The sequence below is a fragment of the Acanthopagrus latus genome, chromosome 13 (assembly GCF_904848185.1).
Source record: "Acanthopagrus latus isolate v.2019 chromosome 13, fAcaLat1.1, whole genome shotgun sequence".
Taxonomy (NCBI): Eukaryota; Metazoa; Chordata; class Actinopteri; order Spariformes; family Sparidae; genus Acanthopagrus; species Acanthopagrus latus.
Window position 1 is genome coordinate 14,613,245 of NC_051051.1, and position 286,677 is coordinate 14,899,921.

Sequence of the window (286,677 nt, forward strand, 5' to 3'; positions counted from 1 at the left end):
CACCTCTGCCTTCTGGAAGCCGGCGAGACGAGTTTGATTTGAGAGCATGAATCACGATGATATTTATTCCTCTGCTGATTAAAGCGTGCTATCCTGTAATGACCGTCGGGATGTCGAAACCTCTTAAGTCAGCTGTGAAAGAAACGTCGTAAAAAAACATCCCCATCAATATCGTCTCCGCGGACGCTTGTTTTAGAAAGACGTCTCTCCGTGCCCTATTATGACAGAGCAGAGCTGACGCGAAGGGAAAATAACCTTACGCCCTGCCATATCCCATTTGTTAATGATTCTTCAGATGAACCTGTTTACATCTATTGGATACCTCAGCATGTGAGAGAGGAGAGGCCACCGCGAGAACAATGGAGAGAGTAAATATTTGATCCGTCTTTCTTCTGCGCTGTCTAGCTGTCGTTACAAATAGAGGGCGAGATGCAAACGACTGCAGGGTTCGAGAGTGTAACGACTCGAAAACAGCTTGTGCGAGACATAAAATATGGTTTTAATGGAAGCATAAATGTTTGGGGTGGTATAGGAAACATCAAAGCCGCGGCTGAGACTCTGTGTACCGCCGAGGCCGCTATCAGAGGCGGCTAATAATGTTTATCCGAGCTGACGAGCAAATTTTCATCGTGGCATTTTCCAAGCAAACAAACACATCTTTTCCAACGGCTGTCTGTCAGTGAGGCAGAGTCTCAACATCCACTTCTCATTACTCACGCCGGTTTCCATTCAAGGGGAACACATTAACCGAAAGCTCCAATCAGCAGCAACAGTTCGAGGGCCCTGACTCACCAAAGGTCAGCACCAAAACCGAGAGAACCCGAGGGAAAAGGCATGGCCGCAACTCACAGATCAAAACACAAAAGCCCTCTCTGTACTACTTAGTGCATCTAGGTAAATCCAGATCTTCGGATCTTGTGATTTTATTGTTCAATAATCACTTCAATTAAGCCCGTTGCTCATGTGCCTCTGAGTTGGAACCATTTTCTGGATTTGATTATAAAACCCTTTCAGAATCATCTGAAGTCCCCCTTGTTCCAAGTTGTGTTAAGTAATAGTCACTATACTGTGATGTTTGAGCTCCATGGTGCAGAATGAGTCCGACATTAGGAGACACATTCATTACCTGAAGGGGGGAAAGTTTTTCATCTAAAAACATGGGTGTAAAATACCAGCAAGATTCTGTGACATCACAACTAGCGTGGGAGCTAATCGTGGTCCAATGTTCAACATACAGAGGTGTGATGTAGAAATGATTAGCTAAAGCCTGACCGATACTGGGATTTTGGGGTCACGGCATATACCAGTGTTGGGGAGTAATACGATTCTGTATACGCAGTTTATAGTATAGACAAATACGCATTTTTGCCTCTGCCAAAAAGGTAATTTGTTGGTTGGTTTGTCAGCAGGGTTACACAAACGCTACTAATTCGATGTGCCCAACACTTGGGCGGAGGGCGGGTCCTGGCCTGGAACAGGATCCAGGAGTTGTTTCTCTCTTTCTTTAGTATTGTAAGAGAAGGTATTTTTAAAAGACTGGTACATTTCTCAGGGAATAATGCACGAATCATGATGTAAGAAACTGGGTGTACTAAGGTGGCTGTCTTATATGAGCGAGTATAATTTGACGCAGGTCCAAACTTTTAATGTTTTTATCTGATATTGGATTAGGCTTGATTGAATTAAAGTTGGCTGTTGGGTCTTGGTGGAAGTATGTTCTCCACTTGGTGCTATTTTAGTTTAGTTTAGTACACGAGGTTGTGCATAATGAAGGCAGGATATTTCACTGTTCTCTCAGAAATAAATCATTTTAGGTTACTTCAAGCATCTTTCTCTGCAATATGTTTTATGCTAATACCAATATATCTGTGACAGGTCAATATCAGCCAGCATGACCTGACCAACATATAGGTCCAGCTCTACTTTTAACCTGCGGTTAGTATTCACAGTATTATGAGGTGTAGATTTATTTACTTTGCGAACACACATGGTTGTTCCAAAAGCTACGCAGCAATCTGAGTAACTACATGAAAAACCCGACATGAGCTTCATCAGAATCTCATTCAGTGCAGATGACAATGATCATTATCGGTGTGGCAAACACTCGGCTGAACTTAGAGTAATAATCAATAGCTGGGCAGGTTTTTTAACCCAAAATGTCCTAAACTGAGCTGAAATTAGTTTAAAGCTGGAATTGAGCAGTTGGACTCAGCTGACTAGCATCAGCCACAGCAGGTCCTCTCACATTAATGACTCTGATCAGAGAGTTAATCTGGAGGGAGGACTGCGCCAAAGCTCTTAACAACATACGAATGACTGTGAATCATCTATCACACAGCCTGAATACAGCGGCTGGCTGTTAAACTCCAGCTGTAATGAAACCTTTCAGTGTTTCATATCACATTGAATAGAATACTTTGTTGGTCAGATTTGAAGTGTAATTGCTCTGATACTGTAACGTTTATTTCCTTTATTCTATTTTGTTCTTATTTTTATTTTACACGTCTTTTTTGCCATTTTTTTTTTGTTTTTACAATTATTTATTGTCTTTATGTTTCTTTAGTCGTGTATCTATTCTGTCCTACATTCTCTGCTAGAGGATTATCAATGAAGGATTATCTTATCTATCATTTTACACAAAATAAGCTATTTGAGGATCCCTTTGCATTCTTTGAACTTAATGACAATGGAGACCTAAAAAAATAATCAATGAATCAATCATAAAAATAAATACCAGCAGATGCCCCACAAAAGAAACCAAATAGCACCTTGTGCTCATTTATTTTTACATGGCACTGGTGTAAGGATAGCAAAATGAATATAAAACAGGATCATTTTTAAATAAAGTCCCTGAAAATACAAATAATGTCCCTGAAAATCTAAATTATATACAGACATCTATCTGGAGCCAATCCCTCGATGTATCTATATATTCTCTTCGAGCAACAAATATAATATTGTCTGATATTGGTGATCATCAAACCACTATATGTTCCCAGTTTGTACAAAGATAACTCTGTCAGGGCAGATATTTTGCACAAATAGCTGATGCAGAATGGCTGCTATCAAGGCTTTACAACAGCAACCAAGGAAGACCAGATAGGCATTTTTTCCTACAATCTCAAACCAGATTAGAGAATGCTCCAGTTATATAAAAAAAAAGCGGCTTTAGAGTTATGTGGAGTATTTCCATGTCTGAAGCAGGCCTGTAATTGGTGATGAAAGGGGGCTGTTTTTCTTCCACAGCACTTTCTTTCGGAGCGATTTTGTGCGCCACAACTGCATGGCGAATTTAGTTATAAAGTACGATCAAACTGCGCTGAAGCGGGGCAACACACTTTGTTTATGATATGCAAATGCACTGTCAGATGGTCAAACGGGATGCACAGACAGATGTGTGATGTCTAGATTATTTAAAAAATATGCAGCTGATAGAAGTGGCTTACCGTTCTACGCTCTGTCCTGGGCTGACACCCTCTCCCCCGACACTACAGCCAGATGTGGTTCGAGCATGCTCTTTGCATATGCATTTGTTGCTCTGTAGCTTCTGGCATCTACTGAGGTTTTATGTTCCCAGAAGCGTGGATTATTTCCATGAATATGTAGGGAGCCATGTGACCACAAAGGGTGCTCAGACTGCTGTCAGCAATAACAACTCAATTTGTTTCTTGTTTTAATATTACAGGGTAAAAGTGACACGAATTACATAACTTGTAGCATGAATTACCACAGTATATATATGAATACATGCGCTTGCCGACGGATCATTTCTGCCACACCTGAGTTTTTAATGATCAGATTCCAGCTCGTAATCAAGAGCTCAACATACGTAAGAGGAATTATGCTACACTTCAAAGCTCTAATTTCTGTATGAGATTATCTTTTACTGTAATTTTGTCATATTTCTACTGCCCCAGGCATATAAAAATGTAATTTATTGTAAGCTGCCCTTGTTTCAAACAACAATCTTACCTCCAGTGTCGCATCAGCTTCACACTGATGACTCCTGGCCTCACATTTTTTTGGCAGACCAGCAGCAGGTAAGCTGATACCTGTTGAGATGTTTGAGGGAAACATGACACATTTTATGAAGCCTAGAGGTTATTCAAGGCCAACTCTGTTTCTCAAACACAGCTTTCGCTAGCTGTTAGCCATTAGCTACATGGTAGTAAATGTAACAACCCGAACAAACTAAGTAACATACTCAGATACACTAACCATTCCTAAAGGTCTTGCTGCAGCCACAGAGACTGAATTTCCTCAGGAGCCTCTCCTTCTGGGTCAAACTGGTATAGTTGAGCCATAGCGATACATCCACCGCAAACATTAGCGCATGCTACCGCTAGTGTAATAGGCATCATCTCCCTGAGAGGGGCATGTAGCAGGTAAGGCAGGCACTGATAGGTGGAGCTCATTAGCATTTAAAGGTGCAGGCATAGAAACAGCCTGCTCTCAGTAGAGCTCACTTAAGTAACTTTTAGACAGCTGAAATTCAGGAATACGTATGGGTTTGGGGTAATACAGTGTTACAGTGATACAGTGTTGTTGGATCTCTGACAGCTGTGTGAAATTGATGAATAACAGTATAATATGGGACCTTTAAGAAGAAAACACGGCAGATTAAGCTGATGTAGGTAAGCTACAGCTAACTGCTACATGGCTAGTATTAGCTTGGTTGCTTGCTAACATTATTGGTAGAGAAATACTTCCTGAGTGAATATGTTTGTGGACTTACTTGCTAATGTGATCCTTGATACTATCAAACTGTATGTATTAATCACAAACTGTGCTGATGTTAGCCAACAATAAATGATGTAACGGTACAAAACGAAGCCATATAACTAATGACTGCTTTTTACTAGATAAGAGTGAAACCAAGCAGGAGCGCCACCTAGCTATCTGTAGCCTAGGCTAAGCTACAGTTAGCAAGATAGCTGTAACTTCGCCATGCAGCATGGATCTGTTGTTGGCTGCTCCGTAAATGTAGTTGCTAAGGTCATTTTCAAACAACAGGCTGGATAGTATAGTGGAGCCTATGGTCCAACTACATTATTGACGCTATTCTTATGATTATTTTAGTACTTAAAATAAAACGTAACTGCATAAAATGTTATAGACTAAAGTGAAAGAACATATTATATTAGGAGTCTCTGCATGGCATGGCCACCAACAGAGCAGATGATTGTCATCACTAGTTACACCTGTGCTTTTCAATCTATGACAATTAGAAATATATGCAGTGAGAAGAAGTCTTTTAAAAGAGTACCACAATTAAAAAACTTCATAACAAGTCTAAAAAAGGCTCCCATTTCAAATACATCAATTCATTATTAAGTTAAATGGCTCCGATCACGCTTGTATTTGTTTGTATTATTGTTGAATTAGTATGACTGACTTAATAGCATGTAAGCAGGTTTAATTAGTAAATTACTTCTGTTAAGTGGTGGGGTTGCATAATGTTGGATAATCTACAGCAAAGCATTCTATTTATCATCATGGTTTGTATGTTAAATTCCACATAGACCACATAGTCAGTACTCCATTATATTTGATCCCGTGTCGTAATATGTTCAAGTCACTCTCTTTTAGGCATTTAGCAACCACCTGTTTTATGTCAGCTTACTAATGTTTCACAGTCAAGGCACTGGAACTCATGGTGTTATCATTTAGACATCTGGATGGAACTCATTAATTCTATTGCCCCGCTAATTTCGCTGCGTTCCATTTGATTTTAAGACACTTTAAAACACTGATCAAAAGCACCTGTCACTCTGCAACCTTTTTATCTCAATCAAAGGCAGAGGACAGAAAAGACATTTCAATTTTTATTTTTTATTTTTTTTAAAGAGATGTGTCCCAACGTTGGCAGGCAGCAGACGGGCAGGCAGAGTGCAGCCGAGGGGATTAGAGCCTCTGTCAGCTAGAGAAAGGGCGGAGGGGTGCACAGGAAATGATCATGGCCCCCATGGAGGCAAGTCAGAGGCCAGTGCTGCCAGTCCAGCTGCTGGAACCCAGTGCAGAGGCAGACAAGGAAAATGCAAGGTCAGTAGAGCATTTAGAAAGAGAGAGAGAGGGAGAGAGAGAGAGAGAGAGAGAGAGAGAGAAAGAGAGGGGCTGAGCACGAACAGGCCACAAGAGAAACACTCCTGAGAGGCCACGTTGAGAGGAAAGAAGTTCAGAAAACCCTGAAACACACACACACGACCTCGAGACTAACGTCGCGGTTTTAAACTTAAAGCTATCAGAATTTGGATTTGTGGAGTAACCTTTTCCCTCTCGGCTGCACGGGGGTTAGCCCGACGATGGGTGCCCATAAATCAAATGTGCTGCTCAGACAGATTGCTCAGGCATGTGGAGAAGGAGGAAGTACGCTAGTTTGATTCCCTGGCACGTCCCTCCGTGTAGAACCAAGGTGTTTTCTGACTCATTGAGCTTTTATTAGCAGCGGCCGCAGCTCTGAAGGAGGTAATTGATTCTGGCAGGAGAGCTATGGCTCGCCGTTAGACCAGCGTCTGAATGTAAACAAGCGGTGCCCGGCTAATGTGGAATTTCTTTATGACCTGATACATAGCATGCCACGAGAAGGATCGGCACCACCGCAGTGACAGAAAAAAAAAAAAAAAAATCAAGGGATGGTCTCCGGGGCCGTAGTCTTTTTTTGCCCATTTATCCTTCCACGTCAGACGTGAAGAGAGGCAGAACTGAAAAAACAGCCGCAAGCAAACCGACTATCATCTATCAAAACAAAAGCAGGAAGAAAACAAACAAAGATGCTGTTTGAGACTCCAAAGGAGCAGACGTGAAATGGATCCTGCCAGCCAGGGCGAGCCTTGATTGAAGAAGAGAGCTAGACGGAGCCTTTCATGTGGGGACCATCTCCTGTGCCCCCTCCCGGCTTCAAGGCCAAAACATCTCATTCCTCTGACTGGTGGCGACAAAGATAGATAATTCCTTCCCCCCTTCCTCTAACCAACAAGGCTTGAGACCGAAAGTGTCATCGAAAATAATTAGTTTCTCTTGTCCCGGCACTCCCACAAAATACCTCAGCAACTCTGGTCTTGTTTGGCAGAGGAAAGAGCGAATCTGAGAGCAATTGAAGCCCTGACATTTTCAAGAATTACAGCCCAGAGAAGATTTCTGACCTCCTTCTCGGAATCTATTTACCTTCAGCAGAAATCACTGACTTGAGGATAATGAAGGATGATTCCCTCAGAAGTGCAGATGTTTGATTCTAATTTTAAAAAATTTTAACAAATGCAACGTGACAGGGCTGAAGGGAGGAGGCGGCTCGCAAAGATTTTACGGAGACTTTTACTGACTCCGCGTTGGGATCGCGAGGGACGACGCAGCGGAGATCTGACAGAATGCATGAGTGGAGAGCAGGATTTTCTAGCCCCTCTCACTCGCTCCAAATGATCTCCAGTCCCTCCACTCGTCCTCTGTTAATCAGCCTCTATTAAAGCCGTTTAAGTGGCATCTGCGCCCTGACCTTCGCCCCAATAGGAACCAGCCAATTCGAAGTGTGTTCGCGTGTGTGGACATGACAGAGGGAACGCTGAGTGCTCATGCAAAAACACAAACTTTTAACACTTTCCATTCTTTAAAAACACCTCGTATGCTAACATGCACCCAAGATGCCGGGTCTGGCTAAGTCGTTCCGATAGACCAAAGGCAGATCGGTGAAATATTGCGAGGCCGACTGATTCAGATATTCAGTCCACGGTCCTCATCAAAGCCCGCTCAAGCGCCCCAGCCAAAATAGAGCCGGACACACAGCTGGACCTTGTTGAGGGGGCTCGGTTGATTTTATCTGCGCTAAACATGATCTAATTTAAAGCTAATATGGCCCTTGTGTGGTCGACGTGCAGCACGACTTCAGACAATCAAACTGATAAGGAGAAGTGACCTCAGTTGAAAAAGAAAAACATTCTCGGGGCCCCTTTAAAGGCCCCCGAGGGCAAGAATTCCCCATTCGATTTTTGATGATAGCCTGGCATTACCCGGCTCCTGCTGTCCAGATCTGTACGTATCTGTTTGATTCTTTTAGTCTCTGTTTGTGCTCTGTAACAAGGACAACCAAATTAGGTAAAAAAAAAAAAAAAAAGAAAAGAAAAAAAAGTCGCATGCAAATATAGACGGCCTCCCAGTGAGCACTCGGCTCAAAGTGGCAACTCCAAGCCAGAGAGAGATGATTGGTGGGACGCCCCTGGCCTTGTGTCCACCTGTCACAGCCAGTGATTGTTGAGCAGGAGTTATTGTTCCATGTTGGCATGAAAGCCCACAGGAAATCCCTCCAACAAAACGCCCGTCAGGCTGGAATGTTGGCACCGTGCGGGTACTCGGATCTTTCGGCCCGGGGCAGCATCGGGTCGGGCCTGGCTCGAGGGGCACGTGACGCGGGGAGGAATGCTGGAGGCTGGAGTCGGCGGGGGCAGATGGAGGGGGGAACCGCCAAGGTTAGTGAAGGATTTGGGTACGAGGGAGGTGTGGTGGAGGGGGCTGAGGGCCAGCAGCCGAGGCTGTAGTGCTAATCCCCAGTTGGCAGGCTGAGGAGAAGTGTGAGGGCCTCTGGGCTGAAGAGGCCGTCCGTCACTGTGAAGTGCTCTGTCAGAGGTACTAAGAGTGAGGGGTGTTCTGCCTTCACTCCATGTGGAAGTGCGCAGCGATTGAGAGGTTAGAATAAATCTCATTTCATTTCAGATTAGTGCAAAAGAAAGGAAAATTACGAAGGATCTACTCGACATCAAAACGAATTATCGGGATGGTTATATGTGATGTGAAAATCTCATATTGTTTCGAAAAGCTTTGAAGGAACAGTTCGCCAAAAAAATGAAAATTCAGTCACCGTCTACTCAGCCTCATGCTGATGGACAGTCAGCTGAAGCTCCACAGGAAAACAGCGTTGCTTCACTCTCCCAAACAGCTGAAGTAGATGAAGACTTGTTTCAAAATGTTGAAAAAACAAAAACAAAAAAAAAACACAATGACTCCATGCAGCTTGTCTGGGATGATCCAAGCTTCCAGAAGCCCTGAAATCCCACATTGATTTGAAAATATGTCATTTACACCTTCGTGCCCCCACTGCAGATGGGGTACATGCTAACGCTGTTAGCTTAGCAGCTACAGAGAGGGTTTAACTTCATAATAATTCAATAAATAAGTTTTCCCACGTCTACTTCAGATGCTGTCGTGCTCTGTTGCTGAAATGTTTTGTGGACCAGAAGAAAAACTTCAACCAGCTTTCCATAAGCATGAGTGAGAGTGAAGAAGGACTGCATTCATATTTTAAGGTGAACTCACCCTTTAAGTGCATGGTGTTGGAACAGTCTGTTTTTAATAGTTTGAATGTGTGCACTCCAGTTTTTCGGAAGCTGCCAGATCTCATACTTGTATGACAGGCGACTGGTGAACTTTCACTTTAAAGGGGAGAGTTATCAGTGTGTTTTTTTATCTGATATGACACGCTCCCAGCTCATGTCGTTTAAAAAAGCTTTAAACTTTTTATACTAACTTGTGAACTAATTGCACTTCTGGATAAGGTGCTCTCTTCCTTCTCTGTGGCACCCTCCATGAGAAGTAAGCGTCAACTGGGTGCGCCTTGTCAATCGCGAAATGTAATTCAACCATATTCTTATGACATTTCAGTGTACTTAGCAGATAGTGTTAAATAAAAAAAGACAGTTATATTGCTCCATAGTTGCAGGGATAATTTATATTTTCTTTTCCAATGTTTTTTCTCACGACATTAAGCTGTCGTCAAACATGTTTTGTGTCTGCCATTGGCATCTCTGATCGCTGCTCCTGCGCATATGCAGCTGTGTATTGCGGTGCGCTGTGTGAAACGATGGCGGTGATGCAATTTCTTTAGGGAACAGATCCGTGTAGGAATGCACTACATCCTCCCGGGCAATAGTCTGGTTCCACTGCGGAGGAGTGACTCAGAGGGAGAGAGAGAGAGAGAGAGAGAATGGAGGGAAGGGGAATGGAAAACCAGAGGAAACGATCTGTCATACATCTTGATCCCAATTTGCCAAACTGTAATAATAAACACAGCGCACACAAAACAAAATCTGCACTGTCGTTTGTGACACACACACACGCCCCTACTGAGAGACTGAGGCGGCGATGATCCGACATCTCCGGACCAGCAGATGGTTATTGTGCCGTCTTTGTTTGTTCCTGAGACTTTGGCGCCGACGGAGAGAAAAGGCTTCCTTAATCATTTACCCGCCGAGGGATAAACATTAAATTTGACTCCAGTGCTGCGCGCTGCTGATTGGCCGGCCATGGAAACTCAATTCTACTCGATGTTATTGTCATTCTACTGTGAACAGTGCGGGGGTCACGCCGGTCTCCGGGCAACAGCGGCGAGGCACACGAAAAGAAAGAACAATTAGAGGCACTGCAATGGAGTGTTTTACACCGACAGATCACATCTTACGCGCGCGCATGTTTAACAGCGACACGATCAACCCACATGTTGACATGTTTTGAGCACAGTGCGGCGTGTTTTGCACCAAGACAATGCCGGCGTCTAGTCTGAAAATAAGCCTCTTCTGTTGCTCAACAGGAAAGTTCGGCCCACTCACACACACCCATGAATGCACACACACACACACACACACACACACACAATAAGCTTCATAATACGAATATGAACCCGACAGACAAGGCCGCCCCAGTCAGTCTGCAGCTGCGCCCCTCCGCAAAGTCACACAAGGCCCCCGAAAGGACAAATGTTTGTTTCCCCGTTGCAGAATTAATGAGGGCATCAGTTCCTGCCACCTCCGCTCTCCTGCGCCGACAGTCTTGCGCCCGGCTCCCGCTCTGCCTGGGCTTGAAAGCGAAAAGTAAATATTAGGACTTGACTATTTAGAAAGACTTGGAAATGAGCAGCCCGCAGCAGGGCCACGAGAGGGGCAGCCGGAGAAATGAGGAGCGAGCGGCTCCACTGGCAGAACATCTGAAATGTGCTCCCCAGCAGGATGTGACAGAGATGTGTGCTAATTGCTTTAACCCTTCGCACCTACTTGCTCCTTGTAATGGCCCTCCAGCTATTCCTCCCCAAATAAAGATCCATCTCCCCCCCCACCCCCACCCCCACCCCGCCATTGCTGCATTTCGATTTGTTTTAATGAGGGTGGCAACTCCGAGAGCAGAACAATGATGAGGTTTGGTCAGCAGCCAGCTCACATGTTTAGTCTTAAAATAACCTGCATTGCGTGTTTTTTTTGTTTTTTTGTTTTTTTTTCTATTACCACCGCCAAGGAGGTTATGTTTTCCGTGTCCATTTGTTGGTTGGATTATCCAGATTTCCATGAAATCTGGATGGGGAATGAATCTTGGCCCACAATGGACCCCATCAACTTTTGGTGCTGATCCAGGATTTTTTTTTTTTTACATTCTTTCTTTAACATTGCGAAACAGGACATTTTCCGTAATTTCTCAGAGGATAATGATGAAAAAAAAAAGCAGACATATTTAGGGGCTGGTATCTATGAGTGACTATGAAAAGGTATTTTTTTGGAAGCGTTTTGCTGTAGTGTGTGAAGGATGGCGTGCATGGAAACTTACTGCCTGAAACTAAACAGGCACGGAACAATACCATCTCATCGTGTTACAGAGGCCGTGTTTGCTAGCTGCTTGTCTGCGGCTAAACAGCATTCACGTGTCCGTGCCAACTCCAACGTGTGACTCAAAATCCTGCGTGCACCTCTGATCCACTTCACCTCCCCGGCTCATAAACCAAGACAACGTGTACGATAAACAATGAACTGAAATTCGTGTAGTTTTCCACCGTTTCCTCCGCCTTGTTGCAATTTAGCAGCATCTTGGACTTTCCTTTCATGTAAAGGCTCGTTGCCCCGTTTCGTGCATCTACTGTCGTGCGTTGATCTGGACTTTGGTTCCGCTTTTCATTATGGCATTTGGCAGCGCGTTCCGACTCACACAGACGACATGTGTGTGTCTAATGTGGCCAGGAAGCAGTCGTCCGGGACCAACGACTAATGTGGTTTGTGTGACTGGATTCCCAGCGCATCTCGAAAGTGTTCACACCTGTATGTTAAGCGGTGCGGTCGTCATTGGCGCGCCATAGACAGATTTTCTTGACAGATCTGAACGGGGCCCACCCAAACAGTTGTATATGCGCACGTTTTTAAGAAGAGGGTTTCAGGGGGTATTTACCAAAACGAGATTAAATTACCTTTCTTTCTTTCTTTTTTTAGCAAAAAGAGACAACAACTATAATTGCATTGTGCAACCCAGTGCTGTCAGGAATTTGGATGAAGCAGGTTAGAAGGGAGAAGCAGGGAGAGGAGGAGTCAAGACCAAGTGCAATAACACCGACTGTTCCCCTCTTGGCTACATCAGCGTGTGGATTTCACAGCCAAGCCGAGGCCTGAGTCATTCCAGCTCTAATGGAGGCTAGTAAATCAGGCTGGCGTCAGGCTGCAGGTATAACACAGTCAACCTGTGGCCTGTGGCTGAGGTGTGCGGTTCAGACAGCTCAGTGGACGGGTGTCCGCGCCGTCATCACACCTCAGAGCTTCACCTGAAGCTCCAATAGCCAAAGGAGAAGTCGAACGTCACTCAGTTTCTGTGAAGTTGCTATTCCTAGAGTTATGAGAAAAAAAAAAGAAAGAAAATAGAAATAGATTTGATTTTCTTCACATGATTTTTCAACTAAGTTTATGTTTGCAAAGTTTGCAATTGATGACTCTGGTTTGGCATCATTTCTGACGTCATTATCAACATTTCATAATATTCTTGGTGGTGTTTTTGGCCCACAAGACTAAACCTCACAAGACTAATTTACTGTGTATTACAGCTTTAGAAAATCACATAATTGCAAGTACAAATACATTTTATGTGATGTTGTAAAAAGGACCAAATAATCATATCTAAGTAAAAGTAATAAATAATAATAATTGAATAACTGTAGTGAGTAAAAAGTACAATCCTTCGCTAAATAACGTAGTGGAGTAAAGTGAAAATACCTCAAAATCGGACTCCAGTATAGTACTTAAGTAAAGGTTAGTTGTATTCCATCACTTATTTGAAGTAAACTATGCAAGTAGAAAATAAAAATGCACAACAAATATTAGTTACATTTATCAGCTTCCTAGATTTTTTTATATCAAGATGAACGTGTCAGATATAAAAATAAATTGTTTACAAAAACTACGAGAGGAAGAGCCAAGTTTGAATAAACTGTACTTATAATTTAAAGGCATTATGCTCCCCATAACACTAGTGCAGTTGTAACGTTAGACATTTCTGCAGCAATCTATCGTTAGCACAGTCACCAAAGTGGTTAGCTAGCACCTTCTAATATGCTAATATTCACGGGAGAAAAATGACAGACCGCCATCGTCTCTTTGGTCTTGGAACTCACTGACTATTTATTCTGCACATCTAATTTGACATCACTGAGTAGCCTATTTCACATGGCTTTTCTACTCATAATAGCAAATATACTTAACAGCCATTTTTGTTGTTTTGGGGATGAGGGGAAAAACCACTACTTAATAAGAATTTTGGAGACTAAACTAACCGACTAAACCAACTGTTCTGGAAGGACACAACACAATTTCATACTGTTTTACTTTGATTATATATGCAAAACCCTTTCAATTAGTCATCTTTCTAACTTCAGACAGAAGTTTTCAACATTGTAAATGTTACTTTTCTTAATTTGAGTTTGTTTTCCAAAACTACATATTGCACTTTGAATTTAACCCACAGTAATATCACGTTCTCTTTTTTTAACCATCTCTGATTTTAAACAGTTTATCCCTGTTTTTCTTCCTTTCGAGGAATTTCATTCTAGGGTGGGAAACAACGGATTCTTCTTCTACAACATCATTTTTTTACAACCAAAAAAAAAAAAAAAAAATACAGAGAGAGGCTGCACAACTTCAGCACAAAAGATCAGCCAACATCTGTCTGTGTTGATATTGCCTTTCAAAACTGGTGGAGACTGAAATATTTCAGCACCTGTTTCACTTTCAGTAGCAGGTTATTGATGATTGATGGTGGCACATAGTTTCCAGTTGGGTATTCTTAAGTTGAAGAAAAAAAAAAGAATATTACTCTTTTCCCACAGGGTGTGTCACCAATCAGACAATTCACAAATCAAATCCGTGCTGCAATAAGCTCTAATCACACATAATGGCTTTGCTGGCTGCCCGTTCCACTGCCAAATAAATGGTATTACCTCACTCAGGCTTACAAATGTGGAAGCAATTAAAGAGAAGGGGAAGGGGGGGGGGGGTGACCCTGATGTTTCAAATGGAGGAGAGATTGAAACAAAGATGTGCGTGTATGAAGCTGGTTCCCGCCACACATCTATCGCTTTCCCGCCCTGTAAAAAATGATTCCTTTAAAAGAAAGCACGAGTTGAAAGATTTGCGAGGGCGGAGGCTGATTTACTGGGGGATGCGCTCGAGTTGCAGCGAAGGGAAGAAATGTCTGAATTTTATGCCTCGTTCATTCATTTGGACAACTTGAGAGAACGGCGGCATTTATCCAGATCAGCGGGGAGTTGAGCCGTGCACTGAGCCCATGTGGTCTATCTGCTTCAAGCCAAGGGCTGTGTGTGTGTGTGTGTGTGTGGAGTGGAGGAGCAACTCCAGCCCTGAACCCGTCCTCGTGTTTGTGGTTCGAACCTGGGTTGTCTGTAGCCTCCTGTATTAAGTGACGCGAAACTGAAGCCTCAAGGGAGAACGAGAGAGTGGAATATTTGTTAGGCATAAACAGCACCCGCATCTGTTCTCAATACATCAATAGATTATGATAAACAAAGTCCTTTTCCAACAGTATCCGCTTGTGCATTTATTTTATCGAAACTGGACCCCGAAAAACAAAGGGCACGCTGTGCTTAAAAATAAAGAGCGGCGAATCAATACGAGGCGGTCTGAAACGGTTCCAGATTTTAAACTTGAAAAAAAAAAAAGTCTGTTTCTCAGTTCATAAAAATAATGAAACTACTATAAATGAATTAATAGTAAACATGTGTGACACACACACACAAAAGATTCTATAAATCTCGCAGACACATAAAGCAAACATAAAATGTCACTGACCTCATTGTTTCCTTTGCATCAATTGACAGATGGAAAAGTAACACTACTCATACTAATAATACCAAGTCTTGCATAACCTCTTTGTTCTCATATTTTCTTTAATATCCCGCCCTTTTCATATCTGCCATTAACCGCCTTGCTTTGATATGTTTGCATGACATCAGTCATCTTGGCGGCACATGACAGCTGACTGTAAGATTAAAATATTACAGAGGAAGAAAACACTTCACGCAGGGTGATGAAATGCAAAAGCCAATTGGCCCGACGCCTCGACTGATCTGTGGCCGGCGTGGGGGGGCCGGGCCGCTCCGTTTATCAGATCATCATTGCTGATAGTAGCGTCGCTGGCGGGGCGAATGTTTTTCCTCTCACTCTGGCCTTAAACAGCGGCAGGTTTCATGTCAGAAAACAATCAGCGCGCCATGTTCCCCCCACACACACGGCTGACTTCCCAGGACGCACACTCGCTGTAGGGGAAAAAAAAAAAAAAAAACCCTCTCAAACTGAAGTCGTCTTTACATTTGTGACCCTGAGCTCTCTCCTTGAATTATGCGTTGAGGTTTACATAGTTTAACTCAGCCAGACACTGGGTAAACACGGCGGCTTTTCACTGATCTTCATGTGAATAAAGCCGCGCTGCTACCCTCTTTAACCCCTCTCACTAATGTTAGTTAGCGAGCTGTTTTTCTCTCTGGGTTTGTTGACTCCTCGACTGAGGGCGCAGCCTGCTATGTCAGCCCCCCCCCCCCCGGCCAGATTTACTGTGATTACACGGACCAGTGTTTACTTTTCCCAGCGTACTTAGCTCGCTGTTTCTTTTATTCTTATTAATTCAGTCTCGCTCTTTCTCCCTCCACGGCTCTTTTCATCTCTCCTCTTTCTCCGATAGCCCACACTGAGGGTCTGCCATCCAGACGGTCGGTGATTCACTGCGTGTTGAGATTACGGAAGTATAAATGCAGATGTTTGAAGTCAAGTTTAGTCCGAAGATGAGCATATTTTACCCCTATGTGTGTCAATGGAGGGCGTGCAACTCAAAACTGAAACTAAGTTATTTTGATTTAGATTTGCAGAGTTTTCAAACACCTCAGAAATAATACGTTAGAGATGTTTTTAAATGTAGATAGGTACATGGATTTCAGCAACGTGACTATATATGGCAAAGCTTTTCAGCCGTTCACCGACCTTCGTTATGCACAAACCATCCTGAGACTCACAACAGAAAGAAATTAACTATGACCTGCATCTCTAAAAATGATGCTGTTTAAACTGTAATATTGCAGTCCTGTTGACATAGGATTCATGTTTGTTATTCTTTTGTATCTCTGCTTTCAGATGGCCTAGTCTTGCTCAAATAAAATAAACAAGCTTACAGTAGATAGAGGCGATTCGCCAGTTGTTTGCACTTATACAGGATTTGTTTTTAATATCGTGTTCCTCCTTATGCTGAAGAGTGGTAGAGTGATTTAAAACGGAGGTATGGCTCGGTTCGCCTTTTTTGCTTGTTTTGCTCCACTCTTTGTAAAGAACTTACACGTCACATATGCGTCCAAATGTTAAAAAAAAAAAAAAAGCAATAAGAGAAACAAAACAAAAGACACATGTACCACACGCAGAGACCAAAACGTAAAAAGAAAAATGTTTTTTTTAAAAAAAACAAAGCTGTAAATAACACGAGACACATACAAGATGTTATGCATAAAATTGAAGAATGGCACAGAGTAAAAGCACTGCAAGTTCATAAAAAGTGTCTCCACAGTGAAATATTAAAGGCACAATGTGTAGCTTCTGCCACTATGGGGTGTCTCGATCTAAAAAGAGCAGGAAACATAATCTGATGACATCATGGAGTCGCACGGGATCATGGGAGTTGTTGTCTTCAATTTTAAGCAACCGCCACTGATGATGAAGCTGCCTCTCCAGAGTGAAGGGCTCTGCAGGCACGTTAGCAATACTACCTAACTACTTGGTCAGGTTCAGGTACCAAAACGACTTGTCTAGGTTCATGAAAAGGGTGGGGTTAAAATAACTACGTTTAGGTAAGTGATGTTACTCACATTACGACGAAAGTGATGCACATCGATTATAACATGACATATGTTACCTAATTTGTACCCTGTATGTTGATTTGCTCACGTAACGTAAATTTACCTGGTCAAAAGCATGATACAGACCCTGGACTATAATATGACACATCTCACCAGCCCCCAAAAGACCCTTCTGGCTCTTTGTATTACTGCACTAGAGGCACTTCAAGAAGTGACACTAGAGGGGTAACCACAGAATCAAACTTAGAAGCGTCGACCACTGACCAGGCCGCTGTATTTGACCCGGTTGTCATTGACACGGTTATGCATTAAACTCAGGTTGCGTTTGTAATTTATGCTGACTTTCCTTGTCATTCTCTGTCTGACGTTTTCACGATGAAATGCACGGTTACCTGGAGGGAACTTAACGGTTTTCTCGTTCTCGTGGGTTCGAGCATTGTTTGAAACGCTCGGGATCGGGCAAGCACACAGCTCAACAAATAACGCGACAAATGTCAAGTCATTTTTGTACATTTGACTGCGTAAATGTTAGATAATTTATCTTCAAATCTTCGTTGTATTGACTGAGGGCCGACCTCAGTCAGATGAGTTTCCGACTTGACACCATAAACTCCTGCTTCTGCTCCTCAGCTGTCCATTGGTTTGTCTTTACCTCGAAAGGTGCATGCCTTGAATGGTCTGCTGTCTCCTGGCAACATGCCTGAGGACACACACACACACACACACATACACTCACACCAAAACAAAACCAAATGGCCTTTAACAGCACATAATGCGGGGTTCCTATTTAAAGGCTGGAGGGTCGGGGTGGGGGTGGGGTCCACAAAAGTCCATTTACAGTACGGGTCAGTACATCTGAAAGCCTTTACCACTCCAGCCAGATTCTTTGTCTCTCTCATTCACAGCTAGTTATCTGGACCGCAGGCAGCACAAAGGCAATTGGTATTATATTGTCCGGGCTGACATTAACCCCTGATATTTTCACTGCTCTCCATTAAAAGTCCTCTTCTCCTTCTCTATTACCAGGCAATTCCCACAGAGCGAGGGGGTCACACCAACCGTGAAGAGAGACTCAGATACTTCAGGACAAAGACGGCGAGGAAGAAAAGAAACAGAAACCGCGGCGGCGATTAGTTCCGTTTTTTTTTTTTTTTGTCGTCTTTGCTTTTGTTTTGTTTTCCTTTCCAACACAAAGGTCTTTAACGGCCCGGATGAGGGCCGCTCTTAAGCCGTTTGTACCTGATCCCCGCCGAAACGGCAGCCCATTCAAGTCCCGTTTTCCACACAGTCACTCTTGCCGTGCCGCCACAGCATCGCGTCGACAGATAGAGGAATGGAAGAATGTGGAGCAAATTAACGTTAACAACAGGTTCGTATTATTAGCGCGCTCAGACCTTGCCGTGAAATGTTGTTTTATTGTGTGGACGACGGCCAAGACAGAGATTTCAGGAGGGTGAGACAGAGGTCAACTGAATAGTTGCACGTCTTAATGATAACAGCGGTCGCTCAGAGGGTCAGCATTTCCAGACTGACTTCAGGCTCTATCTAATCTTCGGAGGCCTGATGAAATTACTCCGCGCTTTTTGGAGTTAGACAATGAATTTATCAACCGGATTTCAACATTTACTTAAGCACAATTTCGTGAATTTAGCGAATTCCTGGACAGACTTACATTGACAGAAGATGAAAAAGGTAGATAAGTCGTTTTCGCGAGACGGATCACGGGTTCCAGCGTGTTCTTCACAGGGTCAAGAGTTCAGCTGGTGTCCTTTCGAAAGCACTGACTTTTAAGACACACTTTTCCAAAAACAAACATCAGGCTTTTTTTTTTTTTTCGTGGTATATTCATCAAACGTGTTGAGAGTAACATCTGAGCGTCCTGCATACAACCTATTCATGCGCTAACATTTGACTGTGGCTGAGCTACCTGTCCATAGGGACGGTGTGGAAGCCCTCAGTCTGCAAGATGAGGCTTCACATTTCAGTTAGCAGTGAACCCAGTGACAGACAGCAGTGGATGGACTCACACGCACGCGCGCACACACACACACACACACATGCACACACACCATTCACAGCTCATTCTCTCCAACTACCAGGCTGAGGAATGCCAGTGGCTGAGGAGTCCTTGAGGCTGTCGACGGACGGGCCTGTGTGCAGACAGAGCCGACCCCCGCTCACCTGCACTCGACAGATCCTCCCTGCCCCCAAAACCAAAAGCCACAGCGCACCGTGTCAGTCCTGCGTCTGCTTTAAGACCTCTTACAGCTCCACTGTGCAGTCACCCCCTTCAGTCTTGCTGTTGAACTTAATCAGCTCTCCTCAACTTATATCTGTATCCAAAGATGAATTGCAGTGGACCGTGAAACAGGCGTCATTAAATTGGCCTCTAAAACATAAACGGCCGGTGGTAACACTCCGCTCAGCCTTGTTTTTCCACAGTGCGTGGGGCTGTTTTGGCACTCGGTGTGTGCGTCCACAGGCAAAGGTCAGGAAGTGTTACAGCTCCGGCGAGCGTGCAGCCTGCGCAGGCTGGTGCCGCGATGGATCATGTGAGCTCGCAGCATGGGTCCTACATCCTCCACAGCTATTTCTGTCGGTGTAAAATCATGAGAACCACTTTAACCGACACTAGGCTGGCCAGAGGGTAACATCTCGGCTCGACACCGAGCCAAGTATGTTCCCTCCGACAGGCCAACGGTCTGGCTACATGTTCGAAATAAATTAAATTTCTTCTTTTTGTTGTGTGGTGTTTGTACAGCGTGGGGCCTGGCTCGCACACAAATGAGTGTTTGAGTGTTAAAGCCGTGATAGGAGTGACAAAAATCCCTTTGTGATGGCCTTTGTGAGGGGGTGGAATGCCTAAACAAACACTTTCCCAGGGTTTGGGTGATTCAGAGAGTGATCCCAACAGACTGTCAGGTTGAACCCTGCAACTCATTACTGAGTGTGCTGAGCTGATTTACAATCACACATTGCTATAAGTTGTGGTTAAGTGTTTGTTTTTGTTTGTTTTTTTATAACACTTTGGATTTGCAGTGAATTACAGTAAATGTTGCTTTGCTTAAAAATAATTAGGACGGGAGGTTACGGGCTTGTCCATGCCAACACGCTGTAAGAGCTATACGGCGCGTTATTAAAGGTGCAGGTCACAGAAAAAGAGAAAAATGTCCATGTGAAGATCATTTAATTATTTTATAAATACTTCTTTCTTTATTTCAGTATACAAAATAACAGTATGTACATCCACACAAAAGTGGTTTACAAAATCCATGAGTTCAGCTCATACGCTCATGAAAAATAGAATATATTTTGAACTGCATGTCAGACATAAAGGAGATAATGCACTGTTTTACAAAGTCCTCAATGCTCCTCTTCTCTCAATCCACAGGGATGCGGGCCATGCGAAGATCCATGCAGGACACATGAGCGAGAGTCCAAAAACGTCAACCACAAAAACAAAAAAAAAAAGTTCCATGATTGAAAAGTACTTGAAATTCCCTTTGTGTTCCCTTTTTTCCTCCATTGTCCATCGCTGCAGAGGAAAAAAGCTGAATGGTACCGAAAAAAAAAAGTACAGCATGGATCCATCAGAACCCTTTGGATTTCCGTGGAATGAAGCCAAAACATGAGTCTCAGTCTAGTGAGGGGGAAAAAAAAAAAACAATCCCTCTCCTCCAGCATTAAATCCAATATTATTTCTTTTTTTTTTTTTACTAGAGATATAATAAAATAGACTTTCAACATCCCTGTGAGAGGAATTTATAATCGATAACAAGAAAAAAAGGAAATACCCAGGAGGACGGCGGTCTTCACGTAAACCGGCGCTGTCGCCACACTCTCCGCGTTCCAGGTTTGTGAAGCGGGAAAAAAAAAAAAAAAGCTCAGAAGCCCAACTGTCAGCTCGGAGACTCGATACAAAAAAGTGATACTGACACAAGAATAGACCGTTTCTCCTTGAGATACACATGCTAAAGCTTAAGACAAAAGTAAGCCTTCTTGGTATGGTAGTGCTTTGGTTAATCTGTAGCCTCGGGGGGGACCGGCTGGTTGCGGCCGGCGTCGACTCATTTGCAGACGTATTTCTCCACGATCCGCTCGCACTTCTTGCAGGTTACGTAGCAGCACCAGTGGTACTTGCAGTGGCAGCGCTCCACCAGCTTCTCCATGTAAGGGTTGTAGCCACGGCCGCAGCACATCAGGTCACAGTTGTCGCTGCCCAGGGAGGTTTTATTGCACTGCCTGAAAAGTAGACCAAAAAAAAAAAAAAAGAAGAAATTAAGCGAGCTATTTTGTTTGGTGTTGCTTTGTGTCAGCTTCAGCAACGCAGACCGCCGGAAAAATTTTTTGGACCGAGCGACGCAGTTTGGTTTCCGGTCCAAGAGGCGTTTTAAATTTACGGCTTCATTCTAAAACATTTTCAGCCTGGGAAGAGCCCGTAATAGTCCTTTAAAAGCGCCTGACCGGCCGCTGCGCCTTGGCCTTTTGTGCGATCGTCCTCCTTCCAAACATTTTTTTTTCTCTCTTTCATTTTCTTTTTGTTTCCTCGTCTTTGGCCCGGCGGACGCTCGGCCTCTCATTTCAGGAGCTCGAGGCGTCCTGAATGAGCGGAGAATAGCCCTGCCATAAATCACAAGCTTGCCCTCCCTCTCTTTAGCTTGCCCTTTCCACATAATTGCATTGTTTTATGATGGCAGAGTGTTAATGACCAGCATGGCGTGGGGAGACGCTGAGCTGATGGCTGCCGCGGGAGTGAAGGAGGAGAGGGAGGAGGAGGAGGAGGAGGGACGAGAGTCATTGAGAGTATAAGACAGGTTTATTAGATCGGTGGGAGCTGGGAAACAGACAGAAACAACCCCCCACACAATTACGTTTTGTCAGGACCAAGATCTCATTATATCATTGCTGTGCTAGAGGTGGAGCGGGAGGACAGCTCAGTACATTCTCTAGTTCCCATCTAGTAATGTGATTAAAGACTAAAGCACGAGCTTCATTAGTGTGCCTTGACACTTTATTTTTGCGTCCGTGATTACGCTTAATTCGTTGGGGACAGCTGCCAAAAATTCACTTTTCCCTGTCCCAGATTATCTCGTTGGCCACAAAGCCTGCCCTCAGCTCTTGCGATTCGGGCTAACAACGTAGGCAGGAACGAGGTCAGTCTGAGTGTGAAACTTTAGAAAGCACAACACCGGCGAGAGAGAGAACTCAGAGGCTAAAGACGGCTAAACTGAAAACCACGTGATCGGGGTTTGAGAATTCCTCCGCACGTTCGGAAATAATCGATACCCACGCACGCGCTCTCATATGCAAGCGTCGGCGTCGATGATCCATGTCATGATGGCAGCAAAGCGGCCGCCTCATGATTTGGTCAAATGCACTGATGTCGCAGACGTGTTCGCGGCGGCTGCTTGCAGCGCTATCAGCCTGCAGACGTGGGGACACGCCGGGCACAGTGAGTGTCTTTGACATGGAGCATGTCTCCTGGCTATCTTGCAGAGTGGCCTTACGGCTAAGGAACACATGATATGACAGTCATATGATGGATGATATTTATAACACGTAACGAGATCATGCGCCGTTTAGTAGAACTTTTCTCTGCTTGCTATCCTGCTTCAACGAACTGAAACGCGGTCAGTCAGTGGGGTTGTGTTGGGGATATTACATGAGATCAAGTTTTTATATGTGTGAACAGAGACACTTCAACTGGCCATTGACAAACTTTTTTCTTTCAACTTATCACTCTGAAGTAAATACTGATTACACGGTGTAAAGCTGCAGAAAAATGACCCCATCTGTGTATAGACTGGTTCCCTAAAAGCCTCACTTTCACTGTGCTATCCATTTTTGCTCTGGACAGCTCACTGTAGCCATGTTGTGAACGCAGCACCGACAGTAATACCACAGGGTAACACTAAGTCAATGAAGAGCTTTCTCTTCTGATATAAATGTCTTCCCCAAGACATCAAAGTACTCCTTTAACTAACCACACTAGTCAAATCTGCCTCCAGTGCCACACCATTCCAAACTGAAGCCTGAGATATGATCTGTTTTTCTCTGCAAACATGTTGGAAATACGGAAAATTGGGAAATTCGATAAGCTTGCGGGATATTCTCTGATATTAGCTGATTGATGTTCACAGTGGAATTCTTTTGTTTGTCTTGTTTTTAACATTCAAAAGGATGTTAAACCTTTTTTCTAAAAACTTTTTTTTTTTTTGCATTTTTAAAAAGAAAATCAACTAAATCAACTGTCCTGACACTGTCCACAGCAAATTAAGTGTTTCCACTTATAACAGGAAAAACTCTTCAGGGGAAGATTCCTTGAGGACAACAATGAAGACTGTTGCATCGACTCAAGTCTCCTGTGTCCCGCCCAAATATATATATATATATATATATATATATATATATTGTTTGAGAAAGGGAAACAGGTCAACTTTGTCCTGATAAAGCAGTATTTTTTTAGACACTAACCGTGCTAATAGAAAAGAAAGACAGTCCCAAATGACACCGGCAAAGTGGCGGCAGCGACAAATAAAGAAATCATGGATGCTACAGCGACGGGTTTGATGGGCCCTCCCTGTTCCTTTTACCTTCTATCTCCTCTGCACTGATTTGCATCACTGAACAGCCAATCAGAGTAATTTCCCCCATAAGCCAGAAAGCTGCTGACCAGGGCCGACTAGTGCCGACAGACACAATGCAATGACTGGACCAACAGACACTCGCCGATGGGCCTAACAATGGCTGACAGCCGACTGTCGGCCTGGTGTTTGAGGGCCCTCACGTACGCAATATAATCATTAATGGGTTCATAAGCCGGATCTAAGCCTGAGTTAGACCCCCTTGGACTAATGGGCTCCTAGCTTCCCTGTGAACCAGCAGCACTTCACACTGTCCCAACTCAAACACTGGAGCTGAACAGTGTAAATAAAACTTTATCTCTGGGGGGGGGATGTACCCGTAACTATTTCCCCATTTGTGTGGCCCTTTCCCAATCGATATCAGCTCGAGTGCACTCAGTCCTAAGAATAACTGCATTAGTCATTGTATCAGATAGCAGGACAACGACTCCAGTCACCGCAGCCCTTCCAGTGACACATGCTCAGACAGGCCACAGACGGAGCGCTCTCAGGGGGCCTGCTGGTTATCAGCCGGCCAGCAAACTCAGCGGTGCCACCGAGGCAGGAAGGCACTTCACTAGAGTCAACATCCTGAATGAGCAGCCATTCAGAATTGGTTGTTTCCTACGTGTCAGCTGCTTAGCTGTCACTGACATGAGTCATGCTTATAAGCCAAACCACCGAGAGCTTTCATTACCACCAAGCATCCTCCCCTCCTCCACTGTCATGCACACTCACAGTCGAAAGTCTCACCTGTCCTGCGTGCCAACGGAGCCCTGTTTGTCGATCCTGGAGCAGAAGTCCGGGGAGCTCTGCAGGTAGACCAGCTCGTTCTCCCTCACCGGCCTGATGTCGATGTCCTTGGGCACCAGCTGCTTGCGCGTCCCCACGAGCCGGTGGACCACTTTGGTGGCAGACAGGTACTTGGTCTTCAGGTCCATGGCGATCTCTCGCAGGTCTTGCAGGCCTTTCCAGCAGGTCCTTATGGAGCAGGAGCCGGACACGCCGTGACACTTACACTTCATCACCAGCGCGTCTCTCAATGCCTGGACACGGGGGACAGAGGACACGCAGGTCAGATGGCGCTCACTCTGTGTGGGACCCTGGTACATTTACAACAGCAACCGCAGTGTGAAGTTTAAAAAAAAGTAACGAGTAAAAACACTCCGTTTTGCTTACTTGTCTGCCGACTTCAGCGTTGTGTAGGTGCATCAGCTTGTTAGCGTGAGAGCCCGCGCGCTTCATCTTCATGGGAGCGTCAGAGAACTTGGAGCCCATGATCAAGCCGTAGTGCAGGTTGTCAGCGCAGCCGCCCCAGCGATAGCCGGGCTCCAGGATCTGCGCGGGAATCGGACCGCACGAGCACAGCCGCAAATCTCCGGAGGTGCACGCCCGAGCTATGGTGTGGCTGATGGTCGCTGCCGACAGGGCGTAGACGAACGCGGCCTCTCTTGTTCCTGGTTTTTTAAAAAAAAAAAAAAAAGATAACAAACCCCGATGGTGTGGGTAAAAAAGGAAGACGTCAGAGTCGTTCAATGATCATTTCCTCTCGAGTGAAGTGCTGACACTGACAAGCACACGTTTCTGCCGTTTCTGGCACCAGGGGTCTCTCGCTTAAAACACTACAAAAAATGTAAATAGTGTGGGATCGTGGGAGCTGTTGTCCTTATTGTTGAACAACCACCACTGCTGATGATGAAATCATCATGAAATGTAAATCAGGAAGAAAAGTGTTTTAAAGTTTTATTCACTTCCTGTGAAGTCCCGTTCACCAACTTCCTTCCTCACTCTCTGACGTACCATCAGAAGTTACAGCGACAGACGGTCAATTGAAATGCAGTTACCTTGAATTAAATTACTGATTTTGCTGGGTTTGAACACTGTCTTGAACATTAAGGATAACGTAAGTACACAAAATAGGTCTATTCATTGTTAGATATTTGATGCAGAAATGTTACACATTATATCTTTAGGTATATATTCTATACAGTCATTATGTGTCGTCAACTGAGAGATCTTTGGTCTTTAAAATGTCAGAATTTAGTGAAGGTTCCTCTCAAAGTTTCCCAAAGCCTGAGCTGACATCATCAGAACAATTTCTCACTCTGTCTGACCAGCAGTCTGAAACACACATTCTAGACTAGACAAAGACGGAACAATTATCTGATTATGAAACTTGAAATAAACAATATTTACTGGATATAGGGCGCTGCCAGTGCAGTGTGTGAATATTTTCTCTGATTGTGTTTAAAGGAACAATTCCTCCTCAAAAAAAAGAAAATTCAGTCAATCTCTACACACCCCCGTGACGAGGGAAAGTCAGGTGAAGTTTCATAGTCCACAAACATTTCTCGAGCTTGACTGCGAAGCAGCGTTGGAAAACCGCACTCCTCCTGACGTGGGTGCACAAGCTCGACCGCGCGTCAAGGGTGTAAATAATGTCGTGTTGAATCAGTTTGGGATCTCGGGGCTTTTTGGAGACTCGGATGACGCTGGGCGAGCCGTATGGAGCCATTTCACGCAATTTTTAAGTTGTTTTTTTTTTTTTTTTTAAGATTTAAAACAACTTTCAACCTACTTCAGTTGTTTAGCAGAATGCTGTAACACTGTTCTTGCTGGGAAGCCCCGGTAAATGTTATGTGGCGTACGAAACTTCACCTGACTTTCCATCACCACGGGGTTGAGTAGATAATGACGGAAATTACATTTTTGGACGAACTGCTCTTTTAAGGTTTACATGAGTTTGTTTTTGATGGACGCTGGTAGATTTCATACTTTTGAGACAGGCAACTGAGCCGTCACCATCTCTTAAGTGTAAGTGTGGAGGTTGTAGTGGTCAGCATGAATCCGCGGTGATTAGAATGGATTCCAAGCCTGAACGTCAAATCAGATACCAGCCATCAAAACGTGTACGGACAGTTCGACACTCCTCTGTGATCCCTTCCTCTGCTTCCCTCTCAGCCTTCTTCTGTTTAGTGGGAAACAATGAACCAGTCAAACGCAGCCCTGTCATGCTGCAAGGCAGAGTGAGCTCTGATGTGATCGGCGCTGATGTGCGTCCCCCCCCGGAAAGCACACATGCCGGAGGGGCCGAGGAGCAATTTGAAGTAAGGGAAGAAATCATGTATGACCGTGCGCTGCCTAGATCAAAGCCATCCCTTGACAGAGATGAGCCATTTCCTGTTCGGTGCGGACTGCTCGTTCGGTAAATGGCAGCCATGTCCTTTTCTGCGCCCACTCCCCCCCCCAACACCCACCCACAACCCTCCAACTGTCTCTGGCTCGCTTCAAGGTCCCTCTGGCAATGCAAACAGCAGAGTCAGACTGCAGCGCAACACAGTCAGATGAAGCTGTGGACTCTGGAAATAGCAAGTCAATTATTTCATCCTAAAGAAAGTACAGATGTGTGTGTGTGTGTGTGTGTGTTCTCCAGTAACAGCATGAGCCGTGTGTAACCTCCACAAGAATGACTGATGGAATCATTTTGCTGGCAGCACGAGAAGGGGAAAGATGAGGCAGCGCGTCATCTTAAAACTAGGCCTCACTTATGAAACGGATGTGACCGCGTGTTAAAGTTTTTCGGGGCGGCTGTCGCGTTAATACACGCGGCGCGGATAAACCCGTTGTGGCGTCGGAGCACAGCCACTCTCAGAGGCCTGGGGGGATCGTTTCGCCAGTTATTGTAAACTAAGCTGCACTAAACATGCAGCTCTCAGTGACCTCGGTTTTAGATATTCAGTGAATGTCAGGCATGACTATGAATATGTCAGAAAAAAAAAAAAAAACCTTGTCCACACTGTCATTCCACACTGTGTATAATCATACCTCGGTCGAGGTCTGGTCGATACTTCGGGGACTCAGCGGGGATTTCGATTGAGGAGCAGTTCCAACGCATGTCAGCGAAGGTCTTCTGGCACGTTTTCTTGACTTCGCGGGCCGCTTGGATGATGGTCTGCATGAGCTCCAGGTTGCTGCGACACAACTGAGCTTGCGAGGACACCATCCCGGGCAGCAGCTTACAGTGTTGGGTCTGGTTGATGTGTAAAGACGCAGGGGTGTGTGACAGCGTTCTGCAGGGACGAGAGGTTGCGATAAACACAGACAAGAGGTATTTGTCAGGATGCATTCAACCATACATTTTCTTCATCTTCAATTGCGGCGGCGATGACAACAATGGGGCGATTGCCCAATCACGGGTCTCTGTTTTATGTGTTGTGAAATTATCACGTTTATGGGAATAACAAGGCATGCTGGGAGTTTACGCTGCAGTGGTGTGTTAGCAATTTGAGGTCCACATTGGCTTTGAACAAACAATTGAAAATCCAAACAGATAATGCTTCAATCAGGGAAGTATTTTGGCACGGCGCGCCGAAAAAGAACAACTTATCACACGAAATTCCCAAAGAAGACTCAGCTGCGGATCCATAAAATATAAGTGACACGATCTTGGCACATGGATTTCCTTTTGTTAAGCAGAGAGGAGGCATCGACATCAGCCAAAAAATATAAAAACTCCAATAAATTCTGATCCACAGTCAAATATAAAAAAAAAAAAAAGCCATATAGATCTCTTGCCATTTTCCACCACAGGAAGCGTCGTCCTCTGTGGCCTCCGTTTGACATCAATCGCCTGTTTACAGACTATAAAAGGATGCATACATTTGAATCAAGCAATTTAAATTTGTTGAGGATTAACTTAATAGAGGCACCACAGGCGAAGCAGGTCAGCTCTGATCTCGACTCTTCGCGCCTCGCACTCCGCCGCGAGTTCGTGAGAACCAGGCAGCCCCCGTGGCCTGTTTTACATTAGGAGGCCGAGGGGCCGCCGCTCTGTGCCCAATGATAAGCTGTGTGACTCCACTGGGCTCGTGGTAACCCGGCACTCACAGGTGTTTACAGCCGCATCTGTTCTGCATTGCACCGCTGTGCATTATCAAGACCGGAGGACTTCTCGCTTTAGATTTAGCACATGCCATCCCAGCTCTCATGGGCACATCTGCTTAAGTCTTCCCCGCTGTGAGCATTTACAACCACTTGTGCTGATAAGAGGCGTGGACGGTCTTGCTTAAGTCAACGCAGAAAGCCGCGTGTTCAGCGATAAGCACGTTCAGACACAATGATCAGGGACACAGACTCCGGAAAGAAGGGTTCACTTGCATAAACGGATATATCTGTGTTTTTTACTGAACAACATCAATCAAACTGGTGTTGGATCATTCACTTTGGGAACAGCTTGTATCTGTTTTTTTTTTGTTTTTTTTGTTTTTTTTTTTAACAAATGAACTCTTCAAATATACAACAGCACATGCAAGTTGTGGTAAAAAAATTTTTTAAAAAAACCCTCAAAGGGTTTAAACAAAAAACAGCCCAACAGTTTCGGTTGAAACATAAATAAATTCAAAAAATAGCAAGTCGGGAATTTTTTTACGGACTTTCCAACATTATTGAGAAAATTATTGTTTACTTTTACTTAAAAACAGTCTGGTGCTCAGCCTGAGCAATCAGCGTCGGTGTCAACATTTATGGCATCGGTTTCCTTCCACGGCACACTATTTTTTTTTACCCCGATTGAGGCCTGACTACGCACGCAGTAAGCAGTGACATCAGCGGCACTGTCGGCGCTGCCACGGCGCCTCGTCGTATCTGCCTTATTTTCTATGCCTATCTCCTAATTGCACGTCAGGGGCGCGCTTGATCTGAGGGCTCCGAACACAAACACACACATGGACCCCCCCCCCCCACCACCACCTTTTTTTGACTGAAGCTAATCGAAGTTAATCAAACAAAGAAGTTTCCGTTCACAGCCTGAAGACCTGCCAGCTAATCTACTGTCCCCTTCATCAGACACACATGTACACAACGCTCAGCCACTCGAGGAATGCTGGGGCCCTTCTCGAGGCTGTCACGGGCCCTCCGCTCCCATAAAACACTGCAACGGGCGGCGAAAAGAGCCGCGCGACGCCGTGACGTCGCCTGGTTTTCGACAGCGTTTGAATGTGAGGTGAGGCAGTGCAGTGACGGTGGGCTCCCCCCCCCCCCCGAGAATACTTACAGCCATTTGATGCCGGAGCAGACCTGAGACAGCAGCAGAGCCGTGAGCACACCAAGAGGCAGGGCGTGAGAGCTGCTCCTCATGGTTGGACAGTTCTCACAGGACACGAATACAGAGAGCAGTCGGGGTATCTGGGGCTCTGGCTCAACAGTCAACTCTCATAGCACGAGGCCTCCTCCTCCAAACCCTGCAATAAATCACACAAATACGATCAGTGACATTTACAGAGTCTTGTGTTAGCAGACGAGCACTGTGGAAGCCTTGTGTGCGAGCTCTAGACATCAGCTCAATCTCTAAAACAGAGCAAATCCAGCGACAGAAACGTTGGATTTCTTCTCAGAGATTCTGCATGCGGTGAATAAAGGCTGGCTTCGACGGTAGAAAAATTTGGGAATGATCAGAACTGTGCTCTGTGTACAGACTTTACACACTGTTAAGAAACATCCATGGCATTACAGTCACAAAATAAACACAGGAAACAAGACACAGAACTGCAGCGAGACATTTAAGACACAAGCGCCCAGAGTTTTTTTTCTCCTGAACATGAACATAAAGGTGGGCCACGGGTCATAAAAGCAGACACCTATTACATTTTACTGTTCCGATGCAAAAGCGTGCCGGGATCCGTAAACTCCCTGCTCAGATTGTGAAAACTTTAGTTTAAAGAGCATTTTTAAAAAGGCACAAAACGGCGAAGGAATTTTAATGAATATATTTTTTCTTTTTTCCCCCCCAACCAGATACATCAAGCAGACCGGGATTTAACCGTGGACCCCCCCCCCCCGGCTTTAAAGACAAAGAATTACCCTACATTTCCATACAGGGACCAGTGCTGTGTTTGTGGTGCAGACTGTGTCTCGACAGGCAAAACATGCTGACTTTATTGTAGTGAATTTTACCTTCAAGACATTCACTCACACAGTCACGTCGCTCACTGATATGCTGCTGTAATTACTATCTCAGATTTTTAACTGGATGGACTTCTTGGGATTTATTTAACGTGAACTTTTACTAAACTCTGACACGGGAGCACTCAGAGGAAGACGACCTCTCCCCCCCCCCCACCCACCCTTGCATGTTTGAGCCGACTACAGCTACTCAGCTGGGTGTCAGCTCTGTTCCACTTTGTAAAAATGCGAGGAATTTTTAATTTTAAAAGAACAAAAAAAAGTGTCAGCAGCGCAGATCAGCCCGCTGATCTTTAATCAGCGCATCAGAAGCGTTGTCTGATGGCCCTGAGCTGCTGATAACAGCTGTCTTTGAAGGGGGCTCACAGCAACACAGCAGGTAACTGATAATGGGCCTCAATACAGAGGCAGTTCCTGCTCGGCGCTGATTGGCGGAGACGGAACGGTGTATTAATTATTTAAATGCGCTGGAATGAAACTATTTCGCGGCGATCAACTGCTTTTTAAAGCACACGGATGGGCTGACATTTTGTATATATAGGCCTTTTTTTTAAAATTTTTTTTAAAGAACTATTCTTTAAACACCATCGATAAAAAAATAAGTTAATCCTTCAGCGTTCTCACTCTTTGTCTTTTTTTTTTTTTTTTTTAGAAGCCTAAAGCGGATTTGCTGTTTAAATTTACATTCGGCCAAAGTGAGCTAAGTGGCAGCTCCTGTTTCCAACCAGAAGATAAAGGCTGATAGCCACACACACACACACACACACACACACACACACACACACACACCGATGTGTGCCTTTCCTCAAGCCAAGATAAGCCGGGCAGGCGCACCGAGCCAACTATTAATCATATTTCCTAACTATCAGGGCGGATCTAATTAGAGGAGATTAACTAACAAGGTCGGACAAGGTTATTTATATAGCACAATAATGCTGTTTTCCATCCAGCGCGCAGACTGAAGTCTTTGAGGGGATTCTAAATCACTCCGTAGATACAAACCTTGAGAAAACCGTTCCTGTACTCGTATATTAAATGAAAAAATAAATAAATACGCAACAGCGATCAATCTAACAGAGAGTCTCTTCCTTATTTCTAACCAGTCTTTGTTCCCAACTTTCTTCCGAGACTTTTTTTTTCTCTCTCTCTCTCTCAGCTGATGGCTCCTCTAACAGCCGACGAGCTCACACAGCAAGACAACACAAAGCAGTTCAAGATCAGTGATCCCCAAACTTTAACCCCCGTCTCCCTGCGCGCACAGGCTCCCTCTAACAGCAGCGGCACACACGGGGTGGAGGGGGGGGGGGGACAGAAGCCGGACTCACCTTTACGCACAGCTCCCAGCCTTCAGCAGCAACACCAAAAAAAAAAAACAACTAAAAAACAAAACAAAAAAAAAAAAACACGACGCGACGGAGGAGGAAAAATAATAATAATAATAAAAAAATCAAATCTCAGCAGGGTCGGGAGTATCCTTTTCGAGAATCTTGTCTCTGCGTCGGAGTCAGCCAGACGCGTGAGTAAAATCCAGCATGGGGTGGTGGAGTAGCTCCGGACAGGTACGCATGGTGTGCACGAGAGAGAGGGAGAGAGAGAGAGACAGAGAGCGGTGTGAGAGTGTGTGTGAGCGCGCGCGTGTGTGTGTGAGTGTGTGTGTGTGTGTGTGTGTGTGAGGACAGAGACAGACAGGGAGAGAGTGAGGGAGTGAGGCTGAGTGGGGGCAGACTCGGCTCTAAAGTACCCCTGCCTGCTTTTGATCTCACTGCTGATGTCAGACCAGCATTAGCATAAGAAAAAAGCGCGCCGGACCAGTGCACAGCTGTGCTCGGACACTCTTCCTGCGAGGCACTGCCGATAGAGAGACACAGACAGAGACTGGGAGGGAGGGAGGGAGAGAGAGAGAGAGAGAGAGAGGGAGGGAGGGAGGGAGGGTACCGAGCTATAGTCCTGTAATATTCCCACAGGGAGGTGAAGTGAGTTACAGTGTGTCTGTGATCATGAATGCGGCACAGTTTTTTATTTATTTATTTATTTATTTTTTAAATACATTTTTTATTTTTTATATAGCTGCCCTGGTATCAAACCCCCATGAAATGCTATTAAAATTCCTCCAGCTCTCAATGGACGCTGTGTAGTGTGACCTTATCATTACGCTTAACAGGAGCCCGTGGTTCCATGTGACCGGCCGCTCACTCTACGGGATGTGACACGGACATAAAATATTAGATTAAGTGTTGGATAAAGAGGCTCCGGAAAAAGAAATAAATAAGACATAAGAAGTGCTCACGTGGACTGTGTCTTTTGGATTGGAATTTGTTTTATTACGATTATTGGATTTTATTCGAAGGTATGAGAGTTTTTGGGGGCGAGGCGCCGTAAGTGGATTTGTTGCGTAAGCACACGAGATAGGCAGATTCTTTATTTTCATGACAGAATAAACAAACTGACCTTAAGGGACAATTTCATACTGTTTTACCCTTGTTCATACTTGGCGGACCCTGCCACCTTTCTTGCATCAAACAGTGTCCTGGGACCTTTTTTTCCTCAGAGAACAGCTTGTTTATTCAGTTATGGAAAACACAAAACATGAGTTTGTATTATAACCTCATTGATATAGTAATTATTAAAATTCTGAGTTTGAATTTCTTCCCCAAAACTACATAGTGCCCCTTTAATGGTGGTAACGCAGGGTAAATACATGTAGTGTGAAACTCATGTGCTGCACAGACAGTTTATATTATTTCTTGTTTGAACTGCTGTGCCGTGCTGAGCTCTTACATGTACAACAGAGTAAATGAAACACACAGCTTTCTGTTGCAACATGTCATTACCACATATAACCTACATGAGAAGTACAATGAGCTTACCATGGGTACAGCTCTGGGTGATTAACCATTGGTGTGAGTGATTATATATCTGGAATTAGTCTGATTTCCATTGAGTTGACAGCCCTTTACGGAGAACAGTTTTTTTGCAATGTGGTATTTCACAATCGCTATTCGCTGTGCCCCGAGTTACCCTGTTACTGACCTGTCTATATATATATATATATATATATATATATATATATATATATATATATATATATATATATATATATATAATGTATTCAAAAAGACAAAGGAGTACAGCTCTCAAAGCTTAGTAGATTGTTCAGTAGCTGACTCTGATGCCACCGCACAGGCTTTTCTGTCCATTCATGTCCAATGACTGATCATGTAAAGATGTCATATGTCTGACAGTGTGACGGTGATGCTCCAGCCCATGCTGTCATACAATATGAAATACATGTTTATCAAAATTTAAGTTGTGGATCCAAGATTATTCAGAAAAACTTGAAATCATTGACCTCCTCTAGTTCTTCATTCTGTAAGGGCTGTAAGGGGATTTTAAAATTTAAGCTCACAAAAACTATATATATATATATATATATATATATATAGATAGATAGATATAGATATAGATATATATATATTCCAATACAAGGTGCTGATGTTGCAGCCACTGATGGACATCCACGTCTGATAGTTCTACAGAAAAGAAAATCATGTAAGGAGTTGCATTTTTATTTTAGAAATAGTCCTTTGACACATCGCACTGGAGAAACACCGCCAAAATAATGGTGTAGTAAATTTGGTTTTACCGTCGCGCTGCAATTAAGTAACACTAAACATGCTGTTGCTCGACAATAATAGGTTATGTGAGTGTATTTCATTCTTAAAATGGAAAAAGATACACGCATAGAAGAAGTGTCAAAAGTGTTCCAAACCCTGACATTTAGCGAAATATGCTCTGCATCTGTTGATTTGAAATGTGCGGCCCCGTGGAGAAGCACTGAATAATTGAATCATTCTGCTGCAATTACTGAATGCCGCCCTGTCTCATGTTTTTCATCTGAATCCATTGAGAAACAATGTTTTACACCCGGGCGTCTCTTTTGCGCTCAAACTAACAAAAACGACAACTAAAATTCAACAAGCACTCGGCTGTGGAACGCCTGCCCGGCTCTCTCCTGTGTAACCCATTGACCTCCATGATAAATGTCTCCAAGAGCAAAAAGTGAATTTGACATTGGCGTGATTTTAATTTGAAACGTACACGATGCCCTGAGTGCAACGTGACACTTTGAAACCTATTTTATAATGGTTACAATACATAGTAATGTGATGTGACATGACATTGTGGTATTCACATGCTACCCAGCACACGGGTGTGCCCTTTAACGTTTCTTAAATAAAACCTTCCTTAAGTTACACGGCGTTTCTCCTGCACGGGCTGATTTCCTCAAATATTAAGCACTGTAAGCGATACGCCGCAGCGGAGCCAGCTGTGGGAAAAGCAACGTATAGTTTCCCTGAGAATCCAGTGCTCACACAAAGGCAAGAGTGAAGCTGTTGTCCAGACCTTGACCTTGCAACTGGTATAGCTAACACGGCTGGGCCTGTAGTGCTCCGCGGGGACCGGCAGATCAGGTGTTGTCATGCTGTCTCTGGAGCAGACACGTTTACAGACCACAACAGGCCCTCGTCCTCCTGGGAACACCCGGATCCGGTGTCTAAATCTGTTTGCCAAACAGGGTCCACGGCAACCTTTATTTTTTTATTTTTTTATTTTTTTTCTTTTAACCACAGTATTGGTCTCATTTACAGTGGGTGCTGCGATCGCGGTTCCAGAGAGGCTCCACGTGTTTCACATGGCAGTTAACTGTGAATGGGCACAGGTCGGGAGCGTTGTGTGGGAGTGGTGTGGAGCCTCCAGCAGGACCGGGCCCGTCTACAGAGACACTTTCTTTTTTTTTTTTTCTTTTTTTTTTTACACTCTGGCTCGCCATTCCTGAGCTAGGATCAACACGCAGCCCCCTTGATCTTCGTGTCTCACCTGCCAAGCAACACAGAGAGTGGGGGGAAGACACCTTTGCGAGGAAGGCGGGGGGGGGGGCAGATCTGTGAGCCGCTGGAGTTGATGATAATGAAATAAGTCATGTGTCACGTATAGGGGGCGGACGCAGACACAGGGTTTGATAAATGTCCCACGTGTGCGATCGGAGCCGGCTTTACAGAGATAGCGTTACAGTTACATTGTCCTTTTAACCGGGAAAACAATCAGCTTTTGACAGGGTGGGATTACCGGCAAACGCACCATCATGTAATCCAGATGCGGCTCGAGTCGGAGCTGGAAGTTTGTTTTCAAAGGGGTTACAAATCAGTAATCTAGATGGATCCCCGAGATGGTGTGATATCAGAGTCCCGCTGAAATATGTCAAAAAAAAAAAAAAAAGTTAAAGGACAGACCTGTAATTTATTTACTTTTTTGTGGGAAAACCTGCGTGTGCAAACTGTGTATCACAAACCATGTGTTGCAAAAATATCGTCACAGTTAAAAAAAGACAAATTTGCAATTTCCAAACTGACCGAATGGAGGGAACCAACCCCGGGGGGGGGAGGGGGGTACAGTGTTAACGTTTGTGAGGAATGAGTCCTCGGGCTCACAGCACTGAGCCATTGTCCTTCAAATCTCAAAGGGGATGGAGCCAATATCACAAATCTGGTGAATCACCCGGGGGGGGAATTAAGGACACTCAACTTTCACCCAGGAGGATCAGAGCCTGAATGGGTGCAGAGTTACTATTATGCCCCTGGAAAATACTCCCATGCTCCCCTCAAGATACAATTAAAACCAAACTGGGCTCCAGTGAGCACTGCAAATGTACCAGTAAATTAAACTGTCTTTCCTCGTCTTGTAAGAAATGTTCCAAGATGAGGAAAAACAAAGAAAATCATAACAATAATAAAAATAACAAAAAAACAACATCAACCCTGAACCCTTTTTTTTGCAGATTTATGTTCTTATCAAATATATACTTATCAAAATGATATCTTACTGCAAATACACACTTGAAGTATAAAATGATGTCAATGCAAACTTGCTGTGTGCTCTTACAAAAACAGAACTAGGAAGGAGTGACGAGGAGTGAACTGCATAACCAGTACCTGTAATGTCATTATAGTATAGTAGTGCAGTGCAGAATAAATATAACTTAGACGTTAACTAGTTGTGTGCTCAAAGTTCACCACTCCTACACCTGAAGAATACTTTTTTTTTCATAAACTAGAGACGCAGCAAGAAATATAGTGAACTAAAATGATCTCTAAGTCAATTTTGTATACTTTCATAAACTGAACAGAGGGCCAGAAGTAATGTGTGTAACCAGTGCCTGTAAGGTCACGTAGTTTATAGGTCATGGCATTGTTGCAACACACACACACACACACACACACACACACACACACACAAAAACATAAATGTAAACTAACTGTGTCCTCAAAGTTCACCATTCTCACACTTAAAGTCTACGTAGAGGGAGACTAGTCCAAAGCCATATTGAAGTTACACACTTAATACACTGATAACGGTGTGCTTGTTGCATAAAGTGTACTTCAACTTAAAATGAACTTGAAGTAAACTTCTTTTCTGTAGTGGATAAAAAGGGAGCGGAAAGAAGCATGAAGAAAATGTTCACAGCATAATTCAGTTTGATTGCCAAACCCTCATTACACAATTCGGAAAAAAAGAGTCACATAAGTACACTATTATGTTTTTTTGAAAAAAAAAAAAAAAAAAAGTCTTGTCTCTTTTATTTTGTTAAAAGGGCTGAATTATGCAGACCTCAAAGATAAACGATAAAAGGTTCAGCTCTCTGATGAGGTGCGCTCCTTTCCTCTAAACCAAATCTGCCGGACCGTAAATAAATCTCCAATCGAAATGAGAAGCAGGAGTTTGATTAACAGCCATCTTAAAAAGCAATAAAGCAGGGAGCTTGAAAGGGAATTTTCAAATGGAAAGAAAAAACAGTGAACCGTGTCCGTAACGGTTGGTATTCCTTTTTTTAAATTCTTTTTTTTTTACTTCTTATCGCCGACCAAACACTGAAGGGTGCAGGGCTCTGCTGCCAGCTGATTACTGATAAATAACGAGAACATCGTGTGTCACCAGCAGTAGTTCCAACAGAGGGACCGTGTCGGCTCCGGATCAGCCATGTGAAAATCACATCAGTCTCTGGTGTCCCTCCTGTGAAGGCTGCCGCAGCTCACAGCGGGGCATCGCCGCCGAGACAACAAGCTCCGTCCAGTCTGTCTGACTGGACCCACATCTCTCGTGATGGACCATTTGTTTATGACCTCTGTCTCTATTGTGATATGAGGACCGAGCTCTTTCAAGTGACAGATGGGTGGCACCTTTGAACACGTCATGTGGTCCTCCGGGACGCCGCGGTACACTTACACCGTGAGCTGTGCGTTTGTGAAGTTAACCGGCACTGGAGGATGATTCCCGATAAACCAAAGATACCGCGGTTGTCCCGGTTTTGAGCAAGGTTGGGGGGTTAAAGGAAGCACAGTCCATTCCTGTCATATCACCCGAGCATCATAAATTGGTCCACTCAGTGCAACCAAACACACTTTAAAAGGGAAATGCGGTAAAGTTGTTTCAACACAATCCATGTCACCTAAATATCAAGTGATGATTTCATCAGCTGACGTGATTTTGATTTGTTTCCTCAGCGCAGAATTAATGACTGAATCAAGGGAGAACTGGACGTCTACCCATCCAGGTGAGTTATATTTTGATGTCAAGAAACACTCACTGCTGTAAATTAAAAGATATGTCTATAATCCACTATAATGTCGCGGGATTTACTTAAGTTATTTACTGTCTACGGAGCAGCTGCGGGATTTGTCTCATGACATCGCATCACCGCGGTGCATCTGGATCGAGTCATGAATTAAAACCGGGCTATACATCACTTGGAAATTAATGCATGTAGCTAAGTTTTGTTTTTTGGCTTGGCCTGTAAAAAAAAGAGACATTTACTCCAGAGTCAAGCCGGGCAGAGGCTTCTCGCACAGGCCCTTCATCATCACAGTGGATGAGGCCGTATCAGCTGCGTCTGAAGAGGTGTCGCTGAAAAGGCGCACAAGGTGTCGAGGGCAGAGGTGGGTGAGGGGAACCACGTGGGTGGGGTGATGGCTTCAGCAGAGCCTTGGGGGCGCCCCTTCCGTTCACAGACGTCTCTCCTGCTCGCACCTCCTGGTAAACACGAAGCCGAGGAGCGATTGAGGAATCGGGAGGACAGGCACCAGGCCCTGCCGAGGGGCCTCCAAACAGCACGATAGATAAACTGTTAGGATCCATCTGGTTCTCGTGAATTTAGCCCTTTTTTTTAAAATTTAGATTGTGGCTGGCGAACGCGTGAGAGCACCGGAACATTTTTTTTTCATACATAAACGATCAAAGCTCAATTCCTTTAGGATTACAAAAGCGATTGACAGACCGTTGTGCTGTGAAAACGTGTCAGGATCAGACAAATTGCGAACTTGCACAAGTCAACGGAAGGGTGCTGAGAGCTATTTTGACAGGAGTAATTTAAGACAATCAACTAAAACTCATGCGCAGTCATTGAATAAACTGCATTAAGTGCCTCATGATTGGACTATCTCCTACACAAAGGGAATCACACAGTAACCCATGATACGATACGATGCGGGATACAGCCAGCAGTGGCGGTCCTAGCTCGCATGGCGCCCTGGGGGAGCCTCACCTTAGCGGCCACTTGCCAGATCGGGCCACCTGGCAAAATGACATAATTGACTTGATGTGTAAAATGACCAATACAAAAAATGGATGAAATGAATGCAGACAAATGAAAAGTGTTTTTTTTTTTTTTTTTGCAGGTTCTCATGCTGCCCCTCCACAAATGCTGCCCTGGGTGGCTGCCCATATTGTCCATATGAAGAATTGCCCCTGACAGCCAGTCTGCAATAATACATTAATTGCAAGATAATCATAATATCAGTATAACTGAAAAATACAAAATACCTCTATCAAAAAAGGTAAAGAGCAGGAATTATGAATGCATTTGCTGCATTGTGGTCTCGTCCACATCCTTAAGAGTCATCGTGCTACTGTGATATAGACATAATAAGGCCGAGCTGCCAAAGAGCCGAACAGTTCTGGAGTTGAAATGTTTAAAGGAAGGATACAACCATGGCTCGCTAAGTTCTTTTCAACTCTGTGTAAAGTTTACAACACAAGGAGTCAAAGTAGAGAGTCACGTGTTTGAATGAATTGCCATATTTAGTCTCACCAGTCCTTCACAGCAACTTGCAGTTTTAAATCCCGTAGCTTTACACTGGCGGGTAAGAATGAAGTGTTCTTTAAGAGTACAATCAACAAGCTGCCATCTGAATAATTAAAACCAAAAGTTTTGCCGGTAGTATGAGGAGGATCTGAATTCGGGCCTCTGCTGCCAATTTTCCCTGAAAACGGAACCTTGAAATAAAATCCACTTAAGCCCTCTGTCTTCCCCTCCAGAGTGTAGTTAAATCCTGGCTGTGTATGGACATGATTAGAGAGTGCCATGGGTCTTACATCAGTGCAGAACCTTGACTTCCAGCAGGAAACCTGGTGCACGGGTCAATTATGGCAATACCTTGTTTTGCTTAAAGATGGAGGATGTGTTCTTCATGCTCAAACACACAGGCTACACCTGAGATTCGAACTGGAACAACGTCCACTTCTGCTTCCCAAAGTGTAAATAAATAAAAGGGGACTTGTAGCGGAGGTATACATCGCTCGTGGCAGAAAGTGAGGATGTGGGGTTATGGGGCCATGGATGCCGGCATGCTCCTGTGCCGCACATGGCGGCAGTGAGGCCCTTGAACGCCGCTGCCGGCGGCCCACAGCGGAGACAGATCCGTTTGCTCAGCAGCTGAGCGGGGGACACGGAGATGCTCCTTTCACACTGAGCTGAGCACCAACAATCGGGGCTTTGTCAGGGAGGCATCTGCTGTTACAGCTCACAGGAAGAATACATGTCTCTTTTAAAAAAAAAAAAGAAAAGAAAAAAAAAGCACACTCAGTGGGGTTAGCAGTGTTAAAGATAAGCTGGCGTCATGTCAACAAACACAAAATGTGTGTGTGTGGTAGGGTTTTAAAAGTGGCATCCAGTCTTTGTTTTATGAAACCTGTAGGATTCTTAATATATTTCATATTACAGAAGCACGTCAGCCTTGTCCAAGAAAGAAATTTAACAGTCCTTTTGGGATCATGTCTTTAATTTAAACTTGTCACTTAAATAGGCCCTGGGGTGTTCTGTCAGCGTAGCTTTGCTCAGTTAATGCCGCTTTCAGCAGTGAAGAAAACGGGAATGAACCAGCAAAGAGATTCAACAGAAATCTAAGGTACAGCTACAGTACCTTGCTTTTCTAATTGTCAGTTCAGTAGCTGCGTGTTATTGAAATTCCTCCCACAAAGGCTTTAGAAACCAGACTGGAATTCATAGCAAATAATTGACAAGAAGGGACACGCCGGCGCTCTCTTACGGCAGACCCGCTGAATACATTTGTTCATTGAAATTACATATTAACCAAACCACAGTGGTCACAATGGAGCCCGAAAGCGATGATTTGCATTACTACCAAATACCAGCCAACCCTGTCCGTCTCACAAACCCAGCACTGCAGGCACCTTCAGATGAGGACAAACCATAATTGTAAAACAAATATTTGCCAGGTACCGGCCGATAATACAGCGATTACATGACCAAACAAACAAGCCTCCCTATAAAACCACATCCTTGTTGATCAGTTGGTGAATCATACAAGATTTTTTTTTTTTTTTTTTTTACACAATACATCATGACCTAAACTACAGGGTGAACTGCCTATTTTCAGTCACCAATCATTAACACTGATAGCCTGTATTCTGAATTCACTTAAACATAGAGGACTGAACCATTAAAAGGCCAAATTTGACAGCGTGTTTGCAAACCTTTCCACCTTCACTGCGTGAAAAAAAATATCAACAGGTTCTTCTTGCTGTTTTTTTTTCACATCTTTCCAACTATAATCAACCCACGTTAAATTTGAAAAAATGTGTATTTAGGTTATGGTTACATTACCATGGATAACTTGATTTTATATTCCAATGTCTTTAAAATATGTGGAAATTTTGGCCTTTAACTCATGAAACATAGGTGGTTACTTACAGTGCTCCGCTTTGCTTTTACTGGAGCAAAATCTTAATGTTGCCTCTGATTAAAAACAACAGCAGAAAATACATGTATACAAAAGAAACAGTATCTCATATGTTGTGCAATACACACAGTACGACTACTTTCCCCTTAGTGCTGTTTTTGTCTTGGCAGTTGGATTTTATCAACCACATATGCTGATAATGTAAAATGCATTGAAAATCTTTTGATTTATTCATGATAAAATATTTGAATAAATATTTGTATTTTCCCTATCTTCCTTGCAAAGTAAATTTTTCTACTACATCCAGTTTTTTAATCTAAATTGCAGTATTTTCAGTGTTTGCTCATGAAGTTATCCATACCTATTCAAATTTGATTTGATTTGTACTCTTTATGTTACCAATTTCAGCAACTGCCATGTTTTCTGTATTCAGTAACAGACTGTATTTCAAAGTGGAGTGACCTCTTATAAATACCATCCATCCAGGTGACATGATTGAAGTTTCAGAAAAAAACAGTGTTACAACTTAAGGTCTATTAACATATAGAGTGACACTTCATAAACTACAGCCTAACTGCACCATCTTGTGTCCACTTAGAGACATGACTACAGGCTGAACGACACATAAACTGACTGCAAATCTACCTTGGGGGCGAAAAAAAGAAACATAAAAGCCAAACCTGATTTTTGGAACATTTTATTACTTTTTTTGACAAATATATATGAAGGATTTCCTATTAAGGAAACATTCTTTCAAAGATACGTTTACAGCAAATTCATTCCTGCAGAGAGACAGGAAACATGGGGGAAAATCATCAGAAGACGTGATGGAACTAACCATTTCTATTTGTGCCCAGGAAAGGTAAGGGTGCAATTTCATAATTATGATTCATGACAGCTGTACAGAAGTCAGTCAACGCCAATGGGACATTTTTCAACATCTGTATTATCATGATACATGGGGTGAAATATTAGTTCTGCATCAAGGCACACACGCATTGATAACCTTCAGTGGAGCTTGTTGTTTTTTTTGCCAAGACATTGGTCCCATTGGGTAGTACAACTGTACAAACTACAGAATAAAAAAAAAACAAAAACATAACATAACATAGGGCTTGGTTTGCAGGATAACAACAAAAGGAAATTTCAAAGAATTTAGATCAATAATGTACACAGAAATTGTCCAGAACATGAGACCTCTATTAGGATTGAGACACATTAGTTCTTAAGTATGGTGGTGGCGGTGACATCTCCAATGCATTGCTCACATTTGCTAGCCGTGACGGAAGACCTGCAACTCTTACAGAGAATGTAGCTCAGTGAGGGATCGCTTTTCCTGCAGCATGAACTCCTGTAAGCTTCTTTTTCCCTGCCTGAAGTTGCTCTCCCTCCTTGAAAACGGCAAGATCACTTGGAGTCTGAGGAGAGTTTCAATGTTGCTAAAACTTCTTATCTGTGACGTCTTGAGCGTATCGAGCACAGTAGTTGGGAGATAGCCTGCCAGGGGATCCAACCATTTCTCCTTCCACGATTTCATCTCACTGTGAAGGGAGGCCTGATCTGGCAAGTCCTCCTTGTACAGTCTGAACACAAGACCACTAAGAATGCTGGTTTCTACTTTGGACATTGCGTAAGGCACAATCTCCAGACACCTCAAGGTATCCAATACCTTCTCTGTGAAGAGGTCATCAATTTCTGCTTTCGAGTGCTCTACAACTTTCATGCTTACTGATTCTTTGTAGAAATCACTCAACGGCTCCAGAAGCACTGAATGCAACATTGTTACATGGAGTTTAGAGGCAAGTGCAACAGCTTCCTCAAACCAGGACTTGTGATGGGTGTCAACATCGCTCTCAAGTTTACTGAGGGATGCTTTGAGATCAGGCAAATTATTCACAGCGAGTAACATATCTAAGGGTTTACCCTGAAGAGCCTGACTAAGCTTCTGAGTTACACTCAAGATGTTCTTCTGCACCACAGTTGACAGGATGAACTCAAAGTTCCTGATGGCATCGAAGAACTGCGATGCCTGCTGCTGGTCTGAGGTACTTCCCTCCCCCTTCAGCTCATTCAAACACAGCATGACAGCTTCTAAAATCTCTACCATCACCTCGTGCATGTCATGACTCTTCTCCCAGTTCTTGATGAGTTTGTCCCTCAGCTCATTGCCCCTTACTTCATCGTGCTGAAACACATGAATGATCATGTCTTCCAGTTTGTTCTGGCGTTCTGCATCCTCTGTGAGCCAATGTAGTATTTTGCTTATGAGAACTGCTCCACCCCCTGCTTCTTCAGCAGTAGAGGATCTAGCCAGCCACACATTAAGAGACAAGGCAGAGCTGACGGTTCTTACAGCCTGGGGGTATTTCTTAGCTATAGCTGAACTGACAGCCCTCATCTGAGCTCTTACTTTACCAACACTCAACAAGGCCTGTCCTCTACAGTACTCCATGTTGAGCCCCCACTTCTCAGACAGGGCAGTCTCGATAGCATCTACAAGGACAGTCGAGTCTTCAACAAAAGGGATGAAAGCCAGTGTTTCCTCACACTGGATGTCCTCTTTGTTTAGGTACCTGATGCACAATGGCACATAGAGCTCACCGTCAATTTCAACAGCTTGTTCAGTAATAATTGTGAAGAACTGAGAGTCCCAGAGTTCCTTGAGGATTTCTTCACGAAGCTGTGGCTCATAGAACGAAACTGCTTTTCTTGGTCCTGGAGCAACGTCCTGCGTCGCATTACCATCAGCGGGCTTGTCTGCTACACTGGAGGCATGCGATTCTGGTGCTGCTGGTTTTACTTCAGTGCCTCCTGATTTGAATAATAATTAAAAAAAAAATGTGAATGTCACACATACAACACTACCTAAATATCTGGTTATTTTTTTCTTATCATAATTAGAATAAAAGACAGTGGTATTTTTAAATCACGTTGCCTTATGTGCTTACCACTGTCCAACTTTTGTCTTTGTAAGGTTCCCATCACCTAAAATTAAAAAAAACCCAAAACAAAACGTAGCAGTGATTAGAATGGCTGTAAAAACATGGTATTTTTTATTTTTTTATCCAACAATAATCTATTTACTTAAAATGATTTTAAGTTACCTGGGAAAGGCATTGACTGCTCTCTGGATCAATCTCCATACACTTCTCAATGACATCCGGCAGTCTCTGCAGTGTTGTGCAGTGCGAGAGGAGCATCACACGGTCCATTCTGCTGCCTTTGCATACAGTGTTTTTCAACAGATCCCTCATGGAATTGAGAGTGGTCTTCATCAGGTCGCACTCCATACTGACGCTCGGCAGGACGGCTACTAGCCTCAGCAGTAAGGTAACAGTTGGGTGGCTCTTTGACTCAGGATGGACTAATGTTTCAGCGATCGATGTTGGAGGAGAAACATCCTGGTCCTTCTCTCTCCAGACAGAGGCCCAGGCGTTGATTTCCTGCTCGGCGGCTTCGGGCTCAGGAAGATCTGCAAGGTAGAGGCTGAATGGTTTGTCAGTGGACTCAGACAGAATGGGATTGCAGGAGGGCAGCAACGACAGAACTGAAAGGGCCTTCAAGTGGCTGTCTGAGAAGCTGTACTTCATTTCATCAACGAGACTTTTGAGGAGAGGAACGCTCAGATTTTCTCTGTAATAGACTTCTGGAGATTCATAGTTGTTGGCTTCCTCCGAGAAGCAAATTTGCTCGGGAGCTACCCTGGTTGCTAGCTGGAAGGCCTGCTCAAACCAAGAGGAGTGAACAGTGCTCACATTTTCTAACATCTTGTTAAGAGTCTCTATGATCGAGGGGATTTTTTCCACTTCGCAGAGAATGTCAGCAGGGTTTCCACAGCGGAAGACAGTGCTACAGTTACGAAGAGGAGCGCAGGCATTCTTCAGAATCACAAGGGTGACAATGAAATCCATATTTCTCAAAGCTGTTGAGAGAACTTGTGCATGCATTGACTTGGAACCAACGGTACTGGAGCTGACAGCATCTAGACAGCTGAGGATGCCCTCCAACGTGTCAACGAGTATGTCGAAGAAGTCCTCTCTCTTTCTCCACTTCGAGCAACACGTTTCTGGCATTTCTTCCAGGGCCTCTCTTGGCATATTCAAAAGCCCATCCACAGCCTGTGCAAGCTGTCCCTCCAGACAGGGAGATTCATCAAAGAACAGCAACAGATCTTCCGTGATATCCAGCATCTTGGCTACTGAAGGGCAAGGCACACTTCCTGCCAGCCAATGGGCAAGGCCGCAAGACTCACTGGGTGTTACAACAGCGAGTGGATAGCTCTTGAGGAAATCCAAAGACATTTTCTTCAGGCTTTGGTAACCTGAGCCCAAGTGCATGAATGCTTGTCCACGACACTGGGACAGTGGTAAGCCCCAGTCTTCAGTGAGAATCTTTGCGAGGTTATTCGCTTGTGTATCAACGTGACAGTTCTCTCCAAAAGACAGGAAACCCATGAGCTCGACTTTTGGGGCAGATTCTCCAACGTACCTGACAAAAACAGGCAGGTGGGTCTTGTCCGCGATTTTCACAGGTTTGTCTGTGATGAGTGAGAAGAATGGCGATTCCTGTATTTCCTTGAGTATGACATCTCTGATTCCATTTATGAGGAGGTTCACCGTTTCATCGTCACCTATACAAGGTGTGCATTTGCTCTGACTTCCAAACCAGTGGCACATGCTGAGCTCCTGGTGGAAATGCTCTCTCTCCTCTTCAGGGAGGTCAGACAAACTACTATTCTTTTTCCCCAGTAGTGCAGCCAGTCTGAATACTGTCGCCAAGCTTTGACGATTATCTCCTGTGTGACCATTCTCATCTGCTGGTTTAAGATCTTGGTCATCAATCTTGCCGGGAGACTGCTGAATGTTAGGCTCTTCAGTTTCTTCTTTGATGGAATCAACTATATATGACAGGGAGAAAAAAGCAGAAAACATCAAAGAGGTTATCACATTTATAATATTATGGAGAAAAAAACAACAAACTTTTAATAACTGGGTATTGACTTAACAACCATACCTTCCATATTATTTTCAGAATTCCTGTTAAAGCTTTTGGCTTCCTTGTCCTGTAAACATACCACGTAAAGAAAATTAGTTAGACACTCAATAAGAATACACTAGAAATGCAACGGTCATTGCACAACTTCACCCAAAAAAGATGGAAGGTTGGGTGATGCTTAATAGCCAACAAAACATTTCTGGAGCTTCACAACAACACAGTAATGCTTTCAGTTTAGCAGCTAAATAATATATCTATGCAAAGTTATTTGGGATCTCAGGGCTATATAGCCCCATTGTATTCTTTTTTAAAAAAAATTTTACATTTTAGATCAAGTCCCCAGCATCTTCAGTTATGGAGGAGAATGCTCCAATAATGTTTTGCTGTGAAATGTTTTTTTTTGCAGATTACGAAACTTCCTCAGACTTTCCATGGGCATGAGGGTGAGTAGACAGCAACTGAATTCTAATTTTTGGGTTGCTTGTTCCTTTAAAGAATGCAAACACATACCAGACAGATACCCTCCAGGGCTTGTGGAGTGACCTTCAAACACTGGGTCACCATGTGGTCCAGGTCTCGGCTGAAGTCCGTGCCCACTTGCAGCATAGCCAAGCATGGGGACCTGTCTTTGGGATTTGTATTTCTCAAGTACTCCTGGAACTTCTTGTGGCGCATCACGACACCACAGTCCTCCAGCGCTGTGCTGGGTAGCACAGACATAATTCTCAGCAGCACATTGATGTTCCCAAAGTACTGCATGAGCGGCAGACGCAGTGTGTGAAATATTGATCCTGGTATGGTCACGGATGCAACTTTGGTCTTCCATGTTACTCTCCAACAGCACAGCTCTGTGAAGAAGTTGTCAGAATCAGGAAGATCACTGCTGTAGAGAGGTGGTTTGGACTTCAAGCTCTCAAACATGTAACTCACTGTGACTGAGCACGGAACTAGCGAGAGGAAGTTGAGAGCCTCTTTGTGGTCTTCTGAAAAATGATCCTTCACCGCATTGATAAGGTTATCGATTAGGGGCACACTTAAGCCATCTTTGTAAAAACCGACAGGCTTTATCATGCCATCTCTTGGCAATGAGTTTTCAGGCACTTCAATCTGCACTCTTAGACTCTGTGCAATTGCACAGGCCTCGTCAAACCAGTTCTGGTGAAACACCTTCATGTTTGTTTTTACTCGGTTCAGAGTGGCTACAATACCAGTGATCTGGCATAGCTGGGATGCAGCACTGAAGTGGTCCTTCTGAAGACCTGCGCTCAGCTCTCTGGTGAAGGACGCTGCATTCTTCAAGACGACCATAGCGATGATGAAATCAAATTCCATCACCTTGCAGAGGAGTGCCCCAGCTTGTTCAGACACAAAGGCCTTCCATCTCTGTGGGTTGTTCTTTACTTTCTCCAGACATTCAACGAGGGTCTCGAGCATCTGCACAAACACCTCGTAAGAGTCGTGCTTCTCTTGCCAAATGGCACAGTACTTCCCCTGATACTCTTGGACCTTTTCATAGCTCTCTCTCAGACCAAAGGCTATTACATGGTCTAGCTGTTTTTGTAGAGCAGTGCTGCTGCCAAAAAACATCAAAACCTCTTCAAATGTATCCAGGGCTCTCTTAACAGCAGGCACTGGGATGGATTTTGACCACCATGTGTTGAAGGAGTAGGAGGAGCAGTGTGTGCTTATAGCAAGAGGATACTTCTCCTGGACCTTGCAGGCAAAGGCTTTCAGCTTGTACGAAACATCGCCAGAGCCTAGGTATGCTTGACCCCTGCAGTTATTAAAATCAAGACGCCACTCAACTGTTACTATTTCCTGGAGACGTTGTACCATGGCATCGCAATCAAGATCTGCCTCAAGGAATCCCATCAACTCCAATCGCATCACATCAAAGCTGTCCACAAACCGAAGGAAAAGTGGGAGACAGTCTTTCTCCCCCAGCTTCACGACACGATCAATGAACAAGGAAAAGAACGAAGTCCCCACTTCCATGAGGATGCCCTCCCTGACTGCATTCTCGCACACAGTGAGTACTTCTTTCATTTCAGACTTGGTCACGTACTCGACCTCTCCATCCTGAGCAGAGCCATCACTATGTTGCCTGCTTTTACTGCTGTATGCAGCCGTCACTGCGGCCTGCAATGCAGATTTAAGAGCTTCTCTATCAGTCTCTGCACACTTCATCTCCACAAGCCTTTCAGCATCCATCTCTAGGTTAAGAAGTTGTATTTCTTCTTCGGTGTCCTTTTCAGCATGGTTCCCATGGGTTGTCACTAAAATGAGAGGTGAAAGTAATCTTGTCAATTGCGTTTTAAGTTTTTAGAAAATCAGCAAATAAACAACTGCATATTTAAAATTGCAGTTTAAAGAAAATATTCAACTTGCAGGACATTGAGACTCAAGTCTAATAGTCACTTAATTTCAATGTTTATTATTTTTAAATGTGGCCATCATTGTGTGTGCTGTGCATCATAATTTCTACAGCACTTTTATGAGAATAACATTCTCAATGTATTTTTTTTACATTTATGAGACAGACTAGCCATGTAGTTCAAAGATGCAGCATGCTCAAAAAGTAAATTATTTCTAAGTCAAGTCACCTTTGGGAGGCTTCTCCTTTGTGTCATCATCCTGTAACACACAGAAAGTCATTTTTCTAGTTAGAATAGTTGTTTTGCCAGTAGAGAGGACATGGCAATTTTAACAGACAGACAATAGTACTTTGCTTATGAAAATCTACTCACAACTTGCAGTAACTTCAGGATGTCTGGATGCTTCTGGACATACGAGTCCACCATTTGTTCAACATTGAAGTGCACATCTTGGTTCACGTAGACATATGCCATCCTGCATTGTCTTTGGTCCTCTGGTGTGCCACTCAGGTAGGCATGGCAACGCTCTAGTACCATATGGTATTGGCCATACACATCTGCCTCTGCATTTACACATGGGACAGTGCCCAACACCCTCAGCAAGCTCTGGACATTCGGGTAGAAGCCAATATCAGGGATCTTCAGTGTGGCGAACACTGTGGTTGGTAGGATCCTGCGCTTGCTTGCATGCCTCCATTTCACTTCCCAAGAACCAAGCTCTTCATAGAATGTGTCAGGCCTTGCAAGGTTGTTCAAGTTGGCATCGGCTACTTTATCCCTGCGAATGCTGAAATTGTGGTCGGCCATGTAAGATGGCACTAGCGAGAGCCATCGGAGAATCCTCACCATCTCGGTGCTGAATACTCTCTTCACCTCTGCAACAAGATACTGCAAGATTGGCCGGCTTAGAGTTTCTCTGTAAAAGTCATCCAGTGGCGTTTCGGTTGGGTCTTCTTGGTCTATCTCTGGTTTAGTCACCTCCACTCCCAGCTTCTTTGCTCTGCCGACTGCATCTGAGATCCACTTCCTGTGGAATATTGCGAGCTCCTGTTGGTATTTGCTCACCAGTTTTAAGGCATTGGAGATTGTGTACTGCAAAGTACTGCTGATGCTAATTATTCCCCTGAGACTCGAGTTGAGTATGCTCACACAACAGAGGGTGTTCTTCAGAACAACAAGTGTGATGATGAAATTGAAATTCTTCAAAACTGGCTTGAGCTTGGCCATCTGCTCGGCAGTATCTTCATCTACCTTTGATATCATCTCATTGATGCAGTTCAGGAATGGCTCCAGAATATCCAACATGGTCTGGAAGGCATCAGTGCCATATTCCCAATTCTCACTGACAGCTGCCTTGATCCTTTCTGCCTCCCCTTTTACATGCCCGTATGTCAGCTGGATCTTTCCCTCCAATCTTCTGAACAGCTCTGGCGCTCTCCTGAGTAATGAGGCCACCTCCTCTACAGTGTCTGCAACACTTTGAATAGAGGGCACAGGCATGCAGCGAATAATCCATATGTTGAAGGCATATGGGTCACTTGGTGACAGGACTACTTGAGGAAACTCCTGCAGAATCCTGCAGGTAAGGTCTCGCATTTTCTGACACATACTGCCTGTAACGAGATATGTCAGTCCTCTGCAGTGCTCCATCCTCAGCCCCCACCTATTTCGCAGCTCTGAGACAAGCATGTAAAACAGATTTTCTGCATCCATGTCGCACGGTAAGAACCCAATGAGGTGCTTTTGTGGGAACCCATCTACCGTGACGGACCTGATGAAAACTGGGATCTGCTGCTTTCCCTCGATATTTGTCACATCTTGAAGCAAAACGGAGAAGAATCTAGCCAGTCTGAGGCTGTTCTGGATCTCCTCCCGCATGAGGTCTTCACTGAACTGGAGGATCTCTTTCTTGTCAATTTTCTCCACACAGATACGATTGAGGGCCTGCTGGCCTCTTGAACCTCCAATCGGCTCATCAGTGTTGATGTTTGCACCATTGATGCTGAATCCAGTCAGTGCAAGGATTTCCTTGAAGTAAACTTTCAAAGTCTCTTTTGCTTTGTAGTTGGCTATATCCTCTTGGGTTTGGTTCTCGTGTCGCAATTCAGACATTGCACTGTTCTCTCCAGACAGTTCTCTGATCTCTTCAGGGAATTCTGCTGTTGTTATGTTTTCTGATGGGAGAGGGAAAAAAAAACGATTTATAGGTTGAGATGATTTGAGATCATTTCCAACTGTGGCTAACACATTTTAATTAAAACTCAAGGGGTTTAAATAAGGGGATGTTTAAAGAATGAATTGAAGCAGTTACTGTACCTTTTGTTTTCTTCACAGAAGTCGGCTCCTCTTCCGACTAGGTAGATGAAAAAGATGGTTACAGATTTGCATTCAATCTTTTAATGTGTGATGGAAAAGCTGAATATCTTTTTAACATTGAATGAAACACTTACAGGATCCCTTGCACGTTTCCTGGTGCAGCCTGATTGATTATTCACAGGCATTGTACAGTCAAATATTGTTGGAACAGCATCTTCCCTTAAGACACAAGTGGAGGCGCTCTGAAAAACAGAAAGCAGTAGATCACAACTGTATGCTTATCCTCAGTATCCTACTTGAAACAGGGGATTTCCCAACAACAACTTTAGATCATATGATATTGAAAAATACAAAAAAAAACATTGGCAACCCATTTTTTTCATGAACAAAAAATGGTCTAATTAACCAGTGTGATTTAGATGTGTTTTCAAAAGGTGGTTGGTGCCATTCTTCAACCCAATCTACATAATCATATGGGGCAGCAAAGACGACCAAAATTGTCCTGATATCGTGAGTTACATGCCTATTTCATGCTGTAACTTTGAATGTACAGTCTTTGTTGACACTGTACCAGAGTGGAGTTCAACATTTGCTGGATTGCATTATATTGATTCATGGATCGCTCAGATGCATTTCTAATAATAATGGGCAACAGAATTGCTTCTTACCTGATGAGAGATCATAGAAGGCTCAAAGTGCTTTGCACAAAGTCTGTACTGCATATGCAAGTGTTCTGGAGGTTCTGATGCCAAATCTGGACGACAACAGTTGGTCAGCCATTGTTTGCAGCTGAAAAATACAGAAGCAGACAGACATGGTTGGGGTTACAACCATAGACTTACTGAATACATTACCATTAGCCCAAATGCTCCTGCACATCAATCTTTTATTTTCAGAATTCAAGCCCCCCCACCCCCACCCCCCAAACAAGTCAAAAATGTGTTTTTCCTCTTGCTCCTACAGCTGAATGTTTGAGCTACACAGTGCAGAATGATGTATGTGCAGAGACACTAGAAGGCTGTTTTCACATTCACTGCGGGTGTAAATTTTCACCCAGATCACAGATAATCGGACTTTGAGAGGCGGGCCTACAAGCATGATTCATGACATGACAAATGTTTTGGAAGCCAATCCTTGTTCAATCCTTAGCAAATAAAAGTGTGAGGCGGACACTTGAAACATCCACTTCATATACACTGCACTGTGATGCACTGTGATGCACCAGTTTAACATGGGTAATCCCTGTGACTCTTTGTATTACTGCCACCATAGTCAATTAGGTCCACATGCCACAACAGACCTAATCTACTGGAGGCCTGTGGGCCAACTGCAGCCCTTTAACAGACTCATTCTGAACCTTTCATCATTTCATTAATAGGCTGATTAGCCTATTTATTAGTCATGTCTGTCTCTAAGCACAAAATCCTCTTGTTTCATTTAAACGTTTTAACCCAGGCTGTTTAACGGGGCTCCACGTAACAATCTGTAGCAAGTTACAGGTCTTAATCACATTCGTATTGTCCATATGTGAGCAGATGTATAGTGACTTGAAATATCAGACCTTGCCCGTCTCTCTTTGTTACCTATACAAGGGTGTGGATGATGAAAGTTGGACTTTGTGAAGGACTCATGGCGACTCGTGCAACTACAGGTGGTTATGTCTGCAACAATTACATGGGTTTGGCACACCCACTGACACACTTGGCTAGTTAAAAAAAAAAAAAAGAAAGAACAAAGTCGCCCCTGATTGCTGACTAAAGCCGTATTTATCGGTTTCACTTTCATTCCATCTTTCGCTATACTTTTACATTAATTCTCTCTCAATACTGCTTTTGGTCAGCTGAATTTATCGATGCATACAAGCACACAGAGCAAAACAGCAAAAAACAAAAAACAAAAAAAACACAAAGTCATTGCAGGGCTGGACACATCTGCCAGCTAAATTTCACTGTCTTTTAACAACTTTTAAGGCATTACATTACAGCACCATCGGCCACCTAAGCTCATCCAGCCCACCCTTGGCTAGAGGCACCCAGGCCAAATGCTGGAGATCAAGGGTGACCAGGCTTCTGCCATCAGAGCTTAAAGGCTCTAGACTTCCCTGCCCAACAAGAGCAGGCTGGCTAGTCAATAAAAATAGATTTCTGTAGGAAAGCCTTTCTGATGACTGATCTATAAATTCTACAACAGTGTGTTTTACTTTTTATCTGTTCTCATCTTGGTGGCCTATATACTTAATTTTGTTTTACTCTGCTGTATTCTGTGAAGCTTATTTTAACCTGTTATATACCTAAACAACCTTGTTTAGATAAGTGAGATATAAATAAAGTTATTGTTATTATTTTATCATTAAATATGTCCAGATTTTCCTGACTTGAGGGCTATATTTACTGTCCAAAACGCATCGTGATTCGGCCATTCTAACTACGCTTGTCATCTTATCATGAGTTAATTCTGCTGAACTGTTTATAAGCAAGATGACACTAATGTTTGTGCACAACACCACAGGAGTCTCACAGCGATCAAGCAGTGTCAGAGGAGAGGTAACAGCAGGAGGAAGGGAGGCGCTAGACTGCTGTTTGTTCGCAGGGACATCACCTGTTCTAACTACGCACACGCTACAAGTTTCCCATTTATATTGTTCCCAAGGACCTGCGCTGCAGAACGCCTGTAATTTAAGCAGTTTGGTGAACAATGGTTACAATGACGCCGAACAGCATCGCCAATGGGTGGCATGTTCGTTTTGCTAAGCTAACGTCAGTCCCTCCACTAACGCTGCCGCACCATCGAAACGGTAGGTGTCGTGTACCGATGGCGATTTAAATTACAGCACAAAAAGTTTTTAACTATCGTTTCCCTCCGTTTGCGGGATGGCTGAACACACAAGATAGACGGATAGAGCCAATGTTACATGTAACCGCCCGTCTCCGAGCATGAATGAGTGGACGGAGTGTATTTCACACGGACTTTTCTTCCAAGAGTAACGTTAGTCTGCGCCATTTTCGACAGAGTTGTGTCACTGTTAGCCAACATGATGCGCTAACGCCAGTGCTAACAGTGGATAGCTAACACATTCATTTTGCATGCTATGTGGCTCATTCTTGACTCACGCCTCAATGAAATAAGCAAAACTCTTACCGCTCCGGATCCAGAGGAAAGCTGAAAAGTGGAGTGGAGTTTTCGGATTCCTCTTGCTTGTAATCACAGTTCGCTGCGGCGCAGCAGTCAGTCATTTTGGACTGCAATGTAGCTAGCTAGCACGCTAGCTAGCTTAGCTGGCGGTTGCAAGCTGGCAAGCCTACTGTGAGAAAACCTGCAGGAGAGTCTACAGAATCATGCCTGAGGCAAAAACTGCAACCGACACAGTTGACTTTCAATGTTATTTTCGCTTAATGTCTCTTCGGCCAACTAAAAAACCTACTCATTACATGCTTTCAAAAGTTGATGTTGCGTGATGAGCCAAGAGTCACCGAAAGCGTGTTATCCCATCAACCAGGAACTGGACTGTGCAGTACAAAATGTTCTCCAGCAGAGGGCAGGATGGCACCGCCGGGCCTGAACAAAGAGTGTCATTGTCAAGATAATTCGCGTTATATCCAGCGAGCAAAGAATTCCGAGTGCCTCGTGAAGTCCAACGCTTTTATGGCGACTGTTTTCTGTTCCGGTATGACAAGACAAAGCTTACTTTATTGTTATGCGTGTTAATGTACACATCAGCTTATATGCAATCACTGATAAACGAACTGGCTTTAGCCATGCTCTATTTTGGCTGTTTAAAACACTCCATATAATATTATCTGGACATAAATCTTCTTTTCCTTAAACTGCTATGCATGGCATATGTATTTTAATTAAGAGTCTGGAACAGAATTAATTTCTAATACCATATCTAACCTGACACAGAAGCCTTACAGGACAAGGCTTTCACACTTCCTTTAATAGCCTCAGCTGCCGTTTTGCTCTTGTTTTGACTTGATACTCTCTGGTTTGGATTGGCTGCTTCCTCTTCACACTTTGTAAAATCAGATTTGGTTCATGTTGTTCTTAGTGTTGCCCTCCTATGTTTATATACACCCTGAATGCACACAGATATTGGATTCTCTCTCATCTGGCACTACTCTATCTTTGCATTGTATATGTATTTTTTTGTATTTTTGTGCAATCTGTTAAATTATATATATGCTACCATGTGCCTTTGCAGAAAAGAACAATGAGTACACTGTTCAAAACATCCTGTGAGGAATAAGTGTATAGTCAAAGATGTCTTTTTGTAATTACAATTTTCAGATATAAAGGTTTTTAGAGGAGAAATGTCTTTGTATAAACACGTGCTACATAAATAATTTTACCCTCTTCCAATGACAAATGGAGAACATAGAGGAGATGGCCTAAAGCGTTTTTTGTTCCCGAGCCGTGGAACTGGACCACATGATGACTGATGAATAGCAATCATCTGTGTTATTGATCACAGCGGTGGTTTTCTTGTTATGATCGTTAAAAATGTCTACAGCGGAAATTCAAGCAACAATCAATCAGTTTAATAATTTGAAAGCTAAGGAACCCACATTCTAGAAAACAATTTGTAAAACCTATAAGGTGCATATTTTGAGTTATTCATTAGATGGATGATAAACAGCAGCTGATCGCGGCTCCCCTCTCACTCATAGAAAGTTAATGCAATTGACAAAACCTTTCAAGTGAAGACAAACATCCTAAAGAAAAGGGATGGCAACCGGAAACCAACTACAAAAATGCAACTTTGATCTTGGAGGCATGGCCGTAAAAGTAATCTTTATATTGTCCACTGCAGATTATTTCTAGACTTAATATAATAATATCACATTTCACCGATACTAAACACTGTACAGGAAGTTTGTGTTTCTGAGCGGATAGTGACTCAGCTTTTTGGTCATAAACATTAACTCCGTAGAAAGACATAATATCTCACATGCAAGATGGATAATCATCCACATGCTGCCCAATAACTGTGAGCCTTACTCACACTGCTTCGTCCTGATCTCCCACTCACCATGTAACAGAAAACAACTCAAATAGAACTCAGTATTTAATTGTCAGTTCACATTTCTAACACAGATATTTTAGGCACAGCCCAGATAGTGCTCATTGATCGTCATGTTTACTTTGAACCAGTCATTGTTCTAAATCTCACTTGGAAGAAAAAATAATCTGTTTCAATCCAGATAGAAATATAAATATACATCTCTAAATGTAAAGTTGTCAATAATCAAATTATAGCTAATAAACAGGGCAGGTAAAAATATATTTCATTGTCTGAACAAAGAAATAGTCTTATCTTGTTAAAGCTATGGTATATTGAAAATCAGCCCTCTTTTGCGCATAACATCTTAGCCTTGATAATTATATTAAAACCTGAAATTATCCATTATTTTATTGGCACTGTGCTAGTTATTGGTATCAGCTGAAAAAAAAAAATCCATATTTTGCATCACAGCATCAGCATTGAGTTTTGTAGTAGACCGTGTTTCAAAACAGACAGGATAGAATGATGACAAAGAAGCACTGAAACCAAGACACCACCTTTTTTATTAACTTATTCAGGAAGGAATTATAGCTTAGTCTCACTTCTACTATGTTTAAATGTCAGCACAGCATTGGGTGTGAGTAAAAAGGTAGCTTACATAATTAACTCACTCTCGTAAAACAAAACAATTTGCAACTTATTTTCAACAATGTAAATAACGAATGGCCTTAGATACGAGGCATCAGGACTCATTTCCAACCTGGGAAGTTTAAAGCAGTCAGTTCTTTACCCAAAACACAACAAGAACACCCAAGAACAAACAGCAAAAACAAAATTAATTTCTGGTATTTATTACTCAATATTACTTTGCACTACAGTTCATGCTTCATTTACATTCTACATTTAATTAAAAAAAAAATAGGAGAAGCTACTTCCATATGAACGCTATATAGTAAAAAAACAAAACAAAAAGGAGGATGTTGATCCCTTCAAGATAACTCAGTCCGCATGACTCATTGACAAAGCTGTGGATCATCTGTCTGTCAGCTTAGCTACCGTCTCACAACCGACTATGACGCCTCCGCCCTGTCAGGGTATGTCTTCATGTAGACCTCCACTACTGCATCCAGATCGTATCCAACATCATAGTTCACGTTCAAAAGGGCGAGACTTTTCGATTTGAATCTGTCAGGCGTGTTCTCCATGTACATCTGGAAGCGCTTGTACGCCACATCACAGCTGTCCTCCAGAGCCAAGGTGGGCAGGATGCCGATCAGTCTCAGAACCGCGAGCATGTTTGGGAAGAACTTCACGTCGGCCAGCTGCAGGGTTTCCTGGAGGTTGGAGGGAAAGGTTTCGCCTTTGCCCTTTTTGCTATATTTAACCCACCAACAGTGCAGCTCGGCAGACAGGGTTCCCGCATTAGGGATGTCGTTTTTATACACTTGGATGCTCTCTTCCTCGGGTTCGGTAGACTTGTGCTGCTCTATGACAGCGGGGATCAGTGACAGACATCTCAGAGCCTTCAGGTGGTCCTCGCAGAAGAGTTCGCTCAGTTCTTTGATGACATGGTTCACCACGGGAACAGACAGGTGCTCCTTGTAGTAACTCTCCGGCTGAACGGCTCCTGGCTCTGACTGATGCTTTCTCAAGAACGATCGGGGAACCGTCACAGGGATCTCCATCGCTGCGGCTAGGTTAACGGCCTCGTCGTTCCAGAACTCGTTGTACACGTCGATGTTGTCCGACACTTCCTGCAGGGAGTGCAACACAGCTTTCAGACTGGTCGCGGCAAAGTAGGCGTCGGCTGAGTTCCCTTGCACGTTCTCTCCGAATGCTCGTGTCAGGGTCGTAACGTTTTTCAGGACAACCAGCGCCATGACAAACTCAAAATCAGCCAGTGCTTTGGAAATCTCTAAAGCGTTGTGTGTGACTTGATCGTTCCACCTCATGTCCTCGTTGTCATGTATGCTGTCCACACAGAGTAGCAATGCCTCTAGGATTTCCACTGCCACCTCGAATGCATCATGCCGTCTGATCCAGTTGGTCTGACAGGTCGTTTTCAGTTCCTTGGCCTTCTCCTCTTTGTCTGCGTAGAAAATGGAAATGGCATGCTCCAGCTCCAGCTGCAGTACAGACGACTGGCTGAAGAACGACTGAATCTTTTTCAAGGTTGACATGACGAGCTGAACCCCTGACAAAGCCATGCCGTTTGCAAGTGACACGTTCAATGTGTGAGTAGATCTTAACGCGAGCACTGCCATGGGGTGCTTCTCAATCAGTTTGGCAGCAAATGTTTTTATTTTACTAAGATGTATCCCAGAGCAGGAATGGGCTTGACCTCTACACTGTTCCATAGCCAAGCCCCATTTGTCAGTCAGTTCAGACAGCAGTTTCTCTGCTAAGGTCTCTCCGTCTCCTTCGAAGGACAACAATCCAAAGAACCTCTCCTGCTGGCAGTTAGCCTGGTCCACGTAACGGAGAAAGACGGGGAGGTACCACTCTCCTGAGATCTGCACCAAATCGTCAGTCAGTAATGAGAAAAAGCCATTTTGTTTGACTTCCTCCACCAGCTTACTGTGGATGCATTTCTCAAACACCTCGATCATTTGATTGAGCTGAGCTGAGGAGCAGCACTCCTTATTCTCATCGAACTTCACCTTAAGGACTTCATCTCCACTATTCATGCGGTATTCTAACAGCGCCTGAAAGGTGCTGGACCCAAGACCATCCTGTTTATTTTCAGCGGGCCCTGTCGGGGGAATGTTTTGCTCTCCCAACAGCGCGAGGACCTCAAATAATGACCTGAGATACTCTTTGACCCCGTCTTCCTCTGGGGGTGCCTGGACGTCTTCCGTAGCTGTCTCCGCTTGAGACTTTTTGATTTCTAAAAAGGGAAATAGTCACAAGATAAAAATCACATTTTTGGTGGGAGATTCATTGACACGTAATGAATTTGTGTGTGTTAATATACTTACTCTTTCTGCCCTTACTCTCCGTTTTATCATCTTTGGTCTACAAATATAAACAGTTGGTACAAAAAGGTGATTACATAAAGACAACAAATTATTCCAATGATTGTCCCATTATTATTTTTTTCATTCATAATAATTATGATCATTTTATACCCACCGCCTCTTTACCACGCTTCACCTGCCCATTCTGAGGTTGGCTGTGCACATCAAAGATAGTCGGTACAGCATCATCCTTCAACACTGTGCTCTGAGCGTCCTGAAACAGAGTCAGAGCATATTCAGACTGAATCAAAAACTACTAATGTTGAATCTGTATTAAAACCTACACATTCCCTCTGCATTACACTACAAACTGGCTTGAATTCAGTGTGTTGCACATTTTACTTGATGATTGTCAGTTGCTGTAAACTCTGGGTCACGCCTTCTTCTGCAATTTAAAAAAACAAAACAAAAAAAAACATGCGCGCAACTTGAAAAACACACACTCACACGAAGAATTGAAGACGTTTCGAAATGTTTCCCACACAGTCTGTAGTATCTGTACAACTGGTCTGGCAATTTGTCTGCGAGATCCTGCCTCTGGCACTTCTCCACCCACTTCTTAGACCTGAGAGGAGACGTTAAAATCGAAATGATAAACAAGTTTAAAAGTCAATAGAAAATATGGCCTTGAGGTTCAGTCACGGTCTGGTGCTATGTGACTTGAACAACCTGTCATAACACGCTGCACACATTTCCTAACTGGAATTATTCTAACATGGTTGAGAATCTAATTGTGAACAAAAAAATAAATAAAAATAAAACATTAAATAAAAAGATAAAGATATCATGATTCAGGTACAAACCACACGTCTAGCAGACAGCTGCACGAGTTTTAATCTTTAATGCAGCACAGCAGTTCCGACATGTTAGAAATAAAGTCACTCTCTTTTGTTTGAAATACAAATGCATGTCTCCCAAAACACAATGAACAGTCTTGCATATGAACACAGATGCTTGTAGCAGTATGGCTGGTATATCAACTAGTTAATTCCCTTAATCAGCAGTATAGCCAATGAACAAAATCCGTTTTGATAAAGAGTCTGTGCAAGTTATCTAATATTTTACACAAAAAGCATTTCGAATACTTGGGGGGGGGGACAAAAACGCACAGATGAAATTCATTTCATTATGGTTGAGTTCCATCAAGTGCCCAGTGAACATCTAATGCAGTCGTTCTTATGTTTTGAATTACACCGGTGCGTGTTCCCTTGTGCCATGCAGGAATGTCTATGGTGCAAAAAGGTCAAGATGATCCATTTATCTTTTCACCCCGCTCTGCCAAAATCACATCAATAATGTCTCAAAAGGTCCGAGGACGGGCCGGGGGTGTACAGATCACGTTTAGCAGGAAAGCAAGGGCAGGTCAATTTGTCAAACTTTTGAGTTAAGTTCGTGTGTTATGGCAAACACTCATTTAAATGTTCTCAACAGGTTTAATAAAGGCGGAATTCAGACATATCATGTTGCAGAAGCAAAGTTTCGAGCATTCGGCAGAGTTGCCCTTGCTTTTAAAATGCACGCCTGGTCCTACAAATAAGAAACAAACTGTTCTGTGTATCAGGGAGCTTCCTGTCCGCTTTAGCGCCAGTGTTAGCATCAGTTACCTTTCTTGGTCATACGGAAACCTGAAGAGAGGCTGTGGCTCGGATTTGCCACTTGTACAGTTCGGCACGGCGCAGCGATTTTGCATCATAAATTTGTAGCATGAACTAATTCTGCTTGGAAATCCTTTCGAGGATAGTCAACTGTGTTGCTAACGCTAGTTAGCAGTCAAGCCAATTTATATAACGCGATAACGTCCGATTTTTTGCTTTCAAAATAAAATATTTCGATTAAGTAACTACCTGACAGCAATTTGAAAGACCCACTTGTTTTTTTCAAAATATTATACGCTCAAAATGTCCCATTTTATTAATCACACTAAAAAGCCCATAAAAACGTCCTTGTGTCAACCATGCCATGTTAAGTTAACTCGTCAAGTGTCATAAACATATGCAATATCGTGACCCACATAACAATCAACGGTTATTCTCAGTACAGTTGTTCCTAAATGTCCGCGATAAAAAAAAAAACCAACCGTAATGCTGATTTTATTTTGAAGGCTAGCTTATTGGTAAGATTGTGTTAGGCTTGATGCATTGTAAAACATGCATGACATGCATCAACAGGCATCAAACCGCGCGCTTTGTTTCTTCCCCACAATGCTTTGCGCACTGTTCAAAGCCAAGAGGTTGAATGCCATGCTTGTGACTTATTGAAAACCTATTGTGAAGTTAAAAAGTAAAAAATGACACACAAAGGCGTTCATTGTCATGCGTATTGTTGTTGTCATTATTATCATAATCACTGAAACGCATACATTTGGATTTCATGTGCCAGATGTAGTTATCACAGGGGAGGTCATGACTGACAGATAGAACCCAGGTGTTCAACAATAGTGTGTACAGTCATAGCTCCTTGATGCAACCATACATACATATTCAATATTTCCTGTCTGTAACTGTAACCTCAGAATTAACCACTGTTTTGACGTGTTTTTTTTGTTGTTTTTTACAGTGGCTGTCAGGTCTGTGGTGGGCGTGTGGCTCTGTGCATGGACCGGTAGAAGAGGAATCCTATTTGGGTTCAAACATTCAAACAGAGGAGAGGGTGACACGAGAGGGAGCGCAGAATGCAGCTACTAGTCGCCTTCATTTCTCGCTTCTAATTTTGAGACACCCCATTGGTTGATTTATTGTCTCGCGAGAGTAGCAGGACCTATTGCAGCGTAGCAGCGCCAAGTCAAATCGGTTGGCGTTTCCACAGAGAGGCAGGAGGAGACAGACGTGTGTTGCTGCAGAGTTGTCGCTGGTTCACTCTTCTCGTTTTGAGCAACACATTACGGCAGCAGGGTAAGTTGTGGTTTATTTGTGACTTTACCTAAAGTAGGTCAGCGCACTTTAACGGAAATAACGCCCATTATATACAGCTGACGTGAACGTCCCGCAAACACTAACGTTTATTTGTTTTTATCCCCAATGTCAGCTAACGTTTGTTAGGCCAGACCAATCGATTTAAGACAACGCGTGTTAATATGAATGTCTGCTTGTCTTTCAACAACACAAAGTGTCAAACTGCTTTATTATATTTAAATTTAGCACGAAAGACTACTGGCATAAGTTATTCACTGCAGTCATTTGTTCGACTTCCAGAAACCAGATTGTACCTCGGTGAGGCTTCAGAATGGACTTTGCAGTCTCAAGACGGCACCACAACAAAGTAAGTTAACATTATCAAGTGAAGTGCGTGTCCTGTTGTGTTGACATGTAACTGTTTTGTACTCAGAACTCGTTATTACCCCAAATTCAGCCCACCTAATTGTCATTTTGTTGTAATTACATTAGGGAAACAAGGAAAATGCTCAGCCAGCGCATGGGAGCAAGTCCTTCATCAAAAGTGGTACAACAGCCGCTGTTCCCTTTCAACTGAAAGGCAATGAAAAAGAAGATACTGTGGCAAAAAATGGTGCCCTTAAGGCCAAGACCAAACGGGCAGAAACGAGGGTTACATCTGGTGAGGCTCTGAAAAAGGTCAAGACTGTGCAGAGAGATGGGAAAGGAGCTGTTGCTACAGATGTCCAGCAGCGACAAACGCATAGCCGGGGCTTCCTCACAGAAAAGGCTGTGAAAGACAAGAAAATGGCTGCAGAAGCTCCGAAGCCACCAGCTGCAGTGCCATCGGTGAAATCTGCCCCCGGCATGTACAAAGGCAAGATTGTGCAGTCAAAGATTGGATCCATTTGGAAGTCAAGTGCCACCCTGGGTGGGGCAGATCCCAGACCATCAGCTCCCAAAACAGAGAACCAGAGGGTTGGGCATGTGACAAAAATTAGGTCAAACTCTGTCGCTGACATTCCTGGACATGGCACACAAAAACCCACACAGACGAGGTCCAAGTCGGTGTTGGATAGACCTGCTCAGATGCCCAGGCCCGCTATCGCTAGCCGTCCTCCTGCTGGATTTTACTCTGCTCGCCCTCCTGCCAGAACCGTCCCTGTAACACTCACCAGTACCAGCACCAGAAACACTAATGTGGCTTTCACTAAGAGAAGTGGGACCCAGAACTCCAAGCCAAAGATCCCATTGGCAGAGAAGAAGGTCAGCAAACCTCCTGTCACAAGCGCCGTCAGCCAGTACAGATTTACCATGGAGAGTGCTGAGGAAAGAAGGTAACACTTGTGTGCTTCCCTTGTGTGCTTTTAATACATACATGCTTGATGTTGGCCTGGATGTTACTGGGCATCAGAAATGTTTCAAATGTTTGTTGTGTTTCCCCTGCAGAGCAAAACTGGCTGACTGGCTAGCTTCCAAGGGCAAAACTTTGAAGAATCCAGCCATGACCTCAGCAGCACCCCCAAAAACCAAAGTCTGTGCAAAACCTAAAGCTGACCTCAAACCACAGTGTCAGCCAGCTGCACAGTGCAAACCTGAACCTGAACCCAAACCAAGTAGGCAAGCACACAAGCCTGACTCTGCTGCTGCTGCTCTCTGTGCAGTTACACAGGGAGCAGAACTGACGACACAGGGCCAGACTCCAGAGATCATGAACACTACCCTGGACCTGCTCGAGAACTCTGATGCAGCTCTGCCTGTTATCCCACAGGAGGGAGTTGAAGATGTAAGGAAACAGACTTCTGTGGCATTTTTTAAATGAATATTACCTTTGCAGTGATAGATCATGTTCTCTTTTTTGTTTTCATTTCGGCAGATTGTTGTGAATCTGTGTGACGCTCTGGACGCCCTGGCAACTCCCTCAAGCTGTAACAATGGTACGTTCAGTTATGTCTGTCCACTATGATTGATGATATGATGAATTCAGTGCAGTTAGGGTTTTCTTAAAAAAAAAAAAGGGCTCCAACCAGGAAATGTTTGACATTTTTGTCAAACATTTGGTTAAATCAGTTTTAAATGTGGCTGTCACCTAATGTTGTTTCAATTAAATAATCAACTAAATGTTACAGCCCTAATCAGGACACTGGCATTTCTTGTCTAAGGAAAAATAATAATTCTAACTGCCTTTTGTTGCAATGAATAGAGATATTCTGTTCACACCAGCACTCCTGTCATTTTTGTTTCCATTAGAACATTCACAGGTGACAGATGTGTGCAGTGATGTTGAATTGATGGATGGCAAGCCAAAGGATGAATGTGAAAAAGAGGAGCTGAAGAATAAAATGTCCGAGGATGTCAGCGAAAGGCCAAAGGTTGAGCAAGTGAAGGATGAAGTACAAGAAAATGCTGATCAGGGAGAGGAGATGGATGATGATGATGATGATGATGAAGCAGTAGAAAGTGATGACGAGTGTGTGATGGAGACCACACCAGAGATGGAGGATGCCTCAGTAGTGAAGTACAGTGTGAAGACCACACCATTCCTGCAAAGGTGAGTCCATCAAAGTTATATGCAGTAGTTTTTAAAAAAAAATACACTTTCATTATGAAATTATTTACTAAATCATGAATTGAGTAGATGCAAAGTAATTTATGTAACATAATTTTTATAAATATCCCTTGTTCAGTGTCAAGAAGACAATCACAGAGGATGTCAGCAGGAGCACATCCAGGAGAAAGAGCAACATCAAAGATCTGAAGTTTCTGACACCAGTGCGCCGTTCCTGCCGCATCGAGCGCAAATCCTCCCGCCTACCCACGATGCTCCTCGACCACGATCCCTGTGTGTCATCTCTGGCTGAGCTGGTGAAGCTGGATGACAGTCCTAATGCCTACATCTGTAGAAAAAATCCTGCTCTTATGGAAGATCTCCCAGACCAGCCAGGACTGTGAGGAGCACTGTTTGCTGTTTTTAAAACAAACAAAGAAAAAAAAAAAATCTAATGGACACTTTATATCAAATGGTTTTACTAATCTGAATGTATCACAGAAAAGACATTAGTGTTCTATCATTTTTTTCTTTGCAGGGGAGATTAAATTTGTTTGGTTACTCTTTTCTGTTCTGAATGTATATACTTTCCTCTAACACTCATTTTAATATTAAGCCAATTGCACGACAATAAAAAAATACTACCATATCTTAAAATGCTTTCGTACTGTATTTTATCAATATGCAATCTGAGGCTGATATTGGGGCACTTCATGATTTTGATATGGCTATATTGGCTGATATACATAAATTTTTATTTTACAGTTGTCCCTCAACTCTGATTAGTGCATGTGACAAACATTGAACAGCTGGGATATTTTAAAGATGAACAACCTTTTGTTTTTAAATGAGTGCACTGAAACTAAACTTAGGTGGAAATGAAGTACTTTTAAATCACCCCAAGGATGTTTTTCTGTGTAAATATACAGACAGATATCAGTCAGGCTCTAATATCACCTACATACTGCACGTGTGACACTAGTCACTTTAAGTACTAAGATCTACTAACATCACATAAATAAAGTTCATATTAGGAATACAATGACTAAATCTGATCAACTAGTGTGGTGAGCATGAGGCAAATCATCAAATATACTGGAATCTACTTTACCTTCATTATGAAGGTTCTTGGTCTATATTCTTATAAATTTGTATGGTTTTATTCATACCATTTATCAGATTTCCCCTAAAAGCCCCTTGTCAAATTATGTATTTTGTGAGGAAAGAAGGACAGACCATCATTTGTTCACATTTAACCCCACTTTAATTGACCACATCGTAAAAATCCAAAGCGCTCTCAAATGAACACTGTTTTCTTGTGACCGCTTCATGGAAAATTCAACTTCCTGATATCAGACTGGACGTTTTGACACCAGCTCCCTCTGATCCCAGATGAGACATTTCATTATAACAAAATAAACAAAATGAAAATCATCCACAAAAAAAAGAAAAAAAAATCTCTTCGATGCAATTTTCTTCCCCTAAACAAAAGTATAAAAAGTACTCTTTTTTTTTCCCCCACACTCATCTGCAGACCACAGGGGAAGGTGTTCAGTGCTGTGCGCTAAAAGGCTCTTTTCCACTGCTGTCTGAAGGTTTTATGTCCTTGAAAGACCCCGGTTGTCCAGATCTTTGACCTAAAAAAAATTAAATCGAACACAAGTCTTAGTTCATCAAGTCAAATGGAAAGACTTATTCTATCACCACACCGGTCTGATTTTAAATGAAAGCCATACGTTTCTGAAGATCTCAAGCAGTAAACCATTTTTCAAACAATCCTGTGACTGATATGACTTCTCATGGAACAGGGTTAAGGATAAGTTAACATTTTACCTTGTATATCCTAACCAGCCAGTGCTCTGTTGTGTAGGCCTCCTCCAACACATCCAGCTCGAAGTCTTTGTTCCCAATCTCAGCGTTCCTCACTCGGTCATAACCAGGTGGGCGCTCTGCAAAGGACATTATAAAATCATCAGAATACATACAGTACAAAAGGCTGAAGTTGAAGTAAACGCATTATACGTGAGGATACAGATCACACTAAGCTGTGGAGTCACTTACTGGCCTCTGTGTAGACCTGGCCGAAGCGGTAGTAGCACATCTTGTACATAAGACAGTTGAGCAGGACAGGTGAGCCCTCACGGTCCACTCTGAACTCTCCAGTAGGGGTGTAGTAGTCATGCTCCTTGATGTGCTTGCCTGTGTCTGTGCTGCCCCCAATACGGACCATCCACAGGAACTTATTGATGTCTGTAATGAGGACAAAGATAAACAAAATTACAGAGGTGGCCCCTAATCTGTAACATTTCTAAACTCCCTCTACTGAGAGTTGGGACGTACCATCTGAAGAATAGCCCGTCAGGCCTCCAAAGATGACCAGGACATAACTGACATCCAGCTCCCTCATGATCTCATAGGCCCTCTCTTCTGTGGATGCCATGGCCTACGGAACAAACAACAACAACCCAGTCGTTACAGCAGCACTTTAGCAACATGATCACCCTGGCCCAAAGGTCCCCGCCTCACCTGTCCAACTCTGGAGATGTGCGTGTTGTTCCACGTGTTGTTGTCCACTAAAATGGTTCGATTCGCCATGGCAGTTATCTGATAGCCATAATCCCACCACGACATGACTTTGGCATCCTGGAAACACAAAATAAAATCTCACTTAATTGAATGGAGGCAACAATCTGTCTTCAGATCACTCAGAACCATATTTAAGAACTACTTTACTTATTCTGCATTTCTTTGGGTTTGACTGACCTCAGGAGTGTTGTGGCGGAGCCAGTAGTAGGCCTCTCTGAAGTCGTCAAAGATGATGCGGCTGCCGTCACCTCCACGGGCCGATAAGACAATTGAGGGAGAGGAGTAGGCTTCGCTGGTCACCCAGGTAGAGTGGAAGGTGTACGTAATGAGGAAGAAGGCCATGACCAGAATCATCCCACTGGCAACCTGGTAGGAATATACACAGGATGTCACTAGGTTTCACCCTTCAGTCATTGGGACCATCAGAGAGCTTTTATTCTGACTACTTAAATCAAAAATGTTTTAGATTAAAAATAAACAAATACTATAAATAATACACAGATGTATGTTCATTTTGGAGGCTAAATTCTACTTTGGATAATTTGCCTCTTTGGTAATTAATGTAAAAGTGAATCAAACCATCTTAGACATTTAGAGAGCAAAAGTCTCTTTGGCGGAAAACTAAAAAGCATGCATGAGGTGACAAGGAGCCAAACTAGACACAGCTTTTAAAAAAAGGGGCCCCACGAGCAGAATGTTGGAGCCAATGTAAAAATTCCTTATACATATACATTTGTAAAGCTTATATACATAATCTTTTTTTAAAATGTAAAATCCTTATCTGAAAATAAATGTTGCATTGAAAAGGACAATATTTTCCTCTGAAATACAATGAGGTAGAAGTAAATCGGAGCATGAAATTGAAATACTAAAGTAAAGTAATTGAGGGAATTTCTACCAGTGTAGACAGCACTAGAACAAAGGCGGCACTAAATGTATTTGTCATGACCATATGTAAACACTGTAACAGCACTCTCTCTGACCTCCTACCTCATTTTTGATTGGGTAGGTAGAGTCCTGCTGCTTCTTGCTCTTCTTGTCTGGCCGGCTGACGTCCAAATTCTTCATGTAAGTGGTGAGAACCTGGGACACGCCAATGCCTGACAGGATGCACATGACTGGAGCCAGAACCAACATCAGACGCACCTGAGGAGGCAAGAAACATTGACCCATGTGATGTACAAAGTTTCACTTTCCAAATATAAAAAATCGTGTTTTTCCATTTACTTCTGTAGGTTTATTGCTGTTGAAATGTGACAAACCCCAAAAGCAAACAGATCAACTGCTTTCCCCGGAGACATCCGAGATGAACATATAGCTCTATACAGGACATACCATGACAGCTGAGAAGTACATGCTGGTGACTCCATACATGATGATGAAGATCCTGGCATCCGAAAGGTTGTTGAAACAGTAGTAAAGACCGACTGCGAGGAGAGGAAAGGCACCAGTCAGTCACAATCTCAACAAGGATACGCTGAGCTGTGTGCTTCATTTGCACAAAAAAAAAAAAAAAATCTGCATCATCACAGTATAAACCTCTTGTTACTGTGTGTTTCTGCTGAGTGTGCACTTGCCTGGGAACATGAAGACCAGCAGCTGAAGATCAAAGTAGTATGAGGACCAGGTCGTGGGCTGATGCTCAGAGACAGAGGCGATGATGGGAATGTTGTTCTTCGCATAGGAGGGGTCCAGCAGAGAGTAGAAACGACCAGTCCATGGAGAGATTTTACCTGAGGGAAATACACTTTTGGTAAGTGACAGTCCAAAGAAAGGGAACTTCAAATCAGTTCCTCACAAACGGAAAGAAGAAGATTTCTGCTGGTGCATCTTACCTGTCAGCATGAGGACGGTGCCCACAGACAGCAGGATGAAGCCCACCAGGGAGATGACACTCTTGAACAGCACCTCAAACTGCTGAGCATTGAGCTTGCTGCGCAGGTAGTCAACAAAGGCATGAATCTGGCACAAGCCAAACACACCAAAGGCTGCCATGTGCTCTGATGACTGGACCGGCTGGGATACAACAGAATGGCAGGTGAACAATGTGTAGCAGAGCAGAGTTTAATACAAGACACTGACTGTTGTATCTTCTTTAGCCTTGATGATTTTTTGACTAGGGCTACAACTAAGGATTATTTTCATTTTCTGTTATTCTGCTGCGACATTGATGGAATAATCACTTAGTCTTTAAATCATTTAAAAAAAACTATTCATCACATGTCCCAGAGCCTAAACTTAATGACAAAGAAAAGCATCAAATCCTCACATTTAAGAAGCTGGAACCAGCAACATTTTGGCTTGAAAAATGACTAAAACCATTAATGGATTATCAAAATAGCTGGAAAACTGTTTTCTTCAGACAGACAAGTCTAGTCTACTACTCAACTAAATGTTGCACATCTAATTTTGACCGTGACAAATTTTTTTTCTAGGGATGCACAGATTATCAAACAATCACTTTTGTAAGGCTATGTAGGTACTGCTAAAACCTCTTCTCATTGATAGGTAGTTGTATTGTGGCTAAAAAGGCTTTTGAAGCAGTACTTAAAACATTTTTTTTAATTCATGTGAGCAGAGGTTATATCAATGGTTGTTTCTTAAATTTGTATGATTGAAATATCACCAAAAAAGCATTCAAATTGTTATTTTAAAAACACAGAATTTCAAAAATGAATGCATCATTAGTTTTTCTTTAATCTTTTCTGGACAATTTGTCTGTTAGCAGTGCTTTTTCACCTTACCTGGAAACCAACAAAAGAGATCTGCATGGACAGGATGGTGCCCAGGCAGTAAACTGTGCAGTAAGCCACGTAGATGCGGTGGGAGAATCGTCCTGTGAGCATCAGGACCAGGACGTGGAGGGGGATAAGGTTGATCAGGAACACGTAGCCACCCCAGGAGGAAACCTAGATACACAAAAAACACCTCATAAGGACCTCTGTAAACTCACAAGTAATTCCGTAAAACATGTACTCTTTTAAATCTCCTTACCATGTAGAAGTAGGCCAGTGCACATATGGATGACCAGTACACAGAGCCTGTTTTGACAGCCTTAATCCACATGTAATATGTCAGCAGCATGCAGAAGATGGCAATGCCTGAGTAAGACAAGGGGGGCATTCCATTAACAATCCATTTAATGATATTTCCTTTAAATGACATCATTGTGCAGATCAGGGGTATACCTTCGTTATCATAGGAGCCGGCGACAGAACGAGAGATGTAACCAGGCACCACTGCAATCATGGCAGCAGCCAGGAGGCCTGCACCTGCATCCTACACAGACAAACATTATTTAGTTGCAGCGGGGTATATTAAACTTTGTGCACAACATTCTAAATCAGTCAATGACTCAAATCAGTTGTACAATCCCTTTTTCTGTCGCACTGAAGGGAACATATTTGAGACTGAAAGTCACCCTGATGCTGTCATCAGGGTCATCTCAGACTGGGTTTGAGACCCAACAAATATCTAACAGAAGCCTGTTGAAAACCCCCTCAGTTAAATGCCTGTCTGACAGTAACAAACTGTTTAATTAAGCAGATAAGTTTCTTATTGTATTTCAGTGGACCGAGGACACCAGTGAATGGTTTGACACGCAGTCAACTGGAGCAAAAGACAAAGAAAAAAACAGTTCTAGTCATTCAATCTAGAATCACTTTTCAATCGAGATTCTGAATCAAATTAGCATCAAACTATGGTGACAGTATTGATTTGGGAGATATGCTTATCATCCAAGGCTTAATTTTTTACATTGTTTTCTGCCTACAGTTATAGGGGCGGCAAATCAATTGTCATAACATATGTCATAAACATGCCATGGTTGGAAAGCACACCAGCCCAACATCTGAAGCCAGCACTGGGTCCCATCAAAAAAGACATCTGACTGCCAACACGCGCCAGGCCACAACATCGACCCCCCCATTGGCTACTACAACTTTTATAGTGCGAAACCTTGCATGTGCACAGCATGTGCTTTACCTTCAGCTCCTTAGTGAAGTGGTAGGTCACTATGGCAGTAAAAGAGCTGAACAATGGAGCCAGGAAGACGCAGACATTACGGATGTCAATGGTGATGTGAAAAAAGTGTAGGACGTGGTACAGGACGGCAGAGGTGATCATCAGTCCTGTTGAGAGAAAGAGCAGAGATAGACGAGACAAAAGGTGCGTTAGGGCCGATAAAGTCGGGCTGTATACATGAGGCACACTGACATTTCTCTTCTTGTATCCTCACACTCATCTACTTGCACAGTTCTCTAATCATTCTTCCTCTAACTCCTACCTGGATAAATGGTGCCACCAATGATCCTCCCAAGAGGATACCATGCCCTGTCATCAAACCAGTTGTGGAACTTGTAAAATCCTTCTTCTGCCAGGAAGCGGGTCGTACGGTAGTTGAAGTACCTGAAGGTGAGATGAAGGCGAGGGGTGAGGCATTGCTTTGGAGAGCGAAGTCTTTTAACAGCGCTTGAGAATAGCCACAAGAGGAGAAGCACTTACGGATCGAACTCGTGGATGACACTTTCAAACCTCAAGACGGAAAAGAGTCTGGTGGAGAAGGCTGAAGAGGGAAGGAAAGGGACATGGATCAATGCGTTCGGCGTGTATATAGTATTAGGAAGGCAATGCATTGTGTATGCGAAGGGGTGGACTCACAGAGGACAGCGGCCATGGACAGGATGAGCAGCTTCAGCAGTGTGTCCTGTTTCTCATAGGACAAACGCAGGAAGCCCAGCTTGGTCATTTTGGCGAGTTTAGGGACAGCTCACCGTACTACCTGATGAGAGGAAGACAAGGACTGTGAGGTACAAACAGGAGGAGATAAGCCCTACACTGCCTAATATACGTTGCAGTTTTAGAAAAAAAAAATCTAAATAATGATAAGATAATACTTTATTCAATAACGCGTTTTAAGCAAGACAGACACTCAGGGGGAAGAAGAAAAAAAGAAAAAAATCACAGTCTCCCAACTGTTAAGAGTCAACTTCCATGTCCAGCCCAACCAGATAAGGCCACGCACTAAGATGTGGCGTCAGGAACCAGGAAGCACCCACACTGGAAAACTTCTGCAAGGATTTATGCTCGTCTTTCTTCAGATTTCGCATGGTCGTACTAAGCGAAAACAACATTCCTCCAAGAGCTCTAATTAATGCTAACTTTGAAGGCACTGAGCCCTGCAAGTACTGACAGTAAACCAACCTTTCCAACATCACAGGGCAAGGGAATGAACAGCAGCTAATATTTATTAACTAGCTATTAACACGCACCCAGTGCACATTCACACTGAATGCAAGTGTTGTGATAAACTAGACAGCATCTTCCAGCTAGTCAGCATCAGGCCGGCTACTGTTGATGCTGCTTCCATAGGTTAAAAGTGTGTAAGTAGCTAGCTAGCGAGGCTAACGAGCTAGCTGGTATGAAATTAACACCCTGAGCCAGCGCTCCTTTTCTGATTTATTTAGAAAGCATCAATGACTCCTTCACGACTGGCAGCAGGACAACACCCTCAAATAAAAACATCGCTCCTAAATAAGCTTAAAGCTTTAATATTTGATGTTCTGAAAGACTCACCCGCTTTGCTCCTGTTACTCATACACTATTCTCACAGAACCTTCGCCGTGACTTAGACCCGCCCCAAACCACGCCACTTCGAGTGTTTATTGGTTGAACGTCAGTCAATACTAATCTCACGTAATTCCGATTGGTTCTTCGTCTGTCAATCAAATTTGGTTCCTTACCTTGCCGCTGTAGTGTAGTGACGTGTCCTTAGTGAAGCAAGGCAGCATGTCGGCCCCTACTGGTGTGAAACTAGTACACACTCGTGTTAGAACTTACATAGTTTACATAGTTTAAATGGTGCAACCAACTATGAGACAATACTATTTACTGTAGGTTTGATAGTATAAAAGAAACCATTTATGAAGAGAACAGTATACGTACAGATTTGTATAGGGATAGAAAGTATGTAGCCTTTTTCCTTTTCCTTACACTGTGTGGTTTGATCTGTGTGGTTTAATCTGTGTGGTTTAGCCTGTGTGATTTAATCTGTATGGTTTATGCTGTGTGGTTTGATCTGAGGTATGTCTATGTCTGTAATTTGTAATGTCTTTTAAATGAAATTTTGTAATGTAATTTGTATGCGCCTGTAAAGCTCTTTGAGTTGCCTTGTGTCTGAATTGTGCTATCCAAATAAACTTGCCTTGCCTTGCTTTTGTCTGACTTGAGAGAAAATAGTAACACATCTGTAGCATCCTTATAGTAATGAATTTGCAAAAAAGAAGCAATGTGCTGTCTGTTTGTCTTTGGGGTCAGATCAGATCCAGTTCCAGGATGTACCATCCTCTCAAGTGATCATAATAGAATACACCATAAATTAATTTCTCACTGACTCACTGCTTCTTTACATACAGCCACTTACTATGCAATGTGTAATGCACACCCAAGGTATTTACTTATTTTAACCTATCTCTGTTATTATATTGGATGGCACACATTTATTACAATCAGGGACACGCCACATCAACCTTCCTCTTCAGCTAAAAAATGGTGGTTTAATAGCTTTTCAATGCTCTGTGAGGTCTCAGACCAATTCAGTCTCAATCCATTACTGAGCTTCCTAAGTCCTGTATAGTCCTCACACATTCATCACAACAGCAAAACCCTGAACACAGTGATCATAATAATGAATACTGACCAATTTTATTGAAATTAGACGTATTACTTTTACAAAACCTCACTCACATATATCAGTCTGCACAAACACTAAGCTCTTCTTACAATAATTGCACACAGTTTCAAAAATCATGACCCCTCCTCATGGCCATGAGCTCTAATGTGTGAGAGAAAAGGTTGGTGACTTGGGGCGCTGCATGGTGGTGGGCTCCTGGTAGAACATTCAGGATGTATTAACAGTTTATATACAGCATAAAAACCAAACAGCCTATGATTTATTTTCAGGTCTGCTCTCTGGGGGGGAAACAGAGCAACTGTGTCAAGGCTGATCAACCATTCATCAAAAACTTCTACGCAACTCTTTTCTTTTATTACAGAGCTTAGTATTGCAGTGGTTTATGTGAAACAAACAAAACACAGATGCAGCAGTTTGGCAGTGTCATCTCACCTATCACCTACTAAATTCACATAGACTGACAACGCTTAGGCAGTTTTTCCTTTGCTGGTGTCACCTTATGTTTGCAACAAGTACATCTCATCAGAAAGCAGAGTGAGATCTTAATGTGGATGAGACACCAAGCAAAGGTTTAGCCCACAAAAAACAAGAGTGACTTTGTTATTTGGTTTCCACGACTAAGGTGACCAATCCTTTTTATAGCAGCTCTTGAACTGTATATTCTAATATCAACAAAGCTCTTATGGGATAAGAAAAAGCCTCCCTTTGAACTATGCAAGGTTACTCCTGGGAACGGCTATGACGCTTTCATATCCACGTGCAAGAAAGCATTCAATCTGTGAGGAAGGAATGTGACTTGCAACTTCAAGAAAACATGTAGTGTAGGTAAAACAAGACTGTGCTTTCATTCTGAATGCAAACTAGCCCCTTCAAAGTTCAAAATCTTTCTTTAGTCACAAGTTTGCTTAAACATATCAAAACTACATGATTTCTTGTGCTGTAATTTATTAAAGGAGAGTCACTCAAATGGCACATTATACAAAAAAAAAAACAAACGAAAAGAAAACTCACAAAAGAAAACAAGTCAAGAGCTAAGTATATAATGTGTCTGAGTGTGAGGCACAGGGCAGTTGATTTGTGCGTCACACTAAAATGTGTCTGATGGGTGCTGCAAATAAAGAACTACAGGGCCAGAGATTAGATTAAAAAAAAATGTAAACCCTTTGTCCTAAACCGCACATCATCTTCATTAAGGGGAATCACACCGAGTGACTGCGTTTTTTTTTTAATCTCCTTCATGTGGCTCCATCACTGGGTGGGAAGAGGTCTCTGGCGGGTGGGGGAGGTGTGGGGGGAAGACAGCCTCTCTGAGGAGACGGACGACGTCAGGGAGGACTGCAGGTGGACCGTCTTGTGGAAAAGCTTGTTGCTGATCAGCACAACCAGGGAGAAGAGCCGCAGCTGGAAGTGGCTGAAAGAATGGAAAACACACAAATGTAATGATCGACGACTTGTGCTTTCTACAAAACTTTTTGGCAAGAAAAGTAGTTGTCTTTATTTCAAACTCACTACAGCTTTGTTGGTGTCTTGGCCTCATTAGCGCTGATGATGAATAGAGGGAAGAGGATGGAGAACAAGCAGCCACTGGGTAGAAAAGAAGAACAAAAAAATATTACATACAGTAAATGCAGTAAAAGGTAACAGTCCACAGAGAATGTGAGGTCTGTTTTATCATTACACCCTCCTTTAAAAATCCTGTGTTGTAGTATTTTGTAAATATTCGACATTTGACTTTGTAGTAAAATTTCTAAGCCCAACTAACCACAGAATAAAACATATCTTAATACATCCTCATGACTTTTCAGACAGAAAAGCCTTTTTGACTTGAAGACACGATGTGACCCTTGACAAGGTTGAGGATTTATTTTTATTTTATTGGTTGGCATTTTTGTTTTGTGTGTTTTATACTCTCTCATAGGTTTGAATTGAAATTCTGTTAACATTTAAGCTTTTTTATTTGTTATATACACTGTTCCAAATGATCAAGATTGAACTTCCAATTATGTAAAAGTCCCTCTATTTCATTATTTGGCTTTCTAACTGAGGGCACAGACACAAAATGCATCCATCAAACTAGAATTAGAAGAAAGTGTTCACATGCCCGATCAATAAAACTGATGCTGACAGGATATAATGAAGCTACAAAGTCTTAAAAATGAATTCTTCTCACACGTTCAACCGAGCAGCACAGGAGATCTTTAAGGAGTATCAAAGTTGGTACCCAAGTTTAATTTCACAAAATTGAGTATCACAATGTTCACAGTGTCCCCTTCTGTTCCTGAGTTATGGTGTTGAATAATGGCAAGACATTAAGGTGTCACAGTGATGCTGACCTTTGACCTTTTGGATATAAAATGTCTTCATCATTTTTTTGTGAATTTTAGTGTATGATTTCTTGGGTTATGGCATGTTTTGTCAGGTCACAGTAAACCTTAATCACTAAAATCTAATCTGTTCATCACTGATCCAAAGTTGACACAAGTAACCATTCCTATGATTTTAATGTCAGACTTATCAAGAATGAGAAGTGAGACCTGATGATGTAAGAGGAGGGCAGGGCGGTCAGCAGAGCCATGGGCAAACCGAAGCCAAAATAATAGGGCCAGTTTCTCTCAATATTGGACAGCCGTTGATGCATCTCGATACCTTTAACAAACATAAACAACCATAGCTTTGAGTTCTCCATTCAATCCACATTATTCATTTTGGGTTTACAATGTAATGTGAGTAACTGACCATGGTTGAACCAGCGATACTCAAAGCAATACAAGGAGTAGAGCAGAGACATGTGAAGGAGGCTAACCATCTGTCCAATGGCATCGATGGGGAAGAGGCTAACAATCATACCCTAGAAAACAGACAAGGCAATTAGATTCAACAAGGTGAGAGACATGTGCAATTTCATCATTTGCTTTAGCTGATAGAGTTTTAGAAATATAACATGATTTGTCTGAAATAAATGCAAATCAATTAGTGGTGCAAAATATCAAAACAAGTAACAACAGACCTCTTTAAAAGAAACTTTTAAAGAGGTCTTTGAACATTCTCTGAATTGACTCCAGAGTCTACGAACGACATCAGTTGATGCCTGCTGGACATGATGCTGCTAAAAGCAGCCATTCTGAATGACCAAAGTCTTTGTGTGAAGTGCAATTAGGCATCACTGCACATGGTTTATGAATGCAAGACTTTGTGAGCAGTGATAAAATTTGCTCGTTTAGTGAATCTGGGCCTCTACAGTGACAGATCACAGCAGCAGCTTTACTCTTGTCTGTTCACCTAAAACCACAGTTTTAGACAACCACATAGAGGAGTTCTGTGTATAAGCACTATAGTGATGTTTTGTAGTACTGATACAGGGAAACACAGACAGGAGCATTATTTTACAACAAAGAAAACCAACAGTACCAGTCTGTATGAATGTACCTGAATGAGGAAGAGTGCCTGGAGGAGAAGGTTAAAGAGCATGTCTGCAATGATCTTACTGACGCTGGGGAACGGCTGTGCTTTACAACCAGACACTTCAAATGCTAGGTCAGCTATATCCTGTAAGAAAGAATAACAACAATAATAACTCATGTCTGTATCTGTGTCAGTTTAGTCAGTGCAACAAAACAGCAGCAGGAATTGGTGCACAATTTTCTTTTGCTTTGTGATGCCAAGATTGTATGACTATTGTTTTGTGTAATGAAATTATTTTATGATGATATTTTAAAAGGTATTTCGTACTATTAGGTCCAGATGCTCTTACATAGCTGCACTGGGAAACATCCTAAATAGTTTCCAAAATCTAATTCAAGACATTTTTTCAACTTTTTTAAAGGGCACTATGAAACTTTTTACAGGCCTGCATGCAAAAAGAGGTCAAGGCTCTTGATGAATGGAATCGCAGTTTGAAGCGAACAAGCTCTAGATGTAAGCCTACTTTAACCCTTATGTGTGAACTTGTATATGTTAACAAAACAGGCTTGTTTTACAACAGAGCTACAATGAGGTGATAAAAAAACAACAGCATTGCCCAGAAATTCCCCAAAAATGAAAAAAAACGTGCAAAAATATGCACATTGCAAAAATATAGGACTATAAGCGGCTTTCACAGTCGACCTATATAGCAGCTTTTCTGATGAGGAAGGGCTAATACTGCGACTTTAAGGACCTGCAGACACTCTGATAAACAATGATGTATACCTCCAGGATATTTACCAGTCTGATGATGAATGATCAGTTGGCAACATTACACAGAAAGGATCTACTTGATTTACAATGTATGGGAGATGCAGAACAGGCTTTCTGTCATTTTTGGACACCAGCTGTATTGTACCCTCCACTGAGATTAAGAACCTGAATAGGCTGCAACTGTGATTGAGATGTCTAACTGTGTGATGATATAACTGCATAGAGCCACCTGTTGTGTCATCACATCATTGCAGGCTAGCAGAGCAGGGTCTTACCTGGAACCAGATGGCATTGACTATCTTGCTGAGGACGAACAGAGGGAGAACCCATAGAGCGCTGAACACGGAGGTCAGGATGAACTCCAACCAGGACCACACACTGCCATGGAGGGAGGGGTCACCTGCAGCAATAAAAGCACTTTGAGCGACTGCTTCCTGTCACAAGCCAGAGAACCTGCCACGCATTCAGTAACATCCACATATACATACCGATGATCTTTGCAGTGAGAGTCTGCAGCAGTGGGATAAACACCCGGTAGAAGAGAAACAGACTGAGCTGGAGAGAGAAAAATGAAATGTTGCAGTTAGTCTTCAAACTCATGCCTCCGCACACAACAGCGTTTTCAAAAACGTGTATTTGTCTTTGATGGATTCATGGACATGTAAAGGATAAATCAACCCAAAAAATATACAATCAGGAAATTAAAATTAAATAAAGACAATATAAAGCCAATGGTAGTTTTGCAATCTAAACACGTTTTGGAAACTGCACAAACTGCCACAGGATTAGGGACTAAGGTCATTAAGGCCACACAACATGAGAACAGCAGTGTTCTGACACCTACAAGAAAGGGTTATACCTAAAATTGTACTGAAGCTAAAACATAAGTTTGGGACAACTGATGGCCAAACTCACCCAGACACAGTATTATCATAGAAACTGCAAACTTCTAGTGGTAAAATCTTCAGTGCTGTATAAGTGACGAGGCTGTACTGTAAAGATCAAATATCTTACCCAGAACACTCCTCCATTCCAGGCACAGCACTGAAAAATCCTGCTGGCTACTTTGGGATCACTGAAAGAGAATATAATGACAGCATCCATCACTGTAATAAAAGGGAAGACCAGTTTCATTCATTTTTACTTTTCTTACTTAACCAGAGTCAAACGCAGAAGGGCTTCTAGCATGTCACTATTTGCAGAGGTAATTTCAAATGATGAGACATTGGGACTAGGGGATCTAGGACTGCTTCAAATAAACTAATGTAATTTGCTAATTTCTTAAATTTTCATTATCAACAGTGGTCTGACAATACCGATCATTGTCTAACCACTTCTTGTTTTCCTCAGAAAAGAGCCAAAAGGCACACTTAAGGAGTTTTGTTGATCCGAGTTCAAGCAATTACTTTTAAACTGTGTATAATCCTGCTCTTTTGCTAGGATTACAAGAAAAAGACCCAAACCATGTCAGTTTGTTAATATGTCCATTTGTTCAGCTTGTGGTAAATGCACAGCATGGGAGATGCACAGAAAGTTGTACCAAGATGATCGTCTCAGGAGGCGTTGCATTCCCAGCTTTTCAGCATAGCTGCTAATATGGCAGGCATATAATAGTATCATCCATGAGCATATGTGACTCTGGCTAAAGAAGAAGATCAGGAGCATTGCAACTCAAATATGCAGCTTTCGTTCTGGCCTACTTGTCCGGTTTGCGCTCCTCACTCTGTGCCCGTCTCTGTGCCAGGGCCCCGCTGGCCCTTCTCCTCCGCTGCTCTTCCCTTTTCTGCTGGATGCGGGCATCCAGCTTGGAGATTGTTCCAATCCCCAATATGGAGTCCTTGATCCCCTAGAGAACACAGACCAAAGAGAGAATATAACGACAGTGTTTTTTTCAAACTTGTAAAAAATGAGCTCTGTAATGGAGCTCTGAAATATCTCAATAAGTGCTTGTTGAACACAGATTTAAAGCTGGATTCCATCTGCTTGTTCAGAGCCAATGCCACAGGTCAATGTTTATCTTTCTATTAAATGTTACTCTCTGAACCAGGATGTAGACCGTACAGTGGCTTTGTGATATATTCATGATAGAAAAAACACCTTAATGAAGGTCTTTCCCCCATCTAACTTTCTGAAATGTAACACTCAAATCACCCATATCAACAATTTAAGGGAGAAGCCTCCATCATATCAGAGGTGGATAACGGGGTCTGAATAAGGACAGCTTGACTGGCCTTATATTGATCAATAGCGGTTATACGCTGTTAGATGGATGGTGTAGAGCCCAGATGTATTCAATATAAAAAAAGAGTTATTATGAAATTAATAATGATCCAAACACATTGTGTAAAATATATAAACAAAACAATACATCGTGAAACAGTCATTTTTTTTCAAAATGCCACTTTTGCCATTTCATGAAATTTCCCGATTACACTTTAATTTCCTGACACATTTTATGTAATAATCTCTATTTATGTAAATTTGCCAGCAAATGTCACCAGTTAACTCCTTTTAGCTCAAGCAACATCAACGCAAAAGTTATTCTGAATCAACCAACTAGAGACTGCTGCCGTGAATAAGCACTGTCCTTAAACACAGAAACTAACATCTCTTTTTATTTGCTTTTAATTATTCCAAAGATCAACATTAAGGTTGGACTCTCTTGGAGTACAGCCAGTGTACATTCAAGCTGATAGAAGTTCAAGGTAATAAACAGAAACTGAAGTTCAACCATCCTCAACATATGTATACAATACCTGTGCATCTGCAGAGGATCTGTCTGTCAACATTTGCCTTTCTTACACCAAACATATATCAGAGAAGGTGATGTTCATTTTTTTGTTGGGAATTTCTCATGACACCATTAATATATATATAATTACAGGTTTCATTAAAAGGAGCATATACTTCAGCGTTCTTGTATAAGATAGATTTATAACATGAAAGTGTTGCCTTTATTGTGTTCAGCCCCGTTAGTTATGAACATATGTCACCTGTTTACTTGACTGTATGGAAACTTTGGTTAACATTTGACAATTCCGCTTTACTGTTATTATTGAGGTCATAGTGGGTGGTGGTGTTGTACTGGACTGCTTTATATTGAAAGGTGTTATTTTATCATATTCTGCCCACCTCATTTACATAAATGCGGGTGGCAAAATAAAACATCATTAGTTACACAATATTATAAAAAAGGTGTACCTGAAACGTGGCCAGGAAGAATCTCTCTCTGCTGTTTAAAAATAAAGCTTAATGGGTCCATTAGCTTAAAAGCAGTTTTCACTTTCAAGGAACTACACCCTTGGGCCTTGTGGTGTAGCTTATGTTTGAGTACAGTTTGTGTGTGTGCTGACCGTCGCAACATTGCGGAGGAAGGCCCTGACGCTGTCTGTCATCTCTGGACCAGCTGCAGATCCATCAACTGCAGAAGGAGGGGGGGGTGGTGACCTGGTGGTCAGCTCTCATGGCAGGGAGGGGCACGCCCAGTAACCTGCAACAACCCAAACCAAGGAAGCAGAAATGAGGACAAGAGCCAGAGACTGGAACTCTTTCCAGAAATGTACATTAAGTTATAAAACGCAGAATGAGCATCATACCAGTATTAAATTGCTTTCATTCTACTGTTACAAAGAACAATGACAGTCATCACATGCCTGACAAAAACACATCTGGCCTTGAGACAGTTCAATATCACACATCTGTTTCGCATCTTGTTCCATACTGGGTATATTCGGGAGCCATTTTGTGCTGATTCACATCTGATATAATTTTGTTTCATAAACTCCCACTCCAACCACCGCATCAACCCCATTTAAGAATACAAAAAAGTTATGCTAACTGTGTCCCTTACAAAATATTTCTGATGTGAACAAATCTTCCCTTTGTCCTGGGCACGATACTCTCTATAAAACTATATGCAGTCTATTAAATTTCAAAAAAAGTGAAATGCACAATAGATCACATGCAGAAAAACAGGACACAAACTAGTTACCAACTTCATCGATAGTGTAGAATATGGGGGTTCAATAGCATCCGATGTCAATAGCCTATTAACCTACCTGAAATGACGAAAACATTACTAATGCTAATGTTTGTTCAATCAATTCTGTTAATGTCTGACTTGTTTACAGTAGCTACACCCGTGAACTTGTCAGCATTGTAACATTAGCTGCACATATCAAATGTCCAATCCTCAAACGGACCGAGTCGCTGTCAATTCTTCAACTTCTGTAACAAGGACACCTTAATTTATTCCGCCAGTGTCTCTTGTTTGGTGATACTGTTTTTGTAAGTTAACGTTAGCGAGCTGACTCAGTGTTAGCTGAAATATGTGATAGCGTACAGTCAGTGTTAGCTGGCTCCCTCTCTCTGGCCTGCCGAAAAGTCTTAACAATTTCATACGTTAAGACCCCTCACTGTGTAGCCTGTCAAGTCAACATACTGCCGCTGGTCGCAGAATCTTTGACTTTCGTTGTTTTCTTTGGTGCCCTGCTAGCTTGTTTCTCTGTGTTGCTAGCTAGCTAGGTCTGTTATCGCTGAGCAACTAATTTCACTGTTGTGTCTCTCGTCAAGACAACACCTCAACAGGCGTGTAAAGTCAGAGACGGAGCGCTCAGTTAGCCGAGGTGTCGTCCTTACCTCATGCGACAGGCTCAGGGTTATATCAACTTGGTCAATTCTTTCTTTTGCCCCTTTAATGTGACAACAACACCAAACAGACAGCTCCAGCAGCCAGGGCCGTGGAAAACATATTGCGCAAGCTCCGACTGCGAAAGCATCATGGGAAGTGTAGTCCGCCTTATTGGGCGCTGAAAAGGAAACGAAGGCAATATCTCATATAGGGACACTTCCACAAAACTGTTTTATATATGTTTGATTTGACTCAAATGGCGTATTAAGGACACTGATTTTAGGTAGTATGATTATATTACTTTAGTTAATATAAATTCATTTAAGCATACATCATTTCCTCAACAGTGACATTTTTGATAGCTACTTTTTTACGCACTTCCATTATATTTGTGGTTATTGGTGGGTCAAATCGTGGGTCTAATAAATAAATAAAAAATGCTTAGATTTAGCAAAATAAAAATACATGGTTCATTGTTTTTCCAAAATAAAATCAACCTTCTAAGTTTCCAAAGTGGAAATATTTAAGTTGATGTTTTTTTTTTTTTTTTTTTAAATAAATAAATAATTAAATAAATATATGACCATCACGTAAAGCAACATATTGGATGTGGTCATCTCTTCATCCTCACCTATACAGTGTTCAGCCAGTGTTAGGACACACCCAGTTAATGAGGTGATTTCCATGGCTGGGCTCTCTGCACCGGGTCACTCCCAGGAGGCGGCGCGTTGTTCACCCCGGCATCAGGCGCTCATCCGTGCTGCTGTCAACTTCACCGCACTTCTGCCCGTGTCACTGACGGCGACATCACATGCTATCGATGGTTGTCTTGAGGATAAGAAATGCGCACAAAAGGAAATGTGCACTTATCTGTCTGTGCATTGTTGGCTTTATTATGTACAGATATCTCCGGTAAGTTCAGTTCTCTTGCGTTGTTGTTCAGTTATGTTTCACTCAGTGCTGCTGTTAATGATCATCTGCAATGTCTCTGCAGGGGAATCAATAGCTAAATAATAAAATACTAACAAGTATCACTATAGTTTATGGAATCGACGTATTTTCTGAATAGAACCATCACAGGGGCATGATGTTGTTTTGAGAAGAAATCAAAACTATGAATTTTAATAATTACTATACTAATGGGGTAATAATGCAAACTCCTATGTAAATATGTATCCATAGCTGAATAAACAAGCTGTTCTCAGAGGAAAATAAGGTCCCCAGAAACACTGTTTGAAGCTAGAAAGGTGGCAGGGTCCAGCAAATATAGACAAGGTAAAACTGTGTGAAACTGTATTTTCCTGTAAGGTCGTTTTGTATATTCAGTTTTTACAATCACTAAAACAAAGAGTTTGTTTATTTAGTTTGTTTAGACGTGAAACATCAGTTGACGAATACCCTTCTCTTCTCATTAAAATCATTTTTGGCAAAACTGCATACTGCACCTTTAACTATACCCCAAAGCAATAGAAATACACCAGTACATAAAGGATTATGTAGAAAAGTGAAAAGGTTTATCCAACACTTTATCGGCTGAAGACTTGTGTCTAAATTCAGATGTGCCCCGGCTCCTTTGTGCCCTTGTTTGCCAAAACAAGACGTCTGCAAATTCCTATCAAGCCTGTCATGTGCTCCATTCAAGCACAATAGCCTATGTGCTACATTTTGTGAGCATGACACGAAGTCCTCTTGCAGCATGCCGACAACGGGATGGAGACTGAGCAGGAGGGTGGGCCTGAGCGCCAACTCGTCCCAGTTCACGCTGGAGGGCCAGCCCTTCCACATCCTCGGGGGATCCATCCACTACTTCCGTGTGCCGAGGGCCTACTGGAGGGACCGCCTGTTGAAAATGAAGGCATGCGGCGTCAACACCCTCACCACGTAAGGAGAAGAAACACCATGGACGCGATTTTCTTTTTTTTTTTTTTTCCTCGAGCCTGGGTTGAATGTTAACCAGAACTTCCTGGATTGTTGCAGGTCTGTGCCGTGGAGTCTGCACCAGCCAAACAGAGAGGTGTTCAACTTCCACACGCAGCTGGATTTAGAGTAAGTAGTGGTACGCATATGACACGCAGCTTAGAAATGTCCACCTCCCCCTTGCCGCTCTGAGGCGTGTTGGGAATACTCTCCTCTTCTCCTCATCATCTAAGCCCCGGTGCTCAGGGGAGAAGCGTTGGAGGCAGAGAGTTCCCGCCTGACGACGGTGGCATCTCCCCAACAACAGCAACTTAGCGAGCAATTAAGCACACAGCGGTGATAAGTGAGGAGGGACGTGATGCCTCAGCCTGCTGCTGTTGTTGTCAAGCACATTTCACACTGCTCAAACAACCAGATATGGGGTCTCACTGGGGGGGGGGGTCTTAACTTGCTTGTTTGCGCAGATAGAAAATGCTTATTGATTGTCTTTTTTCCATCTCGGCTTCAGAGCCTACATCAATCTCGCTGCTGAACTGGGGCTGTGGGTGATTTTACGTCCAGGGCCGTACATCTCCTCTGAGTTGGACCTGGGAGGACTACCAAGGTAAGTGGCTAGTGTTCCTCGCGTAATGGCTGACTGAGGTGAGTGTGTGGATTCATTGCATTTACTTTGCACGCATGAATGGAGGTCGCAGATTCGAAACCCAAAGTTCAACGAGCTCTGACTAGTTTATATCCGTGAATCAGCACACTTAGTGCAGCCCGGGTGAAAAGGCCACACCACGCTCCAAGAGAAGACTTCCCCAGTGTGTGAAGCTTTGTCCTCTGTGTTAGACTGTGCCGCTGTTGTTCTTGCAGCTCTGCGGCTTTAGTCATAACTGAGCATCTTGTTTTCTGGCTCTTTGCAGCTGGCTCCTCCGCGACGGCAGCATGAGACTGAGGACGACCTACCCGGGCTTCACGCAGGCTCTCAACACTTTTTTTGACAAACTCATACCAAAAGTGGTTCCGCTGCAGGTCGCTCTTTGGTCGCTCTTTGGTCGCTGAAAACAAGTTTGTTGTAGCTCCGGTGCACGTGTATTTAACCTGTCACCCCTAACATGAAACACGTTTGCTTGTGTGTGTGTGTTTTTTTTTTTCCTTTAGTTCAAGAAAGGAGGTCCTATCATTGCAGTGCAGGTGGAGAACGAGTATGGGACCTTTGCGAAAGATGACAGTTACATGCTTTTCATTAAAGAGGTGATATGACAAGCTTGTTTAATTAAAATCAATCTGATGATGTCTGTGTCCTCTGTTGTGACATTCTGTTTTATTTTGAAAAGGCATTACAATCCAGAGGGATCAGCGAGCTCTTGCTCACATCAGACAACCACAACACATTAAAGTCAGGGGGTGTGGATGGAGGTACAGTATATTATTAGTAGACACGCACGCGCACACATGCACACACACGGCTTACTTTACCCTGTGATCTCCTGTCTTGTAGTCATCAGATCACTGAAGCTGCAGAAGCTAAATCAGAAAGACATCCAAGATCTGATCGCCATCCAGGTGTGTATCTCACCTTAACACGTCATTTTACCGCCCGTCACCGAAGATGTGTGTGATATTGGGTCGTTTCTGTCCTGTATGGTAGCCCAACAGCCCCACCATGGTGATGGACTACTGGACTGGCTGGTATGATGTGTGGGGCGAACTCCACCATGTGCTCCCCCCAGAGGGTAAGGAAGGTCCTGCTGGCTATTGATGGCTTTATGGACCAAAACACACCTTCCTATTTGTGCTTACCTTTTTATTCTTAATTGTTCGAAATCAGTTTAAATGTGCACCCTGGTAGCTGAGTGCCTAAAGGAGATTCCATATAACTGCAATGTGTTCAGTTTCATCCAGGAAAGTAGACACAAATTAGTCGAAAAACATGTCTTTATTGCAATATGCAACAAAGGCATTTCCAGTCTCATTTCATTTCTCCACCTCTCGCCATCAACCATCCGAATAAAGGTGAAAATGTATTTTAAAATAAGCCTTAAAATATGTATTGGGATACATTACAACTTACGTGTGAAAGAATATGTGTAGTAGATTTGATGTTGGTTCACAGCCATTTGAAATCCACCCCAAAAAAACCCCAGCAATAAGTGATAACTGATTTTGCATTGATTTTTCATCCCCTTTAATATTTTTGTGGACATAATTTCTTGGGGAGAAAAAGAAACATCCCCTTCAATATGTTATCCTTAGATAATGTACGCTGAGGAACCAGTAGAGAAACCTTGAAAGTAGCGAAAGAAGCACAGCAGTGGTGCTATATAGCACCTCAACCACCCCAAAGAACGGAGAAAGAACTGCTGATCAACCATCACTTCAATTACTTCACACAAAACTTCTAATGTATCCCCACATGTTTTACTATTGAACAGGTGGCCAGGCATATTTCACATTTATTCTCAACCAAGAACAGTTTTATATTAATTGGGTTCCCTTGAGTAACTCTGCCGTGGTCTAAATGCATTTTAGGGTTTTTTTGACACTGTTTAAAGTGACTTTTGACTGCACTGGTATCAGCCTTCAAAAACACATGTTGGTAAAGCTGACTTACAAATTGGAGTCTCACACCCCTCTTAACTACTGTAAGCAAATATTTTCTTTCTCAGTCCGCAGTTTGTTGTTTATATTTATTTGCCTAAGACTTTGCATAAAGGACGGCAGCTACAAGCCAACAATGTAAATGTGAAAGCCAAAGCCAGCCCTCTTTTCATGAGCCACTGTGGCCCCTGATGAAGAGGCCAGCAGAGGGTCAAAAAGGTTTCCATTAAAAAAAACAACTATGATTTCCTTGTTGCTGTGACCTTTATGTTATTTTTCAAGTAATCTGTTCGTGTACATTGAACATGGTGAACTTCTTGTCAGACACGGTGTCCACCGTGAGAGAAATTCTGAGGCGAGGCATGTCCGTCAACCTGTACATGTTCCACGGAGGCTCCACTTTTGGCTTCATGAGCGGAGCAGTCGTTGATCCTTCCTACAAAGCGTTGGTCCCCAGCTATGGTTGGTTCCTCCGTCTCATGTGTATAATCCTAAACAAACCAGCTCTGACTTCGATGCATTTAAAAAAAAAAAAAAAAAAATCTAAATTACAAGGCAGTGCCATGTCAGAGCTGAATAATGTGTTCCATGTACCATAACACCCAGCAGGTGGCAGCACATGATTTCTAATCTATGTTACACTGCCATGCTTCTTTAGACTACGATGCTCCCTTGACTGAAGCAGGGGACTACACCCCAAAGTACCATCTCCTTAGGGACTTACTCTCTCGATACAACAGTAAGTTACGCTCAGAATAAATGGGAATATATACATACTGCGACCGACCTCTTTGCCTGATCGTGTTTTCGACCTGTCTGTGCAGGAGGAGACAGTTTCCCCGACATGCCAACCCTGCATTACAGGGAGGCTTATGAACCAGCGATCATGTACCAGCACCTGTCCTTATGGGATGCTTTGAGCTTCACTGAGGGAGTACGTTTTATGTAAGATTATTTGTTGCTTTATGTTGGAAAAAAAAAAAAAAAAGCTGTTCAAACAAGGAGGCAATTTTTTTTTCCCCCTGTGTTTCAATTTCCTCCAGCCATTTAAGTCACCCACGCCAGTAAACATGGAGAACCTACCTGTGAACAATGGAAATGGACAGTCCTATGGATACACACTGTATGAGACCACCATCACCAGTGGAGGATTGTTGAAGTCTGGAGATAATGTCCGAGACCGTGCCCTCGTGAGTCCTCACTGTACATGCTGGCATCGGCTCACTTACTCTGACCTTACTCTACCAGTATGGATGAGGTGTCCTATCATTAACTAATACATGCACTTTAATTTTCACCACATTTCTAGCTGCAGAAACTAAACTTAAAGGTCCAGTGTGTAGAATTTAGTGACATCAAAATGTGATGATTCTTAGTTTCAGTTGATTATACACCTGAATATACCAGTGCTCATTTTCAGGGTCATAAGTTTATTTTGCTTAACTACAATAATAGGTTTACATGCTTTAAAGCTCAAAAATCACACCAGCTTTCTTATACTGTTCATTGATACAACGCTGTATTCCCCCTTTGTCTGAAACACTCTGTTTTAGCTCCTGTCTCTTTAAGGGCCCCCTCATGATTACCCAGTCTGCTGTGATTGGTCAGCTCACACATATCTGAGCCAGCACCTCCGAGAAGAGCAGCTGCTCTCAATTAATCTGTACTGCCAAATTAGATGCTAGACATGAATTATGCAAGGCGGGGCTACTGATGAGGTGTTTCAGGAACTTCAGGATTAGCATTTTCTGTGGGAGAGAAGATTTTTGTTGGTGTGGACTTTAAGCAGCTTTTACATGCTGTAGAAAAAAAAAACAATAAAGCACATGTCTGTCTCCCTTAAAATTATTTTTCTCCCAGTAGATCCCCCTTAATCACACACACTGGACCTGAAGGGAATGGTTTGGCAGTTTGGGAAATGTGCTTTCTCTGTGCAAGTTGATCAAAAACAAGAACATAGATACAACTAAACACAAAACATACAGACTAGAATTAGCAGCATAGTTTAGGAAAATACTGGAAGGAACAGCAGGAAACAGCTAGCTTATCTCTGTCAAAAAGTTAAAAAAAAAAAAAAAGTGTCAGCACCTATTAAGCTCACTTATTATTTTACATCTCAGTGTAAGGCGGGTCGTGTTTCTGTCAGACAGAATCAAGCTAGCTGTTTCCTTTTGTTTCCAGTATTCATGCTAATCTAATGTTCTTCTGACTTTAGCTTTAAATGTAACCGATAGATATGAGAACAGTCTCATTAACTTTTTGTAATTCTCAGCAATTTAGCTCACAAGTGTATTTACTTAAAGGTCCTATTTGCGAGAAAAGTTTCATTTTGAGCCTCATTCCTAACCCGTGAAATACTGACGCATTGGGATTGTCAGTCGAGTCAGCCACCATCCCAGTGTGTCCCAGTATTTGAAGAGTTGGGAATGAGACCCAAAAATCAACTTTGCTTACAAATAGGACCTTTAAATATTAAACTGCTCCTTTATTATCAGTCATTGAGTGCTATAAATTGGCACCCCATGGTCTTGGTAGGCCCACAGCGCACATTTCAGGATATACAGCATGTGAAAGTCGTTGAAAGGTGATGACTGAGGTGATAGTTGCAAGCAAACTTTCTTGGGCTATTTCATTCAAATGAAGCGGAGTTCATGTATTTTGTATTATCATTTTTTTGACAGTGATATTTGTCTCCCCAGGTGTATGTAGACAGGAGCTACATCGGCCTTTTCAAGCGTAAAAACCTGGAGATGGCGGTTCCTGATGGTAAGGTATGAGATCAAGTTGGACGATGAAGACAAATGTCCAATAAAACGTCATTCAGAGTTATAAGATGTGATGGATGCTGAAGTGTTAGATTTTTGGCTGTTATAGCTTGCAGAAGTCATAAAAGTGATCAATCCCCACAGGGACAGCGTACCCTGAGCTTACTGGTGGAAAACTGTGGACGAGTTCACCAGGGGAGGGACCTTGACAAACAACATAAAGGTGATAGACAGACAATATGCAGTTCATCGCTGTGCCTGCTATTAAATCACTCAAGCATTCAGTGGATAGTGTACTAGCCAATTTCCATTTGTATTCTCACAGGCCTTGTGGGAGACATTTTATTAAACAATATCCCCTTGCGGGATTTTACAATATACAGCCTGGATATGAAACCCAGCTTTATTGATAGGTTTGTACACTTTATTGAACCTAAGCACATCACTTTCATTTTGCGGTGAAAGTGTGTTTGAAGTGGATGCTTTATTTCAGTCTCTATCAGGCACCTTGGAAAACTCTCCCCGAAAATCCAAGCTTCCCTGGATTTTTCATGGGGAGGCTGTTTGCATACGGGTATCCAAGTGACACATTTCTGAAGCTGCCAGTAAGTGAAATGATACATACAGTTTATATGCAATGTGCATTTTGTAAATTGGCACGGGTGTTTGTCTGAGAAATAAGCCTTTTTAAAAAAATTATTTTGGTCCACAGGGCTGGGAGAAAGGTGTTGTGTTTATTAATGGATTGAATCTGGGCCGCTACTGGTCAATTGGCCCCCAGCAGAGTCTCTACATCCCCGGCCCCTTTCTCAACAGTGGAATCAACCAGGTACAGCTGTGCACAAACCAGCATCTGTTAGAGGGAGAGTGGGATATACACGTATTTGCGTTCTTGGCGAGAGTTAGACAAGACGCTAAGCTCACTTTAGTTTAGCCCTCGCATAAAGACTGGAAACAGGGAAGCAGCTAGCCTGTCTGCTAACAAAACCTGCCCAACAGCACCCCTAATTCGCACTAATTAACATGTTATATGTCATTTATGTCATCAACGGTGACGGTGTCCTAAATCCGAGAAATACGTTGTTTTTGCACAGTGGGTTTTTTGAATGGGTTTTCAGTTAAATGCCTGACACACTTCATATGAATTACTTCAGTAAATGCCCAACATTTAAATCTTAAAGCGTTGCATGTCTCATAAAAGGCAGTTGCTCACAGGTACCTAAGTGAAACTACGGAAGTTGTCTGGGACATTAAACGTCCGTCTCATCGACTCACTAGTCCGTCTGTTACAGGCGAACTTTAGTTACAAACTTTTCTAACTTTAACTCTTACTCTACATGTAGTTTGTTTATAGCCTAACATTAGATTTTTACATCTGGCCGTTGTATTTAGCCCTCAAAAACCATCAAAGTGGTGCTCAGCTGAGAAGATCAACTTGCTGAGCAAACAGATAAGTATCACAAATGTGTGCTAACAACGTTAATTCAAAATTGAGTCGAAAAATTGATGCTAACTTCCAGGTTAGACAAAATAGGCAACTAGTTGTTGTTACACTGTGATTACTGTTAGGATTGAACAAATAAGATATGACATGTTCATTTGTGCGCATTTTCGGCACTGGAAATAATATTCCAAAATATATATAAATATTGCTAGGACCTTCTTTTCCTACTCGTAATGCTAAGTTAAGGTAGCAGGCTGCAGGCTTAGGCTTAATTTTTAATGTGCAGTTATTATGGGCTAAAATGATTTTAAACGTAAAGTCAGAGACAAGTCTTGATTGTCTAACTCTGCCTCCCCCCCCCTTCTTTCTCTTTAAATGAATAAGGTCATTGTGTTTGAGGAGCAGGAGGGTGACTACAAGGTCCAGTTTGAGGATACACCTGATCTTGGCATGGCAGTGGACATCCAGTGACTCATCACCCAGTCATCGCCGTCACCATGGGCATTGTTTTTTTGTATAAAAAAAGAATCTTACAAGTGCTTGTTACATTAGTTTGAACCTTCAAATTCAGGGATATATATGTTGTTCATATCATGTCATTTCTACAATCTGATTTAATACCTTAACATCTACATACATACACATAGACACAGACCAACATCAATAGCAGAGAGAGGCGTGTTCATATGGGAACATTTTATAGCTATGTACATACAGTACCTTTAGTTACAGTGACTTTTTACACATTGAGAAGAAATACCAAGTATATCCTCTTACCCATGGATTTTCCAGTTAAATAGTAATAATTTCTGCGTAGGGATGTTAGGCAGTTATAGTTGATGTGGTTTTTTTTAAAAAGGGCACATCTTAGCCTGTAAAATAAATTTTTAAAAAAATCAAACGAGCTTATGAGACGATCTGAGCTGAGGCAGGAGTGATTCGACTGAAACATAAGCAGCATTGTAGCAGTATCAGAGCCTTCTCTGAAAGGTCTCAGATGCCTGTAACATTAATAACTGACCAAACTTTTACCAGCCACCGAGCCTGAGAGCATTAGCATTTTAAGCAGTTCCACTGGAAGTCGATGGGGTATGAAATCATCACTTGCAATCCAGCCATCCATGGTGGGAATAATTAGATTGTGTAATACAGCCTTTTGAACGGATGCACATTACACAGTAATGGCCTCATATCCCATTGAGTCTCCCGAGCGTAGCTCACAATCAACAGGTGAATGGCACCAATTACTGCGAAACAATAAATAACTCTGCTGAGAAAACCGTTCCGTTTACTCTTAATTAGCTTATGAAGAAGCCTGTTAAAGTCAGGCGCCTGGGAATACTGAATATTCTCTTAAATATGAGTACGCTTCAGTTTAGTTACAGCATATCAGGAGCGTGGGGTGAGTGAGTGCAAGAGAGGACGGTGCTGTTCCACTGTAATAAATCATCGCTCCGTGCCTCTCAGTGCGTGAGGTGCCTGTGTGTGTTCGCCGTGTGCAGCGCGACAGCTGAGCATGTGTGGATGTGTGCTGAGGAGTCACGGGACTCCTAATTAGTGCTGGGTTCAGGGTGCTATCTAAATAGCTCGCTGTTGTACAGTACAAGTGGGGAGGGCTCAGATCCCCTCAATGCAGTCTGTCAGTCAGTCAGTGCTGACTCACTCAGAACAAGGACCCCCTTTATTCCTCTGTGCAGCCCTGTGCCCGTCAGCCAGCTCGCTTCAGAACAAAAGGGTCCAATTTAATGCTAATTGGATGGTTGGCTGGTGTTGTCTGCGCTCAGAGGGCCCTTTATTGCTCGCCGTGCCATCTCTTCCTGCGGTTTGAATCGCGCAACATCCTTTGTCCCAGCTCTCCGAGGAGACCTCGGCGGGCAAGCTCCCTCTGGCAACTCCCGCCAGCGTCTCGCATCAGCCAGTGCTCCGGGCAGGACGGGCCAGCTTGTTTTTTTTTTTTTGTTTTTTTTGCGCAGTTGTGCTTTGATACTCTGTGGTCGCTTCACGCACATGGCCTTGTGCTGTCTCCTGGGGTGGACAGGTGTGCCTCCATTTCTAAGCCGCGGTGAAGTACAGCTACTGTGCAGTGATAAGTGTTTTTGACCCTGACTACTGCTTTAAGGCGCTGTGAGGTTGGGTTTGAATCCAGAGAGAATCCAGTAGAGAAATGCCTTCCTCTGAAACGACAACAATTTCATATTTAATAAGGACACACAAGGATGTTCTTTTATAAGCAAGACTAAAGCCACTTTTCCACCAAGCAGTCCAGTACAGTTAATCCTGTTTGTAACGGCTAATTTGAGTTAAATTGAGGATGTACCGATAGAAACACTCAGCAGCGCCCTGTTTTGCTGTTACCCTATGCTAAATGCAAATGAGCCTGCTAGTATTTCCGAAATGAAAATGCTAATGCTAAGCGTGTATAATGGTTACCATTAATAAATGAACATCTTGGCATGCTACATTTGCTTATTAGCAATGATGGAATAGAGGATCACCAATTTCACAACAAACAACTCAACCTGAGTGGGACGTGATACGCCATCTGAAAGTTGTCAAGAAATGTTGTTAAAAATCAAAAAGGCCGCAGGCCTGAGAGGATAAATCTGGGGATCAGCAATAGGTCGTTAGGATTTACTCTCTGGTGACCATGAACGCCTGTTCTAACTTCTCAAGTCATTCAGCTGATCCCTCATTAAAATTCACAGAGCAAGTCATTAAAGCCCTTTTACACAGAGATCATGCAATAATGCTGCCATGAAGACACCTCTACTAACCGCCTTTGTTTTTCTTCACTGAACAGAACAATAGAAGCATCAATAGACCGTATTCACATGGCAGGGCATTTTCCTTCAACATTATGTGGGCAGGTATCTCGATTGTCATAACGCTGTGTTCAGCTGCTAGGACATCAGGCCATATTTCAAGGTAAAACAATAGATCTTCCTGTTAGCCTCCTAAAATTAGAACTCAACAATACTTACATACATAACTGTTTGATAACACAATATTTGATACGATGGGAAAGACGTAAATGTGTCCTAAAATTTCAATGCACATCTTGAGACGGAGAGTGTCGAAATAACTTGGCATTTTTAATATGTTTAAATCTTGCAACACGGATGCAGAGTGCAATTATCTCAGCATTTGAGCTTTTCATGCTGAGCGGGATGTGTGTAAAGCAGTGTGTAAAAGAGACTTATGGTTCACCCTCTGGGCACAACAGATGAATGTTTCACTCCATCCCGTATCTGCCAAAATATTGACAGATAATAAAATGTAATATAAAAAGAAAAATCATGAACGTTTGCTCTGAAGTTCATCATAATCCATCAAGTAGTTGTTGAGATATTTCGGTCTTGACCAACTGATGGACTATAACTGCCAGCCTGACCACTAGTGTTGCTTGTATTCTTTAAAATCATCTAAAACACTAAAATACAGTGACAAAATCTGCAGAATCCTTTAAACGTGATATGTAAAAGTCTATCTTAAGTAAGGTCCATATCTCACAGTCCACAAATCGGCTGAAACGTTCCCCTTTGGTCTGTCTCCCAAATAATCAGTGTGGAGACGCAATGGTAATTTGCATTTCTAAATCTGGTCTCTCACCTGTGTCAGATGAAGTATGTCATATCTCCACGTTAGAGTCTGTAAATCCTTTCTTGCCCTCATTTACCAGCACAGGCTTCTCCGTCCGTGTGTGCCATACTAATACCTGGGGGTGAGAAGAAAGAGATGGAGATGAGCGGAAATGCAGTCACATGATGAAACACTCAAACAGACATTTTGGCTCTTGGCGCTGTGCAGTACTAGTATACTGCATCGCACTTGCTACACAATGTCTAAAGGGCAGAGTGTAGCATGTTTTAAATGATCTGTAAGCACAAAGAATTGGCTGTAAGCTGACAGTTTACTGACTTTATGAACAAACTGTTATGACAGCCGAGGATCTCAAGTGTAACACTCGCAGCATTTACAGAAGCAGCTTGGTTTATTTCCAATTCACGGTTACACAGCATTTCACACACGTAGAGAGCCTCCTCTTCTTACCTTAGTGCAGTTAGCAGCTTTAGGCTCCAAGTCACTGAGAGTGACCAGCTCCTTTAATAAGCTGCTCTCCTGATAACCTCCCTTCACGCCCCGTAACTTGAAATAAGCCTGAGGTTTCGACAGAATGAGGCGCATATTCACTGCAAAACCAGCCATGTCTATGGCAAACGGGCGGTGTGGGTCGAATACAGTCTTCCAGCCGTACACCTTCCCCAAGGTGTTCACTTTAGGGGACTCGTACCGTAGGCCGCCCACAAAGGCCACGGGCCACACTGACACCTTTTTGGTGGAACGCATCTGGAACGTGAAAACAGAGACAGAGACACAAGACACCCATCTGAGACATTTTGAATTCCATAAAAAAAAATAATTTTGATTTAGCTTGAGACACTCAAGAAAGAAATCTGTGAAAAGACGTCACACTCTTAAAGGAAAAGCGTTTTCTTAAGCAACTTAAGTTGATGGGGACTCGTTTTAAAACATTAAAAAAAAACTCAAAAACGAATATGGGAAAACAAGCTATGGGATCCTAAATTGACATGAAAAGACATTATTTACATCCTTTAGGAGCCTAAATCTTTACTGTAGCAGCTAAGCTTAAAACCGAGCATGAGCTCTATCACACGTCAAGGGTGAAAATAACAACTTTTTTAATTACATGTGGGAGCTTTGAGAGACTTGGTTTACGCTGCATGAGCTGTATGAAGCCAATTTATGTATTTTTCCAGTTGTCCTTTTACACTACAGACAAGTCCCCATCCACTCCAGCTGTTTACGAGAATGTTGCAACTCTATTTCGCTGTGAGGCTCCAGAAATTATTTCTGTTCTACGAAACTTCAGCTGAACTCCCTTCTTCACGGGGGTCAGTGGATAATGACATTAATTTGAAAAATAATCATTTTTGGGTGAACTATTCCTTTAAACAGCAATTCAGCTATATTCAGCGTGTCGTTACCTCCTCAAACAGCTCCAGACTGTACGTGTTGTCATCATCCGCGAAGTAGACGACCCCAGACTGGCTGCTGTTGGGGCTGAAGGTCTCCCGGAGCCACCGCAGAGCCAAGTTCCTCTGTATGGTACCCCGCGGTATCCGGGGGTCCCTAGTGTCCCCGCGTACCTTGTAGTTCCTTGGCGTCTCCACGTTGAGGTGGGTGTAGTTAAGTCCAGTCTCTTGAAGGAGATGGCTGACCAGAGTGGTCCTCCTCTGGGAGTCCTCCACCAGGATCCAGTGCAGGTTGGGGACGTGCAGCAAGGTGTTGGCCAGACGTGTTAGCTCTGCCTTCTGCACCGGCCGGCTGTAGGTGGGAGTGATGACGTGGATGGTGGGCAGGACGTCAGACCAGGGCGGAGGGCGGCTGTAGACGTACTCGGTGCGCACCACCTCCACGATGTCCCGGTTCTGAAGGGAGCAGGACTCCTTGAACGCGAAAGTATTCCTGGAGTTGGAGCGACCATCGCGTCTGTCATCTAGTCAGGAGGGAAAACGATTGCAATGAGCCTCCGTGTGCTCTCAAGTATTGATGGGACTTTGTGCTACGTGGGTCCTACATTGTGGACCACACTGCTACTGTTATCATGTAAGTAGACAGACACAGTCTTCTGTGCATTACACCCTTCTATAAACACACAGATCCATGCTGTAAGTAACACAAACACCCGTGCTGTATGCCGCTGTGACGAGCGTGAAAAGGAAAAATGTTCAGTATCTCTGAACGTGCACTGCAGAGTCTTGAATAATTGTACCTGTACCCTTTCGAGTAGCGAGCAGAGGAGTGATGGTGCTCTGGTGCCAAACAGTGATGAGCAGTGTCCAAGGCAACACGATCAACACAATGGCGACGATGTCTCGTCTCTTCGGCATCTCCAGGGTCAGGCCTGAGTCATGTCACTACCTGCGCGGCATAATAACACATGACATGAGATGGTTCACAGTCACGGTAAACAGAGAGCTGTGAAATGAGGGTGTCGCAGATTTTTCAAAAAGGCCATCTTTGGATCTGAACCGTCTTTTGGAAATATTGTTTGAAACGTTGCTGCGGTTGCATCTTTGTAATTACTTTGACACCAATCCTATCACCTCCAATTCATGTTGCGGTTCTCAACTTAGATTAGAACATTGAAAAAATGTCCTCTGGATTTATTACCTTTTCTTAAGTTCAGTATTTTTTGGCCTTTGTATGGCTTTATGGATAGGGCAGCTTCGGAGATGACAGGAAACAGGATGGGGTGGGGGGCGTGTGACTGCACAGGGGAATGTGTGTATCTACATCATGGACAAGACGCCCATGCTTGTGACAGCACACGATGTGAATATTGATGGTGTTATCCAGCTTGGTTAGCTTGCCTCTTGTCCATGAGCAGATGCATGCTTCCCTCTGAGCAATGGTATGTAAAGAAAATGAAACTGCTCACAACAGGGTCTGCAGATTATCTTGAGTAACCGGGTTTTCTGGCAAGAGACGTTACTGTTGAGTTTCAAGAGTATTTTTTTTTTTTTTCTTTTTAAGCTCAGTGCCGTCTAGTTCCATTATGTTCAAGGGAAGGCAGACCTCCAAAACTCGCATCCCACACCAAAACAATCTAAATGGATGAAAAGCACTACAGGCAAGAGGAAAATTATGCGTTTTTGACTCTGCTGTATAATTACATTTACAATCATTTGTTTTTTGTCTTTGCTGTCAGAAACAGACAGAAATAGTCAACGTCTCTCACCAGACTCTATTTAGAATGACTGTTTGTAAAGGAAACATTCACTGCCTTTAGAGTTATATTAAGCACGGTGTCTTTAGCCCGGAAATAGACGAGCTGCTTGACTGAGCTTCCCAATCTGATGGCCCATCACGAGATGAGAATTGCATTTGGAGGTCCATAGATGGCGGCTCTCTATTGAGCGTCAACAATGCCGTCGCTGCGAGGCACAAACTACAAGGAAGGAGGCATTGTGTTGAGAGGCAGTTTGAGCCTGCTGGAACCGCTGCACAACAGAAAATGGGTCAGAAAAACGCTCTGAGCTCTCTGCTTTGTCTCACTTGAAAGCATTCTGGTGTACTACGGAGAACTTCAGAGATAAAGATTTGAAGAGGGCTGAAAGGGTCAAGCCCTTTACTGCCTGTAAACAGTTGACACAGACAAAGGCATTATGGATTCACTCTTTTTAGTTAAACCCTGATACATATTAGGCGGCCTGAAAGGTCTTTATAGTTAAAAACCTTACATTCTCAAACAGAATTTTATCTCAGTGGCAGGCCTGTATTTCTAATCCCTCCAGTTCTCCAGTCGACGCTGACTCAAACTCCCCACCGCTGTTTCCTCGTTGTCTTGATAAATTCAGTAAAATCTCCAGCTCTACAGCCCCGATCCCGTCAGTACAGCAAGCCCCCCCCCCTCCCCCCAAATGTTGTTAGCCTGTCATCGATCAGGAGCATGACAAAGATGAAACGGCTGAATTTCATCGAAGTATGAAAACGTTTGATTAGAAAACAGACATGACCACGGCCGCACGTTACGGACGAATATGAAACAACACGCAGAGTTGAAGCGTCCAACAAGATGACGATGTTACTTTGACGCAAATCTTGTCAAGTGTGAGCTTGCACACACTGCATTATACTCAGTTTAAAGAGTCAGCTGTTGTGGTCAGCGACAGGTAATTCTGCCCCTCCTCAATGTTTTAAACAAACAGTCCACCCAAAAGTCCGAAATAAGTCATTTTTCTCTTACATGTAGCAAGTTTCTGACAAGTTTTGGAGATACTGGCCAAAGAGACGTCCGCTGGGACTGAGCTTGTGGCCCTCAAAGCACAGAAACGTGCAAAAATCAACAGCAATGAGAAATTATGACCCAGTTACCCCCACCAAGCCGAGTGCAATCTAGTTCTTATACATATTAGAGACGGAAAACATCTCTGATCAGGAACTCGCACCAAAACAACATAGATGGATAAATAATGTTTTTCATTGCGGAGCGAACTGTCACTTTAATAATCGTACTGGCCACTTCCCCAGGCATTATCTGAGATGACATGGGTTAGCTGTGGCTCAGGTGGTGGACAGCTCCATCCAGTTGGCTCCATCCATCCCAGACTCCCCCCACAATCATATCTTAAGTGTTCTTAAGCAGGACAGCGAACCCCAAAATCCTCCTTATAGTTCGGCCACTGCTTTGCATGTTAGCCCACTAGCCCCCAGTGTGTGTGTGTCTGCATGCATGAGAGGCAAAATTGTAAAGCACTCTGGATTCAAGCACTATACAAGAAATGCAAACCACATTATCTCACCTATGTTTATAGCCAACGCACATGGTCGCCTCAATAGGCCGATGCTGTAGGATCTGTATGAAGAGGCCTGGAGAAAAGACTGGGACTGTGTGTATCGGTGGTTCAGTCGAGTTGATTAGTCCTGCCGAGAGAAAGAATACATAGAGCTAGAGTCTGTTCCATAGCAGTGCAGATATGCAACGTTCGATTGAGGTTACTTGGAGAACTCCAAAGTGTGAACCCTAATGATTCTATGGCTGCATCCCTATAGCCATGCAGGATCACGTGGAGCAAATGTTTTTTATGTGTGCATAACGCGTACGCATAAACAAGTGTTTCATCCGCATTATTTCTGTGCTTTTGTGAGTTACTCCAAAGGTCATCTGTTATTCGGGCAATTTACAGCCAGGCAGGTTCACCAGGTTTGGCTCGTGCTCGTTGGAGTTGTACAAGCTTCAGCGGGGACGACGGTGCGCGTTGCATGTTCCTGTTCACGCTCGGCTCTCTGATTATCCGTTCGAGTCATCTATTTCCCGCAGCCCAGGAGCCCTGCAGCCTTTCGATGAACACCGGTAATAGCTGTGATCTCCATTACAATACAGGTTTCTTCGTTTGGCCACTCCGCGTGCTTTTGTTTCTGTTCTTTTCAGGAGTCTCTCCGTGAGACAAATCATCTGCTGGTTAATCACTAGTCTTTAGACATAATTAATCCTTGATTAAAAGGGATCAACCCCAATCTGAGATCAAACACCGCGCTCGCTAATTAACACATGAGGACAGGTTTAATAGGGTGATGTTTGAACAGCGGGTCATTGGCACAGACTGGCTACTTACAGTCGTCCTCAAAATTATTCATACCCTTGCTGATTCTTGTGATTTTTTCATTTAGTGATGAAATAAATGCTTGTTTTCAAATTTGTGTTTTAGCTTCATGTTACCAACAATTGAAAGAATGACAACAATATAAAATAATTTTAAAAAATCATTTCTGGGGTATTTTATTAACGGAGTCCAAAAAAAATGCCATGTTCAAAATTATTCATACCCTAGTCCATCGTCTTTATTTAATAGTCAATGGCATAGCCTTTATTCTTTATGACTGCTTCCAGACGATTCTTGTACGTGTCCACAAGCTTCTTGCACGTCTCCTGTGGGATGTTGGCCCACTCTTCCTTGGCGAATGCCTCAAGCTGGGTCAGGTTGGTTGGTTTCCTCGCCATCACTCTGGTCTTCAAGTGATGCCACAAATTCTCAATTGGATTGAGGTCAGGACTTTGACTTGGCCATTCCAGGACACTGATGTCATTGTCCTTGAACCATTTCTTGACTACCTTGGCGGTGTGTTTAGGATCATTGTCTTGCTGGTACATCCAGTTTTGGCCAAGCTTGAGTTTTTCAGCAGATTCCTTGACATTTTCATCAAGTATCCTGATATAATCCTCCTTTTTCATGATACCTTGGACCTTGACGAGATTGCCTGTGCCACTGGAAGAGAAACATCCCCACAGCATTATGCTTCCACCACCATACTTGACAGTGGGCACAGTGTTCTTTGGTCTATAGGCTTCTCCTTTCTTCCTCCAGACATACTGGGTATCCATATGGCCAAATAACTCCAGTTTTGTCTCATCAGACCACAGGATGGTTGACCAAAAGCTGGGATCTTGCTTCAGATGACCTCTACAAAAGGCCAGGCGAGCTACCAGATGTTTTTTCCTGAGCAGCGGCGTCTTCCGAGGTTTACGTCCATGGAGACCTCCTCTGTGCAAAACTCGCTCAATGGTGGACCGTGACACCTTTGTCCCTGTCTGCTCAAGGGTTTGAATTAGGGCCTTGGTTGTGGTCCGTGGGTTGGTGTTGACCTCTCGGCAGATTCTCCTGGCAAGTTTGGGGGACACCTTACACTTTCGGCCACGCCCACTGAGGTTTTTGACAGTGTTGAACCTCTTGTGCTTGTTGATGATGCTCTGGACGGTTGAGACAGGGACACCATACTGCTTGTAAATGGCCTTGTAACCCTTTCCTTCACTGTGGGCCTGCACAAGATGCTGACGCAGGTCCTCACTGAGCTCCTTCTTCTTTACCATGATGACCAGAGATTAACAATGACCTGAACACTTTCCCACTATTTATACTCTTCTGGAAAGATGCTATTTTTTTAACCTTGTTTAACATTTGGTCAACAAAAAAGGTATTCATTCCAATGAGACATCATGAAATAACTTTGGGACAAAGATGAACACATTTGGGACATTTTTGTTGAGATACTGCCAGGGGTATGAATAATTTTGAACATGGCATTTTTTGGTAATCCGACAATAAAATACCCATGAATTTAATAGTTTCTTGAATTGTGTATTGTTGTCGTTCTTTCACTTGTTGGTCACATATAATTCATAAACAAACGTGACAAAAATGCATTAGTTTCATCGCAAAAATAAAAAAATCACAAAATTAACAAGGGTATGAATAATTTTGAGGACGACTGTATTTATGCACGACATGTTGAAAAGCAATGACCCGCTCTTCACCTCCCCAGCGTTTTGCATCCCCGTTTAAGGTGAATTGCTTCAATCAGCAGAATAAGGTGGGAGACGAAAAAAAGTGAAATCAGATACAGCGACGCTCTCTCATCTATGTATACACAGACGGAAACATTATGAACGTGTTATTCTTAATATTTTGCTAAAATTGTATGGACCTTTCCCTGCATCCCCACCAAAGTGCACATAGTGTTAAAAAAATAATAAAAAATCATGTAGATTGCTTGAGAATACCTACATCCTGGGAATAAAAAAGCCCAGTAAAATGGGGGAGCTACAGGCAAAATACCATCAAATTTAGAGGCAGTGCCTGGAGTTTATATGCACAGCTGCCATCTACATTTGGCTCCACTTGCACAATCTGTCCAAGAGTCGTAGCGGTTCATGGCAAATAGGAAAAAAGGAGCAGTGAGTATTATTGTTATAGAATATATATATATAAGCAAATTGCATATTAAGAGAATTGTGTAAATATCAGGCGCAATTTATAGAAGAAGTATTGAAAAACTGATTGGTAAATCAACATGGCAGAAATGCAAATGCGCGTACGTTGATGGATAGATAGTGTCGGACCAAGGAGTCCAGTGAAAACAAAACGTGAGATATCCTGTTAGTTAACAAACACAAACAGACCAAAGGGGAATGGAAGCGAGACTTTGTTGTTTCCAGCAGAGGTAATTAATGATGAGAATAAAACCACAAACTACTCTGACTGACAGATACTCTGCACCGGAAAGCAATTACCCTTGTCAATCACATTCGGTGAGCTTCCTGTCCTGAAGGTAAATGATCTCCGTCAGCATGCCGATTGGATTAAAGTTTGTTTTTTTTTCTTTTTACTGCGGGACTCATCCTGCACTGTAACCAGCAGCAGCTGTTTGGATACGGTCAGTGACATGACCTCAGTGTGTGACTTGTTTTGCTTGACACAACTTTATAATTGGGTGAAAAGTCCGAAAACTGCCTACATGCCATTGTAAATGATACGGTAACTGCAAACGGCCTGTCTGATGGTTTAGATGACTGTTGTAGATACCAATATGGGGCCTGTTAACGCTGTTAATTACACAGTCAACTGGCAAATCTGTGTGTTATCGAATTGTAAACATCCCGACATTTGAAGAGAACGATTGCTTTAAATCACTGGCTCCCAAAGGTTTTCATGTCAAAGACCCCTAAATTGTCACAAAATAGACCATGGACCCCCGTCTGATAAGAAATTTGCTTTAAATGTTGTGTATGTTGAGTTATAATGAAAGGAAATAACAGGGATTTCCGGGAACCACTGCTTCAAACAATTTAGGGAAGTTGTAAACAGAGAGAGAGAGAGAGAGAGAGAGAGATAGATAGATGTAACAATCAACCCAATACAAGAACCCTGTAATGCAACGATGCAGTGCTAAATACAGTATGGATGATGGTTCAAGGCTCGATCCTTTTAATCAGACCACATCAGCAGGGAAGTGGGACGCAAGAAAGCTTTGAACAACAGCAGAAGACAAACTCAGCCACAGTCAAAAGCAACGAGATGAAGGAGGGGAGAAATTCCCCCGGACTCCCTCATAAAATTATTCAATTCTATGAGTTGCCGAGTTAGAAGAAACTTTCTAAACTTTTCGGAACAGTCTGCGACACATTCTTAATCATTTAGGCCTTCATGGAAATTCGGCACATGTGATATACATAAAGGTCTGTCTTTCTTTTGTGCAAAAAAACATTGCGTCCCTTTGTCCCGGTGATATATGTGTTCATTTGCATGTAGGGCAGGAAAGTGAGATGCGATCGCAAGTGGTAACACCAGGTACATGTTGAAAACGCCAAGTGCCAGGTGTGAACTTCCAGCAGTCACCTTGTGATTGGATCGCCAAAGATCCATCTTAATGCCGGGTATAAACAGGGATGTAGATGTTTCATAGAGGACACGAGCATATATATATATAACCCAGATCTGCCTGTTAGTCACTGATAACAGAGACTCCAGCCTGGAGTATCGTTCATATACTTGATGGATGAAACACAGAATTGCAGAGAAACTTCATGATCAAAGAAAGTTTCTATATCCTGTGGACACTTCTGTTCATATTCTCATACTCCCCCCTACTCTCTCTCTCTGTCTGTCTCTGCTGCAGCTTCATTATCAATTGATGGATTTTATAACGGCCTTGTTTTAAGGGGAGGTGCTGCAGCCCCCTCAGCAGCCCTAGTTCCCCAGCCCAAGAAAAGCACAAATAAAGAGCGCTCTGTTTTGAATCAATATTTTGCTTCGAAAATAGCTGACTGCAGCCGTATGATTTTCACGGTGCAGTAACACCTCCGAAAATACACCATGTAACGGCTGTAACAGCACACTGCATGATTATTGTCATTGGAATTATTTTAATGATAGATTATAATGAACACCGACGTACTGTGGGTCAAAGCAGCCAATCAACAACAACAGCGGCTGCGTCCATGCACGTCGCCACACACAGGGGGCCGGCCCACTTGTTAATGACCTCTGTAGGGTGGGGGTGGGGGTGTAGATGAGTCAGCATACAAAAACTGGAACTCCAGCATGCAAATTGTAATGCTAACATGGTTTCTGTCCTGTAAGATGGTAGAATTATCCACAAATTATAGATACAAGTAATTTTGCACTTGCAATTCATTTTGGACGACACTTTTGTCCAAAGCAACTTATAGTAATTCATACGCTGACCGACCTGCACATCAGGGGGATCGAACAAGCAACCTTTGGAAAACAAGACGCCGGCTCCGCCCCTCCGAGCCACGGCCGCCAAATTATGAGGCATTCTTTTCGTCTGCCTTGGTAACTTGGCCGTGAACGTGGCAATTTTTACTTTGTGCGAGCGCCGAACCGCCATGCCAAGTTACGTTTTTCCTGCCAAACGCCCATCGACAACCTCTGCGCCAAGAAGGAGGAACAGCTCCCTTCAGCGACGCGAACCTCGACACGTTTACCCACCGCTAACTATTTAGCTGGGACCGCAATTTCGACTTGGGCCTGTGCGGCGCTGAAACTGTGCTCTTTGAAGCTGCTCTCTTCAGCACAAAGGGTATTTTCTATTGACAGAACAGCCGTCAACAAACCAGTGGCCGCAAGGTACCCGTATGAGCCCTGTCAGCGAGGCTTCGCAGCGCTGGAAACAGACTCAGCGCCGCATCACAAACCCACTGATTCCAATCCAGCGCTCGCTAATGACAGACCTTGACTGGATCAAAGAGCCGGGAGGGGAAGGAGGACGAGTGGAAGACGGTGCCAGCCTCACTCAGCACTTAAAAAGATCGAAAGCTTCTCGCTGTGTGTTTAATATGTATGGCACGGCCCGTGAAAACTATAAATAGGACTGTCTTGATATCAAACATCCCAGAGACGTGTCTTTTAAATCCGATCTCAGCTGGGAAATCCATACCGGCGTTGTCTGTGCTAACGGCAGTCAAATGTCAGGGGCTGCTGCCGGCTACGAGGCAGGTACGGGCTGACGGCACATCCTTGATTAACAAGCATGCTTGGGAAACGCTGCGGAGAACAAAAGCCTGTAATATGAGGTCCACATAGATAGCTTCGACGATGCAGACACAAAACACTAATGATCACACTTGCGCGTTCAACCTCCAGCCTATTAGCCCTGGCCTTGGCCCTGCAAACTGTATCCAGAGCTCATTATGGCAACGCAGCTTCGTGCACATTCTGCTGTCAGGCGGCCAGGTGGACAGCCACAGTAGGTTTAACAGCACCGTCAGTGATGGGAGTCTCATTTTCGGTCGCAAATAAAATTCACAGAGGAGAGAGAGAGATATTATCAAGAACATTTGGGAAGTGTATGTTTATTTCATTAAATCCTCATTACTGCCATCTGAATGCAGCCAGCTGCTATTAATCCCTTCCGATCCTAACGGTGACCCGTACATGTGTACGGGACAGACAGCTGCAGCTAATCTGATACATCTGCAGCTTCTGGTGTTTGATGCTCTGGTGTTTGCACAGTCCCTTTCAACTGGTTCGAGGTGTAAAAGTTGAGCCCGCTGCCTTCGGCTCACGCCTCCTTTGGAATTCTAATATTCAGCTGCCGTGGGATTTCAGGGATGAGCCTCTGAAACTGTTTTTTTTTTTTTTTTTTTCCCGCGCCAGCACCTTTTCGTCTTCGGCTGCTTTCACTCAGGTGCCGCTCAAGTTTTGTATTTTGTTGAGTAAATTACAAGTTAGTGTTTTCTTTTCCTCGGTAGACCATTGTTGAGCAGTGATAAAATTCAGCACTGACTCTAAATTGAATGAGCAAGACACTGTTAATTCGATAATAAAATAGAAAATAGCGCAGGGTGAGGGATGTATACTCACATAAATTAGTTATGATCCACTTTCCGACACACAGCCTAATCCTGTTGTGCTGTGTTAATGGTGGAGGTCCTGTTGCCGGGCCTTGATGTGTCAGCAGCGATGAACAGAGGGATCCATCAAGTTCTCTTCCTGGCGTAGGAAAGGGTGTTTGGCGCACATACGAGCAGCAGAGTTGGGGGTGACAACTAGCGGATTTCGTTCACGGCATCCGGCGGGTGCTATCCAATCCTCGGGCAGGGTCGCGTCCTCAGTGCCAGCCCCTGTAGAGACAGAGGAGGTCATCCCTCTGGAAGAATGCTGCTTCTCATGGCAAAAACAAAGGCTGGGATTGTCAAAGCTGATGGCAAGGGGACGGGGCGGAGGGGCAGCCATGGCCGGCGGACTCGGGACAATAGAATAAATCACATGAAAAATGTCACAGCCCCACAAATGGAATTCTTACTTGGGGATGAAGCAGGATTTGAAACATTTAGAGAGCCATGCATAACACGGGGGTTGTTTATCTGAGGCATAAACAGCTCGTGTCACATGGTCCACTAGTCAGACAGTAAGAGCATTTCTATTCATTTCTGCTTTCATTTCCTGACAGGCATATGAAAGGAGTACATTCTAAATAGGCTCCTATGCTTGAAAAGTCTAATAACGGGAGAGGGTAAAAATACGCCGCCAGTCTAAAGAACTCCACAGATGGAGAGGAGGCAGCAGTGTGAAAGGCTCTGCGGCTCATAGCAGTAATTAAGGAGGATGGTTAGATTTTGACATGTGACAACGTACAGTTGCAGCAGATGATGCTGCTCACAGCGGGTGGTTTATGGGAGGGACTATGACCCTTGAAGCTTAGGTCAGATTAAATCACACCTACTGCATTACAGGCAGAAAAACGTGAATTTGTTCACCAGCATGAGGGCACTGTGGGGGTAGAATAGATGCTTCCCCACATCAGACACAACTTATCATTGCAGGAAAATCTCATGTGTAAGCCCATGTGTAAATTCACATCATAGCCAAAGAGTATGTTTATGTGTATTGCTATCCATGCTATTGCTATCCATAGTAATGATGTTGATCTTGCCAGAACAGCACTCTGGTGCCACCCCCACCCCCATTCTCTGTTTGAGAAAGAAAATCGACTGTTACAAAAAATGGATGCAACGCTGGCTGGATTAGGGATTTTAGCGACACGCTCAGCACACTCAGTTAGGTTAGCTTAGCACGAAGACAGGAAACACCAGAAAGCAGCTCTCAACACATATACCGTGCTCATCAGTCTAATGAAATAACACTTTTGGACACAGTTTGGGTCATTTTTTTCCCCCTCCAGCGCAATGCATGATGGTATACAGTGCTTGGTTAGGGACCGCCTTTTGTGCCGTACTTTTCAAGATGCATCATGGGATACTTTCAGGGCAACTACATAGGGTATAATGGATCTCATATACATGCAGACTGCACTTCAAAATCTCAAACTCACTATATTGTCCACTTTAAAGTGGATGGTGAGTGATTTTGAACGCATGCTAGTGTTAACATGCAATCTCTGCATGGTGATAAATGATCAAAGCTGTGTGCCTGTGTGATGTTGCGGGGCTCTTCTGCCCCCAAGTTAGCATCAAATCATCATCAGTAATTTTTGCTCTATAAAGGAAGTGTTCCTTTTGATAGAATCTTGACAGATCTGGCTGCTTTTTGCTGATATCCACATCACAAATGTCCATGACTGGTCTGCCCACAATCTGACTGCATTCTTCACGTAATCAACAATATCATTAATCGTGTCATTTGTAAAATTAGGGTAACTGACAACTGCTGCTCTCTGTTTGCTATCCTTGGCTGTTGCTAGCTATCGTTAGCTAATAAACTCAATTAGCTGAGATGCTAGTGACCCTACGAGCTGACTGGAGTCCGCCTGGACTGAGCCTGTTGACGGTTTGGGTTAGTTTTAACGAGAATTAAAAAGCTTGTCTTCAAAAATTTGAATTCAGAACATTTCTGTACGGAATAATAGAAAAGTGGAAAAAGGTTGCAAAACTTTTTTTTTTAGGTATTACCACACAGGACAGGCCGGTGCTAGCAGGTTAGCATGCTAACATCCGTTGACACCTCTGCAACACAATGCATGGACGTCTTCGACATAAGGTCAACACTGTTGTTTCTCTACACTCTGTTGATAATGTCAGTTCATTTTTTGAATGCTCTGAACCCTTAATGTGTCGAATTAGCTTGTTTCTCAAATTGCCAAATTGCAAACTCCGCCTCTCCCAAACCTCAGATTCCCTTTTTGTTTTCATTCTGTACAAGCACCATCATTCTCCCAGTATCAAATAAAATTCAAATCAGTCATCATCACCATTTCTTGCACGTTAAAAAGATTATTTCAATGCACCTGATCCCCTGTTTGGGTTGTCACCGTCTGAGTCAGCCTTATTTTCCCTAAGAAAGAGGCTGTTTATTCATGCACATGCTCTTAGGGAGCATAAATAAGATGGTGCTTATAAACAGCCTTTTATGACCAAGAGTATTAGCGACATTATGATCCGCGGTGCTGTTTGAAATAATGTGTGCGCGTAAACAGATTCATTGTAGGGGAATGACCGCTCTCAGCTCAACACCTCCTCTCCGAATGCTGTTTTTGTATCCCGCAGAAACCCAACACCTGCGATTGACCTGACTGGACTTATTTCGGAACAACTTACTGTTATGCTGCCTCGTCCTCGCATGACATCCAGGGGGAAAAAAACAAACAAAAAAACAACCGTAACATTATCAGCTGACAGCTCTCCTTGCGCTCTCACTTTTCTGTTATTGTGTCACCTCTATCACTCTATCAATATTCTGTCTGCATCTGTTTATGTGCCGAGGCTCAGAGTAACGCCGCTCAGCGTTTGACAGATGGGTGATTAATGAGACGATGATGCCGTTTCAAAGGGGTCGCAAAGAGAAGGAAGTGTAGGTGTGCTATTAAAATGCAAATCATTAAAATTTGCATTCAATTAATCCCTTCTTCAGCTGGCAGTGGCAATATTGACGCGTTCGTGATGAAAACACCGTGAAGCCTGGCTCCTGTGTTTTCCAGAGCGGCCGCTGCTTTGAAAATCAGCCGGGTGATAATTAGCGGCTTTTCACTGCAGCAGCTCTGCCTGCGCAAGTGTCATCTCTCTCACTCGCTTTGTGTTCTGGAGATACTCATCTTGGTCTACAACGGAACATGAAACAACAAGGTTCGATAAGTGTTGCTTTTGGAGCCTGTCCCGGTGTTACTCGGGAGGTTGGAGGGGGCGTCAGGAAGGCAACTCAGGCCCCACGAGCTTTGTGAGTTTTGGCTGTCTTGGGTCACATGCAGAAGCCTCAGCATTATTCACCATCGGCTGATAGATTGGCACTTCCAAGGGGGGCAGAAATGTGAAATGTCATTAGTTTTGTAGGAATTTGGTCTTGCATCAAAATACTGGACAAAATACAATTTTGACCGTGTGGTGGCACTACAGAGGAGGATTATCAAACTGATTGGAATTCATACCGATGGGATGTGACTGTGTTTATAAACCAGCCAACTGTCAAGTGATTTCCCATATCAAACTGATACTGGGGCTGGAGGCAAAGTCAGGGGATCACCAAAGTAAGAAGGCTCCCTACTCTGGGATCCATCAATGTCTGTACCAAATGTCATGGCCATCCATCCGGTAGCTCCTGAGTGAGCCAAACTGCTAAAAATAGTTCTGCACAGTATTCTCGACTGGCTTCCAGCGCAATACAGCATTCCTCTCATTGTACCGGTCAACAATGTATGTTGGCAAGTTGCGATTTCCTCAATAATTATTGACAATACTGTCACACCAGCGAGTTGACCTACTACGGTGGAGCAGCGACGGGCAGAGCCACTCCTGCAGTAAAGAGCAGCTCTGGAGGACGCGTGACACCGACAGGAGTGGCAGAGGATCGGGACAGAGGCAGAGGGGGTCGGGTGCATTCGGCTGTTGGCGTATCACTCGTAGCGCGATTCGTTATCAAAGGGACACGATAGGCTGTTTATAAGCCAGGGTGTGTACGCTTTGTGCTTTAAAGTTGGTTTGCGACATGCTGCTCACATCTGGCGGTGACAGTCCTCCCTTCTTCCATAAGGAATAACGATGTTAATGTTAGGGAAGCAAGAAAGAAGCCCGAGCGCTGAGGGGTAGATGACCGATTCACGGAGCTGATGTCGACAAGGATACCAATATAACACTGGTATCGTGATATTGGTATTGGTGGAGATTGAAGTCAAATGTAATAATATTGAACTGAACTTCAGCTGATCTGGTGCAGCAGCATTTTGCAGATATCTCAGTTTGATTTTTGGCCTGTGTTATAGGCGCGTCTACTCTGCCTACCACTCACACACACATGCGCACATGCACAAGCACACACACACACACACACACACACACACACACACACACACACACACACACACACACACACACACACACACACACACACACTCACTGCATTAGATTAACTTGTGTTCCCAGCATGTCCTCATTTGTCAAGAGGATGCTAGAATCTATTTTAATTCATTAGCAGTCATTACGTACTCAGCAGTGGCACATGAATTTAAAAGTACTGAGGCTAAACTCTTATAAAGGGATGTGATGTTTGGCTGTCATGCTCACACCATCACTGCATATGGGTAAAATGTGGGTACAGCACGGTTAAACTGCGATAATATGTAAGGAGGAGACTTTAAAGTCTCCTGTGGAAAGAGTTATTCAAAACTAATGACTGTTTTAAAAAAAAAAAGAAAATGTAAAAGAATTTGAAGTGTGGGCGTTTGCAATTACTGCTTTCTTCTGTGAAGATGTTTACGAGTACAGACGGCGTGAAGTCTAACATTTCAGCGAAAGTGTTAATGAGTGCCGGATAGCACTGTGCCAACAATGCGTTTCACAGCTCTGACAGGGAAAATGTTCCCGCTTACAGCACACTTTGAATGTGCTTGTGTGTATGTTGGCTCGATTTTGAAAAAAACAACAACTCTAGAATATTTTTAGTCTCATAATTAAAGCGAGGTTAAGAAGCAACAAAAGGTGCCTTCCTTCCTGCCAGTTAAGGAAGCATCGGACTTTGCACAAAATGGCTGGTGAGAAAGACATAAAGCGATAAAAACAAAAGAATCTCATACAGTGACAGTAACATACACAATCAGCATCCATAAGTAGACACACACACACACACACACACACTGAAAATAGTGCAGTAAATTTTATGTAGACCAGTTATCATCAGAATGTCTCATTTAGTTGAAGAAGCACACACTGCTGCTCTTTCTCTGTCTGTGGCCTCCCAAACTGGGGCCCATCTGTCAGATGTTTCCAGCAATGATTACAGAAAAAATAAGAAATTAATATATAATAATATGTGTGCGGTTTTCAATTTTTGAAAGCTCAAATGCTATTTAAATACGTTGAATCCCTAATCGTTATTGTACCTGGAGCAGGAAGTCAGTCAATTGAGAGAACTTAGTATCCAAGTTGCATTTTCCATCCCTGCAATACAACAGGGTCTTGTTTTTGGCCCATTGCCCACCATCAAGCTTCAGTTTTTACACCCTCATTCAGCATTCAGACTGTTACCAGCGCAAAGTTTAAAAGCCAGCATCTCTGATGGTATGGGGGGGTGTCTGTTAGTGCCCCATGGCATGAGTAAACACATTGGCGAAGGCACGATCAGTCCTGAACGGTACGAACAGGTTTTGGAGCATCATATATAGCCATCTAGACAAGGTCTTTTTCAGGGATGTCCCTACCTATTCCAGCAGGACAACAGTGTGGATTCATAGTAAGAGGGCGCGGGCACAAGGCTGGCCTGCCTGCAGTCCTGATTGGTCTCCTATTGAAAGTGTGTTGCATAAAAACAGAACAACAGAGACCCTAGAATGTTAAGCAACTGAAGTCATATACAAAGCAAGACTTTTAGCGAGGATTTTACTTTCAAAACTTCAAAAATCAGTCTTGATCAGGGGTTGTTTGTCTGCGGTGTCCGCGTTGGTAGGAAGACGGCAGTGTGCGGCAACAAATTTATCAAACATTTTCTCTCTCATCCCTTGAATACAGTCTTAATAAGTTATAATATCATCCAGTGATTCATACAATAGTTTGGGTGAACCGTGCGTTTAGATTGTGGTCCGGCTTTTTAAATTTCTCCGCAGCTAATAGAAAGAATCTGAGCGGCCTTGCTGTGCCGGGCAGTAACTATCAAATTGACTTTTATAATAGCGGGTGAGGAGTAAAAAGATGGGTCACGCTGAGCTGCGCTGATTCTATTCATGCACACGACTCCCATCTCACACTGATATAAGCCATTTCTTGTTGTCAAAGCCTTTTTATGGTTAAACTTTTAGAAAGTTTGCTGTTGGTTGTTTCCTAATTTTTCATATACTATAACAACTACATCTCCAAACACTGTCTAACACTGCTGCACTGGAGGCTAATTCAATAAATGTAAAAGATTTGAGCCGTATGTGAAACTTGCATCACTTATTTCCGCTCAGAAACAGAAATTGGACCAAATCACCGTGAGTATTGTCCGCAGACGTTATCATCACCTGCTCTGCTTATGTGCACACCGTAATCCAATTACTGCCTGTACTTTGAGTTTGAGAATAATTTAATCAAGCCGTTCCCTCAGTTAATATTCCCGTTCTCCAGCTATTTTGCATACTGCATTTGTTGATTGAGTAAATAATCATGTGCTTGTTTCACTTGAGGCAACCACCAATCATCAGCATTCATGTCTTATCTCAACATCAATTCACTAAATATGACCATAATCAAAGCAATAATTATGTGGAGATGCTTATAGGGCCGTGTCGTAATTGCCGCATTCTTGTAATACAATTCAAGTCAGCTGCCAGGGGCAAACGACAATCGGTCACATCAAAGATCACAGTGTGCGCACGAGTGTAATACTCTGCTGGGCATGTAATTAGCATAATCCAATTATTCTCATGATCAAAGTCAGAAACAACAGTTCGGTGTCACGGTTAATGCAGCAGCTCCTTCATGTGACATCAGAATATTCTTGTTTTTACTTTGGAAGGAAACGCGGTAGCCATCATAAATAGGAGACAGATTCAGCTGGGGAAGCGGGACTACATGGGAAATGTATATATACATGAGTGTGCAAAATCCCTTTTGTGTTAAAATAAACAAGTTTTCAGTCACATTTCATTGATTGGAAGTATAGTACACCCCTGCACAGGTAAATACAAATTCAAAAAAAATCTCACACGACAACAGCCACATATGCGATCAGCCTCCACAATAAGAAATGATTCGAATGCGCGGCATTGACTCGACACGCGGGCCTTTACATACATCCATATTCTACTGCACAGCATCCGATCCTGATTTCTCATTCAGAACACACACACACACACACACATTAACATGTTTACTCGTTTCTCAGCTCCCGACGGGGAGAAACTTCAAAAGTAGTGCGGCAAGTTTTAAGCAGTCCAGTCATTATCAGAACGGCTCAGTCGGCTGAAGAAACACGCGCTGCTGCCCTTTCTCTGTCTGTCCTCCCCAGTCTGAGCTTAAATGACGAGGTGGGAGGGGAGTTATTTCAGTCAAAGTCACTGATTAGTCTGTGGCTTTTAGTTTTTGCCCAAGATTGAGTAATGGAACGCTACACAGGATTCTTGGGAGTGCACCAGGTGTTTGTCCATGTTGACACCAACAACATTGGATGCTCCAGTGTCACACGGCTCTGGACAGCCTATCATAAGGTATACAAGTTTGGATGATAGGACAAATAATGTGATTTAGCTCTTACGATTAGGGGCTATTTGTATTTGTACAGCCAGAGCTAGAGCAAAAATGTTTTGTTTTTTTTTCTCCCCGCAGCGGCAGTTCAGCCAAACAGGTCAGATGGGCTGTTGCTCGGACAACGTTAGCCCGGCCTTGTGCACGTCCTTGAACTTCGCACGACTGATTCACCGCTTCCTGTGGGCAGTCGAGAAGCATAAACAGACTCTACGATGTCATTTGTACAAATTAGACTTAAGTATTGCATTTCGCTCATTAGGCTGATAAAAAAAAGGGTGTATTGTTACATTAAGATCTCACAGCCTTAGTGCCCCTTGTGATAGATAATTTGCACTGACATACATTTGAATTAAAGTCTCGCACCTCTTAATATAACTTGTTTTTCTACCCTAGTTTAAGGAAACAAGTATTCACCCCTCTCTGAAGTTTAATATGTGCCACTCACCCTGTTTACACGACTTCCTCTTTACATGCAGACTCAGTAGCAGTCACCTGTTGCTCTGTGATTGCTCCTCTAATACAAGATTAAACTTAGTCAGCTTTGAGCTGGCTCCGATCTACTTCCTCCAGTTCTAAATTATCTAAGAGTAATTTTAACACCCCTGCTCATGTTCCCTGGATTGTTACTGGCGTCGCCGCTTTCGAGTTTTATACATGAGCCGGTTCTTTGTCTGCACCTGCTGTGTGCTCTCTGGGTGATGAAGTTGCTCCTGCCTCAGAGTGTTTAAAAGGTCTTGCTCCTCGCCCAAGTCGTCTGCGGTAGGCACAACATTATCTCACATTCAGGCGGAGGTCCGAAGTCAGTCTCGCTTCACGGAGAGTGTGACCCCCATTAAGAATCTGCAGTGGGACAAACTTTAATTCCCTGATAGTTGCTAAGGTTGAGTCACAGCCAAGGCCGAACGCATTTTTCCATGACGCAGCTCAAATTGTAGGGTAATATCAGAAAAAACTGATAGGACAAGAGTCATATGATGAGAGCACAACATATGCTGACATATGAGTGCATTCATGTTCACTGATTTGCACAAATCATCTGGCTGCTGTTTGGTGCCTACAACTGTACAGTTTGATCTAAAACTTATAGCTTCTGCTCCGACGTCATGAACAAGAGAGGAAACTAGTAATCATAGACCAAATAATAGGCATGGTTGAAAATCTCATAATCATATGGTACAATCAGCACAGTAGACTGATAACATGTTGCACACATCAGTCATGCTTGCGAGGTTCTGTGCGTGATATAGCGTGACACATATTAAAATAAAATGTATGAAAAATACCATAATTTAATTTGATCCACAGTCGTTCAATCTGCTGCAAATGTACTATTCCTGACACCACACACGAGACCGTGTCCAGACTGATTTCCGCCCTGCTCCTAAAAAAGACACCCAAGACATCCCATTCATTCGAATGAGACCGGTTTGGTAACGCAGCCAGGGAGCCAACGCCGAAGGCCTTTGGCAAAAACATGCAGCATTGTCCAGTAAGCCTTGCGAAAAAACTTTTGCCGGACTGCAACGCGACATCATCCAACGCACCGCTGCCATGGCTGATCTAGCAGGTGGGGTTTCCTGCCTGCTTTCTGACTTTGTCTGACACGCCTTCAGACTCGTGGATCTGCAGCTCATACTGGACTCCCCCAATTTGAATCGTTTTCAGTTTGAGCGCCTGCTATGAGCAATACTAGTCAATACTAGCATTTGCGTACTAACATGCTAAGATTGACAACAGGGAGGCTAAGTCACGTCCCCTCAAGTGGACCACCATGGAACCTTATTTCAGAAAAAATATGTATGTGAGTAAATGGCAAGAAAGTCTTTTTAACTTTTTTTTTTTTTTGTCATGTCGGCATATTTAAAAGATATTTTTTCAAGAGAGTCTCAGTTTGTCATTAAACTAAACAAGTATAAAACTGTGAAAGTACGTAAAGACTACACACACGACGTCGTGTCATTTGAGCTAACTTGCTGATGTCTAGCTGGCAATGTTTACCGTGTTCACCATCTTAGTTCATTGTGTTAGCATGCATTAGCCTAGCATGGCTGATGAGAATGTCAGGAGTTTTGCGTGTATTGGGTACTTAACCAAAGTATTGGACAATATAAATCGCTGAAGTGATGATGGTATTATCATGGTACAGGTTTTTATGGGTCACTGATTTCCTGTTTAATTTTGTAGTTATATCCTGTGTTGTGTTATGTCTCTTGTTGATACGCTCGCCTTCCTTTTCACCTGTTGTTCCTAGTGTTCTTGTTCCCCTCATGTGTTCCTGTGCTCGTCCCCAGTTCGATTGCTCCCCCACTCCTGTCTCACATCAGTCTTGCTGGCGCTGCCCTGTCCCCAGTGTTCCCAGTGTTCCTGCCAGTGTTCCCTGTGCTTCGTTTTGTACCTTATTTTGTTTTTCTGTTTCCCTTTGATTTTTAATTTGCCCCTGTCCGACTTTTGCGTCGCGCGTTTATGGACTTACTTACGGGTACGAGGACGGTATGAATGTCCGTCCTAAATCACGTTAGAAAGGAGAGCTTCCTCCCGGTGTAATATTTGGTGAAGTTTGCTTGACTGCCCAACACAACATTGCAGTACTCCTACAACCACTTGTTTAGCAAAATCCTTGCTTTTCTGTGGACTGAATGATTCGAGTAAACACACAGTCTATTAGTTATTACACGGAAAATCCTCCCACAGTTATCATTAATGACGCCGTTTCTGTTATCGTCTACACATCCCTCATTGTACATCCGGCATGAAAGATTACAGTTCAGTGGAACTTCAGAGGAGTCAGCATCCTGCTCCGTAGGATGATAGGGCTGTTTTTTTTTTTTTTGTTTTTTTTTGCGAGGACCTGCTCTGTGTATTGATCTGCTCATGCAGCATTCCCTCTGCTTGAAGTGAGAATTTGCCTCTGATCTGAACCAGCTTTCAAGTGGGCAAAAAACAACCTCAAACAATCTGACTCCAAGGCACTTTTTCTTTTTTTTTTTTTTTTTGTAACGTACATCAAGGGCACAGCGGAGTATGCAGATAAAAAAAAAAAAGAAAGAAAGAAAAAAGAAATGGCAAGCCTGCAGAGCTAGTTCAAAGCGTAATGAATATCTTGTCTGAGCTGCTCTTAATTCTGCTGAGACGCAATTGATTTAGATTACACAGGAACTGATGCGGAATCAAAACAGTTGTGGAGGATTTCAAATGCTTCAGGAGACAGCCCCTCTGATGAATCCCGAGTAGATCTTAATTCTAGATCAAACTGCCTCAACGAGAACTATTTGTGAGCGATTTGTAAATGAACAGCAAAACGAGAGGCAAGCCTGAATGTTAATCTTTTTTCCTTTTAACTCTTTATGGAGACACTATGGCAGTGATCCGCTGCTGGCCATTGACTGACTGACACTTAGTTGATAGCGGCGCAGGTTTTCTCTTTGACTCTGCATAAAAAAAGATTCTCAGGAATTCTGTCACTTTCTAAATTGCGTGTAGTTCTGTGAAGCGTGGAAAACATCCGCACAGTATGCCACATTTGCAGTGAACACATTCAGAGGATGGTTTGAGCGTTTTTACACTCTGAACTTAACTCATGTGTGCCTGTCACGGCTGGGCTTAAAATACTATTGCCACATTTTTGCGCTATGTCTTAATACTCTACATACACTAAGTTGCCAAAAGTATTCACTCACCCATCCAAGTAATGGAAATCAGGTGTTCCAATCACTTCCGTGGCCACGGGTGTATAAAAGCAAGCACCTAGGCATGCAGACTGTTTCTCCGAGCATTTTTGAAAGAATGGGTCGCTCTCAGGAGCTCAGTGAATTCCAGCGTGGTTCTGTGATAGGATGCCGCCTGTGCAACAAGTCCAGTCGTGAAATTTCCTCGCTCCTAAATATTCCACAGTCAACTGTCAGTGGCGCTATAGCAAAGTGGAAGAGTGATTGGGAACGACAGCAACTCAGCCACAAGTGGTAGGCCACGTAAAATGATAGAGCGGATGCTGAGGCGCGTAGCGCGCAGAGGTCGCCGACTGTCTGCAGAGTCAGTCGCCACAGACCTCCAAACTTCATGTGGCCTTCGTATTAGCTCAAAAACAGTGCGCAGAGAGCTTCATGGAATGGGTTTCCATGGCCGAGCAGCAGCATCCAAGCCGTACATCACCAAGTGCAATGCAAAGCGTCAGATGCAGTGGTGTTAAGCACGCCACCACTGGACTCTAGAGCAGTGGAGACGTGTCCTCTGGAGTGACGAATTGCGCTTCGCCATCAGGCAATCTGATGGACGAGTCTGGGTTTGGCAGATGCCAGTAGAACAGTGCTTGTCTTACTGCATTGTGCCAAGTGTAAAGTTTGGTGGAGTTTCATGAGCTGGGCTTGGCCCCTTAGTTCCAGTGAAAGGAACTCTGAATGCTTCAGCATACCACGAGATGTTGGACAATTTCATTCCTCCCAACTTTGTGGGAACATCTCGGGGATGGCCAACATCAGTGTGTGACCACACAAATGCGCTTCTGGAGGAATGGTCATAAATTCCCATAAACACACTCCTAAACCTTGTGGAAAGCCCCAGTCAAGGCAGGTGAGCGAATACTTTTGGCAATATAGTGTATAGCTTGATATTTGAATCTGAGCAACAAAATCAAATATCACAGTATTTTAGACCCTCGATATTGCGACATTGTTATATAAAAATAGGACAGTCTGGTAAGTGGTGAAAATGATGTCACTTACTGTGATGCCAGCCCATTTTCATCAGAAGAAACAATCATATACACTGTCTGGCAAAAAAAAATAAGCAAATAGGTCAGAGCCTTCCACTGAATAATAACTGTGATTAGTATGTTTTAGCTTTAGATTCTCGAGTGATGATTATCTTGGATCACTGAAACATTTGGTGAAATCAAATGGTAAAAAAAAACAACAGTAGGACTCACAGCTTTGCTTGACAGTGAAAGTAAGAGCATTTTCACTTGCACATTGTGAAGAGAACTCAATGGATTGGGGCTAAGTGACTGTGTAGCTTTAAGAAAGCAACGTATCAATGAGGATAGTCGGAAAAAAAGGCTTCAGTTTGCTAGGGATTGGACTCTGAAGCAATATAAAAAGGTCAGGTGGTCTGATGAGTCCAGATTTACCCTGTTCCAGAGTGAAAAACCAGGTCAACTGACTACCTGAATATACTCAATGACCAGGTTTTTTCTCTCCTTGCGGATGGTACTGGTATATTCTGAGATGACACTGCCACAATTCATCGGGCTCAAATGGAACAAGATTTGTTCACGGAGCACGAGACACATGGATTGGCCACCGCAGAGTCCAAGACCTTAACCCCACTGAGAATCTTTGGGATGTGCTCGAGACGACTGCGCAGCGGCCTGACTCTCCCATCATCATTACAAGAGCTTGGTGAAAAATTAATGCAACTCTAGACGGAAATAAATGTTTGATGTTATACTGGATAAGCTGTTCAAAGCGATGTCATGGTATATGCGTGCTGTAATCAAAGCTAGAGGCGCACCAACGAAATATTAGAGTGTATGACGTTTTTTTTTTTTTTGTGGCCAGGCAGTTGACCACAGGTTGACTGTTAAAGCAGCTTATTTCAAATCCATATTTATATTTATTTTTTTTGGAAGGTGGTGACCTCTAGTGGTGAAGTAGTATAAAGGGCATCAAAGTCTGCATAAGAAGGAGGTTCAGGATGGTTGTCAGTGATGAGTTACTTTGACTTACTGTTGGAATTAAGTAATGTTATGTAAAGGACATAACTGAAGTAACATACGCAAAATAGTTATTTCAGCCAAAACCACCATGTTTTCTAAACCCGACAAAGTAGTTCTCTTGCCTATCTAGCAGAATTGCAACCGTACAATGACGGTCCAGTACACACGTCACTGGTACATAACTGTAACAGTAAAATGAGTTATGTCATTCTAGGCATCACTGGCCATCAACCTGTTCAGTGGTTCAGGTGAGGTGTTGGTAATGCAGCCTTTTAAAACCAGGAAAAGACAACACTTACATCATCATCGTCGATCTACACTCAATTCAACTTTGCAAACCACAGAAGCAGTTGAACAGAAATTCATGCTTCAGGTAGGGCCAAATCCACACATTTTAAGATGCAAAAGTCTATTTAAAAAAAGAAGAAGAAGAAAAAAGCAAAGTGTGTAAGTCACTGTGGCCACATTTGTCTAAAGCTAGTATTTTACTAGTACTCTTGGTACTGATTTGCAATTTCATTTGAGGACTGATTGACCTTTATGGCCCGCCTGAGTGAGAGAAATCTGAGTTAAAGTGCAGCAGACTTACATACATCACCGACTGTGTGTTGTGCATAAAATATAAAAAGATACAACAAACAGTCCTGCAAAGGTGCAGGTGGCTGCCAAATAACAAGAAGGGTTAGATCATCTACAGCTCACTTCAGAGAGTCTGGCAGCAAGTTTTGCTATAAAGACGCCTTGAGGATCACTCCAAAATCTAATTAAAATGACAGGCAGTTGACAGCAACCTCAGAAAACAACAGATCATACAAATGCATCGGTCTTTTTTTTTTTTCCACCAGATATTCCTCGTAACTGCGATGTGAGCCAATTAGACTCGGAGCAAACAAGGAGTCTTAACGTTAAAGTTCTCTGTAACGCAGCTCTGACAGATGGCAGCGGCTATGACGAACTCATCTCTGCCGTCGCTCATCTGTAACCAACACGCACTGTGATAGTAGCCCACCCCTTAAACAAACAAACAAACAAACAAACAAACAAAAAAAACATCCACAAACAGTCAGAAAGTGCGTCCCGTCCGTCCACACCGCTGACAGATGAAAGGAGAGAGAGAGAGAAAGAGAGAAAAGGGGGGGGGGGAATCCGACCGTTAACCGTAGATGGGAGCAGCTCAGCATCCACTTCCCAGCGTGTCGCCCTCTCCTCTGTCTCCGCGCTCACAGCGATCTCATCAAGGCAGATTCGGAAACACTCTCTGCCGCCGTCAGCGTCCCGCCGGCGTCACGGCCGCTCAGACGTGCGCGCTGCATCCCCGAGCGAATGAAGGGGGCTTACAGGTGTACATGACGAGATGTGGGGGAGAAGAGAGAGGGGTGGGCATCGTACTTGGCACTCGACCCTCCCCTCCCTCTATTCTACTCTCCTCCCGTCGCTCTTCCTCTCCTCTTATCCTCATCCCACTTTACCTTCCCGCTGTCCCCGTTCAGCTCCCGCCCCTTCCCCTTTTGCGCCAAATGACAACCCGCAGCCTCATCTCTCTCTCTCTCTCTCTCTCTCTCTCTCGCTCTTAGTAATAACGCCAGTAATTGACCGATTCCGGCAGGAGCGTGAGAGAGATGCAGAGAGAGAGAGAGAGAGAGAGAGAGAGAGAGAGAGAGAGAGAGAGACGCGGCTTGAAGCAAGACATCTGTGAGTGTATTTAAATGGGACTGAGGGAGCACCCCCCGCAAACCATCATCCTCTGTGAAACGAGCAGCTATTGGCAACTACCAGAGAGGGATTGTACAGCCTGCACAAGTGCATGAAGATGAGAGAAGGAAAGATAAGAGCAGGCAGCATCGTTTCATCAGCTGCGTGCTGTTGGTGTGTGTGTGTCTAAGGAAGAGATGGACAGATTGTGACAAGAGACTGAAATTCTCCCATGAAGCCTGCCACTGGTTTCTAAACAAGTGCAGGAAGCACCTTCCACAAAAAAAAAAAAAAAAAAAAAGTGGGGACGCAATTACATTTATTGACGCTGAAAGATCACCCTTCCCAGGGACCATTAAGTGCTACTCTCCCTCTTTTTGAAAGGCGTGACATTTCGAAGAAATGCTACGCTACCACGGGTGATCCACCAAAGTTGAGCCTAACCTTTACTGGATAATGGTTTGTGGCCATGCATCATGCCACACGTCTGTAATTGGAAAACAATATTAAAAATCCAAGCGCCTCACTGTAGCCGCTGCACGGTGGACTCTGCAACGTGCCGTGCGGATAACCGAAGAAAAAACGGCGTTGTTTTAAGGGAGATGTGCGTCCCAGCCGAGAATAGACGCAGTGAAACCATTATCCCTGAAGACATCAGTCAAATCCTGAAGTCTCTTCCGCTCCAGCACTGGTTCCACTGCACTTTATAAAAGATGTACACACCGCTGGTTACAAGTATTCCAAACAGTCCCACAAGAGCTTAAGTGATTGTCTCAAGGACTGTGTCCCATTGTGATAGCACACAGTATTCCTAACGAAAAGGTTGATAAGTCATTACATGCCGTCATTTAGCAATTGGTCAGTGTAGGCTGAGTGTTGTAGAGCGCGAGTGTTGTTTCCTCATAATGCAGGCCTCGCTCGATTCGGTCCGGAACAGCAAGTATTATCCCTCCTCGCTTCATCAAAATGAGACCCAAGGGTGCAGCAGCTGTGGCCTTTCAAAGTCGAAGGTTTGACCTTTAAATTTGGTCCCCGCCGAACACAGCGATTTGTAAGTTTGGGTTGTTTTCCTGAAGGTATCGCAAACCCTGGTGGGGAAATGTTGTACAGCGTCAGCTGTCAAGTGCCTTAAATACCTCACGTCCCCTCTCAAACTCTTAACAGCGCTGATTTATTTTTGATCCATGCATCAGTGATGCTCCCAAATCACCTCAGTAAAAATGGTTAAAGGCAAGTTTTTTTTTTAATGAGTGTTGATTTGGCTGCATTTCAGAAATAAGTAAATGTGTCTTTTGCTGTTTAAAGGTAACCAGCATTCTCACAGGAGCAAACCATTCATAGAATCAGCATTTTCAGAACATTTATGCAAACCATCGCCATCAATAATGCTGATGTTACACTCATATTACACTCTAGTTTCCATGTTTAATACACTTAAGAGGTACGGCAGCATTGTGTGGATAAACCACACTGAAAACTGCATCACACCGTGGAACTGGTGGTAATAATAATGCCAGTTTGTTGAGTTTAGTTATGTTTGTTTTATCTATGAATTACATTTGAAAATGATTATTTCGAACAACAGTGCCTAGTTGCCTGTCGTAGCACGGCAATGTTGTCATTAAGTTTTTAAATACGTTTCTTGGGGAGGGGAGGGACGTGTCACCCTCCAATACAGATTATAGTTACGGCCCTGTCGTGCACCAGTATGCTGATGTTTACCTGATTGAGTGAACTCGCAGTTTTTGATGTAAATGCTGGCAGTGATGATTGGATGCTTTACAGTTGTGAACTACTTTCTGTCTCTGTATGTCTCCACAGTTTGCCATGCTGAAGGAACAAGTAGGTCAAAGCGCCTGGGGACCCTGTAAGCATTCTGACAGACTTCCAGATCTCCTGGAAGTTGGCCTCCAGAGGGGTGAAGGCAATATTTAGGGCAGGAGCCCTTCACAGTAATCTCCTTCCTGCAGCTAGTGCATCACAGAACCGGAGACATCACCAAAAAAACCAAACATTTTAAATAGAGAGATAAATGCTGTATATAACTGTGAGAGATCTGGGGGAGCCTGATGTAGGAAACAGTCACGTATAGATGGAGCTGTGACCGTTTTTGAGAGATGAAGGTGCCTTCAATATGCACTGTTTGACTTATAAGTTATTTAAAGTACAGTAGGGTTATTGCATTGCTAGAGCACATCCCACATGGGAAAGCATCATCTACCTTTGTCACTGCCGCTGTTACCAGACAACAGCTCTCACAGACTGTAGCAATGGTGGTAAAAAAAAAAAAAGAAAAAAAGAAAAAAAAAGGGCAGAGAGAGGGAGAACAAGGCAAAGGAAGTTGCAAAAAAAAGAGGCTCAGGCAAGCTGAATGACAGGGCATTTAGTCTCTGGGTGTCTCAATGGGCAGCCTACAATGTGTGTTAATTCATCCTTCACAAAGAGCCTTGAAGCGAGGCTTTTCCCAAACCGGCAAACAAATCACTTCTTTCGCTCAATTGGTATTCCGCGAGCGATTCCCCGCGTTTTGTCTCGTGAAATGAACAGTGGAATAACAAACAGATCCGAGTCATAGGTGTGGCTTGCTCGCCAGAGTTGACTTTGACTGGAACCCATAATGCACACATGGATCCTTCCTTGTTCCTGGTCCGCTACATTATATATATATATATATATATATATATATATATATATATATATATATATATATATATATATATATATATATATATATATATGACTTAATGACTTAAAGGTGCTCTCTGTAACAATTAGCATGTATAAATCACATTTGTATTGAAGTGGCCTGTACTGTAAATGTTAATTTTAGATAGAATAGAATCACTTTATTGATCCCAGACTGGGAAATTATTTTTAAAAAGTCGACTTTTCCTCCAAAAGTCACGAAACAAATTACCTCAGAATTACGAGGTAAAATAGACTATCAAATTTAACCTGTACAAGCTCAACAACTTAAAGTTCTTAGTCTGGTTTCATGGTAAGTTTGAGGTAATGGGTTTCCTCGATTATTTTAAGTAAAGGCACCATCAGATTTGTGACTCAGGTTCTCCGGTGTCTCGCCTCAGTGCTTCTCTCCGCTCCTCTAAGAAGTTCCACAGAGCCCCCTTTAAGTCAAATTGCTTTATATACTTTATTCTGTCAGAACTTGCACAAGCACCAGCAAAGATAAGCAAACAGACGCTCTTATATATTGTTAATGCAGCTAGCAGTTAGCCTAGCTGTGTGACGCTATAGGATGTTCTGCTTAAACATGAAACTTTAAAATAATGATATATATATATATATATATATATATATATATATATATATATATATATATATATATATATATATATATATATATATATATATATATATGTATCAGTGTTTTAATTTTGACAGTTTCTCACATTTCTCACAACATGTCACTCATAGTGATGAAAGCACACTCACAAAGCACAATGGCTTATGCTGTGACCAAAAAAAACCCCCAGAAGACTGCCAAAATCTTGTTTTACAAGATTTAATATTCATGTTATCTTTCATCCTATTACATCAGTTACTTTAAAGTTCCACCTTGAACAATGACTTTGTTTAGCTTGCTCAGTAGCTGCACCTACAAGCTCAGTTGGGGGGCAGAGGAGGCTGAGCCAACTGAATCAGTGCTGCATACAGAAACACTGGGTGCATCTAACTGTGCATGAGCATCCAGGTTTTTAGTTTTTCTAGTTTCTGACCATATTCAAGGTTTGATGTCTACATGGAAATTCTGGTCGTCCATCCCTGTACACATGATCACAGCAGTATCTGGTTTGTGCGACCGTCTGCCTGCAGGTGTGTCTTGATTTTAAACCGTCTCAGCCAATCTGTTCTGGACTTTAGGATGAGGTGTTTCCCTGCCACACTATCCTGGTTTCCAAGCAGCCTACCGAGGTTTCTCAAAACCAGGCTGAGGTCCTGTGTAACCAGTAGATGGCATTTACATATACAAAAGATGACTAAAATACTCCAAAACCACATGATCTATTTTGCTATAGCCCCACTAGAATTGGATGTTAAGTACTACTGGAAATAACACCTCTGTAAGTGTCTCTGTGTTCAAACAAACAGGATGTCAAGTGGTTTTTTTGTCTAAAGCCATTTCTTGGCGCTCTTAGTGCTTCTCCTAAGAGAAAATGATGCTTTACTTTAAGGAGGAGCTTTAAAGAAGAGCTTTGAAAAAGTGATGAAAACTAGGATGGATCGGTAACCTAGTTTTCCTCACTTTGTACAAAAGGGACAGATGTAGAAAAAAAAAAGAAGAATAGGAAAGAAAAGGAAACTCTGGGCAATTTAAACAATAGGGAGTATCAGTTAGGTTTTCCTCTCATGTTGACTGCAGTTCAACTACAATCAAGCTGACTTTCAGATGTTCCTTTACTTTTATGTTTTGAGCCCGGCTTGGCCCAAGGTTATTTTATAGCATAGGATGAATTATTAATGAGCCAAATGGCCTTGCTTTATTATTCAGTACCAAACAGTGCGAGGCAACTGTCTTGTCCATGTGTCCCTTTATGTGTCATGGTTTTGGGGTCCTGTATGAATCCTGTAATAGCCCTCACCGGGGGTAGTGAATATTTAAGTGTTTTTTTTTTTTTTTATGCAAATGATGAGTACCTTTAATTTGTTCTGTAAAGTCAGTTTTTTTTGTATCTTTGTGTGGTTGTTGTCTTTGCCCTTTCCCTGTTATTTTGAATTTTATATATCTGATAGCCCATCAGTAAAATATTATAGTTTATTAACATTTGCCATCGCTCTAGTAGTTAAAGTAAACCCACTGTATAACTCATAAAGGACAGCTCTACATGTTGATTAAGACCTACAAGTAAGATTTCTCAACAAGCTGGAATATCACGTATTCATGTGTATGATACTTAAAGACATACAATGTAAGGTTTCTGCATTTAAATATGTAAAAACAACGTGAGCTTTGCTATATATTTTGTTGAGTTGTGTATTTACATTATCCCAAATGTACAAGTTTACCCACACAAGGTGTGTTTCACTTGGTTACCTGGAAGGTAGGAAGGAAGGAAGGAAGGAAGTCAAGGACAGAGACCATACGTAACGTGAATAACACTAAAATATAACACTAAAATATTACCTAATTTGTAAACTTGCGCCAGAGTCACTTTCATCAGCAACGGTGGTTGTCTGTTGGTGTGTTCTCGCCAGCGGAGAGAATTATTTGCCCTAAACAGCCAGGTGATTTTACGCCATGTGTGCATAAGCGTGTGTTTGAATTGAGGTTAAACGCTCACTGAACTCACCCACTCAGAGACAAACATTTTGCTCGAGAAACAAAGTACACTTCCCCTCCAGATCCAGTCAGCAGTTAAAGTGCATAACCATCCGACAACGGAGGTCGCCTCTGCAGGTCGCTACTGCAGTCAGGCTGATAAACAGGAGCGACGATGAATCCACGTCTATTTCTTTGTAGAAAAGAACTGACATGAAGATGTGCGTGCAAATATCAAGTCAGACTGGCCCAGTTTTGACTTTTTTTCTTTCATAGTCATTACACCATTCATCCAATTTGGTGTACATCATTTCCTGTTGAGTTTAATGTCTTTACCTCACTCCAGCTCACGGCACAAACGGCCACAAGCACAACTGGGCTCTACCCCTTGATGGTTTGAACTTTAATAATACATGCAAAGTGGACGGGATTTAAACATAACGAATATGTAAGAGAAGTTTTGTCAACAAAGGTCATTAATACTTGATGCTGTGCAGGCTCTTTCGTCGTTGCTTCACTTTCTTCCCCTTCACATCCCAGCTGCTGGTCACTCTGCTGTCTCAGCAAACTGCAGAGATGCTGCGAAATCAACGGAACCAATGCAGGTTCTGTCCCCTCCCAAAAAAAAAACGATGACGGATGATGGATGTTCGGTTAATAAAGCCGCTACCGCCATTGCAGTGTAATTTTAAATCGGATTACACAGTCCCGAAAGAGCGGTGACCCAGCAAACTGCAGCTACTGGAGCTACCTTTTTAATAATTCATTTGGGGGAAGCATAACGCTGCAGTTTTCACACATTAGTACTGCTTTCTGTCAGTGAGCGTGTGCTCAGAAGTGTAATACAAGTCCGCGGTAAACACAAGTTTTTAATTTGCTTTTCGCTGTAGACACGGGAACTTTGTGCGGATTTAACTTTCAGACGCTCATGAATAAAACATGTATTAATGGCTTCGCGTTTGGCGCAGGATTCAGGAAATATAATCTCATACATGAGCAAACAAAGCCTCCGAGCAAACAAAACTTGTTAATGCTGTGTTCAGAGCCGGATTACAGTGGATGACGTCTCAATCTAGAAAACGTCGGTTCAGGGAAGGAGCGGGAAGAACAGATTCTTTTCCCACAGTTACACACAAGTTCATCAGTTAACCAGGGATATTAGCCATTAGATGCTTTGATGCAGTTGCGGATGAAAATAGAGTTTGCTGGCATTAGGTTGGTTTCTTATATACATTATACTATCATACGCACACCAAACTCTTCAGCTCAATCCAAACGGTGTAATCGGCTGTAAACAGACCCGCGGCAGATGATTTGTGCAAAATGAACCACGTTCCGTTTGGATGTCGACAAAGTTTCGGTCTCTGTCGCGAGGAGCATCGAGGGTAACGACATTAGCATAATACGTGGTGGCACGTATCGCAAAACACTGTCGGAGTGAGGACTTAAGGCTAAGCTCGAGGATTTCACAGCTAATTGTGCAGAAGAAGGCTGCGCTGAAATACAGTGATCAAATGAGGCAGGGAAGATTTTGAAAGAAGATTAAGCACCTTAAACAGCAAATGGATGAGGGGATATTTTAAGTTCTCGCGTCTGTATTTAGCAAAGGAAATGAAGGCAGCTCTGATCATCCTTAAACGCAGGAGCGGTAGACAGACTGCAGGTAAAATGGAGCAGCAGGAAGAAGAACTGTGTGACGGATGCGGTATGTGGCTGTATGTGTATGAATTGCAGTCATCTTTTACCACATGTATGTGCGTCGCTGATCCCCTTCTCTGGTCTTCATGGTAGAGAGGAGGCTGTTTGGTGTACAGGACTACTTCGCGTCTGACCGTCCTCTGGTCCTTCTGAAGTTTCCTCCTTTCTATTCCTGTGAAAACTTTTTTTCTTATTTCCACAGGTGCAGCAGTAGATGACGCCATATGGTATCCAGATTGTAAAACCCCTCGAAGCACATTTCTAATTTTTGATTTCGGGCCAATAAAACAAATTGACTTGACTTGCTTCGGTGTCCTGCATTTCTTCTCCCACCTTTCTGCAGGAAAGGCCCAATGATTCCCTCTCCACAGGATAACCCTTGACATTAACACATCTGCTGTATACACAGCACTAAGACAGGGCCAGAATTTTAGACATTTAAAAGCGAGGCAACGTTATTAACTCACCACAAAATAACCCTGTCGATGTCATGGCAAAGATGTGTATGTGCTGTTTTCCAGGGATGTCTACTGAAGTTGAAGTTGCTAACCAGCTCCTTATACTGTGTGACCAGGAACCCATCTGAATGTTTAAAGATGCCACTGTACATTTCATTCTACCAACTTTTTATGACAGTTAGGGAGAGCGCTCTAGTTTAAACGTTGCAAGTTCACATAAACTTTCTTAAAATGCAAGTTTTGGCTTTTATCAAATGATTTGATCCTTCACGTTGCTCTGTAAAGCAAACACCGGCGGGCCGTGGGAGGAAGCAGTATCAGAATATCTTCATCATCGGCTCATTTGTTTAAAGTACTTAATATGACATTGGCACACTAGGGTTTAAAACTGCTTGCGTAGCACCTGCAAACTCTGCTGCGGCAGCCTCATGCCACCCTTTATTAACACACAACAACAACATACAGTCCCTGGGAGCGCCTCTCCGAAGTCATCCGGCTCATTAACTGTCTAAAGTTCTGCACATAGCCAGCACTGCGAAGCGCTGCATTAAAAACCAGACCCTCAGCCTTTATTTCCACGTCCTCCCACGACATACAACGTTGTGTTTAATAATGAGAGATCGAGCAAGAGGACCTTTATCTCGGAAGGAGACTTGGGAAATAATGGCAGTAATTAACTGAGCGTTACTCCTCAGCAAGACCTCCTGAGAACCCCCACAGTCATCCCAGCCCTCGCCGTGCCACCTCCTCCTCTGCCTAAATTGACACTGCTGTCTAGTTTGACATGCTCGCTCACAACAGTGCCTGTGTTCAAAGCCGTGAACAGGAAACCATTTTATTGCCCAGAGCAGGGACTGTACTGCTACTTAATGCAGAACTGGATGAGCGCTCCAGCTGAATGTCAGTATTTTCTCTCATGCCGTTTACCAATTCACTTCACTATCCGTCTCAGTAACCAATGCAGAGCCGCGCCAGGAAGTCCCTCGCGATAAAAAAAAACTGGATTTATCGAAATGAACTGGTCATCGCTGTGGAATCGTAACCTTACGCCTAACAGTTCATTTTGTGAGGGTGTGAGATGTTAATCTGCGTGAAGCGCACATGTTTCGGGGGGTGGGGGGGCTGCAGCACGCTTGCCGCCCATCGCAGAAACCTGCAATAAATCACCACGACGCGGTCATTTATGAATGCGAGCTAAAAGAGAGGCATGATCGTTTCGCATTGACAGCTCACACAGCCACTATCCGCAGCACGTGTAGTAGATCAGCCATGTTAACGCCAACATCTAGACCCTTTTGCAGTGACAAATTGTAGTGCACAGTCCCCCCTTTCAGGACGAAAGCTAGGATTGTATTTTCCCACTTTTGGCCTTTATGTCCTTATAAAGAGCATATGATCATGGCATGAGGACGTGGTAATCCAACTGGCTCTCAAATTGGGTACAAATACACAACCTCAGACTTTCAATTTGTGTGTCATGCATATTTTGTGTGCAGCTGATACTAAAATCCTTCTTATCAAATTCTGTGGAAAAGCAGTTTCATAATCATGGACCGTTGTCATGGTAAGAAAAATAAACACAGTGTTCACAGTTTGGCTAGAGGCGACAAAACTACTTTGTAAGGTCCAGTAAAAGCAGTTGGACAGCACTATGTCAGAACATCAACACACACATTATGTCAGTTAAGATGGCAATGCACTTTTTTGCTTCGACTTTTCATTCTGAAGGAAATGCTGATTGCACAATGTAAGGACACCATCGTCATCATCATCAATGCCATTCCTCAGCCACCAGGCTGGACTTTTCCTGGAAATTAGAAAGCTGAATAACAGCGCAAAGGACGCACCTCTGCCGTTACGGAACCAAACCTGGAGGATGTATTGTTTTTTTTCACCCGGTCTCTGTTGATCCCAGGTAACAGCGGCAAACCTGTGATAACTGTGGAAGCTCCACACTGCAAAAGAAAACGAACACCACTGATGGAGGAAGCAAAGAAGACAAGGAGGGAGAGTGATAGAAACCGAGGTCGAACGAGAGCGAACAGAAGGGCATTCACTCAGTGGAGAGCCCTCCAGTGTTGTGTTAAATTCTGTCCCCTCGCTGATGTGTGTTCCCCCTGACCGCCGCACAAAGCTGGCATCTTTCTAGGTCAGTAAGTAACAAAACCTGCCTACTTATTAATGCAACCAAGTGTTTCTCTCTGCCTTGTCAGAGCACTGAGATCAGGGTTTCTAGGTCAAAATGCGATTGTTTTTTGTTTTGGAGAGTAGCCAAACTGCTAGCTATATTCGGCCCAAAGGGAAAATACTAGGAGAGGGGAAAGTTGAAAAGTTGCCTGTTTCGCTTAAAGGGGTATTACGGTGTAAGTTTAATCCATGGCATATCATCGTGACCCTGAGTAAGACCCCCCCCTCGAGAGATCAAGTTTGCAGACCGCTAGCTTACGTAGTTTTAGCAACCTCAGAAATGACCACACCATGACAATACATTGCAGTACATGCCTCCAGCAAGAAACTGCAATCAAAAAGCCACAAATACCGCTCAAAACAGCACCAAACTTCAGCAACAGTACAAATAGGATCGCAGCACATAGTTTGAGGCATCAAACAGCAGCTAGCTTAGCCGGATTTCTATTGAAAAGTGAACACAGCTCACCACTCTCCTGTGACAGCTTCCTGTTGTGGGGAAGTCCCTGCGAGTCGATTAGAAATTCTCAATTCCATTCTTTTCCCTGTCCGCTGTCAATAATAACTGTTATAAGCTGGTAGGCAAGACAAATATTAAATTTGATTGCATTTCCATGGAGTAATGATTTTACATTTTCATCCTTGAGCTGCAGAACTCTACTGCACTTGGTAATCGACTCACAGGGGCTTCCCCATAACAGGAAGCTGCTGCAGGAGAATGATGAGTTGTGTTCACTTTACAATAGCAATCCGGCTAAGCCAGCGGAGGTTTGAAGCCCCAAACTATGTGCTGGGACTCTATTTGTACTGTTGCTGAAGTTTGGCGCTGTTCTGAACATAGTTTGTGACTTTTCGATGGCAGTTTCTTGCTGGAGGCATTACTGCGATGTATTATTATCATGCAGGCATTTCTGAGGTTGCTAAAACTACGCAGGCTAGCGGTCTGCAAACTTGATCTCTCAAGGGAGGGTCTTACTCTGTGTCATGGGGTGTTAGCCCATGGATTAAACTTATGCCGGAATATCCCTTTAACTTTTGGACGCAGGTTAAAATAAGTTAAGGGTGAAAGAACACATCCATTAACCCCAACCTCCATTATACCTTCACTCTTTACACCACATCACCTGACATTTTTGTGCATAGTTTTGGATGCATCGTTTATTTCCACAAAACACACTGGGAGCGATTGGTGCGTCGCCAGCTTGCAAATGTGGACTTTGCCTTACAGCAGTCTGATATTTGGTTTATTTGTACAAACACTGAAGCAACTAGGCCGACAATTCATTGTATTTCCCTCTTCCGTCAAAACAACACGGATGGGAAATTGTGATAAAACCTTGCGTTGCGGTAGTAATTCACAAACAAGCAGCTTGAAACCTCAGCAGCTCCTTGCGATTTCGCTTGAAGGCTGGCTTGAAATCAGCTATTTCAGCCCCCTGAGCTCCGCTATCACTGATGAAAAAAAAAAAAAAAAAAAAAACAGGTTCAGGAAAATCAACTTGACATTTTCCCTCCTACAGCATGTGGAACACGTTTCTTAGCCACTATTATGTGTTATCATCGCCCTGACTCTCTCCTGTTGGGCTTCCTGGAAATTGTTGACGCTGTTGAGCCTCACAGCTTGACTCAATCAATTAGCGCGACTATACCTGCAGTATTTTTGTTATAACAGCTTTTTATATGTCAGCATTTGCAGTAGGCCTCTTTCAAAACGGGAAAAAAAAAAAAAAAAATCCCTGAAGCAGACAATCTCTAATGTCTGTCTGTCACTCCTCACTAAAACTTGACTGGTTGATGCGTTGACAGCAAACCGTCCTCCCGGCACCGGCTTCAAACTGAAGTGTAATCAGTCAAAGGAGGAAGAAGATCTCAGCCAGACAAGCTCTCCTGACAGTCCTCGCGTCACAGGCTTGAACAGACAGGCAGCAGGTGTCAGGTATGTGACTGTTCCAACTTTTCTTTTTTTTTTTTTTGTCCTCAGGAGATCACACAGGAGGCAGACGGCAGAGTTGTTACTTTGCAGTGAAAGTGTTGAGCCCTAAATTTCCTCTTCTTTTGACTCCATCAGACACTCACACGTTATTGAACCAACGCAGTCTCACGGTCTCAGTGTTTTTTAGAAATACACATGAGGTCAAGCAAAACCTGTCTCTGCCTCCTGAGCTGCTGTCAGCCATCTCAACATATAGCTCATGTCTCCATGTATCTGTGGGCAACAGATTATTTGCGGGCTTCACATATGGGGTCCATTCTTGTCCAACTGACTGTCTGCCATGGCTGAAAAGTGATGGCAAAGCGGTACTGTCGTTCCTTGGATTGCCATTTGAGGCTGGCTGCCAAAAACGAGTCAAGCCCTCATGTTAAAATGCCTTATAACATTTCAAAAGAGATTAACATGTTCACACTCAAAATACGGCCTATAAACGTGTTATCAGCTTTTCAGTCACAGAACTTACTGTCCGTGTTTGCATCGATGTCTTTTGGAGAATTGTTCATGCAAAATTCATTTAAATCTAGTAACAGATCGCAAGGGAGCAGCAGGAGTCGAGGTTTTTTTTTATGAAGCGACCCTGCCAGCTACTGGAGCTGGTGCTAGCTCTGGAGGAGACAACTGTGGGCTGAGCCCAGAGCCTCTACAGGAATAAACACCTGGAAGCTGAGGAGAGCACAGAGTTGATGTTTTAAACTTTTGCGGCAGCACGACGGCACAGTGGCTGCAGCTCCACAGCACAGAGTTTACATGTTCTGCCCGAGTCCACGTGTGACCGGCTTCCTCCCATAATCCAAAGTGACACTCAGTATCACGGGCGTATGATTGGCGAACAGAACCAGTGTGAACAGACACCAAGGGCGTGTCTATCGGACAGTCTGATAACTGCACGGGTCCCTCGCTCAAGTTTCCACATAGCAACTTTACATGACCAAACAAAATTAAAGTAGTTACTGTAACTGTTTTTGGCAGCTTATATGAGGAAAAAAATACCACCGATATACGTGGAGAAGCGTCCGTCCCCCAGTCTGTCCTACCGACTCTTCGTCACATTTCTGCCCGAAAACAGTGACTGTCACAGGCACGAAAAACTTTAACTCACTGAGTGTTTGTGATGACAATAAATCACCGCGACGGTCAGCCTGACCCTAACCCGCTAGTGAGGGAGTCAGACAGCTTCCAGTTTACTGATGCCGATTAAATTGTGTAATTTAGCACAAAAAAACGTAACTTTGTCACTTTCCAGGATGTTTGGTGGGCCAGGATCTCTAATCACTACACATAATAACAGTATCCATATGATTAAAAACTGTCGGCGGGTTTAGATTGACAGGGGGGAACACCTGGGGGAACACCGTGAAAACACACCTACGTCATCATCGTGACGTGAATTACACAGGGGTTGGTCTTCAAGGCGGAGATGCTTCGTTCTGTGTGAATCACCATCGCCGGAGAACTGGCGAATGGCCGCTGCGGAGATAATGTATGTCGCTCACTTGTATTTGCACAACAAATGCAAAAAGCTACGACTGTTAAAAATGCGATGGAGGATGGAAGCGGGGCGATGTCCAACCATATTCGTGTGACTGCATTCGCACAGACTTCAGTACATAGATAGATAGAGATAGAGAGGGCTCTGTCGCGAAGCACAGGGCTGTCCAAGCAAACAATCCAACAAGAGGCCTTGTTGGCGAATCAAGCGCACATTTAAATACTGTGAAAGATGCATTAATACATTTTCTTGCGATTGGCGACATGTGAAGAACTGTGTGTCATTTGTTTTTCGGATTTTGTCAGCGTGAAACTGTCACAAGTAACTCAAGGTTAACCATGAATGTGACGGAGAAATATTTAGCCCACCTCTGAAACATGGAGAAGCAGAAATTCAAAACAGGCAATCCAGCATCTATACACTCTTAATACAGTGACTCAGTGCGGCAGTGCAGGAAGCAGTGTCTCTATCAAGCTCTCTTTGTCGCAATTCATAGATTGTCGGATGCTGGACCCAAAAGCGGAGACCAAGGCAGGGATATGGTTAAAGGAATTTCATTTAGGTGCTCATGCGGATGGGCGCTGGAGGAAGGCTTTTGCTCAGGCCGGTGGATCGGCAGGCGGAGCAGCTGGGGGCTCACGATTATAACGGTAGGCTGAGGCTTAGGTGGAGACTCACTCTTTTTTCATTCTTCGCGCAGCCATTCCTGTCGCTTTTCACGTGCGACGCTTTGAATGCCTGTCTGGACATGTGTGCCGCTCCCTATAGTCAGAAAATGATTGCGCCTCGCCCCTCTCTGTGACAGCATGCTCTACACCCCTTGATAGCGCTCGACTGAAAAGGGACAACACGTCCTGCAAACTGCAACGCTGTTAAGTCCCTCTGTACCAGCCTGAACCAAAATGCTTTTCTTACTGGCAGGTGACCAGGAAATACAGATAATCTGATATTACTTCGTTTGTGCAGAAATACACACACACGATAACGCTGTATACACCGACCATCCATACAAAGACTAACAGGCGAAGTGAGTAACACTGATCGTCTCGTTCATGTACATCTCATTCATGTACATCTCGTTCATGTACAAGTGAAGGAGATGCACCTCAAGTGCTTCCTCTGTTTTTTCTTTTCTTGATCAGATTTATTTTTCAAAGACCACATTATGAACCCATTAGGAACAGGTGCTCCGTACCAGATTTAGCTGCTCTCGGTCGGCAGTTGCTGACGGCAAAACAAATCAGAGTTTCTGCCTGTGGACGTATTCAGCTGTTCCATTTCTGATCGCAATGGCCGTGAATGAATGGGGAGACACAAACTGTGCGTATTTATTCGCCATTGATAGAATCTTCACGGAGACGGAGGAACAAATTAAGGCTTGTGCTGGTGGACATGGGCAGCAAGGAATGATAATAATGGGAACAGTATTGCCTTACACACACACAGTATGGCCACATTGATGGTTATGTTAGTAGGTCACAAGTCGGTCGTTTCAATATGAGCTCATAGGCATAGGTGAACACAATATAGCATTAAAAAAAAATGTCTCAAATCAGTCCTGTAGCCTAACCCTTCTCTGCTGCATATCTGCACAATCAGTTTATTCGAGTCCTTTTTTCCTCCTTTCTTTTTTGCCCCAAAAACGAATCAGTGTAAGACATGTTGTTCAGGTGAGAATGTCTCCATCCCGTATTCTTCCATCATTAATCCTGTTTTAAAACTAGGAACTTTTCTATTTTTTTCTTTTTTTTTGTAATTTGCATGTCAGCGCTCTATTTAACAACAAACCCTAATGATGAAATCATAACGAGTGGCTCACGTCGTCAACTGCTGTGATAACCTGCACTTTGCGAAACACACACACACACACACACACGACGCGCCCGGACACACACATACAAGCACTCACGCGTTTCCCTTCAAGAAAATCTGCGTGATCCAGTTTATCCGTTGTCACTGCACTATTCACTTGCCACGTGCTGTGTTCAGAAACGCAGGACTCTTGTTTGTTTTTTTTTTTACATTTCTACTTATCATTCCATCCAGAAATTCACAGTGTGCAGATTCACGACAGTTTGCAATGTGAACTTCTATTCGATTTCATGCGCTGCCCATTTTTGGTTAAATCCACAGCTGTGATCGTGAAAGCTGCGAGGGAGAGACACATGCAGTAATATGAGGGTTAGCTGAGTGTAAAGTTTATGCTCATCTGCTTCTTTAATGCAGAAAACAATCAGCAATGCAGGCTGGATCTTCTACGCATGCAAATCAGTTTAGATCAGAGTGGTTCACTTTTACTTCCTTTGTCTTTCTGCACCCAGAGTTGAGGGTGCTCATACTCTTACTCTGAGACTCAGATTAATTCGGTGTAACAAATCAGTATATGAGTGATACTAGATATGTCTTAATGAACTGCCTGCGTGGGAGAAATGCGAGCTGAGTCCGTTAACTTAGATAACTGAGTGGCTGCCAATTAGCAGTGACTTTATAACTATTTGTCAGTTTATCAGAAACACGTCACGTTGAAACTTTTGTCGGTGATGCACTGAATGTTAATGTTTCGACAGCTCAAGTGTGAAGTGCATCCTTACCCACCGCCGCTAAGACTGTGTTGCGCCAGCCAGAATTAGCATTCCAGTTCATACGTGAGCTCAAAGGAATTATGGATGCACCTTATCAATCCAGTTATTTTGGACTTTGCAGGAAGCAAAAATAATATAAGCTTGGTGGCAAACACATGTCTATGGCACTTACATGATTTGCTCAGCGAGGTAATCATCTTTATGTTTATTTTAAGCGTAGATGCAACGAGCAGAAGAAAAAAAGCTAACATGAGGCTATAAATAAACTAATGCTCATCATGGTCACCACCGCTAAGCATCTTCCTACATTAAACTATACACACCTCATAAATCAATCAATCCATCTACAAGTTGTAAGTTGGAGTTTGAATTGTCTGCTACTGAAGTCCACCTATAAAGAGGGACTATCGAGTAGATGAGTCAGTGATTTTTAACGTCTCCGACAGCTTACGAAGTCTTATTCAGTGTTCAGGCATGCTCCACTTTATACTCAGATAAGATGTCTGTACTGATGTATTGTAAATGTCAAAGCAAACCTGTTACCGAGTTTGAGGAGTTAATCCCGTTGCACTGTTAAAACAACTTGATAATAACAAAAGGGTGGGTTTTCATGGCACCTTTTATCCAAAGCACCTTACAATCTGCCCTCTCATCTAACCCATCATACGCACTCACACTGACGGGAGCATGCTGCCCTGCATGGAGCAGGCAGGGACTGACTGACGCGAACACTTGTGTGACATGTTGAGCTCAGGATTGAACCGTCAAGCCTGTATTTTCACGAACCACTCTACCTTCATAATCACAGCCGCCCTCGAAAGCAAGCACGAATATCCCAAATGGTCCTTGTAGAGCCACGGAACACACACACACACACACACACGTTGAACTCAGAATTTGTATCTCATGCATATTCAACAAGCAGTCGTCTGAGTGGGTGTCAAATTCGTATTTGTTCTCAACTTCTCACATCCATCCAAGAGAGAGCCGCTTGAATTGAAATGATAGCCCAATTATACAGTGCAGGAACACGTTTCCACATTTGACTCACTCAGACCTTCAGCAGCAGAACCTGCGGCATCAACGGCAGCATTCACTTTAGGTGAAAGGCAGCCAGCCGGTCGGTATTGAGGCATTTGGGTGTAAATAAATTTTGCAGGAATCTGTTGAATAATCGGAGACTGTTAATGATCGTCACGCTGCCTTGGCCAGTGGTAACGTTTCATGGTACGCCACTCTGTCTTCCTTTTTTCCAGGTGGCATGTGAACATCTGTTACACGGTTCCCTCGACACAAAACTCCCAACAGATAAGGCGGAGGAAAGTGAATGACTGACTTAATTTACAAATTGCCCACCGTGCCTGACGGGCGAAACTGCTGAGGTATTCCTCGTTGGTTTCTCAGATTGATCTAAAAAAGGGTCGCTCTCTCTTCCTTTCTTTGTCTGAGACTCGCTGAGCCTCACGCTGGTCTCTGGGATACAATTCTATCTTTAAAATGGCATTAATTGGATCATCTTCATTGGGTCATCGCGATATGGATTGACTCTGAAGTAGGAGCGAACTCCAACAGTAAAAAAAAAAAAAAAAAGAATACAAAATCTGACATCCAGCACCTTAAAATCTCATCAGTTAATTCATCATTTATAGTCATTATTGTCTCCCCAGAGTCCTGACTGGTTACCTCAAGTGCATGTAAGTCTCTGTCTTGTCCAGCGCTAGAAGTGTTTGCTGGTATTCCCCTCATTCACATGCTGGTTGGGGACCTGTACTTTATAATAACCTCCTGCGCCCGTGTGGTAATCTGCAGCATGTGGAGAAAATAGGACAGATGCCGATCTGCCGCTGCGGATTGCAGGCTGACCCGGGAGCGAGTGGAAGTGGGCAGTGCTCTGTGGTGCTTTTGCTTCCTGCGGCTCCCTGGCGTGATGTGAAGAGGCAGAGAAATAAAAAGAATAAATAAAAAAAGTAATACCAGTTGGTTGCGAAGACAAAATTCACAGTGCACCGACGAATACAATGTAAATGTAAATTCAAGCACCAGTCTTAAAACCTCATTTTTGGGAGTGTTAAAATCTGTTTGTTTTTTTTTGTTTTTTTACAGTTATTGGATGAATTACATTAAACATTGGTACAAATATTGATGGTGTCCAGAAAGGTTTTAACAACTGTGTAGACCCTCTAATACATTGGTTTGTAATACCTTGGTGCCTGTTCTGTGGTTCAGCGATAAGCACTGTTGCCTCATGGCGAGGAGGTCCTGGGTTCGATTTCTAGCCGGCGAAGGGCTTTTCTGTGTAGTGTTAACATGTTTCGCCCAGTACTTTTTAGGGTTCCTTGCTCTGGATTCCCCCATCACCAAAAGATGTATATTGGGTTTATTCCATTGGCAGTGCAACGGCTCGGCGCTGTACAGCGGCTGCCCAGTTGCTCCTCAGGGATGGATTACATGAAGACCTGTCTGCAAGTTTAAATGCATTAACCTCAGGAGGATTGTGAATGATTACTCTGATTCTCCTTATTCTTATGAAACCTGCGCAAGCAATGTTAGCAATGTTAGTCATTGTCTCAAAGCAGCGCCGTGCCCTGTAAGTACAGTCGCACAGAGCTGTTGGACTCGCTGCGCAGTCTTGTTCAGAGAGAGACGGTTCCAGGTTTGAATACAAATTTCAAATCTAACCTACTTTTCAGATACATTTTTCAAAGCGTGACACCGTAGGAGGGAAATCTTTTCTCCTCTCGTGTAGCAGCCTCTATAAATGTCAGCTCACTGCTGCTGGATGGAGAGCGACAGGTTTAATTTGTTAGTCTGATGGGAACGGAGCCCATGTGACATTCACTCAGCGCTGTGTACATATTCCTGTATATATATATATATATACATATATAGAAGCAGTGCATACCATGTCAGTTCGCGCTCCCAGCTGACATTTAAACTAACCCCCATGTTTGATCAGTGTAATGGGGACGCGCTCTGACTTTACATGGTAATTATAAGACAATATAAGGCCTCCCTCCACCCAGTGATTCAGGACTTTTATGAGTTTCAAATGAGAAAGCGCTCCGAGTATGCATCTCACTGAGATTGATCGCCTCATAAATGCGAACTACAGAGTGCATTTTTGGCAGCCTGAAATGATATGAGAGATGATCATGAATTATGCCTTGTGAGGGTGTTAAAAAAAAAAGAAAAAAAAAAAAAGAAGTGGGTCTGTGTGCAAATGGAAACTGAGAGACAGCTATTGCAGTCCACCGCTCTCTCTCTCTCTCTCTCTCTCTCTCTCTCTATCTGGCGTTACCATTCCGCAACATCATTCCCTCCCACTCCGGTCCACTCTGATTCATTTTGCCATTAATTCATTCTGTTATAATTTACATAACGCTTGCACTAGCCTGTGACGTCTCTACATCATTTAACAAACGGGCGGCTCATTAAAGATGGCGCAGCTATCCGGCGATTGCCGATCTGATCACGATTGCGTTTCCTGTTTATCGTGGAGTGCGGTTTGCATCGAAAAGAAGTGGCTCAGCGACAGTCTGGCACGCGTCAGCTCGGAACAGGCCTCGATCAGGACCAACTGCCATCTCACTTAATGCACGGTCGCGCTCTTTTACAGTACTACAAGACCATACAAGACCGTCCATCGACATGTTATCAGGGCTTCTGTTGGTATGTTAATTAAATGTCCACAGCCGACACACCGGGGTTTAATAGCCCAGGAGCCTAATCCCAAGACCTGCTGCCTCCATTCAATAAACAATCAACAAAGCCCATCAGCGCGCTTATACCATCCAATCATCCAAACGTTGCCGCGCAGATCCTCAAATTGCTTTCTTAGAACTCTTGAGAGAAATTTACATTTTTATTAAATTTCCATCTTCACTTTTTTTCTTTTTTTGCCTCTGCACCTGTGATCGGCTTTCTGCCCTCCTGTCGCTCTTTGCCCCCGCAGCATTATGTGGTTAAGTGCTGGAGCCTTTGTACTGAGAGATAAACGTCACGCGGTGTTCATTGTGTGGAGCGTCCATAGGCTTAAGTGTTCGTATATTGCATAAACACGGATCTTTTTTTTTTATGTTGTTCAACCTAACACTCACCCCTGGACACACACCCCTGTGCATTCACATTTGCACAATAGGAGAGCATTGTGTATGGTCCCCGCGTGCTGATGTGTAATTTAATATGAATCTGCGAGGACTGCTTTGACTTTCATTCCCCAAAGCATGATGAAACTGAATCAATTAATCGTAAGAAGAAAGGTGAGAATAAGAGACACTTCCTTGACTGACACGGCACTGCGCTCGGGTAAAATTGGATCTGCAGGAAGTACATGTGACCCCAGGGGGCAGCTCCTCGTCCAAAACAGGGGGAGAGGGAAGCACGGGGAGCTGTAATGGCCCCGCCAAGGCTTCAGCCGCAGGAGGAGTTTGATGCATTAATTGGGTTGAGAAGCTAATACCTGCGCCGTGGCCCCGTCTCTCCTGCTGTAAAAGTGTGACTGCTGTTGGTAAGAAGTCGATCGCCAACTGAGCAAGCCGGGGAGCTTTTTCTCTTCCCTTTGAGGCTCGTCTGGACAGGTGCAATGATCCGAGATGAATTATTAAGTTTCTCTTGTGTGCTGACGCGTCGTTCGTTAATTAGGGCAGCCTCATTGAGATCAATATCGCTTCTCTCTTCTTAAGTATCTCTTTTACTTCTTCACACACACTCACACACACACACGCACGCACACACCAGGGGTCTCACAGTCAAACCCAAGCTGTACTTTGATGATGCCGTGAATTGAAAACACAACATTACTCACCATCAGTTTGCATCCAGCATGAATGAAACATGTCTCTAGGGACCCAGTGAACATTTCTGAGAATCACCATGAGAAAAACAATGCATCGCAGTCGCACAGTTGCAGGTCCACGCACCGGTCAAGCTGCCCTTTCTGAGCTGCACTGAAAGACGGATGGAACATTTTTAGCAGAATATTACGATGATGTCCTGGGGCATTTAACCTCGGACTTTTTGTATATCAAATGGCATGAGTTCATCATTTCATCCTGTTAGATATTTGTATGTCAAATTTTATTCAGCATATAAATTCTTGAGTTATGGCCAAAAATGTGGTTTGTGAGGTCACTTTGAACTGGACCTCTGACCTTCGGCCATCAAATCAATCAGTTCATCCTTAAGTCACAGTTGACATTTGTACCAAACTTGAAAAAGAATCCCTTCATGCGCTCTTGTGATATGGGGTTAACGATAATGGGACGGCATGAGTACAGACGTTTGGATGTAAAAAAGAACAAACGTACAGAGGGAGATACAAATAGACAGGCAGATGGAGAGACGTATGGTTGTGCAAACCCGAGAACATAATGCCTCAGGCCACGGCTGTCGCAGACGTGGCGACACAGCAAATTGTTTTAGGAACACTTGGAGGTTTAATTGAATGAAATGAATCAAGAAGACAATGTATGATATAACCCTAAATCATTAAATGGGTTAAATTAAACAAAAAGATGGACACTGAAATATTCAGTTGAAAAACAGAAATGATATATGTACTAAGTAAACAAGGGGCCTGGTCATGATCCCTGTGGGACAACCTTACCATTCACACCACTGGCTCCAACAGTCTGAACTCTGTCAGAGACTGGTGGTTTGAACCAGATATAAACAGAATCACCAAAACCAATGGATGGACAGACTGAGATGGATGGCTGGATGGATGAATGGCTGTGCCATATTGACAACTCTCTAACTTTGCAACAAACAACGGCTTGCTGCAAGGTCGCCAAATTTAGTATTTTCAAAGTTCCGTGTGCTACAGTCCGTCCTACTTCAAAATGATGCGCATAGCATAGCATAGCTGTCCCCCATAAGCCAAGCACGCAAACACGCACACACACACACACACACACTTCCATTATTGGAGCAGATTCCCTTGAAAAAAAGAGCTGTCCCTGTCGTCTGGGAGCGGACAAATCTTTAATTCATTCCACAATACAGTTATGAAACCTGGCCTTGAATTATTTAAAAGCAGGTTGAGGTATGTAGGTTGTGTCATTGGAATAGTGTTCACACTCTATAGTAGTTACCTCCCTTATGAATAGCGTATAAATTGTGTATGCACTGTTTATTCTAAAGACTGTTTGTGCCGCACAACACTGCAGCCCGTCACTCTCACCAACAATCAGTGCTACCAGTCTGCAGTGTACACAGCAGAGAGACAAGTGAAAAGGGGGACTGTGACAGGCAGTGTCTTTTAGAAAAGAGACAGTGCTCTCTTTCTGTCTGTGTGAAAAGTGACACAGGCAGTGCAGGTCAAAATACTGCCAATATGCATCCAGGCCCAAATGCCTTGATAAAGTTCTCACATGTGCACTTTTTGATTATCAGCGTGTCAGTGTTATAGGAGCTGTGCTACCTTCACAATTAAACTTAATATTGCCAGCAAAACAACATATCGGTATACAACACCTAACATTAGATTCGCAATATGGAAGATTTGATTACTTCAGTCATTAAAATCAAATATTTACCTCTTTGAGTTGTGCATGTATTGGTGCAGACTGGGTTAGGGTTAGGGTTAGCATGCTAGCTTTACATCTCTTCAACACAATACTTCAACGTCATAACATCGAACCTGTTATTTCCTCAATTTCTCATTATAACTTTTGAATGTTTTCAACAAAAAATCTTACAAACTGCTGCTTTAAGATCCTTGAACCTGGTCCCCTTTAACCACATTAACAACATATATCACTGTGAGGAACATGTGAAAAGAAATGTTGGTGGAAAAAGGGGAGAGTTTTGGAATGTAGTACTGATCAGCTTAGCCTTTCAGCAGTACATAACTATCGGTATGCATATCTGTTTTTACAATAGAGATTTGCCCTAAAGCATATTGAGACTCGAGGGTTTTAAAGTGCATTTTGTGCCGCGTTGAAAACGTTATGAAAATGAGCTATCTGTGAATGTTCTGGGGCGGCTGTGTCTCAGCAGGGTTGTCCACTCGTTGCGGGGGTTTGCAGTTTCATCCCTGTCTCCTCCTGTCCACATCCGCTGACACCGCTCCAATTATGTTTCTTAATTCGGCAGACCAGGTTTTTGGGGAGCTACTGATCCCGGCTCATAACACATGATAATAATAGCCTGAGCTGAGCTGATATCCAGCCCAACTCCACACAAAAATGTATTTAAGGGAGTTCTAAAAATGGAAAAACCACATCAGAGAGGCACTTGGTGAGATATGCTGAATAATTTATCCCGCTGACTGAAGGGTTAAATCTGATTCATCACTGCCCCATATGTCCCTTGAGACGTGGCTGATCCGCAGAGCTGGACCTTTAGGTGGCATGTGATAGGACGTTCTTAGATCCAACGTGTCCCTACAGAAAGCAGGTGTCCATCTTATTTCATTTTTCATCGGTAAAAAGTGATGTGGCATAGAGTGTGTGCCTGAGAGTCCAGGTTAGACAGGCTCACTTAGGATATTATTGCACCGGGGGCTGAATTTTGCATATATGTTTTAGTTTGTGTAAGATTGGACAGGTTATGGAGTAGGGAAAGAGCAGTAAATAGTATTAATATTTACTGTAACAGATCAAATTAATGATGCATGAATAGAACAATACTATTTGCCCCGCTCCTGACAACAAAATGAACTGGTGATAACCACTCTTTGTGTATTGTTACAGCAGTCCGGTGACATCAGTGAAGTGAGATGTCTGCACAGAATACGAAGGATACTGGAAGACAACACACAGCCCAGCCACAGTCTGTTCACCCTGCTGCCCTCCGGCAAAACATTACACAATTATCTGCCGCCGTACCAACAGGCAACAGATTGTTATGAAGCATAAAGGGACTAAACTCATTCTTGTTTTGTGCTGTAAAATGACAGATAAATAAACTTTTACCCTTACCTTTATTTTAGCATCGCTTTTGGTCATGTCCTAATGATGTTCTAATGAGAAATTAAGGATATACAGGGTTCCCTGAATAGTTGCCTGTTTTATTTGCTGGTTATTATGCTTTTGTGAACTTTTGCACCACCTGAGCGTTGAGCATTGACCCCTATTGGGCATGGGTCACGGTTTGAATTGAGTGAAACCCGTACAGATTCTTGCTGTGACTAGGATCTAGCCGTGTTTTGTACTGAACCGTTGAAGTTCTAATGAAATGCGTCTGCACTCATATAGAGAGTATATATTGAATAAATCCAAAATAAATCTTCACTGCAAATACGTGCTCATTTTCAAGAAGTCCAGTGTGATGCATTCATATTTGAGGCTAAAAGGAGACTTTTAGATGGACGAAAACATAATTGCTGGACTGGGACTGAAGAGGTTTTAACGAAACATCATTTTTTGCGAACTGAAACCTGAAACCTATTGATGAGCAACAAATATCATACATCGAAATGACCTATGAAGCATACAGTAGATCACTTTTATTTGTTATCGGTGGTGCAGACTAATGAACAAACAGTTAGTTGCAGTATAAAGCACCTGGTGTAATTTTATCCCCTGCCACTGGCTCGCTGTCAGAGCAGGATTTATAAAGTGACGTGAATATTCCACCATGTTTTTCTACCGCAGAATGACAAATACCGCGTCTGCGAGGGCTTGACAGAGCAGTTGATCAACCCCAGTGGGTCCGTTGTTTGTTTCAGCAGGCTCAGCCGAGAAGATTTCAGAGTCTGAATGTGTGCCGCCGAAATCGCAGGACCTCTCGGCCGTGAAGGACATGAAGCGTCACTGTCAAGCCAAAAGAAGAAGGATGGATTCTGCAAAGTAACTTTTTTTTTTTTTTTTTTTTGCCTTCTGACAAGTCATCTGTGCGGGATTTCAGCCCTGATTCGCTCAAACACCGGGTTCCAGAAAGTGAGTCCTTCCTGGTGTTTAAACATAGGGGGCCAAACTCATTCTAAGGTATCACATAACTCAAAGGATATAAATCCAGTCAAACATCAGTGTGTAATATAGCCTGTGCAAACAAACACGTGACTTTGACTCCATCTGTTGGCGAAAAGCGTATGTGCACATAAATCACAGTTATGCAAATAGCGTAGAGGGGAAACCAAACAATAGTTAACCAACCAGTTTATGTGTATGATATGATCACAATATAACAATAATAATGAAAAAGATTATCCTTCTGTCTTTACTGGTAAATGGGTGGCATGGATTTAGAGCACATGTTAATAGACCCTGCATATCAGCACAGTTATGTGATTTTAGTATTGTTTTTTTTTTGTTTGTTTGAATTTTTTACTCCTTTCTTTTCCCCATCTCCGTTTTTTTTCCCTTCCTTGTACTCTCTTACAGGAAGGAGATGTCGATCCATTTTCGTCCGCAAAAACTCTGGTCAGCTGTTTTGCTAATATAACATCTCCATCAGGTTTAAAGTACATATTTTATACAGTGGGAGTCATGTTTCATGTATCAACAACATAACAGCACCAATTACATCATCATAGTCATCACCATAAAAGGGTAGAAGGAAAGAGTCTTAATAATAGGTACACAAAGATCAGATATTAAGATAGTCACACAGAAAACCAAAAGTGTAGCTAGTGAAATAAGATATGCTTATTTTACTGTAGGCACTTTGACCTGTCACTGTAGGGCAGGCACGGGTGTACACGCTCAAATGAATGAGCTGAATGCCATTTAGCTGCTTCAGTTTCAGGGTCCTGGACTGTGTTTAAAATACCTCACTTCACTATATGGTGAACTATTAACCCTCTCCTATTCTATTCAATACTCTGTAGTCTTTGTATGCTGTATAAAATATATGATATACTAATATACAGTAGTACGTTTTTTTTTTTTTTTTTTGCATTTTCCGTGCAAGAAATCAACATACTCTGCTGTCATAGGCCCACCAAGAGATGACACAAAATGTCGGTTCAACTTACAGCAAGTGAAATTTAAAACAGAATAGTTCAAGTTTCAGTTAAGTTACGGAACTCAATCCACTACAGTCCATACTAAGTTTTAAAGAATTTCATTTGTGAGAAGCTCTGCATGCCAACCATTGTCACTTTTCCTCTGAGGGCCCGGTACATACCCAAACCCTTCACAGAGTTACTGTTTAGTATGCCTATGATACATAGCTTCAATGTGAAATGTATGCACCAGTGCACAATGCAGTTTATTACATTTTATGGCTGTGAAGTGAGGCGACTCTACACTTGGTCCACTGGCAGAGCTGCATTTTAAAAGTGACCAATTTGCAATATGCCGCAAAATGACAAATACCCGTTCATGACTGTGAGGGCTCGACAGAGCAGTTGATCAACACCAGTGAGTCTGGGGTTTCAGCAGGTGCAGTTCACCTGTCAGTGACTGGTTCATGGGTGCCTAAAATCTCAATGTACTGCTCGCTGTAGAGTAAAATACTGGGTGTCAGCTATGCTGGGAGTCATGAATGGGCCACAGCGCTGGTACTGGGCATGCTAGCTCACTTACTGAGAAACTTCACTAAAACAGCACTCCTAATGTTATCAGTAAAAACAAACTTTCTACTGTAAATTAAACAACAAAACAGGAGCAATGACTTATCAACACAGCTTACAGAGGTAGTTGTGAAAAGTGGGAAAGATTGCCAATGTGCAGGGATATGAAAAACCCTGATACATGAGGAAATTTGCCTGAGTCAGTCACGTAGATGGGTTTTCATCAGCAAAAGTATAAAAAAAAAAAAAAAAGTTTTGGTTTGCTGGGTTGTTCAGTTACAAAAACGGGAATTGAGAATATTACTCCAGGATATTACCATATTTCCCAAAATGTTGAACTATGCTTTTCTATGTGTGGAGCTCCCAAAGGGTTTCACTACCCAAGGACCGCTGCATATTAACGACAGCCACTCTGACAGCTCTTCTGTATTTTTCTGTTGTGGCCACCACTGCCCGACAGAAGGTCGAATCTCCCGGGACCTGCCTGTTATGCACTGAACAGTTCTGTTTCCCCTTCCTTTCAGTTCAGGGTCAGGTTGTTTATCGCTTGCAGATCTGGTGGAGTTTTGTGTTTGTCCTCAGCACTGTTACCCACGCAACTTCATTAATCCTGCTTTATGAGACAGACCCCAGATGTTGCGATGGAGGACAGCCCACTTCACAGGCCTTACAAACACAAAGGAGACAGAGTTTGTCCTTTTCTCTGAGAGATTTAAGCCTTGAATCATAAGCTCTGAAGGTGACCTGATGTGACACTGTTCCAGTCGGAAATGAAAGCGGACAATGAAGTGAAGGAATTGAGAAATGAGACATCATCAACACAGTCATCTTTCTTTTGGTGGTGCACTTTTTTCTTTTTCTTTTTTTTTTTTTTAGCTCTAATCTGATTCGAATACTTGAATATCAATATCTATCAGTCTCGTTTCTGAAAGTGATGAATTCTGATTATGTTGACCTCCATCACTGTCATAAAGGAAAACACGACAACAGCGCCTCAAGATATTTATTAAAATACTAGAAGACATGGACAACTAAACATGTATACATATGTACATATCTACAGCTAGCGTGCTGAATGATGAACAAATTGTGAATGATTTATTAGACTATTGCCAGGAAGAAGTGTCCACCTCACTTGCAATTAAGTTTAACGATAACAACCTTTCGGTACTCACCCCTTCATCAGGTCCATATATATATATATATATATATATATATATATATATATATATAATATATATATATATATATATAATATATATATATATATACACTATATTACCAAAAGTATTCGCTCACCCATTCAAATGATCAGAATCAGGTGTTCTAATCACTTGGCCTGGCCCCAGGTGTATAAATTCAAGCACTCAGGCATGCAGACTGTGAAACAAGACATTTGTGAAAGAATGGGCCGCTCTCAGGAGCTCAGTGAATTCCAGCGTGGAACTGTCATAGGATGCCACTTGTGCAACAAATCCAGTCGTGAAATTTCCTCGCTCCTAAATATTCCACAGTCAACTGTCAGCTCTATTATAACAAAATGGAAGCGTTTGGGAACAACAGCAACTCAGCCACGAAGTGGTAGGCCACGTAAAGTGACGGAGAGGGGTCAGCGGATGCTGAAGCGCATAGTGCAAAGAGGTCGCCGACTTTCTGCACAGTCAATTGCTAGAGAGCTACAAACTTCATGTGACCTTCAGATTAGCCCAAGTACAGTACGCAGAGAGCTTCATGGAATGGGTTTCCATGGCCGAGCAGCTGCAGCCAAGCCACACATCACCAAGTGCAATGCAAGGCGTCGGATGCAATGGTGTAAAGCACGCCGTCACTGGCCTCTAGAGCAGTGGAGACGCGTTCTCTGGAGTGATGAATCACGCTTTTCCATCTGGCAATCTGATGGACGAGTCTGGGTTTGGAGGTTGCCAGGAGAACGGTACATTTCAGATTGCATTGTGCCAACTGTGAAATTTGGTGGAGGAGGAATTATGGTATGGGGTTGTTTTTCAGGAGCTGGGCTTGGCCCCTTAGTTCCAGTGAAAGGAACATTGAATGCTTCAGGATACCAAAACATTTTGGACAATTCCATGCTCCCAACCTTGTGGGAACAGTTTGGAGCGGGCCCCTTCCTCTTCCAACATGACTGTGCACCAGTGCACAAAGCAAGGTCCATAAAGACGTGGATGACAGAGTCTGGTGTGGATGAACTTGACTGGCCTGCACAGAGTCCTGACCTGAACCCGATAGAACACCTTTGGGATGAATTAGAGCGGAGACTGAGAGCCAGGCCTTCTCGACCAACATCAGTGTGTGACCTCACCAATGCGCTTTTGGAAGAATGGTCAAAAATTCCTATAAACACTCTCCTCAACCTTGTGGACAGTCTTCCCAGAAGAGTTGAAGCTGTAATAGCTGCAAAAGGTGGACCGACATCATATTGAATTCTATGAGTTAGGAATGGGATGGCACTTCAGTTCATAGAATGAGTAAAGGCAGGTGAGCGAATACTTTTGGTAATATAGTGTATATATATATATATATATACCTCACCAGAGATGAGGTGTCCCATATTAGGCGCATTAACTTAAACCAACAGAGGGGGGCAGTAGTACACACTGTGAGCTAATGTTTACATTTTCTTCTTCAAATAAATACATAGTTTAGTTAAAAAAAAAAATATATCTATATATATAGATATATATATATATATATATATATATATATATATATATATATATATATATATATATATATATATATATATATATATATATATATATATATATATATATATATATATATATATCCTACCTAAACTATGAAAGATAGCAGAAGAAGTCAAGTTCTGAAGAACTTGCAGTTGTGAATGCTGCCTGTTGAGAAGCTGAAGCAAAATGTGCATGTCTGGCTTTGAAAACTTTGAAAAATGTCCAGAATATCTAGAAACTGTGAAATGAGTAAGGGTTTGTTGAAAAGCTAAGGCCAGATGAATTAGTCTTTTGAATATAATTCATCAGAAGTCTCGCCTGAAAAGAATGAAGCTTCTTAATAGTTGGGTGAGAACAAAGGATTAAAACCAGAATATAAGCTGTAAGCCAAACTGCAATGTTGGCTTGAATTTGTTTCGAGAGGCTAATCAAGTATGAAGAGATGTTACAGTGAGAATGAATCAAACACTCTGAATGGGACTGAAAAGTTCAATAAATCTCAATGTATCAATGATACATTTAAATATTTAACTGGAATTTCTGGATTGAATGAATGACAAGATAGTGGTTCAATATTTTTTTTATTTATTATTTATTGTTTTTATATTATTTTAGGAAATGTACTATGTGTGTGTGCATGTGAGTGCACGCTTATGCAAACATTTTATGCTGTGTATGTGTGTGTAGTCATGTACTTATGCATGCATATTTGACTTAATTTGTGTATGTGAGTGTGCATGTGTGTGTGTCACTGTGTGTTAAGCTGACTCACTGATAGATAAAGATTTGAGGCTCACCTCAAATCTTCCAGCCTTTGAGGTCTGCAACTGGTTTGAGGTCAGCAACTGCTATCACTCATATAAGAAAATAGAAACATTTTTATACATTATTATATGCACTGATTGGATCCTCTCTAAGAATATTTGTTGAGTTTCATGGTACTTTTCATTGCTATCATAAGAATGACAATATTCACATATTTGTGTTAATATACCCAGCGTTTTTAAGCTTTATTTGGTGCGTAAACTAAATGTATTCTCCCTGACATAACGAGAGTATTAATTATACAGAGACACTGTGTAAAACATGCACTTTTCCAACAATGCCAATGTGTGTTGAGTGTGCTGATAACATTAAAGGTGCAGTTCATAAGATAGTTGAAGGCTGTGTCTCACCTACAAGCCCACCTACCAAGACTGAGCACCAGTATTTAACGACCTGGGACTGAGATTCAGCTATCTTTATTCAGAACCGCTATTTGTGCCTTTAAAAGCAGGAAGTGCTCAGACTTTTTACTTAAGTCATAAAACACTGTTTGGTGGATGGTGGAGTATAAATTGAGGGGTCTCACAGCCTGTAGAAAGAAGCTGCTCTAAAACAAAGTTAATTTGTTTCATCATTGTAAGTAAATGTAAAAGTAAAAGCTCCTTGTGGCTGCTTTAAGCGGAAGTTGTACCAGCAGAATCCACTGGTAAAAGTTCTTGTGCAGTATGATGTGGCCTGTGATTGACATATGAATGATTCTGTGACATTATTATATTATCACAATGTTGAAACTAACTTTTCTCTAATATTACTGGTTTTTAACGGAGCAAACAAAGGCGGAGAAACGGCGAGTCTGTGTGGAAACTAAAGGTCCGGTGTTTCTGCCACGCCGGCCGGCTCGCAGGCTCTCTCCTCGGTCGCGTGGACGCGCTCAATAGCTGCGGATTCGTGAACGCGCGTCGTCCTGCTGCTGCATGGATGGGATCAGCGAGAGGGTCGGGAATGAAAGGTAACCAGCTTTGCGGGCATTTCCTCGTTCGGCGCGGGGCGTGAGAGGCTCAAGGGCGGCGTGGTAGACGGCGCGGAGCATCGCCGCGCCCCCGTCTTTTTCTGTCGGCTGTTTGGCGAAATAGGCCAGGGGGAACGGTGAAATAACGTCCCGCGGACCGCCCCACAAATCAGTCCGCCGCGAGGACCAAGGGTATCTTTAAAGTTAGCAAGAATGCTTCTGCTACGTGAACGTTCAAGTCCGTTGTTCGTCTGTAATGTCGCTGTGCACGCTGTCTGTCGCAGCCTCTGTCAGACCCGGCAGCTCGGTGAGTCGAAGCGGCTTCATCCGGTCAAGCTAGGATATCAAATAATCGTTAAAAAGCTAACGTTAACACGAACGCGGCATCAGTGTTTGTGGCTTATGACTGTCCGCGAAAGGATAGCAAAGGTTAGCGGTCATGTAAGGTTCCCAGCTTGTGACACGGGATATATTTCTTGGGTAGCTGACCGCAGACTCACACGCCAGTTAAAGGGACAACTTTGATACTGAATGACCAGCGACTGGATAAGCTGAGCTGCAGGTCAATGCATTCACTAGGACAACCTCACAACCATTAACGGGGTCTGTAACTTTTAAAAGAAAGGCAGCTCTATACTCCATATTGTCATGAGAAGAAAGACTTGAATGTATAATTATAATGACTTAAGTTACATACAACATTAAACCCTTTAAATGCATCACCCCTCTGTAAAGGACCTGATGATTGGTGTGTCTGAGCAGAAAAGTTAAATGATCCTGTCCCTTCATATTCAGCTCATCCAAACAAACTATCCTTAAGTTGAGTGCTAATAGCTGCACTCCAAGAATAACCAGCGGTAATAATCTTGAGTCTCATTTTGTCATGTTGGTTTTCATTTTCAGGCCGGTGTAAGGTTTCCCTCCTCTGCCCTGGCTCCCACAATCAGCACCCTCACAGATAGACGGAACCACAAGCCTGCTAGGGGAGCACTGTGAGGACGGCTTCTCCTCCCAGCCAATGAGAGAGGGAGTCTCATTTCTTCTCTCCACTCTCTCAGTGCAAACAAGTAGTCGACGGCCTTGATGACAGTCCCACACCGGCTTCTGATAACAGCACAGCTCTCAGCTTGATCGGCTGCAATCTGGATGCAAGAGGACCCACATACAAGACTCCACTGAAGAAAAGACTTGTTTTTTTTTTTTTCCTAGTCTGAATTCCCTTTTTGTTCAGTGCAATCATGGGGGCCACAGGCTATGGCTACTATCGTGCAGCTATCTTCTTCTGCATGTTCATTGGCTACTCACTCTACTTCTTTAACAGGAAGACCTTCTCCTTTGTCATGCCCTCTGTGATGGAGGAGATTGAACTGGACAAGGATGACTTGGGTAAGACAGTACCATTAATGGGGAGTTTTTCTTTTGTCTGGTATAAGCAGTATTTCCTTAAAGGACAAGTTCACCCAAAAAAAGAATATTCAGTCATCATCTTCCAACCCCTATGCTGACGTAAAGTCGGATGAAATTTTGTTGTCCGCAAAAATTTTTTGGAGCTTCACAGCGAAACAGTGTGGCAGTATCCTCCTAAGCAACTGAAATAGATGGGGAAAACCACTAAAAAACCATAAATGGCTCCATACAGCTTGTCTTCTCTAAACAAAGTCTCTGGAAGCCCCGAGGGTCCCAAATTGATTTGAAAAGACATTATTTACACCGTTAACATGTGGTCGAGCATGTGCACAGACATCAGACGAGGTGCACTTTAACGCTAAGTGTAGCAGCTACAGTGAAAATTGCTGCTTTTAAAAATATTGTCAACATTCCAGAGACTTAAACTATGCTGTGCATCTTGAAACAAGTCCCAAAATGCTTCAGGTGTCGAGGAGAATGCTGCAACACTGTTTTGCTGTGAAGCGCCAGATATGTTTTGTGAACTATGAAACTTCACCTGACTTTACATCAGCAGGGGAGGGAGTAGATAATAACTGAATTTAAAGTTTTGGGTAGCAATGATGAGGTCCATAATGGCATTATTGTTCAATATAAATATTGTGCAGTAATTCACCAAACTTGCTTATTTAGTTGCCAAACATCCACAGTTTAATTCTAATAGCATGCACTGCCACAAACTGAAAACAGATAAATCTGCTTCCAGCCTTTTCAAGGTTATTCACCTAGAGATGTATCAGTCTTTGAAGTGCTGAATTGTCAGCTTCACTATTACAGTGCTTCACCCACCCCTCCCCCTTTCTCCTGAGTGCACGTGAAATGTATCACTGTCTAATACAGCATTTTGCAATGTGAAGTATCTGTTTAGGCTGACCCCAAACTATGACCTCAGTGAATAGCTGTAATGCCTAAAAACATAAGTGATATTAGTGATATTAGACTGGGTACAATCCACCATTAAAGAGCACACCACTGTGACTCTGTATTAAACTACTTTGGCACAGTGGTGCTTTGAGCTAAATGCTAACATCAGTAGTAACAGGGTTAGGGTTTGCTAGTTAGCTCTAAACACCAAGTTCAGTTGAGGACATTAAGCATGTCATCAGTTTTGTAGATATTTTTGTCACATTTATGTATGTGACAATGTAGAATGTTGACCTGATGATTGCACTTGCACAGATTTCTTGACAATCCGTCTTATAGTTGAGATAATCCACTCTTAAAGGTCCAGTGTGTAGAATTTAGGGGAATCTATTGGAGGCAAAGTAAATATAAAAATCATAAATCTGTTGTTGCTGGCATATGATGACCTGAATGCCTTTTAAAACAAGTCTTTTGTATCTACAGAAGGACTGGGTCCTCTTCCACGTAGTCCGCGATTTCTCTACCGTAGGCCTGAACAGACAAACCCAGCACTGGCTTGAGAAAGTTCCTGTCATGTACACAGTGCATACCATAGGGGAGAGTGTTCAGTTTGTTGCAAAATGCAGCTGCCACTAAATCCTACACACTGAGCCTTTTAATCAAGGATGTCAACCTCGTAGTGGGGTTATCGGTAAGGTCAGGGGATCAGCAGTGTCAGAAGAATTTATCTTTTGGGTGCTGTACATTTCTGATGTTATTATCTTGGCAGTGAAATGACTTGGAAATGCTTCAATAATAACCCTCCTGGTGTCTGTACAGGTATGATCACCAGCAGCCAGACGATGGCCTATGCCATCAGTAAGTTCATCAGCGGTGTGCTGTCGGATCAGATCAGCGCCCGCTGGCTTTTCTCCATTGGCCTCTTTTTGGTGGGGGGCATCAACATAGCCTTCTCCTGGTCCTCCACTGTGTCCATGTTCTCACTGCTCTGGTTCATCAATGGCCTGGGACAAGGCTGTGGCTGGCCCCCATGTGGGAAGGTGCTGCGCAAGGTAATAGCCACCGCATGCTACACAGATGTCTTATTGAGTGCATTTGTAATGTTCAGAGCCAAAGGAAGTCCCACTCTCAACATTCAAGCTATCCACGACGCCTGTGATGGTTCTTGGCAGCAAGTGAAAGGGTGTAACCCCCCGGAGTGGGAGCCACCTGTCTGTGTTGTCTCTCTGTACTGTGGGGCCTGTCTGTGGGTTGCTGGAAGTGTTTGGAGAAATCCTGTACATTGCTGTCAGACCATGCTAACCTTTGGGCCAGAGGCAGCACTGCCTGGTTTGTCTGCATGTCCCAGTCTGAAGCGATTATATTGGCAGTCACAGCAGTTGAAATGACAGTATCTGCATAGCCTCATTCAAAGATGGCTTTCAGATGATTAAAGTCTGCTGAATGGAATGTATTATATGCAAGACTTTGGGAGTAAATGCTGTTTGAACAAAACCTAAGCCATTCTGCAAGTCTATGGTATAGAATAGAATAAACTTTTGGTCTCATCTCATGTCCACAACATAAAACTAGTATTAACTTTACGGCCTAGATGCTCATACGTAAAGATCCCCACAAGACAAGTTTTATGATGTATTTAAATCATTTTACTTGATAATTTCTCTCTCACAACATTTTCCACAATAACATCCCTTCTTTCCTTTGTATCCTGAATCTACGATTATGCAAATTATCAGACAATTTAAAAGTCAGGGGATCACTAAGGGTATTAAAGTTGAGTCTGTGGAGGACATTAATGTCTGAATTTTGGAAAAGTCAATTTTCACGTCTATTTTCAAGTATGCACGCTGGAGGCTTCAAGTTAGTTTCCACATTCCACATGTGTATGCGGAGCATTGGACCAGGATTGGCTTCCAAACTAATTGTGATGTCGCAAATAATGAGTGAACGCTCGATTTTCAATCAACACAGAGAACATTTAAAACTTGAATTTACACTAGGCCTCTGCTGTCAAACTCCTCATATTAGTCATTTTACAAAGTGAAGCTCAAACATCCCTCTGGGTCTGTAAGTTTACTGTGGTTTGGTGACCACATTTTTTGTGTATAGGTCTTGTAGGTTTTTCACTTTGCTCTGCGTATTTATTTTATAGTGCAGCCTTGAGGGGAGCAACTGAAACCCAGGGTGGAGGGATCAACAGGTCTTTCTTGTGTGCAGCTGTACTGCAAAGATCATCTAACGACTTTTGCTGGCGGCCTACTGTCTTCCCTGCTGTTTTGTGCTACTGCATATGTGGAGAAAATGATACAAAGCCATTTATGTTTCCAGAAAAAGCTGCATATAATCTGATAAATGATCTCTAGTGATGTCACTCGGTGTCTAAATTGCATTATTGGTAACGTAGGTTCCAGTTTTTGTAAGAAAATGTCTGGAAATCTAGTCTAGTTTATGAGATTTTGATCATTTGTTTCTAAACCATCCATAATGAGTTTAACAGTGTTGCGGGAGTGGAATTTTAAAAACCTGGCACCAAGATTACCCCAAATGCATCTGAATCAATGAGTGACATCACTGGAGGTCATTTATTTAAAGCATTACACTACTTTTTCACATATGCAGTAGTATTCCCCAAGACCATGAAATGGACTTTAATTTGTAAAATGGGCAGGTAGTTACCCTTCAACTATCATAGTCTGCCTGCTCTTATCTAATATAATTATTGCCCCTACTAGACAAAGACATTAAAAACAAGGATGCTCTCTATTAAGCTGACACACACTTTTTCTAAAATGTCATGACTGACCCAAAACCTCTTAAATTTGCTAGTTAAAAACAGTATCTCTCATTTAAGAAACTCGACATTAACTGTGAAAGTCAGTTTGTTTCAGATACTAAGTACAGTTGAATGTTTCACAGTTTGTTCACACAGTATCAGTACTGAGTCTGATAAGTTTTTGTAGTTTTGTTTACACTATTCCTCTAGCTTGGAAACCTGAACAACATATGCGGAAACATCAGATATGCTATGGAAAAGACCCGCCAATGCTATGTCATCAGCATGTTTAAACTGTCATTTCATTGCAGTGAATAGACTGGAGATCAAACATGCTATGTCTTCATCTGTGCTCAGAGACAACTTAAGGCTTGAGAGAAGCTGCCTGAGAAGTGGCAGTGTTCAAAGGTTGGGAATAAATAGGCTTTGGCATGCTGAAGGGGATCAGATTACAGGAGAATGTATTTATAGACGATTCTCCGCCGATCGTTCCAAAGAAGAACAACTTGGACCAAAGATGTCTTCCTTCTCCAGTGAGAGCGAACATCTTTTAAAATCTCCAAGTCTGCTCCAACTGTAGAGCTCCCATCCCCCAGCTGAGTCAACATCCACACACTGTGGATCAGCATGGTGTTAAATCAGCCTGAGGGCAGACTTAAGTGTTTGCCCAGTGGATTATCACGTTACTAGTTATTCTGTTGCTCTGTGTGAGGAATGCTTTTGGCCACGCTCAGCTGTATTACATCACGAGGGCGTGTGGTTCTGGTGCCATTTCTGCGGAAGCATTAAAACGAGAGAAGAATCTGAACAGTGTAGCACGGAAAAAGAATGTGCTGTAAATGCAGAAGTCTGTTTATTATTAGGTTGGACTGTCGTAATGTGTCTGCTAGTTTGTCCCTCCCTAAATCGCCATCTAAAATGAAGCAGCATGTTTTTGACCTTGGCCTGTTTGTTGGTTCAGAAAAGTGGAACATGTAATGTAACCAGCAGTATGTACCGTACTTTATGTGATAGTTGTAAACGTATCTGAAGGTCATTTAAAAAGGCACTTTGTCATTTTTTAGTGTCTTTTTTGGGTAGATTGTTGAACATAGGACCTCTTCTCTAGGGTATGCATTGTTTATCTTAACCTGCATTATAGGATTTTAAAAATGTTGACCCGTCTGTGTTTTTCCTTCTCTCGTGTCTCATCTCCATCAGTGGTTCGAGCCCTCCCAGTTTGGAACATGGTGGTCTGTGCTGTCCTGCAGTATGAACATAGCCGGGAGTCTGGGTCCAATCCTGGTCACTGTGCTCCTGCAGTATTACGACTGGAGGACTATCATGACCATGTCGGGCATCGTCTGTGCCGCCTTCTCGTTTGTATGTTTGGTGTTTGTAAGGAACGAGCCAAAGGATGTTGGCCTGCCCAGCATCGAGGCAGCAGCCAAGAAGGGGGCCAAGGGAGGTAGGTGAAGAAGATGGTTACCTCAAAGCATGTCATTCACATGGTGCCAAGTTAGCTCCATTTTGGTTGTAGCATCCCAGCAGTAGGTCTGTCCCAACACTCTTGTATGATGAAGTTCTGGTTAGTGCACCAGTACCGAGCTACCTGTTCAGACTGCAGTGTTTATCAGAACTCACCGGGGCACACTTGATTAAGGAGGACAGATGCATGGCTGAATGGAGCTTGTTTTATTATTTATTTTTTTTTTTTATTGTCACAAAACAATAATAGCAGTAGGATTGACTTTTACATTGTTAGAGTTACAATCAGTTGAATGGTGAAAATCAAACACCTAGTCGGGATCTGGGAGGAGTCTAGTGCAATCAACATTTGTTATTCAGGAGCAGGTTGGCCTAATGTACAAGAGAGACATGTAAACCGTTGTCTTGAACAGTTTGTGTCTATTATCATTGTTAAAGGTAATGCTTTCTGATCAGAGCTGAAATGATTAGTCCATAAATCAGGTAGTCACCAGATGGAAAACAAATGAGCAACTTTTCTAATAGCGCTGGGGTCAATCTCCAAGCAAAAATGGCAACATTCAAACCAACGCTCTCTGGTTGCAGCTTCTGAAATGAGAATATTTGCTGCCTCTCGTGTAAGCAATAGTTAGCAATAGTACTCTTAACCGCATGGTGTTTGAACATGAAACACTATGTAGTGACACTATGGATAATGAATATTAATATCCAGGCAGAATCCACCATGTTATTCGCTTCTTGATCCAACAACTGGACTGATGTTGTACAGCAATCTGTGGTGAATTGTGTGATACACTCAGCTCTGAATATCAGACAATGTCAGACATAGAACATGTTGCTTTATATCTTGGGCCACCTGAATCTGCATTTCACTGTTTAAGACCACAAGTGTGGGTATTCGGACAGACGTAGGTGCATGTGGGATTAAGATAGCCCGGATTACATTTTGTTTAAATATCTTATTAGTGTTGATACTTTGTTTTAACTTAGTTTAACTTAGTTTATCATCATAAAACTACATCTTAGATAAAGGTCATCTGTACACAGAACTGAACAGTTGTGTTTCCCAGACATTACGCATTAAATTATGTTTCTTAGTTATGTGAGAAGTACATTATACATGTCAGATGTATTTTGTCCCAGCCTTTTTAATGTTGCAGCCACATACCATACAGCCACCACACACTATCAAATATGTGGCTGCAGTGTTGTGATGAATTCCTAAAATGTCTTATTTTGTCCGTCTTTTTTAATCACAAAGATTTAAGCTACAGCCCTGGAGCTAACCACACCCCTTTTTAACAGTAATTATGTCTCATTATTGACAAGTACTGCTTCTACGCTCATGGCTGTTGAGGCATTTACCTTGTCAAACATAGACAGAGAAAAGGCTTCTCCCATTCAACCATTGATGAAGAGCATCTTTCCCCGACCATGAACACTCTTTTCATTCTAAAATCTGCCTACAGTATATACATATGTACATTTGACCTTTTTACTGTAATGAAAGCATACACTCAGCCATTTTAATACTAATAGAACACAAATGTGTATATACGCTACCAGTCAAAAGTTTGGACACACCTTCTCATTTAATGGTTTTATTTACATTGTAGATTCTCACTGAAGGCATCAAAACTGTGAATGAACACATATGGAATTATGTAGTAAAAAAAAAGTGTGAAATAACTCTAAATATTCATCAAAGTAGCCACCCTTTGCTTTGTTGACAGCGCTGCAAATCCTCGGCCTTCTCCCGATGAGCTTCATGATGTAGTCACCTGAAATGGTTTTCACTTCGCAGGTGTGCCTCGTCAGGGTTCACCATCAGTTGTGTTGTGCAGAAGTCAAGTTGGTACACAGCTGACAGCCCTATTTGACAACTGTTAGAATTCATATTATGGCAAGAACCCATCAGCTTAGTAAAGAGAGACAACAGTCCATCATTACTTTAAGAACTGAAGGTTAGTCAGTCCGGAAAATTGCAAAAAGTCTGAATGTGTGATGAATGAAAAAACATTAAATGAGAAGGTGTGTCCAAACTTTTGACTGGTAGTGTATATATATTTTTTATCTTTTGAAATTTACATCCCTATATTTCTAAAAAAATAAACAAAAAAAACACAAAAAAAACACAAAATATGTAATTCTTCAAAGACATTGAGCCCACGTACTGTAGCAGACTGAATATGGACCTAATTAAATTTTTATTTTGACCTGAATCAGTATTTCAGTGCACCTGAACTCAGATCACTGAGTGACATACTGCTGTCATATCACCTCAAACACACCCTTTAGCTTTCCAAAGCTAAAGTTAGCAAGAACAGTATGAGAGGTAGAGACTAGCTTGAAAAAATTCATCTTCAAAACTATTGGAACTGTTTAAGTATGAGTAAACAGAAAAATGCATGTAAATGTTATCCTGGGAAAGCATAAGTCCAATTTGTTAAGTTTGCGGTTAAACTGTCTATTTGAAGCTTGTTAAAACATTGCTGTGGCAGTACTTCACTTCCACTCTTCATCTTACTGCATAATAGTAAATATGAGTATGTGACAAACAACTCTTTTTAAACTTTTGTCTGTAGACACTTGTCACCAGAAGATGGCAGTGTGGAATTGTAACAAATCTGTGTAACTGTCTCAGACTGGTAATTTCAGAACTGAAATAAATAGTAGTACATGTAGTATAAACAGTCAAATACCATGACCAGATATTACTAATTAGATGGGAGACCATGTGATTGACATGCTGTACAGAATGGGCAATTAAAAGAGTTTGATTCCCCATGTATACTAGTGCACTTACCGATGTGTATACATTGACTCATTGCTGATGTCTCCCTGTATTACTGTTGTTGTTATTCCTCAGGCAACAGTGAGAGCACCCTGAGTGAGTTCCTCCTCTCTCCTTTCCTGTGGGTGCTGTCTCTGGGCTACTTGGTGGTGTTTGGGGTGAAGACAGCTGCCACTGACTGGGGACAGCTGTTCCTCATGCAGGAGAAAGGCCAGACTGCTCTCATGGGTATGCATTTTAAGTGTCCATCACCTCGCACTGGTTTCCACTTAATCTGACTGGTGCTCACATCAGCTGTGTTGTACAGGTAGTACATACATGAGTGCCTTGGAGGTCGGCGGTTTTGTGGGCAGCCTCGCATCAGGTTTCATCACTGACAGAGCTGTAGCTCGGGTGAGTGACACAAAAGGGCCAATTAAGCATAAATGACTTGGATTATTAGAGGTTAGCATTAAAAACATCTTCTCTTTGACTTCTTCCAGAAAGGATTGAGCACCCACGGCAACCCTCGCCACGGTCTGCTCATTCTCATGATGGCCGGAATGTATGTGTCCATGTACCTCTTCAGAGTCACCATCACACCTGAAATTCCAGTGGTAATTTCAACTTAATTTCTGTCATTACTGCGTGGAATGCTTGAAATGTACATGTCGCCAGAACTGGAGATATCACAAGAGCATCTTTTCTCTCTTCAGGAGGCTCCTCTTTGGGTCCAGGTCATTCATCCCGTCTCTGTCCTCATTGGCGTGTCAGAAAAAGAGGTACATTCACACATTTTTATGTTTTTTTTTTCTTTTTTGTAGACGCACCAGCACATAATTTAGGCACACCCAATACATTTTAAAAATATTTCTGAACACATTATGTTAATAATTGTAAACAGGAATAAATGTGCAGATACATGCTTTTCTTAATTTACATGACGGCACACAGCAAGAAATCGTTAATGCAGACTTGGGCTTTTTAACTTTAAAGATCTTTTTCATGCACAAGAAAATGTAATATAAAATACTGAGGGAAAGGAAAAAAAATCAAAAAGTATAATAGGTGTCCTTTAAGGTGCTTGAGAAAGGCAATCTCAAATAAACCATTAATAGGTATATAAATTAAAGCTTAGTCTTAAAACTGCACACTGTGGTAATATAGAAATGCACTGCGAAATAGACATCAGCTGGAACGTTTACCTCCTCTGATGAAAAACAACTGTACTCAACTACATGTTGAAAAAACTACTGTACTCAAAGTTAGAAAGGCGTAGAACCCTGTTTCACATTTTCGTCCTGTCCTACACAGATCTGGATCCTCTTCCTTGGTGCTATGTTTGGATTTTCTTCTTACGGACCAATTTCCTTGTTTGGGGTGATAGCCAGCGAAAGTGCTCCTTCAAATTTCTGTGGAACGTCTCACGCTGTTGTAGCCCTGATGGCTAATGGTAAGCTGCACGTTTTACATGACCAGCAGAAACATGGATCAGTCACTGTAGTACTCCAGTGTTGACTCATTCATGTGGCTAAACACTCTCATTTGTGTTACAGTGGGGGCTTTTATGGCAGGTCTTCCCTTCAGCACCATTGCCAAAAGACACAGCTGGGACATGGCTTTCTGGATAGCTGAAGTGACAATGGGCGTCGCCACCATTGGCTTCTTCCTGGTACGCAACATGCGCACCAAAATGGGACGGATCGACAAGAAAATTGACTAGTGTATCTTCCTGAAATGAGCCAAACTGTTGAAGTCCTGTTATGTGACAAGATGAACAGTGTTTTTGAACCATCACAACACCTCTGTATACAAAACACTGCACATTATTACAACTCCAGTTAGACCAAAACAAACCCAGTCACGCAGAATGATCCCAGACGTTTCCTTTTGTAGATGCTCAGGTTGAATGTGACTCATTCACCATCACATACTTTAGTCACACATGCTATACTGTGTTTGTCCAAACATTCACCAGCACAGAGATAAATTAGATGATAACTGTTCATCACAAGCTAATACTTAAGCGCTTCCACTTGATCCTAAAGGCTGACTTCATGTTGACACATTTAATTTGCCTTTTTACGACAGCTGGATGCTAAAAAGGACCTGGAACATGAAAATATGTGAAAGGTGGGATGATTTTTGTCAGGAAACGTTAATGTGTGCCGTTCATTGCATACATTGCCTTCAATGGAGGTCAATTTCTCTGAGTGGCCACAACATTAACTAACAGGTGACATGAATGACAGATTATCTTGTTACAGTGCAGCGTTCTGCCTGGAAACCTGCAGGGAGTGCTGTTGCCTTGAAAGGGAACACTTCTTTTTCGGGAGGGGGGCGGGGTGCATAACTTTACAGTAGAACTTTGCATTGTAACAAGATGGTTAATGTTATTCACTTCACCTGCCCTGTCCTTTTAATGTTGTGACTGATCAGCGTATATTTAACTTATTGAATGTGCACTAACGGGCCTGTATGTTCTAGGCTAGTTCTAGTCTAGGAATTTGCACAGATGTGGTAGCTCGTGTCATTTCACTAATACCTCAAGTATTTGTTATAATGTCAAAAGGCTCATCATGTCAAAAATGTAGTAATCAGAGATCGCGTTATTTTTATACACAGTTCTATGCGACACGATAGAGAGTATAACTGATGCAGACCTCTTCAGCCACGTCAGCTTTTGTGATCTGACATGTTTTTAAGGATCAACAACAGACCTTGCTATGGGGGTTTTGTCACTACTGCCAATGTAGCTGTGTACAGCGATTATGATACTGGATTTTACTGTAAACTTTCTCATCTCTAAAATCTGTGAGTTTTGTCAACTCCAATATGTCTACAATCAGAACATATGTTGGCATATTTTACTGGAATTGCATAATAGACCTGAAATGGTTAAAGACATCTAATAAATGTGAAGATTACTTTGTTTGGGTTGTTTTATCTTTTTGAATGAATAAAGAAGAAGGAAAAAAAAAATGAAAGTGGCCAAAAATCCATCCAAATTCCAAGATGCTTACACTGTCCTTAAACTTACCACGGGGAACTTTTAACTGGTTGTGAAACCATCTCAGTTTAAAACTGATGCCTCTGTATGACATGTATAAGAAACCATCAGATAAAAGATAATTTCTTACGAGTTATTATAGTTATTCTTAATGCTTGTCACCAGGTTGGATGAATCATAACTTTTTTGGGGTGCCGAGGATGAAGTGGTGATTGTCGCAGCCTGAGAAAAGAAGCTGTGCTGTAGTCTGGTAATGCGTACAGGCTTTGGTCCACAGAGGTGCAGGGAAAGATTTAAATCTCCTTCGTTCAGGATGAAGAGATAAACATACAGGAAGTGCAGGAGTCAGTGAGTTACTCTTACTGAAATTCAGCCCTCAGCTCTTTTAACACTGACAGTTTTTTGTGGTATAAAGACAATCTGATGATGCTGAAGATCTTCAAGACACACAACAAGACAAGGTGAGACAAGTGGAGATGAGCTGGACCAGAGTCACAGTCCACCTCCAGCTGCTAATTACTTACCAAACACGTGTGCAGTCAGTCAGTATAAAGCTGAACTAGTTAGAAAATATTCACTCTACATGTACATTCAGATACTCAGTGGTGCTCACTTCACTGCATTCCCTTCAAAATAAAGCAAATGAATTGCGTGTCAAAGCAAATATCTGGAGACAAAAGCAACCAACCTAAAAAAGAAAAAAAAAAAAAAAGAAGAAAAACCTCAGAGATTAACAAGTTAATGTGGCTGTTTCTGCTAAGGCGCATATATATGATAAACTATATATATATATATATATATATATATATATATATATATATATATATATATATATATATATATATATATACACACACACACACACACACATGTTGGAGTTTATTGTTACAATTAGCCGCTGCTGATCATCAAGTTGGTGCGGCGGTCAGGTGAGTCTTCTGGCCGCCTCCCAGCTTCCACTGCGGCCAATCGCAGCAGAGCCGGAGGCGAACGTGTTGCCGCTCCCGCGTCAGAGGCTCGTGAAACTTTTATGTCGGTCAACGTAAAGAAGCTGGATTCTAATTCTGCGCAAAGTGTCGTGAATCATCGCGATGTCGTGATGTGAGGGAAACACGGCAGCTGATGATGCAGCGGTCCAGCGTGAAGAAGCTGTCCATGGTGCTGAAGCTGTTCGATCAGCTGGTTTAAAGCATCATTATCAGCCCGTGCTGATGCCGAGAGGGACATTTGGATTCTGAAGGTTTGACAGGGGTTCCTCGATCAGTCGCTTTTGTTCAAAATCATGCGTTGCCTTAACTGTGGCTGTTCTGCCGCCAGAACTTTGTGTAAAGTGCTCAAAGTCATACTAAGTGGAAGTCACCCATATGAATGTTACATGAGTGAAAATCGTATATCTCTATTAATTGTACTCAAGTGTCAAAAGTACAAGTAAAAGTACATTATACATATGTATGTGATGAGTACTAGGGGTCGACCGATTATTGACTTGGACTGTCATCATATAGCATTTTTGGGATTATTGGATTTTTTTTTTCAGGTTGCTGATAAGATACAGTCAAAAATACACTACTTTGGCTCTGATGCAGCCTGTAACCTGCAAAGTAACTAATAACTCAAGTTATCAAATAAATGTAGTAGTCATAAATAAGCAGAAAATGGAAATATGTATAGTACAAGTACCTCAAAATTGTTCTTGAGGAATGTACTTAATTACTGTCATCGCCCTTTTGTTGCTAGACCATGGTCTGAACTGCATCGGCTCTCTTTTACACTTAATATCTATTATAGCTGGACAATAAGTAGAAATGAAGTATAAGAGATGTTTACACTCACACCCTCCACTATGTTATTCTAAGTCTCTTTTTAATAATGGCCTCCATTCCTTCCTCACAGCATTCTCAAACTATCTGACTGATCACTCAGTGATCTGTCACTCATATATATCACTATCTGCTAGTGCATTTCATGAAGCCTCATTAGCAAGGCTCCTTTTCCCCTAAGTGTGTTTTAAAGCCATGTCAGTCAGGCAGCAGGTCATGTTTCTACACTCTTCTCTCAGCAAGCTTAATAATGAACCAAGTCTTCAGAAAGAAACAGAGTAACAACTACCAACCAAGTTTTATTGGTTTGTTGAGAACAATCATTACACAGGTACATCTATAAACAAATGAAAAGAAAAACTGCACACTTGTACTTGATACAGATATCTAAAACTCACAGGAATATTGCTACTGCTGGTATGCATTTGACATCTCAAATAAATGTACAGTTTGTCTGTTGGCCTTTAAGAAGCCCGTCTCAACAGTTTGTTTTTTCAATGGTTACACACCTCATTAGCTCGGCTAAGAAAACAAATTCCATTTTTACCATCCTTACAATGTACCATTACACACTGCGTATAGAAAGATCGAAAACCTTTTTCACAGCAGCTATACAAATTTATTGCGATGCTATCACAGAAACAGAGATACAACCAACACACGCGATGCACAGTTGTGATAGGGAGAGCTCCAGTACGAGGAATTTTAGCTTTATTGATAAGATTGGTTAAGAAAACTGCATGAGTACAAGAGTTAACATATAGGAACAAAGCTTACAAACATTCTAAAACACTGTTCGTCATTATAAACAATAAAACAATGAGTTGCCCTGTGACTTTGTCCATTCCCACCCCAGCACAGATTACATACACTGTCCCTTATAAAGCATATGGAATGTAATCCACGCAGGCAAGCTCTTCCGGTTGTTGCCCCAGCTCCTGTGAACGTCGTGCTTGCGTGTTGACACAGTAACCTGCCCCACACCCTCCCCTTCTTTACATTTAAAACTGAAATTGAAATCCACCGACAGTAACAACGATGACCGCATTTTTTTTCATGGCGATGCAAAATTGTGGGATGTGATGAAATTCCCGTCTCCAAATTGACTTTTTTCTTTCATTAAAAAAAAGTGTTCTCTACAATCAAACTACTAAAAAACCTGTATTTAGAAAATAGTTGATAAAAATATTCCCCTGAATTGTACAAGAAAAGAGGTACAGGGAGCACTGGTAAAAGACGTCGTTGGAGAGATGTTATTCTGCCGCCTCGTCTTTTTCTTCAGCTGCGTCTGTAGCTGGTGCCTGGGACACAAATATGAGACTGTCAAACTCCCATCACCACGAAGAAAGAACTTCATTTTGCATGTTTATATGTGTAATTGTAGCTGTCACCTCTTCCTCAGCTTTGGCTTCGCCATTCTCAGCAGGGGCCTCTGGTGCTTTCTCTTCAGGCTTGGCCTTCTCCACCTCCTTGGCTTTCTTAGGCTTTGCAGGTGCCTTCTGCAAAAAAGCAAAACACAAAAACCAAAAACAAACCCACATTAGCCACATTAGTCACTCTTTCAACATTTGAGAGTTTCAGAAATGAGTCAAATCAGAAATATAAGGTTCCACCTTTGGCTTGGGTTTGGCTTCTGCCTTAGTTGGAGGTTTCTGTGGAGACAAACCCTAAACGTCACTTTTAAGCATGCAGATAATAGCACACATATTGTCTCAGACTGTATGCTCTTGTGTGTACTTACATCTTTCAACCTGAGAGATCTCCTCTTGGGCTGCAGAGAGAGGGAACAGAGGGGGTGATTACTTTTTTCAGCTGATGGCTCTCAGCGAAGGGCTGTTACTGACCCCTGGTGGGTGCCTGGACTAACTGTTTTATTATTTTTGAATTGGAAGAAAACACAGATTCTTCAAACGGAAAAGAAAAAAAGAAAATGTGAGCAAGGATTACTACTTACAATGTCACCTTGAGAGTCTGTCTGTAGGGGAACAAAAGAAAGACAAATAAGGTTATGGAATTTGTCTGCATCTTGTTGTGGGTATGATGACTGGGAGGGAGTGCTGTATGGTCTTTAAGTATTACTTATATAACTGAGAAGTGGGCGTTTCCCGACTGAATATTAGCCTATGGCTGCACACCCAGCTTCATACATGTTTTAGGTTAAACCAAGCACTCTGATTGGCTGAAATGATTCTTACAATCATACACAATAGAGCTCATAATCTGAAGAACGTCGATGCATATTAACCTCATCAAAGCTGAGTGAGAGGCACTCGGCAGTCTGCACGGTTACAGTCATGTCAGTCAGGGTTATCACATGTTGCCTAGCAACAAATCCAAATGAATCCCACGTTTGTTGGCACGAGAATGATAAAACAAGGGGGAAAAGTGTCCTTTGACATGCACGTAGTTTATCTGGTGTCATGTGATCGTGCTCTCCCACCTCCTGCAAGTGCTCTGCCTACTGTAAAACTCCGGTGGAGGAGGGGGCGGACTCCGCCTCCTCCCGACACATCCATTCATTGGTAATAAATGGGATTGCCTGTGTACGGAGAAAACCGAGCAGTGTAGTGAGTGTTCCCGCCATGAATTTGAAAAGAGTCACTCCGAGATGCTCAGCGACTCTGTCGATCTGGTAGCAGAATCTACTAGAACCCCCAGCAACAAGAGCAGCGCTTCGCTGACGGAGGCTCGCCATTGCATAACCTACGACTGGCCTGAGCCGACAATACACAGAAGACACTCCGCTTACACGACTAATGCATTTCCACCGGGGGGGAGATAACGACGGCCATGTCTTAATGAAAAACACACATGCACGCCCGGTTAATGATAAAGCGTCGTTATAAAATTCGCATTAAAAGTGCTTTTGTCCCACATGGAAGCCAGAAACCAAACGTAGTGCCAGCCACAGAAAAATAAACAACACAACAGTGCAGCCAAACTCCCACCGGACAACATGCTTTTTGCATTTGATACTTTGTCTATGTCGGCACCATTTTTGCTCTCAGAGAAACTTTAGTATCCAGCGTGACGACCATAGGAAACAATCAATATGCCGCCAACTTTCTCTGCAGAAAAGGCAATCTATCGACAGGGAAAGCGACCCCGCTTCGTCCAGCACCGCAAATACATGTATTTACAACTGTGCATGTCGCTACAGTGCGGTCAGAATAAAAAAAAAAGCAGAAGATAATAACCCAGCACACGGAGAATGTTTGGCACAAAGATAATCTCTGCACGAGAGAGAGATAACACCAAGAATCAGCCACTTCACAAAATCATAACAGAGCCGACACACCAACTAACTCTCCGCTGCACGGACACATACTGTTGCCATTCGCTCGGAACAGAAAAGCGGACATTTGTATCAACATTGTAACAACTCCTAACAAGCCCAATTTCACAAACTGCAGTTGGGGGTTATAAATGCTGTATTACTGAATGCATGAAAGATGTCGGTCTACTCACACTGCTCCTTTTAGGCATGGTTGGTTTGTGTGGGGCGTTTTGTTTTTTGTTTTTTTTTAAAAAAAGAAAAAAATAGCTAAATGTTACTCAGTACAGGAGAAATACAGTGGTATATTCAAGATAAAGCTGTGCCAGTACAGTCTAACACGGCGCAGCGAGACGTTAATGTTCCATTGGAAGAAAAACTAGCTGAAACCGGATTGGATTCTCCCCCTCCCTCCCTATTAAAACCGTTATAGTTCCTGAGTGATTGACTGGGCTTTGTCCCGCCTTTGGCGCACGCCTATTGGGCGACACACTGGTCAGCAACACGATTTCAAATCTGGGCTTCTACCTGTGTGGATACGTCACACGTCAGTCAACAAATATGGCGAGCTATTTGTCTGTCTGTGCAGCCATCTGGTATAGCAAGGCAAAAATGTCTTTAAATCTGCTTTCACCTCGCTCGGAACGGCTTTTACCCCACAGCAAAATGCTACACTTCAACATATCCGAGCATTGGGTCTGATTTATATGAGAAGCAGACACATCTTGCGCCGTAAACACGAGCTATTTAAAGAAAATGTGGCATGTGTATTGGTAAAAAGATTGAGAGAGAGAGGGGTGTGTGCTCCCCCGACCGAGTCTATTGTATTTTAGCTTGGGAAAATGGCGACAGGATAGTTGTGGGTACAGGTCCTAGCGTGTGTTTGTGAGTGTGTGCGTGTGTGCCCCTGTGCGACCCTCCTCTCGGTGCTGTCACCGTCCACTTTCTCTATTGTGAGCGTGCAGTCCAAACAGGGCTCCACGGCGGAGGCGCTCCAGCTTTTTGTGCCGAAGTCATTTCAGACATTTGAGCACGGAGACATTCATCCTTTTCCCCCGAGTGAGGGATGCAGACACTGCCCTGACTGTCGTCTCCCCCCCCGCTGCCCTGATCAAAATATAACAATGAGTGTTGTGTCAATTATTCATGTCTACTGCAGTAGAAAAGAGACGACAATTCTCAGTCTTTCACGATTTTATTTGTATATACTGATTTATATATTTTTGGAAAAAATGTTAGGCACTTATGTTTATTTAATCCCTTTATATGAGCACTGCAGGGGGGTGTAGCTCACTAAAGTAGCCTGCCTGTATTTTGAAGGAGATATGTACTTACTTAGCACTTCATTTTGTTAATCTTTTCTAAAATTTCATTTTGCAAAATCAATTTGCCTTAGGACTCTTTTTTTTTTTATTATTTAAATTTTACTCAGCCCTTTCGGAGTGTATTTTTAGTATGCTGGATGAGAGTGCACCATAGACCGTAGCTTATATCCAACCCGGGTAGTGTCATTATTAAAACGTTAGACATTTTGGATGTGATTATGATAATGATGATTGCTACGATATTTCAACCTGCAAAATTGTCATAGATAAAAACTTCCTTCTGTCCTTATCTGAGGGGATATTTAAACGATTCCTCCCTGTTATCTGGAATGTCCAATGTCCTGTTTCACCAGGAAAAACAATCACATAAAATGCATCTCAGAGATTTGCTATTTGAAAGTTAGGTGAGAAAGAATGACAATGTGCCGAGCAGATTAATTTGATTAAAAAAAATGTTTTAAAGGTACTCAAACACACAATCACTGTGGCGTGATAAGGCATTTTTCTGTTTTCGGTTTGGCAAAAAACAAAACGTTTTCACAGCTGCTTTTGCCTGTAACACTGTCACCGCCAAACGGTCAACGCTGTCACGTGATCCTGTTGCCTACAATACAAGGCTCAGAATTACCTGGATGACTGAACCTTCATTAGCACACCAAATTTAAGTTTGTTTGGAGTGTCCCACCCACCCCAGGTCGCAACTGTCTGTCACATGTTGCTGACAAATCCTTGAATACAAGCATGTCACACCTCAGGTATTGGGCTTCTGTTGCAGGCCATGTTAGGCATCTAACCACAAAGTTTTGTCAACTATAGGAGAGAAATCTGAACATTTACAGTGCTTTCATGGCCGCTGTACTTTGGAAAGTTTTCCTGAGATGGCCAATGAAGTTAATGTTAAGTTGTGCTGAACAATACTTTATCATTTTACTACAGCAGGTACATCTCTTTGATTAATTCCCTTTCAGAGCCACACACCCATTATCTGAGGCTCTGATTCCATTTAATGAGATATTTAATTATATCGAATCCCAAGGCACTGTACAAAGAATGAAAAGCGGTCACACGCATTAACTTGTTGTTAAATGTTTACACACAGAAGACTAGGTCAAGTATCTTATATTCATATACTTCTGTTTCTGTTGCCGTCCTTATGGAAATATCTCATAAGTGAACCTAAATTCTTCTAATGGTGAGGAGAAAAAAGAAGAAGAGGATGAAATAGTGAAACAGACAAAGTGTAATGAGAAAATCCATTGATCTTTACAACATTTGCACGTGAATCAAGCGGCCACCCCTATTTGACGCCCTGCAGATTAACTCACTTTGCCCAAAAGGTTTCTGTCTGCTCCCTGGGACCGAAGAGTTGTAAACAATTTGTCACGTACTGATGCTCGCCAGCATTATTATGGTAATGGCATCAGGAGGGTTACACCCTACTGGACCACCCGACAAAAGAGCAGCCGAGGCGTCAGGTACCTGTACCTGTTGTTGCCACTCAAAACAACCACTTGTATTCAACAGTTTGCAACAGAGTAAATACTCAGTGTCAGCCTTGATAACACCAACCTGTTCTCCTGGGTGTCTCTCATATTTGTTTTGACTGATTAACTCAGGCACGCATAGATAGACACGGCATTTCTACTTTGTCTTACCTTTATTTAGAGCTTCGGGGTTTACAGAGCCCCGCATGCTGCTCACATTTCATATTATTCTTGGAGCGAATCCCAGATTTAACTGTTTAAAGACATGAGCCTTCCTTTACGGCACAGATGTGCTAAGTTGTAATAGGCTGATATAGATATGTGACACAGAAATAACCGGCAGGCCCAAGAATATAATGTACATTGTCCGGTAAGCACAAGGAGCTTCATAGGATTGCAGAGAAAGAAAGTCATATACGAGGTGTGCACTACCTTTAATAACTGAGTCTTGATGGTGGACCACAGGCCAGAAGCAATAACCTATTGTATTGTATTGCATTGTATTGTACTGTATTGTGTTGCATTGCATTGCATTACATTGTATTACATACTATATGAAAGCCCTAAGAGGCGTGTGAGAATGAAACATTCTGTTGATTCAATTTCTGAGTGTCATCTTATCATTTTCTCTCCTATGTTTATGGCTTACAAGTTCCTTAAATTATGTTTTCTCTTGCCTCTAAGGGCTTCCATAGTCCACACAAAAGCAGTATAAGCAGTATCACGGCAGTATAAACAGAAACATATAACTTTGACCTGCAGGCCCCACTCTAGGCAGACCTGACTGACACGATACATACACCAGTGGAATGTTTGCTATCTGAGAGCATTTAATCAATAATCATACATAGTAACTCTACTGTATTCACTTCATACTTCCACTCCACCACCTTATAGTTAGAGAAATACTGTACTCTTTAACATACTGTATTTATTTCAAAAGTTATACTTGCCAGACGCGATGGACCGATACTATTGACTGACACTTGGCCTATCACGGATGTGGTCCATCATGAGCTGATGTGAAAACACACACATAGACATCAATAATGCTGATACAATTGAGGAATATACATCATAATATGACACTATGATAATTATGCAGAATGAGTATTTTTACATTTACTTGTGCTTTACTTTACTATGCATAAAAACAGTGTTTTTTGCGAAAGTCGTGAATGCATGATGCATTTAATGCAGGACTTGTACTGGAGTACTATTACATTGTTATATTCCTTTATTTTTACTCCTCCCACTGATTACATGATAATGTAGAATGAGATATCATCTATTGCATCGTTAAAAATCAATTTCTATAACATGGTGCAAAAAAATTTCAACTGTGTGTGACAAGGTGCTGAGCTAGCCCACCACATAGAAATAAAAAAAAACAAACAAAAAAACAATAGAGGAATGTCTGGATTTGAAGTACAAGTGTCACCTATTGATCGTTTTTGTCTTAAAAAGCAACATGGAGACTGTTTTACAACTTAACGCGTTTGTCTTTGTGGCGGGCGGAGCTCAAAATGAGGGAAGCGGCTGCAGCAAATAACTTGCAGGGCTGTTTAGCTGATTGCTCTTGTACAACTGGCTTTGCAAGGTGCGAAAAATCAGCACGTTGTAAAAGAATGTCCTGCAGCTCTCTGCGGGAGTCCCTCTCTCTTGAGATACTGTATACACATGACAGAGGGAGGGGGGAAAAAAAAAACGAAGGAAGGGCAGAGGGAGGGGGACAGGCGTTAGGTAGATCTCAATGAACAATGATGTTGTTGTGCTGAGCATGGAGGAGCTCTTCCACCACAGCTGCTGCCTGTTGCTGTCCTTTCCCTCCTTTTTTCACTCGCTCTTGTTTTCCTTCCGAAGGACGCTGGGGGGAGAGAAGAACGCCGCAGAGGAGAGGACTGTTGCTGCAGCGACTGACCATTCTTTAATAGAATTATGGTTTCATATCACAGACAAGAGGTTAGAATGTATTGGCGCAAATAATTGATACACTGGGCCCATTGAAAGAATAAATGGAGCGGTGAGGTGCCTCAGAGGTAACTGGAGCAGAGACATTGGCATAATCCCCGGGGAAGGGATACAGGATGAAGGTAAAGGTGACCTCATCTAAAGCCTCTTTGACGGAGGGCATCATCTTAATTTATCTTCTTCAATACGTCTATCTCTCACAGGCACGCACACACACACACATACACAGACGCACACATGTGCCACTTGTCCAGTAGCTGCTGGTTGAGTCATGTAGACCAGTAACAGGTGAGACTGGGCAGCTGTTTTGTGCATAAACACACTCTCTTCACTGGGAAAGACGCTGCAGTGGTGTACAGTGCACTGTGGGCAGGTAAGCGGGAATGGCTGTGAATGGATCAGATGGATGTAATGAAAGTCTGAGTGTGTGTGTCCCCCCCCCCACCCACCCCACACTAAGTGGATTTCTCCCATGCGGCGATTGCAGCCTTCCCATATGGAGTGGCGGCTAAAGCCAGATTACGCCCGTGTGTGTGTGTGTGTGTGTGTGTGTGTGTGTGTGTGTGAGGGGCTCCAGCACGACCACGGTTCACAGCATGGGCTCCGGCGAACACTATAGCTCAGCTCCACGCAGCAAGTGTGTCAGTGATCAGTCGCAACCTCTCCGACGTGTTCAAGGAAAAACGGTTTAAGAGGAATAGTAAATAAACAAGAACACTGAAATTGAATACAGCATCAACAACTTTGTCTGAGGAGCAATTCCTTCTAAAAAAAAAAAAAAATAAGACCTCGTGTTTGTTTGTCCACTCAGCAGCGAAAGGAATTTGTTGCAGCCCGAGGAGGGGAGTGCCCATGACCTGCCTTTAACACACCGACATTTAAATGTGAGAGAGGGCAGAGGCTCGCCCCGGTGGCAACACGGCCTAATAAGCTCAGTAACAATAAACCTTAGTCGGCTTGTAGCATTGATTAGCCGACAGCTGACGCGACAAAAACAAATCCCATAATAGCAATTAATGCATGCTCCTGAGGCAGGGCCCCTTTTTTGTCACGACTCGCATTGCGTTGCAGGGCCATATCTTATTCTTTCAGATAAAGGGGGGGCAATTGAATGGAACTAATGTGTTGTTGCAAACAATGAGATGAAACAATAGGATGGTTAGATGCCCGAGAGGATGAGCACGTGTAATGAGTTATGACTGATGATATCTGACACAGGCGACTCCGGTGGCAGAAGAGGCCCTCCCAATAACTTCCAATCGCAGGCCATATGCAGGGGATCAGAGGGACTGCTGCGGCCGACCCTCCCCCACTATCTACTTCCTGTTTTTCATGGTTGTCTGCTCGCTTCTGCCTATACAATACCAGCTGTGTCTGGAGACATTCCAGCTCCTACTATACGGCTGCCCTCATAAAACCATGACTGTTGGTGGGGAGACAGATCGCATTGCATCTCCTCCGCCGCATCATATGAGACGTGCTAATCGGGAGGCGTTTCTCTAAAGGCCTTTTGAACGCTTTAGATTTGAGTTAGTTCTACAGACTCAGTAGGCTTTTTGTTATACCAGGCCGTATACAGTACACGATTATAGATATGTTTTTGGTCACACTGGGAAACTAGTCGCATAAAAAATGTGCGATATCAAATTTGTTTTTGCAGCATCAGAGCGTACAATAGAGCAGACCTGTGGGCCCAGTGTGGCCCTTTAATACACTCACTCTGGCCCTTTGATCATTTTGTCTGTAGGCTAATTACCCCACTCATTAGCGGATTTTGTTTTTTCAAATTTACCCCAGACTGTTTAAGCAGAGGTAATTTAGGAGAATCAAGCACCCTACAACCTACTTTGGATATTAAATTGGGTGCGTTTTCTTTTTCCTGTTTCTTTATTGATCATAGAATTTACACAAAGAAAAGGAAAGAAAATGGAAAAGGTGCTTTTTTAAACACGTTTCAGCTCCAGTTTTACAGGTCAACAGGGATGTGAAAGTCTTGCCACTCTGATCTTCACTTATCAAATCTGGCCCCTCTAAAAAAGGTAGCTGAATAGGTCTCTGTTACACGTTGTTATAGAGCTACATATTTAGAATATATATAAACTCTTAAGGTTTTTTTTTAACATCTGGAAACATCACACAAAAAAATTAACATATTCATTTTGATTGACCATAAACTCTCTGCCACTAACATATGAAGTTTTGCAGAAGAAATTAGAATATAATCTATTTACACTTCTAATGACGTAAATATGCAAAATCAGAAATGTGTATTTTTCCACATAACTGAATAAACAAGTTGTTCTCAGAGGAAAATACGCTCCCAGAGCACTGTTCGAAGCTCAAAATGTGGTCTTTTGACTGTGCAGGTCATTCACTCACTCACATTATTTGTGTGCTTGTTATTCAGCCTTTATTCAACCAGGTTAGTCCCACTAAGATCACATATCTCTTCTTCAAGGGAGACCTGTTAAAGAATGCCAGCAACACAATGATTCAGCAATGTTAAAACATTTGCTGAATGTATTTCAGTGTAAATGTATCAATGCAATTCACTTTTTTTGAAGAAGAAGAAAACGTTGGCACCATGCAACCATTAAGCTTCCTAAAACCATCACACGGTAGACTTGTTAGGGTTCATAAACAAACAAACGCAATACAATAAAAATGTAAAGTGTAAGGTGGTTAAAAAAAATTACATTTCTACACTGAATTTTGTATAAGTCATGATCATACAGGGACCTCTAGTGGTCAAGTGGGAAAACTTCGCCCAGTCAGCAGCAGCTTCGTATGAGAGGGTTTTATGCAGCTCAACTTGCAAACCGTGTCAGACCTACAGCTATACTCTTTAAATAGACCGGCAGCTTGAGTTACACACTCCACATGACCTTGGGAGGAGCCATCCCACTGACACTCATCAAAATTTATCACAGGTCCACAGGCCACTCCCCAGTAGGAGTGTGAACCCTTGTCACACATAAACCTTCATTCATCAACCTGCTGCAGGGCCAGACGACGACCTGGGGACCTGCAGTTCCGGTTGATCGGCAGTGACGTTGAAGTGAAAAGAGGAATAAACAGCCTGCAAAGAAAAGACCGTTATATTCTTTTAGGTCTTTTTAACCCCCTTTTTCCACCAACTAAAATGATTTACCGTAGATACTAGTATATTACAAATAACTAAAAGTATTTTTAAATAAGGGACATTTTTTCTGTCACATTTTTTTCTGTTTTCTGTATTTAAGGTGTGGGTGACATTTCCTGGGGAGGGGCAAAACATCACATATAATACGATTTTAACTATGGGATAACTGAAACAATGAATGAACCCATAATAATCACATTCTATATATGTTCTGAATACACGAGAAACCAAGATGCATGGAGAAAAAACAAGTTTACTGTTGTAGTTTACCTACTCGTAAATGTTACTCTCTTCTCTCTTTTCCCTCTAGGTCAAAGGCCAGGTCGCTGACAGGATTCCCTCCAGCAAAGAAGATTCTTGCTGTCTTCCAACCAATTATAGTGATTATGCCTTTGACACTATAAATACACATGATTTGAGGGTGCTTTCCCGGGAGCTTATCCACTTTTTCCTCTTGTGTGAAGAAGCTTAAGTCGGTGTCAAATCACCTGCATGAACACGACGGAAGTGTGTTCACCAGCTGTTAAATACAGCAGCATAACAAATAAACACCCTGCAAACTACATTTTCCTCGAGTGTGAGGAGTGAAGACGTTGCAGGTGTCAGATTTTAAAGAGCTCTTTAAAGAACTCTGAGGAGTAGAGATCAGTTTACTTGTGGGTGGGGATTTTTTATTTTTATTTTCTAATCCTTTTGTGAATCCTCTGAAAGTCACTTGATAACGGCCGAAACAAGGATGTTGTTGGGAGTTCCTTAAAATAGTAACTGTGTGATAATAATATATCATATTATTCAATTATCATCAGGCTTACATTCATATTTGATATTTGAATTGTAATATTGTGAGTAAATTTTTAACTATATTGTTTGGTGGTTTCAACAGTCAGTCAATTTGGAGTGATAAAATAGCATTACGTGAAAATATTCAAGTGAAGTATCAATACTTTAGAACTGTGCTCAAGTGTAGTATTCATGTAATCATGGATTGGATTTGTCTGGCGCTTTTCTAGATACTCAAAGAGCTCTTACAGGGTTCCTTACAAAAGATCAGGTTTTGGTTTAAAATACCTTTTTATGTTGTCACCGTCACAGCCGGAGACTTTTATTCAAAAATATCTGTTTTTGTCATCACAAACAAGACTGAAAATTGTCCCGAGGTCCCCTTGAAAATATCCGGTGATTTTGCGGCTGCAACTGTTTAAATGCAGTCTCAAACCTCGGTCACTGGCAGCCTTCACTGCAACTGCAACCCCACCACCACCCCCTCCACCTTCCGATAGGAAAGTCAGGTAATAAACACGTAAAGTGAACGTGATATGACACATTTTGTCGAGATGTCAGTGCGGTGCGCAGGCTGTGACAGGCACAAATGTGAATGTTTCACTGGTTTGCAGAAACATTAATTGCCAACATTTTAGCCTGGTGACTGGGCTGGATTTGAAACACATTGTGTTTGTCTTTGAGGCCTGTCACACTTTATAAAACATCACTGCACTCCCAGGCACATTACCTTGGGGTTTTTTGTGTGTGTGTGTGTGTGTGTGTGTGTGTGTGTGTGTGTGTGTGTGTGTGTTTAACTGCCACTAAATGTTGACCGGTGGATTAGCATGACACAATTGCCACAAGACTGTCAGCCATTGTGTCGTCTGTGTGCTCACATGTAAAAACTCCTGCTTCACTGCCACTACAAGTGCTTATAAACCTCACCGGGGTAGGTTTTATGACTAAATGAGCAACAGTCAAAGTAGTAGAAGATGCACCTAAGATAGCATTTATTTACAGTTTAAAGGTACCATACACAACATACAATGACATCGAGGAGGTGAAACACCTGCAGAACAAATTCAGTAACGGCTAGTTAGCTATCATCATGCCTACTCTAGCCAGCCACTGGTGAAAACAGTCATGTAACATTATGAACCCATCAAGTTACTTACACGTAGCGGAGAAGAAAATCTAGCGCGTAGTCGAGTTGGATCCCTTCAGCAGCCCGTAGCTCACAGCTCACATGCACTAACATGCATGCACGGCCCGGCAAGCAAAACAAACACCAGAGGAGTTCAGATTACATCCTGCGCACTGCTCAGGACGTCTCGACTCCACTGCGTCTTTACACAGCAAGCAGTTGTTTGTTGCTATAGCTATGTTTGAAATGCAACATTCAGAACCTTTAACGCTGAGAAAACTCAGATTCACCAGATTCTGATTGAAATAAAGTGCAATTGTGACGGTGGTGCACAGACCGAGATGACGTCACCTTTTCCTGTCCGGGCCTCTTTAACTCCAAACCAGTGAGATAAGCACTTTGACGGAAATGATCGTGTTCATGTAGGATCCCGTCCCTCATAGGAAGACGCTGGTCAAGAAAATATGCATTCAGGCCAGTTAAGTGTGTTGGTAGGATCTTCTTCTGCTCTTTTCAGGTGTGTTTTTGTCTTTTACTTCAAATTTTTGTTGTTAAATGTTACATTTTTCTTCTTGTTTACTTTCTCTCTCGACAGCAAACCGGAGTGTGGGCTGTTCGTCTGATCAGAAAACCAAGGCATTAAAAAAACAAAATAGATAAGAGTACTTCGCCGGGAACATCAGGCAATAGAAACTGACTGACAGCACAACATAGAATCATCTTGATAAGACACAACCACCTCATCCAGCCCACCTCAGACGTCAGCCTCACGCCCACAGCCGAGCGGCTGCCTGGGACGTTATTACTGACTGACTGTACACTGAGGTGATAAGTAAGGGCCGGGCTTCAGTCTGCTGACCTGAACTTTGCTCCCTGTGAGGGTTTCGCAGCCTCAGGTGGAGTCCTGCTGCTCACCTGCTGTTTCAGGAAATGAAGCTCTGATCTGTTCCACACATCGCAGCGGGAGCTCTCACACGGTACGTTCGTTCCACTGAAGGATGTTTAGCTCCGCAGGAAGGCATCCGATCGAGCGAGACAATTTGAAAGAGTCGTACGTTTTCGTATTAGCTTCGTATAGTACGGCAAAGGTATCAAAAAACAGGAAGCGACTAAAAGTAGAAGGCATTTAAGTATACGAGAGTTCAATTTGTTTATCCTGACGACGAGGACACTTTGATTATTTAGTTTGTTTGAGCGGCGACGATTTTTCTCTTGTTTAAAGTTTCTTCTCAAAAAACTGCATAGTGTGCCTTTAAATGAGAGCGCGCTGAAAACCTCCGCTGACATTTGAAATATTGCGTCGTCTATTTGAGGATGAGCTGCCCACTACAGCCTTCATGTATTTTGACATTTAGTCCTGTACCTGTGATAGTCATCAGAAGAGTCTAATGTTAAATGCCTCTACTGACTCTAATGCCTTTGATTCAAACCAAGATGTACAGCATTTATACGAATAGTTTTTACACTTAACGGACCAAATGCACTGAACCTTTTAGAGGACAATTTATTCGCAGCAAATTCTCAAAGTTGTCTCTCTCTGTCTCATCTTTCAGGACAACGACACTAGCATGACTGTTCCCTGGAAAGCATGGCCTGACCTCCTCATCATCTGTGTATCGCTCTGTGCAACCGGAGGTCAGTATTCATTTTTCAACAAATAATGTTATGTCTGTCTAAACAAGCTGCAACTACACATCAGCGTAATACTGAAGTTTTAGCTTTAAACTAGCACTGCTGATTAGCTTTGTTCTTACATAGTGTTTATGAAAATTGAATGTACGTTAATGGTGCACTATGTAGTTCAGAAAAAAAGTCAACCGCAGAAGTTTATATTTACAATATTAATGGGTTAATAATACAAACTTAGACATACTTACTTGATATATTTAGCAGAATAAGGTCACAAATACATTTTTTTGACCCTCTTTTCTGCCCCTAAATTACATACTGCACCTTTAATTGGTTGTTGTTGTTGTTGTTGTTGTTGCACAGTCTTTAAGTTGAAGCAGACAACCCTGGACATCGATAGTTGGCTGCTGAGTCTGTCCCAACTGTTCCGGTGGATTGGTACGAATACCAATCGACCCAACAGTCAACGATCTTTCCCCAGAATTTAGAACTTCACCTTTAATGATAACGGCTTTAAAATACCTCCGAGGAAACGGCTTGATAGACTGGATTGCGCTTTAATAAGCCTCATGGGGAAATTAAATCGCTGAAACCCCTTGTATCCGTGACTGGTGTGAATGAATCAACTGAACCAGCAAATGAAGGGAAATCCAAGTGTGATTTCAGCAACATTAGCTACCTTTAAAACGTTATATCAGTCCCACTTCTACTAATGTGGATGACTTGGTATGACTGATCAAATCAGTTGAGACTGTGACCTCAGCACCTTTAGAGTAATACTCATACAGCCCAGCAGACAGGTTTTCCTTAAATGGTTATTAATCATTGCCAGGGTGTGAAGAAAAAAAAAAAAAGCTGAACCAATCCGAACTGTCGCACATCTAATCAGTCATTCTAATCAAAATGTAAACGCTCTCGCTTGTTTCAGACACTTTTACCGTCTGCTCACGCCTTAAGAACGTAACAATGGCAAGAAAACATCCAAGCCATTGTCAGGGCACGCTGCCTCGGCTTGAAGGATCAGTCCAGATAAATGTTGTGTTTGAGTTTCGGTCTTGGCAAAAAAAAAAAACCCCAACAACACAAAACCGGCGTCCTTTGTGATACGTATCTACCCTGAGCAAACTGGAACACGTCTCGAGCCCTGATTTGAACAAAGAACTTTATGTGCACTTTTTTTTTTTTTACTTCATTTTTCTCACATCGCATTCCACTGCGCGATTTCCCAATGTTGTTGCTCCACCTTTGCAGTTATGGAAACTTATCACGCATTCACACAAAACATCCGAGGTGGCTGACTGAAATCCAACTTTGACGGCACTAATTCAGTTACTTTCTCTTAAATTGTATATTTTTAAGCAATTCAATCCAGTGATTGTATACATGTGGTTATTTAGTATATAACTGTTTGAATGTAAAATTCTCACCACAAAGTCACCGACTTTAAAGGACAAGTTCACCCAAAAAGGAAAATTCGGACATTGTCAACACTGACCTTTATGCTGATGGAAACTTGGGGGAATTTTCGTATTTTTGTTTCTGGAGCTTGACAGCAAGACAGCATTGCCATATATATGTGACCATTATTGATCAGCAACAGAAAATCACACGATCAAACAACAGCAGCCGCAACTAAATTAAAAACCACGCGATCCATTTCCAATGTTCATTCTCTCAATATTTTCATTACAGAACATAAAAGGAAGCACCGATTATTATGACTTAAATGGAATAAATGTATTCATCTATATGTTTTGTGTATGTTACATATGTGTGACATCCACCAGCTGATATTTATATCCCCGTGTAGTTACATCTTGCTGTACTTCCTGAAATGAAATAGATGAGTAGGCATGATTCATCAAACTAAAAGAGTAACGTCATATTGTACTCCAGCCACCTAAACACACACGATTTTTTTTTTTTTTTTCATCAAGATCCATGCACTGTGTCTTGAGAAATATGTCTGCCAATGTTAGAAACAAGTTCCTGGATCCAAGTTTTGTGGAAGTCTGTTAAATAGTTTTAATCTTTTGTAATTCTGATGGCAAAAAACAACAACCTACCAACCAATAAACAGACATAACCTCCTTGGCAGAGGCAATGACGGCTGCTCCAAATGCTCATTAGAGCAAAAGGTTTATTTAAACCAAATTGCACCCACACTGAGAGGCGGCACATTGCAACTGAGCATCCTCTTGAAATAAAGAAACCCACGTGACAACAACAAAATCCAGACTGGTTTCTCTGTTTCTTCTTCATCTCTCATACCGAAGCCTGACTCGTTGTCTCTTTCCTATTCAGTGGTGTCACAGACGTTTGTTCTGGAGCCAGCGAGTGAAACAGTGCTGCAGGGTTCTAACGTGACGTTCAGCGCCACTGTGATGGGAGAATGGCAGATCATGACCTGGAGTATCGGAGAGAATCAGGTCCTCACTATCACTGACAAAGGGGACGTGACACCGTACAAAAACTACTCTGCCGGATTCTGCTCTGCCGGTGACAGCAGTTGTGTGGCGTTCACCATCCATAACGTCAGCCGCACGGAGAACGGGAGCGTCACCTGCACCGTGCAGGGGCCGTTTGGATCGAAGACGGCAGATCTTTACGTACAAGGTAAGGCAATGAACATTATGATATAATTATGATATATCTTTAATGACTCTGGATAGTTTGGTGTTTGTTACTTGAAAAGACACATGCTGCCCGGCAGCCCCCCTCTGACCTTTGACCTCAGTGTGGAGGAAAATAACCAGAAGAGGAAGTTCACCTTGAGAGTTTAAGTTATATGCTGAATGGTATAACATTCTTCTTAAAGTGCTCATCGTTAAATTAAAAAAAAAAAAAAAAATCGTCTCACTTTCTTCGTGCTCACTATAAAAGGCTCTCGGTCTGATTGTGAGGGAGGTGTAATGACAAGTGTGTACTCTGGAGGGCAGCAGAGGTCATCCATCTGTCTTTTCAGCAGCCTCTGGTGACAGCATCTAATGGCATCTGATGAAAGACATGACCAAGGATGCTTTCAAGAAGGAATAAAACAGGGGGAAATAATGCTACTACTGTCACACCAAGCACTGAGGATGACAGCATTTTATAAACGCGCTATCCACTGCTGGAAGCATGATTCTAGCAGATAGCCAGCCGAGGGCTCGTTATCTCCGCACATCTCCAAAGGGAAGCTGCTGTGTTACACGGAGAAACTCTGTTAATTTCTGTCAACTTGCAGCGATTTTCATCATTACTGAGACGAGATGTGGAAGTATGCAGGAAACATCACTTAATGAGGGTCATTATGTGTGGGTGCGTGGAAAAAAAAAACCCCCACCAGCCATGAGTCTGATGACCTTTTTGTTCAGGGTGAAAGAGTAAGTACTGTTGCATCTATACAGAGAGAAGGTTTTTTTTCTGCTGGAGAGTGAAGAGAACTGGAAGTGGAATTCAGATAAATGCAGAATAAAACAAGAGCATCAGAGAAATAGAGTGTTTTTCTGTCTTTACTTGGGTCCTGAGTTTTAGTTAGTCATTCCCTGTTTTATGTTGAAAGTCTCCGCTCATGTGTCATGTTTTGCTTTAAACTTCCCATCTATGTTTTTCAAGATCTTGTGAGCTTTCAAAATCCATTTTACCTCTCAAAGTATTCGTTCAATATTAATTGTGATCATCGGACGAATCAAAACTTTGACCCAATGGTGGAGAAAGCCACAAGTAAAAAAAATGATTGGGATTTAAATAAGTAATTACAATAAATCCAGAGTTCAAGGCAATTCATCCAACAGCTGTTTAGACATTTCACACAAACCGCAGAGGTCAGCATGCTGCTGGCGCTCAAGGAATAATCTGATGATTGTCTGGCAATATGTCTGCTTAAGGTTTTGTTCCAGTCCATCCGCTAGTTGTTGAATTTTTCTTTACTGGATATGTGAAACCTTTCACCAGCATGTAAGAAGTCAGGGGATCACCAAAACGTGGAAATGCAGTTGAGCACCAGCGTATGAATATCATGTGGCGTCATGAATATGCAAATGACTTTAGGGATGCATATTGTTGCTTACAAATGTAGAAGAAGTGGGGCACGTTTGACATCATAAATGGGGTTGTGGGGCCGGAGATAAAATCTCTGTCATGAATGTTTTAGTCAGTGTTACTCCCCCCCCCGAATCTAAACCGGGGAACATTTTGCTGTAGTCGCCACAAGGAACACTTCCCCCCTGTCAGCTCAACTCTGACCTCTGCTCATCAGTAGCTTGCGACCTCGCCCTCCGGATCAGACCTGAGGACCCAATAAATACTTGTCACTAATTGACTGGCCTGAAAACAAAGCCCTACACCGCAGTGTAAAGTAAATCTGACAGAATGCTCTGTTACAACTAACAACATGGCTGTAACCTGAAGTTAATCTCGCAGTGAAACATCTGGGTCTCCGCTCTCTGGCTGTGAATGGATATTGATTCATCACCGTGTTGGATCTCTATCTCATGCTGCCGATTAGGACTCCCGTGATTACAGTCATGTTCTCCTTGAGTGTAACAAAACCCACAGCCCGAGCTAAATAGATCCACCCGATAGACCTGCCAGTCGAGCGCATTGATTGCTCCTCGGTAAAAGGGGAGGCAAATGAGGGACAGTGACGCTGCATGTTTAAAGGGACAGTTCGTAGGATGTGGCCGGAAATTGAAGTGTGTAAGATTAAAAAAAAAAAAAAAAAAAAGAACTTGCTTGACAACAGTGTTGACGTTATCAAATGTACTGTGTCATAGAGAAGTCTACTGAAGTTAGCATGCTAACCAGTCAGCATGTCTTGTAACGCCACTTGTTTGCACACCTATTTTCCTCAACTGTGTCCATATACCTGATACATAAAAGTTTATCTCTTTTACCGAATTAAGATGAGCTTACATGTAGTTAAAGATGTTTTCATTTTCAGCAATTGTCTATCATTTCCCAATGTATGCATGGAGCACTGAGGCTAAGAACCAAATGGGGACCGCACGTGTTTTCATTACTCAACGACTGGTCTGAATGCTAAAAAACATGTTCATGTTACTGATTTATCTCTCCCGTGTCTCTGTCTTTATTTCACAGAGGCTGGTACGATCAGCATCACGGGTGGGAACATGACAGTGCAGGCGGGCCAGCAGGTGGAGTTTCAGTGTGTGACATTTGGTTGGTACCCCACACCTGCTGTCAGCTGGACCCGCGACGGTGAAGCCGTGAACAGCAGCCTGTACAACACCACCAGCACGACGGAGGGAGGATACTCCAACTCCACCAGTGTTCTGACCTTCCAGGCGGTCAGGAACACCACAGTGGAGTGTTTGGCGACTGTGTCAGAGCTACCGCAGCCGCAGTCCAGCTCAGTTTTCTTAGTGGTCGGTAAGAAGATCACAGCTTTTTTCTCTTGATGTGTCCAGCACAGCCTCCCAGCCTCTCTGCTCTTCAGAGTCAGAGAAATGTCCAACTGTTTTGTTGTTTAGTTAAATGCCCATGAACACACAAATGTAGGACATGGATCTTTTTTTTTTGGATCAAGTCATTTAGTCTTTGAGTTAAATGCTATGTTAAGTTGGTGAAAAGTGTAACATGTTACACAGTACAGCTAAGGCTGATGGGTATGTCAACAGTTTTTTGTCATATACTAAGTATAAATACTCTCATAAACTGAGTATTGGACAAATGAAAATGTTTACCTGGATCAATAGATAAGGGAACGATCAAAACTATCACAGTTAATCTTGAGTGGAATATGAATATGTGTTCCAGAAGTCATGGCAATTGATCCAACTGCAAGTGCCACAGAAATAGCGAAAGTATTTAATAAATTAATAACTAATCTTGAAATGAGAAAATACATTCAATGCATTTGTTTACAAATGAATTCAGGTTCACTGATATTTAAATGTTCTTAATCGCATATATTTCACCTACACACCAATATCAGGCCAAGCAATAGCAAATCTAAAAGTTGTTTTCAGGTATTTTAGAATATGTAATTCAAAAATGATTAGACGTTTATGACTCACCGTGTACTAATTTTGCGTCCAATAAACACTTTGTTTAATTTTCATGACCTTGCCTTGACCGCCTATATATCTCTAAAGTGTTTCACTTTGTCAGAATACAGTGTTCTAATTGAATATATAGAAAAATAACCCGAAAAGACAAGAACTTTACAGCTTGTACAAAAACCCAACTCTTGAAGTGGGATCATGTTGAGGGAGAAAATAGTTTTGGGTCCTCCTACTGCTAACTGTCAGCTAACGGCTGCTAACCGGCAGCCTCCCAAAAGACAACGTCTGAGGCTGTGTGCAGTCTCCATGACCGGCATAATTGAACAATAATCTGATAATATCAGGCTTTAATTGAATAAAAAACCCATTTAACACGCACTGTATAGAAATGACATTAACTGCATTAACACCGGGTGTGCAGTTTCAGCCAGGATGTACACACGGATAACATGGGAGTCACGCAGCAAGCCGCAGTCTAGGGAGGAAGGAGAAAGGCAACTTAAATGCGTCTAAAAACAAATGTATGTTTTATGGTTTATTTGGACACGGCTGGATGGGATGCATACTGTGTGTTAATGATAAGGGGTTATGGCGGATGAGAGAAAGCTTTGGATAAGGAGCCCTAGCATTCGTTGTTTTTTTTTTTTTTTTTTTTTTTTTGTGAAAGCAAGGTGCAAACCGCAGCGTGGCCCATGTGAGATATGTGAGACTGAATGTGCTTTTTTCTCTCTCATTAGCGTCCTCTATTCAGGCTGTAATGATGGAGTAATGACCCTCCTCCACACATTTGCAGTTGAAACAAAATGTATGAGAGAAAAACAGAAATGTTAATGTATGTGCAACTCTGGCTTTCCAGTGCTTTTAGTGTACTCGCGCTGTTTTATAACTCTAAAGTCAGTAATGTGCTTCTCTCCTCCATTGGGTTGTGTTTAGCATTGGTAATTTGACAGTTTAATTTAACATTAACAGGCTTTTAGGCCCTTAACTGTGGTCTTTTTCCCTCCTGCAACAGTGCCCATACCACCTGACTGGACTGTGCTGATAGCCGTGGTCGTGTCCATCGGAGGCTTTGCTCTGCTGGTTCTGCTCATCATTGGGATCATCTACTGCTACAGGCACAGGAAAGAGAAACGTGCGTTCTCCGTCAGATCAGTCCAACACAACCTTCATACACAACCTCTAAAACAGATTAACAGGAGCAGAGTTGCTGGTGATATGTAGTACTTTTGTAAATTGGTATTTTGGGGAGCAGCTTGAGTCGCAGTTGCTGTTTTATGATGCTTTTTAAAGATGAATTTATAGTTATCCTTTTTTTTTTTTTTTACAAGTACAGAAATCAAACCACTGATATATCATCCTTAGCTAACTGTTGTCATACATTAATGCATTTTTCACCTCACAATTTTCCTCTTCAGAATCCAGCTACCAGGATGAAATGAGGTAAGAAATGAACATTACAAACTTGCCTTATACCGCTAATACAGCGCGTACTTCCATAGGTTTCTACACGCGGCATAGGTACACTGCTGCACTTTTTTAGCTGTACTATACAGGTGTTGTCGGTCATGTTTGCAGCAGGAGAGTGAGGACGCAGAGCGAGATAAGCCGTGCCGGGCAGAGAGAGGGTCAGGTGAACACGGGATATGTGCCTGAGGGTCAAACGAGTAAGAACTGATAAGCACAAACACGCACACAGTGGAAGTCTTTCACAAATCAGCACTCTGCCGAGCTATAACTGGCTACTATCTCGTCTCCGTTCACAGGTGTCGCTCCCAGCGAAATCACTGACAGTGGCTTCTCCCAGGCAAACGGCTCCAGTGTTCTTGAGGTAGGGTTTTTGGATGTTGGTCAATTGTAGACAATGGTAAGCACGAAAAGACAAAAAAAGTTTGTCTCCCAAGTAATAAATTACCCGGATTTTGCATGGCCTCCACGTTGCGCATCCCATAGAGCGTGCAACCTCCAGTTTAGCCCTCTGCTAACTGGCAAATTAATTTTACACTTTCTAAATGTTGCCACACTGAAGTTCATTTTGCGAGGCTACTTACACTTAAAAAAAAAAGTATCCACCGTTCACTTTGCGTGGCTCTTAGGAATGAAATAAAGACGTTACCCGCCATGCAAATTTATCGTCCTCAATCTCAAAGGCGCTAATCATCTTATGTGTCATTTAGCAGGCATGGGACAATTCATAGCTCGAGCACGCGGTTAATTTTGTGTAATACATGCGGTGCCTCTGAGACAAATATATTATTTAAGTCCACAATTACGGCCTGGTAATGCCACAATAATTGCCTTTTCAGTGGAGCAGCGGCGTTAAATAGTTTATGAGTTATATAAACTTTGTTTTGAAATAGCAGGCTATCCAGGAAAAAATATGAGCCTGTGTTGTTTTAACTGCAAATCTTAGCTACCATTAAGAAGCGAGGTAGAAAGTTATTTATGTCGAATGCGTTTTGCTGTTCATTTTCAGATGCCTGACGTTCTGAACGGCCGCCAGGCGGTATATTACGACGACACCGTGGATCCGGGCTTTAAGAAACACAGACATGTCACCATCGTGTGAGGGCCGAGAAGTGTGCAAACGTTTTAGGAGTGCGGGAGAAACATGCACGGCGCCTCGAAGCCTCACTCTGGGAAAAACATGCGAGGCAGAAGGAAAAACTGAATCTGCCAGGGAGTGATGTGCTGCAGTAGCGTGGAGGCTGTTGGCAGAGGAGGCATACTGGCCATTTTGCTCACCGCCTGATGTATAAAGCAGTGTCAGCAGAGTATAAATCGTAGGAAATATATTGAAAACACCATTAATTAGCTGCATGTTATTTATGAATATGTGTATATAAATGGCTACAGTAAAGACCTGCTGTTTTTGCGGCAGCAGACCAAGAGGGAGCAAAAGTAGCGTACTGACACTGTACCAGAGCAAACTCTTTTTCGTTGTTCTTATACGGTAGATTAGCAACAGAGAGACTATATTTTTGTTTAATGGCCGTGTTTATGTATGCATATGTTGTTATTGAATCATCTGTAATTTATATGTTTTACGTATAAGGAGGCATCTTAAACCTCCTTTGTTCTCCCACATCTGTAAATATCCCAGAATTGAAATCCTCCTCAGAATGTATTCCATCTCAAATATAGAAATAGTCACCATGAAGAACATTTTGCATGTATGAATTGTTGTCATGAGAATATTTTATCATTTGTAAATATAGTATTTAATACACTTGCAGCGGATACGAGAGAACAAGCGAGTTTTATTTGGCCGCTGCGGGTAACAACATATTATAATTTATTTTTTCGTGAGCTACACATTTGCCTGTTTTACACCAATAAAGAGTTCTTGAATCGTGTCAAAAACCTTTCCGTTTGATCCCTGGCATCAACATGATGTGGTAAAGTGGTTCCATCTGTCTTTGTATGTTGTGCGGCTCAGGAATCGTGAAACATTTTCGGCGCCCGTTTGGACATCAGTTCAAGATGGCTTCCAAACGAACCCTATGGGCTACTGGTCGACCTCGGCAACCAGCAACATTTTTAACTCCGAACCATTAGAGTCCCAAAAACACCGGTTACCATGAATGTCATGCGGGCACATGGGAACCCATTTCTCCTGCCGACCTGAGGTGGATGATGGATGGAGCATTTGGCAGTGAGAAAGGACATTAAACCGAAATCTAATATTTGGATTTCCTCAGTGGAAAATGCTCCGCACCCCACACACTTTAAAACCTTTTTTGACCCACCTGAGATCAAATCAAGTGAGATGAAATGAGCTGTTCACACTCAGCTTCACACCAGGAAATAGTCATTTTCCCAAAGCTACTCTCATTAAATACTGTGTGATCTAACTGGCTGAGACCAAGAGGAGGGACCGGACACACTGCTGACCTGATGGTGGCACTAATGAACCAGTTTTCTTTTTCCACAATTATAAAATCAGATCAAGAAGAAAATATTTTGTGAGAATTAAAACAGAAGATTTCAAACACTTTTTTTCCCCTCCATTCTTTGTTTCCTCTGAATAACTGGGTTATTTTATTTTTCAGGAGTCTAAAATATTCGGATAACACTCGGAAATTGGTCTGGGAGTTCCCCGACCAATTGTGGAGCTGTGCAGCTGATAATGCAGGGTCGCGTGAAGACTAGTGCTTCAATTTAAGGAGTCACAAACCAAGGAGGCTGAGAATCACTGATGTAGCATATCCACCATGGAAATGAATTCTTTCCTCTCCTCTCTAATGTACTTCAGTAGGTCAGCTCAGTCTGACCACTCAGCATGGTTTTTGCTGCTGAGCTGGCGGAACTCAGGCGACCTTTACTTGGCGCGGAAACAAACCAAAGCCGGACTTGTTGGCCAAGATGCATCAAAAGGAAGCAAACTCACCAGAGTCGAGCTTAAAGATCAGACAGGAGGCGGTGATTGCTTACTATGGATCAATTAGGTGATAACACCATGCTCACTGTGCCGCAGCAGAGTTCAAGACTCTCAGGTCTAATTAAAGGTTTCATTTAGTTTGTAATTGGTTTTAATGCGACTTTTTTTTTTTTTTTTTCCCCCAAGTCTGAGTGGACTTTGTGAATGAATGTGTCGGGTTAAACAAGTAGCAGCCTCGAGGCTCATGTTCGCCCAGTCAGCAGATTCATGGAAAAGTTCATGCCCTGGAAAACTTCCGTCACGCCGACTGTCCATTGGCCCAAGGCTCGCCATGAACACAGGTTCCGTGCTGGACTTTATGACGGCCCTTAGAGGCAAGTGAGACGATAAATTCTGATGGTCCATTTTTATAGTCTAATGTAAATTAGCTTCCACTTCAGAAAAGGGTGAAAATAAGGTTTTGCTAGGCGAGGATGATATTTTTAATTTTTTTAAAAAAATTTTTCTTCCACTTTTTTTTTTATCTGTGAAAAAGGGTGAGAAAAAAACGTTTTATCATGATTAGGTTTAGCCGCAAGAGGCTGACACGCAGTGCTACCGCGTCATCCAAACAGGACTTGAAGTATTCAGGTGTTCATCCCGGTTAGTTTTAATTTCTCAGTGCTGTCTAAATGTTTTGTCTCAATTTCCTTTGGCAAGAAATGTATTTTAATTTGTGCTTTCGTTATCCGATCGGTACATCCTGTCTCATCACTTCCCTACTGCGCACGTGCAACTCAAAACAGAGACGACAAGGCAAGATGGCTGACAGACGACATCATCAGCTCCGTAAAAATCAGAATATGTTCAAATCTATACCAATACGAAAATATACTGTGACTTGTACACAGTATACATCATATCTACATATACGTTATATATGTGTTTTACATACTTTATCCCATAGATAGCGACTTTACGTGTTTATGTTACATTTTCCGGCTAAATCTTGGTCAGGTTAGGTTTAGGCACCACAGCCACTTGGTTCAGGGGTTAGGGGAAAAAAAAAGTTAATGTTAAACACCCGGCTTTGTTGCCACTAAGGCAACCGCAACCTGCTGTGGCTGTGTAAGCAAGTGTGGATACAGGAAGAGCAGACTCATACGGCGAGCTGCTCTGCAGACATGTCCGCTCTGAGCCTTCGGTTTGGTCTCTCTGTGTTCGGACAAATGATGGGGAGAGTGGCGTGGCGGCGTGGGCCTGACATGCTTGACAGAGTGTCTTCGAGGAGGGTGAGGCTCCACTCTTCCAGCCTGCAGCAAGAACCCCTCGCGTCTGGGAAACACGGCACTAAATCCGATTACCTGCTGTGTTTATGTTTCCATATTGGAAATCGCATTAGTGCCAGTAATGTTCCCCTCCATTTAGCTCCTTTGACAGCACATAGGAACCTCTTTTTATATCTTCGACGAGACTAAAGTTGTTTAATATTAGTTTAGCTGGCTGTGAGAAGGAAGTGAAAGCAGTCAGGCTCACGGCGTTGCAACAAACAGCTCTCTCTCGGCTCTTCTAAATATAGATACTTACTGAAGGATCGGACTGGCAGTGGCTGAAAGAGTTAATGAATAGGACTAATAAAATTAATTAATAGAGCGGTGGTAATGACTATTGATAAGCCATATATAGTGAGCCTTGTAGAGTCCGCTGGCTTTCAGGGCCCTTCCCTAAGCAGTTTCACTATTACATAAGTCATGTCTAGCAAATTAATCTCTCAAAGCAGACTTCAATCTTCAAATTGGCGCTGTGCAGGGAGAGGAGATGGCACGCATGCCTCCTGCTGGCATAAGCCAAAGCCTGGCAAGAACATAATGGAAAGTAAAGTGCTTTATGTGACCAGACAGGCTCACATTGTGAAATATCGGCGCCCTCTGATCATTTTCTGTAAGTAAAAGCAGCAAAAGCGCCTTCGAAATCAGTGTCACAGCTTTACACCATGCACGTTGGATTATTATTCTTTATTCTGACATTTCTGAAGATAGAATTTCTAGGAAATCTGCCTCACATTTGCTGTTCAAACCCACAGAAGTCCACAAGTTCACTCAAGGAAACAGTTTGTTCGATTTTTTTTCTTTTTTTTTTTTTTTCCGGGCAAGGTTAAAAAGAAAAAGTAAGCAAACTATATATGACTGCACTTGAAAACATTACCTTGTCTGTTAACATTTGTGCGCGATTCATGTCGGATTGATTTTCATCAGCAGTGGTGAGATAATTTGTCATTATTCACATTATGAGTGTTTTTTTACCACCAGAACGCGAGATTACCTAATCGTTTTGAGCAAGCAACGGGATGCAAAAAAGGGTGTATTTGAATGCTGGTAAACCTCCCACTGAACTCAACACTCACCAGAGACACTCCCTTGTTTTCCCTTCTCGTCCGTATGATGTAGTTCGTGAAGTAAAGTACCTTTGTCCTACAGCTTCAGTCAGCAGTCAACATTACACTCCATTAACACCTCCACAAGTTGCTGCTGCTGTCAGGCAGATAAACAGGAATGAAGGTTTATTTATTTATTTATTTATTTATTTATTTAACATTCATTGAGAGACCCCCTGGTGGCAGAAACTACACATGTTTTACACTGACAGCTGATGAGGATTTTCTTTTTTTTTTTTCATAAACAACACTGCTGCAATGATTTCAAGGAGATGCCAATGTGCAGCACACATCAGGGTTGCTTGGTGGAAGTTGCTATGGAGATGTTTCTACTCTCTTAGGCTGCTCAAGGACTTGTCTCTGGAAGCATGAATTGCAGGGTTGCATTGGTACATGGCTCCAGCAGAAACGTAGCGTGGAGAATTTCTTTGTTATATAATCCGGATCGACTGCAGCGCGGATCAAACAGCAATAGGAAAAAAAACACCAGACAGACTTTTTTTGATTCCTCTTTTTTCCTTTTGTATTTTTTTTACCAGTTGGAATTTAATGCTGCTGTGAGGTCTTGTTGATTTATTATATTAGCAATGCAAATGGGACTGATTTAGACCGTGCCTCGTGCAGTATTATGCACCAATCAAAACTGTCACAGAAACTGTTGAAAGACGCTTCTTCAGGGAGACAATAACCAAAAATAGAAGGTCTTAAGGTAGAAGCTATTATCTATAAATGCCTCAGCAGCATCTTGAGAGGCAGAATGAAGCCGGTAACTGTGAGACTGAGGGAGAGGGAGGGCTTGCCGTGCAGTAATGGATAACCCTGGAGCTTGCAAACAGAGAACATAGCTGAGTGCTCACTTTGTCAGATTGTCAATACGTCTCCATGAGATGGAGACGGAGTAGGTTTGGAGTTTAGAAGGAGTTTGCAGATTTGATCCCTGCAAAGCCAATACGCTCGTCGACTGCGCGGCCCTGGGCGCAGTCCCAACTCAGCTTTACATTCTAGCAGTCACAGAATAACAGACGCATTTCCCATAAAACCGGCCGCAGATGACACGAGTTTAGATGGAAAATGTGTTTGTTTCAATCTGTTTGGGAGCACATTCATATGCCACGATATCTGCCACTGTTTTTTTTTCATGCCTGCTATTATGTATCACAGTATGTATCACAGTACAGCAACTGACCCTTCCAAAGTACCTCGTCCCACTTTCTAATTCGCTGTTAAACATATATATATATATATATGTGCTTTGTGCTCGGTTCATCTATACTGAAGTGAAAAAGAAAGTTAACAAGATGTTTAAAAGAGACACCCTGACCGTCCGACCTGACATTTTTCCGATGTCTAAGGTTAGCTCATACAAGGGAAACGCTAGACTACACAAACTGACTACACATATATTTAAACATGTTTGTGATATCGACAGAGGAGTTGCAAGCACGGCACTGGCAAGTGGAATTCAATACGAAGCACTACGTTTATTGACGCTCCCTGCTCTAGTCACACATGGACCTAATACCACATTACACTTCAGGCTTCAGGAATTGCTCCTGTGGCTGAAATGGTATCGGCCAAATCTCTACTATCAAACTAACACACTTCTATCGTCGCATGGTAGTATTGCCCGACCCTACTTCACCCACATGTCCAATTCCCCAAGCCAATTTCATTTTAGTCTTCGCCCTCGTGCCCTGTAACCACCTCATTCCCATCAGCTGAGCTTCCCTGGCCATCTCCCCACCCTGCACTTCATTCCCTTATCAGCCCCCCTCATAGATATAATGACCCAGATCCATTGTGCTTTTGCCAGTTTGTCAGTGTTGCCGTTCCTTCCGTTCCTTTAGACCACCCTGTCACCTCTACCTGCCCCCCTGCCTCATTGTCCTTTCACCTTATTTTCGTGAAGAAATCATTGATCCGCATCAGCTCTGCCTTTATTGTCTGCACTGACACGTTCCTTTTCCTAAAGCCATGGCACAATTTAGAGGTGATGACTAGCGAAGATGGAAGAGACACTTGCTGGAGGGAGGGGGAGAAAACTTTAAAAAAAAAGAAAAAAAAAAAAGGCATAGATCCGTCAGAACAATCAAGTTTTATTGGGTAATTAACGAGAGATAACGACGCCACGGAGGAAAAAACAAACCAGCGGCCACCTTCTGGCTGCTCTGCTGTGAGATGAATTGCTTACATTTTATGGTATTTGTTCATTCGGTTAAGCAAAATGCGTCAAACTCTGCTAGTCACAAAATGACTGGGGGAACATGGTGCCATCATTTTGAGAGAACTTGTTCTGGTACTTATTCAGTGTACCTTCGGAGCAGACAGAGAATAAGCTAGACGATGCCTGGTTGAAAAGCCGTCACAGCAGTAAAGAAAACTTGCTCTTCTGTGCAGTGTATCTGGGTTCTGGGGATAACGCCATGCGTCTTTGGTGTGACAGAGCCTTCAGTCATCAGAACATGATGCAGAGTCAGAAGCAGCAAAATCAGTGCTGTTTCCATCACCTCCTTGAGCGTTTCAGGAGTCCTTGGATGCACTGGTAGAAGTCATATCCCCAGCTGCAAGCCCCCGGGTGCAGATGATAGAACATTTCTCGACAGGAAGCAGTTATACAACAGAGGTCCAACTGAGAGCATGAAGAGAGAATCTGAAATTCATCAACATCAGCGTTAGTTGGCTTGTGTGCATGCATGATGCCTATGGATTCCACAAGTCCAGTCTGTACATCAGAGGCTTACAGGGGCCGGCGAATTTCAGATCTAAGGAGACGCTGCTTATCAAGCGCAACCCTGGCTCCTCGCTCCATGTCCTTGTCCATCACCATTGCATCAAAGCATCAGGTCATCGAGCGAGCCTTTGGTCTCTTGAAGAAAAGGTTCCCAGGATTGAGGATGGGCATCGACATTGCAGACATCCATGAAATTGACGCGATAATCGTGTTTGCCCGTGTCCTCTACAATATGGGCATCCGAGAGGACAACCCCAACCTCGAAGATCAGGAAGTTTTGTCGGAGAGGGATGACATGCGCATTCATACAGGGCCAAGATGTGTTGATCCACAGTCTATTGGCTGTTGAGAGACAAGAAGAAAAGAAGGGAAAGACCCATATACTTGTTGCTGTAGTACCCGTGATTTCACCAAGTTTTTTCTCTATTTATTCCCTCCGCCTCCTCACCACTGCCATTCGCAAATTTACATCAGACCATGTTCTTGATTAGAAGTGGCTACTTTAGCAAGAGTGGGGTCTAAAAACTCAAACGCATGTTCATGAAGCTGCATACATTTCCAAGGATTGCTAAAACCTGATTAATATCGGCGTATTCCACATGACTTAATCTGAAAATGCCATTTTTGGAACAAGGTTTGATGCATAATACTCAGTGAATAATGCTGTTAACATGACCCGAAACACTGTCACATTCAGAATGATGACTGTCGAATGATTAGCGTGCATGTGACCATGTCAGAGTCTTCACAGCAACGCTATGATCTTGTTTGTTGCTGCCACTGTAATTGCACTAATGTATCAAAAATGAATGCGATATCAAACGCTGGTGTATGGCACTTTAATGAGACCTCACTTATTAGAATAAGACAATAGTGAGTAATGTTCCTCAGTTGCCTATCTTCAGGCTGGAGCCCTGACTCATTACAGTAGATCCCTGTCAGCCTCATGGTGCCCCCTGTTTACATCATTATTTCGTATTCTTATCCATCGCTGCTCTTTTAATGACCGCCTCGATCGATGAGCCGCAAATGAAAACAAGTCCAAGCAGTTTAAAGCGGCCCTGTGATTGCCTTTGATTCTTGCCAGCAGCAATAATGACTCTGTGCGTGCAGAATTGGATGTGTGTTTACCATAATTGCGTTCACAATGCAGCAAAAATAGATATCTGCCTGGTCCCAGACCTCCGAACGGCTGCCCACACCTAAGACTTTCTCAATTACGTGAAAACAGCAATTCAGTCTCATTATCAGGCCAACTACATACTGTAGAGTGGATTACTAAGCGTGGTCATTTTATAAGCCCCAGCCTCTGCAGCATTTAATCGTCCTTTAGAACGACCAATTACATCTGTGTGAGAGTGGACACATCTTTTCTGACAATAAAAGATTGGCTACATCCATCCATTTCATGATGTGACTCAACAGCGATCATCCAGCACAACAGATGCATTAAAGATTACCTATACCTATTCTTTTGATTGCAGTTTGAAAAAACAAACTACTCAAAGCTGGCCGCTCTTTCCTGGCTTAAACTGAGAACGAAGGCAGCTGGGGTCAAGTGATCTACAGTATGAATGTGACTTCATCCTGTGTGGTGATTACCTCTCTGCTCTGTGTGTGTGTGTGTGTGTGTGTGTGTGTCTACCCCACCCTCGGTCAAACAGACAGAGATCTACAGCTCATGACACAGAAGAAGAGTAGAGAGATGAGACAGTAATGTAACCCGTTCACTACATTTTTAAAACCTTGCACTGTCATTGACTGGAGGCTACACACCTAATGCCCAAAGGGTGACGCCCAGAAACACCCCAAAGAAAGCACAAGACTGAGATTGGGCTCAGACTGCAGGACCTTTAAAATCCTAACCGACTGTGAAGTCGGGTTGCATCACACGCATAAGGGCAAACCTCACTGATAGTCTTGTCTGTAATCTCAAACATGAAATCACTACAAGGCACATCACACACTTACAGGAGGTTATGAAGAGTCTCGTGCCAGAGGGGAACAATGCAGCACCGCACATGATCTCTCTCACGTGATCTCAAATGTAAACAAATGTAAGATCACTTGCAGTCGTAGGCGTAACGTTAACAGTTCGCACTGAGAAATTAATAGGCAGAAGAAATGAGTCTGGATGATAAAATCAGCAGAGAGACATACTGATCCTTATTACCCATTACTAGTAGTATGCTTGCTAACGTTAGCCTCAATGGCTAGAGTTGTTTACTGCTGCTGGGCAACATTCTCAGCTGCTCCAGGATCTCTGTCTCATTGGCTGTTGTGAGGATAAAATAGCAGTAGTCCAGATGTTGAATCCTAAATATCAAACACGTTTGATATCGCGTTTAATAGAACAATATCAGCCAAACAAATTTGATATTGGTGGGCAGGCCAGATGAATCTGCAAGAGTTTGGGAAGGTTCAGACTGGATCTATAAACCCCTCACGTTAACAGATAATCTGGGCCAACCTTCAAGAGCAACCGAGCTCTCGGACCAGAGTGCTCCTCCAATTGTTGGGAGGGGCAAAGCAGGGTTAAATCCGCCCGACACTACTGTAGTCTGAGCCCAGCTTAAGAAAATAAGAAAATACAGGCAGAGGGCAGGCTCTCAGGCAACAGAACATGTTAGCATTTAAACAGAATGTTTGTATATTATTTTGTCACCTTTTAAAAACTTGAATGTACATGTAGACGCTTTGTCTTCTCCTTCAGAAATTCAATGCAGATTTTTTTTTTTTTTTCAAACTGACAGTAATCGTTTCTGTGGTATTGTGTGGAAACTCCAGTTTGTCTTATACACCTTATCTGAACTGCATGTAATGTATTTAGGTTGATGTGGCAAACTTATTAGCATACAGTTACCTCAAGCATGCACATTAGTATTTATCTGGCGTCGTGTCTCTGGCCCCTTTATTTCTGTCTCCACTTACTCCTAAGAGAAATATCGGAATCTTTAGTGGGTATTAAGACATGTGATCCAATCCAGGAAGTCCAGTTTGAATAACACATCTGTACTAGGCTAAGCTGCGAAATGCTCCACTGTGTTCACCAGTTAGTTGACGATGCTTGGCAGATAGTGAACAGTGGGTTTTAGAGCTCTTTCACCGAAAACAGGCGACACTATGGGCGTAGTGAAGACAAACACCAGAAAAAAAATACAAAACAATGAACTGAAAGCTGCTAAAACGCTCAGCAGAGTTAAAGATAACTGCAGAGTCAGGTGACGTGTCTGTCAATACGAGCAGCATTTCACACAGTCGTTTGATCCACTGTTGTTCTAAAAATATGGATTGTTGCTGCTTTAGATATCTAGGCAACACACCTCTCAGTGATGAACTGGAACGCAAAAAAAAATACACTTCCTTTATCCCTCTGCAGCAAACAGTGCAGTGATTGATGAAAATATCAACATTATATTCCTCTATGGCATGCAGACATGAACAATGTCGATATTTGCGGGCAAAGGCAGTAGAGTCTCCAGAGTGAGTGTGATTATATCCGATAATCCTGGAGCCTTTCCTCTCTTTGAAGCATGTTACACAAAAATACCCCGAGCAGCTTTTAACAGAATAATGCACTAGTACTAGAAGGCAAAGACATTAGTGTTTAACATGTTTTGACAAGAAATAAGTTGAAGAGTAAGACTAAAATAATATTGAACTTTTTGAATTTTTTTTGGTCTTGTTTTTTTGCTGTGGATATACTTTTGAATGAATTCTCCTGCATTTCATCCACACACTGCTGTGCTGCCTCCTCCCAGCCTCCTGCTGCAACACTCATTAGAGGGTTGTCTATACAACATGTATCATGTAAAAACTGATAAATGGCTGTAACTTATTTATTCAATTCTAAAATAGTGACGTGAGCTCCTGATCAAACTTAAGTGCCGCTTAAGACCGAGGCCGTAACTCAAGTAGTTGATGGGATTCTGTGTCTGTGAGCAATCCAGATAAATCAATGCTCAGAGTGACGGGTGATCAATTAGCCCCAAATGTGGATCCTGAGGGACACTGGCTCAGTTGGAGCTCTAAGCGGCAGAGGCTCTGATTAAAATGTGACAAATTTAGAGTATGCCAAACACAGCTTGATTAACGATCAATGAGAAATGATTAACGACTGTTCTCAAACACATGCACATGTGTTGAAAGATATAGTGTTCGATGAAGAGCAAGATTTAGCTGTTGAACACAACGCAGCGTTTGACACTTGTCGGGGATTAACCACCTGCTGGACCCTCTAGCACTCTCAATCCACTTGTCACCTTATGGGTCACACTAAACACGGATTTCAACCAGATGGGTGTGGTTTTGCAGGACGTTGCCGTGCACGCCTCTGCGAGGTCTGCTGCCGTCTCAGCCCGTGCCCTGATTTCACGTTGCTTTTCAATAATTGGTGTGTTCGACCTCACATCTATGAACATGGAATGTTATCTCCTATGAAACGTTTTCTGCCAGAAAGTCTTCAGGAAGTCAGGTGATAGAGTCTAAAGATGGAAAAAGACTTCATACTTAGCAATCACCTCTAGATTTATGGATCTTGCAGGTAACCATCTCGTGAGCAAGTTGGGTTTATGTCCTGTGTGTGGTCAAGAATTTGTATAGACTTTTATTGACCTTCTCTGGAAGGGACATGAGGAAAAAAGTGTTTTTTTATATTCGATCCCTATGGGTAGGACTGGGGAGATAATAGCAAAGTCAGAGTCTCTGCTAATACATGGGAGTTTGACCTGTAGTTTCCCCAGTAAACACTCCAATCTCTTTGGCAGTCCCAGTCTGGATTGGAGCGACTGGACAAGCCATGTGTCTGAACGGTGGGCAGCCTGGTGTTAAACCACCCCTTGCAGAAACCAAGTAACGTTAGAACTGCTGTGCTTAAGCCTAGTGTGAATAGAGGCGCAGCCCAACTTGCGGAGCCTGCCCACTCTCCCTAACCCGAACAAAGCTGTTATTGATTATTTCACCGTAAGCTTCTGATGAGGTAGCAACCAATCACAGCACCAGTGTCCCTTCTGTCTGCTCAACCGATCTATCATCAGCTGTGTCAGATTGACCTCGAAGAACACTGATGGGATGTCACAAATGTATCAATGTACCTTTCTAGGGCTCAGTCAATGTATCGTTTTCAGATGTTGAAAATAATGTTTTTAGTTTTCCGTCACAGTTTGGTTAGGCTTAGGCGAGAAAACTGCTCGCTTTGGTTTAGGCGACAAAACTACCTGATTAGGTTATGAAAAGCTCAGTCCATGTTGGCTTTTGGTATTTTTCATCGGTAACTCACAGCGATGTTCACAAGAAACAGAAATTCCTTTCTGTTTGAGGTTACAACTGACAGTGAGCCTATGAGGACACACACTCAGCACTCTGCACTCTGCACTCAGTGTGATGCAGGATTTAAGGTGCACATTTTTAAGGAGGGGTTTGAACAAATCCTTCATCAATCCTTCATAACATCACGAAATATTATGTCCTGACAGACATGAAATTTGAGATAAACTTGAAATATTTCTTTTTCTAGTAACAATAATATGGTAGAATCAGGCAACCAAATGTATGCAGTGCTATAACCGATCAAGTTTCTTACCAGGGTATGCCTTCAAACATGTACACTGCCGCAGCTCTGGCTATATTCATACTTAATTAAGGGATGTTTTTTGTTGTAGATCAGTCCCAGTGCCCAATGTCAAATATATACAGCGTGATTCACATCTATAAAGCATCCACGGAAGTCCAAGTGAGGGTGAGTACGAATACGTACCTGTGGCCTATAGTGTGGGGGATGGCTGCATGTAGGTAGAGGTCCAGAAACAATACATGATTCATTTAGTATAGAAGAGGATCTCTTTCAAAAAAGATGAAGCCTCAGGCCATGGTGGTGCCCCCAAGAGTATTTGATGTGCTGTTCATTTAATGTGCATGCAGATTGTTCAAAATATATCACACATCCACGTTATTGGGGATGTAGACTTTTTCTTGATTTTTTTTTAATATTGTTTTTTTTAATTTTTTTTTAAATCCGTAATTTCCCTCATCCTCTGTGTCCACCTGACAGCAGCAACTGAAAACAAGCCAAACACGTGTCAGATTATTGAGAAATACTGGAGGCAGGTCCTCGGTGCGCGAGCTGAAGACGAGGAGACCCGTGCCTATTGGTTTCGTGGCGATGCGCTGAGGAGAGCCCGCGCTATAAAAGCGGCGCGTGTGTGGAGCGGAGCGTCTCGTGGAGAGGAGTGTACCAGCTGGCCGGCGCGCGACGCACATCACCGGGATCCACACGGACGCACGCAGAGAGCAGAGCAGCGCAGCGCAGCCATGAGCGAGGTAAGGTGCTCGCAAACCTCTTTTTGTGTGTGTGTGTGTGTGTGTGTGTGTGTGTGTGTGTGTGTGTGTGTGTGTGTGTGTTCTGCCACCCTTCAGCATCTCCGCAACTGCTTTAAAAACAACAAGTCCGATCATTTTCGGCGCTCCGTGAAGTTAACAGACCTGTGTGTGAGTGTGTGTGTGTGTGTGTGTGCGCGCGTGTGCGTCTGGAGGTGGAGACGCTTGCGACGCACAAGTGGACTGAAACCTGCCGGATGGACTCGCCTGAAAATGTCGCGCTAATTAAACCCTGAACTTTAATTAGCTTCATATTTGACTTTTACTTTGACATCTTTGCTTGAATGTTGCATGGTTCTGTGTGCGATCTTTGATTTTGCATTCAATCTACTGTTAATTATAATAATAATAATAATAATAATAATAATAATAATAATAATAATAATAACAATAATGATAATAATAATAACTGGTTGGACACTGCACCCTTGAATCAAACCTGACAGTTTCCGACTGTGCACATGTCAGTTCTTCCATGTGTCTGTTGAGGCTGTGATGTGGCTGACATCTGGCCAACATACATTAACAGACTGTGACGTTTTATTGAGGGAGTATGTGAAATCAGCAGCACATCTGAGATTCTAATCTCAAACTTCCAGTGACAGCCTGTGTGACAGTCCAGGAGGCTGCCGAATGCGTCCTTGTTGGTAAATATGGCTTAACGTGGCTTAACTTTGACATTTCAAAAAAACAAAAAAAAACAAAAAAACGAAGCCCATTCCAGCGTGAGCGCGTGCCGGATGAAGCGGAGGCACCGCTTGACCCCGCGCGGTTGGGTCTCACGCATCATTTCACGACACCGATGCACTGCAACTTGTTAGGTGGACTCAGTGGGGAGATGAGTCTCTGATAATGTCAGAGCAAAGATTAGAAGAGACCCCCCCCACCACCACCACCACCACCATCACCACCACCACCCTGCAAGAGTCCTCTCAGTGGAAGATGTTGGGTCACTGGCAACCAGCACATCCTATGGTCAATGAATTATTCAGGCGTGGCTGCTAACCAGGAGAAATAAAACATTCTCACAGCGGGCACGGGGGAGCGCTGGCTCCAACGAGAACTTACCCCGAGTTTGTCCGCCCAAAGCAACTGGACTGACTCGAGGCTGATCATACACGTACAGTTGCAAGGCTGCTTTAAATCTGTCGCACGTGTCGATGGATGGTGTCCAGCCATGGCAGCTGCTGTACTCGAGCCGATGGAGCTCTTTGAAATAGAAGAAAACAAAGTGCTGTAATGAGGCATACTTGATTTTTGAGGCTAATGCCAACTACAATGTTAAGGAGTAAAATAATTCTGACATTTATATATGGGCCGGTATATGTTTTCACACATATCTTGTAATAATGACTTCAGAATCTTAATCAGCGCTCCTCCTCCATGTACACTGCTGTGATCACCAGCTGCCTCTTCAGTCCTTGTGAATCTTTTATCACCGACTCGTGATGTCTCTTTGTACATGCTCGCACACACACACGCACACACACACACACACACACACACACACACACACACACACACACACACACACACACACACACACAAGATACGCCCGTGTTGCTGACTTCTCTCCTACCCTCTTGTGTACAGCTCAGGGAGTGAAGTTGGCGTCTTATAAATAAGACATTACACACAGGAAAACTCCCGGAAAATTCAGCCGCATCTCGTGTCAGGGATGGATTTTTCGCATGCCCAGGAAAAAAAAAAAAAAAAAGAAGAAGCAGAGAGGGGCCGAGACGAGGGGTATGTCGCTGAGTAAATGAATAATTCAATGGAAATCAATGGCAGCCTCCATCTACCTCCACACTCCACTGCTCTTACCTTTATTCTCTCTTCTAATTGGCACTCTCACCAGTAGGAGAGGGGATTTGAATTTCTATTGAATTGGTATGATGTGTCCAGTTTGGACTGTTTCATAGACAGGGGAGAGAAATCTTGCTTAATTACTGCTCGCCGTCTTGCCTTCAGAGCCTGAGAGATTATAAAGTGCCCGTGTCTGATAAATATACAGCAGCTTGTTTCTCCAGGGGCGATAAGATAATCTCAGGCAAGTACAAGCGGTGTGTTACTTATACTCGCTTCAATAAAATCCATAAAGCCATGTTTCACTGTCACTGCATCACAGCAGCACACTCAATTCGACAGCCAGACTGATACAAATATGAAAAAATCAAACATAAGACTCGCCATTTAAATTGTGCGGCTTGGCAGTATTTTAAAAAAGCTAACAATATTGTCAAATGAATTGTTACACTGTGGAGGATTAATGTGAAGAGAGGATGCCATAGCAGAGTCTGTAGTGTTAGTGCTGCAGCTGATTCATCCTCAGCTGTGCTCATAAACATCAGGCAGTTTGAGGTTCCTGTGGTGAAAGTAGCTTTAAACGTGTGGTCTGTCGCCATAGTGATGAACAATTCTGCACTTTGAAGCTGCACTATCTAGCAAATCATGACTACAGTGCACGGAGACCGAAATCAAAAGCGAATTTGGCGACATGCGCTCAGTTTTTTCTTCTTTTTTTTTTTCTTTTTCTTTTTTTTTAGCAGTCTCAAAAACAGTCTCATGCAAGATGCACTTCAACACATGTTAGTGTAAATCTTATATGACCTATTGATGTACATATTTCTCGGAATCAAATCGTTTTACGTTTTTTTTTTGGCTGACTGTGATTTACAATGATCATCACTCATAAACATGTCGTTTTAATGAGTATTCCATTAGTGGAAGCTTCAATTTGAGATATTTTTAGAGGTTCTTGTACAGACAAGAAGCATTTTTTTCTTATGCAAGTGTGACCCACTGTCATTAGTGTCATTGGCTGCGCTGTCGGGCTCGCATGACGATCCGGGGACTTACTCCTCCTCCGTTTAAGCCGCAGGTTGTACAACAAAACTTTAATTAGATGGCTCTTGCAGGAGAGGCTTCAGCCGACTGTGCGCAGTTGCCAAGATACATCCGTTCCACTTTTGAGATTTTTCAGTAAACAATAATGATTTCCTCCATACCCCATTACCTGTTAGTTTCACACTTCACACCGGGAGATGTTTTCACACCAAGGAGACGCACCCGCACAGCAGCCTGGTGGCTCAGGGGACAGTGATGACGGAGGAGGTTAGGAGCATCAGAAGGTTGTCATATTCACCTACAGCCACAAAGCATCTTTTTATTGACTTTAAACAACTTTAAGTGATATGCTGTGGCTGCCAAAGAACGGCAGCTACGCTTCCGAAATGTTGATGTTACAAAGGAGCGAAATGTAGAGGATTTTATCAGTGAATGTGAATAAGATACAGTCTTTGCTTGTACTGTGTGAATGCACCGCAGGACACACAAACAGGGGGAGAGTCACGCGAGGTCCCCTGGTGACACGTGTCCTGTGTGGATAGGTCCTCAGATTACCATGCACGATGATGACACATTAAGTGGTTGATGGTGTTTCACACTGTAACATGCAATTCTCATGGTCTCACGCTACAGTGTTAAACACTAAACATGCTGTTCAGATGCTAAATTTACTTTGTCAGGCAGCTGGATCACAGTTCACTAAAGTTCAGCGAGCTCTCTTAGCTTTTTTAATCTAACAAATACATAAGTCAACGACACAGTTAAACGCTACACTCATATAAACTCAAGCGAAACAGCCATCACGAATGCACCGTAGTCCAAAAAGACCGCGTGGCCCCGCGGTAACTGCTAACCGTTGTTGGTGTGTGCTGTGTGCTAACCGGGTTAGCTGCTGAGCGACAGGCTCGGCCCGCTGTGTACTGTGATCATGCCATCATCATTGCTAAGTGTGTCTTAATCACATTTAAGGAAACACTTCACATTATCATATTTAATGTAGACAATAAACCCGACACGCAAAGTCTTGTGGAAGACTCTGGTCACGCACAGTGAGCGCATAGGGCAGAGTGCTCGCAGCCACCGTACAATTATTATTTATTAGCCCTGTTTTTGTAGGTTTGGTGATGATTCCCATCACTTATGTTAATATTATTGTAATTGCTTGGATCGAGGAAAGCAGCATCCCTGAAGTAAAACCTGACAGATCAAGAAAAACGATCAGTGAGATAAATAGTCAGGTTGTAAACAAGTCATATCTATATCAATGTAATTGGTGAGCAGGGGGAGTTTGAAATGTAACTCTTATAACCTTGCGAGGGTGAGCAGCCATTTTCTTTTTGTGTGTTTGTGTCAGCGCTCTTGTCAATTCTTTTGTTGTTTGTTTCGGCCTCGGTCGCCCTTAAATGATATTGCTTCCGTTTAGTGTCTCAAATTTCTCTTGTTTTTGTAGTAATAAATGATTTATTGATTATGAGGTACAATCATACCCTATTGGAAGATGGCCAAAACTACCAAAATCAGACTCATGTTGTGATAAATTGGATTTACCCCTACACTTTCAGATTTCTGACATTTTAGAATCCTCTGTTCCATTAGTGTAATGGGGTGTTACTGGGCAGTATTTGGTGTCAAATTCTGTTTCATATGAAAGCTTTTAGCGGACAACCCCAGCTGCTAAAAGCTGATGCAAATAACACTCTGGACAGAGGTGGAAATACGATTTTCTTGTCAATTCTCTGTAATTCCGTTGCAGGTTAATTGCAGCGCACTGTGCTTAAGTGCTGCTTGACATTAGATTTAGTAGGATTCGACGGGCCCCCTGGATGTCAAGTCATTTTTATGGCGTTGAATCACTTTGTTGCATGTGCGCATGTTGGTGGGGGCTGTACAGCACATGAAGAATAAAACAACAACGCCTCGGTCATCTGTATAAAATGTGTTTGTAAAGTATTGATGGGTTGCCATAGGCAGCGTTGCAGAGGATATCTGGAGTTAGTGACGAACTGTCCCTCAATCAATGGATCAACATTTAAGTGGTCTCTTGCTGTGTTCACCTAGCCTGTACTTTAATTACATTGAGAGTGGTGGCTGTGGTGGCTACTTGGCAAAGCCATTTGTTTCATCATCCAAAGTGGACTAGAGGCCTTTTTATTAAATTAATGAGATAAGAGTGTTAAAAGTTGCTGATCAGTGTTAAAAGGACAACAAGCTGAGTTGGGGAAAAGTGGCTGGGGATGGATTTTCTTGAAAACCCCCTTTTGCTGACTTAAGGCTGATGAAGTGATTGAGATCCGGACCAAAGTGGTGATTAGAAAGAAAAAAAAAATCCTCTGCTACGCTGCAGGAAACACGCCATCCGACACATGTTGATTTAATGTGATTCCATTTCACACTTGTTGACCTGAAATATAAACACATTTTAATCTTCGATGCTCCGTGATTTGACGCAAGGCTTGTAGACTGACCCCGATCCCGCTTTAAACAATGAAGAGATTACACTGAAATAATCTGTAATCCACCTAAACTGTCAGCAGGTTTTGGTGGTGGTGCGTTCCCTTGCGGTGCCCCGGCCTCGGGGGTAATCCTGACTTCTGCCGGTTTTTGCAGAGAGAAGATGACAGACATCAGTGAGTGAGGGATGAATGGTTAGCACAGGTGAAGATAGAGCAGATTACACTTGAACTGCCAAAATGGGATCAGTTCTATGGTAGCATTATCAGCTTTTGCATAGAAGCTCAGATATAGCTTTACCATGAGGCTCGTCATATGTCACACATAATTTCCCAGGGGAACTGCATATTCTCACAGAGAGGGAGCCATTATAATTCACATATGCCCTACACAGTGATACACCTGAGACCATAACCTGATTCAAAATGGTCTATATCACAGAGCTACCTAAATGGAATACAAGCGAAATAAGTTAAGTAAGTACAAAACATTGTTATCTGTTTGGAATCTCAGGGCTTCCACAGGCTTAGATTATGCTGGACCAGCTGTATGGAGTCATTTTATGCAGTTGTTTTTCTTTTTTTTTTCCATTTTAATTTATATTTAGAGGAAGCTCCAGAAAGTTTTGATGACTGCAAAACCGGCATAGGGATGAGTAGGTAATGACAGCATTTTCACTTTTTGGTGAACCATTCCTTTAATACAGCTTTGAAACTCTTCACTCAGTTGAAAAAAAGAAAAAAGAAAAAAAAAAAACTCCACTGGCTCAAGGCCTCACCTGTCTCCTCATGCTGTGGTTACCTGCAAGTTACACAATGAAGTGTGCCAGCTAACGAGAGCAGTGATCCAGCATCTAAATAAAAAGACCTCCTCGTCATTACCCGTGTGAATCGACATCCGTTTCTGCCTTCGTCACTGAAATAGTTCGCCCCGCCTCTCAGTCACTCACTGTCCTCTGTATGAGCCCTATAGATCCCTGCAGGTATCGTTATTTAGTGCAGAAAAGCAGTAAAAATGTTGCTTATCCCCCTTTTTCAATTTTGCCCTCAGAGTGTTTACAGCTGCTTTTTGAAACTATTCTATATACAGTTGGCTGCATGCTGCTGGGTGGCCCCACCTAATGCATGCTAATGCTCTTTGGGAAAAACCATGCTGCTATGCCATTAGTTTCCCTTGAATAACTCCAGCTGGGAGGCAAACTGTACCTTCCTTGCAGTGTAATGATGCTGTTGTACATGTTTAGGTGAGTGAAAGACCCATTACCCCCCAAAAATCACTCGCCCTTATTGGTTATCTTGCCATGCAGTCTATCTCTTTGACTTCTACCACCATACCTACACATTAAATAAGTCAGTGAGAGAACGTGTGTTTTGTTCTTTGGCTGATGTGATCAAACATTGAACTTCACCAGTAAGTAACTCTATTAAATTCTAGGGAAAAATGTTTTGTTCATTTTTTAACTGTGTATCTTGCTGCTAAAGGACTGTGCAAAGACCTAGAGAAACAAACACGAGGGTCGAATGATAACGCCTATCTGCACCTCTTACATCCCTATGCCTAAGCAGGTATATAATCATCTATAACACTGAAACTTATTTTAATCTTACCATATTAATGGCAATAAGTGAATTTAATTAGTACATAGCCCTTTGCACAATATCTAAACGCAGAAATTGTTCCTGCTGGAGGCAGAGTGTAATGATAACGTTAAAGCTAACGATCAGTTATTTCAGCTTCATTATATTTGCTCCCCTTGTTTTCACTCCTTTTTACCCCCTTTTCTTGAAAACTGTCCTCCTGATTTATACTACTAATTAAACTGAAGTCTGGGGAGTTACTGACTCTCTTTAATTAGTGAACACGTCAGCGTCAGATAAAGATGAATAAGGAAGTCAGCCAGCTTTCATTTTCTAACTTTTCTGTCCAAAACAACGGTCTTAATGAGAAGAAGACACCATCTGCCACGTGAACATTTCTGTCAGGTTTTGCTGGGAAGTTTTCAGCTGGACATCTCAAATAGTATCTGAAGTGTCAGCCTGGTTTAGATTTTTAACTTCCACTTTAGAGCAGGTTAACTAGGGATCGGAAGGGCATTGGTCATTGAGCAAGATGCTGAACCCGAAATTGAGCCTGATGTGCAGTTGCCATCAGCGAGGGCCCTGCGAGGAGCTGGCAACTTGTCCAGGGTGCACCCCCTCGCCCAGGGACAGCTGGGATTGGCTCCAGAAAAAACCCCTGCGACCTTGTGAAAAATGGATAAAACGGTTACAGACCATGACATGACTTCCTTCACATATGTAACAACATAGTGATGTAAAGTAAGTACCAATTTTTACCGCAAACATAAATGTTTTTTTCAGAACATCTTCATATGAACCCAACCGAACAGCAACCATTTTGCAACACTGACCACTGACTATGGCTGTGTCCGAAATCACTCACGACTCCTTATATAGTGCACTACATAGTGACTACGCCATTTTGTAGTGCTGTCCGAATGTCTAGTGGGAAATAGTATACCCTATATAGTGAAAAAATAGTGTACAACTGATGGTCACTAACTGAGCAATATTTACCATCATGCATTGCGCTGCGTACGAACGCTTGTATGTTTCAATTCACGTTTCAACTGCGCGACAGTAGTGACGTCATTAACGGCGCCGGAGTAGTGTCCGAAAGTGCGTTTTTATTTCTGCCGTTGAGCTCACTATATAGTGCACTGTATTGGACTCATTATATAGTCACTAGGGAGTAGGGAATGACTGGGTGATTTTGGACACAGCCCATGTGTTTATTATTGTTACCATGAAGACAACGGCATCAAATGATGAAGGTAGCCTGCCTTCATTGTTCTCCAGCACATCCGGAAATCATAAAATGCTAACGGCGTTAAATGACACGTGAAAAGCATAAAATGCATGACACGACTCACAAAATGTGCTCTTAAGTGTATCTTGCTATTTATGGTGGCAAAAATGGTAGATGGTCTTGCATTTTTATAGCACTTTTCCAGTCTACTGACTGCTCAAAGCGCTTTACAATACATGCCACATTCACTCATTCATACACCGATGGCGGAGGCTGCCATGCAAGGCACCAACTGCTCATCAGGAGCAATTTTTATTTATACACCATCCCATGAAGTCACACTGGAAGTTGGACTTTGTTTTTTTTTGTTGTTGTTTTCTATGATACTGTCATTAACACAGTAGATGAAAGAATTCACTGCTTTGAATTAGTGCTTTTGAATTAATGAGTTGGAAACAGAAGAATGTGTTAATCCAGTGTGACGAGTTTGGCATTACAGTTGTCGCCATCATGATTTTTTTTTAACCAGAAGTGACCATCTAATGACATCAGTCAGGCTAAGATTTTCGCTTGTGACGTCGATCGAATCACGGTGACGTTGTACTTACATCAACAGTCACTTCCAGGTGAAAACTAGTGGTTAACTCATGCTGTCATGTTCTTCAGTCTGCGGCCCAACAGGTAAATTAGGTCTCCAAACTAGTTAGTCAGTGTGTTGTTTTCAGCGAGGAATGATAGCATCAGACATGCCTTGTAGATGAATGAGATGAATACATTTTGTAATTGCGTTGTGAAAAAAGACTAGATTAAACTGTATGTGACGTAGTGCATGATGCAGAGTTTGTCGACCCTGTAGGTACTGTGAACAAACATCGTGATTACTTCTCTACCTTAAGACCAATACCTGGAAAATTAGTGACATTACATAATACTCAGCTTTACTTTGTTCTAAATTAAGTTTGCATGCTAACATGCTAAACTAAGATTAATAGACATAGACATTATAATACCTTCTAACCATTCAAGTGTATGAAAGCGCTTTGTGTTTTCAAAGTTTGTATGCAGGGCTTTTTAATTTTCTTTTTCTTTAGACAAATTAAAAAAGCTCTATTTTGGACTTAGCTGTGCTGTAAATATCTCACTGTGATGTCACATCCTCTACCCCGTTACATCATCAAAGAAGAGCAAGTTGCTGTTCACCTCTGACGGTGCTGTGCAGCTGTTTTGAAATCATTAGGTTGTTTTCGTAGAAAACTCGTTTTATAACCCAGTGTGCAATCCGTCGTTGTTGCGTCATGTTGCTCGTTCAGTCAATCATTCCTCAGCGGTGTCACTCTTCCATGCTGTCATCCCGTTGGTGGTGGTGGTGGTGGTGGTGGTGGGGAGGCTGCTCACGAGCAGCAACGGCGCTGCGATGAGCTGTCTGTGACCTAGTTTTGCTGTCTCCTCGTTAAATTGTTAATAGATCCTGAGTGCAGCATGGAGTCTCTCTGGGGAGCCCGAGCTGCCATAAGAACCAAAAATAGCCCCCCCACACACTGAGAAGGTAATTTATTTATTTCGCCAATTCCCTCCCTGGCCATGCCAAGCCTTCCTGCCAACTTAGTGTTGCCTAAATTCAGTAAAGGAGAGAAGCAAATCGAGAAGAATACATCTTTAGAAACTCTACCAATACAACTCATTCGGACTGTGGGTGTAAACGTCCTCATACTGAAAAATATCGGCCACAGACTGACAGCTATATATTGTTCATTTGTATGGAGTCAGTATACACCAGTAGCAGTGAGCTTATATGTGCATGCAGCAATCAGGATATGGATCAATTTAGCGGTTTATAGTTGCACAGACTATGATGTTTTTGGATTTCTGGGTCCAGAGCAGCGAGAGCTTTAAGGGCCGGTACTGATGATTTGGACACCGTAGCTACATGTCATATATCCAAGCATGCTGCCATTAGAAAACAAATTAATCTAATGCATTCCTGGATGCCGATCCATCAGCTCAAGGGAGAACAGCATTATAATTTTGAGTGTTTATCAAGCTTTGTACATTGTTAGTCAACCGTAACAGACCAGAGCCATATGTGGCACATACTCCGTACAGAAGGACATCATCATTAGCGATGTAATTATCATCGCCGCCATCCATTTGTCAAGCTCTGTCTGTCTCCGGCATATGGGACCGAGAGCGGGCAAACGCCGCAGCTCTTCCTCGGGGACCGTGACAGCACGCCGTCTCTGCGCAAGCTGTGCACAAGCCGTGCTCGAACACCAGCCAGCAACACTGCTAGGTTCAGTTTAGTTCGCCACATTACTGGCACTGACGGCATGTGAGACTCATGATCCCCTATCCGTCCAGCTTCCTAATGAGGAGCTGTGCTGCCTGGCATGGCTGAAAGAGAAAAAAAAAGAAGATATTATGAATGTATAATCACTATTACAGTAAACACAGAAAGTAAACCGTAGACAGGGGCGTACACTGTCAGTGAGCCCAACTCACTGAAAGGGAAAGAGTCAAAGCAAGACATATCTCTTTAACTCTTGCTCTCTTCAGTATCAGTGTTGCTTATTATTTGGGTTAACACGCTACTAAAGTAACACATGTGCGATAGTAAGCCGTCTGTGTTTAAACCAGCTCAATAAGTGGCTCATAAAGATGTTTGTGTTTTAACAATGTCAATATGGACATGCCGTACATGGTCAGATTTGAATTTAAGTAGTGAAGTTCATTAAAAAGGAAACCATAAGAACCAAAGAACAATTCCTTCAGATGTGCCTGCATGGTAAACAAAAGAGACAAAATTGGTGGTGACTCCTTACCTTTTAAATGCGATCAGAAAGTCAGAATTTGCGTCCATTTCTCGAACATTTATATCCCTTTAGTCCACTCGTGAGAATCAAAAAGGAGTTTTCATCGAATAAATCCAAGTTAAGTGTTGTCTCTGTGAAGCCCGTCACACCCCGTCTTCCAACTGCGTTCATCAAACAGAAACAAACGGGAGACATGTTTTCTGTTCTTCTTGCCCGGGGCTGTTTGGGATGCTCGTTTTTCACAATGTTGCTGCCGATAACATGGAATGGTCTCCGCGTTTGTTTGTTTTTTTTCTCCTGTCCTGTTGTCACCCCGGGACGGCTCCCGCAGCACTGCAAGCTCCCAGCCTGATTTCACCTCCACACCTGCCCTGCATCAAGCCACGTTAGCCCTGCCCTGTCCCCGCCGCTTCCCCAGCCTATCAGCTCCTTTCCCGTTCCCCCGGTTCTTCACCTCGATCCGCTCACCTGCGCGTCCTCAGCATCATCCCTTCGTCAATTCAGTTTGTATTTAAGTCCAGTTTTTAGGTCACCTGTTCACCTGCTCCTGCATGAGACACACAGAACTCTGCTGGACCGTAGTAGGTTTGTGGGTCAAAAGCACACATTGGTTGTGACTGCAGTTGTGCTATTGGTTGTGACTGCAATTCCTCCGGTCAGTTTTTTTTTTTTTTTTTTTTGTGTATTTTTTGATGTGCATATCACTGTAGTGAACAGGACGCATGTTTTAACCCATTCACAGAAGTTGGACTTTACTGCAGTACTGCGCAGCAAAAGCTTCTATAGAAAGTACGGCACGAGGTTTCGAGGACCCAGAATACCCAGAAATCATGTGTCAGAGTCAGAAAAGTTAGTAAAGTTATATTTAATGGCAGATGTGTGTGGTCTTGATAAAAGTTCAGTGATTTTTAGATTGTCGGTGCGTTGACATGTCTCTGGATTCAGCACTCATCCACTGCTCTGGCTAAAGATGTGACCGGTGACATGGCCCGAACAAAATCCAAACCGTAACTAACTAATACTGAACTATAAGATGGCTTCCCCCTGTGGATTAGGGCTTGCTGATGATCACCACACCAGAATCTTTGCTCTCAGAGACAGTTTTATGCTGTCGTTCATCACATCTGCAGCACTGGGAAGATTTACTGCCGTTCCCTGGAAACAATTTGGAGGAAGCCTTTGATGGATGTGAGTCTCTGTCGGAGTCCCGCTGGTTGATTGAGGCCGGTACAATGGTGGTGTTTTCTTTTTTACGTGAAATGCTCCCCGGCGCAGCTTCAACTCACGGATAGTTCTGGCAGGTCGTTACGTCACACGTCTTTTAACCCCGCGCGAACCCAGCGGGCTTCGGGCTCCTACTGGCTGTTCCAAAGCCCAGATTAGAAAAAAATAATAAGAATTTGGGACTCAATTGGCGTCTCCCAAATGTAGATTAAAAAGAGTCCCCTGCCATCGGTGACCTGCCTGAGAGGCTTAGCCCAGCCAAAATCTCATCTCTCCAAATCACCCTTCGCAACTCTTGCATGGGGGGGCGTGCTTCTGCGTAATCACCTAAAGCATTGTTACAAAGCATCCCTAATTGTGGTGTCTCTGAAAGTGCTCCGAAAACTTTCCTCTCCTCCTTGTTTTCCTCGGCCCATCTAATTACGTTCCGACAAAGCTCCCGTGGCGCCCGCTCCTTTGCCGGAGTTAATCATCGTGATAGCAGGCCTCTCAGCTGGGCGTCCCCCCCCCCCCCGCCAGCCTCTGTGTTACGCGTGATCCTCCAAACGAGGCGGAGGCGGGTTGAAGTCGAGGTCGCGGCTGACAGGTGCGAGGGTTAATGAAAAGTGGACAGCGGCAGACAGGGAGGAGTTTCAGATGTGCCACACAGACAGCTCGTGTGTGAGTGTGTCAGTCTGAGTCAACGTCCCGTTGCTCACCCCGTGCAGTCCTGCGTTTCAGATTCGAGAGGCAGTTCTGTTATAATCTGCAATTTGAGGTCGGTGGCACACTGACTATTGAAAGAGTAGAACTGTGTGTTCGTTTAGAAAACATTACAAATACAAGATGAAACTGACACAAGGGGCGGGGCTGAAATACCAAGTCCGTTTGTTACTTCAACACCTTAAATTTATCAGTATGCTGCGCAGTTTTGGCGACTGACGTTTCGGGGCCATAGATTCTAACTTTATAAACTTAAATCAGATCAATCAATGAACTCAAAGAGATCAGTAAGCCAGGCAGACTATGCTCAACATACTCAACTATACAACCCGTATGGATGCATTTTGGTCATTTTGCTGACAAGGGGACGCACCCCACCACAAATTGTCCATGAACTAGCTAGTTGCACCGAACTGATTGGGTGAACCGAATCAGTGGTATCCAATCATTGGAAATCTTTCTTCAGAAGACTCCAAATCGTTCAGTGCCGGACCGAATCACAGACCGCGTAGTCCAGCTCACTCAGCTGAAGAACGGCTTATTAAAACTCTGCTCAGCTCGCGAACGAGTGAGCGGAGAACCGAGACTTTGGCTGGTTAAAAGTGACGTTCCTGCTCCAAGACTTATAAAGACACAAGTGGGAGAGGGGCCGGCTTGAGTGACCCAGCGTCTTATTAAGGGCTCATGTTCACTGTGTAGCGTGTCCAGTGAATGTACTGAACGCGCACTGTTCCCTCACGGTGCGCAGGCCCACTTACTGAACTGAAACATGGCTGAACGTCCAGGTCATCTCGCTAACAAGTGAGCTGAGAGCAGAGAATTTAGCTGGATAAAGATAGTGTCTGCGAACCGAAAGCTGAAGTCCTGACCTATTAACCTATTATGTATCTGGTTTTTATTCTTACTTGATACTTCGGGGGGTGGGGGGTATGTGGTACGTTCAGTAAGAACATGCAGTGTTCCTTCAGAGTGAAAGTATCTGAGACAGTCTCGGGCACACGTGTATCACTCCGTGCTGGGCTCAAGTCCTTGTTCGGGCAGGGCCTTCCTGTGTGGCCTTCCTGCATGTTATTTCTGTGCTTGCGTTGGTTCCCTCTGGCAACTCTGGTTTCCTCCGTCATCAAATCATGGACCTAAGGTGGATTCTCCAGGCTGAGATCTGGAGTTGCTCCACAGCCGCTGTACGCTGCCTACTCCTCCCTCAAGATGGGCTAAATACAGAGTATCACTCTCACCATGTTGTACATTGTATGATATGTGAGATAAATAAGGATTCTTCTTGTTCTTGTTGTTCTCTCGTTCCCCAAAAAGTTTGAACAAAAAAACAAACAAAAAAAAACTCAGCATCGCTTCTGTTCATACCAGACACGCAAGGCCGAAACAAACAAACAAAAAAACCCTGAGTGTACTGAACTGAGCGAGGGTACATTTTATTACTTTGAATTCAACTTTTTTTTTTTTTTTGTGGGAGAGGGAGAAAAAGAGAAATAAATAATAGAAAATATGAAGAAACAGCATCCATCCAGCATTTATTGCAGAACATGGTAATATTGCCGACTGGACGGTGAAAAAATGTTTCCCCCCGGCTTTATCGACACTGGAACAGCCTTTCTGCCAGGAGGAAAGTTTGATTTGTCACACTACAGACGAGGCGAACATCGGCATCGCTGCACACGCTCCACTCCGCTGTTTCCTCTTTTGTCGCTCCATATCCTTTGTTAAAAAAAAAAAAAAATTAAAATAAAAATGCCGCTGGCAAACGGGGCGACGGCAACTCCTCAACTGCCGAAAGTGAGCGAGTGATGGGAATCACGCAGCGTCAAGCCTGAGCAAAGACCGAGATGGGCTGTGACAAACATCTCATTTGATATTCACTTATGTGAATTTCTACGCAAACGCTCAGTTCTTCTCGCTGCTCTGGGAGCCGGAGTAAAGCAAAGAATGTGCTGGTATCAGTGAGATGGAACCTCCACTGGGGGGGAAGGTGGGGGGATGAGCAGAGGAGGGAGTAGTGAGGAAGCACGGAGAGTTATCCCCACTGTGCACTTTAGTACTGGACTTGTTATGCAAGCTCCAACTGTATCCAGGCAGAAAGAGAGAGAGAGAAGGAGAGGGAGGGAGGGAGGGAGGGAGGAGGGCGGCGATGAGCAAAGTACTGTAGAGAGGAGAAAGGAAGAGAAGCAGAGGATTCACTTCCTCTGTGTTTATGTAAGGATACAGTCACATCATTGTTGCCTTTTCCCTCATGAACCCTTCCATCACCTCCACCCTCATCGCGTCTGTAGGATTTGAGGAAAAAGATTGGGAAAGCATTACGCAAATCACAGGTTGGAGGCAACAGGGGCTGCTACTGCCCAGTCGCCGACTCCTGACCTCAGCCCTCGGCGTAATCTGGAAATCAAAGATTAGCGGAGATTAGGCTCGCAAAACACCAAAGTATTATACCGCGTCGACAACACGCGCTTTACAGGCTTTATTACATGAACACTGCATGAATACAGGCCGAACTTTCCCCTGAGGACTCCATATGACTTTTAGTCACAGCTAGAGTCAGAAATAATCTTACTCGGGATACTTTTATCGCAACGCAGCCGCCCACCGCAGACACAAATAGCACCCACACCTCCTCTTAGTGCGATCAGGGAGATTTTTTTTTTTCAACTCCCTCATGAAATATTTTTTTTCTTGCTGTAAAGTGACCTAATATGGCGGAAGTGTCCCTCTTTGAACTCGCACTGGCTCCTCTCGTATCTGTCCGTGGCTCCACAGCCGCGGTCGACCTGCTTAGAGTGTAACAAGGGCGGCTGAGGCCAAAGGCTGAAGCAGGACAGAGAAAAAGGAGAATTGAAAAGGATAGATGAGAGTTGGGGGGGGAAAAGAGCGAAAAAAGCAGAGTCAAGCATCAGAAAGTTCAGCCTGCGGCCGGTTATTGATTTCGGCTTGTAGCGCATTTGTCTTGATTTTCTCCGTATTACACATTGCATCTCGCAAGTGCGCCGAGGCAATCGCTCAAACGTTATTGCCGCCCTGCTCACAGACGCCCGCTCCGGCTGCCACTGAATGCTCGCTTTGAGTCCTGGTGGGCGGAGGTGTGATGTATGGTGCCATCACTGCGTGGCCCTGCCCCTGCCCCTCTGAATGCCACTGCAACGGCCCAAGCAGATGAGAGTCAGCGTGGCCGCTGGGAGTCCCAGCGGCATTGACTCACTTCGAGTTCCGCGTGTAAACAGAAAGACAGATGGCCACGCTGCCAAGCAAGTTTTCCCTTCCACTGGCTCTGGCGACGGGCGCGCGGGGGACGCGGGAGGAAGACGGAGGATTTCTTCTGCCAGTTTCAACGTCGCCCTCTTCCCATGCATCAAAACTGCCCGGGCCGTTCTGTGAAATTCAATGAAAGCGCGGGATTAATAATTCAGGCAGGATGGAGAGACGTCTACTGCTGTGAAATGCGAGACGGTCTAAATCACTTCACACCCACGACCTTCAGTTGTATGAAATACCCCACCCCCCCACCCCCAAAAAAAACATTAGGCTGAATTCATAATTGGTTAATGTAATCCACAGACATGAGCTCAGATTTAAGATCACAGCGACAAAACTGCAGCAAACCTCCTCACACAAGCGCAACCTCTTTTCAGAGCTGAGAGCATCTTGTAAAGTCTGTCGTGGTGGTGGTGGGGGGACAGTCGGGAGCTGGCGGGGCGAGCATGCCTCTTCTGCCGAAACATGGATTATAGATCAGCGCATCTCATCCCAGCTGCCCTCACACAGAGTGGAGGCCGTCCTCGAACATGTTCACTGTGAGGATTGGCTCCCCCCCCCCCCGTATGATGCGTTCACTGGCCAGAAAGATCCCGGAAACTGAAATGTTTAACTCCCAAATGAGAGTTTTGTGGAATTAAGAGCAAATATTTCCAATGGGGGGTACAGTATTCCCATAATCGCTCAATGTGTTCGGTCTTCACAATAATGATTAACGGATCATTAATTCAAAGATTTTTTTTCTGTGTTTTCTTTCGCAGAGACAAGCATCTGGAGCGACGACTGGAAGCAGCAAACCATCTGCTGGCCAAGGTATTTACTCACCATCATTATCGGCCTGAAAAGCACAAAAGCAGAAATACGATGCAGAATATTACTGATGTGTTGTTTTCACCGAAGCCTTTGTAGTGCATACAGCATTTAAACGACAAAGAAACAGCACAAAGCCAGATTTTGCTCTTTGGTTACAATGTAAAGTATGATTTTCAGTCATCATCATGATTGTTTCAGAGGTGTTTAGAAAGAAAATTCTACAGATCAGTTGATACCACAGCTGACTAAGGACCCATTTTGAATGTTAAAGCCAGGGTTGGTAAGTACGGAAGCCAAGAACAGCCATGGATTTTTCTTTTTTTTATACACTGTTATCTCGTGATAACGACTTCTTATCTGTTATATCTCGATACAACAAAGGTTGTTTTCTCGTGATAACAAATTAATTAATAATGTGTTCGTTTTGACTTCAACGTACAAGAGCTGCCATGAATGGCTTCCGTAGCCTGCTGTAGCTGTAGCCTACCGGTAAGTTACACTTTACGTTAGTTTGTTTACTGGGTTTGTTTAGGGGCTGCCGGTTATCAGATGAGAGGCTGACAAACTCCCATCTATCCGGCTGCTTCAGCTAAGGTAACTTAGCAATGTAATGTGAAACGTAATTAAACCTTTATTAATTTATTTAATATTGCGGAACACATGATTAATTAATTCGTTATCACGAGAAAGCAATCTTTGTTATAACAAAGTAAATTAATTTGCTATCAGGAGAAAACAACCTTTGTTATAGCGAGATAATAAGTCCTTATCACGAGATAACAGTGCATTAAAAAAAAAAAAGAAAGATCCATGGCCGTCCTCGGCTTCCGTAGGTAAGTCATTCTGGAGGCACTCTTTGTTTTATTTAACAGAAAATCTCCAAAATCTCAACAGCAATCAATGATTCAAATGTGTTAATAAATAAAAGAAGTAAATCCAGCAACCGGCTGTTTCAGGCCTCTAATAAGCCCATCCAGTCATCTTACTCTGCCTATAGAGAGGCGGCTACCTGTCTGTCTACCTACCATATAATATGATGTGTTTTGAATGTTGGTTTCACATTCCTCCCTGTCACAAGGCTTTCAATTTGCTCAGCTCAAAAAACATGTTTATCTAAAGCAGTGTGTTAGCCATATACCTCTATGTATTTTTTTTTAAAATTCAGACTAAATCACTTTTTCTGTTTGGGGTAATTTACAGGCACACATTAAATCCATAAGAACTTTTAGGCTATTTTAAACAGCCATCATCATGAATGTATTGAAAGTCATTTTTTAATTTACTATTTATAACACTCTTTTTGTGTGTGTTTTGTGTGCATTGTTTTATATTTACTAAAATGCCACAGCTTTATCAGGAGCCTCTCGAAAACTGAGACCATGAATCAGTTTGTTTATTCACTTTGTTGAGACAGTCGAATTATCACGCTTACATTTTCCAAAGTGCCTTAATATCCCAGGATTTTTCTGTATCACAGTACAATCGGAGAGAATCTAACGCGACCGTTGATTTGTGCGTGTCTCCTTTCTGCCTTTGCGTTTGCACGCTTTTGCAACACACCACAGGGGTTCTGGCAACAAAAAAGGTTTCCTCTGCCGCGGTAACAATTCACGGGAAGACCTACTTTGCAAACTGGGCCATGGTATTGTTGGCATAATAATGTAATTCAAATCCCTTGAGTTATAAATGGTAAAATTGGGCTCGCAGTACTTAGCAGGATCCTTTGAAATCCATAAATGGTGTTAAGTGCAGAACTGTCATCCTGGCAAAATGAGAGCGCGCAAGAACAAAGAACGGTTTCTCATCGAGCTCGGCTCTCTTCACGAGCTCGGCTCAGGTGAGACAAATGTGAATCCGTCGGACATCCTCACTCCGCTCTGCAGAATTAACAGATGCCAAGTGAGACTCTGGAAAGAGCCGACATGTCATCATGAATACGCGTTTAGCAGGTTTGTGTCGCGTTACTGGGTTCACTAGCTGCAACATGCAAGCAGATACCGCAGATCTCGTAAGTGCTTTTTTTTTGCACATTGAGAAAATGAGGTTTCACGGCAGCAGATGATACAATACACAGAGGGAATCGCCGAATGGAATCTCCCTCCACCCCTTGAAGTCAGCTTTCTCCTCGCACAATGGATGCCGCGGGTTAATAGAAGCCCATTCAGTGCTAAATGGCTCCGTAGTCCCATTCAGGGCGGAAAGCAGCCATGTGTACCTGGAGACCATGTGTCACCTCTGCTCCATCTCTGGGGCTGCTGATAACACTGTTGCCCCGCCCTGAAATGGATTTCTGTCCCAACTTGTGGGATGATGAAGTGCACTGCAGCTCAGCTCAGTCCGGAGGGAAACATCCTGCCACTGATCGGGAGAGGGGGGGGGGGGGGTTTAGGAAGCTTAATTGAATTTGATACGGGCGTGAATTGCATTCATTTGACATTTGTCCATTTGTTGCACTTTTTTCTTCGCTCCCTTGTTTTTTTTGGATTTAGGAGAGTTGCTGAAGTCTGGTTCACGGTAATGAGTGGAGCGTTTAGGAATGGTACTTTACAAAAGCACTACCTTAATTCTTTTCATATTCTATTTTTAAAGTACTTCATGCGCTATCTAATAATCAAACCTCATAGCTTAGAATATAAGAAGAAAAGGGGAAGAAGTGGGTGAGAATGTACAATAAAGATGTTAAAAACGCCACATATAGTCTATGTAATACACAGAAACACTTCTTCGGATTAGTCTTTCCAATATCTCCATACCATCTCAATCGTTTAAAATTACTGTGTTTCAAAACTGCATAGTAATAATTAAATTTTGCGTAAATATCGTGTACACATGCTGCCAAATGAGACACTGGGTACCTGGTGTTGGGTCCACGGATAGATGCGGGCAGCCACATGTCACTTTCCTGTCGCCAGAACGACCACGCCTCCCTTTGGGTGGACACAAATGCTGTGAAAGTGCTTGCCGTCCAAATTGGAAAAACAGCGAGTGGTGACTTGCCTGAAAGCTACTGGGATTTATTTTGAGCGTCAAACAATGAAAAAAAAAAAAAAAAAAAAAAAATCCCAAAGGTTGTGATTCTATCGACTTCCCAACAGAACTCTAGGCAGTAGAAAGAGATCTGTGGCTTTAGGGCGTCCACAGAGAGGATGAAAATGGTAAAAATCTGTGAGACCCGGCCAGTCCATACATGGCTGTCCGTGTCAGACACCTGATCACAGGCCAGTTAATAACATTGCTGAGTAAATGACGTGACTGTAGATCGAAGTGAATCAAAATAAAGTTGTTTATTAAAGTACAGTTTTTATCACTTTTAGAACGGTGCTTTTTAGAGGCTGTTTTAACGTTAGCACTACACATATCAATTGAGCTGACATACAATCTTACAATGAATTTTATAAACTGCATAAAGTAACATGCAGCGCAAACCAAACTGTTTTCACCTCCTCACAGTAGTAGTAGTAGTAGTAGACAGCTGGCTGTCAAAACAGAGACTGTGGTTCTGCTTTGCCACAGCGATGTGATTAGTTTACGGCAAAGTCTCATTTGGCAGTTATAAAACAGCAAAAAAAAAGAGCCTTAAGACCAAAAACAATGATGAAGTAGTTGTCAGTGTGTGTCAGGTTCTATGTCGGAGACTGGGACAGAAAGGACACTCATCATCCACTATTTCATTCATTTTGTCTATATAATGATGCCCAACATAGATCAGTAACAACATAACATGACTGTTTGCCTGTCTGGCTATCAGATTTGGGTCCCTAATAATCACAAATCTATACAGTATTCTTATTTTACGCTATTACATTGGCAGAGACCCCAGAATTTGCATTTACTGCTAGTCAGATTAGAGTGGCTGTACCCAGATGGGATGCTCTCAGCTATTACAAATCAGTGTATTAGAGGGACCCAGAAAGAAATTGCACTCACCCAGAACAAGCCTAATGCTTTGTTCTCCTCAAGCAAGAACACTGTACACTGTGTTCATAAAAAACATTTTCCTGATTCAAAAACTTTACAGTGTCACTTCACGGAGTAAAAAAAAACAAAAAAAAAGCAAAAAAAAAACCCAACAATAAATGATACCAGAATTGATGTTATTGCAGTATCAACACTGTTAACCTATTAATCCCATTTTTCCTTTTTAGTCAGCCAGTGGCAATATGACTGTACGCTGTAGTTAAGTACTGAGTAGTCTGACTTACTGGATGTAGTCTCTCACACTAACCTGTTCGCTAGAAACATAAGCCAGTTAACTGCTGTTACCTTTTTTCTCGTCTTGCTGGGATTTAATGGTTTTAATGCCACAGCTTGCCTTCCGTACGTGCAAAGCCAAGTTTCCTCCCGACAGTATTTTGCAGGGTCTCTATTGCTGCATCCTGGATTGAACACGATTGCAACTGGTTTAAAGACATACAAACATGCTGGAGCTTTTCTTTCCAGCATCAATAGCAGGAACAGTTGGTGCAGCACTGACACTGCTGTGGAGATGGTCCGACTATGCAGGACTGTCTCCTCCTTTGATCAACACTCGACTCATGTCTGTGCAGGACACCTAAGAAAAAGATGTTTTTGCAAGTCTCTGTTCGGTTCCCTTTTATCACTTCTAACTGATTCTCTTTAGATTCTCTAGTCCTGTTTGTGCTTTCAAACAACTACTCTATGTTTGGAGTCATGTTGCATGCCACATGGCCGTAGCTCAGGAGGTAGTAATGAACTCCAAATTGCTCCTTAGGAACAGTTGGCACACGGCCTCTGTTATCAGTGTATGACCGTGAAGGAATTTGTAAGTCACTTCGGACAAAACCGTCTGCTAATTGCCCTCAAATGTAAATGCTGAGTGACTGCCGGTGAAAACGCGACGTTTCCTGTAATGCTGCTTCATAATAAAAGCTTTTAAATGAACGAAACAACAGGGGGCTTTTATTGTGGAGAAGTTATAGGGAACGAGACGTGTTTGTAACCGAATTGGCAGAGCCACTTTGTTAACGGCAGAGCGGTGGGGATGGAGACAAGTGCGTCATTGGTTTGAGACACACCTTTCAGGCATGTGGACCAGCTGTGGTTTACGTACACAATACTCCTGCTGCTCAAAAAAGAAGAGCCAGGCCATCATGTAGCGAAATAAATCCCATAAATACTAAATAAGTAGAAGCAATGGGATCACACCAGCTGCTATGCCAGTCCACAACTCCTCATTTTGACTCATGACTGCTATATTTCGATCTCATATGCACATTTGGAAAGAATTGTGCACATACTGTGTGTGACATGATGTCTAAGATCTGTCCGCACACGACGCCTGGCAAAATACTCAAAACTGCCTCTGTCTTGGTTCCTCCTGCAAAAGTGGCACAGACGCACACCCGACCAGCCGCCGCCGCCGCCGCAGATGGTAAACAAACCTTTTATTTCCGAGCGCCGGGTACACCCAGAGTTGTTTCGGTGCTGATTGGAGGGCTGATCTTCCATCCAGCTGCCAGCTAGCTCACAAGCCAACAATGACTCGCGATGCTGAATAAGGCTGTCATGACCTGGTGGGATTGACTGAAAGGGCATCATGTCTGTATGAAAATCAATAGCTTCACCTTTCCCTATAGACGCACACACATTCTGCCTCTGAGGGAGAAATGTGCTTCAGTTTCCACGGGTCACCTTTAGGAGACTTGGTTGCCGAGTGTTCTTTAGACTGGGCCTTCATCAATCATTGTCCATATACTCTTAGGTTGCTTTAAATCTCACAGGAGCCAATTTGAACGTGACCTTTCACAAACCCTGCTTTATGGAAATAATCCCATCATCCATTGTGTCAATTTGATTCATTCATGCAGCAGCACAACACATTACTGGGACTGTGATGTGCTCGGCTTACAGAGTCTTGCGTCCTCTGTGGTGTAAAGGGCATCAACCCCGCGGAGCAGGTGTGATTTTAGAGAAGGAAGCTGTGTGTGTGTGTGTGTGTGTGTGTGTGTGGAGAGAGGTTCGTGTGGCCTCTGCAATCATGAAATATGAATTTGTTTTTTCGTTGTCATCCGAGGGCTCCAAGGTCAACAAAAGGTTCCGGCGAAACGTAAGTAAGCCATTTGGAAAAGTCTCCATTTATGCCAGCGCGCACACTCACACACACACTCACCCTCACACACACTTTTGACTGCAGGTCACGCACGGAGCACCTCCCTGCATGACAACTATTATGCTGCTTGAGCAAACGACTGACTGCGCCACCTCCCCGCAAAAAACCCCCCCGAACCTGTTCATTTTTGCTTTAATGACACATCTGCTTCATGCGAGTCTGAGCGTTCGGCACCGGCCTCAGTCGTCACTGTGTTCTTTATCTGGGCTCCTCGGCACGGAGAATGTGGCTTCGCTTGGTGTGACAGTGTCTTTGTGATATCAAATCTTTAAATCGGCAGCGTTTCTTTTACTTTCACTGAAGCATGTTTCATTCTCTCCCCACGGGAGGGTATAAAAAGGATGGTATACAGTATGGATGTTAAAAAAAAAAAAAAGAAGAAGTTTGATTATAAGTCAGGAAAACATGGCACCTTATTTATAGATGGATTATTAGAGGAGTTTGTCCTCTGCCGTAAAAGGCCAACGTCTCTATCAGACCGCCTGTAATGACGTTTACCTCTGACATGAGTCCTGGCATGTCATTCGGTGACTTGTTAAACCTGCAATGAAATCGTACTTTCTTTGTGCATTTTATGACTCCGCTTATTTGTTTGATTATGTTCATGCAAACTAATTGTCCCTTCCCAGAACTAACCCTTTGCCAGATTGCATCCTGAGTTTTTGGGGTGAAATAACAGTCTACTCTCAGTTAAAAAAAAAAAAAAGAAGGCTTCTCCACCCTGAACAAGATTCAAATTAAGGAAGAATGTGACACATTTAATTCAATCTGACCTGTTGTGGACGCGGCCCTGATTTACTGCTGCTGTGCAAAACAGCGTCTGAGCAACAGTCCTCTATGCTTACACAGACTTTCTTTCCACCTGCCTACATAGCTGTAACCAATCTTATTCCACCAGTGTTAGATTTTAACTGAGAGCATGTCACCTTCTTAGTTGGCGTACATTTGTTAATGCACTTAACATAAAGGTAAAATAAAGGTTCATTTATTGTCGTTTAAGAACACCAGGGTTGTAAATAAAGACTTTGTTTATTCCCCTTATGCTGCAAAAGAGAAGAAAGAAAAGGGGAGAAAAGCAAAATTGCTTTCTACAGTGGAGTGTTGAGGATGAGTTGAGGCGTCTCACAGCCTGAGGAGCACTGTAGTCTGGCGGTACAGCAGCGGAGATTCATGCGTTGGGCGAACAGACTGTGTTGTACGGCGCTGGGATGAAAATAATACACCATCAGCCATTGGCCGTTAGATGCGCCATCTGGGCAACTTGAGGGACATCTACAATCTGTTGAGAATGTGTTCGTCGTGAACAGATTGTACGTTGATTATGATCAAGAAATTTAAAAAAAGAAAAGAAAAGAAAAAAAAAAACCCACAATACACACAAGTCCCTCTGTCTTCTCACCCCTCTGCCTCCTCTCCTCTGTCTAGATGACAAGAAGAGCAACCTCCCCCCGGACTTCGACATCGACATGGAGAACCCGGAGACGGAGAAGGCGGCCGTGGCCATCCAGTCGCAGTTCAGGAAATTCCAGAAAAAGAAGCAGGATGGGAAGCCTTAGAGCGGCCGCCGTCCGCCGCGCCCTCGCCTGATGTGGGCCCGGCCTTTGCATGTCAATCAAACTGCACCGTCATGAACTGAGAAGGAGGGGAGGGGGTGGGATTCCTGAAGGCGGGGGTCCCGGGGGTGGGATGGCCTGGGGCTAAATGGTATCTTTGTGAAAGTGTGTGTGTAATTACTAACGTATAATGACTATTATATACATTACTCAATTCTGGGTGTCAGTATTTGATTCTTTCCTATGATTTTGCTATTTGTGTTTTTTACTTCACTGACACCTCACGGTGTGGCTGCAGTAGAGCTTACGGCTGAGTAGATTTTCTGATGTCACGCTCAGTGTAACATACCCATGTGTGACACCCAAAACTATAATGAGTCCTCTCATTAGTGTCAAACAGTGATTATCTTTGATTCAGGGGGGAATATAAAGCCACACGCATTGCTGTGATTAACGTTTTAGCCTGGGTCATGATTTCATTAACAGCCAGGCGTCATAATCAGAAGTTTCTCAGCTCTGTTGGAGGTCTGTTAATGTTTTCTTCCCCTCTGGCGGGCTAAAACGACACCGTACAGTTGCCAGCGCCGTCACGCTGCATCACTGTTGCTTTTAAAAATCAAATCAGTGTCTAATTTGTGTTTCGGGGGGGGGGGTCTGCCCTCTGTCATGTCCTCACATCTGCTTGACGTGAGCCTCCCTCGAGCTGTGTTGTCTTTGTGAAAGGTGTAGACGCCGTGCCGTGATTTTTCAGGTTGCCACTTGTGTTTCCTTTTCCTTGTTCCCGTTCGGACGTGATTTTCAATATTGTCATTGCTCCGCTGGCTCACACGTGTATACTGTACAAGCGCACACGATTATGCATGCAAGCTTGCACAGAGGAAGTCCTACAGACACACACATGCACACACAAGACACAGAGGAATAAATAAAGACGTTGAAAAGGTGTGCGAGTTGATTGACTTTCTGTTATTTGGAGTTGTTCTAGTGAACGGATGATGCCACAGTGAGTCCTGTTGACCGCTGGAGTATACAAGGTGTGTGCGGTGTGTAGAATGGATTTATTACTATCATTAACATTAGCTAACCCAACCATATCTGATCTGGTAGAAAGAATGCCGATATCGAGCTGTCCCAAGTACTTGTGGTAAGAGGAGACACGTAATCAGTGCAGGAACAGACTTTGACACAACACCGACCCTCTGCATTGAGTGAACTAAGCTGAATTGAGCTGAATTGCACAGTGGGGAATGTAGGCGTGGGGTTTTGAAAAGGATGAGGAATGTTTGGAAGTAAAGGTGATATCTGTGATTCTGCTGTATCAATTCTGATCATTTGCTCTTAAACTCTCCAAAATGATCCAACAGCGTTATAGTAGACTGCTTTTAAAAACCTGGTGCCTACATTACCCATGATGCAGCTTTGTCACTGAGTGACATCGCTGGACACGAGTTAATCAGAGTGCATGCGGCTTCCCCCAGAGCCACAAAAAGCTTTACAAATACTATACATATTGTCGCTGTCCAGCCAAATCCATTCCTCAAGGATGTCAACTCTTTCACGAGCTAAGAAAAACAGCCGTGTTTTAAGCTTTCGGTTTGTTTGGATTAAGAAATAAAATAAATGTCTCAACTCACTCGTCCCTCCTTCAGTTTTATCAAAAGAATTAAAAAACACCAAATTTGGAGATGTGTGTCTTTCACTGGACAGTGACGATATGCAGTGGCACTCCCTTAAGACCTGCAAACACACTTCAGTGTGTAGGGTTAGGGTAAGGGTGGAGTTACCCTTTAATGCTAGGAAAAAAAAAACCGTGTCCAGTCCAGCTTTGACTGGTCTCTGTTGAGCACTTTGGTATCTTGTGCATTATACAGTAACAACATTACTTCATGCTTTATTACTGAGCATGAACACATTTGAAGCAATAACCAACCACTGCTGTCATCACTCTGGAGGGATGAGATGTTTTCAGTCTGAATCTCACATAGTCATTTTCAAAACATCCATGTTTGCTTACTGTCCTCTGTCAAGTCGGCGGTTTCAGAGTGTCCCACAGGGACCTGAGGCTGTTTTCACATGGACAGACCTGAACTATGGACAAAACTAATAATCAAACTTCTGTTCAGATAGATGTCGAGTTCTTGTCTATATATAAAGACAGGCCATTATCTTCGATAAACTGCTCAGCTTCAGATGCTCCGACAGATAATGTCTGCCCTCTGACTGAACAACAGTGATAATATGATCCCAGACACTGCGCCCTGTGAGCATGTGTCTCTACTTCGCTGCAATGGAAACATGGCTCTCATTTCTGAGTTAGTCTTGAGATAGAGGAGCCAGTTAAATGAAGACACCTAACCCTACAGAGCAGTGTAAAACATCATACGGTAGGCTACATACAGACGAAGGCTTCAGATGCATCTTCTGGGCTCAAAATGGGTATGACTGGTCGCTCTGCCCGATACTGTGTAGAGAAACATTTTGTCAGTGCTCTCGGAAAACAGGCAGAAGAGTACTTCAAGACGTATCCAGCGACTCCAAAGAAGGCAATATTTCAAAAGCATTACAGTTGCTTAATCCAAAAACTGCCAAAAAAGACGAAGGGTTTCAACATTTGAAGATGCCACTTTATGTGCATGTGGCAACAAGTGTGCATCTGTGACCAGAGTGAATTTGTTGAACCGATCATACTATATGTCACACTTCAGTGCTTCATCAGTTCAAATCTAGAGGAGACCGCCGAAGTCCTCGGCCATTGAACGGATCTGAGGGGAGAAAAACTATCCCCTAAATCCGACAAATGAATCATAAACAACGCCGGCTGTCAGCTCCAAACTGCCCGTGGAGGTGCGGCGCTCATTGCTCCCCTGTTCTGCACCGGGGACATGTTTATGACTTTACATTTTCGGAATCATTTCCCCGGCGCTGCCTGCGACAGCTTCATATTTCTTGGGGCTGATCAGAGGGAAGAAGAATTCGGGGGGGTTCGCCCGCAACTTATTTACGACAGCGGTTATGAAGCGCCGAGTGCGGCAGCAAAGTAAATCTCCCTTTCCACGCTTAATTTGTTGGGGACTTGAGAGCAGGATGGCAGATACAGTTATCATGCTGAGTAATACGCCCTCCTGCCAACACCCCACCCCACCCACCCACATGTCCTGTGATATAAGACCATGGAAGCAATTTAGCGGGGCGAGACATGTGAGGCTCAGGCAGAAGATCGGAGTGGCAGAGTTGGAGAGGCTTCAATTACCAAAGCGGTTAGCGAGGGAATTCTTCATAACCGCCGAAATTATGTGACCTCACTTTACGGCTGTGATAAGATTTAAATGAATATTTATAAGCACCTGCAGTGATTTTCTAGAGGCGCTGACATTTTTTATTTTTATTTTTTTAAATTCACACCGACTTTATTAAAGGAGAGATTTACCCTCAGACTCTCTCATTTTGATGGATTTAATCAACCTGTAATGTTCAGCGCAGTTGGTGATCGTAAGTTAATCCTGACCACGATTGCCTGCGTTTCCCAGAGTGCCTTTTTTGACGATCATGCCATTAATGGCAGCGGCGAAGTGCTGTCAACTGAAGAGGTCGTGGGTGCGTGAATATGTGTCATCTCACTGACTGGCAGGTGGATCTGCCACTTAAATTCCATGGTACATACTACAATAACTTAACCCTGTATGATTATATACTACTAAATTGTATACACTGCATTCTAATTGTCACGGTATACTGATTTTGCAGTAGTTATAACAAGAAATCTAGATACTTTCAACTTTTTGCTGACAGGACATGATGCGATATGTGTGGCCAGGAAAAAGCAGGCAAACTAAACTGCTTCTGCATCATGTTCGGACCACATGTTCATGAGCTGACTTTTACAGCAGGAGGAGGGATGGTGGTGGTGGTGACGGTGGTGAGAGAGTTCGGTAAGATGGCTGCCAAGTCGGAGACTACCCTTTGAGACCGTTGCCAGATCGTCGTTTGTGTTAAGTTTCACTGATGAAACCGAGTTGTTCTTGAAAACCTGGCAGGCATCTTAGTGGCAACAACAACAAAAAAAAAACAGGTATTTTAAGCATAAACACGATCTTAGTGGATTTTGTGCCCTAAACCTAAGCAGACCATCAGCACAGCGTAGTCACAACATCGAACTGAAATGTAAAACGTGCAAGCGCTGACATTTTTACTGACGATCAGGTCGCATGCTGTGTTGTGTTTTTATCATTTCTTCAGCGTGAACACACCACATACTCCACACTTCTTAATTAGTGTATAATATGGATTTCCTAGCTACACCCCTGATGAATTCTCAGTGTGTTGCTGCTGACACAAAAATTAAACTTGACGTTTGAAAATGTTTTTACATTTTTTTTTTTAAATGTTCTGGGTAGTCGTTACGCTTCAGCACATCTGCAGTCCAGAAAAAATACTAGTCATTCACACATTTTACCTCACCTGGTTTCTCTGGGTTAAGAGGGCTGCAGTTCATCTCAACATGTTCTGGGAAGAAATGATCAGATGAAGTTCACAAACTGAAATGCGCTGGCTTGACTCTGAAGTTACTCTGCATAAGTGTTGCTGGACTGCTGGACAGGTAATCCCTACTTTGCGTCTTCAAGAAATTATTGTTGGTAGGGGAGAACAAAAAAAAAGAAAAAAAAGTAAAACACCGCCAAACAGCAAAATGGCCTGCAATGTGTTCGTGCAAGTACTCCTCAAATGTTTAAGGGGTGTGGGATGGAACTTGATGGGAGAGGACAGATCAGTGAGTAAACTAACTCTTTTACAACACTGCCACCTGCAGGATCACAGCCGGTGATCTGAGTGACCAGCGTACCAGCAGGCGTTACGGCATCTTATGGCTGTTAGGATGAAAATAAAGCGAGGATTCGGGCTCCCCTGCTGAAATTCAAGACCTAAACGGCCGGAGAGCAGAGCCTCCTCCCGCTCTGCACGCGTCTGCTTCATCTCCACACCACCATCAGTCACTCATGTCAAACCCGCGGAGGACACTTTGGGGAACAGCCATTTTATTAATCAAATTGGAACTTTGTGTTAGTTTCTCTTTATTCCAGTGCCACCATGGTGAACACTCATGTTAAAAATAAAAAGTGACATTTTTTTTTTTTTTGTTGTTAAGATGTATAATCATAATGAAGACAGTTCAATCATAGAAACTAATCATAAAAACTGACATAATGACCTCACAGCATTTTGGATCAAACTCTTCTCCCTTCAGGCTAACTCAAAGAAACAGAAAGAACAGAAATGGGCCAGGGTAGACAGGAACAAAAAAACAGCTTCTTACGTATATCCACATTTTTTTTTTTTTTTTAGATATTTCCCATAGACATTATAGGTTTGGTTTGAAGGGGGGAATTCTGCTGGATTGTCTCACGTTTTTTTTTTTTTTTTCCCTGTAGAGGAGCATCGCTGCAATGCAGCAACAGTAAATCTACTGAGGAGAGTGAGAGCCCTGAAGACTCTACCTAGTGCACTGAGAGTAGGGGGATCTATCTGGACACACTTGAGTTGGGGTGTTGTGAAGTGCAAACCATCAGTTCTCTAAACCCTCCCTATTCTAGCTAACATCATTTACCACCCTGGCAAACAAGCAGTGGTAAACTACACCTGAATACATAGCTGGAGAGTGTCCGGCCCTGTAAGTATACTCACAACATAGTTATTTTTCATCATTACAGTACAGTATAGAGCAATAGTTTTCATATACTTTTCATATCTTTTTTTCATATTGCACCATCAGAGAATGGGACACAGAGAAAGATCAACAGAGACTCCATTTCCTAATTAAAACGAGATATGTGCAAACATGACTAAGGACTTTATTAACCAAATCAATTCTTCCCTGTAATATCCACAAATAAAAGTGATTTCTCTTTTTATATATATATTTATAGTAATAAGAATAATAAATCTTCACATTGGATCATTTCATAGTGTGACAAAATGCTCGACTGGGCTGTCCAGCCACGATCGTAATCCTCATTGTCTTTTAATTGGTCAGTCCCCATGCATCCATAGGAAATAGATTTTTTTTTTTTTTTCTTCAAAAAAAGTAACAATTTGAGAGCAGCTGAAAAGTTTGGACTGGTGTCAATTGCTTTCATTCCAAGATTTCTCCCAAGTTTCATTCAGTGTTTCACAAGGATATTCCATAGGAAAAAAATGACTCCAAATCGTCATCTTCCACTCCAGAAAAAAAGATGTCCGGTTCTTATGAAAACATCGTAGCAATGGTGATAATAGATCATTTATTAATCAATAATTAATGATCATTAATAGCTGACAACTAACAATTAATAATCACTGATTAATTATAAAGAATTAACAATAATCAAGAATAAATAATGCTCCCTCGTTACTCAATTAGTTTGGCAAAGCTCCGGCTGGAGTCGTTTCCGATGAGTGAATTTTTTTTCTCAAGTGAAAAACAAAGAAAAAAAACCCAAAAGAAATACAAACAAGAGATAAAAGAAAGCTCTAAAATAAATAAAAGGAGATTAGTAAAAGTGACCCCGCCCTTGGAGAGGGGGACGTATATACAGAACTGCGTGGTGAAAGTCAGTTTACTGCACTTGAGTGTTAAGTCCAGTGTTAGAGTGAGTTCTAGTCCCGCCCTAGGTGCCCCTGCTGTTATACCAGCGTGTAGGACTTTGCGTAGGGGTTGCTGCTCTGTTTGAGATGTCCTCGCGAGTCCAGCAGGGACTCCTGGGAGGTGCTGAGCTTGGCGGCCTGGGCCAGCTCTGAGCCCTCTCTGTGTGGGAGCGTGGCTGCAGTGCCAGGTTGCCACTGGGCCACTGGGTCCCTGCTGGCCTGAGGGGCCTCTGTGGGCGTTGGGGGGGCCATGCGAGAGGGCCGCTTCAGAGAGCGACTCTTCTGGGGCTCCAGGCAGGCCTGGCCCATGGCCGCCCTCTCCCCACTAGCTGTCCCCCTGGATGACCCCGAGCAGGACATGCCTCGGTTTAACAGGAAGTCCATGCGCAGGTACGGAGGAAGGTGAACCAACTCGCCCCCTGCAGGACAACACACACCTCGGAGTTAGATCGAGAGAAAAACATGCAGACATTTCCGCTCAACATCAACATCACCTGACTTCTTCAACTTATTTCATTCATGAACTGTTTCTTTTGATTTTGAACTCCAGGTGTTGGTTTCAGCAGCTCTTGTTTGAGGCTTTGTCCTCCATCTATTGACTCACCTTTATACACGATGAAAACAGATCTACGTCAGCTTATCAAAGCAATAAATCAGTAGTTTATTCAGTCTCTGACGTGGACTTCTAATTTCACAATCTGACCCTTCAACCCTTGTTGCTCCTGATTACAGTTAACTATTAAATAACTATTAGATTGTTTTTTTTTAAAAATGAATATCACTGCACAGCAAGGATGTTATACATTAGTTTAAACCAATCAAGCCTGTTTTTTAGTGTCTTAGAATGCACACAATACATTTACACTTATCAAAACTACCACTTGTTAACTGCAGATCTGAATGATTTTTGAAAAATTATTTTATCAGGCATTTTTTTAACATGAACTTCATGTGTACTGATGGATGCCGCAGCTGAGGTGGTTTTCTGGACTCAGTGTCTCATTAAGAGCTGTTAGCATCTCCACAAAGTGTGGCTCATTTGGACGTAAAAACCTCGATCATACATGTTGGCAAAAGTAATCAAATTTACTCTCATTCGGTTTCAACACAGCAGCCACAGTTTCCTACTTTAGTTTTGTAAGAGAGTTCTCATGAATTTTGTCAGCAGCGGTGTGAAATATTAATGGTCTAATATCTGAGATTGTCCAATTTTATGTAACTCAGATTGAATTTCTGACTTAATGGCTCCCCAGACTCTCCCCTGAAGACTTTAAGTCTTACCTAACTGATACGATCACCAACTTGAATACATTTGGGACTCATGGTGGTATTAGTTCATGGTTGGATATCAATATTAGACAGGAAGTTAAAATCAAGTTATTAGTGTAATATAATAAAAGGTTAGCATGTTGTCTGGGCTCAGCCTGAGACAGCTCTGTGGCCTCTGACAGCGTGGTCTCACCCGGTCGGTGGGCCTTGGGTACGGCCATGTTCATGACCCGGCTGACGTCCTGAGGCTTGGGCGGGGAAGCAGTGAAGCGGCAGATGCCTGATTCGGACGGTGTGCTGGAGGTCAGGCTGTCGGTGTAGTCGTTGGTGCCTGCTGTCATCTGCTCTGAGGAAGTGTCAGAGATGAAGCATTCGGTGATGGTGAATTTGGCGTGGCGCAGCTGCTCCTCCATCTTGGCGTGCTCGTAGGCTCTGGCGAGCTCCTCATAGGTGGAGGACGCGCTCTCCGTTGACACCATGCTGCTCCGCGCTCGGTCTGGACATGGGCCGGGGTTAGTGGAGGAATTAGTGTAAGAGTTAGTGGCAGAATTGTTGGGATGTTACTTTGTTAAAGTTGCCCGGAAACCGATTTGTTGTTAGAGATGACGAGCAGAGTTACAGTGTACATTTCAGAACAGCTGTATCCAGATGTGACGCTTACCTGTATCCTGAGATGGGCTGACGCTGTAGCTGTCACTTTCTTTGTCCACAGAGCCTGCGACTCTGGGTGTGGGCAGCCTCCAGTCAGTGCTGAGAGTGTGGGAGGAGACAGGGGGGTGTGGGCGGTTCAGGGTCCACTGGCTGGCGTAGCGGTTGCGAGCAGCTGGGCCGGCTTTGGCTGTGCGGCGGGCTGTAGGGTCTGAGGGTGAGGAGGACACATAGTGTTTTATGCAGGTCGTCGGAAGGACATGACTGAACTCAATGAAATGGTCATAGTAGTCACGGTAATAGTAACTAATTCCTTGCATTTGTCATCAGTTGCAACCAAAATGTCCAAAACCTGTATCCCTCTTTTCAGGACACACAGGCTCCATTTGGAAGTATTTATCAGACATATTCTTGCTTAGAAGTGGCTACATCAGTGAGGGTTTTGTGAAAATGGTAGGAAAAAAGTACTATCATGACAACAGTTTGAATATTCAGTCTTGTGTGCACAACTCATGAGCTAGTTGACTATTAGTTGTCTTCTCTAGGACAAACAAAAGGGTCCCTGTTTGAAATTGTTATGTGCACAAAGTCTCACACTGACACACAGGGGTCATGATACACAGTCCTGCCAATGACTTCACACTATTCCACTGGTATACAGGTGGGAGTCATGTGCTAAAATATGCAGCAATGTTCTAGATTAAAGAGTAAAGACGGCTGAAAGCTAGTGAACAATGCAGGATTAAAGTATCTGTCTATGTAAATTTTTTGAAGTACAACAGTCTGGTTAGTATATGTAGAATATAACAATATCCATACTCTAATGGGTAACACAGAATGTAAACATAACTTTTGTTTGTTTACAAGAAAGCTCCACAGGACACCTTTTAAGTACAAGATCATGAGGGTGTGCTGGATCTATGTTTCAGGGTAAAGAGTGTGCCATGTGAGTGAGGTGGTGACTGAAGTAGCCTGAACTAGCTTGCAGACTTTGTTTCATTTCATTCTAAAGCACTCAGCGTACAGCAGAGGCAAACAAAAAGCACATTAATGGAGGAAAATTACAAATGAAATAAAGGAGAAATGCTTGGAAAATAGAGAAGGCCGTGGAAACAAAACCAAATGTTTATTTAATGAATTGTGAAGTTGAAAAAAAAAAAGCGTCCGTACTGGACTTACTGGTTCCTGGTCTGGCGTCAGACACATCTACCAGAGGGCCGGTGGCTTGGGACAGGGACTGGTAGTGGACTGTGTGTGTGACGGTGGACGACTTCTGTTTCTGGGTCTCCCCGAAGTCGTTATCAGTCAGTAACACAGTGGACCTGTCGTCTGTGGGACCGCAAGCAAAAACAGGCTCAGCACTTTAATAAGCATTTAATGTATTCATTGCAAAGCAAAACAAACAAACAAGAGCAGCCCCCTCTGTGGCAGCAGTACACACCAGTGGTGAGCTTACCGACAGTCTCCATGGTGTCTCTCTCCTCGATGAGGAGCTGCGCTCTGGGGATGTCAATGTGCATGCGGAGCGTCTGTTGCTGTTTGTTAATTGGCTCTGCTGGACGAGTGTTTTTACTGAGGAGCACAAAACAAAAGAGAACTTCATTATCACAAGCTCCTGTCATAATGAACTCTCCTGTGACAACAATGCAGTGTGCATACTGAGATGAAGTTGCTGAACATTCTTACCTCATGAGCATCTCAGCCAAACTTTTTGCATCTGCGAAACAAACAGAAAACGTCCGTTAACTTGCTGAGGATAAGAGAATCGAGGCTAAACTCTGTCGTGCTCGATGATGTTCTCATCTCACCTCGGAGCCTCTTCAGCCTCTGCTCTCTCCGCCTCCTCCTCAGCACCAGCAGCCCGATGAAGATTACGACAATGCCCACCAACACACAGGAGATGGTCACCATCATCTTCAGACCTTCACCGCCACCAGAGTTGTCCTCGCTCACATTGGGTGCCTTCACCAGTGGTGCGATGGTACCTGGGCAGAAGTCATATGAAATGAGTTATCCTAATACTGTTGCTCAATCCAAAAGGGCTTTAAGACATAATTTACGTGACAGAAAACAATTGTCAGTGTTGTTGTAGGAATCACAAAAACAAATCCATTTGACTTGTGTTGTGTCTACCGAATAACCATTATGTATAGTGCAAAAGTTGATTAAGACTGCCAGCAGCTCCAAGTTAAGATTCCAATCAGGCTGCTGCATTCTGTTATTACCTGCACTCGACCTTTTGCAGAACTGGTGGTAGTACCTGGTTCCCAATCTGCCAAAGTGCACTTAAATGCCAATGAACTCATCCTTCATAACTAAATGCTTGCAGGATGCTGGTGAAGGAGGAAGCGACATGGTTGGTCTTCAGAGGTGCTTATGGCAGAATACAACTGAGCTCGCAGGGTGCAATATGAGCTGGCTGTGCCCTTTATCTCAGAGGGGATCATGAAATTATTCTACTCATGTGGTCGCATTCAGTAGGCTTGTGATGGAGTATTATAAGCAGCAACACACAGACAAGTTACAGCCACCGGCGTCAGCGTGAAATGTGTCTTTTATTGCCAAATTCAATCACCTCCACCTCTAGAAGGAGTGATTTATTTCTCTTTGTTTCAAACTTCCACTGTTAGCCAGACTCAATATGCTGAAAGCGCAGGTCCTTTATCACAGTTTCTCTTCTTATTCAACAGTCTGAGTTTCGGTGTTCACATCATACTGTGTCAGGCACAGTTTCAGCAGGCCATGACAGATATTTCATTGACTCCGTCCCCGCAAAGAAAAGAGCAGGCAACACTTCTGTTCCCCACTGTTGTGTTACTCACTGCCATCATAGCTGAGCGTCGCGAACTTGACTCTCTTCTCAGCGTAGCCGGCGCTGTTGTAGACCTTCATCTGCAGCTCGTACCAGGTGGCCTCCTGCAGGTCATACAGGATGTAGCTCTTGGTGAGGGAGGTGCGCTGTGCCGTGGTCCATGTGGGTGACTCTACAGGCCGATACTCCAAGGTGAAGGAGGTGATAGGGCAGCCACCGTTATTCCAGCCGTTCAGGTTGAGTTTGACCCGGGTGGCGTTGATGCTGGTGAAGAGCTCCTGTTCTTTGGAGTACTGAGGTTCTGCAGAGCGAGGGGAAGGAACGTCTCAGTGTGTTGACATTGTAAGAATGAACAGTGGCAGAAGTTAAAACTTGCAGACTCCAACTAACAATTATTTTCATCGTCAATTAATCGTACAAATATTTACTTAATCGCTTGATCTAAAAAAAAAATTATGTGATGTCTTCACATGTCTTTTTTTGCCAGGCTTTCAATCCTGAACCCAATTTATTATTTTAAGACAACAAACCTTCAGATTTGGTTTGGTTGGTTTTAGCAGTTAAAAAATAATTCCATGAATCGTCTCATCATTTCAACTGTAATAAAATATCATGTAATTTGTGGTTTTAACAAGTTACATTTTGCAGTGTACTGGTTCATTTAATAACCAGTTAATTTTCTATGTATATAATCAGTTAATTAATGGCAACAAATACAACTTCCGTAAGTGTGCAAGTTTGATTTCATTAGATGCAAGACTCTTCCAAATGCAAATATAATCAAATATTTTGATGAGGCACTTAAAAATATCTCTCATAATCTAAATGATAAACTGTATTTTAATGCACAACTAAAAAGTAAACTGTGTATACCTTTCCCATGAGTCTTTGCTTCTATGATCTCACTGATGCGTCCTGGCCCCACTGCATTCTGGGCTGTGAGTGTGAACTTGTACCAGGTGCCACACTTTAGATTCTCCAGCCGATAGGAGCGCTCACTGGGACTGATGGCGAAGTTCCCCCACTGCTCGCTGTTATCCTCCGAGTACTGCAGAATGTAGCCTGGAGAAGAACACATGACTGTGAATGGAGAGCCCCTCTGCTATTATTGAGAAGGGAAACAGAAACAAGCTACAAAAACAAAAAAAGGGGAAAAAGGAAAAACAGTCGGACCTCTTATGGAGCTGCCTCCGTTGTCTCCAGGGATCCAGGAGAGGGTTATTGAGGTGGTGGTGGTCTTGGTCACTGTGAGACGAGGCTGGTCAGGTGGAACTGAAGGAAGGAAAACAGAAAAAGTCCACAAATAATTAATTAAAAGGACAAGTCATGGGAGAGAAGATGTGTACAACCAAGATGCTTATTACTATCCAACAAATAATGTTTCCTACTGTTACATTGCTACATAGTAGGCATATGGTTTCAATTTCTTCACCTCCCATCCAAGAGGCTTCTTCAGTCTTCAAGAAACTCAAACAAGTCCGGATGCCTACGATATAGCACTTAGAATTTCCATGACCAGGATGATTGAGACCCTTCATCAACAATGTGTTAAACACATGACCTGCGTGTTAAATTCTCATGAGGACTAGTTGTTTAGAGTTGGTACAGAAACGCTGTGTTCTCCACTTGTTTTTTTTTTCTTACCTTGAACCTGCAGGTTGAGGACGATCTTGTCCGACCCGAAGCTGTTACTGGCCACACAAGTGTAGTTCCCAGAATCCTCGGCTTTCACTGTGCGAATGACAAGGCTGCCATTACCGTGGACACTCCGCCGGCTGTCAATCACAACAGGTGCTGGGGTTCCATTGCTGAAACACACATGTAAGAATTAATGTTGCGTTTTTATCGTCAGCTGCTGTGGAGATGGTATTCACAACTTCGGCTGTATGTTTGAATTTGTACTGTGCTCACATCTCCTTCAGCCACTTGATGGTCGGCGATGGATCGCCCACTGCTTTGCATGGCAGCACAATATCCCTCATCCAGGGGGTCGTCACTGTTCTGTTGAAGGTCAGGATCCGAGCTGGGGCTGCAAAATTACACACATGCCACATCAGCCAACAGAAGAGGTGCAGTAACACATGGGTGTGTTGTTGTTTGCGTAATGATTTCAGAAGACTTTCACTATTGTTGTGCTTTCATTTCCTCGCTAACCACTCAGCTCACTGAGTCAGTGCTACATCGTCAGGGGCCACAATCTGATGGTGTTTCTCTCTCTATCTTAGCAATGGGGCAGAGAAGAGAGACCATCCATCACCTGGACATTAGACAGGACTCCGGGTCCTGACTCCAGACACCAGGGAGTCTATCAGTGTATGCAATCAGCTTATCAGCTCTCGCCAACCATGTTAAGTGTTGACAGGGCCAAAGGCAGGCTAATTCACATTCAACTGATGCTTCCCCACCTGTTGTCTTGTAAGGAGATACCAGGAATGACTACTGACTACTTTCTCGGGAATCCACATGGGTCAAGTGAGTTGGGGTAAAAAGGTGAAGCAGTGCAATCCACATCGAGGGTTCCTGTTTGCATTTCAAAATACCGTACACTCAACTAAACTGACTTTCAAGAAGTTATTAAAAGTTAGCAACTGGACCTCCTGCAATAACATGGTAAACTCGGAATTGTAAAATTTCCTTCCTCGTTGCTATACAGAACTTGTGCTTTAACCTGAAGGAGTCCCACAGTTATGCATCCTTGCACTTAAAGTCCGGCCAGGATGAGGACACCATCGACCTCTTTTACAGTCTGATAGAAACCTTTAGGAGGTCACTTCTTAGTTTTTTAATTTACCAGTAAATCAGGGAAATTTAATGTGGAACACAGTAGTGTTTCTTCAGCACTACCTATCAAACTGTACCAAAGCTCAACTCCACCTACCCTCAGCCATGGGCTTGACTGTGATGATTTCACTGGCGTTTCCGCGGCCTGCAGCAGTGACGGCCACCACCCAGATACTGTACTGACGGTTCCTGCTCAGGTTGGGGATGCGGTAGAAGAAAACATCTGGGGCTGCTTCAAACTCACTGCTCACCTGGATGAGGAAAGACATTTAGGATTGTCAGAACTTTTTGATCTTGTTTTCCATCAACATTTTTACACTCACTTAAAGGGTAATTCCAGTACTCTAATATCTGGGCTATTAGATTTTTGGTGTTTACATGACTAATAGGTACAAATAAGTTTTAGAGGCGGTCCTGCTTGTCTGTAGTCGGCAGCCATGAGACAGGCTGAAATGGTAACTTTGTGTGTAACTGCGCCCATCAAAAGTATAGCCACATAAAGCACTTGTTTTTGACAAGCTCAGATTGTTATTCTAAATGTCTGACAACCTAACTGAAATGATCCCTAGGTAGACATGCTTGTGATGTCCTTTTTGTTTAACCAGAAACAACCTGGTGTTCTCTGTAGGTTCTTCACAAACAGTAATAATAACTCCTTTACCGTTTTAAAATATTGATTATAGATGATTTGTTGTTACTTTTATTTTTCAGGAAAATACTTTTCATTAGGAACAAACAGCCTCAAACTGTTAGGACAGGCTAACACATTGTTGATTCTGGCCCTTTTATGAGCTTAGTTGCTAATAAGAAAAATATAGAAGCCTTATAGAAGTTATTTTAGAATCACATGGCCAGATGGCCCAAAGTATCAGCTAAATTTCGTCCAATATTAAATTATGAATTTATCACAGGAACTTTAATGGTTATAAATACTGTCTCATTATGTATATTTTTAAATGTGTTACCGTGGGGTGTGGGTTGGAGCAGAAAACGGTGTATTTCCTGATGATGCCGTTCACTTTGAGAGGAGGAAGCCAGGACACAAACACCACAGAGTTTGATGCAGCTGCTGCCTTCACACCCGCCGGAGGACCAGGGACTAAAAGGAACAGATGAGCCAGTTGATATATTTCACACATTAAGCTAATATTATTACTCAGAAGATCTTTATGGGGCTTTTTACACTGATTGTAAAGCAAGATAACAGATGGCCGAAAGTCATTTTCTACAGGACTTCCTGCTACATGCAAGAGTTACAGCTCTCCGCTTAATAAGCATATTTAAGACCCTGCTGCCTCCTTACCTCATTTTTACCAGAGGGGTTCATTCACTGCTGTATTTTCAGTTTAGCAAAACTGATCTAATCTCCATGTAATATAAATATCAGACTGACATACTGCAATTCCTTGAGGCCCTACAGCAGCGAGTTAAACTTACACTTCGGCACAAGCATGAGCATATCTGTTAAACAGCTTGGGTGAGTTGCAAGTGAAATGTGACAGTTGCCTTTTTATTTGGAGAGGGGACCTAATCTTCCTACCGTCTTCCTTGGTGCGGGTGTAAATCTGTTCACTGCGAACACCGTCTCCAGCTCTGGTGAAGGCCAGCACCTGGATGCTGTAGTTGGTGTACTTCTCCAGTCCATCCAGCTCCAGAGAGGGCTTCGAGGTTGTCACATTCCTGATCTCTCCAAGCTCTGGTGGACAGATAACAGGAGAGGGAGGAGGAATAAAGTTACATTTAGGGAGCACACCTCAGGTCAAAGATGTTATTTAATGCAGGTCTCTTACTGTAAATACTCCAGTGATGTGACAAGCTGCCACTGATCCAGACATGTGACTATTATATTATACAGCAGATCACATACATTAAAGTAGATGTCAGTCCCTCGGGTGTCACAGCACAGTCTTGGGTATAATGTCATAGTCAGTCACAATGCTTAAACAAGCCTGTACCCAAGGTCTGCTGGGGTGGCAGGTCCTGACTGGCACCCTGCTGTCCTCAGCTGTTAAGGTTTGAATTATTGATGACTTATATTATATTCCTTTTTTAACAATGTATTCTTCTCCCTCCTTTTTTCTATTTTCACTTCTCCCTGGAGATCTACGAGACCAGCTGCATCTCCTCTTCTCCTGCTTTTAATGAGCAATTAAAATGTCTGGAATGCCCATCGCACTCGCAGACATTTACTGTACAGTAAATGTGTTTCATGCATGACTGTGTGTGTGTATATGTGTTTGTGTCATGATATCCAGCTATACAGCGCAGACACAATCTGAAACCATTAGTTGATTAAAAGGTACGAGAATTTCTCCTGAATTTGAGGTTTTCTGGTAAGCTGTACTAACACTAACCCCCAGAAATGCCACTGATTGCTTCTGAATGACTTCAATGTTGTTACCTTAACTTAAATTATCTTTATTTCCTGGTATAGATCATAGTTTAAAAAGTATATTATTATATGGCCTAACAAACAAATTCTGTCTGTAAACAATGTCTGTGTGCAAATGACTGCATTCTGGTGTTTATTATGTATTACACAACATCTAAACTGTTTTGGAATCAAGGTGAAATTAACTTGTCACATACACAATTTACTGTCCCAGCTGTTGGAACGCTTAGTAATTTTAAGCAGCTTGTTGCATTGGTAACTCATCTCTCTATGCACCGGTATTCACAAAATACAATGCAGCATCTATTTTGTCTCTTTTTTTGGTTGGTTTGTTGGCTCATCCCAGCCATAACACAGTTTATGACCGTCAGATTGTTCGGTTTCCTTTACACGTGCACCTTCCACAAGAAAAATCCTTAAAAGCACTGGGGATATTTTTTTGCTGTTACTGGATAAAGTTACAGGCCTGTGTCTCCCTCTGCTGGTCAATGACAATACATTCTCTCACACTGAACATCATTACCGATGAACAGCTTAACTGCAAATAGTACAAGAGTGTGTTAATGTGAACCACTATATTTATATGCAACAACATGCATCAAATCGTTTACAAATCATGGCATTTAAATTGAGCATTGGCCCATGGAGCCACAGACTGTTACCATGCAAACTAATCCTGCCTGTCAGATTCTGAGCGTTCATGTTCTATAGGCAGGCCAACATGATGTGACAGTGCAGGGGTCAAAGGTAATCGTGCTGTCACAACCCATCCCTCTGACACAAATCCAGCATGTGACAATGGCCTGGCATGCCGTCTGACTTCCACAGGACCAATCAGACTTTTGGCCAGTAGTAGAGGTTACTCAAATACCCACAATGCACCAGGGTAACTATAAGCTATATCCTACTCTTTAGCATCAATAACAATCCTCATTACTTGATTCGTTATAGACAGTAAACACAGCATTTTCACAGTATTCGACCCAATGCCCTTTAAATTCAGCACGGATTACTGGATAAATAAATACCGGCGCTCTGAACTTCAGCCCGTAAGTTAACAGATATTTTTCATAATTCTAATCAAATTATTTAAAGCTAAGACTTTCTACATGTATTTGTAATAAATTATCTATAAGTGCTGGTCAGAAAACTACTGCCAAGTGTAAAGGAGTAACTGCAACCTTTCTAAACGGGATGCGAAGCCTGGCCTGCTGAATGACAGTCCTCTCCCTAACCCACTCGGCCATGACACCTTACTCTGAATGCTAAAATGACAGTCCTGGAACAACATCAATTATGATATTTTAGGAACTACAGAAACACAGTGATATCAGACGCACAATAATATATTACCATTCATGCTTTTCTCTATCTACATTTTTTTTCTATGTTTATCTATGCTGAATTGCTTCCATTTTGGATAATTCATATCACTACTGTATCCTATTTTACAGAATCTCTGTAAATACATTTTTGATTTGTTATCATATATCATATTATATATTCATTTGTTATTATATAATATGAATAATAAGAAGTAATCTTTTGTGATACTTGTAGTATAAGATAGTGTTATCCAGCTCTGCTCTGATTGGTCTAGGGTTAATGGAGCCCTGTGGAATATTCTTAAAAAACAAACAATAGTAATGTTTACATACAGAGTGCCTCACCTTTACATCTAACAAACATGTTGAATGCATTTATTTCTCATAAATCATATGCAAAGCCAATCTGAATCCAGATTTAGCTTTGTTTTTTTTTCTTGTTTTGTTATGTTTACTTGACAAATTCTGATGAAAATCTCCATTACTCTGTTAAATTCAATTAACTGGGAGCTATCAGTGTGGGGATCCTTCCATCTGAACAAGGGGACACAAAACCTGTAATGAACCTATAAAATAAAACCAATACAATTTTAAGGAAAGAAGCAGCTTTCCAAAATGCTTTGTTGTAATGTTAAGATTCCTGGGGACTGTGTCATTTATATCCAATTATGTTTATGTTGTTGTTGATGTTATAAATGCTATACTTTTCTATGTCATAAATACTATGTACATATTTAGTTTCATAGGTACGTGTAGAGTTCATGTCTTTAAGTCGTGTACAGATATAAATGTGTACCTCCATCAGGCAGGTTGGCCCAGTAGATGACCCTGAAACCCAGCAGGTTGCCATTCAGAGCATCTTTGGGAGGAGTCAGCCAGGACAGAGAGATGACCTCTGGAGACGTAGCAGTGGCCTGGACGTTCTCTGGAGGACGACTGGGCACTGAGAGGGAAGAGTATGAAAAGAGTGAACTCTCAGTAGAAACAATCAGACTGACACCATGTGCAGTAGCAGCACCCTCTGATCTCCACCAGGTTGTGATATAAGCTCACAAATCTCTCACACTGAGCTGGGTGCCTCTGTGAGAACAGCACGTTTGCAGCTGTGGTAAGCAATACTTCTGTAAGGACACAGGTGTAACATGAATCCAAATATATGAAACATCCAACAATATTGTAGAATCCTGTGTCGTTTTTTTCCAGAATCCCCTGCTGTTCTTCACTCATATCTTCTTTTTCTAGTTTCATTCATAATATTCTGCCCATTATCTGTACTTCACTGAGTTAGATATCATATTGGAGCTTTTTCTTCCTCATGTCTTACCATCCTCCAGTGTGGTAGCAGCCACCTCTGTGGAAGAGGGACCTGTCCCAGCGCTGTTGCTGGCTTGTACTACGACCCCATACTGGGTGAACTTCTTCAGGTTGTCCAGAACAAGGTTCTCTGCGTTATCTCCTGTGGTCTCCACGCTAATCACACTGAACTGGTAGTTTCCACCAGAGCTGTACTCTCTGTAGCCCACCTGGTAGCCCCTGATGGCTCCATTCTGCAGGTGCTTCTTGGGTGCCTGGCAAAGGAAAGACGGGGGTTATTCGAGATAATGGTGATGAATGTCCCTGCGTTTTTCTACTTTGCAAACTTTTCACACAGTTATGTTGTTTTCTTTCCCTGAGTGCCCTTCAAGGTCCACATTAGGTACATTCTTTTATTTTTCACCCATGCCCCTGACATCATGGTGCCACATGGTGCAAATGTATTCCTGATTGTGCTGAATGAGGACCTTGTCAACACTCACAACAGTCGGACAATATATGAATAGCATGATAATCAATCAAAAGTAACACAGTTGAGCTGAGGCATTCATACAGCAGCCAATACCATCCTCTCCTTCAGCTGCATGGTTTATATTCCTAAAGGTGTCTATTTAGATGCATTCTGGCACACACACACACACACACACACACACACACACACACACACACACACACACACACACACACACACACACACACACACACACACACACACACACACACACACACTTCTTTAACACCTTCACTATTGAGGAAAAGCCAACTGAGCATACATGCTGTTTTCCTGTAATATCTTGTTTTACATTCATAAAGTCAAACAGTTGCACCTGGGACCTGACCAGTACAACTGAGCAGAGGCAGGTTAAATGTTTAGTTCAAAGACTCATTGACTTAGTTATTTAACTTGAACTGAATTTAAGACAGCATTTGAAACAATAATCTTTCAGCCAGAGCTCATCGCTCAGCTCTGTCATCCAGGACTGTATCTATCTGAACAACACTACACACTCCCTTCATGGAAAACACAGAGCTGGGAAAACTTACCCGCCATGTGACTCGAATGCTCTGAGAGGAGAGGGCTTCCAGCTGCACCTCCTGCGGTGGTCCATCAGGAGCTGAGATCACATCACCAACATGTCAGCATCATAAAAACTGTACACGTCCGACAACTGTCTCAAAAATATTTACGAGATATGACATAGATTTACTGTGGTACAAAACTCTACTCAACAAATGTCAAGTGAGTCTGAGTCTGGATGCGGTGGTTGTTTTTATAGGTGGCCGCTGAGGGTGAGGAGAAGTGCTCTGCGGGGGGTGGCAGGGATGGGAGATGAAGGGACGGGGGGCTAATTTGCAGAGGGGGTCCAGCCTCAGTCTATTGATTGTAGTGTGACATTTACCACTGAGGCCGCTAATTGAAAAGTTCTGCTTTTAGTGCGGGGTCAGCGTGTGTTCAATAATGCAACAGAGCCAATGGTGCTGATGTCACCAGGCTGTTAATGAATTGACTCGGTCGGCCTTTTTCTTCCTTATGCCTCTTGTCTTTCACTCACGTCAGTCTATTGTCTTTCTCACTGTTTCATTGGGTCACAGTAACAAACTGATTTATTCTTGTTACCATTACAGTATAATGTTGCATCAAAATAAAGGGTGAAAAGAGAGTGTCTGTACCGTTTGCTCCTGATTTAGTCCTTTACAGAATGCACTGCAGACTGTATTCACATTCTTGGGTGGGTGAAAAAAGGAAAGTTCATTCTCACCTGCTTCGTCAGTGGTGATGGTGAGTTCATTGCTGGCCTCGCTTTTGCCGATCAGGTTCTTAGCAAACATGCGGATGTTGTAGGTGGAGGAGGGGTGCAGGTCGATGATAGTGGCCTGGTTGAGCTGAGGTGAGACATCTTTGGTCTTCTGAGCGGTATCCCAGGAGGCTGTAGAGGGGAGAGGCCGAGGTTTATTTGGGTTGAAGAAGTCAAGGGAGAGGTCAAATCTAGCTAAGTGCATTAGGGGAGGCTATATTACATTAAAGCTCTGAAGCAAAGTGACTGCAGCAATAATTCATCAACCAAAACACATCATTCTCCATGCATTTTATCCAAAGCTAGATGTGAAGTAGTTGTTTTGCTCAGAATATGATCGGACCATCTCATTTTAGATATAAATGCGTCTCCTGTACCTGACTTGTTCTTGCTCTCAATATCGAAGCCTGTTATTGGGCTGTTGCCATCAAAACCCATAGTCCAACGCAGTGCAATGGTTCTGTCCTTCACTTCTCTGATCTCCACCTCTGGGGGGTCTGGGGGCTCTAAAATTCACAAAGGAGACAAACACATTTATATTGGTGTAACTGAAAAGAGGGTTAACAGTTAGCAGTTTGCTATTCTGTGTAACTCGTTTGAAGGTTGAAAATGTACATATGTGTTTTCTTTGATCAGTTGAAGTGGCTGCAGTTATACCTTGCACTGTTAGCTGTATGATTCCTCTGTCTTCACCGAAGGAGTTGATGGCATGGCAGGAGAAGAAGCCGGAGTCCTCTCTCACTGTGGGCATGATCTGATGGATGCATAAGAATCAGATGAGTTTAGAAATGGACTAATGCAAAATAGTATATGCATGTGGACTTCAACTGGTCCATTTCATATTGATGTTAAAGAAATAATGCCAATATCTATTATCTTAGAGGCTTTCCCTCTGTTATGGTTCTCAAAACTTATACTTATGACCCATCATCACAGGTCATGGTCTCAGTGTAGGCATGAGTTTTACAAAAAAGTAATTTTCCTGTCTAAAACTGTGTTATGTTTTTCAACGAAACAAGCCAATAGTAGCAAAGCATCAGAATACAAGGCAAAACCTTTAAGTATGACATCGCATCATATATAAAACCAACATGAATGTTACACTTCCAAGTAGCACAGCTTCCTACCTGCAGGGTGGAGATGACTTCATCGCCCACTTCCTTGACAGAAACCACGTAGCGGCTGGTCTCAGGGTTGATGATGCGTTCCTCCTTCTCCCAGCGCACCATGATGGGTTTCTCACCATGGGCTGTGCAGCTCATCTTCTTCTCTTCGCCCTGCGTGGCCAGCGTGGTGTTGGGATAGGACGTGATCATGGCAGGAACTGGTGTGGAAATAAGGTGGAGGAAAAGACAACAGTATATTGTTATATTTATCATTATGCACATTGTTGTTTGATTTGAGTTACAAATCAGACGCCAGTGTTTTTATTCTCAAGTTTTATTCCCAGTGTCACTCCTATCTCATAATGTTACATTCCATGACAGTCGGTTTGTCATCAGCTCAAATCTCAGGCATTCATGCCCTTGGCCTCTTTTGGCCAGCAGGTTACTGAGAAGGGCAGAAAGCATGGGACTGGCTGAAAGGTGAAAGGGAACACTACAAAAAAAGTGTAGAATTTATATGACGAAACAATCCTGAAAGTCAATAAAGCCCCAATAATTCAGAATCAAAATAACAGAATTTATTGGTTAATATTGGTTCAGTTAGGGTTACGAGTTAAGCTTTAAGTTTAAGTATGGTAAATAATAAAAGTGCAATCCTCATTTGTGATATTTTAGTCGTGTGACCTGTTGTGTAATTCAATTCAGTTGTTAAGTTCATCTGTTTATCTAGCTGTGATACAAAAAAGCTCAATATCTGCCATTTGTGAAATAAAAACACACAAACAATTGAACATGTTGTATAGCAGCTAAGTTGAAAATAAACCTTTGTATCTACAGAACATACAGCTTCCCTCTGATGTTGTGCTGAGGGCAACAAGCAGCCTTGGCATGTATCTTGTATCTGAGGCTCCTAAATGGTACGGCGATGCTCTAACAACACTCTGAAGACACAACACTATACACACACTAACGACATACATGCCTCATTACACCCACAGTGGAGTGTATAACAACCCTATGCTCCCTGATGCTCACACACACTCACACCCATGTACACACACAGGCTCGTGCACGCAGGCAAATGTGTGTGCTCGCTCTCGCACTCACACAAACACGCTAAGCGTGACCTCAGTGATGTGATGGGAAGTGTCAGGCAAGAGGTTGCAAACATTTAAGCCTCATCTCTTATTCACTCTGCAGCCATTTGGGGCTCGGCTGCAGAAAAGAACGCTGATTTATTTTGCATGACAAGTATGAATTTTTTGTGAGACACACTTGGAAAATTGACGGGGGGGAAAAAAAAAACATAACTGCTCGGTCTTTATTTAAACGTTATCGTTTCAGTGCACAGCCACTTTCATTTTGTCATGTAAGAGGCTCAGAGGTGGCGCGGGGCGATGTTGTTGACACTCCTATGTAGAATGAGATACTGTGCTAGGTGACAAAAGCAAGGGGCGGCGAAAAGCTCAAGACAGTTCTGCCCATTAGGTGTGTAGAGTCTGAACTGTGAACATTAAAGACTTTTCAGCATCCTGGATCTCAAGGGGAAGTTCAGTATATTACAGTATATCTGTGTTTAAAAGCATATTTTTACAGTTCTTCTACAAGTTTACAAGATCTCTTACAGTTTTATAGCACAGGCAACAGATATTATTGATATGCTGGACTGATGTGACTTGGATGCAAAGTAAACATTTGAATAATACTGCAATAATCATGATACAACTTTTTCATAATACTGAGTTATATTACGGTGAATGTGTACTGAAGTTTTTAAATGGAAATCATTACAATATTTGAAACAGACAGGGTTATATTTAATTTTCACATGTTGTTTACTATAAGTTATAATAAAAAAAAGAAGAAAAAACTAAACAGGGCCAAAATTCTGTATGTTCAGCTACTGATGTAGAAATATGATTTGGAGTTCACCAGTCACCATCACAGGTTTGGTGTGGGGGTATTGAAGGGGTTGATTTTGATCTGACAGCCAATCAAAGCACATGCATGAATACAGCTCTTCATTTGGGAGACAACAGAAAAATAAATTATATAAATGTATTGATTGCAATGCAACACAGACATGTGGCGTCATTAGATTCAAGGTAGCTATTAAATTGCTGAAAAAGTGAAAAGAGAGTGAGAGTGGTACAATGCAGTGAAGGACATAAAAAGTATATATGTACTTTTAAAGTCATCCTATGGTTAGAATCAGGTGTGATGGCAATAGATGAATAGAAAGCAGAATTACAGGGTTATTTTCATGATACTGGATGGACTACTTCACACATGAAATACAAATCTGACAGGTTTTGTAAAGTGCTTTGAATGGTCAGTAGACTGGAAAAGCGCTATAGAAATTGCAAGTCCATTTAGATAAATTAGAGTGTGTTAAGTGTTCCAAAGAGCTGTCCATCCCCATTATTTTATGTGCTCTACGGATCAAACAAGTTGGGTATGCACAAAATGCATTGGGTATATTGAATTGTTAACTATATAATGTTGTTGATAAATATATAAATAGATCCAATTCTATGAAGCCAAGCTGCTTTCACTGACTTTAAAGACTGCACTTTTAAAGTTGGTTTGCAACCTCCCAAAAAAGAAGAAGAAGAACACCAACAAGCTGCACGCTGTCATCGCACTCATGACTGTCAAAGAAAGCGGAAACACAACAGCAAACAAACATTCAAAGATCGTAGTGTCTTTACCACATGAAGAGGACTCAGAGACAGGGCGTGTTTGTGTAAGTGTGTTTGTACATGCATCAGCTCGTGTCTATGTATATGCACGTCTGTGCGTTTCGTGCGTGCAGGCAACCCAGCTGAGCCAGCCCTGAGGCGCACTTTGTGGCCCGGTAATTGTTGTGCTGATGTATTTCTTTAATATCCAGTGGAACTATGGGAACAGGACTGCAGGGAGGAGTGAAGAGAGAAATACAAAGAAAAGAGAAAGAGAGGAGGTGACGGAGGAAAAGGGAGTCCCCCGTCTCATTAGGCATCAACTCCCCTGATATCTAATTTAACCTTTGAACACAACACACAGCAAACAGGGTTCAGCTGTTGGACAGAAAAAGGTGATTTAATCTTAAATCTCATCTTGCATTAGCTCAATCACTGTCACTCATCTCTAGTTCATCTGATCATGGAAATCCTTGTTTATGTGCCTTGCTGGATTCCACTGTTTTACTAATATCTTGCTGTGTGCACATGTCCAGAGAAGACTAAATCCAGGTTTATAGGACATGGTCAAATGAAGCATTAAAACATGGCTAAGTACTGCTAACTGTCCTTCACACACAGAAACAGGAACAACACTATTCCTTCGAAACCAAATGGACGTGATGTGTAGGGAGAACAGGGTGTGTGCCATTGTGTTGCAATTCCAAACTATTTCTCAATCTAAGATCATTCCTAGAAATCTGGTGCTGTGTCTGAATATGTAATATTAATACCACAGAAATAAATAACAGAAAGACATCAGCATTACAGTTTTCGAAAGAGTGTAGTGTATGTTTACTGCACAGTACAATGTGTCTTTTATGTGAAGGTGAGGAGAGCCCTGTTCCACCACAGCAACCCAGAGGGCAGTGATGATACGCTTAAGCCTGCAGGGGATTGTGGGGGATAGGCTGGCTGCTGATAGGCTACTCCCGTGAGACAAAAGCCCCCTCTCCCTCCCTTCTCCCAGGCTCCCTTTCACCTGGCCAGGTTACCATGCCAACCAGCATCGGACAGTCTCTCCTCTCCTCTCCTCTCCTCTCCCCGCCTCGCCTCCCCCCTCCCTCTCCTCCTTCCTCTCTCTCTCTCTCTCTCTCTCTCTCTCTCTCCAGTCTCTACTCTTAGAAAAAGGGCCATTTCTAGTATCCAGGAATAGAACATGGACCTGCCATTGATTTTCACAGGAGTATGATGATGATTACACAATCACGCCCTGAATGTCGCAATGCAGGGCCAAAAAAGAGATACAAACAGAAAATGTTTCTAGCTCTTCTAACTGGTGTTATTGATGTGGAGAACAGAAGTATCCAAACGAAAGAGTCAGGAGATTTATTATAGCATAAAATTCTAGCAGAATACTACTTCAGTGTGAGGCTATTCATCTGTGATCAAAGAAAGAAAGCAGTGAAAATTCCAACAAGAAGTGAGAGGTGATGAAAAGGGATTACATTTTTGTTTTATTTGAGGCAGATTCCTTTTTATTAACAAAAAGGACTGAACCATGTAGCTCCAAGGATGTGACCTGATGCACATTCTCGACTTCTTCGTCTGAGTGCCTCTCGCCACTCCATTAACAGAGAGCAACAGTAGCTATTGTTAATATAGAAGTTGCACAGAGCTCCTTTAAAAATGTGTCCTTTTTCTTGGGTTTTTATGTTAATGAGGTATGAATTTCTCTTTTCTCTTGTTTCTTCGTACTTCAATCAGCCACTGTTAAGTCAGTTGTCTAACTTCACAGATTTTCATCTATTTGTCATAAATAAAACTATTGCTGATTATTGCAATGTTACCAACCAGTACAACAGTGGATTTCAGGACTTAACATAGTTGTATATTTGCAAGAAAATGTAATTTAAAAAAACCCCTCTGTTGTGTTATCTTGTTTGCAGATGAGCTGGCCTCATCATAGTATCACCCATGTTGAGCGCACTGGGATGCTAGTCTACATTTCACCCCACACTGTGTCACTGCTGCTGCTGCAGCCACAGGGCGCCCCAGCTCAATGGGGCCATGAGGGCCAGACAAGAGAGGGCTAGCTGGGATGCGTATAGCTCCCTGCCCTGGAGGCACACTGTAAGTGGGCGCTGGGGAAGAGACAACGTGGATGTGGGGGGGAGGGGAGAGCTCTGTGGCGAAAGCACAAAGATGACTGGTTCACTGGCCGCCTGCAATGTACTGAAATAATTCCCTTAGCTGCACAATTGGCTTGGACATGGAGCATGATACCAAATGTATGCCTGCAGACTGGGTGGGCTTCTGTGCAGAGGAGGGAGGAAGGGAGGGAAGGACAGAGGGAGGGAAGGGGCCTGGATGCAGATGAGTAAATAAGATGAAAGAATTAAAGATCAGAGGAAGAGTGGTCTTCCTTATGGTTGTCTGAGGGACGCTGTGCTTGGGAGACTGCTCAGTGACCACAAGACCATTTACCACTTCTGTTCAGTGAAGCCTCATTAAGTGCTCTGCCCTCATCACTGTGTCTGCCGACATTATGATGTCTAATAGGCTTGATTGGTCTTAATTGGCCCTGATAAACATTGAGTGGCTGTTGACTGACTGTGATAGCATCCGCTGTGGATTGGTAATGAATTGACTGAATTGCATCTGTTTTGGAGGTAGGGATGCTTGACTGGAAATTGCATAAAAATCATTTGTATAAGCCTCCACCTGCAGCCAGTGCCGTGACAGTGATTACTACTCCTATAAAGAAGCACTTGAAAGAAAAACAAACATAAACACAAGTGCATCTGCGCGCGCTCACACATGCAGACGTACGCAACTTAATCCTGGTGCAGTGAGTGCAAGCAATTTCTGCTGGCTGTTAGTGCAGTGGTGGTGTTCATACAGGATGATGCATGGTGTATTATGACGAGACATTAGCCTATGCACAGACACTCATAACAATGAAAGTGCCAAGCTAGGACATCACAATAGCTGCAATTCATTTCCCGGGGAGTCCACCACAATAGCCTGGCAGAATGGGATCTATCCAAACCACTGCATTAGCCGCCCGGCCCATTATTCTTTCGTAATGGCTGCACTGTGCTGCGCTGTATCTCTGCCTTTACATTCTGTCTTTGCATTAACGTGTGCTGGGCTTTGCGTGCAAATGTCTTTGTGTGTGCTTATGAGCTTGTTTTCTCACCTGTGTCACACGTATGACCTCATTGCATACTGACAATGCATGCGTCTATACTATACATCTCAGAGATCTGATTGAATCTATTGATTTTCCACAGTTTGTTTACTGATACATCAAGCCACACTAGGACAGCCAATAATACACAGCGAAGATCATACTATCCATCACGTGAGGACTTCAGCATGTGTCAGCTTGTGTGCCTCCCTAATTGGCTCCTAAGCCTCTTAAGTAGCTGCCGCTGCTCAAGTGGTGTAGGCCTGCCTGGATAAACAACATAAAAGCGGCACAGAGTGTACAGAACATCACAGAGTCCAACAGTACTGAGCATTACAGCCTCAGACGTTAAGAGTGGACCGTACAGGCTCAACTCTACTCTGCCTACTAAGCACATGGAGAGGCTTTAAGGGTTAATGAGCTGGTTGTCTGCACTCACTCACACACACACACAGGGGATAGGGTGAGGTGTGGCTCCCCTGGCGCCCAGGGAGATTCAGGTTACTACAGAGAGCAAAGAGACACAAATCAGGACAGAACAACTATCACAACAACAGCCTGTCACTACAGGAGCGGAGTGTGCACCTAAGGGACAGCTGACACACACACACACACACACACACACACACACACACACGTGTAAGACATAAAAGACAAAGATCAATAATCAGTTGTTGAAAATCTTGTAGCATGTTTGTTTTTCAATGATCATATGACAATGACCTGGATAATCTAAGTCTGTCATACCAGTGAAGCTAGTTCATAAATTCTCTGAGATGTTTTTTTCCATAATTATAATGCAGATGCAGTTGACCACACCTAAATATGGAGAGTTAAGATGGTGTCATCAAGTTATGATGGTTGAAGCTTTATTCTGAGAGGGGTATATAAACATCTTGCCACAAGCTCCTGGCATATGATGTTTTAACCTAAAATGACACAATGAAGCACTATGTATCGAAAGGTTAAGGGCTAAATTTGAAAAATTGTGTTAAAGATTATATTTACAATCCACACAACAGTTTCAAAAATAAATACATTAAAGAAATGTATTAAGAAGCTTTCTCTGCAGCTGAGTAATGAAGAACTTGAACAGTGAGAAGCTCCAATTCTAGTTAAGGCGAAGAATTTGAACAATTTTAGAACATGAAGAACGTTTCATCGCTACTGTAGCATCTTGCACAGTATTACAAAAAAATATTCAAAGGAATATCTCCAAAGATAACTGATTGTAGATCACACTTGAATGGCATAAGGAACTGCACTGAGAGTTGGTGTCTCTGTGTCTTTGTGCAAGTATGTTTGTATGTGAGAGAGCATGATAGGCTGGAGTCAGGCAGGAGGGGTCACGAAGGAGCGGTAGCCTATTTGGCTGTGGCTGGCAGACAGTGAGACACTCAGCAGGGAGTACTCTGCTCTGGCTTGATAAGAGCCACGGGGGCATAAGCCTCATCTAGCAGTGACTGATCAAAATGAGCACCCAGCCACAGAGGACTGGCTGGAGATCACACACACGCAAAATCCACAACCACGAGCACAAGCTCAAACTCGCACAACTGTGTTACTTTTGTGGAATTCAGATATACATTATTTGTGACATGGTGTTGTCTGTAGACTGTCTAGGCTTTTACCAACACCATCTTAGGAAAGCTGCTGTGAATTAAATCTTGTATTGGTCTTTCTTGATTTATTTTATGTTCATTCAACCTGAAGAGGGCAGTATTCCTGTTAAAAAAAGACTATTACAACAAAAACACTTAGGAAGTAGGAAGTAAACATTGAAATGTGTCAGAATTACATGAATTAAAATAGCAACTCTGCAAAAGATCATGCTTGATTTCTGTATCATGCATGTAATGATTAATGTACAGAACACGCCTAAATATTACAACCTTTAAAGTCATTTGTTTGTCCTGGTCAGGATCTCTGATTGGTTCAAACCTGTCAAAAGTAAATCCATAGCTGTATTACATGTATGTGCGAGAATGATGGGTGTTAGCTCCATGCCTTTGATAACGTTATGGTAATCAGACCATGGCGGCTCAACAAATATAATATTGGTCAGACATGAAGGGAGGGGTTCACAAGCAAGCATAAAACGTGTCTGCATCTCTTGTAAACATAAAGGTAGGATCATCTATTTGGGCTGTAGGAGAGTAACAGAAATGAACTTGATAAAGGAAAATAATAAGACAGGCCGGGAAACAGGCATGGATAACCTATTGCAACTCCAAGCCCCCTTTTCCTCTGTCACTCAGCCCTCTTTTCCACATGGAAGCTCATGCCCGCATGCAGAATTCAGGGCTTAATGGAGGGGAGTTAAGTCCTTGGCCACACAGCGGATAAATGCTGTACTTTTTCCAAGAGATGCAGTCGCAGTGGCTGTGTGCGTTGCTTTCGTGGGATTCATTCAGGCACAAAGCACGAAGCAAATACCATGGCGATATGTTGCTGGTGGCCTGACTGTCACAGACAAAGCCGACTCCAGCTTAACTCACTTAACCTTTGCGCTATATGTTGAACTTTTGACTTGAATGTTACCAGCCACACTGAGCATGAACAGTCAGAGTATAGTAAGGAGATTTGACTCAATAAAATCAAGTGTGACTTATAATTGTTTGTAATAATTGTCACTGTAAATGAATATTTCACTACATACATAACCCTCAACAGCGATAATCTAATGCTGACACTCCTGTCTGCAGCACCTTGGCAGCAAATTATACATTTACAGTCTTAGGTTTTAGATGATGTTTACCCATGTGACTTACTTTTGACATTGAGATACATAGACTTGCTGACATCAGCTCCTACGTCGTTGCTGACTCTACACAGGTAGAAGCCACTGTCTTCTTCCAGCACGTGCTTGATGAACAGAGAACCATTGACCAGCACCTCGATCCGAAAGCCTGAGTTGAGGGCGATGGGTTTGAACTGAGGGACCCCAGCGCCTGTCAGAGAGCACAGAGTGAGATGTTAATCAGCACCATCTTTTACTACATTATCTCAGAAAAGTCTAAAATTTTAGAACTAGCCTTGGCCAATCACTGAAACCCTGCTAAAATATGCTATAAAAAGGGTGGTTCAATACTGCCTATGACTTTATTAAGTATGCTAACACAGCTAAAACAGATGGTCTTTGAGACATTGAGGCGTCATTAAAGAACAACATTGGAATGTGATCATATCAGCCTCGCAATATGCATTATGGCATTATGAGAAAAAGGACATAAATTACACCTTTATCATTTGAAGTAACTGTGTACTCACTGTACCTGTCTGGCCTAGCCCACAGTTGTAATACTGTATGTGAATTCTTAGTTTTTATGGTTAAACCTACTGTATCAGATACCAAGATTTTTTAAAATTATTTAAAGCAAAAGTGAGAGGATCACATATCATCATCTGGGAACCAATGAAAGTCTGAATCAAATCTTCTGCCAATCTGCAGTGTAGATGTTGACATATTTCATAGCATAAGTGAACATTTTGACCTGCTGGTGTAGCAAGAGGAAACATCAATAGGATTCATCTTCTTGGTACCAAGAATATATTTATCTAATTTTATGCTAATATAAGCCTCTGTCATGTAACGTACTGTAATACTGTAAGATCGGAAAATAATTAAAGTAATGGATATTCATGTTGGTACCGATGTAAGATGTCTGATTTCAAAAGACACTGTTATTGTGTCCAGCCGCGAAGGGATAATGTAAGTTTAGTGGTTACATAACCGTCAACCTATTTCCTACTTTCAGAGAAATATGAAGCTCTTCCTTGAGCTGCTGCTGTTTCTTATCTCACAGTGCTTTGGACTTGAGGTGGGTGGTATTATGCATACAACCTCAAGGCTGTGGACATTCTGTTTGCTGTGTTGGCATTTGTAAAAAGATCAGCTACCGCAGAGAATAAAGTTGCCGGAGGACAGAAAATCTTAACATACAATTCAGCATGTTGGTCAAAAGAACAGGCAGGCAAGTTATCCAGTTAAAGGTCTTTGCAAACTTGTGGAACCAAACCTGGAAGGAACACTTGTTTATACAACAGCATCTAATACATGTCTGTACATGGCATACATGTACATGTTTATTAACATGTGTGTTTACCTTTAGAGTACTCCCACTGGATGGTAGGAACAGGATAGCCTTCAGCAGAGCAGTTCAGTATTACTGCTTTTCCATAGATGCCATCTTGGTCCTTAGGTTGCACCACAAATTTGGGAGGAACTGCAAGTCAAGCAGCCATTAGATTATATTTCTCAAAACCAATATATGACACCAAACAACTCACTGTGTATGACCTCAAGATCAAGTAAAATCAAAGATCAGTATTACCTAACAAAAAAATAACAGCTGGGTGAACAACTTTTAGTAATCTAAATATCTGACACTCACACTGTTATCAGCACTCATCCAGTTTTCTCCCTGAAACTTTTGATAGCAAGTGACTTAACACACTTGTAATTTACAGCCTTCATACCCCTTTCCCTCTTCTATCTCCACCACCACCTCCAAACCTCCAGCCGTCTCCTCCTCCTCACCTCGGACAATGAGCTGGCTCTGGTGCTCCACGGCCGCAGCCTGGTTGCGTGCGATGCAGGTGTAGTTGCCGTTGTGCATCAGCGTGAGGTTGGAGATGCGCAGGGAGCTGGTGAAGTCTATGTTGTCTATGGTGACGCCGAGGCTGGCCGGGATTGGCCGGCCGTCCTTCTGCCAGGTGATGAAGACGGGTTGGTCACCGGACATGACCACGCAAGGGATGAAGACTCGCTGGCCGATGGAAAACCGAGGGAACTCGAATGGGTGGATGGTCGGTGGGACTGAGAGAGAGACATGCAAATTCATTTTCACTACATGCTTATGATTTACATTCAACAACATCAAATGTTGTTCTAAATCAATCACAATTCCCATACATATAAAAAAACAACAGGTTTATAAATGACATGGTTGAGCTACTTCATAAAGCACTCCCAGAGAAACTCATTATACATAATTCTCTCTTTATCACCTTGTTCAGTATTGATACATTATGCTGCGATTCTGCAGGAATGACAGAAATATTTTATTAACTCTCCTAAAGTAGAGCGGCTGAATTCTCTCTCAAACAACATGCATATAACATTCTCCCTCACTCTCTTTTCGCTCTCTGGGGACACTGTAGCCATCGTGAGAACCAGATGCTTTGGAAAATTAATGATTTAAAATAACATTGGAATAAGCGGCACTTCAGCGCTTATTTAATTCACAACAAAATAGGCATAATAGGCTCCTGGGGATTCCCTCTCGGCAGCGGTGGAATGCTAAGCAGCCGAGAGGCAAATTAGCCGAGGCGGAATGGCGGCATAGCTTTGTCTACGCTGTGTGATTTCCCCCTCGCATACTCCTTAGCACGTCAGGACCCGCCAGAGACAGAGAGAGAGAGAGGAGGGGGAGTTGGCCCATCCGACATTTCAAATTATGCAGCGTCATTGAAGAAAGAGAGCCATCTGAGGTTATCATAATGTGGCTCGGCTCAGCACCGCTACATATTCAGATGAGGCCCAGATAAGCTGGCCGGGATGATGGAGATGGTGTTTTGCTATCAGTGATGTGTGTGTGGTTTTTTTTTTTTTTTTTTACAGATTGTGATATACAAATATTCCTCTGCATATCTGTGTTTTCTGCGACAAGGAAAAGTAGATACCAAAGTGATGCTTTAATGTATCTTTTAAACGTGATGTACGGCATGTGCGCCAGATGGAAAGACACAGGGTCAGCGCTCAGACTGATGAAGTGATTCTGTGTTAGTATTCACAGACTGAGAGATTAATGATGGAGCACACACAAGTGTACTCACCAAATACTGGTGTATGACACAGTGAATGTACATCTCAAGTAACTAGCATAAACTGCTTAAATAACTCTTTAGATTGGTAATTATACTGACAGGGTACCCATGATTACAGACAGCAACAGCAACTAATTTTATTTTTCCAACAATAAAGTCCAGGCCATGGAGTCAATGTTTTTCCTTGGTTTGTGGAGGACTTCTGGGCACATATTTGGCTGGGTTTGGAGGTCCACCCCCAAAAAGTTTTTACTTTTTCAATTAAGAAAATATGCAATTTTACATAATTTTATTATGTGTACAAATATTGGGAAAGCTACAGCAGATAACACACTGACTTGCTGAGGAAATGTTCACTGGGGATTAATTACAATTGTTAGATCTGTCATTTAGTCAGTTTTAATGCTCTCACATTGATTTTACATTCATTTCTCTTAGGTGGTGCCCAAAACAGCTCATGTGCCTTGCCTAAGCCTTAAATGGAAAGGACAACCTTGGAACTGTAAGTGAAGACATAGCACTGAGGTCAATACCTTTCACAGTAACATAGACACTCTGGTGTGTGGAGAGCTGGGGCTGCACCAGCACATTACACGTGTACTCTCCTTCATCCACATCCTTCTGCACATCAAACAGCTTCAGGGTGCCGTTGTTCTCGAAGGCCCGCTGCCGGTGGTTGTATGGCAGCAAATTGGAGTCCTTGTACCACTTGATGGAGTAGTAGGGGTAGCCAATGACACGGCAGTGGATGTACATGTCCCGGCCAGCGATGGCAGTGAGGTTTTTCATTGGTCTGATGCTGGCAGGCCCTTGAAGGACACATTGGAGAGACAACTCTCTTAAAATGATTTTGAGGCAGGGGGGGTGGTATAAAAGATAGCTGTGCTGTGTTGTGTGTGTTTTCGAGACACCACAAAGTTTACATGTCTTGATTCATTCTGATAGTAAGAAATCAAACATTACCAAGATTTATTTGAAAGTTTATTTGGAATTGCCTGACTAAGACATCCAAGAATACACTCAATGGCATCTAACAACTCAAAAAAGCAAATCAGGCTCAGAATCATTACCAGTGGACCCATTCTGCTCTATTTCCCTCACATCAAGTGTGCTTTCTGCCTTGTCAGAACCAGGGACTCATGTACCCTTCTATTTCAGACTGTAGTGAATATTACCTATCGCTCCCACCTCTTTGGTGCCGACTGTGATTGCCTCTGACAAGCATTAGATTGGAATGTTCCCTTTCTCCACTCATGAAGCTATTATCAAAACCATTACCCATGTTGCCGGCTTTCACACACACTTGTGAAAAACCAACAGAATAGCCAATAGGCTTCCATAGCTCAGTGTCTATCAGGGAAATGGACTATTAGGCTTCTCTTTAAAGCACTGTAGAAGACAGTTTAACTAGGCTCTGTAGTGTACTTTGAGCACAAGCATATCCTGGGTTGCTACTCTCTTTAGCACGATTAAGGAGCCAACGATGTGAGAAACAGTCATTACACTTTCTCTGCAATGGCACCTGTGGAGATTTATCTTCATTGCTTGGCTGCATTCAGCATCCATGGACCCTCGCTTAAGGGCTAGAGGATCCCCCTATTTAGCCTCACAACATGCAAGAATGAACACAATCAAATTAAACCAATCAGTGTACAGAAAGTACCTTTCCCTCTATGCAATACAGAAATACTAATAGCCTTGCACCAAGAACGGAAAGCTTGAGCGCTCCCATATTACTGCTACATGACAACAATAATCCAGCCAAGCATGTCCCTGTAGAGAGCAGATAGCGCTACAGTCATATACACCGGTAACAACACTAAATCACCCTAATGGCGTTCCAATATATAGCTATCAGCAGGTGTTGGCTAAGAAGCAGGGCAATAGAAAAGTTACCACCAATGACTGATGATAGGTGCTGCCACAGGAGTGTCGCATTCTGAGGCTACAGAAGCAGGTTTTTGAATGTAAGAGGAACTTGCAACACGTCTGATGTCTGCAAATGAAAACCTCTTGACAAACTTAGTCAGGCATTCTTTCAGCATCTGCACATCCGGACACTTTAAACATAGCCAATTAAAAAATTTACAAAACAGAACAAATCAAGACATGCTGATGTGTGTATGTGATGGTGTGTTGGAAGAGTTGATCTGACAAGCACCTCTTACGTTTATTCGCGCCTGGTAGGAAACTGTCCCAGCCGAGTTGTTGCAGATGCAGCGATACACCCCTCCGTCAGGCACCTGGGTCTGGCTGATGTTCAGATGGCTGACCACGTGGCCCTCGGTGTTGGTGTAGTGGGAGATGCGGTGGCGGCTGTCCCGTACCACGGGCTCGTCGTCCAAAGTCCACGTTACCCGGGGCTCCGGCGTGCCCTTCACCGTGCACGACAGCGACACAAACTCGTTGATGTTGTAGACCTTCTCGCTGAATGAAGCCAGGATCTTGGGGGTTCCATCTGGGCAGCAGAAGGAGAAGCAAAAGGTGAGGCACATTTTATTAGTTTAGTGATGATAGATGATTAGAAAAACATATCTGAGGCTTTTTTAAAACAAGAATATCGAGACTGATTTGCTTTCTCGCTGTGATTCTTTCAAGCCTGCTATATTAAAAGCAAATTAATACCGCTGCTTTCTCTGGCTCCACAACCTCATTGATTATCTATACTCTCCTTATATTGGTGCGGTCATGGGAGGCAGACACTGCAGCAACCCAGCTTGTGTAACAGTAAGCAAGCCTCTCAGAGAAAATCTAATAAAGATAAGCTGTACTGCAGCACTCTATACTACGTACACTGTCTAGTGAACATGAACACAGACACACAGTTTGGATTCACGTGTGCACACATATACCCGTGCACGTAAAAGAAAGACAATACATTTAGTTACTTATCCAAATAAAGCACTGAATGATCCAACCCACAGGCCTCCAGTAAGATCACTGTGAATTCTGACCTTCCAGTATGACTTGAACAAAGTCCTGGGCAGACATCTTGCCGTGTCTGGCGAAGCACTGATAGGCTCCTCCGTCGCTCTTGGCCATACCAGCCATGACCAGGTTCTCCCTGTTTTGGCCCGTCATGCGTACGCTGTTACTCGGGTAGATGAGCTCCCCGTTGCGGTACCAGGACAGCTGGTACTCCTCGGAGCCGGTTACGCCACAGGACAGTGAAACCTGGCTTCCCACGCTGCCCTTCACCTTCCGCGGGCTCACTATGACCTTCAGGGGCTCTGCAGGTTGGAGAGGTAAGAGCTCATCAGCTGCTTCTAATAGAAGACTGTTTTCTTTAGTTGTACCAAGGCATTATAATTATTTTACCAGTGAAAGATAAAAAATTAGGAGCAAAATCTGAAGCAGCATCTCTAGATTCCTAGATGGTTCCTGTATTGAGTCATTATAAACACTGATAAAAATCAACAGCCCATGAGCACTGACCTTTGACCAGCAGCCTGCCAACCACCTCAGCATTGCCATATCCATTCCACACCTCGCACACATATGTCCCTGTGTCGCTGGACTGGGCTCTCTCTATCAGCAGGCCTGTCACACTCTGTCTGAAGCGTGTGTCGGGCTCCAGCGGCCGGTTGTCCTTCAGCCAGCGGTATTTGGGTGCGGGGTGACCAGAGGCCTTGCAGGGCAACTCCACTCGGTGAGATGCCATCACCTCACGGCGCTCAAAGCTGTCCAGGATGTGGGGCGCTGAGTTGGTGGGGTCTGAGGGGGGGATATAGGGTAGAGTAGGAGGTCAGCTGAATGAATTCTGATACATACCATGTAATACAAAGAGCTTAAAGCGGGATCGGTGTGTGGAATAGAATGTGTCTATTTATTCCCTTTGTACTGATCTCTGGCAAAAGGCTAATATTTTGTAGTGAAGAGTCTATTGAGTGTGCCTGATGTTTCATGGTAGGTGAACTGGCACACCCTCTTGCTCCAGAACCTATGGCGCGCTAAAAGTCTCTTTAAAACTATGGAAAGATACCACAAAATCCCACATAATCACACAAATCTTTTATCTCATAGGGGAGAGCAATTAATCACTACAGGTAAGGTCAAAATTGAAGCATTGGAGGCCAAGCTATTTAGTAGTATGGTAGTATTGTTCAAGCACCAAAAAAAGTTGATGCCACAATTTCTATAATGCAGCTCAATAGTGTCTTTGGTTGAGATCTAGCTTGCTTGGCACTTACAGGTCCCAAGTTCAAAACACAAACCAGTTGTCTGGCCCAATCTGAGATGACCCTGATGACACCAGCAGGGTTACATTTCTATGTCCCCATCACAGCTACAGAACGCACTGCACAACTGTTTCACGAGTTGAGTTTTACTCCTCTTGACGAATAAAATGATCTTCATCTTTAAAATCAGAGTGCCCCTTCACGGTTTAAGGAGAGAAGGGCATTTTCTGTCCCGAAGCCCTCTCCCTAACCAGTGTTGGCACAGATCTAATGACCTTTATCACATGTCATCCCCTCTTTAATTCATGTGTTTTCTCATGTCAGTCTCTGTTCTAGTCAGCTTTTCCGGATCTTTTCTAACAAGCGCACATTTATTTCCATATGGTCTGCTGTCATTTTGCATACACTGTTTTTGAAACCAGCTCAATTGAACAGTCACGCTCAAAATGAAATGAGATACAAACAAACAAGGTTAAGAAAATAAGGTTTCATGCATGTTATAGTTTGGTGTCATTTTTATGGTTCACATTAGCTGGTTTATTTGTGTCTTTTATAGTCAAGTATAACATCATCTACTTCATAAACGGTAGATGACGTCATATGGCAGGGTGTTAGTTAACACTGTTGCTTCTCTTACCTGAGACAATGAGGCGGGCGCTATTGCTCTGTCGGGTCTCTCCTGTGTATCGATGGCGTGTCATACACCTGTAGTTGTACAGCCCATCCTCCATTTGCACATCCAGGATATACAGGGCTCCCGTGGATGTGATGAGAAACCGTGACACTGCAAAAAAATTAATAAAAACTATTAATACACTGCACATTATTGATGTGTCGTACAAGTTTGAACAGTTACAGTACAGGTGGTAATGGAACCATTTTCGAGTGACAGCTCCTCTGAACATTCTAACTATCTAAGGGCCAATCAGCACCAAATATGTCACTGTTATACGGTAGGACCTGTAAATACTGAACTTTGCCTCTGGTCAGTCAGTATAATGTTGAACACTGTTGAAAAGCATGTCTGTGAGAACACGTAAGGCCTGCAGACTTCGAGTGCAGGAGCCATCAGCACTTTTCATTTCATTGATCCCCTCTCAGCTTGACTGTCTGGTGCAATAAGAGTTTCATAAAAAGAAAGTGTAGTCTGGATGCATTTTTTTCACCACTACAGACATTCTGATACATATAAATACATATTGCCTTCTACTGGTGAAGCCACTCACTAACCAAACAGTAACACAAATATCACCTAGATTTTACCCACACCACTGGACCCCGACAACCAATCAGTGTAATCCTGAATAAGCCCAGTTGGATCAAATACACTGCCTCTATGTTTTGCCAAAATCTAACTAGCGGTGTCTGGAACAGTGTGTGTGACACATGAAAGGAACAAACAAAGCATGAATTGCCTCCAGATTTCATCACAGGAGACAACCAGTATTTTACAGTATAACAAATAAATATTCTGCAGTCCTACGGTGTGAGAAGAGAACGTACTGTGTGTGTTCATTCATATGCACTGGAATCACTAACTTACACATTCTAAAAGAAGAAAATACAGAAAAATCCAATTTTGAAGTCTCTTAGCAAATATTTGCAAGTCAAGTGAGGCACGCAGCTCTGTGATTGTAGTCACCAAACATCTGCTGCAGCCCATTTAGCTCAGCACAGCTCTGAGGCGCTGTGACAAGGCTGTGTGTTGTGTAGCGGTGTAACACAGCTCGTTATCATGTAGCTCATCGCTCTCTTCTCCCTCTCTCTCTGGGGGGAAACTCTCTGTCTCTCTCTCTCTCTCAGTTTCTCTTTCTTTCTCTGCTCCAGACTAAAGCACAGGGAACCAGGGATCACAGAGCGCTTTGATAAGCCATGGCTATGCAAGTCGGATGTGCTAATATCATGCCGATGTTATGCTAATTTGTGTGAACACATGGAAGTAGAGAGAGGTAGTCAGTGTTTATGAGGAGTGATGTGTGCTGTAGCCGGTGGCTGCCGGGGTATTTCATGTCATCGATGATGGAGAAGCCTATCTGGGCCTTGGATCAAATGGGGCTGCCGTACATTGGGGGATTCTGGCAATATTGGTAGAGATATCATAGCGTAGATTTTATGGGGTTTTGAATTACTCTCATTTAGTCCTGTCATGACAGTTTAACACAGATTTATAGTACTGGTACAGATGACTGCATATTGCATGCTAAAGTAATGACAAGAGGTGTAAAAGTGGAACCTGTGATCATTGTATTAACAGTGTTATCTGCAACAACTCCAACAATAAATAACAACATTTGGTCTTTACAGGCCCTATTCATTGATCTTTTAAATATAACAAGAAATCTTTTGGGAAATGACTCTTTCAGCACAAAATGAGCTAAATCTTTGGTAATACTTGGAAAACTATCTTGGAACTTCTCACAATCACACAATGTGGATGCAGTGATTGACATGATTTCTAACACCTTTAGAGATTATTGTAATGGCGCAATAATAAAGGGATGAATGAGAGATCGGAGAGAAATGGGTGGAGAAAACAGAGGAGAGGGAGGAATACACAGAGGAGGGTAGTGAGAATGCTATTGTAAGCACGTGATGACCTAGTTAGAAATGAGAGACCATGGACTTGATAACCTGGAGGAGTTTTTCAACTCTTGGTCAAGAAGCTCTAGTGTGCCTATGACCAACAACCAGCAGTAAAATGACGGATGGCAGGAGATTTCACACACATGTCTGTGTCTGTACTCCTTTATCATACAACAAAGACAAGCCAGGGAATGTTATGAAATTGACATTTTGCTGGTAGCAAAACCATTTCATTTTCAAGGAAGGGGATGATTCAGAAAAAGCAGATATCAAAGAAAAACAGGAGAGCAAGCTCCTCTTTGCATCTTCTCCCCCCCCTGCTTTCCCTCTGAAAGTTGGCTGGGATCAAAAGTTGACAAGGCAGGCTTATGAATGAGAGGGATGAGCTTTCATTAGAACAGAGTGCCTGTCACTGTGACAAAAAGCCAGGGTTGGAAGAGAGGGGAGTATGCCTGTGTTTTGAATGCATGTTATGTGTTTTAACGTGTGTGTGCGCGTGCATGTGTGTGTGTGTGTGTGTGTGTGTGTGTGTGTGTGTGTGTGTGCGTGCGTGTGTATGTCTCTGAACAAATCAAACTGACTCTGGATTATAAGTGAATTTCTCACTGAACAGAATGGGGATCTCTCAGAGGATTATATGTTTGATATCCAAAACACTGCAGTTTCCAATATCTGACCCCGCAGTATGCATGACCCCAGAGGTAGCTCAAAGTAAAGTCTTGTTTATGCGTTTCTGCTTCCACTATACACATAATGTACATCATTATAAGCATTTAAGCCTGAACTACTACCACAGCTTCATGAAAATGAGAAATTTGACGACTTTCTATGTAAACTGCTGACCACTGCAATGCCTGAAAAATGTAGAAGTTTGGAAAAGGCAAATAATATGAATGCCAGTAATAACAGTTGTCCACCTCTGGAGGTAAATTAACAGGTGACAATTCTTTAACCACTGCAATGAGAACAAAATGTGGTTGGTATTAAAGGTGCAATATGTAAGAATTTGTAAGAACTAACAATTAACAGAATGCAGGGAAATGACAGTTTTGATGTTATGACATCTGTGTGTTGTTGGAGAGATATTTACTGTGGTTAGCATGCTAACCTACTAGCCCCTGCTCCTTTAAAGGCCAAAAGCGACTGAACTAGCAGTAGTGTAAAAAAAACAAAAAAACAAAAAAACAAAAAAAAAACCAACACTCCCATGATGCTTCGAGCTCCCATCTGATGTGTTGCCAATTCTTACAAACTGCACCTTTAATCTAAAAATATAAAATATCTAAATGTCTTAGGTTATTGTTTTTGATCATATTCTTGATTCTTGGTCGGACTCTATTTCTTTCATCGTGCTCAGTACCATCAAACAGAATTAAGTGTCTCTCATAGAGCTGCAGGCCTACATTGCTGTACTCTATGTGCATGTCCTTGTAAGCTGAGGGCATTTCTGTGTATTCTCGTACCACTGCAGTTATCTCAAATCCCACTGGCTTGTGTGTCTGCATATTAAAGCCTTTGTGTGTGTGAACGCATGTGTGAGTGTGAATGTGTTTATGCAGCATACAGCTGCATGGAGGAATGGTCAATAATAACGATCGAAGGCGCTCCACTACGCTTTTCCTCGCTCCTCTCTGCTCCACCTACTGCATACTAACATCGCCTGAGAGACAGCCTCCACTGTTCTTGCAGTGTGTGCACGCGCGCGCGTGTGTTAACATGCTAGACATATGTGCATGCGTTTGTGTCCACACCTGGGCGTATTAGTGTATATTTCTCAAACTATGGCTTCACTTCACCCCAGGTGGCTTGCTGGACTATCAGTCGTCTCCTCTTCCCGTCCTCGGCTCGCCCAGCTGCTTTGGCATCGACGGTGCCACAAACACAAGTCTCTTTCTGTGGATCCACACTCAATAGCTTCAATTAATCTCCATATAAGCCACACTGAGCCTGCGAGTAGACTCTTTGTTCATTCAAATTTAGAGGCCTTGCAGTTCTTCACTGAAACCTAAATTGCTCATGAGACATATAATAGTGACGATGAGATGAGGCTGAATCTCGGCCACATTACAACACCACTTGCACTTTTCACCAAGGATAGGACTAGCGTGGATGTGTTGTTACTTGACACACAGGTTAACTTAATGCGTGACAAGGACTAAGAGAGACGGATTTCCAATAAGGTGGAAGACAATGGCACGAGATGACATAGTTGAGCACTTTGACCTATGCTTGCTGAGTGACCATCTGCCTCAAAACAGCTGAAAGAGTTACCTCGGCTGCCTGAGTCATTTCAATATTCTATAATTGAGACATGAGTGGAGGAGAGATGAGATGGGAGGAGGGAGAGAAGAGATAGAGGGAGAGGGAGAGAAAATAAAGGATCAAGAGGGAAAGAGCACCTCTGGGATACAACCACTCTCTATCATCTAAAATGACTTACAAATTAGCTTACAGCTATGCGCTCCCAGTGAAGGGAAAAAAGACACAACTTTCATATGCTAATTCAGATCATGGCTAGGCAGAGCAATTATCAAAAAAAATGTCAGCCCTGTCTGTCTGACAAGATCTCAACAGGAACCTCTCTGTTTCTTGTCTGTCTGTTCATCAAATATGCTGTTTGAAAAGCAAAGCGCTGCACATGCCATGATGGAAAGATATTGTGACATGATCCAAACACACATTCGCGTATATCTATGTATGTCTTTGCAGCAAGTGTTATTTTTCCAAGACAGAATTCTTTTGAAAACATAGGAACATTAATAGAGCCTATTTCTATGCCCCTGACTCTTTTTGTTAACTGAGAAAAAAAAAGGAGACCCATCAGTTTTTCTTATGACCTTGAACAACCTGCAATCCTCCGACTCGGAAGAACTTTGAATGGTCTGACCTATCAACACCAACAGTCTGGATGCCACTTAAGGGCAACCCGTGGAGTCAGCTAAACAATGCAGATAAAAATTGCTTCCTCATCACTCTGCTGGCAGTGTCCCCACTGTGCAACTGTCTTGGAGTGTATTAGCAAGTGGAGTGAGGTCCCTGGAGACAGCCAGGGCCTACGGTGTCACCGTAACCTTGGCCACTCAATGTCATACAGCCTGACACAAGAAAGTATAACCCATGCTGCTTGTACAGCTGCACACTGACAAACCGACACCTATCTGCATCCAGAGCCGATTTAAAAAATCTTCTTCAGGTGGTGGATAAATAAAAGAAAAACAAGCGTGTGTTGCATAGATTTGAGGAGAGATTATGTATGTTTTTGTGATCACACTGAGGAACAAATATATAAATACAAATAGATATGACAAGCAGATGTTAACAGTTAAAATGATTTGGGAACATGAACCAGAACTATAATAATAATTATGATTTCAGCATCCACACCAATGAAACATACGTTTCTGTTAACGGTGACAACAAGCAAGCAATGAGCGCTTCAGCTGTGTTGGCAGCTTAGGAAGACAGATGCTGATGAGCTGTGACAGACATCCCCCCCCCCCAAAAAAAAAAGAAACAAAAGGGTATGGTTTTAGGAACATTTTCAAAGATGAAACAGATGAAGAGAATCCAGCACGATGTTAGTCGACATCAGTTATCATGGCAATCATCAAAGAGGACATCAATAAGGAGAGAACGAGACCCTATCAGCACCAAAGACTGTATGGCAGTATGTCTCTGGAAGAAATGACAATCTGTTATGTGTAATTTGCATTTGCATACTATACCTTTACTCAAGTGTTTAATGAGTGAAACAATGTTTCTTAATTGCCAGTTGCCAATTGAGTTTACATAAAAGTGGTAAGATAGAGTCATGAAACAATATTATAAGCACTCCTGCAACATTATTTTTGAGTAAAATGACCCCAAATTTAGGCTAGTTGAAGGCCCTGTAAAATGAGATGGATTTTGATTGGCTGTCAGTGTTTCTACCGTTCAACAAATTGCTCTGAAAGTGATTCCAGGAGAATTATTCTCCACCATAACTGTTGTTATAGTGATGTGTACTGATGAGTTGTTGATATTGTTATAGTTATTGTTCTTGGTGTGATCAGCCCTTAAGAGTTAAAATTTCACCAAATGATTTCTTGCATCGCTCCATCTATGAGAAGCGCTGCCAAATTTAATTCCCATTAAGTAACAATAAAATTTTGCAAAGACGATCTCTAACAATCTGAGACTGCAGCCATTATAGCGCCATATGCGACGCCACATTGTTCCCCACTATGAAAATGTCACACAGTGACTGGCGCCAGAATTGCGGGTGCAGTCTGTGAGTAATAATGAGTGTATGATGAGCCCAGGAGGGCCTGTGTTGTAATTAGGCCTGGTCAGAGTTATTGGCAGAGTGACTCCAGTTTGATCAGGCTGGGATAAGCATCTCTATGGAGAGGGGGATCCCACCAATTTAGAGCCCCTCTAATAAAAATCATTTGTCATTCTTACAGGAGCCACACTGACAGCTGCTGCGGTTGCCATGGCAACTCACTGGCCACCATTCGCTTAGCAAGCAATATTCCCAGTACTGTAAATGGTGGAGAGGTGGAAACACGCACATGTAGACTGTCCAGTCAAATGTTTCTTTGCTTAGACGCACCGCACAATGGAAAGAGATATTTTAATCCTTATCACTGTCTCACTTTAAAGTAAATATATATATAAAATGTGTATGTGTTTCTTTGTTTGTTTAAGCCTCTCAAATATACCAAATTGCTCTTTGTGATATCAAACTGAATACTCTAATGCATTTGACTTTATTAGACCAAACAATGAATCCATTTATTGAGAAAATGATTAGCAGATTAATCAAGGATGAAAACAGTTGTTACTTGCAGCCTTAACGAAGATGTAAAAAAGGTAGTTGGTAGGTAGGTGTAAACATGTAGTTGATTATAGTCCATAAATTCAGGTTGAGAAGGTGCAGTTATCTATTTCTGAGACAAGTTGCTACTGATCCTGTAGACACCAGACTCAACTGAACACTGCTGTAAACACCCTGCACCTTAAAACTGCAGACAGGCATACAAAGAGGGAAACACATGACCAGGAAAACGTGTAAAACTCTCTCTCCATTCTATAAGGAGTTGGGAGTATATTGGGACCCCGTAACTGCACAAATACAGAACTACAGAAACACACACACAAACCAAGCAACTGGCCTAATTTCTCATCACACCTGGACTACAAACTCGAAGCAGCCTATCTGGGTCTAGACCCTCTCTGCTCACTACACAGTTGAGTCAGACTAGAAGGCTGAGCGTTTTTATTGCCGCTCCTAATCAGCGGCAGCATCCCTCTGCTCATTAACTAGACACACGCTAGCCTGAGGCTAACGGCCTCATATGTCAACCACAGATAAAGATGTCATCTTCTGCTTGACTGAATAAACCGCTATTAAAACTAGATGCAAATGGACGCTGAACGATATTCAAATCAGGAGGCAACAGGGAAGCTTAAACCCTGAGGCACTTGGCCTCAACGCTGCCCCACATTCCTCTGTCGTGTTAAAAGCAGGAGAGATTTTAGATACTGTCTGTCCTCACAGCGATGTTCTGCAAGACATCTGAGATTGAGATATGAAAGGATACATAAAAAGGAGAAGAAAAAAAATGTAATGATTCATGATGGGTTGTTCAGATGGCAAATGTTCACTGCTACAAGGTTTAAGGTTGAACATTTTAAGAATACAACCTTTAACAGTATAAGATGTTTTTTTAAGGTAAATTATTTTGCTTAAAACTACATTTCGGACACATCAGGGGCAGCTGTCGTGTCAGTTTAATATGACAGTCAGAGTGTTGGCTGTGATTGACTACGTCATGGTTTACAATTTACAGAAAAAATAAGGTTCAAAATTGACCCACAGAACCAGAAATACCAAGCTTTTTTTCTTCTGCGCATTCAGTAATGGCTAGTGTAGCTTTGAGCTGTTAGCCTCAAGTAAAGATGAGAAATGGTCTACAGACGGCGGGTGAATTCACTTCTTTCTAACTCCACAACTCCCACCACTGCTGACTCAAGTGACATCACAGTTTATCAGATTCTCACTGTAGCCACAAATGGCTTTCTCCATTTTGTTTTCCACGATGCAACGCTACAGAATTTCCCTTTAAGTCATTGTCAGCATCTCTGTCCATTATGAAGCACTGCTCGGATGTTCAGCAAACTGCAGGCACAACTGGTGTAGACAGACCAATGAAACTCTATCGCATCTAATCTAAACAGAATCAAACAATGGGCAGCGTAAGAATCGAGTTTATTTGCACAGGACTTATTTGGCAGACAGTGACACAGTCTGACAGGATGTCTCTATTCTCCAGCAGACTGTTCGGAGGCAGCTGTGTGAGCACTTTTTTTTTTTTTTATCTACCAGACAAATGTTTGTCTGCTGAATCAAAAGTGAGGAGGGAAATCTCTGCCACAATAGCTTTCAAATCTGTGCCTGTGTGTTTCTATCTGCGGTGTGTGTATTGCTGCATGTGCGGCGTAATTAGCCAGTACTGGAGTCGAGCTATTAAACCCCTGATGGGTATGTGTTTACAATGCTATCATTGGCCTCTCTCTGGCCAACACTAAATGAGCCAGTGTTGAGCCTCAGCTGTATAATCATGAATATTCATCTCTGTCTGTGAGAACCTCTGTGTGTGTGATGCACTGGCAGGCATGAAGGAAGCTATTAGTATCTACTCCATCACAATCCGTCACTTTGTCTGGATAATAAGTCAAGCTGACAACAATTCTACTGATGGTCAAACCCGAACAGAACAGGCTTTGTTTTGGAGGCAAAAGAAGAGCCGAGCTGAGTTTCCAGTCCTGCAGCTTTTCACTTCAAAGAGCGACGTGGCAGGTCAAGGTTATCTTAGCGAGTCCCGTACAATTGCTTGTTTACACACATACACACGCACACACACTTCATGCTCCTGTTTTCTCTTGTTCTTGATGAAAGCTGAGAATTGAAGAAAAAAGAAATAATAATAAATAAAAAAAAACACACAAAAAACGGAAAAGCTTGAATTCCCTTTGTGCCACCTGGGCAAAAATGTCCATAATACCTCTGACACACATTCAGACACAGACGGCCATTTTCAATGCAAAGTAATGTGTTTTTCATGCAAATGCGCACATCTCAACCTGCTTGTTAATTATATTTCCTAAGTGAGAACAAGACAACCCCTTCAAGCCCTTGCTAAACTGTGATAACCTGAGTGTAAAAGAGTTACTCCCATAGTGCCATTCCCCTGAGACTTCATTGCACCACATTCCCGTTTATGGAAAAGGACTTAAATACAGTGCTCATTGGTGTTTCATGGTAATTTGTGGTGGCAAGTGGAGCAGGCGATGCCGCTCTGTGAGTAAAGCAGAGGGGGCAAGAGGAGGATTAGATAATCAAACAGTGTGCCACTTTAAATAATCTCTGGCTCCTCTGGGGGAGGTGAGACTTAAAGCCGGAGCCCTTCTGATTTAATTGTCTGATTTCCCCGTCATTACAGTTGAGGGCCTCAGTAATTCAGGCTTATTAAATATTCAGGAGCCACACTGAGGAGGGGAGGGAAGGACAGAGCGGTGGGAGAAAGATGAAGGTAGAGAGGAGTGGGAGAAAGAGAGTGGGAGGAGGTCGTGGCAAGATGAGGCATATGTGCACCGCTTTACACAGACGAAGACGCAGAGAGACTTTGATCACCACTGTGAAGAAAAAAAAACTCTTAATGTATGAAGAAAGTCTGTGCTGGGAACAGTCTTGCAAGTAACAACTGGATGTTCTCACATCACAGGAGTCATGGTGCTACTGAACTCTCTCAAATGATGGGCTTGTTTTAATTTTACATACGGTAAACCAGTAAAATCTATGCAGAGATGCTAGGTTTGTTTGTTTCCTGTAAAGAAAAAAAAAAGTAGGCTACCAGTGTAGCCATATGTTTATTACTTCATTATCAAAATTAACCACAGTATCCCAGGTGAATAAATGTGTTTGTGAATATCTGACATCACTCTATCAGTTAAAACCTGGTCAAGACACACAGACAGGTGAGCTACCTGTCAGGTGTAGCTCAGATAACATTGTCAAATGTCTGGCTACAGCCTGCCTGTCTGAGAAAATAATTACAAGTGGAAGTTTTGCTTTAAATACATGTTAATGTGTCATGCTGTAACATTCTACTAGCTTCAGAAAACTCTTGTATTGTGTAGTCATATCAATAGACTGAATGAGACGACAGAGTCACAGAAAGTTACAGAAGGGTTCAAATGATTCACGGCAGTCGGTTGGTTGGAGTGAAACCCTCATATGTAAATTTTAAATATGCATTCAGTTCTCAGATATACGTTTACAAAGTAAATCTACATGATACAAGTCCTGTTTTGGGACCTGTTTTGTTGAATCAAACTCTTGCATTTGCATAGACAAATACACTTGCACAACTTTAGTCAACTGAGACAAAATGTAAAACCACAAAAATTTCCAAATAAGCAGCTGAATTTCACAAACCTCAGTGAATGATTAAAACTATGTTGTATGTCTCCAGTCTTTTCATTTTTGACCAGTTGTCACTTATTTTATATTCATAAGTCTGCAGGACACAATACAACCTTTTTTCACTAGCATTACAAAAGCAAAATGCACAGAGCAACAGTTGTGTAGAATCAAATCCATGACATCATGCAGACAAATGCACTTACACAACTTTGATCAACTGCGAAAAAATGGAAACACGCATAAATAAATGACCAATTCAGCAGTAATAGAAAAGTGCCTTATTAAAAGATTTATTCTATGCTCTTGAATGTTATCTTTTCCTCTGAACTTTTGTTACTACATCTCAGAGGATAGAGTTCATCTCTCTCGCTTCCAGAGAGGAGTGGAGCTCTCCATGGTGCTGAAGCACACACTAAACTGGCCAAAATACACAACTGGTTTGACTACAGTTACACCTTAAAAAGAAATTCATCAATGAGTGTAAAGGGGATATAAAGACTGTTAGACATCAGTTATAAACATTTTCATTCATAAATCTGTATCAAACTGACAGCCCACATCTATTAATGGATGAGCAGTTATTTTTCTTACTAATGGCCCACGCTAAATTCAAAAAGAAATCCTGACAAGTTCAGACCACTCTGACATGCTGTGAGTATGACGGCCTATAAATGAAAAGACTGAAACCACATTATAGTGATTATGTAGACGAAAGTGAAGAGACAGAGTGCTGCTCTCTAATGAGTCACCCTGTGTGATCATGGCCTGGAGCTGCAGCCTCCATCCACAACATTACACAAACTACATCTTGACATGACATTTACTTCGGTGTTCAGTTTCACCAGATTTTTTGTAAAATGATCATCAGAGTCTGTCAATAGAGCAAGATAATTCCAATAATCTACAACACAAATTAGCTGTTTTAAGGCTTTTCTTGAATGAAGAAACGTTATCCTGATCCTAATATCCCAGTGCGTCCAATTGTGATATCGTCACATCTATCAAAACCCTTTTAAAGTGATGTAAAACATACTGACGACAAGTGAAATCATCCAAGAAAATCTATCCACAAAAAGAGGTCTTTAAACTTCGTTGTCTGACTTTACCTTATGGGGGTGTGCATAGATTGCATTTCTTATAAGTACACAGTGTTTCATATCCTCATGTGAACCCCAACATACTACTGCTTCGTATAACTCCCACTTGCAGGTCTAAAACATCTGTGTGTGTATGCAGGCCAGGCATATTCTGTAATTAAAAACATCATATTTATAATATAAGTGATCATATATTGTACATGTGACATAATTATTATTATTATTATTTCACAGTATAATACTGTAGCGAACACACTTTACTACCACTGCGACAAATATGCAAAGTGAGAAAGCACGACAGAGAGAAGACAGACTAAACTCCATCTCACCTCATAACAGCTGATTATCAACCCTATGATATTGTTTATCCAAACTGCTGCCTGCTTTACCTGCTTCAACATGTTTCTGATTAGTGAAGCTAAAACAGACAATACTCATGATGATCTGCTGGATATAATTTTGTATACCCATTAGAGTGATTATGGCTGCAGATATAAACACAATGTGAGCCTTCTCTAATGTGTTCTCCATTAGAACAAAGAAAAGACTGAGGAAAATTCCTGCAGATAGATACTCCTCTCTCAGCAGGACTGGCTTTTGACCAACTTCCTTGTAAAGGTTTGTGAATGTGCCGTAGCAATAATTAGATTACAAGGTCGTTTCACTCAGACCTACACTCATTTTATAGTCCTGCTGGATATTTATGGCCAAACAACACAGATTCAGACAACCCGCCCCCCCGCATACTCAATCGTGTATTGAGTAAGGATATGTTACTGTATATTTAGGACAATAGTTATAATGTACAAAACCATATTGAATAACACAAACATGAACCACCTTCAAGGATAACAACGGCAACCAAAAGAGCAAAACTGAACCTAAACCAGCTGACTAACACAGGCGATATGACGCGTCTTTAACAACATAATAAAAAATGTCCCTCCTTCCCTTTATATCATCACTTTTCAATTTCATCTCCCTCCCCTCCTCATCGCCTTCTTTGTCACTGTCCCCTCTGTCTCCTTGCTTTTCATCTCTCGCCTTTTCCTTGGTGCCCCCACCCCCTCTTCCCTCTCTCTCTTTCTCCCCACAGAGCATTAGCTTGCAGTGGTCAGGCCGCTTGACAGCTGCTCCACCTGAAGAATATCAATCAATGTTGCTGTGGAGACAGAATCAGGCTCCCCTCCTTTATTTTCCACCCTTCTTTTTCTTCCATTGGTCTTGCATGTGGCTACTCATGGACTTAACATGATCCGGCATTTGTTTGATTTGCTGAAGTGTAAATGGATCATTAAGCTCACACAAGGTGTGAATATTTGTCTATTATTTATGTTCTACAGGAGAACATTTTGTCACCCTGTTCCGCTAATTTACTTGAGGTGTGACTAATTGAGTTGAGGATGCAAACCCCACCATGTCTCAGACTATCACTCCAGATGAACCAGGCAGACAGGCGTGGGATGAAAGTGTCTATCACTGATAACACATGACAGAAGAGTGAACACTGTACAAATCATGCTGCTCAATATAGGACCACACTCAAAGCGCTACTAATCACCATTGAGGACTCCTGCTCATTCATGCAGACAAAAACTAAGCTAGCATGTACTCTTGTTGTGTATTAATATTATATTTATGACATTTTCAAGGCTTAGAGGCCAAACTGGCTAGAAAAAAAGAATCCCACTATTTTGAAAAATAATCGCGATTATATCACCTAGCAGCAATTCCTCCCGGGCAGCCAAACTGTCAGGAGACCAATCACAGTCTTCCCCCTAATTGCTCCAATCTACCATCCCATACGGTATACACTCCCACTTTGAGCACGTCCCCAAACATGGCCCCAACCCTGCTGCTATACATAATACTAAGCATTGAAATGACTCCCCACAGACCCATCGTCAGTGGCACTAGTGCCAGGCCCGCCAGCGGAGGGTTAAGTAAATATTGGGCGAAGCAGCTGCTCTCAGAGTACCATCGTCTGCCTGTGCTCATGCCTGGTCCCAGCCTGGTATAAATCACACACAGCAATTAGTGCCATGCTGTCCCCCTGCCCTCGTTAAACAACCCCGCCCGCTGAGGAAGCCCATAAACACCAGATACCAGCCTGCATAGGTGGAGGAAGGAGGGACGGATGGATGGACACTCAAGAGAAGAGTCACTGTTTCAAAGAATTCATTGACTCGGTGTACCACTGCACACAGTGCTAATGTCAGAATCCTAAGATGGCCACATGGCAAAAGTAACATTCTGATGCTAAGAAGTTTAAAGGGACAGTTCACCCCCAAATCTATTCTTTGCGACTGTCTGATGTATTACGGTTGCAAAGAAGTGGTGTTAGCAGAAATCCTAATCTTAAGAAACACTTCAACTGTTGCTTTTGCGCTACAGTAGGGTGTGGGAAATCTAAGTGTTGGAGTTACATGTACGACTTGGTTGGATGTATCTGCAGATATCCATTAAAGATGATGAACCACAGAATGGGAGCAATGCAAACATGAAGCTAAAATCCTTTCATATTAGGAAGATTCTGTAGCAATGGTTGGGTGTCTTGGCAAATAAGTCCTATTCTTTACTTAGATAAGATGAAGACGTAACTGAGGCCCAACTAGCTGACCTGAAAAGATCACTGCTTGATTATGAAGGACAACGGAACCATCCACATGTCTGAATAGTTGGTGTCTATATTGGTGCTTCTGTACGTAGTCAGAGTCATGCGCTTCCTATCCATAAAGAAAAACTGGAACCAAAGCAAGATGATAAAGGATACCTAAATCCAGCAGCAGGTGATTCTTCCTTGTATTTTTAAATGTTTTCACCTCTCATAGAGGTGTGCAGCCTTCATCGAAGAGGAGAGTAGTGTCTGGCAAAAGATCAACTGTGCAATTAAAGCAGTGATGTGTGGGCAGAGTGGCTGCACTTTGTTTAGTTAAAAAAAATAAAATAAAAAAAAAGCCTTTCAAATCAGCATACGCAGAGAGAAACTGGACCAGTCTTCTGAGACCACAGGAACATGAGATGACATAACCTAAGTAAAGGTAACTGGGACGTAACTACGTTCCACACATAATGTAAGTTAAATCATTAACATGTATTAAATTACTTTTGTTACATAATTTTAACACAAGTTATTCATGAGATTGTGTCACAACAAGTTAAAAAAACTATTACACTCCCAAATGGACATGAAAAGAGACAGCTCTGGATGCCGAGGACACGTAGCAGCTCTGTTTATTCTACTGTCAGGAGTCTGCTTGAAGGAAGCATTCTTAAATTGCTTATATGAATCAAAGAGCAAGAGCCAATGGTGATCTAATTTATGATGCATGCTCTGGCAAGTGATAATCAATGATCACTGAGCTGATTTTTATCATTCATCAACTGTGATGCCCGTGATCTAAAATAGCCAATTAAACCTTCAATGTAATTTCGCCGACAACAGCTTATGAAAGGACAAAAACAGCGTCTGGTGAGAGGAGAAATAGCCATCAGCGCCTCAATTACCATATTGCTCTAAATTACCACAATCACCGGGGGAACATTTAACATGCCACCACCCAGTGGAAAAAAAAAGAAAAAAAAGTCCAACAAATAATGTCAGAACAAATGTAGCTGATTTACATTCTGCTCTCTTTGTGATTGTGCTACCAGTTGCTGTTGTGTCCAGGGTAATTAGGAGGTAATGAGAGTGTAATTGGGCACTGGGCACATTTACAGACAGAGACGCTTTCAGACAGACAGACAGACAGACAGAAATTTACAGACAGACAGACAGACAGAGAGTGCTCAGGTGCTAAATGACATGTCTAAGGGACAATGCTTTATGGGCAGACTCTCAGCACCACCTGACTGCCCCTCGCAGCCGACAAGGCAGAGGAGAGGGGGATGAAGGAGGTGGGAGGACTGACATGGAGGAGGGGGATGGGGAGATATGGCTGGAGCAGGTGGAGAACGCTTGTTAGCCGGGGTGCTGGTACTGTAAATGCTACAAAAACAAAAAAAAAAAAGGTTGTCATTCTAGGAACGCTTGATTTGTACACGTGTGTCCTCCCCGTCTTTATGTCTTTATTCCCTCTTGTTTGTTTTTTTTTTCCTGCTTCTTTTTCTCCTGCCTTGCCTTGTCTGCCATGCAGTGCGTGCATAGATAAGAATTGTAAAAAGGAAGACAATTGTGCAACGGCAATCTTTCTGAAATATGCCTCCCCCCAATTTCCCTTCTCTCTGTCTCTGTCAGACTGAGACAGATTCTCCTGTTTAGGTGCATTGTGAGAGGGAGAGAGAGAGAGAAAGAGAGAGAGAGAGAGAGAGAGAGAGCAAGAGAGAGGTGAGCTGGTTACTGTGGCAACCAGGAGAGTGACTCTTAGGCAATGGCATATTCACAGGGAGGGAGAGAGCGAGGGATAGAGCAGTGGAGGGAGAGGAGGTAGAGAGAGAGAGAGTGCTGGTGAAGGGATGTAGTAGAGGGGGGTTTGGTGGTGGTGGTGGTGGCGGGGGGTGGAGGAGGTAGAGTGCAGGAGGCAGATCAGAGGGAGGTGTCAGTGGGTTACTGCGCACAGAGAGATTCACCCTCTTTTTCTACCCTGGCAGAAGAAAGGGAGGCAGAAACAAAAGGAGCTGTCTTTTGAATGGTCGCTGTGCTGGATTGGACTGTCAGCGCTTCCTCCTAACAACCTCACTTAGCTGGCTGCTCCCACTCCCAGACACTTCCTTACTCTGTGTCTCTCTGTGTTTCTCTTTCAAAGTACCACATGCTGTTGCAGGCGGTTCTCAGATTGAAATATATCACTGGTTGGGATCAACCTGGAGGAGTAAAAACATTAAAACTAATAAAATATGCTTTGAACTGATGTACACTTGACTTGATAGCAATGAATCGGTTCATTGTTTTCATTTAACAAAACGTTAGAAAACTGAACATGCCTTTCCCATTTTCCCAGAAGCCAAGCAAGTGTCAACATTTGTTGTTTTGTCAATCAGTATCTACAAATGCAAAGATATTCAGTTTATTGTAGAAAAAGCAGCAGATTCTCTCATGTTTTGTATATTTGTTTGATAAAGACATAAGTGAGTGTATAAAACTTTTGAAAGAAGAAATAACACATTCTGTCTACAGATGAAAAGTGGAACTTAAAGCAAAGAAACTCACCATTACTCAATTCAGTACATTTAAGGTTTCTTCTGACTTAGATGTTTTGGTATTATTAGCATACCAGACAATAACTGACACTTCGGAGTCAATTCAATGGCTTTCCTGTGCTAATGTTAAACATTTCAGATGCTATTATCCCATAAATGTCATTTGTAGCCACAATGGCAGCTTTCCAACAAACATAGCATAGTCTCAGTTTAAAGCCAGAATAAGTATTGAAACATAATGTAACCATAGCATTAGTGGGGACAAATCATTATGTCACTGTCTCACTATTGTTACTTACATAGATATATCCACCTCAGTTTGCTCAGGGGTAACACTGGCCACAATAGGCTATTTGTCATACCTACCAAGTACAGCTGCAGCAGTCAAACATCTCAGTATACTGGACTGAGATACTGAATGATGTGTTTATGGCTCAAGAATTCATGTTTATTGCTTGTCATAAGAAAAAAAAAATGTTGTTTCCACCTTCAAAAGTGACATAATCACTTCAAATGATACATTTATTGTTAAAAAAAGGTTTTAATTTCATACGGATGTAGTAATCAACTGCCTTATCTATGGAGCTCTAATTTCAATAATCTACCTGTATCTTGCTGCATCGGCATGCAGAACAGACTTTTCCCACATTTCTCACTGTAAAGCTGGAATTTTTGTTTAAATGAGGCCAATTACCCTTTTAACTCTTTCCAGAGGCGTTATGACTTTCCCGGCCTGTTGTGAAGACAAGAGGACGATGATAGTAAGTAGCCTCTGACCTTATGACAGGAGCCCACAGAGAAACAGACTGCCAGAGACAAACAGAGCCATGGGGTGGGTGTAATGAATATGCTGCCCCCTATGGTGGGGATGACCTTATAAACAACAACAAACTGTCACTATTGCCAGGCCTGCTGGGAGCTGCCCTCTGTGCAAGGGCAAATGGCCTGGAATTCAGTGGACAGGACAGCAAGAGCTCGCAGAGGAGACTGTTATTAGATGTTATAGCACAGGACAAGCTCTTTCGCTGCCGGAGTTTATTTACACTCGTTTAAACAATCAGTCAATCACGGTGAGAAATTAAACATTAAAATTCATCCCCCATAGCTGATGAGACCTCATGAGCGCTATCAAAGGTTGCACACATTGTTCATTTCCCCTTTCACAACACAATATATCACAAACTGAGAATGTAGCATCCTGAGTTATTTGTTGTATTTACGCAGCTAGATCAAAAGTCCCATCTATGATGCTGCGGTAAACGCGCTCCTACCGCGTTGTGTTGTGCTAAGTGACTGCTTTTATTATACAAGACAAGCTACGCCTACAATCGCTGTGATCTCAGCCAGGCATCCTGAATCAAACAGCAGAGGAGAGACATCCTCGTGTTTCAAGGGGGACTTTCATGTCACCATGAAGGAGACAGGGACGAGAGGCGGCGGAGGGTTAGAAGTCAGAGCGCGGCATATGGCATCTTGAATTTTGGGCAATGAGAACTGACAGGTTAACCGAACATTTGGCGGGGGGTAGTGAGTGGTAGGGGTGCAGGGGGGAGAAAAAGCGTGGAGGAGAAGGTGGAGAAGAGGTGGAGGAGGTGTGTGTGGGTTCTGGCACACGTGTGTGTGTTTTGGGTGGGAGGAGTGGGTGTGTAAGGTTGCTAAACACTCCCATCTGTTCGTATCCCGAGGCGCTGCTTGGGCAGTTAGCTACTGTCTTATGCAGATGAGGTGTTGCTGTGCCGGCTCCTTTCACTTACAGCGTATAAATAATGATATAAATATATAAATATATTTGAATAATAGGAATGGCAGGATGAGGAAACAAGGAGCAGCAGGGTCAAGCTGTTTCCTAGGGAGCGTTTGCTTTTTACCATCCAAAGATCACAGCTCTCTCAGGATGTGTGAGTGCTGTAACTATGTCCTCATTAGGGTTAGCCTTCCTCTGGGCCCCGACACCGTCCCAGGAGAGAGATCTGCTTAACAGGGGTCCTCTATGCACACTGACATGCATTATATGAGCTATAAAGATACGGTGGAATGCTAAGAAATACAGATAATGTCATTATGTACTTCTGTACTGTGATTTTTTTTCAGGTGATATCAATGTTCAAAGTATGAGCAAAATGGGCAAATTTACAAGATGCTCACTATACGGTAAAGAATCCTTGCTCGTTTTGTGGTACACTGTAAACCAAGTATATTACAATTAGAGCTGCAACGATTAGCTGATTAATTGATTAGTTTATCAGAGGACAAAATTCTGGTTACAGCTTCATATAAGTAAGGATTTGAGCTTTTCTTTGTCATTCATGAAATAAAGAGGATCCAGGATGTTGTTTTTCCCTGTGATGTTTAACAGACGATTAAATTTAGAAGACAAAACACTCAATATTGAGCACAGTTTTCTCTATAAGGTAAAACCTTGTCCAAAGAAACAGCACCTACATACATGTTGCAACATGATGCAACAGTTAACCAGTATCATGGGGATGACTGTTTTAATCAAGCACCATTTGACTAGGGAGACAGGAAAATTCAGGTCAAATTTCAATGTGTGGATTAATAAAACAATAAAAAATAATAACTGACTAGTATTACCGGTGATGACAGACTAACAATCAATTAATTAATGGAGATAATAACCAGCAAGTTAATCAATAAGGAAAATAATTGTTTGTTGAGGCCATAATTACAATAAACCTGCAACTATATAATTATTAGATAGTTGCAGGTTATTGTTTATCTAACAAAACCATTCACATTCTAAACACTGGGTACCTGGAAGGTCTTAGTCAAGGAAAAAAGTATTGTGTTCCAGAAGTGAAGCATTTGGTTTCTGGTTTCTTTCAAATGAACAGTATTTAGATTGCCAGTGTGCCAAGCAGCAGCTAACATGTTTAAAAGACTAACTCTACCCTCAGGCACAGAACAGGGACAGAATGTCAAATTTAAAAAAAAGCTGTTGATAACCAGTTTACTTTAGAAAGCCTCACTTTATAAGACAAGTAAAAGTGAGCAAATGTAATTCGTATGAACATACAGTCCGGCAGCTTGCATTTGTTTGTTTATTCTATTGGAATCTCCATTAGCATCTGCTATAGCAGTTGCTAATCTTCCCTGGGTCCACACTGTCCTCTTTTTTTCTCATCATAGTCCAGTGAACACTGTTTCAAACCCACACCGTGGAGTTTTCATATTGAAAGAGGGGTTTTAAGGGGTAATTGAGTGTGATTCTTGCATCGCCCACGTCCCTGTTCTTAGATACAGTGATGTCACGTGTGCGCTCCCACTAAATGATCGCATATTCAAATGAGGATAAGGAGCTTTTGATGGAATGAGGGGGATAGGAAGAGAGAGAAAAATGGTTGAAGAAGTGGAGGAAGGAGAGCAAAGCCT

The 286,677-nt window shown here is 42.7% G+C and overlaps 13 protein-coding genes and 2 long non-coding RNA genes across 42 annotated transcripts in view; 6 read left to right on the top strand and 9 right to left on the bottom strand.

Annotated features, from left to right (window-relative positions):
- Positions 1–4,460: 4,460 nt before the first annotated feature.
- On the top strand, positions 4,461–20,653 carry LOC119030684. Of its 3 annotated transcripts, none has more exons than XR_005078373.1 (4): positions 4,461–4,634; positions 5,848–6,042; positions 18,161–18,503; positions 20,526–20,653. It is a non-coding gene; the product is annotated as an uncharacterized LOC119030684 (long non-coding RNA). The 3 variants fall into 3 exon arrangements; XR_005078375.1 differs by having other exon boundaries at positions 5,870–6,042; XR_005078374.1 differs by having other exon boundaries at positions 4,461–4,630.
- wnt11 (wingless-type MMTV integration site family, member 11) lies at positions 20,321–32,420 on the bottom strand. Of its 3 annotated transcripts, none has more exons than XM_037118449.1 (6): positions 32,043–32,420; positions 29,810–29,996; positions 27,583–27,827; positions 24,937–25,214; positions 24,511–24,803; positions 20,321–21,376 (listed from the first exon to the last, which is right to left on the bottom strand). In XM_037118449.1, exons 2-6 carry the CDS (start codon positions 29,890–29,892, stop codon positions 21,202–21,204), a joined length of 1,074 nt encoding a protein of 357 aa, XP_036974344.1. In that variant the 5' UTR covers positions 29,893–29,996; positions 32,043–32,420; the 3' UTR covers positions 20,321–21,201. The 3 variants fall into 3 exon arrangements, with proteins under 3 accessions (XP_036974344.1, XP_036974345.1, XP_036974346.1); XM_037118450.1 differs by lacking the exon at positions 32,043–32,420 and adding an exon at positions 31,720–31,834; XM_037118451.1 differs by lacking the exon at positions 32,043–32,420 and adding an exon at positions 30,709–30,827.
- Positions 32,421–42,431: 10,011 nt separating this feature from the next.
- si:dkey-250d21.1 lies at positions 42,432–54,970 on the bottom strand. Its single transcript, XM_037120509.1, has 11 exons — positions 54,575–54,970; positions 52,105–52,225; positions 51,571–51,678; positions 51,437–51,473; positions 49,493–51,294; positions 49,349–49,379; positions 47,256–49,021; positions 46,764–46,812; positions 44,855–46,647; positions 44,699–44,735; positions 42,432–44,561 (listed from the first exon to the last, which is right to left on the bottom strand). Exons 1-11 carry the CDS (start codon positions 54,667–54,669, stop codon positions 43,051–43,053), a joined length of 7,350 nt encoding a protein of 2,449 aa, XP_036976404.1. The 5' UTR covers positions 54,670–54,970; the 3' UTR covers positions 42,432–43,050.
- A 2,011-nt stretch (positions 54,971–56,981) lies between these two features.
- On the bottom strand, positions 56,982–61,253 carry thap12a (THAP domain containing 12a). The gene is made up of 5 exons (XM_037120510.1): positions 61,060–61,253; positions 59,903–60,020; positions 59,571–59,669; positions 59,417–59,453; positions 56,982–59,325 (listed from the first exon to the last, which is right to left on the bottom strand). Exons 1-5 carry the CDS (start codon positions 61,146–61,148, stop codon positions 57,509–57,511), a joined length of 2,160 nt encoding a protein of 719 aa, XP_036976405.1. The 5' UTR covers positions 61,149–61,253; the 3' UTR covers positions 56,982–57,508.
- Positions 61,254–62,074: 821 nt separating this feature from the next.
- Positions 62,075–65,530, top strand: si:ch211-266i6.3 (cytoskeleton-associated protein 2). Its single transcript, XM_037120513.1, has 7 exons — positions 62,075–62,346; positions 62,647–62,713; positions 62,839–63,662; positions 63,775–64,111; positions 64,202–64,262; positions 64,576–64,876; positions 65,013–65,530. Exons 2-7 carry the CDS (start codon positions 62,678–62,680, stop codon positions 65,275–65,277), a joined length of 1,824 nt encoding a protein of 607 aa, XP_036976408.1. The 5' UTR covers positions 62,075–62,346; positions 62,647–62,677; the 3' UTR covers positions 65,278–65,530.
- Positions 65,531–66,118: 588 nt separating this feature from the next.
- On the bottom strand, positions 66,119–73,159 carry stt3a (STT3 oligosaccharyltransferase complex catalytic subunit A). Its single transcript, XM_037120511.1, has 18 exons — positions 73,034–73,159; positions 72,119–72,239; positions 71,963–72,023; positions 71,745–71,866; positions 71,444–71,589; positions 70,648–70,738; positions 70,454–70,560; positions 70,204–70,368; positions 69,295–69,475; positions 69,037–69,192; positions 68,795–68,886; positions 68,450–68,605; positions 67,637–67,825; positions 67,400–67,516; positions 67,214–67,316; positions 66,935–67,123; positions 66,707–66,822; positions 66,119–66,510 (listed from the first exon to the last, which is right to left on the bottom strand). Exons 2-18 carry the CDS (start codon positions 72,204–72,206, stop codon positions 66,472–66,474), a joined length of 2,118 nt encoding a protein of 705 aa, XP_036976406.1. The 5' UTR covers positions 72,207–72,239; positions 73,034–73,159; the 3' UTR covers positions 66,119–66,471.
- A 1,325-nt stretch (positions 73,160–74,484) lies between these two features.
- ei24 (EI24 autophagy associated transmembrane protein) lies at positions 74,485–83,114 on the bottom strand. The gene is made up of 11 exons (XM_037119549.1): positions 82,965–83,114; positions 81,680–81,816; positions 80,027–80,172; positions 79,341–79,401; positions 78,815–78,881; positions 78,602–78,726; positions 77,577–77,696; positions 76,887–76,998; positions 76,685–76,796; positions 75,660–75,734; positions 74,485–75,561 (listed from the first exon to the last, which is right to left on the bottom strand). Exons 2-11 carry the CDS (start codon positions 81,719–81,721, stop codon positions 75,399–75,401), a joined length of 1,023 nt encoding a protein of 340 aa, XP_036975444.1. The 5' UTR covers positions 81,722–81,816; positions 82,965–83,114; the 3' UTR covers positions 74,485–75,398.
- Positions 83,115–83,591: 477 nt separating this feature from the next.
- LOC119031220 (beta-galactosidase-1-like protein 2) lies at positions 83,592–92,196 on the top strand. 3 transcript variants are annotated; one of them, XR_005078553.1, is made up of 18 exons: positions 83,592–83,868; positions 84,652–84,837; positions 84,934–85,002; positions 85,382–85,477; positions 85,782–85,890; positions 86,020–86,112; positions 86,196–86,277; positions 86,360–86,424; positions 86,510–86,594; positions 87,784–87,921; positions 88,118–88,198; positions 88,284–88,393; positions 88,503–88,649; positions 90,159–90,230; positions 90,369–90,447; positions 90,550–90,637; positions 90,718–91,053; positions 92,053–92,196. XR_005078553.1 is itself a non-coding variant. In XM_037119546.1 (18 exons), the coding sequence occupies exons 1-18, from the start codon at positions 83,768–83,770 to the stop codon at positions 91,156–91,158; spliced, it is 1,935 nt and encodes a 644-aa protein (XP_036975441.1). In that variant the 5' UTR covers positions 83,592–83,767; the 3' UTR covers positions 91,159–92,040. The 3 variants fall into 3 exon arrangements, 2 of the variants coding, with proteins under 2 accessions (XP_036975441.1, XP_036975442.1); XM_037119546.1 differs by lacking the exon at positions 92,053–92,196 and having other exon boundaries at positions 90,718–90,829; positions 90,937–92,040; XM_037119547.1 differs by lacking the exons at positions 87,784–87,921; positions 92,053–92,196 and having other exon boundaries at positions 90,718–90,829; positions 90,937–92,040.
- A 153-nt stretch (positions 92,197–92,349) lies between these two features.
- On the bottom strand, positions 92,350–129,162 carry LOC119031222 (galactosylgalactosylxylosylprotein 3-beta-glucuronosyltransferase 1). 6 transcript variants are annotated; one of them, XM_037119552.1, is made up of 8 exons: positions 129,087–129,162; positions 106,857–107,116; positions 99,996–100,116; positions 97,463–97,611; positions 96,675–97,186; positions 95,719–96,015; positions 95,278–95,383; positions 92,350–93,842 (listed from the first exon to the last, which is right to left on the bottom strand). In XM_037119552.1, exons 4-7 carry the CDS (start codon positions 97,578–97,580, stop codon positions 95,297–95,299), a joined length of 1,014 nt encoding a protein of 337 aa, XP_036975447.1. In that variant the 5' UTR covers positions 97,581–97,611; positions 99,996–100,116; positions 106,857–107,116; positions 129,087–129,162; the 3' UTR covers positions 92,350–93,842; positions 95,278–95,296. The 6 variants fall into 6 exon arrangements, with proteins under 6 accessions (XP_036975447.1, XP_036975450.1, XP_036975445.1 ...); XM_037119555.1 differs by lacking the exon at positions 129,087–129,162 and adding an exon at positions 121,523–121,881 and having other exon boundaries at positions 97,469–97,611; XM_037119550.1 differs by lacking the exon at positions 129,087–129,162 and adding an exon at positions 121,523–121,881.
- A 23,304-nt stretch (positions 129,163–152,466) lies between these two features.
- Positions 152,467–164,943, top strand: slc37a4b (solute carrier family 37 member 4b). 4 transcript variants are annotated; one of them, XM_037120677.1, is made up of 10 exons: positions 152,467–152,686; positions 153,590–154,072; positions 155,816–156,048; positions 158,970–159,216; positions 162,106–162,258; positions 162,338–162,423; positions 162,513–162,626; positions 162,726–162,791; positions 163,324–163,462; positions 163,566–163,732. In XM_037120677.1, exons 2-10 carry the CDS (start codon positions 153,925–153,927, stop codon positions 163,730–163,732), a joined length of 1,353 nt encoding a protein of 450 aa, XP_036976572.1. In that variant the 5' UTR covers positions 152,467–152,686; positions 153,590–153,924. The 4 variants fall into 4 exon arrangements, with proteins under 4 accessions (XP_036976572.1, XP_036976573.1, XP_036976574.1 ...); XM_037120678.1 differs by lacking the exon at positions 152,467–152,686 and adding an exon at positions 152,702–152,993; XM_037120679.1 differs by lacking the exon at positions 152,467–152,686 and adding an exon at positions 153,128–153,289.
- A 2,175-nt stretch (positions 164,944–167,118) lies between these two features.
- si:ch73-1a9.3 (non-histone chromosomal protein HMG-like) lies at positions 167,119–170,563 on the bottom strand. 4 transcript variants are annotated; one of them, XM_037120790.1, is made up of 6 exons: positions 170,308–170,563; positions 168,794–168,814; positions 168,581–168,610; positions 168,453–168,506; positions 168,231–168,338; positions 167,119–168,140 (listed from the first exon to the last, which is right to left on the bottom strand). In XM_037120790.1, exons 1-6 carry the CDS (start codon positions 170,323–170,325, stop codon positions 168,093–168,095), a joined length of 279 nt encoding a protein of 92 aa, XP_036976685.1. In that variant the 5' UTR covers positions 170,326–170,563; the 3' UTR covers positions 167,119–168,092. The 4 variants fall into 4 exon arrangements, with proteins under 4 accessions (XP_036976685.1, XP_036976687.1, XP_036976683.1 ...); XM_037120792.1 differs by having other exon boundaries at positions 168,453–168,491; positions 170,308–170,548; XM_037120788.1 differs by lacking the exon at positions 170,308–170,563 and adding an exon at positions 169,085–169,809.
- A 10,043-nt stretch (positions 170,564–180,606) lies between these two features.
- On the top strand, positions 180,607–190,542 carry igsf5a (immunoglobulin superfamily, member 5a). Of its 2 annotated transcripts, none has more exons than XM_037120770.1 (9): positions 180,607–180,918; positions 181,495–181,576; positions 183,875–184,186; positions 186,653–186,943; positions 188,591–188,710; positions 188,994–189,018; positions 189,154–189,242; positions 189,342–189,406; positions 190,052–190,542. In XM_037120770.1, exons 2-9 carry the CDS (start codon positions 181,510–181,512, stop codon positions 190,142–190,144), a joined length of 1,062 nt encoding a protein of 353 aa, XP_036976665.1. In that variant the 5' UTR covers positions 180,607–180,918; positions 181,495–181,509; the 3' UTR covers positions 190,145–190,542. The 2 variants fall into 2 exon arrangements, with proteins under 2 accessions (XP_036976665.1, XP_036976663.1); XM_037120768.1 differs by lacking the exon at positions 180,607–180,918 and adding an exon at positions 180,922–181,029.
- Positions 190,543–197,176: 6,634 nt separating this feature from the next.
- On the top strand, positions 197,177–228,163 carry LOC119031582. Its single transcript, XM_037120152.1, has 5 exons — positions 197,177–197,420; positions 203,150–203,418; positions 220,340–220,391; positions 226,426–226,458; positions 227,947–228,163. The coding sequence occupies exons 1-5, from the start codon at positions 197,177–197,179 to the stop codon at positions 228,075–228,077; spliced, it is 729 nt and encodes a 242-aa protein (XP_036976047.1). The 3' UTR covers positions 228,078–228,163.
- On the bottom strand, positions 213,599–214,762 carry LOC119030664. The gene is made up of 2 exons (XR_005078370.1): positions 214,401–214,762; positions 213,599–213,972 (listed from the first exon to the last, which is right to left on the bottom strand). It is a non-coding gene; the product is annotated as an uncharacterized LOC119030664 (long non-coding RNA).
- Positions 228,164–233,085: 4,922 nt separating the features above from the next.
- dscama (Down syndrome cell adhesion molecule a) overlaps positions 233,086–286,677 on the bottom strand; it is a 110,143-nt gene continuing 56,551 nt past the window's right edge. For 5 of the 10 annotated variants that reach the window (XM_037120338.1, XM_037120334.1, XM_037120335.1 and 2 more), the window contains 30 exons: positions 266,633–266,779; positions 265,253–265,531; positions 264,772–265,047; positions 263,979–264,275; positions 262,351–262,626; positions 260,529–260,807; positions 260,095–260,214; positions 258,760–258,939; positions 250,157–250,353; positions 249,687–249,783; positions 249,407–249,535; positions 248,994–249,161; positions 248,278–248,348; positions 247,244–247,487; positions 246,716–246,862; positions 243,743–243,898; positions 243,168–243,301; positions 242,300–242,453; positions 241,333–241,450; positions 241,066–241,229; positions 240,595–240,693; positions 240,295–240,483; positions 239,432–239,722; positions 238,418–238,594; positions 238,296–238,326; positions 238,051–238,181; positions 237,780–237,938; positions 236,623–236,820; positions 236,155–236,457; positions 233,086–235,111 (listed from right to left, as the gene is read on the bottom strand). In XM_037120338.1, the coding sequence (XP_036976233.1) occupies positions 234,732–235,111; positions 236,155–236,457; positions 236,623–236,820; positions 237,780–237,938; positions 238,051–238,181; positions 238,296–238,326; positions 238,418–238,594; positions 239,432–239,722; positions 240,295–240,483; positions 240,595–240,693; positions 241,066–241,229; positions 241,333–241,450; positions 242,300–242,453; positions 243,168–243,301; positions 243,743–243,898; positions 246,716–246,862; positions 247,244–247,487; positions 248,278–248,348; positions 248,994–249,161; positions 249,407–249,535; positions 249,687–249,783; positions 250,157–250,353; positions 258,760–258,939; positions 260,095–260,214; positions 260,529–260,807; positions 262,351–262,626; positions 263,979–264,275; positions 264,772–265,047; positions 265,253–265,531; positions 266,633–266,779 (5,591 nt within the window). In that variant the 3' untranslated portion in view covers positions 233,086–234,731. Of the gene's footprint in view, positions 235,112–236,154; positions 236,458–236,622; positions 236,821–237,779; positions 237,939–238,050; positions 238,182–238,295; positions 238,327–238,417; positions 238,595–239,431; positions 239,723–240,294; positions 240,484–240,594; positions 240,694–241,065; positions 241,230–241,332; positions 241,451–242,299; positions 242,454–243,167; positions 243,302–243,742; positions 243,899–246,715; positions 246,863–247,243; positions 247,488–248,277; positions 248,349–248,993; positions 249,162–249,406; positions 249,536–249,686; positions 249,784–250,156; positions 250,354–258,759; positions 258,940–260,094; positions 260,215–260,528; positions 260,808–262,350; positions 262,627–263,978; positions 264,276–264,771; positions 265,048–265,252; positions 265,532–266,632; positions 266,780–286,677 lie in introns of those variants that run through there. The other 5 variants (XM_037120336.1, XM_037120337.1, XM_037120339.1 and 2 more) reach the window with 5 other exon arrangements.

Excerpts from the sequence above, each read along its gene's own strand:
- wnt11 (XM_037118449.1), bottom strand. The coding sequence starts at position 29,892 with ATGAGGAGCAGCTCTCACGCCCTGCCTCTTGGTGTGCTCACGGCTCTG. Across the intron at positions 24,804-24,936 it reads ACGCTGAAGTCGGCAGACAA|GCATTGAGAGACGCGCTGGT; the intron begins GTAAGCAAAACG and ends CCCCGTGTCCAG. Across the intron at positions 21,377-24,510 it reads TCCGTTGGCACGCAGGACAG|GCAGTGCAATAAAACCTCCC; the intron begins GTGAGACTTTCG and ends TCTACTTTTCAG.
- si:dkey-250d21.1 (XM_037120509.1), bottom strand. The coding sequence starts at position 54,669 with ATGACTGACTGCTGCGCCGCAGCGAACTGTGATTACAAGCAAGAGGAA. Across the intron at positions 52,226-54,574 it reads TTTCCTCTGGATCCGGAGCG|CTGCAAACAATGGCTGACCA; the intron begins GTAAGAGTTTTG and ends TGTATTTTTCAG. Across the intron at positions 49,380-49,492 it reads TCCTGAAGTTACTGCAAGTT|GATGATGACACAAAGGAGAA; the intron begins GTGAGTAGATTT and ends TGTGTGTTACAG.
- thap12a (XM_037120510.1), bottom strand. The coding sequence starts at position 61,148 with ATGATGCAAAATCGCTGCGCCGTGCCGAACTGTACAAGTGGCAAATCC. Across the intron at positions 60,021-61,059 it reads TTTCCGTATGACCAAGAAAG|GTCTAAGAAGTGGGTGGAGA; the intron begins GTAACTGATGCT and ends GTCTCCTCTCAG. Across the intron at positions 59,670-59,902 it reads AAACGTCTTCAATTCTTCGT|GACGCTCAGAGCACAGTGTT; the intron begins GTGAGTGTGTGT and ends ACTCTGTTTCAG.
- si:ch211-266i6.3 (XM_037120513.1), top strand. The coding sequence starts at position 62,678 with ATGGACTTTGCAGTCTCAAGACGGCACCACAACAAA. Across the intron at positions 62,714-62,838 it reads CAAGACGGCACCACAACAAA|GGAAACAAGGAAAATGCTCA; the intron begins GTAAGTTAACAT and ends TAATTACATTAG. Across the intron at positions 64,877-65,012 it reads ACCACACCATTCCTGCAAAG|TGTCAAGAAGACAATCACAG; the intron begins GTGAGTCCATCA and ends TCCCTTGTTCAG.
- stt3a (XM_037120511.1), bottom strand. The coding sequence starts at position 72,206 with ATGACCAAGCTGGGCTTCCTGCGTTTGTCCTATGAGAAACAGGACACA. Across the intron at positions 70,561-70,647 it reads CGGCTCCTATGATAACGAAG|GCATTGCCATCTTCTGCATG; the intron begins GTATACCCCTGA and ends TGTCTTACTCAG. Across the intron at positions 69,193-69,294 it reads CACCGTCCTCATGCTGACAG|GTAAAATCTCTCCATGGACT; the intron begins GTAAGATGCACC and ends TATTTCCCTCAG.
- ei24 (XM_037119549.1), bottom strand. The coding sequence starts at position 81,721 with ATGACAGACAGCGTCAGGGCCTTCCTCCGCAATGTTGCGACG. Across the intron at positions 78,882-79,340 it reads GGAATGGAGGAGTGTTCTGG|CTCAGTCTGTTTCTCTTCTA; the intron begins GTAAGATATTTG and ends TTCTCTCTCCAG. Across the intron at positions 76,999-77,576 it reads AGGCACTCTTCCTCATTCAG|GGTATGATTGTTAGCCTCTT; the intron begins GTACATTCATAC and ends TCTGTTTTCTAG.
- LOC119031220 (XM_037119546.1), top strand. The coding sequence starts at position 83,768 with ATGCTATCGATGGTTGTCTTGAGGATAAGAAATGCGCACAAAAGGAAA. Across the intron at positions 90,231-90,368 it reads TGGCGGTTCCTGATGGTAAG|GGACAGCGTACCCTGAGCTT; the intron begins GTATGAGATCAA and ends CAATCCCCACAG. Across the intron at positions 90,638-90,717 it reads AAACCCAGCTTTATTGATAG|TCTCTATCAGGCACCTTGGA; the intron begins GTTTGTACACTT and ends GCTTTATTTCAG.
- LOC119031222 (XM_037119552.1), bottom strand. The coding sequence starts at position 97,580 with ATGCCGAAGAGACGAGACATCGTCGCCATTGTGTTGATCGTGTTGCCT. Across the intron at positions 97,187-97,462 it reads CGCTACTCGAAAGGGTACAG|ATGACAGACGCGATGGTCGC; the intron begins GTACAATTATTC and ends CCTCCTGACTAG. Across the intron at positions 96,016-96,674 it reads GTCTGGAGCTGTTTGAGGAG|ATGCGTTCCACCAAAAAGGT; the intron begins GTAACGACACGC and ends TTCACGTTCCAG.
- slc37a4b (XM_037120677.1), top strand. The coding sequence starts at position 153,925 with ATGGGGGCCACAGGCTATGGCTACTATCGTGCAGCTATCTTCTTCTGC. Across the intron at positions 162,259-162,337 it reads AGGCCAGACTGCTCTCATGG|GTAGTACATACATGAGTGCC; the intron begins GTATGCATTTTA and ends TGTGTTGTACAG. Across the intron at positions 162,792-163,323 it reads TTGGCGTGTCAGAAAAAGAG|ATCTGGATCCTCTTCCTTGG; the intron begins GTACATTCACAC and ends TGTCCTACACAG.
- si:ch73-1a9.3 (XM_037120788.1), bottom strand. The coding sequence starts at position 169,261 with ATGACACCAGATAAACTACGTGCATGTCAAAGGACACTTTTCCCCCTT. Across the intron at positions 168,815-169,084 it reads TCTCACTCAGCTTTGATGAG|ACAGACTCTCAAGGTGACAT; the intron begins GTTAATATGCAT and ends GTTCCCCTACAG. Across the intron at positions 168,141-168,230 it reads AAGCCAAAGCTGAGGAAGAG|GCACCAGCTACAGACGCAGC; the intron begins GTGACAGCTACA and ends TTTGTGTCCCAG.
- igsf5a (XM_037120768.1), top strand. The coding sequence starts at position 180,940 with ATGTTTAGCTCCGCAGGAAGGCATCCGATCGAGCGAGACAATTTGAAA. Across the intron at positions 186,944-188,590 it reads CTCAGTTTTCTTAGTGGTCG|TGCCCATACCACCTGACTGG; the intron begins GTAAGAAGATCA and ends CTCCTGCAACAG. Across the intron at positions 189,019-189,153 it reads AGCTACCAGGATGAAATGAG|CAGGAGAGTGAGGACGCAGA; the intron begins GTAAGAAATGAA and ends TCATGTTTGCAG.
- LOC119031582 (XM_037120152.1), top strand. The coding sequence starts at position 197,177 with ATGTCCTTGTCCATCACCATTGCATCAAAGCATCAGGTCATCGAGCGA. Across the intron at positions 197,421-203,149 it reads CATTCATACAGGGCCAAGAT|CAGCAACTGAAAACAAGCCA; the intron begins GTGTTGATCCAC and ends TCCACCTGACAG. Across the intron at positions 220,392-226,425 it reads CAAACCATCTGCTGGCCAAG|GGCTCCAAGGTCAACAAAAG; the intron begins GTATTTACTCAC and ends TTGTCATCCGAG.